At 42.5% G+C, this 283,535-nt stretch overlaps 4 protein-coding genes across 8 annotated transcripts; 3 read left to right on the forward strand and 1 right to left on the reverse strand.

Annotated features, from left to right (window-relative positions):
• Positions 1 to 65,429: 65,429 nt before the first annotated feature.
• Positions 65,430 to 95,016, reverse strand: COTL1 (coactosin like F-actin binding protein 1). Its single transcript, XM_074968847.1, has 5 exons — positions 94,884 to 95,016; positions 94,034 to 94,121; positions 93,571 to 93,653; positions 78,797 to 78,954; positions 65,430 to 66,316 (listed from the first exon to the last, which is right to left on the reverse strand). The coding sequence occupies exons 2-5, from the start codon at positions 94,108 to 94,110 to the stop codon at positions 66,206 to 66,208; spliced, it is 429 nt and encodes a 142-aa protein (XP_074824948.1). The 5' UTR covers positions 94,111 to 94,121; positions 94,884 to 95,016; the 3' UTR covers positions 65,430 to 66,205.
• On the forward strand, positions 94,617 to 125,336 carry KLHL36 (kelch like family member 36). Of its 2 annotated transcripts, none has more exons than XM_074968845.1 (5): positions 94,617 to 94,994; positions 104,872 to 104,953; positions 110,911 to 111,984; positions 113,129 to 113,286; positions 121,935 to 125,336. In XM_074968845.1, exons 2-5 carry the CDS (start codon positions 104,894 to 104,896, stop codon positions 122,488 to 122,490), a joined length of 1,848 nt encoding a protein of 615 aa, XP_074824946.1. In that variant the 5' UTR covers positions 94,617 to 94,994; positions 104,872 to 104,893; the 3' UTR covers positions 122,491 to 125,336. The 2 variants fall into 2 exon arrangements, with proteins under 2 accessions (XP_074824946.1, XP_074824947.1); XM_074968846.1 differs by lacking the exon at positions 94,617 to 94,994 and adding an exon at positions 102,888 to 103,043.
• Positions 125,337 to 134,237: 8,901 nt separating this feature from the next.
• Positions 134,238 to 209,231, forward strand: USP10 (ubiquitin specific peptidase 10). 4 transcript variants are annotated; one of them, XM_074968848.1, is made up of 15 exons: positions 134,238 to 134,378; positions 157,078 to 157,146; positions 163,949 to 164,009; positions 165,822 to 165,908; positions 168,578 to 169,603; positions 183,122 to 183,213; positions 189,453 to 189,562; positions 190,087 to 190,142; positions 191,965 to 192,068; positions 192,408 to 192,507; positions 194,316 to 194,496; positions 200,671 to 200,836; positions 204,088 to 204,232; positions 205,669 to 205,734; positions 208,618 to 209,231. In XM_074968848.1, the coding sequence occupies exons 1-15, from the start codon at positions 134,358 to 134,360 to the stop codon at positions 208,803 to 208,805; spliced, it is 2,472 nt and encodes an 823-aa protein (XP_074824949.1). In that variant the 5' UTR covers positions 134,238 to 134,357; the 3' UTR covers positions 208,806 to 209,231. The 4 variants fall into 4 exon arrangements, with proteins under 4 accessions (XP_074824949.1, XP_074824950.1, XP_074824951.1 ...); XM_074968849.1 differs by having other exon boundaries at positions 163,949 to 163,994; XM_074968850.1 differs by lacking the exon at positions 165,822 to 165,908.
• Positions 209,232 to 219,069: 9,838 nt separating this feature from the next.
• CRISPLD2 (cysteine rich secretory protein LCCL domain containing 2) lies at positions 219,070 to 260,351 on the forward strand. Its single transcript, XM_074968852.1, has 16 exons — positions 219,070 to 219,126; positions 219,699 to 219,747; positions 226,172 to 226,479; positions 232,222 to 232,340; positions 234,161 to 234,293; positions 235,137 to 235,252; positions 237,825 to 237,925; positions 239,750 to 239,908; positions 241,546 to 241,606; positions 242,209 to 242,275; positions 243,394 to 243,524; positions 243,704 to 243,747; positions 244,950 to 245,022; positions 245,890 to 245,965; positions 254,265 to 254,398; positions 256,563 to 260,351. The coding sequence occupies exons 3-16, from the start codon at positions 226,246 to 226,248 to the stop codon at positions 256,615 to 256,617; spliced, it is 1,503 nt and encodes a 500-aa protein (XP_074824953.1). The 5' UTR covers positions 219,070 to 219,126; positions 219,699 to 219,747; positions 226,172 to 226,245; the 3' UTR covers positions 256,618 to 260,351.
• Positions 260,352 to 283,535: the final 23,184 nt, after the last annotated feature.

Below are 283,535 nucleotides of genomic sequence, written 5' to 3' on the forward strand. Positions count from 1 at the left end.
CTATCAAGTTATTGTGGTCAAATGGCTTTAAAAAAGTGACCCTCCCCTGAAATTATACCAAGCCTATGGCATTAGGATAAGTCTTAGGAAAAATCCTACATCCTGTAAAAAGCTAATTATAAAAGCACCATGAGAAGTTTTGCTTTGTTTAAATCAGGGGGAGAAAAAAAATAAAAGACACAGAAAGTTCATTGAACATAATGACAGGTTGCAGAGTAGCAGCCGTGTTAGCCTCTCTAGGTGCCACAAGTACTCCTTTTTATTGAACATAATGTAACTTTGCAGTTAGAGTTTGAATTTTCAGTTTTTTAGATAATTTAATTTTTTTAAACACAAGCCTTGCAAGAAAGTTTTCATGCAATTTGTAGCCTGTAGAACTGGAAAAGATATAATTTCAAAATGCTTCTGGGTATGGTTTCCTGTATCTCACTGATATGGGGGTATCTCATGATGAGAGAGTGCTATGGATGGACTAAATGCAAGCTTTCCTTGTTTATTTCTTAGCTGAAGATTATTGGAAATGATTGTCTGTTTGCTATTTTCCAGTTCCCAAAGGATAGTTTTAAGAGACAAATAGGATGTAATGAGGAGTTAGTCATCTTTAAACTAATAATTATGAAGGAGTAGAGCCATGCAGTGATTGGATGCTTACAACAAGGTACTGCAATGCTGCTTTCAGTAAAACCTCTCTCGTGACATGGGATAGATTCATAAGCCATCCTTTGTTTTCTCAGTGGGAGTGTTGATTCTACAGATTGGAAGAAAATTTGGTATTTTACAAACAGTAAGATTCTGTCTTGGTACATCAAAGCCCACGTAAATAGGATGCCTAGGTAAAAACTACAAGGAGGGAACTCTGCAGGCCTTCCATGTTTCTGTGACAGGCACTTTTCATTTGTGATAGAGGACAACTTTAATCTGAGCAAAAATAGGCATGTCATCAAAGAATGATTGAGATTCGAAAGGACTAAGTACTCTACATCACCGGCCCAGCCCCCTAGTGTTTTTGCAGGCCTCTGATATACCATCTGCTACTATTGTTGGTCAACCAGTAAACTGTCCTGTTTCAGAATCAGAAATCAGGTCTATTCTCTAGTTGATCACACAGTTATTTTTATTCTAATATTTACATTGGATTTTACTCATTTTCATTCAAATCCATTATTTCTACACCTAATGAGGACAGTTCCTCCCCCTCTTAAATATAGCACCCCTTATATACCAACATTATTTTCCTTATACCCTCAGTTCTCATTTTCCTTAATCCTTCTTGCTAGTGCATTCCCTCCCAATCCTTTTTCATCTTGATTATCATTGATCAAGTATTAACAGTACTGCCCCATTGATACTTAAATGTCAGTGAAGCCCTGGGAAACGTCACATAAAGAAGGGGGACATTATAGGTTATGTTCGCAAAACTCTGATCACTGTAAGATCTGCTTGATAGGCCACGTAGTTATGAGAGCCCCCTCTCAATGGAAATAGAAATCCTACTGAGAGAAATAGAGATTTCCATTAAGGCTTTTTGGTGCTGAAACTTAATACTGAATTCTGAAGGGTCACATGTGAATGCAGAACTCCTGATAAATTGGTCATTTGGAACCATCAGCTGGTCTCATCTATTATTGATATTAACACATGGTGGAAGTGATTTGTAGATTTCATTCACTGGAAGTGCTGGTGTTGAAAGGTAATTTAAAGAGCACATGATTATCAATTTGAAAAATAGACGCAATATATAAATTGAGAGGGGCAAGTTACCAAGAACAAACGTTCAAGAGACAACTTAGGCCTAGGTGGAGGAATAGCACAACATTCTGTTTTATACTCATGTCCACAATCTTAATAAATTAAAAAGGAAAAGCCTAAAGAAGTGCATGAGATCCTCATGAGTGCTAAAGTAATTTGCTGTATTCCGTGCTGTGATGAATCGTAAATATGCATTTAACTAGTGCTGGCTACAGAAAAGCCTTAAAAATGCTCACAATACTTGGTGGGAGGGATGGTAAAGAGGGTATAATCTAGGCATGTTCATAGGGCACTGCATTCCTCAGAGGACTAAATGATACAACACTCATCCATCCATCTAGTTAGCTCCCCTGTGAGATTATATAAGTATATGATTAAGGAAAAATTATAGCTCTTGAGGCTGTGGAGAGCTCATCATGCTGCGGGATATAAAGGGAACCACTGTAACACCTGAACAATAGTTGGAAGCATTTTGTGTAGTCTGCATAAGGGCCCAGTGTCTCTAGTGACGATAGGGAACGTGCTGCAGGTATAGTACATTTCTTCTCCACAGCTGCCCTCTCAGGAAGGGGGAATGGGGTCTGGCTACTCTCCAGCTCTCTTAAATGCACCCTGTTGGATGTGTACAGCACTGCCAGCAGCATTGTGATGACAACCCCATGAGCTCACATTGTTCCAGCACTCACAAAATGGCTGCCTCTTGCAGAAGCGTGCTGGGAGGGGATAGGGCTCTGTGGTAAAGTACATCAACTCCACGGTGAGGCAGCTAGGGCTAAGGAGCTGCTGTGGGCCCACTCAGCCCCACCCTGCTACTCCTGCGCTCGCTGTCAGGTAAAGAGGGAAGAGTTAAAAAGGAAAGAGGAGAGGTCAGTAGCTGGCTGACCAGGGAGGAGGACAGATCTGCTAGCCTTTGCTTACCGGGGAAAGGACCAGCTCAAAATCTCTGCAGAGACTGCTGACTGCTAGAGCCCTCCAGCGGAAGGCAGGTCTGGCACAGACTACTGAGATTATTTTCTCCATGGGACTATTTCTTTACTTTGCTACCTAAGACCACTGTGCTGTCTAGGACAGGCCTGTGGGGCCTAACAAGATTGTTGCAAGGAGCGGGTGTGGCAAACTGCCCAGGAGCAGGTGTGGCAAACTGCCTCAATAAACTCTCTGAACCGTGGCAACCTCCTTGATTCTGTCTTCTCGTTTGTCTAGGACCCTGTGAACAGTGCAATCACATGCTCTGTGCACCCTCTACCCCCCATCTCCCTCAAGGGGCTTACAGAAGACTACAGTGACAGGCTTTGAGGACAATAGCTGTAAAATGTTGCTCTCATATAAAAATAGTTCCTGAGACAGACTCTATGGTCTGTTGCCTAAAGCTCTCACTAGCTGCTGCCTTCCTTCCGCTACCTGGTAGCACCTTTCCCTCCTGGTCGCCACAGACACCGCTGATTAGGTCTGATGAGTTACGTTTTGCATTCAGATACCACCTACAGCAGCTATGTGTCTCCCATAATCCCACACCCAATTTATTTAATGCCAGTCAAACACATTTGAGCCAATTGGATTGCAGGAACAAACATCCTGAAGGTTTACAAATATACACAAGCATATTGGAGGGGAGAATGAAACGGGAAATAGCTTTTCAGTGGTTGGTCTGGCACAGCGAACACAGCAATGAGGATTACTGATACTTCCTTCTGAGAGATTTTCTGCCTTTCCCACAATCTTCTTAGCGGATGCGCAACGTGCCTTTGGTGGCACATGACCAGGATTCAAGAACTGAATTTGGTCCGCTTGTTGGATCATTAGCTTCCCTGGCCCAGCCCAGGTACTGACAATGCAAAGTACTAAATAGCTCAGCTGCATACATTCCAGCATCTAAGGGGTGTACTTAGTCCACATTGTGAACATCACCTTGATTGATCGGTCCATCAGCCCTCACAGAGAGAGCACTGATCACAACACGTCATTCGTATTGTTCTAGCTAGCCAGTCCTTCAACCACCCACTGGCCTGGCTGTCAGTGGCAGTCCACATTGTATCTCCTATTATATACAGAATCACGAGGAAACATACATGTAACTTCTATGGCAACAGCATTTTATCTTTACAGTTGCTTATGGTACGTAAGCCGTCGATTGGGACTTCAAAAGGAAAGGCAAGAGGAATGCTGAGAGAAGAGTTATCTGATATAGAGAGACATGCTCCTGCAATTTCAGTCTCCCAAATTTAGGGTGCTGCTGCTGAAAATACTGTGACGAATCCCTGTCCATCTGGAATTTCTGTTTCCATAATCCATTACAGATTGCCAATTAATTGCATATATAATTCTCTGTAATAAGAGTAGGTAATGGGCTATATTCATTCCTAGTGTAATTCCGCTGACTTCAGTGGAATTACATCATAACATCAAATAATGTGTTTGCACCGAGAGACCCCAATCAGGTATTGAAGCCCATTGTGCTAGGTATTGTACATGTAATAGACAGTCCCTAACCCAAAAACCTTACAATGCTAAGGCCCTGAACTAGCAAAGCACTTAATCACTTACTTAACTTCTGTTGAAATAAATGATCCTATGCCAGCTCACAGAACCTGACTTCAATAAAAATGGGAAATGAGCTTTTCCATTGTGGTGGCCCGGCTCTAAATCCTATTTTGAGGTGGGGAAGAGATTGCAAGTAGCCAACATCACCTAGTTCAGGTCAAAATGAGGCTGTTGCAGCAGAGTCAGGAATCTGTCAGCAATACAATGGCTGCAATATTTAGAAATTTGTGTGCGCAAGGAGGTCTTCTGTTTATTATGTTGCTGTTTTATGGGAATCTTTGTCACCCAATTTGTATTTCGATTAAACTTCCTGCTCAATAAACCAGTTATTTATAGAGAAAATATCCCTTTTTTATTTTAGTTTATTTGAATTAATCAAATTTGTCCCTGCTCCAATGAACATAATGAAAGTGATGACCTTTTCCAATGTCAAGACTTCCAGTTGCTTTAATGTTTTACTGCTGTAATTCGGGGGAGAAGGGAGAGGGGGAAGCTGTAATAAATAGCTATTGATCCTCTTAAGAATTGAAAGGAAAAACATTTGTATTTCTAAATTCAATTCAAATTGATACATTTTCCTGAGCAGTTGACAATTCTCTGTATCTTGACATTTTATTGTCATTTGGGGGCATATTAAATTGCTCCTACACACTTAGGATAGCTTTAGGAAAATGGTGTCACTTTTTACTTAATGAATTTGTCTGGCTTCTTCAGTTTCTAGAGTGTTATTAAAATCATCACTGCAGAAAAACTACAGGGAGACAACTTATGATGGTGTACATCCAGAATTACATCAGTGAAGTCAGTGTTATAGTGTAACTCGGAGTCATATTGGCCCTGTGACTGAGTTTTAACCTTACTAGACTCCTGGAAAAGGTTTGAGATTTTTAAATGCTTGTTCTCTATGTGACATCTCCTGGGCATCCTTAACGTAGCTTCACAGGATGGGGGAAAGGACCTTTATTAGCACTAAAATTGCAAGAGTGTCCTCTTTTGAACTTCTGATGAAAGATGGTACGCCTTCTTTTAAGAGGGAAGACTTTCAGGAAGTAGGAGGCGAGTTACTTGGAAAGGGAAGTTTGTTGCTGTTAAGGAGATAAATTCCTTCTTTGCTTCCTTCCTTCTTTTGATTGAGCATGTTGCATGACTGATTAGGCAAAAATACCACCATAAACTGCAAAGTGCATGAAAAGCTGGATCAGAAGGCAGTGGCTGCACTTCTCTGGCCTCTCATGTATTATGCATTAGAAACTCATGATAATTTCATAGGGTTCTAGTCTCCAAAAATAGCCTCTCCATGACCCTAGGCCTCTGTGGCTTCCTAGCTGCATTAACAGAGATAAATTAAGCATTCCTCTCCGTCCCCACTTTGAGCTCAGGAGTAAGCCTACCCTGGTCCTCATGAGTACCAGTCCTGCCTTGGCTAATGACATCCTCGAGACCCTTCATTTATTGTCCCTGGTGGGTGCCTCTGGTGAGGGAGCCACCAGGTGGTTCTCAGCCTATCACAAGCAATCGTCAAAGATGTTAGTCCTCACTGGCAGTGTTAAAGGGCTGCCGCGGCAGTGCTTTAACGTGGCTTGTGTAGTCGCGGCAGAGCTCTGGGAGAGAGGTCTCCCAGCGCTCTAAAAAACCCACCTCCACGAGGCGCGTGGCTCCCAGTGCTGGGAGCACTGTCTACGCTGGCGCTTTACCGTGCTGAAACTTGCTGCGCTCAGGAGGGTGTTTTTTCACACCCCTGAGCGAGAAAGTGGCAGCGCTGTAAAGTGCCAGTGTTGACAAGCCCAAAGAGAAGCTCTTTTTATTATTTTAGTGCAATTTGGCTTTTCTAATCAACACCTATAATGAGCTCAGTGCATCACATCTTGCTTTTCAGAAGTTAGTTCACATATGAGCTGGTGTGTTTGCCCCTTACTTATCGGGTTTCAGCTGTAAGGATCAGAGCGGAAATTATTTCCTGGCTGTTTTCATAGGCCCCAAAGACCAAAAGTGGCAATTTTGGTGTCACTTATCCGCAGCCAAAGAGTGTAACAGCTTTTGGCAATGCTAACCAGAACCAAATCGTCTGAACTGGAACTCACTCCTGCAATGCAAGATGAAGATATAGCTTCTCTGCATATGTCTGATTTCAGACAGTCCGTTGTTCCTCATACCTATCTGTGGAAGTCCCTCAGACACAATAATCAACAGGAAAAGTACTTCTCCTCAATCCTTGTAACAAAATTCTACTCAAGAGGCTTGCATCTCACACAATGTCTCTGACAGATGGGAAGGATTGTTCATAGCTAGAAAAAGCAGCTTGTGAATAAAAAAAAATGGATTTTCTCTAACTGTAGCATAACAGTAAAATACCTGTCTAAATAGGGTGAAGCTGCAGAAGATTGCCATTCTCACTTTGAGGTGCAAAATATGTTGGTATCATTTCACTGATGACCTCCTACCATAGGACAGTATGTACACATGTTATAGAAATAATGCTATAAAATGCCTCTACATCGATAACAAGTACATGGATAAGATGCTGGAGGTACTTTTTTATTGTTATCTCCTGGGGTTAATCAATCTACTCTCCCTGGCTATGTTTCATCTGTGCAGCTCCTCACTCTTCTTTATCTTTGTCTTTTGCCCTTCTTCTCTGATCGTGATCTCCTTATTCCTCACTAGCTTCTCAGTTTTGTCTTAGAAATGATGGGTCAGATCCTGAGCTTAAGCAAATGGATGAAGGTCTACTGAATATGTGGACCTATGTTCCCCAAACTACATAACCAGCTGTTTACGATTCTGATATGACTTTCTGGACATGTATTTTTCTGATGTCTCTTTCATAATATGGTGCCTGGCTGAGTGGTAACAAGAATTGGCAGTTCACTTTGATGTATTTATATCAATTATTTACTTACTGAACAATACCCACCCTTGTAAATCTATCACAGCCTATTCACGGCACTTCATTTAAAATGGTTTCATTTTACTGTAATTGCCAAATCATGTGAACAAATGCTAAACAGTTGCCTGTGCAACAATAGAGGTGAAATAAAGGTAGACACTAATTAATCCCATCTAGGTTGTAATTAATTTTGACTGAGTTAACCAGGACAATATCCCTAAAACCTGCAGACTTGTGGCTTCCATGAAGAGGACTGATCACCAGCTGCTGCTCTGTGACTTTTAAAGCAGATGGAGCCACTTTCGATTACAGCTTAAAACAAAATGATGAGGGTGAGAGGAGGAAGTGATTGATTGGTTTCACATAGGCCCTGGAGTAAAATCGCTATAAAGGATTGTCTGGAACTGGTTTACAGACAAACTAGTGTGTGACAAAGTCTTAAAGTGACTGAGAATTGAAGTATTTAATTGTAATGTGCTTTTAAATTAATCAGATTTCGTAGACAATTGGGAACCATTTTTATATAGTGATGAAAAATGTGTTACTGTGCCATGCCAGTAGTTTTATAGCAAGTATTCCTTATCAGTTTCAGGTGGGTGTCAGTGTTAAGTGTTACAGAGGATGGTATATAAGCCATACCTTCAGCGTCTTCAATGATTCATTGCAACCAAAGGTGGGAAAGACCTGTTAGGACATAATCTACATTCTATGTATCAGTGCAGAATTGTTCTCTCCATACCATCGACTTTGGTGAATAATTCATAACAAATCTATTCAACAAATTCTGCCACTTTTCCTATTTGCAGACAAACTGCAAAATTCTCAGATGTATTTGTTGTGAGAAATTATTCATAAATCTTTCCAGCAAACAATTCTCAGCATGCAGATTGTTTGTTCACAGCTCATTGAGAATCCTGGCTATTTGAAATTCATGATGTGCTCATTAGTTACATATATAATATGGTATTGTTGGCTAGTCACTCAATCAGGAAACTGAAAAAACAGGACAAGTTTTGTATGGTGGGGTTGAGTGCGAAATGTGCAATTCAAGCTTGAATGGCTTTCTGGGACTAATTGGTCAGAATATTCGCAGAAAGTAAGCACAAAAGAAGCATAAAACCTTCGAAAAGAATTTAAAAAAAAAAAGGAAAAACTATTAGTGATAAAAATGTTTGGGTATTTGCCCAGATGTATTATATACTATGCATGGAGGGGCTGGTCTAATTTTAAATTACTCATATGTTGGCAGCTCCATCATTTACCTTTGAAGATAATTCTATGGTCCGTCTATCTTCTCAGTAAGAAAGTTTTCTTAATAGTCATTCTAAATTTTCTTTTTCTCAGTTTGTCTTGTTATTCCTTGTTATAACCTCTTTCACCACCTCCAATTACTCCTTTCCTTGCTCTTTGACACCTTAAATCATTCCTTTCCCTGCTTAGTGGTTTATACTCTTCTAATACTTAACAACCTGATCCTACAGTCCTTTTGCAGGCAAAAAATTCCCACTGAAGCCAAAGAAAAAGACTAAAAATTGCTAATAGGGAACTGCTTAAGCTTTATACAAAGGTATCTGACTTTGTATACGGTGAGTGTGCCAAGTTAATCTGTCCCTTATGCACAATACATCCGCCCCCCTTCCCTCCCCCCAGTTTACAATCTAATAGACAAGATGCAAACGGTGGGATAGACTAAGCATTACCACACTTTGCAGATGGGGAAATCAAGCACAGAAGGTGAAATCCTGGAATCATTGAAGTCAATGGAAATTTTGCTATGGACTAGGATTTCCCCTAAAGAGATTAAGTGACTTGCCAAGGGTCACAGAGGAAATTTGGGCAGAGCTTGCAATTGAATCCAGATCTCCTGAATTTCCTCTCCTGTGCCTTAACAGATAGATTATCCTTTGTCATTCATGTTACTCTTCACAGATTCTTACATCCAAAGGGACCATTATAATCATCTAGTCTGACCTCCTGCATGACACAGGCCACAAAATTTCACCCCATAATTCTTGCCGCAAGGCCAAGGATCATCTGCCTGGTATACGTTTCCCTATATCTAGTCCTTCTGCTTTAGTCTCACTGATGTCCTTAAACCTCTGGTCCTCCCAGGAGATACACATTTTTATAGGTATTTAAGAGATCTGGGGAAAATATATTGGACCTAAATTAAGTTTCATGTGAATGTTGCATAATGAATTTAGGTTAATCTGGAGCAAAAATATTCCGAGATGATGCTGAAGTCAGAGACAGTAATTGAATGCCCTGTCACTATGAATATCCGAAGAAGCCAATGAAGAAATGGAAGTCATGGCCGCTGTAGCACTACAATATTTAGTGACAAGACGCTAACTGATTTCAGACCTTCTGAGATTCAGAAAGGAATCAGATTTCGACATCAACATACTCTATTAATGTTCAATCCCCTTTTAAGGAAAGTGAAAATGGTTGCTACAGTCTCTTTCTGTGACTTGTTTGTCTGGTTCACTCTAAGACCTTTTCAGCAGTTTGGTGCCTTCATTAATTCCAGTTTTATGCACTCTAAAGCATTAGAACTGCAACACTCTTGCTGGATCCTGCAATTTTCAACTAGCTAAGAAATCATGCCAAAACTGTCAAGATGCCAGCTATAAATTGAGAAAAAAAGGATCAAATTACTTTATTGACTAGTATCTTTCTCCAATACACTGTTATGAGCATGTGCAGTATTCACTTCACCTGAGAGTTTTAAATTAATCATGTTTCCTTCTGTGAGACAAGGTGGGTACGGTCATATCTTTTATTGGACCAGCTTCTGTTAGTGAGAGAGACAAGCTGTCTTTCTCACCAACAGAAGTTGGGTCAATAAAAGATATGACGTCACCCACCACCTTGTCTCTCTAATATCCCGGGCCCAACATGGCTACAACAACCCTGCATCCAACATGTTTCTTTCTGTCCACCCTGTACTTTTCTTTTCAAAGGGGGTTCTGGATTATCAGCATTTTATGTGGGATGTGCTAACACTTTCTGTAAACAGACCCCAACCTACTGATCTATAATACCATAGATTGAGGGAATTCCTCTGTTTTGACAGCTCTGAGTTGTCTGCTTCAAGTTTGTTCTGTCATGTTGTTAAATTAGCCATCATCCCTAATTATCAACTCAAGGGCTGCATGAGAGCAGCAGAAATCCCTCTCTGCACAGCAGCCAATTTCTCAGAGCAAGCAGGCACTGTCCTTTTCCGGGATTTCTGTGGTCTTTCCTGCTTACATTTTTAAGGTGGAAGATTGGCAGGCAAGGGGGGGGGGGAAGGGGGTCAAAAAACTAGAAGCCTCTGGAATATCTACCTGCCAGCTAACTTTGGAACTTTAACAGTCCCGTAATTATGCATCAGGCTGTGACACACAAAGCCAATTGGGAGGTTTTGATTTTTAAGGTGTCCTGTACCTTTCACACATCAAGAGAGTACAGGATCAGAGTGCTCAGGGCACATATGTCAATCAGTGGCATTTTGTGGTGTTGGCTGTGTTATTAGAAAAAGAACATGACAAGCCACCCCACTGATTTGAAAAGTACATAAATATGTCAAGGCGTAACATGAACTGGGTGACAAACCCAGGCAAGAAGAAGCAGAGTTCGGAGGTAGGTCTTAAAGGGGTCAGTTGCTGGGAAAGTGCAAGCCAGGTTCAAAGAAGCGATTTCCGTTTGGCGAAAAGAGAGTGCATCTAAACCAGCCCCGCCTGCCTCACTTTCCTGTAACCTGCCCGCTCTTGACAGGATGTAATGCTACATGTATTGGTACGGTGCAATTGTGGGTGGCTGGGGCACGTGCTGGGAACATGGTATCTGAGCATTTCCTCTTGGAAATAAATCTCATGCATTTATTGTGGTTTTACTTCTGAGTTTCAGTCGCCTTTGGTTGGGCAGTTTTTCCTTCAAGCACTTAGAGAATATCAGATCAGATTCTGCTGCTTTTGGGGGATCTCACTTATCCCATTCTCAGCTGGCTTCTTAGTAGACTCACTCAGAGCAGACCATCTCACCTTGGTTTGAGTTCTGATGCCACTATCTAGCACACTGACCCACTCCCTCAAAGCAAGCAAGGTATTGTAAATGTATTTAAACAAGCTGTCCTGTGAAGGAATGAAATCCCATTATTGGTCAATGATAAACCCCCCGGCAATTCTTTGAGACCAGTTTCTGGCCAGAGTACCTGGTTTAAGGTATGTACTTTATCAGATAGGAATCTCTCTCATCTCATCCTCAATACAATTGCCTGAGCCTGTTGGTTCACGCAAGTCTACCATTTGTAAGGTATCATTTGATATGATGAACCTCTTCTGTTTGTTACATACAATAGAAGGTGGCAAAAAGGTAGACAAAGACTTCATGACTCACGCTGCACAGTTTCACACATCCCTCCTTTCTAACAGAGCTGGGAAACATTCACTGCAAATGCAAAGGGTTTGATTCAAATCTCATTCACACCAGAGTAACACCTTGACTTCAGTGAATTTATTCGTGATTTACATAAGCACAAAGAGAGATCAAAATCTGTTCCAGAGACTCCTTATAATGCCACAGTGTCAGAGATCAGGAATGCTGGGAGGGCGGGCGGGGGGGGGGGTGCAAACATGCGTAGGCACCACATCTTTTATCAACAGAGTCCTCTATTCTACTTTAACTTATGGCTAATGATCCACCAGCAATACTGTTGGGAACCTAAAAAAAAATCAGGATTTCTAAGTCATTGCTCCACCATTCCTGCTTGAGCAGAAATTTAACCACCTCCCCCTCGATCAAAGCATTCTGAAAGCTAGGCATCAGAGAGAGCTTTTAAAGGAAGGTTTCAGAGTAACAGCTGTGTTAGTCTGTATTCGCAAAAAGAAAAGGAGTACTTGTGGCACCTTAGAGACTAACCAGTTTATCTGAGCATAAGCTTTCGTGAGCTACAGCTCACTTCATCGGATGCATACTGTGGAAAATACAGAAGATGTTTGTTTTTATACACACAAATCATGAAAAAATGGGTGTTTATCACTACACAGGTTTTCTCTCCCCCCACCCCACTCTCCTGCTGGTAATAGCTTATGTAAAGTTTCAGAGTAACAGCCGTGTTAGTCTGTATTCGCAAAAAGAAAAGGAGTACTTGTGGCACCTTGTGAAAAACTATGCTATGATTGTAAAGCCTCTGAATGATCTTACCAGGGGACACCAGTCCAGCAAGAACAAATCTAAGACCAAGAATAAGACGAGGTCTCCAAAGCCTCCTGTGCGGAGACACTATGGTCCCTTCGAACCATTTGGGCCACGGTGGGATGAGAGATGTGAAAGGGCTTTTCGAGAAATCATTACGAGCCTAACTCATGCTCCAGTCCTAGTTTTTGCTGACCCAAGCAAACCATTTATCCTGCATACTGATGCCAGTTTGGAGGGTCTGGGAGCTGTCCTGTACCAGGAAGTGGAAGGCAAACGTAAACCTGTAGCCTTTGCCAGCCGAGGATTGTCTGATAGTGAAACTCGCTATCCCACCCAAGCTGGAATTCTTGGCCTTGAAATGGGCCATCACTGAGAAATTTCGAGACTACTTGTATGGTGCTCAGTTCCAGGTGTGGACAGACAACAATCCACTGACTTATGTGTTAACAAGTGCTAAGATGGATGCTACAGGGCAGAGATGGGTGGCTGCCTTGGCTAGCTATGAGTTCAGCATTCAATACCGATCAGAGAGAAGCAATGTAGATGCAGATGCCTTGTCCAGGAGGCACTTTAGATAAGCTATTACCAACAGGAGAGTGGGTTTGTCTGTTTGTTTGTTTGTTTGTTTTTTTGGGGGGGGGGGAACTTTTGTACTGATAAACACCCATTTTTTCATGATTTGTGTGTATAAAAACAAACATCTTCTGTATTTTCCACAGTATGCATCCGATGAAGTGAGCTATAGCTCACGAAAGCTTATGCTCAAATAAATTGGTTAGTCTCTAAGGTGCCACAAGTACTCTTTTTCTTTTAAAGGAAGGTGTTTTAAAACAGGATGACAGTGGCTTCCTCTTTCTGGTTTATCTGATACAACCATGCTCATGCTGAGTATTACCTTACTATATAACAGTAAGAGTCCCACTGATTTTTCAGGGAGGTTAATGTGTAGTAAGGTACTTATCAGTGTAAGACACTAGCCCTATATTTGACCATCTCTAAGGCAACTGGCCATCTCACATTGATAAAAAGCAAATCTTGCTTGTTGCTTGCTAATTTACACTTTAGGGTTCAGCAGAAGCTCAGGAATTCACTTGAATATTCTCTGTATACAGGGATTTTGCTGAGACTCAGGTGAAAACAAGCAAGAGAAGAAAAACATTCCTCTCTTCCCTAGGCTCCCTAGAATCTCCCACTCTGAGATGTCCTGTGCTTTAGGAAGTCTTAATTAAGAGCTCTCATGCTCTCTACCTTGATATCAGCAAAGCCAAAGGGAAAATAGAATTTGCCCCCCCACACACACACACACTTCTTAATTTTTAATCATCTCTGTTTAAACCCCAGCTAAAATGACTACAGAACAGTGGTTTTTCTGCTTCCCGCAATGCCGTACAGGGGATGAAAGTAGATTTGATAGGTTACTTTGGAGAACAATTCCCCCCTGTGCCTGTGACCTGAGATCGGAATTGGCCCTAAGGATTATGAAAGAAAGCAAGTCAAATAATACTTTAGTCTCCAAGACTGCAAAGAGCTCCTTTTAGGATCGGGGCCTTAGCTCTTATATAGACTTCACAGTGCTTCGCAAAGGAAAGTATTAGCACCCCCCCAACACACCCAGCTTTTTTTTCAGAAACGGGCAAGGCAATTTGCCCAAAGTATCATAGCAAACCAGGAGCAGAGCTGGCGAGACCCGTATCTTCCCTCCTCTTAGTTTAGTGACTACCCACTGGACCCCACTGCCTCCCTCTAGTTGAATTTGAACTGTAACTCAAAAAACAGCTATATACAGAAATGAATTTTAAAACCAAGTGGTTGATTAGGAAGATGCATGACAATTTTTCAATTCTCTGTTAGAAATATTAAATGCTAAGAATGACTCTGTTGTTTTTCCTCCTCTAGGCTATATAACAAATCTTGACCAGTTTGTAAGTTAGCCTCCTCCTCCAATGTATGCTCAGAGGTACAGCAAAAGAAGTTTTGACCATAGCCCAGTAAGGAATTTTCAGACTGCTTCTGGTAAGACTAGAAAAGGAACTTAACCTCATCTTGACAGAGAAAGTTAAAAAAGGGAACTAGACACGCACACCCTATTTCCATACATTTCCTTTATTCAGATCTACTCTGCCCTGCACAACAGGGTAGAGTAGAACCCAGTAAAACTGAAATTAGTCATTTCAGTTTTACTGAGTTCCCTCTTGACAAATGAAACGACACAGATAAAGTTATTCAAATCTCAGCCTCTGAAACCTGAGGCATTTTATGGTGTCTTAGTTTTGTTAGCTCCAAGCAGGTTCAAATATAAGAAGCTTACTTAACCCAGGGTTTAAAACTATTTTTAACCTGCATGAAATGTGCATAGAGAGAAAGCAACTGGAGGAACAGGATGGTGTTTTTTATCCCTGCGTCTATTTTCTATCCAGGAGTTCCTGAAAGAGAGGCAGAAATCCTTCAGAAAAATGCAAACCCTGCCAACATACTGGACTCAGAAAAAGCCCCTATATAGCCCTCTCCATACACTCTTTGGTCCAGATCTTTAACTTGTATAAATCCAGCAAGCCAAGGCATGCTTTGGGCCAGAAGCTTAGCTGCTGTAAATCCCCATAACTCCATTGACTTCAGTGGTGCTACATCAATTTACACTAACTGAGGATCTGGTCCTTTGTCTCTTTGGTCATATTATTGGGAGCCCCATCAAATACAATTGGAGAATTTGCCATTTCTCAGAACCATCCTGAGAGATGTCTCAGAATCACCTCACTGCTGGGGTGATCAAAAAAATACCATTACTCTTCGGATACATCTAAGCACAGGAGCATTTTAAAACCCAAACCCTTGGTACAATGACATCAATATCTTGCACCGAAGTTAACAGGCCCCTTTAAGTTTCAGCCTCCAAAACTAAAGATATATTAGAACAAAATGGAAGTGTTCCTTAATGCCAGCTGCTAGGACTGGGCTTTGGAGGATTAAAAATGACCCAGCAAACTCTGCAAGCTGTACAGTGCAGCTGTGTTCAGTATGAAAACACAGCTTCATTCCACCTTAACTGGAGAAGCGTGGCTGTTGCCATTGTGAGTTTTTAATCACTCCAATTACAGTGCTACTCCCACCCTGACAGCTGGCATCCACTAAAGGTTCTTAGCAGGGCTCGCATGGGAGGGGGCGGGGGGCGGTTGTCATCTCTTTCTCAGGGGAGTCAATGACCACAGCACCAAACGCAACTCCAGTACAAAACCCAGCAATTTGCTCAGCTGGAAAGTCTGCTGCTTTCACACAGCATATGTCTAATGTAGTGCTAAGTCTAACGGTCACAATCACTGACCTTCCAGGGAGTCTAGCAACACTCTGCAAGCTGAATCCGATGATACCAGGGTTAACATTAAACAAGAGCTGGGCTAAAAGAGAGGTGCTTTTTGTAATTTGGGATCAAGAAACGTTTGGCTTCGGAGTCAAAGTTTAGGCCAACTCTGTGGTGACGGAAGAGAGCTCACAAGAGAATACACAGGAGTCAATAGGACAAACGTGTGTGCTGAGAGCTGCACTAAAGAATGTTTTTGTCTCTGGGGGAACGTTGCAGTGATCAGACTCTGAACAAAGGTCCCTTGCACCTTTTATAGAGCGGCCCCATAACGCAAATGGTTCGAGAAGGAGCACCTGTGGGAGACAGTGTCTTTCCCATTCTCACCATAACAACCACCCCGACTATTTAGACAGGGAGTTTTATCTGCCGAGCACTTTACAAACAGCAAGTCAAAATCTGCGGCCACTTACACCAGGGTCTTCAAGTGGGTTTTCACCAAGAGCAAATTCTGGAGTCCTCATTTAAACAAAAATGTCATTTGCTTCAATGGCTGATTTGCCTGAGTAAAGACTGCAGAATTTGACCTTCTGCAAGTATTGCCCATTGCTGATGGGACAGAGAGATTATGTTAGTAGCCCGTGGTCATAGAGGGAGTCTGTGTCACAGAGGGAATTAGAACTCAGGAGTCCTGGTCCCACTTTTGATCATGTCTCTCTTTGGAAACCTCAGAAACCTGCTCTAGGAAATAGTCCCAAAATCATACAGATTTTGGACCTTCCTCATGCAAGTCCATGCCACTCACAAGCAGATCTTCTAGAGCAAAGATAAAAGGGCATATTTGAAGTTAAAAAAAAAAAATGAGCTACATTCTCTGACCCACTCTCGAAAGTAGCTAGATCTCAGACAGCAACAACAGAGAGGAGTGCCCCGCCAGCATAGAGAGAACTCTCTCCTGGATCCCCGCTTCAGTCCTCAGCATGCTTTCCAACTCTTGCTGTCTGGTGGACGGCCCTAGGGCCGCTTTGTTCTGATCCACACCAGGTCCAGGACTAGTAAAGAACCAGCCTCAAAATCAGGGAGCTGTAGTCAGTTCCCTTGCAGGCACTCATTGTACCCCTGCTAGCTGAAACCCTGGTCCTATATTTTTTTCGGTGCACAAGCGAACGGTGGATCTTCAGCAGCACTTCAGAGTCTGGAACAGTCTGGAGCATTCGCAAGGTTTCTGCTCACAGCAGTGGAGGTGAAGTCAGGTTGGCCTCACCTCTCAGGCAAACAGCTGAAACTCCTAGAGCCAGGAAATGTCAGTGAAACACAAATACCCCGCCGAGAAACATGTCGTGACGACTGTGATTGCACAGCCACCTCCAATGCGCTCAGTTGCCGTGCTGTAAAGGTTTCTCTCTGTAAATCATAGAATAAAAGTTGCTATGGGATACTTTTGCTCTTTAAAGCAACAAGAACTACAGGCTTCCTTTGTATTTGACCTCAGAGAACGCATCTGCAGGATAACATAGGTCAGTCTTTACAAAGTCTGGGATGGTGAGCGCCTCCTGCGAGCTGCTGAGCACCCTCAGATTCTGCTGAAGTGAACAGGAGTTGAGAGCACTCAGCACATAACCGTTTTGGCCCTCTGTTTGTTACTAAAGGTTTTAGATTTTTAGTATTTCACTCATCCAGGCCCCAATCCTGCTCCTGGTAAAACTTCTTTTGACTTCAATGGGTGCAGGATTAGTCCCCAAGTTTGTTGTATTTATAAACTCTGAGGAGGCCATTTTGATAGAGCCTTTGAAGAACCTTCTCTCAGGACCCCATTCTGCTAGGGGCTGAGTGACTTCAATTCCTCTGATTTGGGTAACTAAATGCTCAGCATGTCTCATCACAAACAGGGCCCGAAGTAGGATTCCCTGTTAAAAAGGCTTCACTAGCACTAATAATTGACAAAGCAGCAAGCCTCTCACAATTAACATTACTGCAGAATCATCTGCTTAGAGATGTCACAAACTAACTGGTCCCTAAATCCCATGGTGATGGGCATGCTAAGGGTACATAGACGCCAGACTGATCTCATGCTCTGACACACTGTATGTTACTTTTAATATCGACCCGCATTCAAAAATCCCAAGTGATTGCCAACGGTAAAGGATTCATATACAAGCCCAGACAACGAACACAAATAAGTTCACAAATCGTTTAATGTTTTTTTTTCCCTTTATTTATTTTCCTCCTTGGTGGAAATAGCTTCAGAACAGACGGGCCAGGAACAACCTTCATGTGAGTCTTTTGTTTCCTGCTCCTAGGGAGCGTCATTCCCATTGAATCAAATTATCAGAATCACTCAGAGTATCAGGTGTTTTCCCACCTAGTGATCAACAGACTTTTCCCACTGAGATCAGCTTTTATGCTACACAGAGCTCTTCCTCTGGTCACCTCAGGAAGCCTGACTCTCTCACCAACAGAAGTTGGTCCAATAAAAGATATTACCTCACAGTGGCATAGCCAGGATGGGACACTTGGGTGAACTCCGACTTAGGGTGGGTGGGCAATGACAGGAGGGTGGGGGTAGGAGCAGTTGGGGCTGCCTCTACCCTCCACCCCCAGCTCCTTCGGGGGGCGATAGATGCTCTGGCCGGGGGGGCCGGAAAAACTGGGGGGTCCTGTAAAAATGTACACCTCCACATCCCCCCACACCCAGTACTCCAGCTGGGGAGTGGGGTCGGGGGCTTGCCCCACTCCATGTGTTGGGCGCTCCCGCCAGGGAGCGAAGTCAGGGCGCAGGGGCTTGCCACTTTGCCCCACTCTGCCTGGTGCTCCAGATAAGGAGTGGGATTGGGGGTGATGGGCCTGGATGATAAGTGATTGGGCCATGGCCCACCCGTGGCTACTCTCCTGTTACCTCACCTACCTGGAATCTCAAACAATGGAGTAGTTGGCTGGGGTGGGGTCTGTCATTGCTGACAGATGCCTGGAGTGTTAGGCTGCTCCTTGACTCCTGTCAACGACCTCTCTGTGAGTTTGGAGGGTGCCAGAATCTTAAGAAACTTCCCATGCTGACCTTTTGCCATATGAACCTCAGCACAGATGATAAAGCCCATGCAGGAGTCACAGACCATACAAGATTATATGTAATGCCATCATCTGCCCCTCCTGCTCTGACTCAGGAGAGGAGAACCACATGTGTGCCTGGGATAATGTAATCATGGCTCTGAGATTCTGTTGAGCTTATCTTAGACATTCACACACACACAAGTTAGAATCTGTCCACAATAATGGCCAACCCATTGAAGGAAACCTTTCAATACCTCATTATTTTGGGTTAGGGTGACCAGATGTCATGATTTTATAGGGACAGTCCCGATTTTGGGGTCTTTTTCTTATATAGGCTCCTATTACTCCACCACCCCCGTCCCAATTTTTCACACTTGCTGTCTGATCACCCTATTTTGGGTCCACAACACCTATCCAATTAACACTGGACACACATAGCTCTGTCTGTCATGAGACACATCCTGAGTCTTTCCTCACCTCTTCCCACAGCCCTGAGTGCTCTTCAGGGCTACCTGCTCCCTCCAAACTGGAAGCTGACAGGTGCATCAGTCCTACACGTTCCCTCCCACTCCATCACAAACTCCACTGGTGTATACCACTTCTTAGCAATCATGAATTTCTACTGTTCTGCCACTGAAAATAGCTCCCTCCATTTCTCTGGTCATGTTGACTTGTTGTCAGCAACTAAATGGCTACTTCATTCAGCATGTTGTTACCTGCCAGAGGTTTGGAGCTAGATCTGATATGAGTTGATGTAACTCTATAGATGGCAATGGAATTACACTGATTTACATCAGCTGAGGATCTGGCCATTGGCTGAAATGGAACCTCATCTGGGTACAGCTGGGAATTTACACTAATGGGTGTTGTGGTTGGAAATGATGAAACAGTCTACTGCACATGTGCAGCCTTCTGCTGAAAGGGGAAACAGCTGTACTGGTGGGGATTTTTTTCTTGATCATATCAGCTGAAACAGCAAATAGAGAAGTTCAGCCAAAAAGCCTCTCCGACTCTGTCTAGAAGACATTCCTTGGTTGGTTTCCAGACTCTGCTTGTTGTAACTATCTTACTTGCTTGACATAATAGAAAGGAAGAATTTAAAAAAAAAAAAAAAAGTTGAAAATCAGCAGAAAATCAATAGGAGTAGTTTGAGGAACAGCTCATAGTGTTTTCTCCTGGAAATAGTAGGTTAATTAAGGCAACCTGTGAAGTTATCCTATGACAGTCTGAGCAACTTCTACATAATAAAATGTAAGACTATTCGTGGTCTTGCTGCACTAATACTGATCTTTTAGATCAGTGGTTCTTAACCTTTAATGCAGCCTGCATTTGGGTCTCAAAATATGTTCTCGCACCTCTTATCAAAAATCAAAATATGTTCTTGCACCTCTTATCAAAAATCATTGAAGTAGGTCAGTTCTTTAAACCTGGATATATTTTTTGTTTGTATATTACAGTAATCCTTAAAAAATGTATAATGTTAATAAATACATAGGTTTTATGAAACAAAGTAGTTGTACTTACGTGCCTGTGCTTAATTTGGGTTTTTGATGATTTACCTTCTAAAAAAATCTGGCCTGTCTCGCACCCCCAGAAAGGGCATCTCGCACGTCCAGGGAGTGCGTGCACCCCAGGTTAAGAATCACTGTTTTAGATGTTAGTTCAGTAACACTCTTATTGGCACCAAGAGGAATTTCTTTCCTCTTATTGTAGTAGCAGCCTCGATCAATCTGTTCTGTCAGGCTGATACTCTCTAGTATAGGTGAACTCTGTTGGCTATGGAAGGAGCACAATGGAGCGTAGAACTTGCTACAAAAATCCGTAATTAGAACTTATATTTTTATGGCACTTATCCCATTCACCAGCTCCAGGGTGGAACACAGCAACTGTTTATCAGTTTCCAGCAACACCGTGTAATAATTTAGGGCAAGCTACGAGGAAGAAAACTGCATCCATTTGAAACTGCGCGGGGGAAAAGTCAGGCAGGCAGAATATTATCCAGATTGGAGTTTGTTCAGGACACAGGGACAAATATCAGTATTGTTATGGAAAGTCCTGAGAGATCGCTAGAGCATGATTTTCAATTATGAGATCCACATGCAAATTCTGGGCAGAAGTGAGTGTCTAATTTGTGCATGCATTTACCATGACTGTTTGGATTGGATAGTTGCATATGCAAGCGCCCAGTTGGACTCCTAACTGATAATTTGCCTTTGCAAATACCCAGTTTGTTAACACAGTAGCAGTACTTAACCCACATACAAGGTCCATGATTGTTGGGCTTCTGCACTTTCGAAAACCAGCCCCTTGCGTGCCACAAAGAGTGAGGGCATTGCTTTTATGTCTCAGCCAAAAGTTGGAAATTCAGGAGCCAAAGCATCACTGTTTCAGCACTACTTTGGAGGTGAATATCACTCATCTGAACAGCACTTCCCAGGGCACCAGCCAAGGGTACCTATGAGGTTCAACCCCACCTGTGAGATCTGTGAACACAGAGCCCAGCATGTGGTGGATGCAGGCTAAACTATATCTTTGTTGATACATGCTCTAGACCCAGGGAGAGCCCTGACTAGAATTAGGAACCTCTCCACCTCTCAGCTCTGGGAAGGGCAGACAGCCGCTGGGTCTGCCAGGAAGGATATCAGAGAGACCGAGAGAGGTCTTTAGATTCTTAAAGTGGCTCTGTAGCACAGACACCAGGGCTGATTCTCAGCAGAGGACAGGTGAAGGGAGCTTGTTCTCGCTTTCTGATGTTCAGGGCCAACTCCAGCCCCAGGGCAACTTACAGCTGTTGCTAGCCCGGTAATGATGATTAAATCGTGGCCTGGCTCGTGCAGTGACATAGGGGGTATAATGGGAAAGGGGAAATGAGCTCCACAAAACCATTACATGCCCCTGGCCACCATGCAGGGGGGGTGGGAGGAAGTGGGAATAGGGGAGGAAGCCAGTTGCAGAGACTTGACTGTGGTTCTCCACACACCTGGTAATGGAGCTGTGCTGGTGCAATGGGAAAGCATACACTTTGCCAGGCACAGACTCAGCTCAGTATACTGTCTCCCCGTGTCCGACTCTTTGAGTCACAATTTCCTACCTAGGCTTCCTCTTGTTCAGGGCCCATTGTGTGATCACCACGATCTATCCCGGTAATAAATAAATAATAATAATAATCAATAATAATCAATAATTAATAATTAATAAAATGTTCTGAGAAATGGCTGGCAAACCCACCTCTGACACTGAGAAGACAAAGGTATTGGCTTCTATGGGTCCTTGCACTAAGTCATTCAGTGAGACAGCACAAAAAATAAAAAACTACAGCTAGTCCCAGCTGAATAATGTGATTCACCAAGGCAAACTAGGTAGGTAGGGTTAGATGCCCTTTCTGGTTGGCATGGTAGAACAGCCCTTGGAAATAACCAGATCAAAAATACTACACAACAGATGTCCGATAATAACGCTATACACTTTAGCCCCCGCCGAATAGAATGTAATAGCATGCAAGGGTGCACTGCGCCTCAGTGTTCCTAGCAGGAGCTTAGAACCTAGCAGTGGTTAATGCTCAGATTATTGGGTAAAGACATTACTGAAGCCACATCGAAGGATTTGTGAGTCAGCAAACATGGAAAACTGCAAGGGACAGGCTAGCACTGGGGAGAAACTTGATGAGGATTATGCAACCCTGAAAATGCCCAAGTCTGGCTCTATTCCCTTCAGCAGTAATCATAGTTCTACAAATGAGGGATAGGTTTCCCTACTAAGCCAGGTACACTGAAAGGAAAGAGAAGTGTTTCTTGTAGGTTATAAATAGTAAAGAGGGTAAGCCTGACTGAACTGGCATGAACTCAGAAAGGTTATATGTGTAGGGATGGTCTGCAAATTCACCTAAAGTGTAAAGAATGCACCCTAAATATTCCCTCTTACTCTACATATAGAAATCCCTTCAGCTCAGCTGAGTTCTGTATAGAAAATGTAAAGGGGTCTTTCAGACACTGCAGGTTCTCAGCGACCAAATTATCTTTCAATAGGCATAGAGCTGGACATCCCAACCTAGGGTGTGTAGGGCCTGATCCTGGTCAGTGCTGAGGCACGTCAATGCCCACAGGATCTTGCTCAGTCCCTTGCAGAATTGGAGTCATACCAAGGAAGCAGGAAGCTCTCTAAAAGAAAAGAGAGGTAAATACTTGCAGATCTATGGAACTTTTGTGCATGTAAAAACCTTACCGCATAGAAAACATGGCAGCCCAACTTCTCTGTTATGCAGATTATAGATGGGCGTTCATATTGTGGCATGTCAATCGTGAGATATATTTCTTTGGGTTTTTGAACTCTAACCCTGCACTCTGCTCTATGTAGCTAGAAAGAAAAAATGGGGGGCGCGGAAGGAGAGGGGGAACAATTGCTAAATACTGAAAACCTTTAACAAAAGTGCTGGAGGAACCAACTAGGAGCAGAGCTCTTCTTGAACTGCTGCTCACAAACCGGGAAGAATTAGTAGGGGAAGCAAAAGTGGATGGGAACCTGGGAGGCAGTGACCATGAAATGGTCGAGTTCAGGATCCTAACACAAGGAAGAAAGGAGAGCAGCAGAATACAGACCCTGGACTTCAGAAAAGCAGACTTTGACTCCCTCAGGGAACTGATGGGCAAGATCCCCTGGGAGAATAACATGAGGGGGAAAGGAGTCCAGGAGAGCTGGCTGTATTTTAAAGAATCCTTATTGAGGTTACAGGGACAAACCATCCTGATGTGTAGAAAGAATAGTAAATATGGCAGGCGACCAGCTTGGCTTAACAGTGAAATCCTTGCTGCTCTTAAATACAAAAAAGAAGCTTACAAGAAGTGGAAGATTGGACAAATGACCAGGGATGAGTATAAAAATATTGCTCCGGCTTGCAGGAGTGAAATCAGGAAGGCCAAATCACACCTGGAGTTGCAGCTAGCAAGAGATGTTAAGAGTAAAAAGAAGGGTTTCTTCAGGTATGTTGGCAACAAGAAGAAAGTCAAGGAAAGTGTGGGCCCCTTACTGAATGAGGGAGGCAACCTAGTGACAGAGGATGTGGAAAAAGCTAATGTACTCAATGCTTTTTTTGCCTCTGTCTTCACGAACAAGGTCAGCTCCCAGACTACTGCACTGGGCAGCACAGCATGGGGAGAAGGTGACCAGCGCTCTGTGGAGAAAGAAGTGGTTCGGGACTATTTAGAAAAGCTGGACGAGCACAAGTCCATGGGGCCGGATGCGTTGCATCTGAGAGTGCTAAAGGAGTTGGCGGATGTGATTGCAGAGGCATTGGCCATTATCTTTGAAAACTCATGGCCATCGGGGGAGGTCCCAGATGACTGGAAAAAGGCTAGTGTAGTGCCCATCTTTAAAAAAGGGAAGAAGGAGGATCCTGGGAACTACAGGCCAGTCAACCTCACCTCAGTCCCTGGAAAAATCATGGAGCAGGTCCTCAAGGAATCAATTCTGAAGCACTTAGAGGAGAGGAAAGTGATCAGGAACAGTCAGCATGGATTCACCAAGGGCAAGTCATGCCTGACTAATCTAATCGCCTTCTATGACGAGATAACTGGTTCTGTGGATGAAGGGAAAGCAGTGGACGTGTTGTTCCTTGACTTTAGCAAAGCTTTTGACACGGTTTCCCACAGTATTCTTGCCAGCAAGTTAAAGAAGTATGGGCTGGATGAATGGACTAGAAGGTGGATAGAAAGCTGGCTAGATTGTTGGGCTCAACGGGTAGTGATCAATGGCTCCATGTCTAGTTGGCAGCTGGTATCAAGTGGAGTGTCCCAGGGGTCGGTCCTGGTGCCGGTTTTGTTCAATATCTTCATAAATGATCTGGAGGATGGTGTGGATTGCACCCTCAGCAAGTTTGCAGATGACACTAAACTGGGAGGAGTGGTAGATACGCTGGAGGGTAGGGATAGGATACAGAGGGACCTAGACAAATTGGAGGATTGGGCCAAAAGAAATCTGATGAGGTTCAAGGACAAGTGCAGAGTCCTGCACTTAGGACGGAAGAATCCAATGCACCGCTACAGACTAGGGACCGAATGGCTCAGCAGCAGTTCTGCAGAAAAGGACCTAGGGGTTACAGTGGATAAGAAGTTGGATATGAGTCAACAGTGTGCCCTTGTTGCCAAGAAGGCCAATGGCATTTTGGGATGTATAAGTAGGGGCATTGCCAGCAGATCGAGGGACGTGATCGTTCCCCTCTATTCGACATTGTTGAGGCCTCATCTGGAGTACTGTGTCCAGTTTTGGGCCCCACACTACAAGAAGGATGTGGAAAAATTGGAAAGAGTCCAGCGGAGGGCAACAAAAATTATTAGGGGACTGGAACACATGACTTATGAGGAGAGGCTGAGGGAACTGGGGATGTTTAGTCTTCAGAAGAGAAGAATGAGGGGGGATTTGATAGCTGCTTTCAACTACCTGAAAGGTGGTTCCAAAGAGGATGGCTCTAGACTGTTCTCAGTGGTAGCAGATGACAGAACAAGGAGTAATGGTCTCAAGTTGCCATGGGGGAGGTTAGGTTGGATATTAGGAAAAACTTTTTCACTGTGAGGGTGGTGAAACACTGGAATGCGTTACCTAGGGAGGTGGTGGAATCTCCTTCCCTAGAAGTTTTTAAGGTCAGGCTTGACAAAGCCCTGGCTGGGATGATTTAGTCGGGGATCGGTCCTGCTTTGAGCATGGGGTCGGACTAGATGACCTCCTGAGGTCCCTTCCAACCCTGATATTCTATGATTCTATGAAAACAATTAAGCCTAACTTTTGCCTAGAATATAGTTAATTACAACTGAATGTCCCCATTTGAGACATTAAGGGGGACTGTTCTAAAGCCACGAAAGTCAGTTAGATGCCTAACTAAAGAGCATGTCAATTGGCATTTGTACCTAACTCCCACTTGTGCCTTTAAAAATCTCCCCCTAAACACAGGTTTTGACCACTTGTGCAGATTAAAAGTCCCATAGCACTTCTCTTAGCAGTAGTAATCCAGGTGTCCTGGACAAATGCCAACTTGGGTACTTACATTCTGCTGTCCTAAATGCCTCCTGCTGTTTCAGCTGGATACTGTTCTTGGTTTGCTGTCTTAAATAGGTATTTAACCTATTTAACAGTGTTGCACACTGTTAAAAAGTTGCCATGTTCCACCCTGGAGTTGGCTGCACAGTTGTGTGTGAGTAAAGCAACTTCTGTGTAAAGTTCTGAGATCGTTTGTTAAGTTTTCAGAGTGCTTTGGGATGAATACGCTATGAGTGGGATTAGTAACACAACCTATTAACATGCTGCTTCAAACAAATACCAAATAAGTCAGTGATTTGATTCCTATGGAATATAAGGCCTATTAGCACAAATGCACGCAGTATACTCTGAACACTATAGGTGCTGTTGCATGCATTACTACATTTTTACTTTCTGTGGAACTTTTGGAGATCTTGGTGAGACAGAACTTTGTTCTATTTGACCACATACCTGGCCAAATTCTCTTTTCATTTACACTTTCCAGTGGAAATTTCAGTTGGAAAATTTCAGCTGGCTCCTCTTGATTCCAGTTGGCCAACTAGCTCTTAGATCAGCCAATGGTTCTTTTGGGCTCCTACTCCTCCAGTAGAAATCCATCAGAGACCCCCAGGAAATACCAGTGAAAAATAGATATGCTCTGATGGAGTCTGCTAGAATTTCCATGAGGACGCCACCAGCTGCAGACTGAAGTCAGTGGGGCCGCACTACTGAACTGCTAAGAATACAAGATAAGATACTGAGCAAATTGTTAAAGGGTGAAACAGACAAAATGGATGGGCCACATTTATCCCTGGGGTGGCTGTATGGACATCAGTGGAGTTCCACAAGGGATGAATTTGGCCAGCCAACCTTTCTTCGAAGCTTTGATTTCACGGTGGTAGGGCTCTGAAACGTGCACTGCGTTTAGCTATTGCTTTGTCCATTATGCCTTATATTATAATGAGGCAAAAGTTACTGCCACACTGTTCTGCAGTTTATGTTTGGGCCTCATCTCCCCTTCATTACAAATCCTGAATCATGAGATCTCTAGTGCCATCAAGATACCTGGCGCTTTACAAAACACACAGCCTCCCTTCCCCTATGTACTTACAACTGAAATCAGGCACAGGATAACCATACACAGGCCAACAGTTCAGAGGCAAGACCTTGTCAGAGACAAGTACCTAAGATACAGAGAAGACTGATGTAGGAAGGACTCATGAGGAAAGTCCATCTTAGCTTGGGTATTGAAGAGGAAAGGGAGAATGGTTGGGGCACAGGAAGCAGGGGGCTGCTCCGACCGATGGACATGGCAATACAGCTTGAGGAGGGTATATGGAGGAGAAAGTGGGAAGATGGAGGGTAGGAAATGGGGAAGTTCCTTGGATGAAATGAGATCAGAGTTGTGGACAGAGCCCCAAAGGAGAGGGCAAGGACCTGGAATCTGATGAGGAAGGAGAAGGGAAGCCATTGTGGAAGGGAAGTTAGCAATTATCCAGCACCGTCAGAAACCCAGTCTCACAGACTTGAGCAGCCTTGACATTCTCAGTATCATTAATTTCCATGTAACTCCTAAAATAAACTGCCATTACTAACAGTAAAAGTGCATGGTTTTATGTAAGGTCACAGCCACAAGGCCATTACATTTTCATTAGCGCAGTAAAATCCATGAATTATATATGTTTGGTTATATAAAACTTGGTCTTTTGCTAAGATACAAGCACTGTTGCTTTTTTTTTTTACACAGTAAAACAAATTGAGAAGCATAAAATGGGCCAGATCATTCCTTGATGTATTAACCAAGGATGAACGTGGCCCAAATTGTATTTACTTCTTCCTGACTGTAGTGAAAAGATGCATTATTAATACTGAGGCTAGCTGAGGCCACTAGTGATAAGTCACTTGTGATAAGCACAGCTGTCATTCTAGCCCATTGTTTTATATCTTGGATATGGCACTCCAGGAGTTTTATGAGAAGCACAGACCCTGTACACACGTTTCATTGTGCCATTATTATTGCGGGTATGTAAATGCTCAGTTCTATTCAGAGCAGAACTGGCCAAGGACAGTTTATCAGGGGATAATCATGTGGTTATGAGAAGAAAACTCACCAGGTGCTTAACGATCCCTGTAAGAGGTGGCTACACAATAAGGGTCTGATTCTGCTAGCATTGAAGTTTATGGGATGTCACAGGGTCCTAAACAAGCATATCTTTAAGCAGGTTAATTGCTTTCCGTTATGTTTCCTGTAAGGGGAGAAAAAGAGGCTCCGGAACCCCCTGTGCAAATGTCTTTGTTTTGAACTCAGCTGATTTCTTCAGTATGGGCATTTTTATTCCCTTGTTTGCCTTTTGTTTTGGGTTAATTTCCCGGTGTGCTCTTTAAAAACCTCGGGGGGGGGGGCGGGGGGAGGGGCCTGGTCTCTCAGGAGGCATGGGCTAGGTTGAATTTCCCCTGGGTTAGCTCAGACTTGTAATAACACAATCACCTTGCAGCAGAGAGTAGTTTCCGAAAATAGGAACTCCGTTGTGAGACAGTGAAGAGACTCCCTTCAAGGTGGAAAGGAGCAATTAAGCTAGGAAAAAAATATGATCCAAAATGCACACCAATATGAAGCAATACGGCGAGGTGCAGCAGGACCATTTCATAGGAACAATTTTGTAGCTGCATTATAGATAATAATGATTAATAATAGTAATCGCAATAATAATATGGCTTTTCCTTTCTTTAGTGTCTTTTATTTGAGGAATTGAAAGTGCTTCACACACGTAAAGAAACCTCACAGCAGTCCTCTGGCGTACATCGATGTCCATTTTGACAGAAGGGAGCGGTTAGAGAAAATAGATGCATTTAACTTCTGGGTACCTCATGTACCCTTTTGTACAATGGGGATAAAAATACCTAGCTCACAGGCTTTATTTATTTAGAGATTTATAATGGGAGCCACCTGATTGCCTTGCATTTATAAAATCAGTATACATCAGGCTTTCCACTTGAAGACCAGCAACACTCCCTTTCCTGCTCTCTTTTTAAGAACCCTCAGTGACCCCAGGCTATATACCTTATTGGCAAAGTTTGGACACAATGGAAAGTGCTCTCATCATCCTATGCCAGTTCTCTAGCTTCCTCCTCCTAGCAGGGTTTCTCTCCCTATTAGCATGGCTTCTGTTTTGTCTGGATTGAGTCTGTCAATTTGCTCCCAACCACTTCCTCCTCCTCTGCCCCCAGGGAAGTCACAGAAACTGCCTGTCAAGAACAAGCCTTGGGTGGTCAGACCCAGCAGTCAGTCCCAGTGTCCGAGTTTAACAGCCTAAGATGGGGTTCAAGTGCCGAAGCCCGGGTCAAAAAACAAGGATCAGAATTCAAGTAACAAAGCCAGGGGTTGGGATCGGAGTCAAGGTTCAAGGGTGGAAGACAAGGGCCTGAGTCCAGGTCAAAGTGCAGGAGTAAGTCAAGAGGCAAATTCATCATTACAGCCTGCTGAAGAGTCCATCTAGTTGCACACACATTTCCTGAAACTTCTTTAGGGCTTAAATAGGGTGCCTGGGCCAATCAGGGATCATGAGGGAAACTGTCACTCCACCCTTCCAAGGTGGTACTTCTTGTGGTATTTATCTCCACAGGTATATGTGAAGATAATTCATATAGCCCTATCACAGCTGCCAGGTAGTGGCCTGGAGATATTGGCTACCCCACAGGCCCAGAACCGCACATGCTGTGTTCAGGTTGGATGAAAAAGAGCTATAAATCTGAGTCTCATCTCCTCGTTGGTGCTACTGCAGGCCAAAACATCTCACTTAGGGCCTGACCTACAGACCACTGAAGTCAATAGAGACACCCATTGACTTCAAAGAGCTTTGGCTGAAACTGCCCTGTGACAGGTTGGACCCCCGTTCTGGGATGCCACCTGATGTGCTGGGGTCCCACTCAGCCCTCCAGCCCTGCCAGCCTGGGTTTTCCTTGCACTGGGTTGCTGTAACAGGCTCTCAAGCCCCTTTCCAGCACACACCCAGGCAAGACCACACCCAGCTGCGGACACAGACTGCAGTCAGAGCTGTGTGAGAGGATTCACCCAGTACTCACATGCACACCCACTGTGGAGAGATAAACCCCAGATAATATTCTCTTGCGCTGTATAGAAAGATCTGCACAGCGCAAGCTCATAAAAATTTGCCCTCTCCCTCAATGTGAAGAGATATGCACAGCTTCTTGCCCCCACAGATATGGATTGCACAAACTCGGTTATATTATAAACAAGAAATAAATTTATTAACTACACAAGACAGATTTTAAGTGATTATAATGGACAGCAAACAGAACAAAGCAGATCACCAAGCAAATAAAATAAAACACGCATACTAAGCTTAAGTCAAAGAGACTGGTTTCAAGAAATAATTTCTCACCCTAAATGTTGTTTTAGGCAAGTTGCTGACTTTCTGTAGTTTAGAGTTCCAGTTATTTTTCTTTACAGACTAGATTCCTGTCATAGTCTGGACTCAGCCCTTGCCTTTCCCACTGCTCAGTTCCTTTGTCTCTTCAGGTACTTTCAGCTGTCTTTCTTCTTGGGCAGGAAGGCAATGGAGAAGAGTCCTGTTTGCCTTATTCCCCAGCTTTAAATAAGATTTACATAAGGCGGGAATCTTTTGTTTCCCAGTCTTGACCCTCCCCCTCCCTTTAGTGGAAAATTACTAGAAGTCCAAGATAGTATTTAGTAACAGGTGACAGGATCACCTGACCTAGTAGTGTCACAGCTAGGTCCCAGGATGCCTCTCAGGAGGGAGAGAGTATCTTTAAAGTCTTATTATTTCTTCCTAATGGCCCATCAAAGCTGATGGCCTGTTGTCTGGTGGGTGTCTCCCAAATACACACACAGTTGTAATTCTTACACAGTCAATATTTCTAACTTTAGATACAGAAATGATACATGCATACATATTGGATAATCACATTCAGTAAATCATAACCTTTCAATGATATCTTACATGAGCCATCTTGCATAAAGTATATCTTAGTTATGCCATATTCATATCATAAGCATATTTCTATTAAGAATGTGGAGCATAATGTCACATCCCCATCTCCCCAAGTAATTAGTACACATAGAGTGAGCAAAAGGGAATCCAGTGGGACCCCAAGCATGTACAGTATGTGCTCTGTTATGCAGGGTTACCATACTGATGATGCATTAAACATAAGAACTCCTTGGCTTGTAAATTATAGCTGTTCTAGAACTCATGCAATTAACACAAGATTCTATCACAGTCTTGCCAAGGTTCGGTTTTCTACTGCATGTGAGCACACTTTAAATACTGGAGCTCTGGTCAAATCACCCCATTTAGAGCAGTTTATTCAGAGCCTATGTTCATGAATATCCACAACTCCCGTTGAAGACCAAAAATGCAGGATCGGACCATAGGTGAATAACTGAGAGTTGCTATACCCCATCTACCTCCCAGTGCCGGTCTAAATAGTGTAAGTAAGGGCTGTTGCATCATCCAAGTAAGGTCCATGCTAGGAGCATGTGTGTTATTCTGAAGAGTTCCGAGCCATGCAGGAGAAGAATGACCAACTCCTGTCAGTTGTGATCTGTCTTTGGGGGCGCAGCGTGCGGTGCAACACCTGGATAGCCCACAGACACCCCAACTCTGTTAATACTCCCCTGTACCTTATTTTGAAACTCTTGCAGATGAGTACACTTCCTCATTAATTTTCTTCTGTTGCTTGAGGAGATTAAAACGTCACAGTGACCATTGTTAATGGACTCACTGAAAGGTCAGCAAGACATGAGGGCGGTGGTGATAGTCTTGAAATGAAGGTTCGGCTGGGTCTCCTCTGTTGTTTAGATTGGTTTGATTTAAATCTTTCCAAGATGGCAAGTCTAGGGGAAAGCTTCAATGAAGTCAATAGGAAACCTCTAAGAAGAAAAGACAAAGGCACTTAAACATGCTGGAAGGATGGGACAGGTCAGCGGATTCAGAATTACTATTATTTATTCATATTGCAGTAGGCCCAGAGGGTCCCCTTCAGGATCCGGGACTCTATTGTACAAGCCACTGGAGGACCTCACCCCACAGCTCAGTGCAGAAAGATGTATGAAGGGCAGGAGAAAGGGATAAAGCCGAGTGGTCACATCACAGCAGTGCCTCTTGGTGCTAGTTAAAATCCATTTGTCTGCACTGGGGTTACACCATCAGTGACTCACAAAGTACAGTAATAGTTGACTGTCATAACAGTCAGACCAGTGCTATTTTTCCTTTTTACAGAGACTCACCATCATCGACAATATACCTAATATTGCTAGTGTAAGGGAAAGCGAAATTTGCTCACCCATTGCAAATGTGCAACATTTCAATATGTTGGTGATTTTTGCATTTGCTTGCCAACACAGCAGGAATTTTGCAAGTGATCCCAGGAGGGCTTGTTCTCTGGTCAGAAGCTCACTGCAGCTCTAATTAGACACTCCTGCTTTACTGACATTGCCTACACTATTTTCACAGCAAGATAAGCAGAAGCAAAGATTATCTCAGTCTCAGAAGGACCCAAAAGCCAGCAGTGGATTTCCCCCCACACACACACTATTTGCAGGCACCAACATTATGACTTTGATGAGTTTAGAAATAGAATAATAACTACTTTTACCCCTTCCAAGTGCTTTACAGACATTAACTTCTTTATTCTCACAGGATCTCTGACAGATTGGTAAATCGTTTTGTTTTTTTTAAGAGAAGCAGAGGCCTAGAGGAGGCCTGATCCAATAACTATTGAAGGCAATGGAAATTCACCTGCCTGGGATCCGTCCCTAAGGCTATAGCTACACTTACAGCAGCATGTGGAGTACAGCCACAGGCTACACACCACAGTGAAAAGTTCTTGCAGTGGCAAAAGGTTCTGGTAGGGTGGAGGCAGCAGGGAACTGCTGCCCGAGCCTTTCCCCCATTGCCTCCCCCATGTAACAGCATTTTCTTTCTGCATCCCCACTGCTGGGAGCCTTTCTTCCCTCCTGCAGCCTTTCCTCATGGCCTCCCCACTGCCAAAGTCTTTTCTCTCTGCCAGAGCCTTTGCCTTTGCCTCCCCAGCTGCCGGGGCCTTTCCCCATTGCTGGGGCCTTTCACTGTAGTAGGGAAAGTCTCCAGCAGCGAGGAGGCAGAGGGGCACTGCACTGCCAAGAATAGCAGTGTAGATGTGCAAGGCACTGCTTGTGGATGTAGAGATATGTAGAAGTACATACCCAGGGGGTTCAGGCATGTAGGGCACTTACTCTACTCACTATCTACACTGCTATTTTTATCCTTGCTCATTGGGTGTGAAGTGTCTGTCCTCTACATGCCACTGCAAGCTTAGACCTACCTTAAGTGACTTGCCCAAGGCCACCCAGCAAATCAGTGCCAGAGCAAGAATTACAGCCAGGAGCTACTGGCTCCCAGTTTAATGCTCAGTCCACTAAACAACACAGAACCTCTCACAAAGAATCCTGGCCTATTTTGTTATTTTGGATAACAGAAGGGTGAAATTATTTCTCTTTTTGGAGCCTAGAAATAACAGAATAACAAAGCACAAGGTCACTGAAGGTTAAAAGTAAGAGCCAAAGACTCGTTCTCAATGCACTCCTTTGTTTTAATACCTTGCACTGGTCTCCACACACCTAGAAATTCATTCTCAGGAACTGGTACTGGAGTGGTAAGCACAATTATAAGATGGGAAGCATTCCTGCCTCAGAGTGAACTGAATACTGATTACTGTCAGCAGGTTATGGGGGAAAAAAAGACTTATTCACTAACCATTCACTAACTGTTTTGTTCTCATGCTTTTAGGATTGAATAGTGTGTCAAATTAAGGTTAAAGTGCCCTATTTTCTAAGCTTCCACTCTGGCTCAAGCTTTGATCGCTGTACAAAAATGACATCACATTGCATTTCTATGGAACCGTTCAGATAATCAAATGTCCCAAAGGAGCATTACAAAACATGTAATTATAGAGTAGTAAAGGAGTGACAAGTGAAGAGAATACATAAACGTGGCTGCCATTGTATAGACAGCAATATCTTACATACTGACATGAAGACTGGCACCAGTTAAGTCAGCGCTTGGTTTTATTTCCGACTGGGAATGTAGGCCTAGATGCCAGAGTTGTTTCTGTACTTGCTTTGAAAACTGCTATTCAACTTCTACCTGAACAGCCACCGGCACTTGGATGAAAATCCTCATCCGTAGTTTATGGCTTTTGTAGGTCAGCTCTAGAATGCTAAGCAGTATTGTGTCTGTCTGGTCAATACATGAGTGAAAAACCCCTAAGGAAAGACCATGATGTTATAAGAAGGGATGATAAAGATTCCACATCCAGCATTTTTCCAGCTGAAAGAAAAGGAGTACTTGTGGCACCTTAGAGACTAACAAGTGTATTTGAGCATAAGCTTTCGTGAGCTACAGCTCACTTCATCGGATGCATTCCGATGCATACCTTGCCCTTCCACAGAGATAGATTCCTTCCATCCAGAGGTTTGCAGGAAAGGGTTTAGTGAGAGCTCTTCCCTTCCTCTAGCCAGAGGAACGAGTTGTGAGTTTGAGCGCCCAGGCTTGTCTTTTAGGGGTGTTGTGCAGGTTTCCTTTGAGTATGAGGACTGATGGGTCAGATGTGGAGTGATTGCTTTGTGAAAAGGCGTACTTGTGGCACCTTAGAGACTAACCAATTTATTTGAGCATGAGCTTTCGTGAGCTACAGCTGAATGCATCCGATGAAGTGAGCTGTAGCTCACGAAAGCTCATGCTCAAATAAATTGGTTAGTCTCTAAGGTGCCACAAGTACTCCTTTTCTTTTTGCGGATACAGACTAACACGGCCGCTACTCTGAAATTTGTGAAAAGTGTTCGCCCACAGACCTAAAGAAGAGCTCTGTGTGGCTCAAAAGCTTGTCTCTCTCACCAACAGAGGTTGGTCCAATAAAAGATATCACCTCACCCACCTTGTCTATCAGTAACATGACTCATTTGCCCTTGAGCTAACTGCACTTCCAAAATCAACTGAACCATGTGGAGCAATGGAGGAATACTACGCACAGCGTACATACATGCTTATGGGCTGTTTATTTCATGGATATTTGCCTTTAAAAGGTGTGGCTGGGAAGCTGTGCAGAGTTGTGATGACAAAGGGTTAACTGATGAAGAAAACTGCGGGAGCAATGTGCACACATGTGCCTTGTTCACAGTATCTGATGTTTCTTTGGGTACCAATTATAATTGTAGTTATATAATCCTATGTACTGTACAAGCAATTTCAGGCAATGTAGTTGACAATTTTATATTCATCATATAGATTTTAATGCACTGGTACATATTTGAGGCCTTGCAGCTTTCTCTGTGTGGACTGTGTACTGAAATGAAACAAAATGACCCAGAAAATTATTTTGCTTCCTGTCGTGAGCACACAGGCAAAAATTAGCTTGTAATCAATGTATTCTTTTGTGTATGATTTCCTCAGCGTTATCAAATGCTCATGCAGTGGAAGTCAAGATTTAAAAGGATCTCCAAAGCTGTATAGGGTTCTAAACAAGAGCAAATGAAGTACCTGGTCCTGTAACTTGTGAGCAGGTAGAACCACAAGTCACTGGGCCTCTGCACAAGGCCAACTATCATGAGGCCTGGTTGAAAATTTTCCATCAAAACTGGTTTTTAATGGACAATTGGATTTTCAATTAAATGAAAATTTTCACCAAGTGTCCGCTTTCCATGAAAAATGTTGATTTTTAAATTTTTTTTTTTTTTTTTTTTTTTGCCAAAAAATGGAACATCCGAAACGGAAATATATTGTCTGGAAAACAAAATATTGTGATTTGGAAATTCTTTATGATGTTGAATAGAGAAAGTATCAACCCTCTTTTTAAACGAGACCATTTTTTTATGTCATACTCATTCATGAAGGCAAGAACCTTTTTGAACTATATTCTGTAATCAACCTGTCTTTGAATCTGTGCAATGTACCATTCTATAGCAATTCATTTGGTGGGAAAAAAGCATATCTGGCTTGAAAGAAAATTGCTGCCTTAATCAAAGTAACATAAAAAGAATCTAAGGTCAGAGTCTCGTATGGTTAAGTAGTTCTGAAAATTTAGCAATGGAGGATTTGCTATACATGTAGATCTGTCTTTGTTCTGATTTGAATTGATCTGGAATTTGCAACTAAAATCACATCCACTTGAACTTACTACAGCAACTATCAGATGTAAGAACAAGTCACAACGAGAGTGTAGGAACCTCCTCTTGTCCAGAAGTGGAAGGCTGTCCCAGGGTAGAGAAAATATTGCAAATGAGAGAGAGGCCCAACTCATGAAGTTCTGCTGTAACTTCACCATCGCTCAGGGCTATTCAGATCCAGGGCTTTGCTTAGGCACAGTTTTTGAGATAAGGGCCGGACATAGATTGGGATCTAAACCCAAAGCTCAGGGTAAATCCGGACCCCATTGTAGCCAAGAAGAGTTTTGCCATTGACTTCAACGAGGCCAGGAACTCCACTCACACACCTCCCTTCCCCGTTGTCACTGGATCTTTGGGGCTTGGTTTAGGCTCGTCTCTATCACAAAATCCCCGAGTCCTTCCGGCAAAAAGGGAGGCCTGAAATGTGTTATTTACTATTTTTATGTTCTTACAGGAAATGTGGACAGGTACAGGGTAGCAATGCCATTAGAACTTAATCCTTTAGCAGGAAGAACGCCAGATCTGATTTTTATAAGATCTGTAGATCTGATTTTTATATTGGCCACATGCAGATCACTTCAAAGGACACTGAAAAAATGGTGGAAAGATTGAGAAGTGTGATGAGATGTTACAAAGCTACAAAGAAGCTTTGAAACACCAGAGCAGTGGCTGGATCAGAACGGTTTATAATCATTGCATTACAATGAAGATCTAAAATGCTTCTGTGGAGTGTTCTCTAGCAGCTCCAGAATCCTTGCAAAGGGTTAAAGCAATCACAGCTGAAACAGATTTAAATAAATTTTAGCTGAGTCAGTAGGGAGAGGCTGCACAAAACAATTAGTACAATTTGTCGGACTCCTTTGCTAATGGCATCTGATTTTAATCAAATACAATACATTTTCACTCAGAGCGCCTAGCATAGAAAGATTGTGTTTCTAATAATAAAATGACTGGTCCCTGATTGCAAATTTTCTTAAGCGTGTCTGCTTTTTTTTATAGCTTGAAGTATTTGTTACATTTGCTTACAATGGAATATAACGTTTTGATGCATCTCCCTTTTTCTTAAGAAACGTGTAATTGAGAAATTAGCCATGGCTTCTAATTGTAGCTGCAGTTCTAATCAGGAGGTATCTCTGTAGTAAACACCCATAGCAAAGCTATTTTCGAACCTTAAGGAACTATTTTTCATTGAATGGTAGTTGGTGGCTCCACACTCCTCTGCATAAACAGTCTAGGAATATATTGTCTTTACTGGGGACCTTTCCATGTCATTAGTGTCCTTGAACAAGGGCAAACCACACTAATAAATGCTGCATTGGTAATAACAATATAGAAATCTTAGGTTACTGTACACAATAGTCAGCACATTTCTAATGTGTATCTCTTCCAGATGGCAAGGAGCCTGGAACAACCAAAGCAGAGTCTTCCTGCAAAGAATTCATGCCAGGTTTTACAGAGAACCCAGTTCATGCTGGGACAGGACTGAGAGTTTAGTGAGTCTTGTGTGAATACTCAGATAGGGCACTCATGATCAGTAACAACCATAGCTGTAAAAAGAATACGAGTACTTGTGGCACCTTAGAGAAGAACAAATTTATTAGAGCATAAGCTTTCGTGAGCTACAGCTACAGCTCACGAAAGCTTATGCTCTAATGAAGTGAGCTGTCGCTCACGAAAGCTTATGCTCTAATAAATTTGTTAGTCTCTAAGGTGCCACAAGTCCTCCTTTTCTTTTTACGGATACAGACTAACACGGCTGCTGAAACCAACCATAACTGTTTATCTCATGAAACTCATTGCTTTGAATGACAATGATCTCAATAGCTGGGGGCCAAACAAAGTCTTTCATCTGCACCTTGACAACATTCATGCTTCCCTGTGTTTCTCCTTCTCCCTTTAGCTGCTATAAATAATTGCAGAGAGAATAAAAAGGCAAAAATCATCAACTGCTTGATGAGTGTAACTGGTCTGGCCACCTCCTGTGCGCCCCCTTGTGATCTCGTGTCATGCTACATGTGGCCTGCCTCAGTTTCCCCTCTTGGACAGTTCAATAAACTCAACCACTTTTGTCTATTTTCAGCCCTTCTCCAGTTCTGCTTTATTAAACTAACAAGCATTCAAAATAAAGTTTTCAAGTCCATCCAAAATTCCACATAAAACAAAGGTTTCTCTTCCTCCTCCCTTGGGCCTTTCCCGCTTTGACAGACCCTACTTGGCTGAAGTCTCAGTCCTAACTCCCAGGAGTTTCCGCTGGAGCCTATTCATACCTACATCTCTCTAATCTCTGAGCCTTTCTCCCCTGTTGATCTTTCTCAGGTACAGCTCATTTTCTAATCAGGGTTGGCTAGCCCCAGCCCTTAAGGGCCATGCCACCCTGTTTCAATGAGGTTATTGCTAATACTTGTGATGTTCTTGCAAGCCAACAAAGCTTGTCAATGCAACGGATCATTAAGTACTTACCCAGATACCTTACACGTCCCAGTGTATGAGCCTCCAACAACCCAAAGAGAAGGAGCTTTGGTCTGTCACAGACTAGAATAATAACGCACTGGAATTTATATGGTCTTTAATTACACTGGGAAACAAATTCTAGAGTCAAACCACAGTTATTCTTGCTCGCCTGTTTGCTTTATAACAATGGTTCTCTCCAAAGCTGTAGGCAAATGTAATAGAATTTTGTAAGGAAAAACCCATGCAACAAATTCCATTAACTCAAAGCCAAGACTTGAAGTCCTCCCACTCCACAAAACGACTGGAACCGCTCTCTTGGAATTGGAAAATGCCTGACACACATTCATAATTGTAGAACATGAAAAGAAGAACAGTTTCTAGGCGTAGAAAATAAACATCATCCAAAATATTCTCCCTCTGTCTCAGATGCAAGCAACTGATCAGTTTCCGTACATGATACAAAGAAATGGAATTGTTATATTGTATTGATATTATGAGAGCACTAGCGGCTCCTATTCAGAGTGAGTTCCCATTGTTCTAGGCACTGTACAAATACATAGAGACAGTCCCTGCCCCCAAACAGCTTACACTCAAACTGACAAGAGAGGAAGAGGTTAAGAAGGGGAAGAGAGACACAGAGGTGAAGTGACTTGTTTGTGGTTACACAGCAGCTTAGTGGCAGAGCCAAGAATAGAATCCACATCTCCTTACTCCTACTCCAGTGCCCTATCCTCTCTTCTTCTCCTACCTGAGCATCATCAAATAGACCATCATCTGTCACTGTGGAAGAGAAGGAGAGAGACGTGCACAAGTCAAATGTTTAACAGCAAAAGTGTCCAGTGGGAAGCCTTATAAATTCTGTTGCCTTTTTGAATATTTACACCAGTCTATTAGCATACAAAGGAACCAGCAACTGCAGAAATTAAGGACCACACCATTTCTTGCCAGTTTGTGCTAAGTAAAGCAAATGCGATAGTTGAAGAATTTCACGGTGGATGAAGATGGTGAAAGTGAATGATAATGAACTGCGTTTTGCCAAGTTCTCCGCAACAGTTAAGGAATGTAGGATCAAAATAACACACAAGTTAATTCCACTTCGTTTGAAGCCCAAAGCCCCTGAGAAACACATATTACAGCAAAACATTTTCTGATTATCATTGGAAACATTTACCATTGCACCCAATGAATCAATATTTTAGAAGTCTCCTTGGCAACCGTTACCATAGCAATTCAACAGTGCCTAATGTCTGAGAGACATTTGTATTCATGCCAGCAGTATGTCCAAAATGCCAGTTCTCCCATCTTACAATGTGCTTTGAGTAAGGGAAAACATTTGGATGTGGGGTTGGAGTCCCAGTTATTAACAGACCCCTCATATGTAAGTGATTCTGCCTGTTGGAAATATGTATGAACAACAGCAGGTAATACTGTACAGATCAAAATTAAAGGCTTTTCAACGTGAAACAAAAAAACAGGGTAGAGATGGTTGCAAATATTCTGATGGAATGTTTTCCCATCAAAAATACCATTTTGTCAAAACCAGAACTTCCCAGGAGAATGTCAATTTTGACAAAATTTCATTGGGGCGGGGGGAGGGGAGGAATGAAAAAAGTGTTACGATAAGTTTCAAAACGTTCAGTTTTGACATTTTTGGGGAATAGAATTGTGACGAAGTGGGACTGTTCTTCATGTTTCCTCTGAATACTGTAGGTGTGCCTCAGTTTCCCCTATGCATTTCGTAAGTCTCTAGGTGGTGGGATAAGGGGGTATAACTGTTGCAGAGCAAAGGGCCAGTGTACATAAATGGCCGACACTCTGTCTCCTGGCAACTGATGGCCTGGGCCTTTCCCCCCTGCAAGGTGATAGTGAAAGGGCTGGAGAACAAAGGAATCAGGTGACCTCCTGGGTCGGGGAAAGGGACAAAGCCCAGAGGAGGAGGGGCTGGAGGGTGAGTCAGTTTGGGGTGGGCCGGGGACGAGGAGTGACATGCAGAGGTTGTTGTCTGGCTCACTGCCCCCCAAAATGGACCTGGCTGAGGGTCCTGTTCTCTGTACCTACAAGCTCTGTTTTAGACTGTGTTCCTGTCATCTAATAAACCTCTGTTTTACTGGCTGGCTAAGAGTCATGTCTGACTGAGAAGTTGGGGTGCAGGACCCTCTGGCTTCCCCAGGACCCCGCCTGGGCGGACTCACTGTGGGAAGCGCACGGAGGGGCAGAGGATGCTGAATGCTCCCAGGTCAGACCCAGGAAGGTGGAAGCTCTTTGAGCTTTTTGTCCTGAAAACAGTCTGCTCACAAAGAGGAGACTTCACCAGAGTCCTGACTGGCTTCGTAGGGACCAGTTCCAGAGCATGGCCTGGGGACTCCGTGACAGGAATGTTTTCAGTTTTTTGTTTCAAAATGACTTTTCATTTCAAAAGTTTCTATTTTATATCATAATTTTTAAAAATCAAAATTGAAATGAAAAGTTTAGTTGACCTAAAATGAATTTTTTTGCAGAAATTTAATTTCATGGGAAATTTCAAAATTATTTCTTTTTATTCCAAGTTGGAATTGAGTTTTGAAATTGTGGAATTTCCCAATAAAGGTCCCCAGAAAGGGAAATTCTGGTTCCAATACAGGGAATAGAGTAAATGTAATAAACAGAGCTTGCTCAGACACTGAATGAATGTATAATTTAGCATATTAGATGTCTACATGCTCTGGTAGATGCAAGTGGAAAAAGAAATAGAGCTTGATTCTGCAAGGATCTCTGCACTCCTGTTTGGTGTGAAATGTCCTCAATTCCAACTGACTTCAAAGGGACCTGAAGGCACTCAGCACCTTTAAGATCAAGTCCATAATGGACAAATTCATGAAGAAGGTTTTTACTTCTACCCAATCTTATATCAAAGAGCATGCCTACCTAGCAAAGTCAATGAAGTCCAATATTAGTAACACAAAGATATTTGCTGAGCAGAATAGAACAGAACAGAATCATAAGAACATAAGAATGGCCATACTGCATCAGACCAGTGGTCCATCAAACCCAGTATCCTGTCTTCTGACAGTGGCTGGTGCCAGATGCTTCAGAGGGAATGAATAGAACAGGGCAATTTATTGAGTGATCCATCCTCTGTCATCCAGTCCAAACGTCTGGCAGTCAGAGGTTTAGGGACACCCAGAGCATGGGGTTGCATCCCTGACCATCTTGGCTAATAGCTATTGATGGACCCATCTTCCATGAAAGTATCTAATTATTTTTTGAACCCACTTATACTTTTGCCCTTCACAACATCCAACTGCGAAGAGTTCCACAGATTGACTGTACATTGTGTGAAGAAGTACTTCCTTATGTTTGTTTTAAACATGCTGCCTATTTAATCGGGAGACCCCTGGTTCTTGTCTCATGTGAAGGGATAAATAACACTTCCTGATTCACTGTCTCCACACCAGTCATGATTTTATAGACCTCTCCCATGTCCCCCCTTAGTCGTCTCTTATCTAACCTGAACAGCCCAGTCTTTTTTCACCTCTCCTCATATAGAAGCTGTTTCATCCCCCTCATCATTTTTGTTGCCTTTCTCTGTACATTTTTCCAATTCTAACATATCTTTTTGGAGATGGGGTGACCAGAACTGCATGCAGTATTCAAGGTGTGGGTATACCATGGATTTCTGTAGTGGCGTTGTGATATTTTATGTTTTAATATCTATCCCTTTCCCAATGGTTCCTATCATTCTTTTGGCTTTTTCAACTGCCACTGCACATTGAGCAGATGTTTTCAGAGAACTGTCCACAATGACTCCAAGATCTCTTTCTGGAGTGGTTATTTAGATGCCATCGTTTTGTATGTATGGCTTGGATTATGTTTTCCAATGTGCATTACTTTGCATTTACCAACATTGAATTTCATCTGCTGTTTTGTTGACCATTCATCCAGTTTGGTGAGATCCCTTTGTAACTCTTCGCAGTCAGCTTTGGACTTAACTATCATGAGTAATTTTGTATTATCTGCAAACTTTGCCAACTCATTGTTTATCCCTTTTCCGAGATCATTTATAAATACATTTAACAGCACTGGAACATCATGCCAAGAATTTGAACAGGAACATGATAAGCACGGAGGAATTCCTGCTGAAAGTACCAGTCCTAAACACCAATCACTTCAGAGTTCACATTCATGTATCCAGTGTTGTTCTTAAGCCCAGTCAGCCAATGCTGAAGGGTACGTGAAGTCAGGCTGTTGCAATGAGGGGGCAAACAGATACAATACCAGATTGAGTTGCTTTGCACATAGGACCACTGTCTATGAAATACTCACCCCACAGCATAATGGATAATATTTACCACATTGCACCCACAAAAGGCAAGATAGCAGAGAGCCCAAATCAAGCTGTTTACCTGATGGTGAACCCACATTCTTCAGCCTCTCTGTTCACCATTCTTCATTAACAATACGTGTTTATAATCCTCACCTCAGGAACAGAAGACAAACTATTTTATGAAGGATTTACTTGCGTGAAGGAATGTGTGGCTATTTATGGGCATAGAAAACTTTTCACTCCAATTCCATGTAACAGAATCAGCTACCCTTTAACTGGGATTAGATCTGATAGCAGCTCTTCAATTACTTATTTCAGGGAGACGGAGTTGATCTCTCGATATGAGTCAGCAATTCATGAATACTTGTGGCACCTTAGAGACTAACCAATTTATTTGAGCATAAGCTTTCGTGAGCTACAAGTCTCATTACGCTACAGAGATGTATTTCTGCAGCAGGGACTGGAAATGCTGCTTTTAAAGGCTACTCATCTCACCCTACGCGAACGTAATACAGTACGCCTGATTAAGTACTTTGTAAGCATTGATTTGTGTGCATGCTAAACAACCTCCTCAATCAATGCACCCAAGTTTCACGTTGTCATGTGCACCAAAAGGGTAGTGGGCCTGATTCTTCAGTGCCCAGCACCTGGTGTGGTCATTTGCACCTGTGCCAAGTGGGTATAAAATGCTGCCATTCTGATCTGGTGGTCTTAATGTCCCTTTTTGCCGGGTGTAAATGATTCCACAGAATGCCAGGAAGTGCCAAATCAGGCCCTAAGAACTGCAATGGGATGAGAACAATGAAAAGTAGAGAAAAGTAAATGCATGAGTCTGGCTACCAGGTTTCTCGAATATTCCCTCATGAAACTGGTTGGTATTAAGGGAAAGTTATTCGAAGGGAAATTGGAGATATAGATGGAAATGGAAATAACTGATTTAGGAATCATTGGGGCAGAGCCTTGGCTCGTGTTAATTGGATTAGTTCCGTTGACTTCAATGGATCTACCCCAGTGTACACCAGCTGAGGATCAGGATTAAGTTGTCTTCAGTAGCAATGAGTCTGAGCCCACTGAATATTGGCACTGGAAAACACTGAGTGATACAGAGAAGTCACAAGATAAAGGGAAACCAAGAGAACAGCTGTTATTTGTTTCTTTTAAAAAAGGCAAACTATCTTTTTTCCCTACTGAAAACTCCCACAGTTTGGTGAACTTGTGCAATTATGCATATCAAACAGGCAGTCCTGGTCTAAGCACAGTATGTGCTGGGATCAATACAAGTACTCAATTTACCATTCCCTCTAATCAGGCTTATTGTTCCAATAAATTCTATGAACTGTGCAAGCAGAGAGCCCTATTCTAATCCATTGCTTTGTGCCTGCCTATCCATGTTTTGCAGACAGGAGGTGATAGAGACATGAATAACAGGCCCGATCATCATCCACCAAGATGGGATAGAGTCCCATAGGCAAATGGAGATGGTAGAAAGTTATTAATGGATGTTACCATGTGAGAGTTTAGTATCAGTGAGGGATCCAGGAGCACTCCTAAACTACAGACAAAATTGCACAATTATGGGTGTGTGCCTTCAACCGAAGAAGACTGTACCATTACTGCAAACTCCTCAAAATGCTTTTCTCAACCCATCAGCATCAGCTCTATCTTATTCAAGTTCAGCTTCAACCAACTGTTTTCAACCATGAGCTGATCTATCCAAGCAGCGGGCCATCTCGGTGGTAGTGGTGTCATATGTGGTGAACTATACGTAGAGCTATGTGCCATCTGCATATTGCTGCGGACACCTGAGTTCATGTCATCTGACCAGTTGAATCAATGGCTCCAGGACCAGAGAGAGAATTGATCTTTGTGGGACTCCACCAGTGAGAGGTCTGGTGGTGGGGGGCAGTTTCCTATTATTACTCATTGGATGCATCCTCCCAGGATGGACTCAAACCATTTTAGCACATCTCCATAGACTTCTCCCTCTCCCCCTCTCTCAGGTGAGAGAGAAGTGTCTCATCGCTCACAGAACCAAATGCTTCAGAGAGATCCAGAGGGATGTGAATGGATGTCTGTCTTTTACACATCGGCAGCAGAAAATCATCCATGAGTATCACTAAAGCGGTTTCAGTTCCGTGTCCTGGCCTGAACACAAGCTGTGCCTCTTCGAGGATATTAACTTCAATCAAAAGAGCATGAAGTTGGCCGTTAGTTATATTCTCTATGAGCTTGCTTAGGAATGGGTGGTAGCTGGCCAGAACTGATGTATCCAATATGGGCAGGTAGGCTGGGGTTGTACCAGGCTGTGCAGGCGTGCACAAAGACAAAAAAAAAGGGTACATTTTGCCTTCCAACCTCTTAAGGCACAAAAGGGACTGTGTCTGTCAGGGTTCCTTCCTCACTCTGAACTCTAGGGTACAGATGTGGGGACCCGCATGAAAGATCCCCTAAACTTATTCTTACCAGCTTAGGTTAAAAACTTCCCCAAGGTACAAACTTTGTCTTGTTCTTGAACAGTATGCTGCCACCACCAAGCGTTTTAAACAAAGAACAGGGAAAGAGACCACTTGAAGACGTCTTCCCCCAAAATATCCCCAAAGCCCTACACCCCCTCTCCTGGGGAAGGCTTGATAATAATCCTCACCAATTTGTACAGGTGAACACAGACCCAAACCCTTGGATCTTAAGAACAATGAAAAATCAGTCAGGTTCTTAAAGAAGAATTTTAATTAAAGAAAAGTTAAAAGAATCACCTCTTTAAAATCAGGATGGAAAATACTTTACAGGGTATTCAGATTCAAAACACAGAGGATCCCCCTCTGGGCAAAACCTTAAAGTTACAGAAAACAGGAATGAACCTCCCTCTTAACACAGGGAAAATTCACATAAAACAAGATAAAGTAATCCGCCTTGCCTGGTTTACCTATACTGGTTGCAATATTGGAGACTTGGATTAGGATGGGTTGGAGAAGATGGATTTCTGTCTGACCTCTCTCAGTCCCAAGAGAGAACCACCACATAAACAAAGAGCACAACAAAAGCCTCCCTTCCCCCAAGATTTGAAAGTATCTTGTCCCCTTACTGGTTCTTTGGGTCAGGTGCCAGCCAGGTTAGCTGAGCTTCTTAACCCTTCACAGGTAACAGGATGTTGCCTCTGGCCAGGAGGGATTTTATAGCACTGTATACAGAAAGGTGGTTACCCTTCCCTTTATATTTATGACAGTGTCTTTTGCTAGTTTACTAATCACTTGGCCATATATCAGGGAAGCAAAATGTCCTATTCGTATGAAAGCTAAATACGCTGTACATTTTTCATAAACAAGTCATCGTTTTACACTTTAAAAAAACAACTTAAAAATGCTGAGTTCAAATCAGCCTGGCAAGCTGCTTGTTCTTTCAGGTGTGAGCTTTTCAAAGTGTACTCAGTTTAAGAGATGATGTCAAGAAAAGGCTCTAGGGTTACCAATTATCCATGTAAAACACCAGCAACAACAAGAAACAGTAGACACTTTCCATATCTCAGACCTCTAAATGTATAACCTGGTAAAAAGAAAATGTCACAGTCACTTGTAATCTGTATGACATTGTGCAAGGAAGTAAGGAGTAAGACCTAACAGGATCTGTGGGAAATTATATTGTGTTAATAAACGCTACTTGGTTCTCTTTCTTGGGTAAGAAAGTTTCTTTTTTATCTGTGTTTGTACAGCACCTTGCTCAATGGAGCCCTGGCCCATGACTGGACCACTTAGGCACTAAAGCAATACAAATAGTAAATAATAATAATAATAAGAGGAGTTGATTAAATAATTAGGTTTAGATAGCATTGCCTGGAGTTTTAGCTGTGCAAAAATCACATGGAAATCACTTAGCTAAAGGCGCTCCGTTATTTGGAGTACAGACAAAATAGACTCAAATATATGGACAAGATTCTTCTCTGACATTGGGGTGGGGTTAATCAATAAACTGAAAGGCTCTTCAGTTTCCTTTTCTAGGCATGTGTGACTAAGGCTTCCTGTTGCACTTTACATGAAGTATGAAGTATACTGTGAAGTATAGGCTAATTATCCTGTCAATTTTCCTGTTTGTGAAGTGACACATCTCCATGAAGAATTGTCTATCTCTGAATAAAACAGACTAACCTGCTAATCTGACTGGGGACCGGGTGCTTTGTCTCAAAATTGGTATATTCAGACTTTGGAGGATGATCCTTCATTGATATAGAGCTGATGTACAAGCTCCTGTGCTGCTCTCCCCTGCTGCTATCAGAGGGGACATCGGTGGAGGAAAGAGGACATGGCTGGGATACCTTTATCCTGGACCAATCCCCAGCTGGGTTATGGTCTCTTGGGTCCATTAGGAGCCAACATTTGAAGTAACCATCAGGCTGCTCTAAGCAGTCACAATGAGAATGGCCCTGCACACAGCAGCCTGAGAATCAGGGATGTAACATAATGAGATTTCCACCACCTTTGCCTGTACCGCCTGTGTTTTAGTCTGTCAGCAGGAATTGGCCCTATATTCTACAGTACGTGAGAGAGGAGCTGGCTGATCTAATAGGGTTTTTCTGTCTCTGACTCCTATGATCCTATTTCTTTTGAACTATATCATGGTCCATATCTACGTTTTCCCCTTTGCAGAAAAAATATAGCTGAAAGAAATCTTACTGACTAGCTTTATGGCAGCAGTACTCAATTATACAGCCATATTATCTGAGAGTCCAGAGTCCTCTGAAAATAGAACCAGGAAAAACGCTCTGGTGACGGCAAAGCCATGTTATGCAATATTTAAATTTCCTTTTCATAAATGGCAACAGGTATTTTGCTTGAGTGCTGGGAACATGAGGAAATCTCCCTGGTGGACTAACTTAGTCTTTAAAAATCCTACACACGAGGTCAAAAGTTCTTCGATATGGATTTGTGCTTCAGCAGCATTCCCCCCATGTGGTGGTCTCGTGAGGACTTACAAGTTCTCTTGGATATCATCCTTCTTGTCACCCACGGAAGTGCTGGTGGATTTTCAGAGACACTTCCCAGGGGAATTGTTTTCCCTTAGTATGTTTCACTCATGGTCCACCTCATCCTACCCGAATTTCTCTTACCCTTTCCAATGACTTTGTCAATCTGGCCTCATGTGGCTATTGCTCTGGCCAGCAGTTATGATGATTTATTATTTGTTTTGCTGTAGCATGTAGTAGCCCCAGTCCTGGCCCAGGACCCCATTGTGCTAGGTGCTGTACAAACACAGAACAAAAAGATGGCCTTTGCGTCAAAGAGCTGACAAGCTAAGTAAAAGACAAGAAACAACAGGTGGAAAAATTATGGAAATTATGAGACAATAGGCAAATAATAGAAAATTGTCTAACTTTTTTATATACTGGCACACTACGCAGCCACTGCTTCTACCTCCACCCAAGGTCAGATGGAAGTTCTTCTGTCAAAACAAAGCTCCTATGAGCCTATCTCAAATCTATTGAGTAGATAGAATTCTTGATATGGTTATTTTGAGGATAGTCAAGACAGGGAGGTTTTCAATATGTATATTGGACAGATCATACCAGGTGAGCAACTTCAGCAACACTCTGATGGGGATGGTGGTGGTGAGGAGTGCCTTCTGGCAGTGCGGGTGCATGGGGGGGGGGTCAATCTCTTCAAATGTTCTGAGTGAATATTAACATATCCAGAAGCTCCCAGCATTGACATTCATCTCTATACACACACTGCAGTGCAGGTATAAAGGGATTAACAAGAGCAACACCGAGTAATAGCAGCCAAGGTCTTCCCATTCTATCCTGCTAATTATGCAGCCCTGACCCAGAACTTCTCATTCCCTCAGGACATGAGGTAATTCAAGCCTCTGATTTAAGTGTGTCTTACTCATCACTCCTGAAACAGGAGTCGTTATTCATCTATGATGCATTTTGACTGGGAGCTTATTCTTTATCTGCCTCCTGAAGCATTTGAATCGGTGTCATGTGATCCTCCACTAAGCCACTCAATCCATATGGATACCTAAAGTTCAAGCTCCCAGTTTTCTGTCTCAGAACGGTGATTACATATGTAAAAGAGTCCTGTACTGATTTGGGTTTACTAGCATATGTAACCCTTCTGCCAGAGGGAGCCAGGAGCAACCAGGGCCAGGTTCAATACCTAGGGGTTGCTTTTCAACAATGCAACACAAAACCAGCTCAAGCCCCCACCTGGGAAAATTCCACACCATACCTGGGCGCCTCTGAGAGGCAATACGTCCCCTCTCGCAAGCACAGAGTCTGAGTGTAGAAAAGAAACTTTTAATGAAAGAAGAGAAATCTCCTGACATTTATTAGGGAAAGTGCCACAAGCAGGATTCATTAACAAAATTATGAGCAGGACACTGACCCCGAGTGCATGGGGCAGTGCCTTCTGCCTCATGTTCTTGAGTTCTACAACCAAAAGTTTCTTTACTGTGTCCCCCTCTGCTCCCTCACCATACCTCGCTCACAGTGGTTGTCCTTGGTCAGTGAGGACCTGGGATTCAGAAGTGCATCTGTGTGAGTTCACCTCCCACCTGGAGAAGAAGGCACCTTGTTTACTCCACCATCTGAGTACTTGCTCTGGCTGGCTGCTCCTGCTGGCTGCCTGCTCAAAGATCCCACCAGCCAGGCTCCCTCCAGCCACCTGTTCGCTGCTCCCACTGGCTGCTCCTGTCGGCTGCCCATCAGTCACCTTCTGCTGACTCTCTGCAGGTCAGTTTCTGTCATTTTTAGCTCTTAGCAGGCTGGGCAGAAACACGGTACAACCACAAGTGTTTTCAGCTCTGATTGAGCATTTAAAATAAGAGGCTCCTAATGAAGCCTATTTAGCTCTTTCTTTAAACAGTGGGGAGGAACAGGTTAAACCAGACCAGGGACCCTTGGGAGTGTCCACACCTTCTGGCTGGGACACCTGTCCCCACCCGTCTTAATTGCATAGGGCGCTGGCATTCGAGCCCCTGGCTTACCAAGTTCCTTTCAGCAGAAGGGGAGCCCCTCATTTGGGACAGGTTAAGCACAGTTCTTTATTCATGACAACAACATTGGTAACAGCATTTCACTACCTCTGCATTCAGGACTAAAGTGATTTGTAACCCAGCACCAGCCAAAGTTGATTACTTTGAGCAACACCGCTCTATCTGCTGGATATCCAGGGGTAAAAGTAAAGGCGAAGACTTACCGGTATGGGGGCCAGCTCCGGCCCCCCCCGGAAAGGGCTGGGACTCAGGCAGAAGGGTCGGGGCTGGCGGGGTCAGTGTTCCCCAGCCAGCCCTTCCACGTTGCCTGGCCCGCACAGCCCAGGGCTCCAGTGGTGATTTAAAGGGCCTGGGACTCCAGCGGCCGGAGCCCCGGGCCCTTTTAAATCGCCAGCCCCAGGGCAGCTGCTCCTTTTGCGCCCCCCCCCCCGCCAGTGCTTTAAGCAGGGTCCTTTGCCGCAGCAGCACTTTAAAGTCAGCTGGGTATGGGCCGGTACTGGTGGCCACTTTTTATCGGTTTGCCGTACCGGCCCGTACCGCCTTACTGCTTCAGCATGTGGAATATGCTAAGGGGAACAGTGTCAAGTAGAAAGATGATGTAAAAATAACATTGATGGACTTGAGCCAGTGTCAACATTAAGCTTCTCCCTAAATGAATATCAACCCATCACACTGAAGAAAAGGGCAAAGATGCAACTCAGCTCCAGTGCATCTCTGGATGTCTGACAAAGCCGTCAGACCTGAAGCACTGTAATACATTCTCTTTCTCGTCCTTTCTTCCTGAGCTGGTGGAGAAGAATGTCTCAGCTTGTATCTCCTTGAAGATCCGGCTGAGAAGTACCACTTAATTCTGGCATCTGCCCAGCATGGCTCCAGAGTCCAGCAGCCTTTTCTGTAGGGCTCACTGCTCAAAAACTAACTTAGTGCACCTAGGAGCTGTTGTCTGGGTTGATCTCATCTTGTTTCTACCAGTCTAGAGAAATGAAATTTTGAGCTCTCCAGGCCCACAGAGAAACATATTAACGGGAAAATTTTATGTTAATGAAACCAAACTTATCTTCCGGCATGAAAGAACAGGTATGGATAACTTGTCTCCTGAGAATTAAATTGTTTTTCCTTTTTCTTTTTATTAACCTAAGTAAGCACTCAGTCCTGCTAGGAGCTGAGCAAGTTCAGCTTTCATTGACACAGGGTCATTGTCTGTCTGTCTACCTAAACACCCATCATAGTGATAGCTGAGTGGCTGTTCCTATGAAAATCAGTTATAAAAATCCCATTGACTTCAGTGGCACTGAGGGAGCACAGTACCTCACAGGATTGGACTCCCAGCTAACGTTCTTTAACAGATCCTGAGTTCAGTCCTAATTCATGCAATGAAATTCGATATGAGACTATAAACACACATAACTGGGCACCTGTTGGAGACCACTTTTCTCCTCACAATAGGGAACAATCTTGCACTGGTACTGGGATGGATTAGGTGACCTACAGGAACCGATCTCTCCCATCTCTTCATTCTTTAACTACGTAGCCTCAGCCCCATCCAGTGTGAGGGTGGCCTGGTATCCAACTGCCCTTCCTTCAGTATCTTGTTCTTACTGCCATATTTTTGTAATATTTATAGCACAATGTTCCTAATGATTCAGAAGTGCTGGGAAAGTCAACATTTTGATGTTCCGTGGCAGAAGAGGTGCAGGAATTCAGTTTTTTGTGACTGGGCATTCATAGATTCATAGAAACTAAGATCAGAAGGGACCATTATGATCATCTAGTCTGACCTCCTGCACAACGCAGGCCACAGAATCTCACCCACCCACTCCTGTGAAAAACCTCACCTATGTCTGAGCTATTGAAGTCCTCAAATCATGGTTTAAAGACTTCAAGGAGCAGAGAATCCTCCAGCAAGTGACTGGTGCCCCATGCTACAGAGGAAGGCGAAAAACCTCCAGGGCCTCTTCCAATCTGCCCTGGAGGAAAATTCCTTCCCGACTCCAAATATGGCGATCAGCTAAACCCTGACCATATGGGCATTGATTACCCAGAGAACTGTTACAGAACAGAATCTGTCTGGATGTTTTGTCAGTGGAGCTACACCGAACATTTCCATGGAATTGATATTTGGGATTGGGGGGAGTGTGGAAATATAGTGAAATTTGTCTTTCTAGCTCTAGTCGTCAGGCTGATTGTTGAACTGTGGGCAGGTTTTTGAATGGTGAATGTTGATGTACAATATACAAAACCATGAACATTTTTGACAGTGGGCCATTAAAGGCCAAATTTTCAAAGGAAGCTGCCTAACGTGCACGGGCAAAGGGGTCTGCGTGTATGGAAAACAGCATCTTACCTGGGAACATTTACAGCTATTTGCACATGCTACTACGCATTCCCCCGGGCAGCTGTAGCTTATGTTTGGCTCTAAGATGTTGACATCTTTCCCTTTGAAAAATTCCTTCGCCGTTGAAATTAGTTGGAGTCAGTTCCCCTGGCGATTTGAAATGAATTTAATTTCAATCAGAGATTCAAGATGCAAATGTTGGCACAGGTTTATTTAGCTCACTTGGCATCACCATCACCAATAAGTAAAGATGTGAATGCCAGTATGATCAACCTATCCATGTGTGTCTATAATTGATTCCCTGAATCACACAGCTACTGCTTGCTTAGAGACCAGTGGCAACACAGTTCTATAAATCACTCAGCAGGAGACAGCCTCAGAAACTATTCTTCAAGTCCTTGCACACCTCCTTAGTCTTTTAACACATGGATCACTCTGTCTTATGTCCTGGAAACGAGAAACTTCAGTCTCTTTCTCCACACTGTTATTGACAAATAAACAAAAAGTCATATAGTATCAGCTGAAATTCTGAACTAAAGGATGGATCCTGCAAGGTGCTGAGGGCCTCCAGGGGGACACTGAATGTTTTCAGTTCCCAGGGCACTACAGGATTTGATTCTAAAACTCTCATGTAGCACTTCAGGGCTAAGCCCCTGGAGTGGCAATTCTTTTCCTTTTTAAATTGGTTAATGATTCACATAAGAGTTGGACTGGAACCAAACCCCTAGATATGACTCTCTTTTCTCTGCCCCAGACCCAGGATAGAGAGGAAGTTCAGATCTGGCTTTGTATCCAAACTTTGTAAATCAGGCCTATCTCTGATTCATCTCTGATTCATTCCCACTTCCATCTAATGTGAAAAGTATTCTATTTAATGGGAAAGTGGACTGTGTTTCAGTCCAACTCCCATATCCCTGATTCAATCTAAGCCACATTTTCCTCACAAAGAACCTTTTAAAAGCCAAGAATTCAAAAAATTACTGCTATGAATGATATTAGAAAACTCTATTGTAAAAAGTCCCCAAATGGTCTATTGCTGGTTCAGATTTCCTTGTTTGCTAGTTTGGAGTTCTTGATCCAGTAACGGGCCAACTTTCACACACATACAAAAAGATCTTTTGTCCCTCTAGGTATGTGGCATTTCTGTCAAAGAAACTTCTTTAGTTTCAAAATGTAACATGCCAGAACCAGTGGCTTTGAAATTATTCCTGCCAGCAACATGGATTTTACTAAAAATTTTTTTTCCCAAAAATGAACTCAATACCAGTTTTCCATTAAACATATATGTGTGTGTATGTGTGTGTGTGTGCTCTTTTTTGTGACTCTCTAGATGTCAAAGTTTGCAATAAAGCATGAATTCAAAATAAAAATGATGTTTACATATATTCTCGACGATCCTTTCTAACAGGATGACAATTTCTAGCAGGACTTTTGAGGCATACTGAGCTCAGGAGCAAAAGCCAGCATAAAGATGCAGAGTAATTATTGCTGACTCACACTTGCAGGTGGAGCTTGCTAGCTCCATCTAGTATAAAAGAGAGGGAACTAATGACTAGGACAGAGAAGGGATTCTTGGGAAACAGTGAGGATAGCCAAGCTTGGAGAGAAAGTTTATGCTGAAGTTTGATTTTTGTTATTGTAATTTAAGTTTCAAAAAAAAAAAAGCCAAACTTCAGGAGAATTTTGGACTATATGTGGTGGTTTTAGACTGTTGAAAGCAAGGTGTGAATTACTTCTGCTTACAACATTTTAGAAGTCTTTCATAGATTGTAAAGCTGTAAAATGTGGGATGTAGGTGGTAGCCTCTATAGGATTTGTCTGAATTTTAGCTATGAAACTAGTTTTTGTCACTCTGCACAGGATACAGAATGCAAGATGTATAGTTACTACCCACATCCACATTCCCCTTCATTTTAGCATCTTTTGTAAGTGGCAGCAGATGTGTGTGACTTAGTCTGCTACTGTACTTTTTTGCTGTCTAGATGTTAGTGGCAGTTCAGATATTGAAATGGAAAAGACAGAAGCATAGCACAACATTCACTGTTTCCTTTCTTGTTAGCAGAGCAGCGAGGTCCAAAGAAAAGGAGAAAAACACAAGGATAATTCCCATCATATTCACATCACTTCTACTCACTCAGACAACCTAGTAATGGTTCCTCAAGCAAGAAAGATTATCACATGGAGCAGGAACACCCCCAAAGCCTTGGAGGGTCCAGTTTGCACTGAACAATTTGTTAAATTGCTGAGTTTGATGAGGTAAATGTCTCAGTGAGACACACACGGTACAATCTTCTAAAACACCCGCTTTAACATCAGGGAGAGGAAAAAATCACTGATGCAGGAAAAAACCTGCAGATCCTACAGTTTTGGGGTTTGTTTTTTATGTTTCTCTGCATTATTTTGCTACATTCTCATTTGTTCACTGGATGCTGATTGATGATGGGGGTTTTAAGTGGCAGCATTACAAAATCTAACTACCTCCTTTCTCCCCTTCCTTCAGACAAAAAGGAAGGGGAGAAAGCAGCCTGGTCGAAGGGTAGGTTGAAAATCAGGCCCTACGTTTTTATCTTTTTGTTCTATGAAGGTTTGAGGTAAATAGATTTTCTGTTAGCCCAGCAATGCCATGGAGCTCCATGGGAAGAATTGCTGACCCGATGTAAAGTAATAATATTCACCTCTCTTATACAGCACTCTTCATTAGTAGGTCTCAAAGCAGTTTATAAAGGATGTCAGCATCATTACCCCCATTTTATTAATAGGGAAACTGAGGCACAGAGGGGGGAGCGATTGGCCCAGGGTTACACAGCAGGCTAACAACAGAGCTGGGAATAGAACTCAGGTCTTCTGAGATCCAGGCTAGTGTTCAGTCCACTAGGTCACACTGCTTCACTGAAATGCTGTGCCTTTAAAAGGTGATTGAATATATTTAAAATCAAACTCTCTTGGTGTCTTGCCCTTCAGATTTAAGACGATGAACTTTTACTGACTGAATTTAATTCTACGTCAATTCCTACATTCTTTTCACACTGGATGGCTTCAGCTTTTAAGGCTGCGCTCAAAGTAGCATTTGTCTTAAAACATCCATCCTCCTTCAGCCCTTTACTCTAATAACAATGGGGCTGGAAATAAAAGAAAGCAGGATTTCAAACACATGTTCCAGTGTTTCTATAGCTACAAGAGAGACATAGGTGCAGATGGGGTGGGGGTAAGCAGAAGCTCCCGGCAATTGGGGATGGGGGCGAAGGGATAGGAGGTAGTGTGAGGGGAGGTTCTGAGACTCAATGGGAGAGAGGGGATGCAGCCAGCTGGAGAGGTGGGTCATGGGGGTTCCTACCTTGTCTTGGGCCTGTTCTTGACCTTCTGGGTCTTGCTCCCGTCTCCCCAGCCCAAACCTGGGCCCCACGGCAGCTGCTCCAGTCCCTCTGGGTCCCACTCTTGCCTCTGCCCCCATCCCAGGCATGCATGAGTTTACACAGGCTGAGGCCCTCCCAATATTTTCATTACAGAGCCTTGTTCTCTCTTCAGTTCCACCACCCCTGGGTGCAGACAGGCTCTGCTCTGGTCTTCGTGGAAGCATTAGGGAGACATCAGCTTTGTGAATGGGCTGGCTCAGTTTACATTCAGGGGAAGCAAGAGATCAAATTCTGACTTTCAGGCACAACTCGATCCCCGTTGTGCCCTGGGACAGTGCAGTGAGGTGCTACCTGGTTTTAGGCCAGAAGGGACCACGAGATCATCCAGTCTGACCTGTATATCACAGGCCATTAAACTATTACCCCTATATGAAGTCCAATGCTTTGTGTTGGACCAAAGTACATCTTCCAGAAAGGCATCCGGTCTTGTAAGCCATCAAGAGATGGAGAATCTACCACTTCCTTTGGTAGTTTGTTCCAGTGGTTAATCCCCCCTCACTCTTAAAAATGCTTCTTTCATTTCTAATTTGAAGACATCTGGTGTCAGTTTCCAGCCATTGGCTCCTGTTGTGCTGGTCCTGTAGTGCATTGCAAGATGCTCAGGATATATTGGTCCCTCCCTGTCTTCAGGGAGCTTGACTCTCGGGCCTGGTCTACACTGGGAACTTACATTGGCATAGCTATACCTACCTAAGCCCTGGTGTAGACAGCACTAGGTCAACAGACAAATTCTTCCGTCAGCCTAGCTTCTGCATCTCAGGAAGGTGGATTAGCTACCTCGACAGGAGAACCCCTCCCATCAGCATTGGTAGTATCTACACTGAAATGCTACAGCAGCACACCTTAGATCCGATGAAGTGAGCTGTAGCTCACGAAAGCTTATGCTCAAATAAATTGGTTAGTCTCTAAGGTGCCACAAGTCCTCCTTTTCTTTTTGCGAATACAGACTAACATGGCTGCTACTCTGAAACCACCTTAGAGTTGTTATACTTTAAAACAGAGCGGATTTGTTCAACACTGGCATTCATTTATTGAATCCCTTCCTGCTTCCCATTTCATCTCCCTGCCTAGAATACACCATCCCAAAAGCTGTAAGCAAAACACCTTCTAGATTAGGCACACATGTCCTAGTTCCTTCGCTCCATGTAACAATCCTCAGATAGCGTTAGCAGGAGGAAGGCACTGTTTGGAGACAGTGGTTCCCTTCTCCAGCACTTGAGGAGCTAAATATCAGCAAGAGAAGACAGTGAAAATGTTGAGGGAGAGTTTTCAGATTCACAATCTGGAATGTTAACGAGGTAGTCAGCCGCAAAAGGGCGCTCTGAGAGATTTACACTTCTGTCTGATAGGTTGCTCACTTTCAACGATGGAAGATGAGGACACTAAACTTTTATAGCGATAGTGATGTATGGCTCTGATGTAAACTGCAAGGTCACAACTGAGATCTTCTAGCAAATCATTTCATAAATGTAACCAAATTAACCCAGCAGCAATGAAGTTCTCCAAGCAAAAAACGCCCGATGGTTTGTCTGAAGTGTGTTAGAACAGGAAAGGCAGTTCCTGAAGGATGTGCAGAAAGGGCGGTTTGAAGGAAGAGGTAGAGTGCTGATTTCTGATTTTACAAGGTGTGAGAGCGTGCACATGTAGCCCAGACACCTCCTGAGTGTGGTGCTCTGTCCCAGCTAGTGGCACAAAGACCTCTTAGAGCAGGGACGGGCAAACTTTTTGGCCTGAGGGCCGCATCGGGTTAACAAAATTGTATGGAGGGACGGTTAGGGGAGGCTGTGTCTCCCCAAACAGCCAGGCGTGGCCCAGTCCCTGCCTCCTATCAGACCGCCCAACTTCTCGCCCCCTGACGGCTCCCCCGGGACTCCTGTCCCATCCAAACCCCCCTGGTCCCTGTCCCCGACGGCCTCCCCGGGACTCCTACCCCATCAACCCCCTCCCCCGTTCCCTGTCAGCCCCCCTGGGACTCCTGCCCCATCCACCACCCCCTGCTCCCTGTCCCCTGACCACCCCCGGACCCCCCACTCCTGACTGCCCCCTGCTGCCCCATCCAACCCCCTGCTCATTCCTGACTGCCCCCCCAGGACCCCTGCCCCATCCAACCCCCCTGTTCCCTGCCTTCTGACCGCCCCGACCCCTATCCACCCCCTGACCCCCACCCCGAACTCCTCTGCCCTCTATTCAATGCCCCCTGCCCCCTTACCGCGCTGCCTGGAGCATTGGTGGCTGGTGGCGCTACAGCCAGGCCGCCCAGAGCAGGTGCGCTGAGGCTGCGGGGGTGTGGGGACAACGGGGGAGGGGCCAGGGGCTAGCCTCCTGGGCCAGTAGCTCAGGGGCCGGGCAGGAGGGTCTGGCCTGCGGGCCGTAGTTTGCCCAACTCTGTCTTAGAGAGAGAGATTAATGAGTTTGCTCTACAGCCTTACCTAAGGGCGATATGGCTTTTAGCTCATGCAAAAGTAGAGGCTCATGCATTAAACTCCAGAAACCCCAGGTTCGATCCTGCCTGTGTTACAAGTAGGGGCTCGTCCAAGATTTCAACTGGGAAGTCTCTGAAGCTTGGGATGTGCTTCCTCAGCTAGGGGAGAGGATGTAACTCACACACCTCTGTTCCATCTACTGGCACCGAGACCACTTAGAGAGAGATTAATGAGTCTGCTCTACAGCCTTAGCTAAGGGCCATGTGGCTTTTAGCTCATGAAGTAGAGGCTCATCCATTAAGCTCCAGAGGCCCCAGGTTCGATGATGACCAGGGTCTGTTGGTGTTACACATGCATGCGTGTGTGTTGATCAGCCACATGCCTGTCTCATCTGCTCCACAATTTCACCTGTATTGAGGGATCCAATCACAATGTACTAAATCCCTTGACATGATTAAAAGCCCACTCATGTTTATGGAGGAGCTGGGACCACAGTCAGATTACAAATCATGCCACGGTTCATGTTTTAACTCTTTTTGGGGCACTTGTACGTATAGCCAGGTATAGAAATGCTTCAGTCAAACACAAGTATGGGGCTCAATGCAGGTATAACGGGGTGAAAATCTCTGGCCTGTCTTATGCAGGAGGTCCAACTAGATCAGTGGTACTCAGACCTCACTGGTTCAGGAGCCAAATTAACGATCAGCATTACCTAAAAGAGCCACTGTCATGTCAATTCATTATTTCAATTACTTTTTAGATAGATTTATTATTTATATAGACTATTTATAAATATATATAATTATCACAGCAAAATGACTGACCAAGTATTCTGCAACTGGTTAGTAACACAATAAAAGCAACCTGATTAGTTAATAACTTAGATGGGTTAATAATTAAATCACACAGTCTTTTAAGATCATGTGCTGCAAAGAGCCACAGGAGACACATTAAAGAACCACTTGCAGCTCCCGAGCCTCAGTCTGAGTCTCACTGGATTAGATGATCTAGTGGTCCCTTACAAATCTATGAATCTATTACATTAGTGTCCATAGGGATCTAGGAGACTGAAATCTACACTTAGATCTGAACTATACTAGTTACATCCACTCTTTAACATGGTTATTATTGGTAGAAAGGGTCCCTATGGATTCCTTGACAGGTAAGATGGTGGTAAGCACACAGCTACAGACGTTGATCCTCAGGTTATCTACTGCCCAGTTTTATAACCATGACTTATGCACAAACACACACACACACACACACACACACACAAACACACTGCGATCATAAAAAAAATCCTTATGCACATGAGTCAAAGACAACTGTGCTAGAACCCAGCGACCAATACCTGTATTTAAGTATACACACCAACTGTTGTAAGGGACTGTCTTAACCACACACCTGCTTCCATACGGGACTGTCACTGAAGTCAACGAGAGCTTTGCAACAAAGGATGAGATCCTAGCCCCGTGGAAGTCAATGGCAATACATTTGTTAGTCTCTAAGGTGCCACAAGTACGTCTCATTTTTTTTGCTAATGGCAAAACTGACTCCCATGGGGCCAAGATTTCACCCTGATTATTTTCAGAGCATTTAACTGCTTTGCTTATTGGAACCTCTCCTGGGTATCTCGCTTGCTTCTTAATAAAACTACGTTGGAACTGTTGAACGGTTCAGCTGCACTTTGAGCAGCTGCATTGCTGTCATTTGCCAGTAGGATGCATTACATCCTGCTTATGGTTTTTGCTGAGTGATAGGCCAAATTACAAGGCAAAAATGTGGCCAATCGTGATAAAGGAGATAAGTCTATTAATCTAGTGCCCGAGTGTCATATGCGCCAAACAGATGCCATCCGTTCCCTGTCCGCTGTATTGAAATAGAAAGGCGCTCTCATTCTAAAGAAGTGTTAAGGTTAATGAAAAACCTCACTGGACAGTCTGATTGAAAAAATGTGAACTAGCCTCGTACGTTTCAATTTGTTTCATGGCAGCAGTAAACCTACACAAGTGAGGTGAACAGGGCTAGTTTAAGGCCCATAAGTGAAAGCTGAAGAGGTTGTCTTTGGAACATCTGGGTTGCCTCTAGAGTGTATGCAAAGCTTCAGAGGGGTAGCCGTGTTAGTCTGGATCTGTAAAAGCGGCAAAGAGTCCTGTAGCACCTTATAGACTAACAGACGTATTGGAGCATGAGCTTTCGTGGGTGAATACCCACTTCGTCGGATGCATGGAGTGGAAATTCCCAGAGGCAGGTATAAATATGCAAGCAAGAATCAGGCTCGGGATAAGGAGGTTAGTTCAATCAGGGAGGATGAGGCCCTTTTCTAGCAGTTGAGGTGTGAACACCAAGGGAGGAGAAACTACTTTTGTCGTCGGCGAGCCAGTCACAGTCTGTGTTTAATCCTGAGCTGATGCAAATGATGCAAATTTGCAAATGAACTGAAGCTCGGCAGTTTCCCTTTGAAGTCTGGTCCTGAAATCTTTTTTGCTGCAGGATGACTACCTTTAAATCTGCTATTGTGTGTCCAGCGAGGTTGAAGTGTTCTCCTACAGGCTTTTGTATATTGCCATTCCTAATATCTGATTTGTGTCCATTTATCCTTTTACGTAGTGTATGCAAAGGAAATCAGGGAACATGACAGAGCTGTGCAGCGATGTAGGACCGAGAAGGGTGTGAATGGCCTTTCATTGCACTAACTCCTACAAAGCAGCACAGAGTTTATCATGTTGTAAAAATACCATTGCCTCACACTCTGACCGGCTGTGTTGCCCAGTGCCTTACACTGGAACTCTTAGGTTGGGCCTATAACAGATACCGTGACACTTCCCAAGAGGGGCCCACCAGCAATAGCTTTCATTCCTGCACCAGCAGGCTCCTCTGAACTTTTTTCCAGCCTGCTTTGTTTTGTTTTATAGCTGCTGCGGTTGCCTGATTCTGAGCCACTTTGCATTCCCCCAAGGTTGTTTCACCCCCTATCATTACCTGAGTCACTAATCCGTGATGGTTATCAGCCCCTTTGAGAACAGGAGGCCTCATTTGCTGTGGGTCAAGGGGAGCAGTTGTTCCCCCCATGCTTGGCTTTGCTTCCCATCAGACTTTTCATAGATCTATATGCTCCACTCACACACACCTCAGACTTTGCAGGATATAAGATAATCGTATCTGATGGTCTATATGCTGACATGGCTTTGCCCCTTCCCCTGAATTTTTCTGAAATGACACTCCTGTTTGAGAACTCCCAATCTCCTTATGCTCCCCAATAGCAGGAATTACCCATGTATGGGAGTGGAGATTGCATAAGTTTGCAGTTCTAGTCTTTCCTTCTGTGGTTTCCCCCATGACATGGAAGTTCCACCCGCATGAATCCCTAGATCTCATGAGATCCAGTCCCGGGGGATCTTCCAGAGGTAAGGGGGAGTCTTCTGCATGAGATACCTCATCCCCACACTGTCAGACCATCCAACGAGATCCTTGGCACTGCCTGCAGAAGGTCTATTACCAGGAGTTTCCCTATGCATGTCAGTGTTGGGAGGCAGTGGGGCCAGAGAGCAATGAGCTCCAGTTAGGACAGCTGGCACAGAGAGGCCTTGAGGGCCATTATCTGCTGATGCAACTTAGAGCAGCCGTGAAGTTGCTCTGACTTCATACCATCGACCAATTTGGTCCCCAGCAGCCCCTGCCATCACGGGGCTGGAAAAGTGATGTAAAGCTACTTAAGCCTTGTCCCCACAGATGTGCCAATCACTGCTCTGGTGCAGCTGAGGCTCTAACCATGTGTTTCCAATCAAAACCTACAGACCAAAAATATATTTGCATAACTTGTTCAGTGAATCAGTCTGAAAAACCCAATAAATTTGAGAAATTCAAGAACCAAACATGGACAATTCACAAAGAGAAATCATGGACTAAATAATCCATTAGCAGGCCTGGTCTTGGCTCCAATGACACAATACGTATGGGGTATTAACGCATACCGGTCTGTAATTCACAAGGAATCTTGCAGCTCTTCTTCACCCTTGTCTCCAGCTCCTCTGGTGCCCTGGCATTAAATGCCCACAACACTTAGTGCTGCAAAGATTAGGACCTCACCACAGGGTTCCATACAATGTGGCCTACTTAACACCAGCCAGGGATCTGGCATCATGTGCTGTTTGGCTCGGTGGTACATAAAAACGATACAAACAGCACTGATTATTTACCCCCAGCTTGTGAGCTCCGGTCTTTGCAGCAAGGATCATCTTGTGCAGCTAGTTTCTGTTCTCAGGAGGACACTGCTCAGGGTCATAGTGAGAATTTGCCTGCAACAGAACCAGTCATTTACGAGAGAGACTGACTCAGAGTGGGGGGTTGCTATTATACAGCGGTCAGAGGTGCTCTCTTACAAAAATGTACGTTAGTCCAGCACTTTGGTGACCAGGCATGATGAGCCCCGTTGCGGTTTTCCTGCTGCTTTTACATCTGCTGCACTGGTAATTTTGAGGATTTTAGAAACCCCAAACGTAAAAGTAACATGGAGCAGTTTCAATCTGTTCGGTGCCAAACGCAGCCCCCAACAATTTGTCACTCCAGCTAATTCACTCCTGGGCTTCAACGGAGGGGTGAGGGGATCCTCAGCAGAGAACTCCACCCCCACAAAGTCTGCGCAGCATGAGCGATGCTGTGGTAATGAAGGTGTTTTAAAGACTTAAGTGCCATCGCAACAAGGCACCAGAAACTTCTCTGCAGAGATAGTACTTTAAAAGCATAATGAAAGCCAGTAGAGGGTGGGGGGAGAGCAAAAAGACTGGGACTACAGATGCAAAGTGGTGGTGGTGGGGGAATAGGACTCTTGCATTTGTAAAAAGCACACCCTCTGAACATCGCCACTGCACTCATTAAAATATACCCCAGACTGGGGTATGAATCAGTCACAGCTCTCACTATGCGAAGAACACACACGTTAGAAGGCTAACACACAGGGCCAGACTGGAATGCCCTAACTCACACGAAGTGCCGTTTTACTTTTCAAGTTGCCCCACTGACCTAGTGGGACTGTGTGTGGTGTAAGGTCCTATTCTAAGTGAGAAAGGCTATCCCGGCGTGGCCCATACCGTGCCCTTTGCGATCTCCTGCTGAAAAGTGTTCTCTAAGAGCTAGGGCTGACTATTATACTGATCAAGCGAGGAAACGTGTTTAATAGAACTCACGCACAGAACACCGGCTGAATGCTCTTCCAGAAGGGCACAGCAAACACCCCAGAAAGAGGCTTTAGTCTGCAGAGGAGATAACATCCGTTATTTTATGAACAATGGTGTTCGCAGGGAGCCCCAGCGACTTTGGTGGAAGTGATCATACAAGTAAAGGGAGGAGCATTCGGCTTCCTATCAATAAACTCGGAAACCGATATAAATTAGAAAAAGGGGTTGCTTTGTTGGGGGTATAAATCAACCTGTTAAAAATGTACAGGTTTTAATTTCTAATTTTAATTAAGTTTACATTGAAATGGGGCTGGGAGGGGCCAAGGGAAAGACTTAATTCCTGAAGAAGAGCTTGCCTCATGTGACTTATAAGTCACCATCTGGAACGTTACATTCAACAGCTTGAAGTATAGGCAGAAAAGGGTGTGGATTGAAAAATTTCTTTGAGACAAAGCAAACCTTACATTTTAAGAGGGAGACAATCACTGACTTGATGCTCAGTGATATCTTAAATTTTCCATTACACTGTTATTAAAAGAGTAGAACTGTAGAAACTAAAGTCAGAGAAAGGTCAACACAGTGCTTAAGAAAATCTGAGCCATAGCTATTGTTTATACAGTTCCACTCATTTAATTCTATTCTGGTGAATTCTAGCCTGGGTGCGAAATGGTTTCAAAAAGATCCGAAGGGCTAGCTAGTCCTGAGTTGGTAGGTGGCATAAATAAATTTCTTTACCTTCCCATTTTCTTCAAGTGGAGTTAGGGTTGAAAGGTGCTGGATTAACATTTCTAAACACTGAAGGGGAGATCCTTGTGCGGAGACAGCAGCACAAGACCCGAGCGTGAAGGGGCAGAAAGTGGTTGTTCATCACTTTTATCTCCCACCCTCAACTGGGTGCAAATTAGAGCAGTCTCAGCGGGCAGGTCTGGCAGCGAGGGATCATTGGAGAACAGTGGCACTCTGACCACACCCACTTTCTCTAGCCACACCCCTGATACTTCCTGTGCCGGGGGGAAAGGCCTAATGCTTGCTATCCTAGTACTATGCCACCCCCGTCTCCAGGCCTGTGGGAGCAGGTTAAAAAGGCTCTGGTGGTCTTGTGTTCATGGACCAGAGCAAAGCAGTGGCCAGAACGTGGCCTTTAATTCTTCTAGCCATCAAGCAGGTACTGCGCAGGCAGCTGTAATGCTAGCTTCTCCATACCATCTTGCCGATGTGCCTTAAAGCAGACCAAACGGGAGCAGCTCTACAAGGGAGGGGGCAGTTTGTTCGCTTTGCCAACACAGCCCTTGGTCACCGTGTAACGACTAACAAGGCTTCAAAGCTGGATGTGGTGCAATCTCTGATGCAGTCTCGTTCCTAGACTGTAACCTGACTCAGTCATTTCACTCAGGCCATAACAGCGTTTAAATGCTTACTGACCTGGGCTGCATTTGAATTGATGAGCTAGAAGTCAAGACTCCATTCTGTGCCCTCTTTGTTGTATCTTAACTTGTCAACAAATGTCCATTTCATTTACCTGTTAGGTAAGTTTTTACTACAGTTAGTCCAGCATGGTAACACACGGCACAAGTCATTAACGGAAATCTGTGCAGCCTGCTCCAAAAATGCATTCCTCGCTCAGAAATCTGCTTCTGACCTCCCTGCATCTGCTGGGAGAGTGTGAAACATGCTACGACCTAATTACAATTCCCAGCTGGTATCTGCAGTGCTGGAAATTCAGACACAGAGCTCCTTAACAAAGCTTTATAGCGTGTGTCAGCTGACTATGGTCAGCTCTCACTTACAAGAAGGGGAAGTGCAGACAGGGTCGGTATACACTAAATACACTTAAATGAGTTTAAACCAGTGCTATGCTCTACTAATGAGCACCGAGGCTGCCTGCTCTGCACCCTACCTCCCTTCACCCACTACAAACACCCAGAATTAAGAGAGCCACCAAACCCAAACAGGTTGTGTTAAAAGAACTAAACAGTCACAGACACTATTTTGAAAAACATTTCTTTACTGGTTTTTATTAGCGCCAACTCACAAACCCCCAATACACAGTTTTCCCTAAACTTAATTCCGGGGACACTCATCATAGATGGGGAAAAAAAAAAGAAAAGAAAAGAAAAAATACAGAAAAGATCTTTGTTTGGTAACTAAAACTGTGCCAATATTATTTGATTAATCCCTGAATGTTCAGCATTGACCGACTGCTGTTGAACGTTCTGTTCCGAATGGACAGGTCTGTTCTGCTCCATCTCTCGGGTAATGAAGCTAGACCACCACTGAGCTGCCTGAAGGCCCCCCAGATGACTCAAGACGTCGTTTTAAACTGACCTTTGCAAGGGGGGCAAAATAAAAAAGGCTGCTTGGATGCAGCAGTTGTTGTTTTTGCAGTTGTTTAAAAAATAACCCCAGAGATCGCTGGGTACTAAATAGTGAACAAATGTCCAGACATTTTACTTTTTTTTTTTTTTTTTTTTTCCAGTTTACTGTTGCCATGATAACTTGAAAACATTCAAAGCACATTGGATCAAATTTTACAGAAGGGGGAAGGTGGAGGTGCAGCACAGCAACCATCAAGCAATTTTTAAGGCAAAATTTACTTCTTCCCATTGATTAAGAGTTGAAAACGAGATTTTTATTTTTTTTTTTTAAACGGCTAAGCATCATTATTGCCACTGGACAGCTAAGCTCAGGTAATTTAATCAAAGTTTAAGTGGAGTCAACTCAAGTAGATCTGAACGTCGAAGAAGGAAAATTATGTAGTCCCAAGAATACCATCAGGAACTTTAGAAAATGCCGTATGTGTACAATTCCTAGAGATTCTTCTCCTGGGGGTAACCAGAGCCTACTCTGAACCCCATTCAAATGTGAACACATACCAAAAAAATAGAAATAAAAATGGATATCATGGCAGGCCTGTAAGACCAGCAAGGTTGACTATGACAAGTGTGGGGCCAAACAGAAAGGTAAACCAACATGCTATAGAAAGCATCAGCATCTGCTTGGGGACTGAGTTACTTGTGCAACTTTTGTAAAAAATAAGAACAGCTCATATGGAAGAGGGAAGTGGAATGGAAAATAAAAAGTCCATTTTGGGAGAAGGGAAGGGACTTCTTAGGTGCACACAAATAAGCCGGGTCTTCTCTCGTTCGCCTCACCAGAATTTAGTTGGGTGGTTGTGCTTTGCCCCTCCCTTCCTGATCCAGGCAGATGGTACCACGTGGCTAGTGCATTTACTCATTCTGGGCATCATAATTAGCACCCCCTGCTTTCTTCAGCTCATTCTTGATGTACTCCTCCTCCAGCTCTTTGTGGTCGCTGATCACAAATTCTTTGGCAAAGTTCTAAGAGAGATAGAGAAAAGGGTAATGACGTTAATTACCTGGGGACCAGAACCTGTTCAGCTGTGTAAACACTGGGAGGCTGTTTCCATTGGAACCTCCTTTGGCCCAGGACACCTCAGGTTAAGGTAGATGCACATTGCAACTTTTTCTCCCACGCTCTGTCTATTTAGCCTGCAAGCTCTTTGGCGTAAGGACTATCTGAGGGGTGGACAAACTTTTTGGCCTGAGGGCCACATCTGGGTATGGAAATCGTGTGGCGGGCCATGAATGCTCAAGAAAATAACAAGTCAGAGACATTCAAATTTATCTTTATTTAATAAAGATACATTTTAGTGGAAATAAACATTAAACCTTACTTACTATTATAAATATACATACAAAACAACATATTCCCGAACTTAACCCCTTTCCACGCCCTCTTTGATTCATGTGAGCAATGCAGCTGGCACTCCCTGGCCACCTACTCTTTGTTTTACCCTCAACAATGGAAAATTAACACTACTAGAAAACAGCAGCGTCACCTAAGCCAACAAGTAGCAGGCATGTGAGCTTGCACGTTCCAGGCTCTGATGGCATGTGAGGCCCGTTTGGGTTCTGCAGTCGCAGTAACACGCGTGCCCTCACGCAGGTCCTGAGCACAGGGGAGCGCCGGAGCGGGGCACGCCCCCGACCCCGCTCCTCGGGGGCCAGATTAAAAGGTCTGAGGGCCCACAGTTTGCCCACCTCTGGACTATCTCTTACTATGTCTGTGCATAATGGGAGTCCCAATCTTGCTTGGTGCTTTTAAGTGCTACTGTAATAGAGATGGAAAGGCCTTTTTAGAGATATGGGACTTTTTTTCAAAGACTAGTTCTTACCCCAAATGCTACACAGGTAAGATTTTTTCATTGAAGCCATTAATAGCCTCTTGGACACAGCATAATCATATCTATAAATTACTAAGATTGTCCAATGATGCGGCCAATCGATGCAGGAAAGCCAGTACGACTGAAGACAGAACATGATTAGGTTCCCTGCAGAACGAACCTCTTGCAGATATTTTTCTTGCCATTCTCTGCCAGGGTCCCGCACCCCCATCACCCTTCCCCCAGAACCTTCGTGGCAAGAACAGCTGGCCGGTTTTGCTCAGACTGGCTGTTTGGAAATTGAAGGTATCAGAAGAACTTTGTCATCACGAATAAATGTGAACGTGAATTTGAAAGTGAAGTTTTTAACTGGTATTTCTGAGACCATTTAGCGAGAGGCCATCCTGATCAGAAAAATCATTTCATGTTCTGTGTGGGAGGCTAATTTCCATATTGCTGGGATATGAATAAAAAAAAAAATCACATCCACTGACAGTTAACCCTCCTCCCTCCCCCACTTTTTAATTGCTTTACAATCAGATACTGGGATCTTACACTGGCTCAGTGTCACCATGGCTACTTTAAACAACTGCTGTCATCGTTCTACTCTCGTCCCAGGCTGGGCTTGGCCAATGCAAGAGAAAAGCTGTTCCAAAGACATTCTGCAGATTAGTTATAGAGAGCAGGAATTACTGCCATTCGATCCAGCAGACTGCTGGGCTGAGGAAGGCTGTCCCAGTGGCCAGGGCACTAGCCTTGGACTTGAGAGACTAGGGTCAATTCCCTGCTCTGCCACTGACATCCTGTGTGACGTTGGGCAAATCACTTAGCCTTTGTGTCTCAGTTCCCCCGTCTGTACAATAGGGATAACAGAACTGCCCTACCTCACACAGGTGTTGTGAGGATAAATCGATTAAACGGTGAGGTGCTCAGTTGCCACAGCAGTGGGGGCCATATGAGTATCTAACAGATAAACTGATGTCTTGACCCGTCCTCTGAAGCATCTAGTATCAGTCACTGAAGGAGATCGGATACTGGACTAAAGGGACCTCGGGTCTGATCCAGCCTGACAATTCCCAAATGTTCTATAGTCTCTCTACTTATGGTGAACTCAATATAAACTATTCTTTGGGACACTGGCTGTTGGTGCCACAGCACAGAGATGCAGAAGAGCTGCAGAGGTACATATAGACAAGGTACACAAGAAGGTCAGTTGTGAAGCCCTAAAATGGTAAGTTGACGTGGGTTTTGTGCAAAAGAGATGTTTTTCAGAATAGACTGTGAAAGACGTTCCTCAGCACCTCTTGGAAACTATTGCTACTGTACTGAAACAAGTCTACTGGTGCTTATTCAGCATTTTCAGATCACTGGTGAAATGTACTTCTGCAGGGGTTGGGTGCACGCGCACACACACACACAAAAATTGCCTCTTGCTTCATGTTTTCCCTTCACTCCCTAACCCTAACCACTTCCCACAGCTGGAAACATTTCATTTATCCTTTCCCCATTTCAGACACTAACATCTATCAGACAATTAAACAAAAAGGTTACGTTCCCTTGTCCTCTGCGTGGCCGTGGATGCTTAATAGCAGCAGCACTGCTGACAAAAAGCCTGATCTCCCAGCTGGACCACATCAAGAAGTCAGCACAGCCAGGATTCCTAGTTAATGAAAGCCCAAAACAGGAAGTCTAGCAGAACTAGGCAAGGCTTTCATGGGGAAGCAGTCATCTCGTTTGGGTGTAAACTGTTCTGGAACAGACCATCCAAGACTCTCTGTATGTGTGTAGGGAAGAAGTGGGTTTTATATTGACATCAAATTCTACACCACATGGAGAGCTTTCATTTTGGCAGTTTCTCAAGAGCCTCAAATTGTACTGTGGGGGAAGGGAGAGGAAAGGGTCAGTTTGGAAAAGATTTGCCACTTTTTTTCATGCAATGGAAAAGGAAGGCACGCAGGCTGCGACCGATCCTGTTTCTCACTGCAGGAAACTCTCGATATTTAAAAGATACTTAAAAGGAAAAAAGCTTCTAGCAGTTAAGTGAAGCCTGGTCTGCTCTGCTTTAGTTTAAATTGCGGTCAGAAGGAATTCTGGAAAATGACAATGATTTGGCAGCCCTTCAGGCTCCCAGATCAAACCAGTCCCCCTTACCCCCATAAGCAGATCCTTTCTGGTACAGGACAGGCCAACACTACATTCCCAGAAAGTAACTGACGGATTACTTAAAATTAACTATTTAAAATTAGGTGTTTTGTGTTGAAAAGGGAGAAACCCAGAAGCACTTATTCCAGACTGCTGAGCATGGCTGGATTACAGAAGGGGGAAGGGACTATTTTAAGGTACTCAAGTTCCATGAGGCTGGAAGCGGCGTGGGCCGAGGGACATGTTGGCCACCGCTTCCAGCAGCTCCCATTGGCCTGCAGCAGTGAACCGCGGCCACTGGGAGCCACGATCGGCCGAACCTGCGGACGCGGCAGGTAAACAAACCGGCCCGGCCGGGGCTTTCCCTGAACAAGTGGCTGAACAAGTCTGGGAACCACTGGCGTACAGCTATGCGGACAGTACTGCTGCAAAGCAGCTGAGGAGAAGTTATAGCAGCTCCTAGCGGCTTTAAAATTATGCCAGGTGGCTTGCAGTGGGCCCCACAGCAGCTCAGAATCCTTCCTAGAAGCACAGTACAGAATTCCACCCCTGATCTCTACAGGAGGCAGCTGCTGGTTTGTGTCCAGTTCAGATGCAACCTAGAGGAGACATGTTCTGGGTGACCTCAGGCAAGTTATATACTCTCTCTGTGCCTCAAGTCCCTATCTTTACAAAGGGGATCGAATACTTCCTTCCTCTCACCCTTTGTCTTGTCTATTTAGTTTGCCAGCAGCTTGGGGTAAAGACCATCTCTCACCATGTCTGTGTGCGGTGCCCTGCATAATGGAGCCTTGAGCTTGAATGGGGTTTCTAGGCACTAGAATAATAGAGGTGAGTTATTGCTTTGTAGCCAGTGCCACAGCCACCAAAGGCACTGGCCCTACCATACAGGTGAAACCATTTCAAATGCAACATTTGCCAACCTTGGTATCCACCAATTCTGACTGTAGGGAGAAGTCAGTACCATCCTCTAGGAAATGTGGACCCTACAAATGGCAACTGTACCTGAGCTGACCTCTAACTTCTTACAAAAGGTCTTAGATAGGAAAAGTTGTGTCAAAGACTGGATTACTGAATATTGTTTATTCTGGGTTGAGAACATTAGACCCTGAACTATCCTTATTAGACCAGGACTATGAGGTGGAGGAATTTCATCTCCATTTGTTATAGCTATTATGTTAAAACACCAGCAGAGAAAAAAGGATTAAAAATTGTCGTGTTAAGACAGAAGCAGAACTATTGTTTGAGTTAACAGACTATCCTCCCGGTCTCACTTGGGAGAGACTGATTCATACTCAGAGGTAGCACACATTACTCTGAAGGCCTGGTTATCAGACTGTGTCTCCTTAAACAATTTTCTATGCTAGCATTTGAAGTGTTGCACAACACACACACACACACACACCCCCTCAGTTCAGAGTGAAGGCTCATCACTCTGACCTTAAAAGGAAGCAGCTTCCATTTTGCACCCTACAAGTCGGCATGGTGACAGACGGCCTCAGCCCCTATAAAAAAGGGTAATTTGTCTTGCCGTTTTCAGTGGCGTTGAAATAAGGTTTCAGCCTGGTAATATTGAATGGGTTGATCTGCTAAGCCTGCAGCTCCTCTCTCAGGATACTTAGTTCTATGAATCATGGTAAATTACAGTCAGCAGCCTTTCTTCGCTTACCACATAAGTGCATTTTCATCACCCCACACCTCCACCTTTGCAGCAGATATGGTCTGATCTAAAGACAGATTCATTTGCAATTTAGAGAGAGTGGCCTCAGATCTTGTTTTCAGTATTTTAGCCACTTCAGTTCCCCAACAGTAGAAGCAACGAAGAGATGATGAATTATTCATACCCAGGAGGGCAGTGAACATTTAGGCCCAGATCCTCTGGGGTTGCAGCCCAGGAGGACACAGCACAAGGAAGTGTGTGAGTTAAAAAAAAAAAAAAAAAAAAGTGTCCTTAAGGCACCTTTGTACTGCCCCAGTTCTGGGCCAGCTCTGGCCACACAACGTAAGTGAAAGCTGCCTGAAGGTTACCTTCACTTGTGTCAGCTGTCAACAGCCCCAGGCAGGCAACAGAGCAACTAAGGGATCAGTGGATCCTCTTATCCAGCAACATCCTCTATGCCACCCCTGGGCAATAGATATGGAGCAACAGTGGCTTTATGCCAGCGGTTGATCACCCTATGTGATCTTCCAGCAGTCAGTATAGCACAGATGAAGACCTTGAGTGGAAGTGACCCGGTAGTGGCCATTCCACCAGCTTGTCGGGATGCTTTGCACAGCTGGTGCAGTGCAGAGTAGCCTCAGTGCAACTGAGAAGCCAGGCTTCTTCCCCCATCCGCACTTCAAGTTTGTCTTCAAACTCCGGCAATTTCCTCATCCAAAGGAATTCTGTAAAAAATCGAGCAGTTTTCCCACCCAAATTTACTTTAGACAGACAACAGATCATATGACCTTCTGGGCAGGAATGCTGGAGGAAACTGAATAGTCAAGGTTTCCAGAAGGTAAATGCTGAACTAGCAAATGTGAGCATTCGTACCAGGCACCCGATTTCAAAAAGAGTTACACGCATCCAACCAGGGCCCAGGAATCCCTTTATTTATACAGAGCCATGGAAGAGCTTGAGCTTGTTTACAGAACAAAGATTTCCTACTCTGAGGAGCTTAAAACCCTAATTTAAGATGAGAATGATACAGATGAAGGAAGAGAAAAAAGGAGTTTCCCTGCCGCAAGGAGAACTAAGACTTTTCTTTAAATGAATCTCTACAATCTGCAGAAAGGGAGGAGGCCACAGAGAGAAATGCTGGTACTACCAGCCACCTGCTCTCTTTGACACCCCTTTTGCAAACAAGAGCAGATAGGCAAGAGAAGGCAAGTAGCACGTGTGGACATGGCAGCAGCAAACAGAGAGAGGCTGGACCTGATCCTTCACGGCCCTGCATCTCATGGAGTCCTCTACAGCAGCTCAAAGGCAAGTGCAGAATGGGTGTAAAATCAGCATGGTAGCATATGACAGCCTGGCTTCCAAAGGTGTGGGGCAAGGCACTGTTAGGACCACGGTGCACAGGGCGGTCATTAGGCATCAGCAGAGTTGCCCCTTTTAAAACCCAAATGGAGCCTTTTTTTTTTTTTTTTTTTTTTAAAGGCAAAGACAGCCCTCCTGTGCTAAGGCCATGTATGCCAAGTTTCATCGTGCAGGAATCGGAGGGAAGACTTGTGGTCCTCAGAGGTTCATAATGGTAACATGAACAGCCTTAGCTACCCCAGCGTACGCTGTACCTTTCCACATCTCCTGGGTGCTCCCGAGCAAGGCAGGTCAAAACAATAGCTACAGAAATGGAGACAGCCAAGAGGCTCGATGCACCAAGGCTTTTAAGCACCAAGGCTTTTAAGCACCAAGAGATGGAACTCAATTATAAAACCAGGTAAAAATCTAGGAGAGGGCTTGGCTTTTTAAGCGACACAAAAAGCTTAAAGTGTACCACTAGTGTATAATTTTAAGTGAACAAGTAGGGCCTACTCAACCAGACTGCCAAACCTGCAGCCACAGATCTACCCAGCCTGGGTCTGCTTTATCATTGGGACCTTTGCATCGAAAAAGCACCAAACATCCTGCGTTCGATCTTTGCTATTATAAATGGTGGCCTATAATAGGATTTGAACTGCAACAGATCTCTGAAACTCGGGATGAGCCCCTTCAGCCAGGGGAGTGTGTAATCCACACTAGTCCAGTGTAAATCTTTGTCCCCCCTCTCGTGGTTGGACTATGTACACAGGTTTGAGGCTGTTACTGCTGCTAATTGAATGGACTTGGTCTGCCAGCTTAAGCGCTAGAGATTTATGCTTTTAGAGTCAGAAGTCCCCATGAATTACCCAGCCAAGGGCGTTGTTCCATTCCCACACCACAAGGTGTGCAGCATGAGATGGAGTATGCTGACAGAGCTCCATCAACTTCATTTGAACTCCGAGAAGCTATACTGCAGGAAGTCTCCATCCACTAGCCTCTTAATATCACCTTAAAAGGCACCCATTCTGGGTGTGTGTCTGCATGCCATCCACCCCTACTCCAAACCCATCCTCAGCTGACATTGCAGATGGGTTTGGGGCAAGTCACACACCTGAATGGTGGCCTTCCAGCTGTGGTAGAGGGATAGGGGTGGAAATTGAATAGCCTGACAAGGGACCCACCCAAGGTTTACTTGAACTCCTCCGGTATAAATAAGCACAGAGTGTCTGGACCTTTTGCCATAGTTTAAGATAAGGGAATTCAGCTCCACTGAAGTCAATGCAACTGCGCTGATTTACACCAGCTGAGGATCTGGCCCAGTAATTTGACAATTCTTAAAGTATCAGCTCGAGCTGGGTTCCACTTGCTTTCAGAATCTCAGCAGAAGCACAGCGCCTATAGGCATTTGTTCAGCTTTTGAACGGTGCTCAGCCCGCTTGTAAATGCATCTACAGTGTATCATAGAACCACAGAGTTAGAAGGGACCACAACGGTCATCTAGTCTAGGCCCCTGCCAAGATGCAGGATGTGTTGTGTCTAAAGTATCCAAGACAGATGGCTCCAGCCTCCTCTTGAAAGCCTCCAGTGAAGGAGCTTCCACAACCTCCCAAGAAGTCTGTTCCATTGTCCTCCTGTTCTTACAGTTAGGAAGTTTTTCCAGAGAGATTGAAATCTGCTATGCTGTAGTTTGAACCCATTGCCTCTTGTCCTGCCCTCTGTGGCAAAAGAGAACAACTTTTCTCCATCTTTTTTATGGCGGCATTTCAAGTATTTGAAGACCTCTATCATGTCCCCTCAATCTCCTCTTTTCCAAACTAAACATATCCAGTTCCTTCAGCTTTTGCTCATATGGCTTACATTCCATCCCTTGGAACATCTTTGTCGCTCACCTCTGGATCCTTTCCAGTTTCTCTACATCATTTCTATATATTGGTTACCAAAACTGGACATAGTACTCCAGCTGAGGCCTAACCAGCACTGAGTAGAGCAGTACTATATCACTCTCATGACTTGCATGCTATGCCTCTGTTAATCATAGGATTAGAAGGTACGGCCAGGGTCATCTAGTCTAACCCCCCTGCAACCGATCAGAGAATACCCAAGCAGGACTCCTTCTCATTGGAACTTGGGTCTTAAAGAGAGAAAGGTGGACTGTCACAAATATTATACCACAGCAAGTGCCCTTAACGTTTTACTCCAGGGTCCACAGACTGTTTGAAACCCAGAGACTTGTTCTTATCATTTAAAGCTCAAAGCTGTTATCTGCCATACAAAAAACACCTTGTGCCATACTGCTAATTCTGAAGGCATCCCTGTGTTAAGTATGGGGTAGAATACACAACTCAGTGTACATAGGGGCTGGGCTGCAAGAGAGGCCACAAAATAGTGAGAAGCTCACACAGCTGGGGTTTTTTAATGTTATTTCTCTTTCTAGAGCTCCTGTTACCACACCCAATGAACCAAAACTGTGTAAAACTTGTGCTTTCTTGGCAAAAAAACAAAATAAATAGATTTTAATATTTCTGCTTGCATTCCACTAGAGCTTAAGTCAATCGGGTTGACACTGGATTTGCACCAATGTAACTAGCAGCAAAGTGTGGCCCCTTGTTCGCAAGATATTTAGTTCCATATTTCTTAGAGCTTTGTATTGCATGCTGGAAGTTTGTCCATTCATTGTCCCAACAGTTGAAAATAAGCATCAGTATGTTGTGTTTAAAAAACAAAAAATCTTGCAGCGTTAATGCCCTTTTCGCCCTTCTTTCTCTGGCTATATCACAGATATTGAAAGAGGGAGGAGGGGAAAAATGTGTTCACATCTACAGGTAGCTGAACCATTCAATGGAAATCAGCCACATTTATCTAGAAACATAAAAAAGGTATTTTGCAAAACAACTATAAAACTGAGTTATTTCATAGGCTAGGATGTAGCTTAGCACTGAGAAGTGGGTGCATGGGATTCTTGGTGTCTCGGTACTTAGGGTATGTGTACACTGAACTGTAAACCTGGGTGTGTGGGATCCGGGCTTGTGGATTTGGTGTGTACAAGCCAGTGCTTGAGCATCCACACTACACTGTAAATCTGGGCTTACAGTTGCTGGACCCGGGTCTCACAGCCATGCTAATATGTCCATGCTGCACTATGCAGACTTTTTGCCTTGGGTCTGCAGATCAAGCTGTGTCCACATTGCAAAATGACAGAGGTTGGACCCAAGTCTCAGTGGGACTTGGGCTCAGACCCACCAGATGGGTGGGTCCTGGGACCTGGGTCCTGAGTGCCTGGTGATCTGAGCCAACTAGATTCATGTGTGGACAGAAGTGGGGGGTTGGGTTCAAACCCAAGTCTGAGCCCAGGTTTACACTGCAATGTAGACATGCCTTTAGTGGTCCTCATTGCCATCGTACTGGACTACTTGAGGGGAATGGAGAACAGGGACAAAAGCAAGGCTCTGCGGCATTAGAGCTGGGAACAGACTGTTGGTTTATAGAGTTAAGCCTGACTGGTGTGAAGGGCTTTGGAATATGCTTGCTTGGAAACTAACCCCAATAAACATCGCTTTGTCTGCACTTCGGATTTCTGGTCTTTTGCTGCCTGCGTGACAAAAACCATGGAAGTGGGAGGGTGAAGGGAAAGCCCTCTAACAACTTGATTATCCACCTGGGGGCTACCATGCATTATGCCTCTGTCTTGCATCCTTTGGTCCTGCAGTTGGCTACTTCTCCAGGTCACTGTGGATTTTGTGGGGTTTATCTCAAAGTTAAGCCTATGTATACATGCCTGTTTGGCATTATGCATCAGTTCAATGGAACATACCCACACGCCCCCCATGATACGGGTTACATTCTTTGGTGCTCAATTATGACTTCCACGGCAGGGGGGAGGAGAGAAGAGCACAAAACTACAGTTCAAATTGCCTTAAGTGACCCCTCGAAATAGTTTGCTTAATGGAGGTAATTTTCTCAAGAAGGTGGATGAGAATTGTCAATATATTTGGAGATACTTCGGGGATGATCTCAAAAGAGATGGGTTTGCCTAATAACGTTGGTTTATAGCACAAATTTCCATATAGTGTTAATATTTCAGGTTCAGAGCTTTTACTGGGTATATATTGATTAGCTAGAAGATTAAGGCTTTATGTCAAAGCCAAGAGTGGTTAACATGCCAATAGCCTATCAAATCAAATAAGCTATTAAACAAGCAACCACTCAAGTTTCAAATGACATGTAACAGGAAGTTACAGATGGTTGTATGGGTCAGTTGTCAGCATTATATAATTTCTGCTTCAACTACAATTATACAGTTTCAGCTACTTCATATTAATAAAGCTTTGCTTCATCACTACCATGTATAGTGGTAAATCTTCCGTTTCAGCATGAATCCTTCAGTGTAGTTTCCATGTTGGGAGGTGTGGCATAAATGGGTACTTCCTAGGAAGGAGTTTGAATGTCACATTTTTGAATTATTTTAGGCTAAAATCATTAAAACAAACATTAAACTGCACATTGAAGGGACCTTCATTTTCATCCTGCACACTCCCCTCTCAAAGAGATTTCTTAATGTAAACAAATACTAAGGAGGAGGAGGAAAAACTGTTCTTGTTAACCTCTGAGGATAGGACAATAAGCAATGGGCTTAAATTACAGCAAGGGCAGTTTAGATTATAATTTTTCCTAATGTCCAGTGTGGACAACTGACCCATACAATAGTCCATAACTTCCTGTTACATGTCATTTGAAACTTGAGTGGTTGCCTGTTTAATAGCCTATTTGATTTAATAGGCTATTGAGTGTTAACCACTCTTGGCTTTGAAGTAAAGCCTTGATCTTCTAGCTAAAAACTTCCTAACTGTCAGGGTAGTTAAGCACTGGAACAAATTGCGTAGGGAAGTTGTGGAATCTCAGCCATTGGAGGTTTAAGAACAGGTTGGACAAACACCTGTCAGGAATGGTCTAGTTATTACTTAGTTCTGCCCTGAGTGCAGAGGACTGGACTAGATGACCTGTTGAGGTCCCTTCCAATCTCCTCTATGATTTTCAATATTCAGCCTGTTCTGACAGCTCAATGAGAAAGGATATTCTCAGGCACCAGAAAGAAGCAGTACATTTAGGGAACTTGTTTATCAAATGGGTCCCCACCATAAACGTTTCTTCAGAGGGAGCATATGCTGAACTGTAAATCTAGTCAGTCATAGTTGTGCTGCTGTTGGCTAGTATACCCTTGCTTACAACAGCGACAGGAACATTTTGGTGGTCCCTTCTTGCCTTAAACTCTAAGACTGTTTTAACACCTAGTTCTGACAGTGCTTTCAGCAATAGATTTCAAAGCCCTTTACTAAGGGGGTCAGTATCATTATTCCCATTTTACAGATGGGGAAACTGAGGCATGGAGCAGGGACATGAGTTGCCCAAGGTTACTCTGCAGGCAACTGGAAGAGCCAGCAATAGAAACCCAGTCTCCTAACTCCTAAACTAGTGTCCTCTACGCTTCTATTTTAGAAGAGAGGATCGGATATTTTATTCACAGCATTCCACAATGCAGTTTTCTAACAGCTGAAGTTCCCCTCCTCCTCGATATAAGTCTACTAAGGTCCATTGAACTTGAATTTTGTGGGAACACAATGCTGTGTCAGAATGCCCTACGCATGCTCTAAATGGTTAAATTACACTTTGTGCTTGGACAGACAAAATTCCACTGGGGAAACTTTCCGAGATGTGTGTACTAAGCACACATCTCCATGTTCCTATTACACCCAATGCCAAACAGGAAACTATTCAAATCTAGTTAACTATTAAAAGTTGTTAGTTAATTAATACCGATTGCAAGCCCAGCCTTGCAGTCTATCATCTCTGCACAGTGGGATAACCTGGAGCCTTCTGATGGTCTAAAATAAAAAAATCACTGATAAGCATGGTAGTGTATTTCCTTATTATCTTTATCCAATATAACTACCAGTGCACTGCTATTCATGCCTCAATTTTAAGGGCTTGTCTATACTGGCAATTTACAGCGCTGCAACTTTCAGAGATGTGTAAAAACAAGCTTCCCGTGTAGACAGCGCACCAGCGCTGGGTGCTATGCCCCTCGTGGAAGCGGCTTTTTAAGGGCGCTCTCCCAGCGCTGCGCCGTGACCACACCAGGCACATTAAAGCGCGACCGCGGCAGCGCTTTGGCGTTGCCAGTGTAGACTCGCCCTAAGTGGTTTTTATATCAGGCAGAGAAAGAACAGGGGCTAAGAGATATTTACCCAGGTGAGGACCGGAATGTGTCCTTTTATTGCTCTCCTTACAGCCATAAGCTCTGGTGGCAGCTGACAGTCCAAAGGTGCTCATTTTAACGGAGCACGCAAAGGGCAGATTGAGTCTTGGTGACAGTAAGGAGGGTGAAAAGTTAAAGCTTTAAAAAGAGAAGAGTTTTCTAAGGATGACCAAATTTCCCTCCCCCCATCCCATGCTCTCAAAGGCTAGAAGCAGGGCAGGTCAAAAAGGTGGCCTTACCTGTACTACTTCTTTGACCAGAGTTTTGTCAGTCCCGGTTTTGGCTCTCTGCAGGCCGCTAACGCTCTCTCCGATCCAAGTGATGAGGGCAAACTTGACTCGCTTGCTCATGGCATCCCCAGTGGTAAATCGGACAAATCCAAACAACCTGATATCATCTTTAAAAACAAAGAAACAAAAAAGGAGAAATCATTAGACGGGAGACAAAAATATGACCTCCCTAAAGAACGTCTTGGTAATTCAGATCAGGAGACCACCTGGCTATGCTCAGAATCGACTAACACTTATAAAAATAGAAACGCTATTAGAATAGAGGAGATGTGTGCACGCACACACAAAGATTTTCTTCCCACATTAGATCTACCTTTTGCTATTGCACTCTCACTGACTAGGAGTTACCTGGCTGGCACAGCTGTACCATGCCAGCTGCTACATTGTTAAGTTTGGAAGTGAGGAACACACTCACAATTGGCCAGGTCTTTCAAGTCTACACAGCTGACCTGGATGATGCATTTAGTCTTCAGCATGCAGGAAAGGGAAGACATTGATCACTGGCCCCTATGCCACAAGCTGCTCTGGGAAGGTAGGAATTCACCTGTGCAAGGCAGTTTGCAGGAGAGGAGACCTAAGACCAGATGCACCCCCAAGCCTGATTGGATAAGCAAGGAGAAAGACTAGTCAAGACCACAAGTTATGTAATAGAACTGCACAGCACCCAAAAGAACCATACCATATAGACCAAGAAAACAGCTCACTGAACAAAAACCAAGACCAGTAGTTGCTGAGGGCTAGACGCATCGGTGTGCGGATTTCCCAGCCCACAAAATAAGACAGTTAGGCAGCCTTCAGTCAGTTGTGATCTCTTCTTCCCGGGGGGACTTATAAAGAGTCCAAAAAGAACAACAAAACACACGGCCGTAACAAGACAAAAATGGCAACTACAACCACCAGCCTCCACACACAGACCTGTGGACAGGGCTCCAACTCGCACGGAGATGTTTCCAGGCAACCCTTCATATTTCCCCTGCTCCCATTAATGGGTCAGGGTTAATTGGTGGCTGCATTAACCCTTTAAGGTCTGGGTTAGCGATTACCCTTGTGCCCTATCACAGTACCTCATGTTGAAAAGCGTGTGCTGGATACCTTTAGACCACCAGTGCTCTCGACTGAGAGCTCTCAAACTCTTTATTACTCTTCCCTGCTGTCCCTGAGACTTCTGCAGATCCACATAACAAATTAGGCTAATCTACAAAGTCGCTGCCCCGTTGAGAGTAATCCAAGAAGTCAGAGACCTGTGGATGTTCCAGTTAAGTGTGTGATCTGCATGACCTGCAGACAGATCTTCGCCTCCTGTGGGTTTTTCAGCAGGAGGGAGTGAACTTCAAAAGGCGTCTCATAGAAACGTCTTTGTTTCCTCCGCTCCTTCACTTGGCCATGGCAAAGAATCACAGAAAGAGATACTTCTCCCCCCCACGATATGGAACAAGGCCCTTTTTCGGAACAAGGCAAAAAAGTGTTCAAAAATGAACAGTCAGGCCACCCAAAAGTCACAACTGGGTTAAAAATCATGAGATTTCTAAACAGTAAGTTGAGTCCATTTTTACCTTCTCGTTTGAGAGCCTTTAGGCGTCACGTTCTCCAGCTTCTCTGCAGCCACAAAGACTAGAAACTTAATTTTCTTTATTAATTACAGCCGCAACTCTCACAATTCCAGATGCTGGGGCTTTGAGAAGACACCATGTGTATTGCAAGACTCATGGGGGTAGTTGTGGGGGGGAGGGGGGGGGAAGAGGAGAGGGAGGTGCAGAAATCACAAGAGAAAGTTACACCACCATCTCGCTGCTTCCCTGGAGAGCTTCTAGAACAGTGGCTCTCAAATTTTTTTTTTTTTTTTTTTTTTTTTTTTTAAACACACACACACACTGGTGACCCCTTTCACATAGTCTGAGTGCGACCCCCCCTTAGATATATAAAAAAGGGTTTTTAATTTATAAAACAATTATAAATGCTAGAGGCAAAGCGGGGTTTGGGGTGGAGGTTGACAGCTTGCAACCTCCCCCCCCCCCGCCCCATGTAATAACCTCACAACCTCCTGAATGGTCCCGACTCCCAATTTGAGAACACCCTGTTCTAGAACCTTCCCTAACTCCTGATTGAAAGGACTGGTATGCACATTGTCTGTGCCCAAGGGGGAAGGGGTTTGCAGCCTGAAAGAATGGGCACAACCTTCGGAGCCTGCGATGTATGGGGAAAAACGGACACCACGCGTATGGATCCATCCTGGAATCTAGGACGGCTTGCTCTCCTCTCCACAGCAGCGTGTCATACTGCCCAGGCATAAACCCCGGTAGCAGCACAACAGGGCCACTGAGGTGTAGTTTAGCGATCCCTGGGAGTTCCTCATGGAGGTCCACTGAGTCAGGAAGGGAGCATGCCACAGGGCATGGGTGCTCCACCCCCATCCAGCTAACTTCCCACCACCACCTGTGACTCACTCAGTGCACACAGCCACTAAGAAGGGATAGCCAGCAGCAAAAGCATTTCTGCATCCACTTCCAGGATGTGCCCTCTTTCATTCCCCTCCACCAAACAGAGGAGAGCAGGAGCATCAGGCCCTTTCATTTTAAGATCACCATAATCCTTTTTTCAGGGCCTGGCTTCTGCTCTGTTAGGCCAAACTAAGGTTATTTATTTAGTGACCATCTGCATACAAGCATCTCATCTCTGGAGTCTGACAGATTCTGCGTTCCTTCTCTGCAGGGTGATTCACCAACCCGAGCTGTTGGGTGCATTTGCAATCACAGGCACATACATAGTGCCACCCCCTTCCAGTCTTTTCTTGTGAGTGCACAACATATTGAAACCTACATCAGCCCTGATCTTCCAGAGAAGCAGAGCAGATGGACAGTCAAGGGAGCACAGAATATACCTATCACAGCTGCTCCATCGGTTTAATAGGTCACTTGGTGTCCTTTTAGTGCAACAAGATGACACATAGAAGAACCATGAATCAGAGCACTTGCTTTTTGGAAAAGGAGCCCATTACACTTGGTCCAACTTAAGTTTACTGTAACCAATTCAGCATGTTTTGTTCCTATGCTGTCCCAACTACCACCATGTGAGACATCCAGGATGCCAAGTGGGAAGTCTAATGTTAATTCACACCATCCTCATCTAGATCCATAATAAAATTTCTCTGTATACCATATATATTGCATCACAAAAGGAGCCCCATAGAAACATAAAAGGCTCTGTACCATTTCCCCTGCCCCTGTTCCACAGAAAACACCACAAGAAGCCTTTGAAAGCCAACAAATGTCACCTCAAAGCTAGAGCTGGTTGGAAACATGGAAACTTCTTTGTTGATAAAGTCAGAGTCAGAAAAGGAACAATGTTTTGTTTATTCAATTTTTTTTGCAAAAACATTCTTACCACATTTTCCCCCATAAAGGTTTAATTTCTTTAGTTTTCCTTTTTTCACCTCCATGTTTTGTACTTTGCCACTGAGCAAGGGCAGAGTTACGGGGAAGAGAATGAACAAAAACAAAAACGTTGTTTTCCAGTTGTTTTTTTTTTTTCCTATTTTGACAAGAGAGAAAAGAAAAGAAATGCCTACAAATGTTGGAAATTTTGGAATTTGAAAAAACAAAATTTTAGCAAAATATTTTTCATTCCAAAGAGTTTGATTGGCTCTTCTGAAAGAGGACCCAAACCAGAAGAGCCATGTCTATGAGAACTATGTGCAAGCAGAGTTTCCCTGCCTCTTCAAGAGGCTTTATTTCTGGCTGGTATGATGAACCTGTAGTAAGAAATTCCAATTCCAGCCAGAAAATCATCTTCAAGTCAATAACAGATTAAGCCTAAGAGGGCGTGTGGAGGGTGGGGAGAAATGGACAATAAACATTATGGTGAAGAATGAGCACAAACCCCCCATTGTGACTTTCAGTATAGGCTTGGAGGAGACTATTAAAAAAAAAAACAAAACAAAAACCACCCAAAACCCAAACCAAAAATTAAAACAAACCCTGCTTCATCAGACATAGATCAGACTGTGAATATCAACTCTGCTACATATGAGGCACAGACACAGGGAGCCACATTTTGCTAAGCACCTGTTCCTATAGGAGCCTACAAAGCTTGGTCCATTTTGAAGAAGAGTCAAGCCATCTGACAGAGTGAACTTCAGTTTGACCTGTGACCCACAGAGCCACAGATGCTGGGGGAATCTTGATTCTCAGTGGAAGAACAGCAGAAGGAAAGGCGCTTAATCTCTCTCTGAAAGCAGCTGTGTTAATATGAATGCTGAAGCTAACAAAATGCAACTCAAAGTGGAGTTATGACCCACTAGGCAACTCACTATCCTGTTAGTACACCAATTGTTATATCATATTACATCTTCATAGGTATATCCAGTGGCAGATTATCCAATGGAGCCCATGCCCAGGCCAATTGGGGGCCCGCAGAAAAATGGGCTCCCCAGCAGAAATCCGCCATGGGGCAGCGAAAGCCCAGAGTCCTGGCAGAAGCTGTGGGGTGGGCAGGGGAAGCCCCAGTGCCCCGACCCCCCAGCAGAAGTGCCAGGCAGGCAGGGGAAGCCCAAGCACCCGGACCCCAGCTGAGGCCCCCAGACTGGAGGAGCTCTCACTCCCTGCTGTGGCCCCTTGGGGCCGCAGTGGAGGAGGTGGAATGGGGCAGGACCATGGTCAGAACAGGCGCAGGGCTGCAGGCGGAAGAGATGAGGTGGGGCCACGGTTCCGATGCCTGGGCCCTCTCACTTGCTGTGGCCCAGGGCCCCAGGAGATAATCCACCTCTGGGTAGGTCTACACAGCAATTGAACACCCACAGCTGGGGCACATCAGCTGCTATGGACTCAGACAGGACCCTCCCCCCTCACAGGGTTCGAGAGCCCAGACTCCAATCCTAGCCTGAACGTCCACACCGCAGTTTTACAGCCCTGCAGTGCAAGCCAGCTGACCCAAGCCAGCCGTGGGTGTTTAATTGCTGTGAGATATAGCCATTGTGTTTAACAAGTGCAAAGGTTAGACAGAAAAGAAAAAGCTGGTATAACTGCTAACAGTTCACCAACAAAAGAAGCAGATCTTTCTGGCAGAGTTCAGAGTGTGCAGTCAGAATCCCCGAGCAGAACTGGCCGAGTTTCACAAATAGTCTGAAGCATGTTCACAGTGACAAATTTTCAGTGAAACAGGATCCAAGCTTAAGTTCCTGTATATTCACGGATTTCCTCTTCCAGAGTTAACCAGTGCTATCCTGCCAAATTGTTTCTCTGCATTAGAGCAAACAAAAGGAAGCAGTACTTCACACAATGCATGGTCAACCTGTGGAACTCATTGCCAGGAGATGTTGTGAAGGCCAAAAGTGTAACTGGGTTCAAAAAGAATTAGATAAATTCATGGGTGATAGACCTATCACTAGCTATTAGCCAAGATGGTCTGGGGCATGGGGCTGTGTCCCTAAACCTCCAATTGCCAGAAGCTGGGACTGGACAACAGGGGAAGGATCACTTGAAATTGCACTGGTCTGTTCATTCCCTCTGAAGTATATGGCACTGGCCATGGTCAGGAGACCGGATACTGGGCTGGGTAGACCATTGCTCTGATGCAGTATGGCTGTTCTTATATAGAAGTAGTCAGTGCCTTAGTGAACTCCGGTCCTCTCCCCCTCCCCAACTGAAAAAGCCCAAGACACTTTAATTTCCTCCTCCACCTCTCCAAGAACACTTTAAACTGGCTTTAGAAGATGGACGTTGATGTTTGCAGTTGTACGTGCCAAGGGTGGGGTAGATGCTACGTAAATAATGAAGTAATAATACAATGAACACCTTAACAATAAGGTCACTTAATCTCCTTCTCCCAAGTTTGTTCCTTGTTTATCAGTAGGTAGTGTTTCCCTCTCCCCACCCCGCCAGTGGTTTTCCTTGATGACAGGACCTATTCTGATCCACCCAAGTATTTTAATACAATTGAATCAAAAAAGTTTCCCCACCAGACTACAAAGCTGCAACATTTCACACTGACTAAATCAAGAAAGGTATATTAACTGCAAAAAGCCTTATAACATTAGTCCCATTGCTCAAACTGGCAAAACCAATCATATTCTTAGATAAGGTCACCACTGCTTTACTCACCCAGCATTACTGTACCTAGGGACTGCAAGGAAAAGTCTGACAGAACGCTTTGTCCTTACATACCATGTGTTATGAATACCTTGCCCCTACAGAGCTAGTTATAGAGAAAACGTGGCAGATTTCCTCAAAAGTATCCTGGTTCTTATTGCTTTCCATCTGGCTTTATTCATATTTTACTTGGAAAACATTGAGGATATTAAGTAAGCCAAAGAAAGAGGCATGTGTGGAGAAAGTTAAAATTCTTTATTATGTGTTCAGTTGAATCTTGGATGAACAGATTCCTTTTCCTATACTTTTTGTAGCAGCCATACCATCTTACTACATTTTACCAGGACATCACAATGCGAGTATACTCCCGTGGTTGCACCAAGTAAAAAGGGCAAGGAGAGAGTTTAAAAGGAACGAAAACTGCTCTTAATTGAGGAATTCTTCTTCTAAATGCTCTGAGGAAATCTACTCCACTTTTATAGCTAATTAAAACCACTGTTAAAAATACGTCCTTGGAGGTTTTTAAAGTACTGTTAACGGATATGGCCACGTAGGATATTAATGAGAACTGTACAACTCAAGTTCTGCTCTTCAGGCTGTGAATATTATGGGGCAAGATCCTCAGATGGTGTGAGCTGTTGAGTTACAACCACTGAAGTTCTATCTCTGTGTGTTTTCCACAAAGCCTTCCACTGACAAATACTTGCCAACGTTTTGGGACACCAGAGTTTTCCCCTCTACTCCAAACAGGAAGCAAGAATTGTAGCTCCCGCCCCCTTAAATGATACTCAATTGATGTACATATTTTGTATTTGGATTAATTTGCTGAGGGTAAAAAAAACCCCCAAAACACAAAACTAGAAAAAGCTCACCACTTTTCCTACCATAGCAACCCAAGTACACTGGGAGAAAATAAAATCAAGCTCCCAAACATGACAATATGTAGGAGGTTAATTCCAGTGATATACCACTTTTCTGGAATGCAGCTCTTTGCATGCATAACAAGATACATCTGCAAATGTTTTAGAAACCTTTGGGGGAAGAATTATGTGTATATAATCCTAAGTAACAGTATGGCTGTCTTGCAATGAAACCAAAAGGGAGTTTAGTTTGCACGGTGCCAATTTTGAGTACTCTTGCAGCTAGATACTGGTTCTAGTCCCAAAGAACATTGGGTTGCATATGAACATTATGTAGCATTAAACTGCAAACTCAGAAGTAGCCATCTCATGGCCTTGGATACCCATTTTGTGCCAGATGGCTGGTCAGTGTTAACCGATATCTACTGCCTGTCATGGGTAAGCTGTAAGAAAATGAACCACATGGTAAAGATCATTGTTTAGTGTCAGACCACTTGGTTTCCTGCTAACATGACGCAAACTCTGTCCCCTCTTGACCCTCCGTGATGCAAGCTAGAATGTTAAGCTAAGGTTAACCAAACAGGAAGAAAGACTGTTCAAGCTGACATTTTAAAATTTTATTATAAAGGAAAGAACTGAGGCTGTCTAAGAGAAGCATGACTGTGTAGGAGACACTGGGGAAGGAAGGGACATGGGCCCAGTTTGGAAGGGGGAAAAAGCCCAACATCTGCTTTCTCTTTTAAACACCTGGCTCTGGTTGCAGTTTTTCACCCCTTAAACCTCAGTACGCAGACACCAATGCTCTGAGTCACCTGGGAGGAGATGCTCCTCGAACAGCTATCCCCATCACCACACTGGTGAGGGCCCAGCCCCTGTGCAGCACTTAGTCCCTGGTAAGCGTTAGGCCTTTGGAACTTTATCAAAAGCTCATTGAAGTCAACTTCAATGGGCTTTGGCCTTATAATCTTCTTTAAAAGAAAGACTGATGTTTAGCATCATGATTATAAACACAAGACAAAACATAACCAAGGCCAATAATCCATTCTAATGTCCACCCAACATGTATCCAGTGTGCTTAGGTCCAGGACATGAGCTCATGAGACTGATGAGCCATCAGCCACAGCAGAGTTCCTTTGCGCTCACCCATCAGTGAAGAAAGGGCTAAGTACTTGTCTCACTGAAGTCAATACCAAAATGCTCTCAAGCCTCAGTACAGACAGGCTGTGGTCCAGAGACAAGAAGACCAAAGTCTTCATGACTTGTTCACAGATGGGTTGTCAGGAGCATAAGCTAAAGTCCAGCAGTATCATAGCTAACCTCTTTGTTTCTTATAGTTATCACATGCCTGACTGAGGGCACATCTTCAGATACATTTTCATGGAAGTGATGCCTAGCAGCCTCCCAAAGTCAAGAAAGTTTCAAAAACTCCTGCAAGATGGTGAGCAGTGGACTCTTCCCCCTCCCACAACCTCCACAAAAAAATCCATATGCAGTTCCATTATTAGCATCTTGAGTTGATATATCCCATTGAAACAAATACTGGGGTTGATTTTCTGTTGCATTAAAGGGTTGAGGGGCCTTTAAGGGATATAAATGACTTTGGGGAATACCCCCACCAGCCACAGTGGCCCTCTATTGGCTTCTCTCCTAGTGTAAGGGGAAGGATGGTCCAATGGTAGAGCATTAGCTAGGACAGGGGAGACCTGGGTTTAATTCCCTGCTCCAGCAGGGACTTCCTGTATAACCATGGCCAAGTCACTTAGGGAACTGAGGCCCAGAGAGGCTATCTGGAAAAAAGGGATACCATTTTCTTACCTCACAGAAGCATTGTGAGAATAAATACATTAGGGATTGTGAAACACTTGGAGATCTACAGATGACAGGTGTAGAAACAGGCTATTATGATGACATAGGGACTGGGAGTGGACCCAGGCTATGGCTACTTTTTGAGCTTATGGGAAACAGAGTTTAAATTAGAGCAGTCCTGAGGCAGCTCTGATGCCAAGGACCAGACAGACCTCTGACAGGCTCCAGAATACAGTGAGTGTAAAGGGGACTTAACCCCGTTCAACACAGGAATGGTGGAAGCAGACAAAGTTCCAGATGACCATAAGGAAGTGGTTGGCAAACAGATGCCGCTTTAACTGCTCCTCCAAGGAGCTATGCTTTACACAGCAGTGAGGAGGGGGGAGGCGGCTTTGCAGCCAGGAATGCACAGTCAATGTGAAATTCCCAAAAATAATTACCATAAAGGACAGATCATCAGTTTTCACAGGTTTGCCCTTCAAATATATGTTAAAGGGGAAAGCGGGCAAAGGAAGGACTCAGATGAGCACGAGAGACTCAACAATATCCTGTAAAGTCCAAAATTACAAAGGTATTTTGGTGCCTAAAGATGCAAATCGACACCTAATGGGATTTATAAAAAGCACCTAAGTGAGTTAGGCACCTTAGCTGCTTTGGTGCATTGCTAAGTCTCCCCAGGCACCTACCTGCATCTTTAGGCACCAAAACACCTTTAAAAATTTGGGACTACGTTTTTAAACTACTGAATTCTATTACTTACTGATTGCAATCCACCTATATACAAGGAGCATTGCACTAGGACACTATCTTAGGGGCTGGTTTCATTTCCCCCCCCACGTGCATGCGTGCACGCACACACACACACCCCTGATGCTAACCAGAAATGCCTTATGCTGTATCTATTCCATACCAAGAGTTTTAATTCCTCCGAATGTTGACTGCACAGTACCTTTGGTCTGCTCTTTACAGACACATGAATAGCTCTTCCATCTCATGCTGACCCAGTACAGGTATTTATCTGTACTGGAACTTTGCTAACAGCAGCCTAAGTTAGTTCTTTTGTCATGGTTGTAAACATTTGGTTCTCAATGGGACGGAGAAACTTCTAAGCATCACGCTATTAAACTGCAGCGTAGCCATAAAAAAACAAAAAATTGCAAATAGGGACTGTTCCACTCTGTTCCTTTAATAATATCGGGGAAAGCAAAATAAGTTCAGCTATAGGTTAGTCTGGCATCACTGACATTTACAAAACCCTTAACTCTGTATTTCTGACTGGGATTATTCTAAGTCCAGGATCCCAGGTAAGGTCACTCCACTCTTCTCAGCCATGCATTCAACAGCCCCCATTATTAGGGTTTGAAATAAACACAGATCTTCCTTCCCACTCTGTTGTAAAAAAAAAAAAAAAAAAAAAACAACCCAAACCTTCATCTATCTTTCTGGCTCTGAATCCAACAACTCAGCTTTTTGTCTAAAAGTGTATTGACGGCATGAAGTGTTTAATGCCAAATTCATGCCATGGTTGGTTGGATCCATGCCACCAGCAGAAGCACAAGGGAGAGCGATCTCTGGAAAAAGAAGCAGATCAAAAGCCTTGAATGAAATCCTCGTTTAATGGAGGGGAACCACAGAGATATTCACGAATGCAGTAAAACAGCCCTGGGTCTATGCTCAAAGGAAATGACACATGTGCAGTAAGAGTTTTTTCCAATGTGAGTCTGTCAGTTTCCCACCCACTTTTCCTCTTCCTATTTAAAAATGTCACCCATGTAGTTTCAGTGTCCCAGAATAACGGAAAAGGGGTAAAATGGGAGGTTTATTGCATATTTCACCGCTATGCTTTTCTGCAGATAACCCCGTGGTTGGTAGAAGGCTCAGGAACAGGTCCTGTGTGCAGGGCCATCCAAGGCAAAGCTATGGGGTAGAATGGACTTGTACATCCACAATATACAGAGGAATAAATCCTCACAAGATACGTTGGGTGCAGCAGGGCTCAAATTGTGATCCATGGGACTTATACGATCCCCTTTACCATCGTATCTGAACACTTAATCTTTAATATATTTATTAAGTGGCAGTCCAGAGTGTCTGGAGAGCTGGCTGGTCACATGGTATCTTTGCCAGTTGCTAATGTAACCCACACACCTTTAGGTGTGGTGTTCTGTCCCATCTTGTGGCACAGAGACCACTTAGAGAGATAAAATGAGTCTGCTCTACAGCCTTAGCTAACAGTCAGTTCCTGCGGTAGAGGCTCATGCACTAATAAGCTCCAGGGGTCCCCGGTTCGATCCTGCCCGCCAGCGACCAGGGTCCGTCAGCATTACGCTAAGTCAAATTAAAAGAAGCCAAAAATACACGAGGACATAATTTCCTGATTTTCCTCATGGAGGCTATTGCTGTAGTTGCAGCAGAGACATTCGGGGATCACCAGTGGTATTCGGAATGGAGATGTCTATGAGACAGACACTCTCTGTATTAAGTGGCAGGCAACACTACTGAACTCCTAGCACAATGCAGGAAGTGCAAAAAGCAACCCCATAGGGGCGTGAACAAAAGAACTTCCTGTATCTTTGAGCCAAGTGAATTAGCACCCACTGACTCCGCCTTCCCTCTAATCTAATGCCCAGGAGGGGAGCAATATGCACACCACACCAAAGGTGCTTTTAATAAGAATGGCCATTAGAGAAAACAGGAGACACAGATGCTTTCTGTTTGAGAGTATATTGTAACAGATGGCCTGGTAAGCAGAGCAGAGCGAATTTGCACTGAGGTACCTCAGCCTACGCTTGGTGAGCTGAGGTTTTGTATTCCAGCTCCCACTTGTATCTTCAACCACTGAATCATAGGAGGCTTTACAAAAGGCAGCTGCACTTTGGGGGGGCAGGAGAAAGAGGGTCTTTCAAGTCTGTATTGTTCAGACAATAGGAATCCAAAACAAGGAAAGAAGTTTACTTTGAAGCCAGTGGCATTTGTTTTAATCTACATTTTTCCATTGAATTTTTGTTTCAGCGGAAGTTTTCCAACCAGCTCTACGGTGTACTAAGAGTTGTCACCTTTCCTCCAGATGGCAAGGAAAGCGCTGTCTTCACAGCTGGCACCAATCCAGTTTCCTGACTGATGTCTAGTGGTCCAGCTCAGGCTGGTTGCACAGATGGAGTCACTAAAACTAGCATATCTTCCTTCCCCAACTCGTGTAACATCCGTTAGTTTGTGGGTGGAGGGATTAGCTGTCTGACACTTGGCCGAGTCTGTATACCCGGTACCTCTTCACTTCCTATGGTTTATTAAAGCTTCAAGCACATGTGCTTCAGAGATATTTTATTGTCAAGGGTTAATCTGCTCTTGCCTTGTTCTATTCAAGGCCTGCTGAGGGGCCTGTCCAGCCCCTAGCATGGGCTAATGCAAGAGCCCAGGTCTACCCTGGCCACACCTTTTATATGAAACCTCCCTTTTATAGTCTGCGCTTCATAGAGCTGGAAGATCTTTTGTTGGAGGAACTGCAAGGCTAGTGGGGTCAGCTCTGCACTGAGAAATTCACTGGCAGAAGAGGTGGGGTGAATTCTGCTTTGGTCTATGTCCCTTTTAGTGCCCTGCTTGTAATAAGGGTTTGATACACAAAATTGCTGGCAAGGAACTGAAATTGGATGATGATCCCAAGAGGTCATGACTCCAGTGGCTACTGCTCTACAGCCTGCCCGGGACAAGTTCTGGGAGTCAGCTGCCTCTGACAGAGCCTCTTCTCTCCAACTACCTGCTCCAGCTGCTCCTTACAGAGGGGATAACAGGTAAGGAAGAGATGACAGGTAAGAAGCACTCAGTCAGGTAGAGGTACAGTCAGTATCATCCCAGACAGATCAGTCAGAGTCAAGCCAGACAAAACAAGAGATTTAAGCTTTAAAAATAAATGGCAGAGAAACTAAGTGTGGAAGGGTTCCAGCCTGGGAAGCTGTTTGACTGCCTTAGTCACTGGCTGGGGAGAGAAATATGGAAGGCATTCAGCAATCTCAGCTAGTAATCGCCCTTGTTCAACCCAGAGCCCTGTGGCTGACCCTCTCTTAGGCAATGTGGGCCTGAATTTCAGAAGAGCTGAGTGCACAGAAATACAACTGATGTCAATGGGAGCTGCAGGAGCTCAGCACTTCTGTGTTGGTCTTCCCCATCTGGACGTGTGTCCTTCTTTCAAAATGGATTTTTCTGGCAACTCTCTTAGGACAGGTTTCAGACTAGCAGCCGTGTTCGTCTGTATTCGCAAAAAGAAAAGGAGTACTCGTGGCACCTTAGAGACTAACCAATTTATTTGAGCATAAGCTTTTGTGAGCTACAGCATCCGATGAAGTGAGCTGTAGCTCACGAAAGCTTATGCTCAAATAAATTGGTTAGTCTAAGGTGCCACGAGTACTCCTTTTCTCTTAGGACAAATACCTTTTCCTCTCTCTTAGAGCGTCTTCTTTGGCCTGCTAACTCCTCCCACCCACCTTCTTATAAGGTCACAGAATGATAAAAAAAAAAAAAAAAAAAAAAAGAGTCCTCTCTTCCAGGTACCATGAATCCAACTATTCTGATAGGAGCTACATGAATTTAAGTTTCTCTGCAAAGTAAATGAGATCAGCTGGGGACTATTGCTCTTTTAAGAGGTATCCAGGCAATCCTGACAGCATCCTCCAGCAATGGTTTGAATAGGGCAATTAAGGCATCTTGATTCAATGACTACACATATTTCTAGCCTCTGGGAATTTCATATCTTTCCCTGCCAACAGCTACATATGGATTAGAGTCCCAGTCCTCCCCCATTTAAGTTCAATGGAAGTTTTGGCATTGAATTTGATGTGAGAGAATCTGACCCTAGCTGGTTCCATGACTGGGCCCATTCTGGACAGAGAGGCCCCTTCACAGTGGTTATTAGCATTTTAGCAGGCCAAGGACTGTTACATTACTCCTTGAGGAACAGACCTTGTTCATCTTCCGTGAGACAGATAATTAATATTACAGGCAATTAAAAGTCATAGCTGGGATAGATAAACTAGGAAGGCTTTGCCAGAATTACAGACCAACATTTTGAAATGAATCCAGGCTATACTTGAACAATTAGCAATAAATACTTCAAGCCTGGCACATCACCATATGAATTAAATGACACATAGCCAACGAGAGCATGGGGAAGCGGAGTACACATACAAAATATCCCCCTGGGGCTAGTTTGAAAGTAATAAAGACAGTTTTTGCAAACACTGCATGTCTTAATGTCAGTAGTAGTTAACTATTTCCTGGCTTTCCACCATCCCATTACCACTTTCCATCAGCCCTTTAGCACTCTACTTCTGTGACACACTTCAACACGCAGCTGCCGCATTTAAACCTTGAACTGCAACTGCTTTTGCAGTGTCACATAATTAATTTCTTTTCAACACTCTATTTGGTCAAACAAGTCTCCTATATAATTTCTCATTCTATTAGTTCTTAAGTTTTGTGAATTATTGTTTTTACTGCATAATTAGTGCTATTCAAATAATTTATTGTGGAAGGTTTCTATAAAGCAAAGATTTTTTTTTTTTAATACTATGGCTGTATTAGCCATAATAACTTAAATGGGTATTTCTCTCTCTTCAGTTAAGAGATTTCACCCTTTAAATTTTAGAGTTAAAACAATAAGATCTGAGCTAAGAGTTTCCTCCCGTTTAGAGGGAAACTGGAAGGGACTCAAAACTCATCCATTGTGCAAAAGAAAAAAAAAAAAGCCGCACATATTTAAATATGTGGGCGAAACAAAGGAAGTATTAAAGAGTTTGACTGCATTGGGCTCATGATACTCTGGAGTAGTATGAAAATCCAATCATTCTGGACAGGATGAGACAGTAAACTCTGGAAGCAAGCAGGGACACATTCCACCCTACACAAGTTTACTCCGATTCTTTTCTCCCTTTTATTAAGCAGCGAGCAGCCGCATCTACACAAGCAACGAGACTGGCCTTACCTTTGCATTCCCTTGTAAACTCTTCATAGTCTGTTCCTTGGTCTCCGGGGACTATTGTAGAGCCATCATATTTAAAAGTCACCCTTTGGGAAGGGGAAAGGGAGGTAAATAATAAAATATTAATGCTTGAATGGGGAAGACTCTTTAAGAACGTTAAGACATTTAACAGTCAAATGGAGACTGGAGTAAATTAGAGGGATTCCAGCACGGTCAGACTACAAATGCAGTCCTAGTTGTGTATTGTATGTACCTGGTCATTGTTCATAAGACGACAAGCAAATTCTGCCCAGTATTTAACACTCACTTGCGAGCACATTGAAAATACCGGCTCAATCACTTACTGTACAAACCCGCATTCTTCAGCTGGCCCGGGCAGCGCGGCGGGGCTGACTCTCGTTACAGGCTGGGCTCAGAGAAAGCGGGGGCCAGAAGGGTACGAAGAACAGCGGGCGCGGAAACTTACCAGTTAATATTCGTGCCATCATCCCTCACGAGGTTGTAGGCTTCTCTGCATGCCTCCTTGTCGATTTTAGTGGCCATTTGCTTGAGAACTGGAGTCAGGAGGGAATTTCGGATGAATGAACGTGCCCGCGCCCCCCCTCTCCCTCCAAGCACCACACAAATCAGCGGAGAGGAAGCCTTTGCAAGGTCAGGGCTGGGACCGGTGCAGGGCTGGGACCGGTGCAGGCTTTTGTAAAGATCCAACAGACGAGCTGCAGCCTGCGCAAGGAAATGATGCGGGAGCTTTGTGCTTAGAAGTCCCACGGTATTGCTCGGAGCCCGACTGAATGATCAGGCCCGGCGGCTCTTAACCCCTTCACTGCCTCGCTACAGGAGCGGAGAGCTCTGCCTCATTGGGGCTGCTGGTCCCAACTCAGGTGCTGGCAGGGGGAGCTTGCCTCCTCTGCTCACTTATTTCTGCCCATCCAAACAGAAAGCAGGGCAGGAACACCCCTCCGCTTTGCAACACAGTGGTGTTTCCTTACCACCCCCTCCCTCCCACGGCTTTTTTTTTTCAAACCCCCCCCCCTTCCCCCATTCTCCTCTGCAAAGCATTACTGGGATTGCAATGCGATGATGTAATAGCTTTAGCGAGAGGGTGCGGGAAGCCCATGAAACTGACCCCCCAAAAATACAATAATCATCTTGCCAGAGATCTGTCACTGGCGTCAGTGTTGCATGGGGAAGATGAAGAGGATTCTCCTAGAGAGGCTCTTCGGCGGGATGCGTTAGGCTCACCACCCCCCGGGCTCGAACAGAAAGTGATGCATTACACAGTCGCTCACACACGGGCTCAGGAAACAGGGACAAACCTTGTGCAAGATGACACGGCCCCTTGTTACTCCTCAGGGTCAAGGAGAGGTTCCAGAAGATCGAGAGGTAGCCCAGCGGGAGGACACCTGACAAGGAGCAAGCTGGTGCAGGTAGGAGCTGTGGAAGACAGGGACTGGATCCTGGAGGGTGACGACAGGGAAGGGGGGCCAGAGCCAGAGCACGAGCAAACCCCCGGAGAATGTGCCATAAATGCAATAAATAGGCAATTCTGCTGATGCAAGTTTGTTTTGTTTTTTGTGTTTTTTAAGTATGGTAAGGCTAAAATAATGCCCTGCACACAAAATTGGCAGGAAAGAAGGGAAGCCCGCCAAAAGCTTTTAACCATGGCAGGAAGATTAAAGATCTTGAACTCTGGGTGTGGGTGATTTCGCATTTCCGTCCGTCGGGATTACCCCAGGTCTCAATTTATGACTGGGGCCGCGCCAGCTCTTGTGTCTTTTTCGGCGTTGTGGGCGGCTTTTACCCTGTGTTTCGGAGGCAGCTAGCTCCCCCTCTTGGTCTGAAAATTACAGAGACAAACTAGTGTTAGCCCAGAACAGTGCATATGTTGGCACTTGGGACCTAGATTCACAGAGCGAGAGAATAAGAGGTGAATTTGCAGCTGTAAAATTTGAACCTGCCTTTCTGCACTCACAACAGTGGAGATGTATCCTGTAACTCCCTGAAAAAGTGTCCCCACTAATCAGAGGTTGTAATTAATAGTGAAGAAAATCAGAGTTTCGAAAAATAGACAGTGACAGTAGAATCTCAAAAAAAGAACAGGAGGACTTGTGGCACCTTAGAGACTAACACATTTATTTGAGCCTAAGCTTTCCTGAGCTACAGCTCACTGATTCTTGAAGATTTGGAGACTCCTTGTGAATGACTGAATTTTTCAAATAAATGAACCACCACAATAAAAAGAGCCTATTCCATCACATTGTATACACCATACTTTGTTCATTTCCCTTGACAACTATACATTGTTTTAGATTAGTGAGACAAGGTGGGTGAGGGAATCTCTTTTATTGGACCAACTTCTGTTGGCAAAACAGATGAGCTTTGGAGCTTACACAGCGCTCTTCCTCAGGTCTGGGAAATTGACTCAGTAGCACAGCTAAATACAAAGTAGAACTGATTGTTTAGCATAAATAGTTAAAACATGTTTCAAGGGACCAACCTGGCTACAACAACACTACATATACATTAATTACTAGAAGTAGAATACACTATTGTATATCTTGTAAAAGTGATGAAGTTTAGTAGTATGTTCTGTGTCCTGTTCCCCCCCCCCCCATCACCCTAGGGGAGGGGTAAGGGTGTGGTAGCCCCATGGTTAAGTCAATATGGTTGCACTCAGCCACAGGGCTGCATAGTCCAAAGGCCAGAGTCAACAGAACTCCCCTTGTCTTCAGGGAAGCACACCCCAATCACCAGAGTCCATGGGACTCCCCTTGTCTTCAGGGAAGCACACCCCAATCACCAGAGTCCATGGGACTCCCCTTGTCTTCAGGGAAGCACACCCCAATCACCAGAGTCCATGGGACTCCCCTTGTCTTCAGGGAAGCACACCCCAATCACCAGAGTCCATGGGACTCCCCTTGTCTTCAGGGAAGCACACCCCAATCACCAGAGTCCATGGGAGGGGGATTTGGTGGGTCACCCGCAACACACTAACTGCTGCAGGGACACTGGCTAGTCCCTCCGTGGGCTGCTTCCTGACATGTCTCCTGTCGCTGAAGTCAGAGTGCCTTCAGGGTCTGGGTGCCTTGGGTGGCAATGTCAGTTTCTCTAGGGCAGTGCTACTCAAAGTGGTGGTCTGCGGACCGGTGCCGGTCTGCGCACACATTGGAAAAAAAATTGCCCGTCCCCCACATCAGATAGCTTGAGAAGCACTGCTCTACGGCATCTGCCGATGCCAAGGTGCCTGTCGGGCCTTGGCGTCTCCTGCTCCCTCAGTCCAGGTGCCTGGCTGCTCCTCAGCTGGAGCCAGCAAGGCACATCCTTCTTCCTCAGCAGTCCACCCCCACTGAGCTGCTCCGATTTATAGTGCAGCAACAGTTGAGGTATGCCCAGCAGGGTGGAGGGGCCGTGGCTTCTGCTGCTAAGAGCACTGCCTTAACCCCTTCTGCTCTGGTGCGGGGCCAGTACACCCCGTCACGTAGTAGAAGGCCCCACCACAGCATTCATTTATTAAATATTTGCTGAGAAAGGAAAGGAGGGTGAGATCATCAATTGATGTGTTAATTATAAAGCATGTGGCTTACCACTGTACAGTTGGGAGCCCTGATCCTGCAAGAAGATTCCCTGTAAGCAGATGATTGAGCAAATCACAGTGCATCAGGCTAAGCCCAGCAGTGAATCTCAATGATTTAGGTAAAGGTAAAGTCAGTGGGAGTAGAGATAAATCTGCATTAAAGTCAATGGGAGTTGAGGGCACTCAGCATCTGGCAGGATCAGGTCCTACATTCTGGTAGGCTCCAGCCACTAGGTGGCAGTGTGGTCACACACTTTAATAGGTCTAACTTTCCATCCATTCCTTATGGACCTGTTTGAAAGCCTGAGTGAGGTCCATTTTACTTAACAGATAATTGCTCATATACAAAACACTTTTCTAGTCCACCATTCTCATCATTTTCTAGTTCCTGAGCTACTGAGGTCACACAGATGAGAGGTAAGTGATGTCAGATATCACTATAATTGGAAAGAAAAAAGTCCAAGCTTGATCAAGTCTCGACCATCCACAATTTAATTGTACACTTCTCTGCTCTTCTGTAATTGGAATGTTTGAAGCCCCGAGGGATGTGGGACATTAACATAGATAGAACAATGAATCAGGAACCTCAGTGTTCATATTTAGACTGCCAGTAATCCCTGAACATTATGTCAGTCCTGGAAATTCATGCCCTCACCATGTGACCGCATCCTGCCTTTTAACTGACAGGCTTTCCTTCCTTCCCCTCTCTGCCTTTTTTTACAGGCATGTAGGATGAAACACTGCTCTGAGATGTACCCGTGGGAATTTGGAGTCGGGGGCGGGAAAGTAACCACTTTATCTGCTTTGGTAGTTGGCACCAAATTTGCACCTGTGTAACTGAAAGGAGATTTTGGGGCACTGTCTTTTTTAATGGTAATTCTGGGGCCAATCACCTCCCCCTCTGTGCATGGATCTTCTCCTCCCATGGGGTGGTGATGGTGGCGGGTGAGGGGGAGTTCTAGCCAGCTGCATATGCAGCAGCATTTGCCTCTTTTCCGGCAGGCTGGCTGCAGCTCCAGCGATGTGAGTGGAGAACTTGATGGGTTTGGAGAGGGATGCAGAGATGCTACTGGAAAGATAATATAGCTCCAGACCATGTTGTGTGGCCAAGACACAGACCCAGATCCACACAGACCCGCCTAAGTCCCAATTTTGGCTGCACTCATCCATCAATCATCATCATCATCATCATCACTCCCATAACCGCATTGGTCGTTGGGGCACCATCATTGATGAGCAATCAACCAATTGTCTCCACCCTTGACAACTGTGTGTTAGTACTTGAGTCTCCGCGAAATCCATTCCTGTCCACTCTTTTATGTTGTCAGTCCATCTCTTCTTTTGTCTACCTCTTCTTCTGTTCCCCTGTACTGTCCCTTGGAGGATGCTCTCGGATAGGCCAGATGATCTTATTACATGGCCCTACCACTTCAGCTTGCGCTTCTTCAAGGTTGTCAGGAGGTCTTCATATGACCTAGCGTGTTGGGTGATGATGTTGCGGACCTCTTCATTAGTGACGTGGTCAAGTAGGAGATGTCCAGGATTTTACAGAAGTATCTCATCTCTGCTACCTGTATTTTCCTTTCAAGTTCTGCCATAAGGGTCCATGTCTCACACACATACAGAAAAATGGAGATGACCAGTGCGTGCAGCAGTTTCAGTTTGGATTCCAGGGAGATGTTCTTATTCCTCCAAATTGGCTTTAGCTTTGCCACTGTTGTTTGCACAGTTCTCACCAGAATTTCTGCCTTTGATCCTTCATCAGTGATGATTGCCCCCAAATACTTGAACAGTTTCACTGTGTCCAGCTCTTGTCCACTCACAGTGATATGTGAGCTGATCCCATCACGTTTGTTTGTCATCAGCTTGGTTTTCTCTGCACTGATTTCCATGCCGTATTTTGAGGAGGTTTCATCCAATCGTTTCACAAGGTTGGCAAGTTCGTCTTCGCTGCCTGCCAGGCTGTCAATGTCATCAACGAACCGAAGATTTGAGATTGTTCGCCCCCCAGTGCTGAATGTGCATATGTGATCTTCTAGGGTACCAGTCATTATGCGCTCCAAGTAGATGTTGAACAGTGTGGGCGAAAGAAGGCAGCCTTGCCGGACTCCAACAGTGATGCGAAACCACTCTCCTATTGTGCCATTGATGAGAACGGCACTGCTGGCCTTGGCACACAGTTGTTAAATGGTAAGAATAAGCTTATCACCAACATTGTACTTCTTCTTGGTTCCCGGAGAGCTTCGTGCCATACTCTGTCAAACGCCTTCTTGAAGTCAACAAAGACGTGGTTGATGTCCTGCTGGTGTTGCCAGAACTTCTCACGTAGAATGCAAAGGTTGAAAATCTGTTCTGCGGTACTTCTTCCAGCACGAAAGCCAGCCAGTTCTTCAGCGATGATATGCTCCACTGGTGGCTGCACTACCATCCACCAAAACCAGTAGGCTCTTAAGTTTCTGCCACTGTTGCTGCACACTAAGCATCCAGATGCCTGACATCCACCTAAGCAGGAAAGCAATTCACAAACCAGGGGAACAGCCGTGTTAGGCTGTATCCGCAAAAAGAAAAGGAGGACTTGTGGCACCTTAGAGACTCACCAATTTATTTGAGCATAAGCTTTCGTGAGCTACAGCTCACTTCATCGGATGCATCTCACAAAAGCTTATGCTCAAATAAATTGGTGAGTCTCTAAGGTGCCACAAGTCCTCCTTTTCTTTTTGCAAACCAGGGGAAGACAGGCATTGCATGCAGGGCCCAATCCATTAGGTGTGCTGAAAGGCTGATGACTGAATCAGGTCCCATTCAAGTGTCGCCAACACTGCCCACCTTATAAGTTTTTCCCAGTGGTTAGAGCGCTTGCATGGGAGATCCACGTTCAATTGCCCTCTCTCCAGTAGAGGAGACAGGACCTCTCAGGAGGATGCTCTAACCATTGAGCAATGGGATAGTTTGATGTGGGGCTCCCTCATTCTCTCCTGCTGAAGCTGTTCCATGGGGGATAAATAATGAAAGAGTGATTGGAGATGGAGGACTGGGCCCAGGGTCTCCCACCAGGATGCCCTAACCACTGGACTACAGAGTCCTTCTCACTCACACTCACTCCCTGACCCAATGACTGTGTAAGGATTTATCCACAGTAGAACAGTCATTGGACCAGAGGGAGAGGCGGGAAGATGGAATACTGCATGATTAATGGGATTTCTATTAAGGCTCCCAGAGGCTTTTTGGCCACGGGAGACTATAAGTTAAAACAAAAAGAAAAGGAGTACTAGTGGCACCTTAGAGACTAACCAATTTATTTGAGCATAAGCTTTCGTCAGATGCAGTGAGCTGTAGCTCACGAAAGCTTATGCTCAAATAAATTGGTTAGTCTCTAAGGTGCCACAAGTACTCCTTTTCTTTTTGCGAATACAGACTAACACGGCTGCTACTCTGAAACCTATAAGTTAAAATGGATCATTAGCAGCTTGCCCCTGCTCCTTCACCACTCATCCATCACACCTTTGCTCCTTTACTGCCCTTTCTTTTCTAGCTATTTCTACCATTCCACTCTGCTGAGCCATCTTTTGTTTCTAGCTTGTTGGGAGAGCAGCAACTCCCTTCAGGAAGTGACCCTGCTATGATGGTGCACACACTGGGCCACGGACAGAGGGGAAAAATCTCCCACCCCCAAGAGGGGTGGAACCCATAGTGTGGGGTGGGGGAAGCAGTGGGTCTGCTGCATTCTCCCTGCTCCCTCCCAGGCTCCACCAGGACCTCTGCTTGCTCTGCACAGTGCAGCCAGGGGCTAGGAGAATGAAGGCATGTGGTATGGCTGCTCTGTGCACCCTCAGGTGCATACAAACACAAATCTGCCCAGGAATTGCTGCTGGTCAGGCTGCAAATCTTGTGTGTATACGTGAATGCGTGCACGCAGGGGTGGTGGATATTGTGGCCACCACGGGTGTGCGTGCTCACAGCAACCCATGTTGCTGAAGAGGTGTGCTGTTGCATTTTGTCCTCGTTGTATTTTCCTGAGGACATACAGTTTCATATCCAGATAAATAAAAAGACCGTATGGTTACTGGGGTTGTTATGAACACTTTTTGATGGCTTGGCTACGTGTTAAGTACGCGCACACCCCTTTACAGAGATTTTTAAAATCACAATGTTAAATTGAACCTAAGTAATCACATCACCTAAGTAATAGTATAGTCTCTTATAGTGATTGTCCTGATTCAAATATTTGCAACAGTTACCTTCTTTGCATTGCACACCTACTGCTGCTAACCCCCAGAACAATCATGGAATTATAACAATAGTTGCAAATATCACATGTAAGAAGTGCTAGGAAAACTTAACAGGATGTATTAGGTTTGCCTGTGTTTAGATATTTGCCATACAACCCGTTACCAAGGAATAACTTTTTAAGTGGTAGGGATTTGGTATGGAGAGTTACTCAAAAAATGGGCACCCTCTAGGACAGGGGGTTTCAACCTTTTTCTTTCTGAGCCTCCCCAACACAAGCTATAAAAACTCCACAGCCCACCTGTGCCACAATAATTGGTTTTCTGCATATTAGAGCCAGGGCTGGCATTAGGGTAGCAAGCAGGGCAATTACCTGGGGCCCCGTGCCACAGGGGCTGCCACGAAGCAACATTTCGCAGACTTCGGCTTCAACCCCAGGTGGTGGGGCTCAGGGCCCTGGGCTTCAGCCCCATGCAGTGGGGCTTTGCCTTTCTACCCTGGGCCCCAGCGAGTTTAATGCTGGCCCTGCTTGGCGCCCCCCCCCAAAACCTGCTCATGGTCCCCCCAGGGGCCCCCGGGCCTCTGGTTGAGAACCAGTGCTCTAGGATAATAAAATAATAGTTAGTCATTTTAAAGGAAGCGTCCAGCTGTCTGCTGAGCACAAAGGCTTATTCTAGCTCGCCTCCTGCCAGGATCTACTTTCAAAATGCCCTGGGTGGGAGTCTACGTCTCCTTCAGGGCCCAATCCTGCAAGATTTGACAACCCTCCACTCCCAGGAAAGTCAAGAGATATTCAGCATCTTAGAGCTGCCTCCCTCCACTCCCATCCCTTGCTGGGGCCTGGCCAGAAAGGGGGTGCTGAGATCTGTTTGGAAGTGGGAGTCCAGCAGCCAGGTTCAACCCTTCAGCAGTCCTGGCCTTTAGCCCAGAGCCTGAGCATTGGCATCCCTGCAGCAGGTGAGAAGAGAGGCAGGTCAGGTAGGAGTGTGGAGAGGTTAGAAGAGCTTAAAAGTCATTAACTCATCTCCTCCTGCAGGAGATAACTGAACAATATAAAGCCCTGGTCATGCAAAAATGAATGCATGCAGGTAACTTTCTGTAGGGGAGTAACTCCACTGACTTTGGGGGTCAGGTAATGGGAGGCCGGGGCCCTAAGAGCATGACCAGGAGTTGCCCTGAGAGCAGGGGGAAGTGTGCCAGCTAAGACTGGGAGCAGGAGGCCACAGTGACCTGTCCCTTCCCCTCTCCTCCTGCCTTCTGCAAACCAAGGTTGCACCTTTTCCCTGGGCAAGGCAGCGGGGAACCAGAGTCCTGCCTGAGCGGAATATTAATTCCCATGCACTGAGCGTCAGGCTGCCAGAGCAGCAGCTGCCTGTCTTGGGGGCTGCTTGTTGTTTGTTTGCAGTGATTTGGCCTGATGTCAAGCAGCCTTTCCTAATCCCACCCCGTTTATTATCCCCTTCTCCTCCCCTCCAAACAGCACAGCTCCTCTCTCCCCATTGGCTCCTTCCCCTTTCAATCCAGCCAGCATTTCCTGGATGAGACATGGCTGCAGAGGGAGAGGAGGGAGAGACACCAGCAGCGGCCAGAACAGCCTCAGCACCAGCCTGCGGCGCTGAGTCCCATTGGGGCAGCTGGCACTCCGGCCTGGAGACTGTAGGGACGCTGCACAGTGGTAAACTCTCCTTTTCTTAGTACCTAGATGGCATTGGGTCCCAGCCTTTCAGCCGTCCCAATTGCACTGAACAACAGGAACATGCCTCATGCTGCAGCACTGAGCCAAGTGGAGCACAGCAAAGCCTGAGAGTCATTAGTTAACCTCCCCCCGCTTTAGTCAGGGCAACTCTGTTCCTTTTCCTTCCTGTCCCCCTCCCCCCAAATAGTGATCTGAGGCATTGCAATAAAATGCAATGAAAAATTCGAGTGATCCAGACTGCTGCTCTCCCCCTTTTATCTGTGCTTTTAGGGTTTCAGTGCATCGTGCCAGATTCTCGCTTGGCTATAGCTAACTTGGGGGGGGGGACGTGTATGTGTGCGTACGTACCCCCAACCCCTGCAGAACCTGATCTCTTTACAGGCTCTACAGATTAGAAATGTGTGTGGAAAAACTGAGCCAAGGTGGGTGAGGCAATATCTTTGAATTAAAACTGAAGAGGAATCTCTTACCTTTCACCAGAGCTGATTCCCTCAGACACTGTCCCTCTGTCCGTGTATCTGAGTCTGTGTGAATATCTGTTGTAGAAGAAATCCTGAGCCAAATGATGTGGTGGTTCCTCAACCTCATTATTATAGAGAGGACCAGACCCACAACTCTCTTTCAAGTGACAGCTCTGCTCAGGGTAGCAGGTGTAGGTCTTAGTGGAGGGGAGTGACCTCTCTCCATTCCTTTCCAGGGCTTAACCTGTTCTCAGACAGGCAGACCTGTGCAGCTACAGGTGAATTTCTACCAGTCAGTGGTGAGACAAAATGTCTTTAATGGGGTGTGTGTGTTGATCTGTTGCTGGGCTCAAAAATACTGTTTGATGTAGCTGCACATTGCTATTTGAGCCCATGCCCCCACCCCATCCCTGTGGCCGAATCTGCCTGTAATAGCTAAATAGTTCAGAGGGATTCTCTCTCGGATTTTTGACTCCAAACTGCGATGTAGCTTTAGAACTGTCGGAGACACTCTTTTGTGTCATACAAGCTCCTAAAATAAATAAATGGACAAGAAGTGTGTCAGCTCAAACTCAGTCTGCCCCCTCTGGGGCGGGGGACGAGAACCCCAAGACAGTGTTTTTTGGTTATTTTTTTTCTTTATTCTTAAAGTGACTTTAGTGCTGGTGAAAGATGCTGTATTAATAGCACTAGAAAATGAAGTAATCTATTTATTCCTTCACACTACCCTGCCAATGTGCCTCAAGGACCATCCGTAGGTGTAATCTGGTAGATCAGTTTCTCTAGCTTGTGCAGCCCTCCGTCTCTCTGCTAATAAGGGAACTAGTTGTGGTGGTGATTTGGGTGATATAGTCACAGTCCTAATAAAAACTAGACTGAAACCCACCAGACTCCCTTCAGCTACCTTGGGCTACTGCCCGGGGCTGGATTAGAACCAGCAACCTAGAGGAAAGCTCTGTATCCTATTACTGTTCAGACTTCTCATGGTGTGGTAGGGACTAGCAGTCAACCAATAAGCAATCTTTTTAGAGGTGCGATGACATCGATAATACCGGTATATAACTAAAAGTGTCGTGGTGAGCTCTGATAATACATTAATGTACACTGAAGTTATCAATAAAACTTGGTAAAACAAATTGTTGGCTAAACGGCAAAATAAGACCAATAGAGGGGGTTAGCGAATCTATTTTCAACACTGAACTCTTTTTAACGTATAGATCAATATATACAGGTATATGTAAGTGTTCCTATTGTCTATTTTTATCACTATGTGACTGTTTGGCCATCACTGAGAGGCTGATGTTAGGCTCATATGCTGAGAACTGATTTTCTGTTTTCTGTTCTAGAAGTATCACAAATCAGCCTATAATGGAGGCAACCAGACAAACGAGAATTTCTCGGCCACACAAGATAAGCGAATCCTCCAAGGTTAGTGAATTCTGCATTGCTGGCTAAAACTTGTAATTAAAATTCTGATTACTTTGAAAGGCGGGGGGGAATGAGACAACGGTGATGAAACAACTGGATATTTAGTTCCTAGGTATATACTGTAGCATGTAACAAGCTGATTTTAAAATGCAAGTTTGTTCCATTGGCTCCAATTAAAAAATACCTGCAGCAAATAGGCCATCTGCTCAGAGTGACTCATGATTTTTAAAACTGGCGCATACTGGCAACACGTAATCCTTCTCTGTATCTAGAGGTCTTTCTCCAGTAATTCAAAGGGAGTGTATTTAATTTTGTTGCTGGATTGAAATTTGTTAAGACTTGTTAAAGGGACAAGTTAAATATTACATGCAGGCTTAGGTTTTGTATGAACTCGAACCCTGATCCTGCAAACGCTTACACGTGTGAGCACTCTCTGTGAACTCAGTGGGACTGCTCGCCTGCATAACGTTCACTTTCTGTGTAAGGGCTAAGGGTGCTGTTGGGATCTGTTTCTGCACCAATGCGCGGCTGCATTGACTTCAGTTGGGATCCCACGGTAGTCCGTACTAGTAGATTCTGATGCAGAAATGGAGACTAAATGTTGTAAATCCATAATGTTAATGATTCCATTAATTTTATTTAATCTTCGTGAAAATGGGGGAGGGTTGTATTTCAGTATTGCTCTGCGGTTTTTGCAATCTGAACACTATGCCCTTATATTAGTACAAGGGAGCCAGAAAAGCTAAATTCGTCAGTTTCAATACCTTTGTTGTCAAAGTTGAATGAAAACCAAAGAGTAAAGCATTTATAATAGTCAAGAGTAAAATGGATCTTCAAACTTTTCTCAACTATAATAACTACAGGTTTTGAGAAACAGGTAAATATTTTTAAAATACATGACTTTCAATCTTGTCCCTTTACCACTGCACAGATCGCATGTAGCATTGAAAAACTGTAGGATAATAATTGCTTTACAAATCTATAATCTCAACAGCATTGTTTTGTCTTTTTGCGTATGCCATTGCTATTATCGTTTATTAACTTTAGAATTACTAGTTAATATTAAACCTCTTATACAGAATATAAATAGCATGGGTAAACTGTTAATTTTTAACGTCAGAGTCGTCTTGGTCTTGACTTTTGCAGCTATCCATTTTTCTCAGTGGTCTAAGAGTGACTAGCTGCCTTGGTAAGCAGGTGAAGTGTATTAACATACTCTGCATCATTACTGCATGGTCCCGTGTGTGTGCTCAGTTTATGTCAGTGTTCAAAGTGGCAGAACTTCTCCACTGAGACAAGAAGTCAGGGAATACAAATTGTCATAAGTGGCATTCCCGATTACCCTGCTGACTCTGCAGCACATTCAATAAATAGGAGCCTTTGGTAATTTGTAAATTCTGCTGTAATCTCCTTATGCAAGACGATGGTATTAAAGAACATTAGAGAGAGAGCGATGATACTCCTGTTACAAAGGGAAGAGAGCATATATTATTTTTAGTTTAATCCAATATCTATACGTCTGAGGACTTCAGAATAGGGTGTTACAAGCTGTTTGCTATTATCTGGTCGTTGTCTAATGAAAGTTTGTCTTGCAGAACCAGCCCAAAATTACTGGTTTACCTTTTGGAGACTCTATATAGCACACTCGTGTCATTGCATGCTCTCTTATTTATTTGACATTACTTATGTCTGCTTTTGAAAAATGCTTTCATAGAATCATAGAATATCCGGGTTGGAAGGGACCTCAGGAGGTCATCTAGTCCAACCCCCTGCTCAAAGCAGGACCGATCCCCAATTAAATCATCCCAGCCAGGGCTTTGTCAAGCCTGATCTTAAAAACTTCGAAGGAAGGAGATTCCACCACCTCCCTAGGTAACGCATTCCAGTTTTCACCACCCTCCTAGTGAAAAAGTTTTTCCTAATATCCAACCTAAATCTCCCCCACTGCAACTTGAGACCATTACTCCTTGTTCTGTCATCTGCTACCACTGAGAACAGTCTAGATCCATCCTCTTTGGAACCCCCTTTCAGGTAGTTGAAAGCAGCTATCAAATCCCCCCTCATTCTTCTCTTCTGAAGACTAAACATCCCCATTTCCCTCAGCCTCTCCTCATAAGTCATGTGTTCCAGTCCCCTAATCATTTTTGTTGCCCTCTGCTGGACTCTTTCCAATTTTTCCACATCCTTCTTGTCGTGTGGGGCCCAAAACTGGACACAGTACTCCAGATGAGGCCTCACCAGTGTCGAATAGAGGGGAACAATCACGTCCCTCGATCTGCTGCAATGCCCCTACTTATACATCCCAAAATGCCATTGGCCTTCTTGACAACAAGGGCACACTGTTGACTCATATCCAGTTTCTCGTCCACTGTAACCCCTAGGTCCTTTTCTGCAGAACTGTTGCCGAGCCATTCGGTCCCTAGTCTGTAGCAGTGCATTGGATTCTTCCATCCTAAATGCAGGACCCTGCACTTGTCCTTGTTGAACCTCATCAGATTTCTTTTGGCCCAATCCTCTAATTTGTCTAGGGCCCTCTGTATCCTATCCCTACCCTCCAGCGTATCTACCTCTCCTCCCAGTTTAGTGTCATCTGCAAATTTGCTGAGGGTGCAATCCACACCATCCTCCAGATCATTTATGAAGATATTGAACAAAACTGGCACCAGGACCGACCCTTGGGGCACTCCGCTTCATACCGGCTGCCAACTAGACATGGAGCCATTGATCACTACCCGTTGAGCCCAACAATCTAGCCAGCTTTCTATCCACCTTCTAGTCCATTCATCCAGCCCATACTTCTTTTACTTGCTGGCAAGAATACTGTGGGAGACCGTGTCAAAAGCTTTGCTAAAGTCAAGGAACAACACGTCCACTGCTTTCCCTTCATCCATAGAACCAGTTATCTCATCATAGAAGGCAATTAGATTAGTCAGGCATGACTTGCCCTTGGTGAATCCATGCTGACTGTTCCTGATCACTTTCCTCTCCTCTAAGTGCTTCAGAATTGATTCCTTGAGGACCTGCTCCATGATTTTTCCAGGGACTGAGGTGAGGCTGACTGGCCTGTAGTTCCCAGGATCATCCTCCTTCCCTTTTTTTAAAGATGGGCACTACATTAGCCTTTTTCCAGTCGTCCGGGACTTCCCCCGATCACCATGAGTTTTCAAAGATGATGGCCAATGGCTCTGCAATCACATCCGCCAACTCCTTTAGCGCTCTCGGATGCAACGCATCCGGCCCCATGGACTTGTGCACGTCCAGCTTTTCTAAATAGTCCCAAACCACTTCTTTCTCCACAGAGCGCTGGTCACCTCCTCCCCATGCTATGCTGCCCAGTGCAGCAGTCTGGGAGCCGACCTTGTTCGTGAAGACAGAGGCAAAAAAAGCATTGAGTACATTAGCTTTTTCCACATCCCCTGTCACTAGGTTGCCTCCCTCATTCAGTAAGGGGCCCACACTTTCCTTGATTGTCTTCTTGTTGCTAACATACCTGAAGAAACCCTTCTTGTTACTCTTAACATCTCATTATCTTTAACAAAGATAAAAACTTCTTAAAGTTTTAAATACATTCCATTTGTCATTGGGGGTTCACCTTGGAGTCTGCTGACAGCATTTTAACATTTCTATCATTAATGAGACCCTTTCAGTGCTATTTTTGTTATTTATTACTGGTATTATAGTAGTGCCTGGAGACCTTGACTGAGATGAGGGCCCCATGATGCTGGGTCCTGTGCAAACACATAATTCCTGCCCCGAGGAACTTAAATTCGTAGACCTTGTCTACATGGGGGACGATTTTAATAATTTAAGATGCAAATTTAAACCGACAGGGTTCTACTGGTATAATCCCCTCATTCCCTGTGTGAACACTCTTATTCCAATAGAACAGTGTATTTTTTTTTATGTTGCCTAAGAAAGGGTTGAAGATAAACCTAAAAAAGGTTTATCTTCTTACACCACTCTTACACCAGAAAGTGTGTGTCCACATGGCAAGTTTATAGCTATATACTTATCGATATAACTGGCAAAACTTCCCCAATTTAGGGATGCTTATTTGAATTTTCTCTAATCCGTTGCAGCACAGTTCCATCTCCAATATCGTGCTACAGTGTAGGTAGGGGCATGGTCACGGGGCAGAATCCCATCCATAGAAGCTTTCACAACCTTGATGTAACTGTCTCTACATCTATAATGGTTTATATTGGTCTAGCATTTGACAGACCATGTACCACATTCTAGACTTCCGATATATAATATGGAACAATTAGAAATGAAAACTACCTTAGCTTCTGGATGATCGCAACAGTCAGTTGGGAATGGGTTACCATCATACTAAGTGGCTCTAAACATGGATGAACAGTATTATTATTTGAGTGCAGATGGTGTGCGTTGGACCTGTACGGAGAGGAAGACACAATCGGTGCCCCAAGGAGCTTACAAATGAGCCATCCTGCCAAGATTTACCATAGCAATAGCTTTACGTAAGTCTTGGCAGGTGACTGCTGAAATCGGACACAAACCCAGCATGACAGTTATTATACATGGGTTGAATGACCAACTGCAGGCACTGCTGTATGAACATTGTCTACTCCCAATATATATTATATACCTCGTAGGTTACTTTGGGGCACGAATCAGGAGGGGGGTTCCAGACATAAGCAGATGTTTGGAAGAAAGTGGGAAGAGCAGAGTGGGAGTCAGTTAGGCCGGGTCTATACTACAGACTTTTGCCAGCATAGATATGCTGGTCAGGGTATGATGAGATGCGATTTGTGACTAACAGAGCTGTGCTGGCAAATGTGCTTAGTGTAGACACAGTTATACCAGCAATTCAGCGTATTTCACTCGGGGTGGCTGGAGTAAGCTGTCCACATGAGTAGTGTTCTGTTGGTATACTGTAAGAGTGCTTTTCTGGTATAGTTGTACCAGTAATGGGAACCTGGCCCTATAAATGTTTCATTCAAGAAGAAGGTTCAGATACAGCATTGACCGAGTAGGAGGAAATGATGGCAGAAACGTACCGTAGGAAAAGGTGAAGTTATGTAGTTTCTTGAAAGTAAGAAGAAGCTTGTGCTTCAAGTTCATGTTTTATGCCAGGGCTGACTACGCCAAATTGGCGTGTAAATTGAACCCAGAGTAAAAAAATGTTTTCTTTCCTTATATATACTATACCTGGTGAAAGAGTTATCTGCTCTTCTGTGAGGATGAACACTTCATCTACTGAAGGAAGCTGCTGTCTGATATCATTTCTAAGGACATAAGAATGGCCATATAGCATCAGACAAATGGTCGATATAGCCCAGTATCCTGTCTTCTGGCAATAGCCAGTGACCGGTTCTTCAGAGGGACTGAACAGAACAGTGCAATTATCAAGTGATCTGTCTTCTGTCATGCAGTCCCAGCTTCTGGCAGTTTGAGGTTTAGGGACACCTGGAGCATGGGGTTGTATCCATGACCATCTTGGCTAATAGCCATTAATGGACCTATCCGCCATGAACTTTTCTAATTCTTTTTTTTTTTTTTAACCCAGTGATAATTTTGGCCTTCACAACATCCCCTAGTAATCAGCGCCACAGGCTGACCGTGTGTTCTATGAAGTACTTATGTTTGTTTTAAAGCTGCTGCCTATTAATCTCATTGAGTGACCCATCATTCGTTTATGTGAAGGGGTAAATAAGACTTCCTTTTTCACTTTCTCCACACCGTTTATGATTTTATAGACCTCTATCACATCCTCCCCCCCCCCTTACTCATCTCTTTTCTAAGATGAACAGTCCTAGTCTTTTTAATCTCTCCTCAGATGGAAGCTGTTCTATACCCCTAATCATTTTTGTTGCTCTTCTCTGTACCTTTTCCATTTCTAATACATCTTTTTTGAGATAGGATGGCCAGAACTGCATGCAGTATTCAAGGTGTGAGCCAACCATGGATTTATATAGTGAAATTCTTTATTTCAGGTGTACAGATGGGCTGACCACTCTAGTCTAGTCCTTCAGAGTCTGAATGAGCAGAGACACCAAGGACTTTTCTGTGATATTATTCTGGTGGTGGATGAACAAAGAGTCCCTGCCCACCGGAATCTTCTGGCTGTTTGCAGTGACTACTTCAATTCCATGTTCACCATTGGCATGCGAGAGGCCTATCAAAAAGAGGTTGAACTATTTGGAGCCTCTTACATTGGTCTCAAAGCTGTGGTGGATTTCCTGTATGGCAGTGAGCTGTCCTTAGATGGTGGCAACATTGATTATGTGCTGGAAACAGCTCACCTGCTGCAGATCTGGAAGGTGGTTGACTTCTGTTGTGAGTATCTCGAAAATGAGGTCAGCGAGGAGAACTACCTGTACCTTCAAGAGCTGGCCTCTATTTACAACCTGAAACACCTGGACTCCTACATCGACTCTTTTATCCTGCAGAACTTTGGCACGCTCTCTTTCACGCCTAACTTCCTGCAGAACATTTCCATTCAAAAACTCTGCCAGTATCTGGGGAGCAGCAACGTGCAGCAGGAATGTGAGCATGACTTGCTCCAGGCTGCCTTGCAGTGGCTGACACAATACCCGGAAAGAGAAAACGAGGCTTACCAGGTACTGGACAACATTCATTTTCCCTTGATACCGAAGAGTGACCTCCTCCATCGAGTCAAGCCTGCTGTCTGCTCTCTTCTCCCAAAGGAAGCAAACTGTGAGGGGTTTATAGAAGAAGCGGTGAACTATCATAACAACGTCACAGCCCAGCCAGTGCTCCAGAACAAGCGGACGGCTTTGCGTACAAACGAAGAGAGGCTCCTCTTTGTGGGTGGGGAGGTCTCGGAACGGTGCCTGGAGTTAAGCGATGATACCTGCTTCCTGGACACCAAAAAGGGGCAATGGATAACAGAAACGCCACTCCCAGCCAGGCGAAGTCACCACTGTGTTGCAGTGCTGGGAGGTTTCATCTTCATAGCTGGAGGCAGCTTTTCAAGAGACAATGGAGGGGATGCAGCTTCAAATCTTCTATATAGGTATGATCCCCGCTGTAACCAGTGGATAAAGGTGAGACTCAAGCTGTATTACATCTTATTCTTTTAAAGTTCTTAATGTTTATTTTTATCTTTGTTGGTGGAAGAACACTCGTGGTGGGCACTAAAATATACCCCCATATTTATGTTTGAAAACGTCAAACACCCCTCTCAGTAGAAACAGCTAATTGGATAACTGCTGTGAATATTGTAGTTATACCAGTAGTGAAAGCCTATGACATTTCAAAAATTGGTAGTGACGGGGGGCCAGATTTTCCACTCCTAGCCTGCTTAGACCCTTTTGAAAATCCCATTTGGCACCCATCTACATCTTTAGGTGCCAAAGCACCTATGAAAATCTGGCCCAAAGTGCTGTGCAAGGACCACTATGCAAGATTTTAATGCCATACAGGGATCAGAATAATTAAAGATGGAAAACATCTATTGGATCGAGTCTTTCCCCTTCCATGTCTGAGTAGAGAACCCCCTCCCTCCCAATATGAAACCGATACTACATTTTGGACTGATCTTCCATTCTCTGTGTACTCAGAACCCCCTGGGGTTCAATGTTTGAGCTGATTGCAGTTTGAGCTGATCTCTGGGCGCACAGGCTATTGTGAGATGAGCCGTGTGTCACTAAGGTATACAGTGGTTTGTCTCTTTGGCTATATCTGCACTTGGAGCTAGGGGTGTGATTTCCAGTTCGTGTAGACATACTTGTGCTAGCTTTTATCAAGCTGGCTAAAAATAGTCGTGTAGCCGCAGTAGCACGGGCAGCAACTAGTTGCCCCAGGTGCACATCCATGCAGTCCAGCTGGGTTTCTACCCAAGGCAGCTAGGCCATGCCGTTGCCCGTGCTGCCACAGCTATGCTACTATTTTTAGCATGCAAGCTCGAAGAGAGCTAGCGTGAGTATGTCTACGCAAGCTGGGAATCGCACCCTTAGCTCCAAGGGCAGCTACAGCTTTAGATGCTTTCCATTATCCCTCTGTGACCTGTAACTTCAATGCTAATGTATCGTGCCTCAGAAGAGCAAAGTTTTATTGTTGTCTTAATATGTATGGCAAACACAAATAGCAGCCCTTTTTAAAACTCATTGGAGGACACGAATCTTCTCAAACTTACTTACTGATTGTTTGAGGATGTCGGTATTTTATTTTATTTTATTTATTTTGCAGGTTGCCTCCATGAGACAACGACGAGTAGATTTCTACCTTGCAGCCATTGCAGATATGCTGGTAGCTGTTGGTGGGAGGAATGAAAATGGGGCTCTTTCTTCAGCTGAGACCTATAGCCCTCAAAAAGACACCTGGTCTTATATAGCAGGTTTGCCAAGGTAACAGTGGTCTGTTTAGAAAACCATGTTTTCGTTAAAGAAAAGAACTCTCCAAGATCCACTGTGTTCAGTCCTATATGTAAGTATCCTGGGAGGGAAAAAGAGGAATAATCTTAGCCCATGATATCCAAGCAGCTGTCTCCTCAAGGCCATGAATTTGAGATCCACTGGGGTTGTCTTTGGCCTCCACCTTGAGGTTACTGCTGTAACAGGGCAAGGAAAAGGGCCTTCTCCTTTCATGTTCTGTGTCTGTAGACTGTCTTTCCTGAGGTTGGTCTCAGTGGAATCCCTTCAGATTGTTTAGATCTTGGTGCAAGGCATTATTTGTGTGGGCACCTTTAGCGCCATGTATTTTGTGTCCTCTATTTTGGGCTTTTCGCCACCTGCTCTTCCTTGCAGGTATTTTTATGCCGGCTGCTTGGACACGTACCAATATGGAGAGATCCAGGCATAGATGATGTGCCACAGGTGTGCAGTCCAAGTTAAAACTTAGCTGTTTCACTTTCGAGGATGCTTTAATTGTACCGTGAGCACCATTAACACTCGCTTTTACTTATATCCCAAACTGATACCTAGAACTTCAGGGTGGTGACCTTTTGGAGGCGGTGGCAGTGAGATCTTTCCCACTGGTGTGGTGGCCGTTCATTTGGATATGCGTTGGCAAATGCCCGTTCAGATGTTGTCATGATACTGCATGAGTCTTTGAGGTTCGTAAAGGTAGCTGCTGTTCGTGTTGTGCTACCAGAGGACACAGCAGCCTGTGATTGCAGTGGTCACGTTTGCTTGGTGGTTGTTAGGTGGTATCTCCAACAGAACGCTTCAGAGTCTACTTTGCCTAGAATTCGTGGTGTGTTTCTTATTCTCTGATGCTAACCATTCAGCCAAATTTCAGAGTCCTAGACAGCTAGTGTGGACATGAATGGCAGAGAGGACTCCTTTTTCCAGTTCTGTGTGGGACATGTGAATATGTAAATAAGTAAATATGTGAATATGTGTAGCTATGTGAGTATGACCTGGACCAACAACAGGGCTCAGTGCTCCTGAGAAGGAAGAGGCAGAGATTCTTCCGCACGTGTACGCGGGTCTGGCCGTTGAGATTAAACACCATCAAATCCCCGAGCCTCCTGGGTATGGGAGAGAGGTTTCTGCACAAGTGAGAGTTAACGGCCTAACTGCCATTTGTGCTATGGAAAGCCACCCCCTAGAGCACATGTGGATGACATTTTAATACAGTTGTGGACAATCCTACCCACACCCTCCCCTTTAGGGTCAAATAATGTTCCTGTGGCAACAACAGCAATTACTGTTATGTGTAAGTGACGTGCTGCAAGTACGTTAATATTGCTGTCTCTTTTTGACCTGAGTGGCTAGTCAAAGTTTTGCATGCTTGGGAATGTTCCAGGTGGGAGTAGAAATTGGTGGAGTCTGGTGTTTTCTTTGCGGTTTTGTTACATTACAAAAAGAATGAACAAAGTGAGGTCTCTCTGAATGCAGAAGGAAACAAATAGCAGGAAACAGCTTCTTTTGCTCAGCACCAAGAGCGCTCTGTTTAGCCTGCCCCTCTGGCCCAAAAATCCTTTCCCCAGAGTCACCCACCAGGCTCTCAGCTGCTTTTTAGGTGAGCGCGCTCTCTCTCCTTCCCTCTGTCTTTCCCAGTTTTTCTGTTCTGACTTCCCACACTCCCCCCCACACCCAAAACAATACTCAGCCAAAAGCTCCTGGACAGGTTCCCATGCAGTTTTTGCCTTATGGGAGGGTTTTAACTCAACCCATAACAAGGTTCCATCCAGCTCAGAGCAATATATTTGTATCTGTTTCTTAATGGAAATTTAGCAGCTGGAAAATAAGGAGGTCTGGCAGGATTCAATATGAATCAATGGCTGTTGGTAAACATTGATTTCAGCTGGTGCTGAAATCAACAAAAATCCATCAGTAACAGTCAGCCTGAGTGAACCCTCCCACCCCTTTCCTTGCCCTGCATCTTGCGCCTACAGAGGGCTCCATGTACAGCCTTGGGGCTGGTGAAACTGGATCCCTGCAAGCACAAGATGAGGGGAAGACTGCGGTCCTGGTGGGGCAGGGCAGAGACTGGCGGCTAGGGCTGTGAGGAGGAGGACGAGCCTCCAGCTGTAGGGGAAGTCACCCTGCTGTTGAATGGCTCCTGCCTGGGGATGGAGCCATTCAGCAGCGGGGTGGCCTGCCTCATCACTGGGGGCTTGTCGTCCTCCTCGCAGTCCAAGCCGGGGGTCTCCACACGGCCGGGCCAGGACCACAGCCTTCCCCGCACCTTGCAGCTGGATATTCTGGGCCCCACAGCTGTGCAGGGAGCCCCTTGCAGCCTTGCTGTCATCGCCACCTTAACCCTTCCCCCGCTCTTATTTTCCCACAACTGTAAAACTTAAAATAAAAAAAATCCTATATTAATCATTGAAACGGCCAAAAACAAAAATTGAATTCTGCCTAGCCTAGGAATAAGGAAGAGGAGTCACCTGCTTTCAACCCGCTGGCTTTCTCTCCACCGTGTGAGAACTTGTCCTTCAGATAAGAAGTTACTAATAGGGACTGGATAGCATTTTGCAGACATGCACAAACACTACATTGAAAGAACATTATTAAGATAGCCTCGTCAGGCACTCAAAAGTTAGCAAATGTATGGTTCATTCAGCCTTAATTTGGCCCCCTTGTGGATATTCATTATGATAGTCTCTAATTACATGTCCACATACTATTTGGTCACATGTTTTTTTGTGTGTGTAATTTCCTGGTTTGTGGGGTGTTTTTAAAGTAAACTGAAAAAAAAATAGAAATTGCATTATGTGGCATCATATTGACACCCACATGGGCTCATCAGCAGGATTGGAACCTTTAGATCTTCTGCACAGACTTCTGCCACTTGAGCTAAAGGAGTAACTGATAGCAGTAGTAGGTTGTCATCCTCTGTGTACCAACACTAGAGGGGGATCAGATGCACACTTTGCCAGTGGGGTTCACAGCTATTTGCTGACAGCAGAGGAATGGTGAGGCTCTGTAATCTTGAGTTCCATTATAGGCTCTGGAGGGGAGTGTTTTCTAGTAGTTACAGATCATTGCATCTCCCCTTGCTCCCCTCCCACCCACACCCCCCCAACCATGACCCTGTCTGTCCCGTCCCCTCCAATCTGCCCCTGTCCCAGTCCTCTCTTCGCCTTTCCGGCTCCTTGTACCAGTCCCATTGCCCTTGCCCAGCCAGTTCTAGTTTTCCTCCTCCAGATTCCTTGTCCGATTTGTCTCTCCGCTCCCTCCCCACTCAGTCTCCAACCTCCAACCCCAGTTCCTTCTCTGTTTCTTTCCTGACTCAGTGGTAGTTCTCCCTATTTCTTTGTCAGATCGGTTTCCCGTCCTCCAAGCCCCATTTCTCCCCCAGCACACACACACTGGTTCTTACTTCCAATCTTCTTGTCAGCCAGTTCCAGTCTCTCCCCCAGCTCCTCACCAATCTGTGTCATGTTCCCACCCATCCCCACAACAGACTAGCTCCCAGTTTCTTTGCCCAACCAGTCCCAGTCTCCCCTGTCCCATACTCCCCTGGTTCCTAATCCCAGTATCTATGTTCAGCCAGTTTCAATTTTTGCACACAGTTCCTCCTGCTCTGTCAGTTTCCCACACCCCCTCCAGCCTGGCCCCAGGCTGGACTGGAGCAGTAATTGCAAGGAAAGCTTCACCCCTGTAGGCCTCTGTTAGAGGGCCCATGCTCAGTCACTCGGTGTGGGTGGTACATGCGTGGTCTGGCCAGCAGTAGGAGCTGTGAGGGCTTGGCGCATGCTCAGTGAGGCAGAATCATTGAAGATTACAGCTGCTAAAATTGAAGAAGTGTCTCCTGGGCAGGTGCAAATTATATTACATTTTTGCCAAATTTGGAAAGATTTTCCTACTGCGAAACCTTGATACAAAGGCCTACTTCCCTCCCCCCGCCCTTGCCATATTTTAAGTCCCAGATCTAAAGTATGGTTGTGCTCACCCTGTTGAAAGAAAAGGTTGCTAGAATTTTTGACATGAGCAAAACAAAACCTCAGCCTGGTACTTGAAAATGGCTAAACCTTTTTGCCCGATTTTTAAATTTCATCTGAGGCAGACACTTGGCATGGAAAATTTCAGCCCAAATGGTTAAAGTTTGGCAAAATTATAAGCAGCTGAAAACAGGATCTTATAATGGGAAGTGTCAGGCCATCTTAATAATATCAGGAATATTTGTGCAGGACCTGCACCGTCTAACATTGAACAATGAGCACCTGCAGCTGCCATTGACTTGGAGTTGTGGGCCCTCAGAAAATCAAGTGAAGAGGTGTCTGCTCTTCCTGTTATTATTATTATTATTATTTTTTTTAAGAGAAATCCTGAGGTTTTCTCGGAGTCGCTGGATGGCTCTACTGCAGTAGAAGCTGTAATTCATGCTGCATTGCATCAGGAAAAGGTTCTTTGAAACTGGCATGGCATCTCTGATTGACATTGTGGTTTGAAACCGTTTCCTCCTTAACACCTCTGCTCAGCAGGTCTGACCACATTCCCTTAGACACTGTATGGCAAAATGCCTGGTGCCTTCAGTGGGAGCATGACTGGGCCTGTTCTGCTAAAACAGCTGCAGTCCTGTTGTACCCCACGTCCGTTTCAAAGGCTTAAGCAATGGTGTTTGCGCAGAAGTCAAGGTGACAAAAGCTAAGTGTGTGCACACTATGTTCTGAGCCATTTGCTATGATTTCAAAGTCTGCTTGGTTTGTGTGGCTGTGGACAAGCACATTTTAAGTCAGGTTAGCTGAAACGTGACTAGGCTGTTTCAGCAGATTGTCTGCTGTGTTGGAAGGTAATGACGTGATGGACAACTTGATGCTTCACAGGAATCTGCCTACAGTAGAACTCATGCTATCCAGTGAAGTTGTTCAGAAGGCAGAAAGGAGAAATCTCAGGGCGTTTTCCATGGCTGTGTCTATGCTAGATTTTCCAGCTGTGACTGAGGGGGGCTGTCAAATGCGGTTCCTTGCTCAGCCATTACTAAGCTCTGCTGTCCTGTTTGTTATACCAATAAAATAAAAACCAGCAGGATCTTATTAAAGGGGAAAAGACAAAATGCCACATTTATTGTGAATACAGAAAGGATCCTAGTAAGCAGTTAGTTATAGCTATAACATTCCATTCAATTTCATATTTATTCTCACACATACACACACGTTCTGCAAGGTTGTTATCATACTGACCACCCTTAGAGGACATGAGGAGGGAGCAGGGCCTTGTCAGATGCTCATCTGATGCTCCTGGAAGTTGGTTTCCAGAATCAGACCCCAAAGTTCTCACTTTCTAGAGTCCATTTTAATCGGAATTTTTTCCTATGCCAGTCTATGGGAATTGCTTCATCATGCTGTTGCTGAATCGATCAGCAGATGTCACATTCCTGATGGCTCCGTGCTGCCAGATGTTATCTTGTTCTTTAGTTCTCCTATTCTTGAGGCTGTTGAGTGCATTCCAGTCTGCCCTCCGGGGGGGTCTTCTGGTTATTTCCACTTGACGCTTTCTTCAGCCGGTGGACACTGGATTTTTAGGCTGGCACCTCCCTGATCATTCAGTTATTATCCACACCAAGCATTCATCCACATACATCCTCTATCTCTATTTTAATCACAATTGTTAACAAAGCGAGATGAATACAACAAAAGGGCGGGGAGTCTCTGGGTGCTGTTTCTGTTGTTACAGAGTATTGCTTTGAGCCTCTCTCTGTGTGAGTAGTTGTTGTTACAAAGAATTGCTTTGAGAACAGACTCTGTCTTCGAATGTACTAACATAATTAGCAGTTTGCAAGTTTCACACATAGAGGGAGAGAAACAGTACCAAAAACCAAGAGACCTCTTAATTAGTAATACCTTGGAATTTAAACTATGGGGAATCACTCATTTGTGATTTTAATATAGAACTTCTTTAACGTGATCCAACATGTTGGTATAGGTAAAAGTCAGCTGAGTTCACTCAGTGTCAGTAGAATGGTCTCTAAAAACAAACAAAAAACCATGGTGGACTGATTTGCTGTGATGGGCGCTGATCATTGTTGATCCTGTCCACGTCAGCAGTACCACAGAATGCAACACTGGGTGTAAGGGCAGCTCATTTGGCCTGTATGGGGTTTGTTTTGTTTTCCTTTTCAAAGCTACTGAGCACCCCCAGCTCCCTTTGTATTAAATGAGGGCAGCGGATGCTCAGCATCGTCAGTTAGTTTTGTGAGGGGGGGACATGTGTAGGGAGGACGTGTTTTCTTTGGTCTTGGCACTATACAGATGTGGAAGAAGCTAAGGTGGTGGGCCCAAAGAGTTTGCAGTCTGTAGCTCTTGCTCTGTGAAATAAAAACAACTCTTAGGTTCTGTCCACATGGAGTCCTGAGCATGTTTAAGCATGGTTTTAAATCATTTCACGCTAAACTGATTTTAATATGGATTCAGCTGTCATAGGGTTAGGCCTAACACTGTTTAAACCGCTTCAGTGTGAAACTAAAATAACTGCTTCAGGAATCATGGTTTTTAATGGCTGTATTACAAGAATAGATGGGACTGGAGGGGTGCAAGTCACCCTGTAGGAAGTAGCATGCGCTTCTGGTTTTAGACTGAGTTTACCAGCTGTCCATGTCTTTGTTACAGAGATATATGTTGGGCTCAAATGAGAGAGTAGAGAGAGCTAATCATCGCATCCTCTGCCAATTCCTTTATGGCAATCCCAGAATTCTGGTAGGAGGGAAGTGTTTTTAACTATCATCTATTTCTGCTGTAGCAGAACTTATAGAAATGTTGAATTCTTATATGGCAAGAATGGGGGGAAATATAACTGTCTAAGAATTAGCTGCCTCTGAACTAGATGCATGCAGGGGTGTGTGTGTGTGTGTGTGTGTGTAGGGGGGTTGTTTTGTCTTTTTAGGGGGTGGTGAGTGAGAGAATTCTAATAATCTGATACTTCTATCCATCTTCAGTTCAGTTTTTTATTTAACCCACTATTTAGTTGCAACTATTCTGTAAACTTACAACAAAGTAACGGGCACAGCCTCAGAATTCTCCTTGGATTTCCTGTCACGGAGCACTCTTCCTATAGAGCCTGAGACAGTTTTCTGAGCTTGGTTTGCTGTTCTAGGAAATATAACTCTCTAGATATTTTTTTTGCATATTCACAGTCATCAGCAATTTTGATAGCAAAATTAAAACAGAAGAAATTAAACAGGTGACTTTTGCTGTGCCTCCTTAAGCTTTACTCTAAACAGTCCTGGATCTTCTGGTCCTATTCCATATTTAGATTTATAGGGTATCCCAGAATAGTGGTCCTGGTTTGCAAATGAGGAATGTAGAACTCCTCCCCTCCCCCCCGGTTGATTTAAACTTGAATATTTCTCTGATTGGCAAATCTAAACCAATGTTTTTCTAAATTTTGGGAATGGGAGTTCTGAGGATTGAGTTTGTGGATTATCATCGAGGACTCTCAAACTAACCAAAAATCCCCAGAAAAAAGTTACAGTTGTTGTTTGCAGTTGTGGGTACTTCTCTCTGAGGTGACTGGCTTCTGTCAGAATCCAATCCCCTTTTTTAAAAAGGGCGATAAAGCAATTTAAGGCTCTAGGTACTTTGGAGTTGTTTTTCTATGGATGATGATGTTACCTGGCCCATGCTATGGTTAGCAAGTCCTCTCTGGCATACAGATTTAGGGTGAGATTTCAAAAACACTCATCGTGGTCTAACTCTGCTTCTGTTGAAGTCAGTGGGAGTTGATGTCAATGGAAGCCAAGTTAAGTCAAAGCTGATTGTGGGATTTTCAAAACCACTCAGTTAGTGAATTGTCTTTATTTTCATATAACGCCACTTTACCAATCCTAAATTTAGCACAGGCTAGACTCTCCATGAGTTACACTCCATCTCCTGGAAGCCAAAGGAACGACACTCTCAGATGATACCACTGCTCCCATAAAACCTTAATAACTACTCCTTGCCCAGCAAACCTTCCTTTCTTATTTTTCCTCCACACTTTCCTTGGGACTTTAATAGACCCAAACACTTTACTTACTTACTTACTTACTTTACTTACTTAATAATACTAGCGAGAGCAATGCTACTTCTGCTGTTTCCTAAAGCTTTTTCATGCTGCTGAGAAAGTTGAACAAATACTACTCTTTAGTATCAGAGGGGTAGCCGTGTTAGTCTGTATCCACAAAAACAACGAGGAGTCCAGTGGCACCTTAAAGACGAACAGATTTATTTGGGCATAAGCTTTTGTGGGTAAAAAACCCACTTCTTTGGATAAATGGAGTGAAAATTACAGATGCAGGCATAAATATACTGACACATGAAGTCAGTATATTTATGCCTGCATCTGTAATTTTCACTCCATTTATCCGAAGAAGTGGGTTTTTTACCCACAAAAGCATATGCCCAAACTACTCTTTAGTGGACCCCCGTTGAATAACTAACTAACTTTATTATAATTTAGTTCAATTTTAAATATCACTTTTAAATGTAACAGATATGAAATAACTCACCTCTTCACTGTATGGGCTGCACTGATATTTAACAATCACTGTTAATTATTTGCACTAGTCTGCAAAACCACTAAGTTGTTGTTGTTGTTGTTTGTTGTTTGTTGTTTGCCTATCCTAGGTTTACCTATGGGCACGCTGGCACTGTCTACAAGGAATTTGTTTATATCTCAGGGGGCCATGATTATCAAATCGGTCCCTATAGAAAAAATCTCCTTTGCTATGATTACCGCACAGATGTCTGGGAGGAAAAGCGGCCAATGATCACTGCTCGAGGGTGGCACAGCATGTGCACCTTGGAGGACAATATCTATTCCATTGGCGGCAGTGATGACAACATAGAAACCATGGCACGCTTTGACATTCTGAGCGTGGAGTCTTACAGCCCTCAGTGTAACCAGTGGACCAGAGTCTCTCCCTTGTTTCAAGCAAACAGTGAATCTGGAGTGGCAGTCTGGGAAGGCAAGATTTATATTCTTGGAGGTTATAGCTGGGAAGACACTGTCTTCTCCAAAACCGTCCAGGTGTATGACAAGGAGAAAAACAAGTGGTACAGAGGAACTGACCTTCCCAAAGCTATTGCTGGTGTGTCTGCGTGCGTCTGTGCATTGAAACCCAGAAAGGAGGACAAAAAGAAAAAGACAAAAACGAAGAAGCATCAGGATCGAGGAAGATGACACAGCTTGGGAACCTTGTAACTAATCATCTCTTTCTAATCTTCATTTTTTTAAAAAAAGGAAAAAAGAAAACCGTTTCTGAAACCTTAGAGAACATGTGGTCGAACATCTTTGGGTGAGGGTCACGTGAAGGTAACTACTACTACTAAATGGTGGTGAGGTTGCAAAGGGTGCTATGCTACCCGTCCCATACATTTAGGTGTAGTCTGTTACTTCTGTGGTTCTTCGCTTTTACACACTAATAGTAATAAAGGTAAAAACTTTGAAAACTTCTTTTGGCTTAGAAAATTAAATGATGGGGAGGGAAAAGAGGACCAAACATCGGTTTGAAGTTACAAAGAGAAGTCTAGAAGCAGTTGCTATTGAAAACGGATATGGATCTTGTTGTAAATCCTGATTTTTTTTTTTTCATTAAATTTTAATTTACAATACGTTCTAGAGTTGTGAGTATCAGATTTCTGGTATGCATGAGTAACCATTCAAAGTATACATATACCAAGGTATCTTGGTAAGCAAATGACACTTCTGTACTCTTAAGTTTCAGAGGATATTATTAAGTGACCAAAGTGTGAGTGCTCTGGTCCAGACATGGCCATGTAACTGATCTGTGCTCAGTTTGTGAGCTCCACCAGTCTTTCCAGTGGTGCAATGGTCTACAAGATGCAGGGGAGGTGACATAACGTTTACGTCACTTGTTAATGACTAGAACTGTGCAAAACTTTCATGACAAAATCCAATACCAAGTTTGGTTTTGTTGATTTCTCCTAGTTCAGGACCAGGCTTTTTAAACCTTTCAGAGAATCTGAATGGATTTTAGGCAGAAGTTACATAGAACTTGGTCCTTACTTTAAACCAGGTGAGACAAGTAGACTTCACTATGAGTTATTGGGGATGGGGAAGGGAAGGTGTTGAAATCAAAAGCTCAAAATGAACTTGAGATAAACAGCAAACCCATCCTACAAAGGGCAATGGGATGGGGAAAAAAAGTTTGCAGGAGCTGGGAACTGCTGAATTTAGCATGGGTCTAGCAGTGATTACCTTTACCAGTCAGCACAAGGGGCCATTAACAGACTCTGGATGAGAATCTAACCCCGCAGTCCTTGGTCAGGTGGCTGCAACACTGTTCCTCTTGGAAGAATGGGCTTAACATGGGGAAAAGTTGTGGTGGATTCTTGGGATGCCATTTGGGGCACAGATGACTGAACTGGTGGGAGAATCATATATTGGAGTAATATCAAGGGAATCTGACTTATGCCCATCCCACTAAAGAAATTTTGATTGTAGACCCTGCCAGTGCACTTTCACACAAGACTGTTTAAAACGGCACTGGGTTAAAGTTCACCAGCAGGATTAACACAGACTAATTAATGCACAACATGTTTGTGCGGTTTAGAAATCACATCCCTGTAGAAAGAAAAAGAGTACTTGTGGCACCTTAGAGACTAAGGTGCCACAAGTCCTCCTTTTCTTTTTGCGAATACAGACTAACACGGCTGCTACTCTGATCCCTGTAGAGTGCATTACCCACCGTGTACAATTCTTCTGTCATTCCTTCTCCCACTGGCAGGGTTGTGTCTACTGCAAGTATTTTAAATTTGCCAACTGTCTGGCCACCCTTCAAGCATTCACCCCAGAACAGTTTACAAATGGGCCTTTTGTTTGATTTGCAAGAAGTTAAGAACCAGCCATCTCATACAGTCTCTGTAATTTTTATAACAACAATTAATAATAATTCCAGGCCACAGATTACTATTTCTCATCCCAACACAAAGCAATTTTTTAGAAATTTTTGAAACTTTTGTACTTTTATAACACATTTTGCTAATACCTAGTCTCTAGTTTGCCATATTGTGTTGTTTACTATTGAAGTTCCTGCCCTATAATTGTGGTCGTATTGTTATAATCAGGAACTCATAATTTGTTGGCTCTTTCAGGCTTTGTGTATAGTCAGTTGTGAGGCAATGCAGCTGTTAAAGCAGCATTTACATTCTCAGCATTGTCAGGTCTATAATTGTGACTATTGTAAGGCTTTGACTGGCAGTTCAGATAGTCAGACATGCTGATAAACGCTCTTTTATTGTCATTCGGTGATCCACTGCGTGGATTTCAAGAGCCTCGATTTAAAGTTCTGCTTTGGTGCTATTGATCCATTTTCTCTAAATTCCTTCCAAGTTCCCCTCCATCCACATCTCCATCAGTGTGCAACATAACCGTGTACTTCAGATCTGCCTTTTTCCTTTTATCCCATGTATAAGGGATGTCCTGCCTACTTTTTGCTACTGGGGTGTATTTGCCTCATTAATGTGAAAATTCTTCTCAGAAAATGTTGTTTGCACTATAAAAGAAAAATCATTTTCAACATCATTTGGAGTTTGGGGAATTTTGGGTCCTCTTTATCCGTCGATAGGAATCCAATTTAATTTTTTTTTTTTTTGTATTGAAAGTGGCACCTTGTGAATAGCTGGAGTGAAAGAAAGGAAACAAATGATGCCTTGTGACACAAAAAGATTGAAGAAAACTGGCTTGAGGTATATAAGGTGTAAAAACCCTCTGGATATCTTTGGGTGTTTTTCTTAAACAATAGAAACTATTAATTTAACAAGTTACAAAAAGTCCTCTATGTGCAGTAATGATACCTTTTACTTTGCATGAGGAAATAGTTATTTTTAATTGTTCCTAAAAAGAGATAAGGGAACGTTTTAGTTAGAACAAACCGAATAGCTGATTTAGGTATCTGCAAACTTGTTTGTTGATTGGCAACTCCTACTTCATCTTTGTACAACCCTTTTCATGTGTAAATACACAACAAAGATGCCCCAAGACGCTTCTTTGTTTCTAATAATTGGCTGCTTTTAATATTTTTTGGTTTTTGTTTTAATTATATATGCTTGTGTGTTACATTCTTGATGTGTTTACAGTTTGAAAAATAAAACATGTTAAGAATTTCAGACTTTATTCCTCTTCGTGTGAATTGTTTTACACCCTAACTATTTTTTCTCTTTATTGATCACCTGAAAGGAAGTAATTCTTTTTGTAACTATTTCTGAGGTGGTCTCAATAGTGTGAGCACAAACTTTTTAAATTGGACAAGGTATAGCTAGTCCTACTGTGGCTCAATTAATTACATTTTTGAGGGAGTAGAAGCACACTAATTTGTATCTGGCGACTCCAAACACACCAAAAAACAGTTGATCTTGCCCCCCTTCTCAGCAAAGCATTTGATAGCCAAAACATAGAGGACCCAGTTCAGTTTCCAATGGAGTCAAAAAGAATATTTCACTGAGTTGGATCAAGCCCTAGTGAATCCATAGTATAAAACTTAATTCGTTATGCAAAATATAAGCCCAGTACTACAAACTCTTAGTGTGGGGAGTAACCCTTATTCACATAGCACCATGGAAGTCAGGGGCTACTCAAGAGAGTCCTTGCAGCATCAGACGCTATTACAGAATATTTTGGGGGTGTACTATGCATTATTTACATAAATAATTTACACCTGTCAAAAGAATAGATTATTACTATTTGTAGCTACAGACCCTAATGGGGGTCAATACTCCTAATGAAATTGGTATCTATCTACTTATTTGTATGGCCTACTTGCCTCATTAAATACGTGTTAGGAGGATTATTGAACTATGGCACATTGCATTTTAAAGTGACTTGTAAACACAGCTTCTCCATACTGAAATACTTTGTAATAAGACTCTCACTCTATGATGTCCTGGGACCCAGTGAATTCATACTTTTTTTGTGTGTTTTCATAAACCAGATGGGTATTTTGCCAATCAACCAGAAAAGGTTGGTTGAGGATCAGAAGGAGAGTGGAGACGTGGAAGGTAGAACATTGTGTTGTCAGAAACCTTCTGTGCCCATCGCTTTCACAGACTTAATTTGTGATCTTTGCAAATCACATAACTTCTCCTTGCCTCAGTCCCCCCCCCCCATGGGGATAAGTAACTATTTCTTATCTCATTTTGAGAAGGCACCTAATACAAAGTGCTATAGACGTTCAAGATTTTTATTCAAGCCAACTATTAAAATGCTCTCTTCCTTTCTTTCCCATACAAATACACCCTGGCATTACCATGTCAAGGAATTAACATCGGTAACTTCAATAGTGGTAACAAAAATGTGGGGGCACCCTGAGGAAAAGTTACACAAATCACCCCAGGTCACTATATGCTTTAGATCTTACCCCAAAATCATGCTGCAGCCAATTCCTTTAGTAACTAAACTAAGGGGTTTTTAATAAAAGAAGAGAGTTATTGAATGGTTAAAGGAATCCTATACTTTACAATTGATTTCACAATCTGTAGGGCAGGGTAAGTCTGCTGGCTTGCAGTAAGTCTCTCTGGATCACCCAAAAGATGAGGGGTCATCAGTCCTTTGTTCAAAGCTTCCTTGTTGTTAGAAATCACAGTCCAGAGAAGTGGAGCAGGATGGAAGACAAAGATGTGATGTCACAGTCTCCTCTTTTATACTTTCAGACCATGTGCCTGTAAAGTTACTGGCAAAAAGGGGGAGTCTTAGACCACATGTCTCATTGCGTCCTCAGGCAGCCAATGCCTCAGTTTTCTCTTAAACGTCTCCAGGAGGGGTTCACTGGGCAAGCTGAGTGTCCTTAATGAGACATCAAGCAGGCTAGCTGGCAAATCTGTCTTGGGGCATCACCTAAGAAAACATGTTTGAGGTACAACACATAGCAAATATTAATAACTTCATCTACACAGATAGATTTAAATAGAATAATACTTAGCAGTCTATAACTTTTCCATTCATACCTTACAAGGCATACTTTGTACAAGAACTGTGCAACAGTAGTGATACATTAGTGTAAACATGGTCACCTTTCTTTTATACAGTGTCACACCCCCTACATGCAGCAGTGGTTGCTCTTTTGATAGTGTTCTCATATAAGCAGCTAGAGCAAGACTAAAGGGGACCAGCGGGTGAAGCAGAAACTGAAATCAAGGACAATAATCTTCTGCCTTCTGCCTACTTCAGTCCATTCTTTTCCTACCACTTTGATCAAAAATCAGCAGTCCACACACTGTGTAAGGGCTTCATTTATCCTGTAGAACAGATGCAGTTTCCAGCATTCCACGGTGGCTTTGATGTTGTCAGGTGAATGTTGCAGCATCTCATTGAGCTGGCAATCTGTAGCTGGACGGGACTACAGGGGGCAGAAAAGTAAATTCACAGAATGCAAATGCTGACGTACCTGCCTCCCCCTTTTTAAGATTATGGTGGGCCTAATGATGAAGGGAATTGAGACGTGCAACAGAGGCTAGGAGTTCCTTTGAGATTGTGACAATGCTAAAATAGACTGTTTTGCACAAGAAGAGGGGGCTTGAATTTAAGCTAAGGTAGGTTGAGATACTAAAGGAATGTAATCAGGAATTCTTTACAGAGAATTAAACCATGGAATAAAGTGACACAAACATCTACATGAGCTACTAATCAATGTCTACAAAAAAGAATTAGAGGAGTATAGGGAACAGAAGTTGTACTGAGGCTGTACAATTGTTAAAGCATAGGAGTGGAGCTAGGTCTTGCTGATGAAAATGGATCCATTGTTTGTACTATTTGGAAGTCTTCATGCTGAATGTTAATGAGCATAACAAGCACGGGGTCAGTGGATTTTTTGCATTAACTATTTCGAACAGATAAAAATGGAGGATAAGCAGAATTAAAGACAGAGACTTTCTTCCAGCCACTGAATGTTTCTTTTTTCCAAAGGGTGCTAAAACTGAGAACATGCAACAATTTTAAATGCAATTACCCACGTTCATCTCCAAAGCAAGATTCAAATAAAATGCTGTTGCAATTCTAAAGAACTCAGTTACATGGTCTCTAAAATAAAACCTGCACTGAAGGTGTTATTAATGGTTGCAGTTACTGTATCTTTATAGAAACTAACCAATACTCAGTTACTTCAGGAGATATTATATGGGGCTTTCCAATTTTTCATCGTTTCATCTTGTGTAACAACATGAGAACAGTTTGACAATTGTCTGGGGTTTTTTTTCCAATCGACTATTACATAACAAATCTCTCTTAGCTCAGGTAATATTTTTAAGTGTCTAAAAACCGCAATTTCTTATTTCTGTAACTATAAAGGAGATAAGATATGACAGGAGATGAATTACCTTCTTTATTACACAAGAAAAATTGTGTTTGTAAACAGTGAATATTTGTTTTACTATTTTAAAAAGCTTTGAAAATATCTTTAACTCTACAACGACATAAAGGAGAATACATTTACCGAAAATATTCATTTTGGACTGTAATGACAGGAAACTGATCAGTACTCTGACATATATGTTGTATACCTCATGAAATAATACTAACTATTGCTTACCTAACCAGCTTCACATGGGTCTGAAATGACAGTTAAGAGTTATGGTGATGATCATTATAAGATGCTTTAGAACCAAAGACTATCATAAGCATAATGGCTGAGAGCCACAAAGGTATTTAGATGCCTAAAACTCAGACTTAAGCACCTAAATCCCAGTTCTGGCACCATTGCGATCCACAAAACTTCACTAAAATATATAGGCACCTCTGTTCCTGCCTCTGGGCATGCACACCAATCCCTCCCTCTAGGCATCCTGATGCTTATTTCCCATCTGAGCCCCAGAGCAATTCACGAACTGGGGGAAGATAGAGAGAGAAGGTGGTGAGGAAATATCTGTCATTGAGTCAACTTCTGTTGGTGAGAGAGACATGCTTTTAGGCTTACACAGAGCTCTTCTTCAGGGGGAAGATAGGCGTCCATCTGCATAAGTGGAGTGCAGGACTCAATCCAGTCCGCATGCTCAGAGGCCTTCTATTGGATTGGGTCCCATTCACAATCTAGCCACCTACCTTTATGACTTCTTTTACCCCAGTGGTTAGAGCACGTGTGTGGGATGTGGGAGATTCAGGTTCAATTCCCACCTCTCTGCCAGAGGGGGGAAGCAAGGATTTGAGGAGGGGGTCTCCCACCTCCTGGGAAGATTTTCTATCACTGAACTATGGGATATTCTTGGGGGAGGGGCGGCTCCCTCAATCTTCCTGTTGAAGCTGTCACACTGTGGCTTAATAATGAAAGAGGGATTGGAACAGGGGGACCGGCCTGACTTAGGTGTAGTCTAAAAAGTTAGGTCAACCGCTACCTTGCTCGGGGGGTGTGAAAAATCCACAGGTAGTTAAACTGCCTAATCCCCTCTGTAGACAGCGCTGGATTGACAGAAGGATTTTTCTGTCAACCTAGCTACTGCCTCTCGGGGACCCCTCCTGTTGGCGGGCGAACCCCTGCTGTCAGCATAGGTACACTCAAGTAGAGAGAAGCCCTAAGTATCTATTGGTTTCAGAGTAGCAGCCGTGTTAGTCTGTATTCGCAAAAAGAAAAGGAGTACTAGAGGCACCTTAGAGACGAATCAATTTATTTGAGCATAAGCTTTCGTGAACTACATGCATCCGATGAAGTGAGCTGTAGCTCACTAAAGCTTATGCTCAAATAAATTGGTTAGTCTCTAAGGTGCCACTGGTACTCCTTTTCTTTTTAAGTATTTATTGACAATGGAAGAGTCATTGGGCCAGAGACAAAGAGAGTGAGGGAGAATGACTGTAGTCCATGGGCTAGGGCTGGTAGACGGGACACCTTGGGTCCAGTTCCCCTGCTCCAGTCCCTCTTCCATTATTGATCCACAGTGGAATAGCTTTAACAGGAAGATCAAGGGAACCCCACATTAGAATATCACATAGCCCAGTGATTAAAGAACCCCCCTGAGAGGTGGGAGAGACCCCTATTCAAATCCTTTCTCCCCCTCTGGCAGAGAGGGGGGAATTGAATCTGGGTCTCCCACATGCCAGATAAGTACGCTCACCACTGGACTGAAAGGTATAAGGTGGGTGCCAGTGATATCACCTCCTCCTCTTGCTGTTTTGTGTGGCTCCTAACTCATTCCTGCAAGAAAACCTTAGGTGCCTAAGCCTGTCTGACTCCAAGTGGCTGGTTTCCATTCATGGATGGACCACTAAGTTCAGGGCAGGTCTACACTAGAAGGTGCTGCAGACCGCTGTCGCGCATCTGGTGAAGATGCTCTAGGCCGACGGGAGAGTGCTCTCCCATCTGCATCATTACTCCACCTCCGCGAGAGAAGGAATCTATGTCGGTGGGAGAGCACCTCATGCTGACATAGGGCTGGTGTGGACAGCGCTTGGGTCTCTGTAACTTGGGTCACTCAGGGTGGGTGTCTTTTTCATACCCCTGAGCGATGTAAGTTAGATTGACTTAAGAGTAGACCTGCCCTTAGGCATCTATCTCAGAGAGAGGGGTGAAACGTAGCACACACCCTCTGGTTGGCATCTCCAAGACCCTTTGGCTAGCTTAGGTGACTCTGTGCCTACCACACTGGCTTTTTGTGGATTGCATTCTTAGGCACCTATTTCTCCCCTATCCCCATTCATTGTATAGGGAGCCAAGGCACCTAATTTGGTATTGTGGATCTCTGTGTTGTTCCTATGATGTTCTAGGTGCCTAAATGTTAGGCTCTGTGAGGTTCAGTTACCTAAGTACCTTTCTGGATCCCACCCAACATGGGCATTCTGAATTAGCGAATGGTTAGACTTGGGCTCCACTAACCTACCAGGAATTGGAATCAGTCAAAGTAATCTTCTGTACTCTTGCTGTAAGATTTAACCTCGGACTATGGTTTCACAAGGTTTTGAACTGCACAATTCTAGAACACTGCAGGAGTTTCTCTAGTTACAGACATTACTTTTGCTATAAATATCCCACAAAATCAGCTTATTACAATGTTTTAAAGGCCTGAGTTCAGTTCTGGGAGTTTCCTCTCATCAGTCTCAGCCTGACGGACTCCTTTGCATCTTGCCTCACTTTTTTTAGCCATACCCCAGTTTTCTCCCATCAACAACTGCTTTTAATTCATACTCTAAAGTTCATGTGGGTGGCACCCTGCTGTAGAACTCCCATCTATACATTCAGCCTTTTTTAACCAACACTACAGTTTACCGGGGGCAGTGCTCTATGTTGAAGTGAATCCTGCCTTCAACTAGATGAGTTTCCTGTGCATTGTAGTCCATAATTCTCTTTGTAAACTAAACACCCAGTGGTGTTTTATTTTATCATATGTAATGCCCAAAACAATAACAGCTATTTGGTTAAGATTTTAATACTTCTGCTTCTCTCACTTTGGGAAAGAAGAGCTACACTTCCCAGAAACAAGAGTGAGAGTGGTGGAGACAGGGTGTGTGGCAAGAAAAAGGGTACAGAAAAAAAACCAAAGAACCAGAACAATTATTCACTAAGGCCATGTCTACACTGCCACTTGTGCTGGCAAACTTATGTCGCTCAGGGGTGTGAAAAAACACCCCCATGAGTGACATAAGTTTTGTCGGCATAAGCGCTCATGTGCCCAGTACTATGTCGGGAGGAGAGCTTCTCCTGCTGACATAGCTACCGCTGCTCGTTTAGGTGGTTTTATTATGTCGACAGGCGAGCTCTCTTTTGTTGGCAGAGAGTGGCTACACAAGTGATCTTACAGAGCTGGGCCGCTGTACGTTTGCTAATGTAGACATGGCAAGAAATTAAGCTGTGAGATTTCCTCATATTGCAAATGCCAATATGTTAGAAAATGCCTTGAGTGCAACTTCACCTTAAATAGACTGGGTAAACCCTGTTACCAAAAGCAAAGTGGATGAGGAACACTTTTCATTTGCAGCTTGAGCTTAAACCAAAATCACAAACATTCCTAAGAGTCAGATATTTCCATGCTTGATATTTTATTTCATCCCAACTAGTTGGAATCTGTCTCATTACATGTGATACAGACTTTTATTCAGGTAAAAAAGTGCAGATTTATTTTTTGATTGGGATTTTTTTTTTAATTGCAGCTGGAAGAGAATTGGGTGAGCTCACTCAAAATTCACGATCTGTAGGAAGAAGAAAAGCCCAACATGAATGTCTCCTTTTCCTTCACTACACCCCCCCTATATTTTTCTTAGCCCTCCCCTCAACTCCTCTCCAAAAAAAAAAAAAAGTCTCCATGGCCTTTTCTCTGAAAAACAATCATAAGTTTGATCATAGCAAGACATTCATAGTTTCTTTGACCATCAGACTCTAACTCCAGCTTTGTAGGATACAGTAAGATTTTTTTAAAAGAACAAATATAGAGCAAAAGAAACATATCATATGGATGGGCTAATTAGTGAAGTATACTGTGGATTCTCAGCCTGGAGGTTGAAGTATTGCCAACCTCAAGCGTTAAAAAAGCATGAATCAGCTCCCTTGACATCATGAGATTGTCTTAAATATTTGAGTTTTTTGTCAAATACAAATTTTGAGTTGTTTTAATTTGCTTTCTGATGTTTGAGGCTTTAGGGTCCCATATTTTCAAACTTTTCTCTGAGACATGACATTTAGAAACTTACCTTTCTTTTTATTTTGTTAATAAAGCTGCGATTTTCAAGTAATAAAATGACTCTATTAGCTGGGTCTTTAAGCAAAAGATTTTCAATAAAACTGAAGCGTTGGCAATAGTGGAGATTGTGATCGCTCTGCCTGTCCCATGTTACTAAATTAGCAGAGGGTCCTGGCATGGAAAACATTGAGAAGTGAAGTAGATGATGTGACTCCTTCTGAAACGTTTTAAAAGACATTTTGTATTTGGGGTACGTCTGGGGAAGCTTTAGAAATGAATTGTCTGACCAGTAAAGTCAAAGCTAAAAACATTGGTAGATTGCAGCAGATTGCAGTACCGGTCACATACCAAAGTATAAAGACTTCAATTTCTTGGAGGCAACCTTTTGGATGTACTGCCATTATGAACGCACATGGTGTGTGTTCTTTATTAACACGTTGAAGATATATTGCCTCCACCAAGGAACTGATTTTATACCGTGTAGAAATGGCTTGTCTACATTGGTAGTCTGCGGTTAATAGAAACATCATCTTTCTGAGTTTTTCCAGCGGGGCAAACCGCTCCCATCATACAACTGAATGAAAGGTGGCTGCCGTGAGGTGCCACTGCCCGGGACCTGAGCTAGAACTTAAGACCCACAAACATCTTGCCACTGCCAGCAACCTTGCAGAAGGCAGAGTCAGCCTGACCGAAGCAGAATTCTCCCGGCAGTGGACCATGTGACAACTACACGTAGGGTGACCAGACAGCAAGTGTAAAAAATCGGGATGGGGGTGGGGAGTAACAGATGCCAATACAAGAAAGAGCCCCCCACATCTGGACTGTCCCTATAAAATCGGGACATCTGGCCACCCCACCTACAGGGAGGGACAGACCTCCAGGGGCGAGCTGGGACTGTGCACCTGTGCCTCAGGGCAGCCCAACGGCTGACAGGTGTGACGCTTAAAGGGCAACGCATCAGCCTCGTTGGCATTGAGGTGCACTTGGAATGGCGGGTGTTTTTGAGGCTGTCTTTGCTGCAGCCCAGTTTCACGCCCAGAAGGAGGGCGGGGGGGGGCTCTCTGTGTAGCCATCCTGCTCCCCTCAGAGGGAGAGAGATCAGGCTGGATCCCTTGCTATCAATGGCCGCCTAGGCCTCTGGGCCGCAGAGAGGCCCGAAGCCCCCTGGCCGGCTCCATCGCTCCCCCGCCCTCATCCCTCACCCCCCACCGCCGGCTCAGCTACTCTCCAGGCCCCACCCCTCTCACCCCCCCTCCCGGCCGGCGCGCAGGCGCAGAGCCCTTCCCCCTGCCGGCGGGGCGAGCTGCGCGCAGGCGCCCTGGTGACCGCCTGCCCGCCCGGTGGTGTGTGTGTGCGCGAGAGAGAAGATGGCGGCGGCGGGGGCAGCAGCGTGAGGAGCCGAGCGGACGCCGAGCTCCCCATTGAAGCGGGGGCGCCATGGCCTTAAACAGCGCCCAGGTACTGCCCAGCCCCGGGGCCCGCCGGGCGGGGGAGCCTGGCCCGGCCCGGAGGGGCTCTTTGGCCCCGCCGCCTCGCCGGCCCAGGGGAAGCATGCTGCCCGGGACTAGGCCCAGGGTGATTCTGCAGCCTCATTGAATCTCCTCAGGGGAGTGGCGGGCCCTGAATCCCCCCGGGGCGGGGGGGTGGCCGCCCTCCCTCCCGCCCGCCAGCCTGCCTGCTCTGATGGGGAGAAGGGACCCTGGCCCTTAATCGCAGGCGTTTCACTGCGGGTTGGTGCGGGGAAGGGGCGGCCTCCTGGGTGTCCTTTGCGGGATGTTGAGATTCCTCCTCCCTCCAAGCCTGGGCGGGCGCGGGGGGAGGGAGGCTAATGGGCTTTTTGCGGGGAGGGGAAATGATTCTGTAATGGACAGGGAATAAGGAGTTTGGGGCTTAATTTGGGTTTTCCCCTCTTCCCAAACAAACCGTAGTGCATACGCTGCAAAGGGCTGAGTAACGAGATTAACATGGGCTGCGATGTGTTCGAAAATCTCCGTGTGTGTGTTAAACCAAGCAAGGTATCAGTGCAGGGAATAAAAATCCTGCATTTGGGATGTGTGTGTAATAAACCGGCCAAAATATCTATGCAGGGAATAAAAATCCTTAGCTTAGCTAGGAAAGGAAAATCCTAGCTTAGCTAGGAAAGTTAGCACTTGAAGGAAAGTTAGCGCATGAGGCTTGATTCTTTGGTCCAATCTCTAAGGCGTAAAAAAAAAAAAAAGCAAATGATTGTATGGGACAAGTTGAACATTCATCGCTTTGCGTGTGCAAGTTTTGTCTCCAATCAAAGTTTTGGGGAATCAATATGCTGTATTGGCAGATGTGTATTTTAAAAAACGAAGTTTTATGCTTGATCAGATTAAGCATAATACAAATAATAATAATATGCTGTTTTACTTCTTGAAAAAATATTTTAAGAAAATGAAAGTGTTTAGCGCAACGTGATAATGCATTAGTTGTGTGGTGCATTTTTCTGAAAGTCATTCATCAAAGTGTTTGTGTAGTAAAAGTAGTGAATTAATGGTGATGGCTGTGCTTTTTTTTTTAAAGCCAAGAGTATACTTCTTGTCAGTCTTGATTTTTGAGATGGCTGTTTTTGTTTATACTTGAGTGCTGGAGGCAATTGGTCTGTGTGGCCTGTTTATCTGGTTTTAATATTTATAATAAAACATAATGGTTACAAAGTGTCTTACCTTTAACTTCGTCTGTAAGCAGTCTATGGGAATTAATATAGTTTTTTTTCACGTGATTGATCAGTATATGATATTGAACAAACAGAATACAACACATACCATAATGAAAATCGAGAGAAACTCAAAGTTAAGCTTTAAAGATTTTTGGACCCCCCCTTCTACCCCATCTCCAAGTGAGTAAAATAAGCAGGTGCAGTGCAAAAGACAGAAGTTCGGATTTTCTTGATGGAGAATGAGATATTTTTTGCGTTGATGCTTATTCATTAAGTCTCTCTTTTTTTTTCTGCAAAGAAAAAGCACACAACTGATAATTTACCTTTATGTTGTAGCAGTTAAAGTCGATTATACATGCAGCTTTGCTCTTTTTCTAATATACATTTTTCACAGTATCTTCAAGGCCACTTAACCAACTGTGGGTAGCACTGTTGTTAGTGTGACTATTCTAGATAAAGTGAAGCATGTAAGTCTTTGCAGGATCAGGATTGAAGTTTGTGTATCCTTCGGAAAATGAACTTGCAGATTTTTATTTTTTTTTAAATCAGTCATCTTGGCACTTTACAATTTTCATCTGCTGATATTTGTTTATTCACTGTCACTCGTTACTTCTGAAGATACTCTAGTTTTTTAAATGTTTGCTTAAAACTCTTATGAGCATGTACTGTTGTAATCCAGTTTTGCATATTGTTTTTATTCTGGCATCACTGTAGGTGCAAGTGATAGTATTTTAGGATAGCATGCTTTAAATGTTAAAGTAGGAAGAGAATATTATTTGGGAGAAAATAAATTTGAGTTTATCCTCAGGTCTGCTGTTCCCAAAAGGAGATCCTGAAGAGAAAAAGTTCTTTACATACTCGTGGGGTGGGGTGTGTGTGGAAATGCAATTTTAGATGTAGATGTGATGGGTTTTTTAGTGAGAGTATGTTTTGATATGACTTGTCTGTTAGTATGAGACTATTATACCACATTGCTGATTTATTAACACATTTTGTGCATACCATCATGAAGAGACCCAGTAAAGGTGTAAAGCATTTATTTTTCCATGTGACTATGAACTAAATTTGTTTATCTTGATTGAGAAATATTTGTCTCCAAGGAAAAGTTCTCCTGATTCTCTGACTGTTCTGGGAACCATGAAACATGCAGTCTGTTTTCAGCAGAGCAATGTCATCATCCAGAGAGTTTAACTTTAATGGAATGGAGAAAGTGTATACACTGGGCTTTAATTCCATGTTTACTATATTTTTATTTCTGTTAAAGTGATAGTACATGACATTTTTAAAGGAGTATCTTGAAATGACCATTTTGACAACGTGCTGTACAAAATGCATTTCAGAATATCCCAATATAATTCAAATATACTTGTCACTTTTGGCTTTTTTGTTTAATCAAGCTATTTCATAATCATTTTAATCAAACACTTAAATATAGTAGAGTGACAGGAGTGTTTATGGGCGTGTACTTCTGAGCACATTTAAAATCTGTTAGGTTTTTTTTCTCTCTTCAAAGACAGAACTTGAAATAAACCTGTTGCATCACTGCTGGAGTCCTGTATACTATTACCGGTATTAAGCTTTGTTTTAACATTAGCTGTGTTTGAAACTGTATTACATTAAGAGACTTTAAAAAATCCTACTCTTAAAATAAAACAATTTTCATTCTTCAGCAAATGTTAGAAGTTTCTTTATTGGCAGTATTAATACACAGTGCTAGTCATGAATGCTAGGAACAGCTCCTATTTCTGTTTGTTTTCTTTATCTTTTTAGGTGGAATTAGTTGTATGACAAACTTCATGCATAAACCTTGTGAAAACAAATTAAATGGGGAAAGGGATACAAAAGTGGGATGAATCATTGCTTGCTTGCTTGTTCTTTGACAAGATTAATTTAGTGCCATAGAAGTAACTGGAAGGAAATTTGTAACTTTTTCGGTTTGCTGCCCCCCTTCCAAAAAAAAAAAAAAAAAAAAAAAGTGTAGACTACAGTACTGGTTCAGAGACCTTTTTTTACAATTGCTATTGCAATTTGCTTATTTACTGACTTTTGTAGTGTCAGTTTAGGGAACCTGTTTGTTGCTTAGACACACTGCTACCTCCATCATGTAACTATTAAAAGTAATTCTAAAGTTGAAGAGGGGGGGAAAGTGATGCTTTTGCATATAGGTAAAGTATGCTGTTCAGTTTCTATTTGTTATGATACATGTGCAGCATGCTGTGTCATACAAAACAGACAGATCTGTTTGTAATAGAACTTGCTGGCCTTGGGCCATTGGATTATAGTCATTTGTCACTTTAATGCCATTTCAGCAATGTAGATGTTCATTTACAAAGAATTACACATGCTAGAACTGCAGTTTTTCTTCTTAGTGGAAGTGCTTTATTTGTGACCATTTAACATACAATTTAGGATTAAGGAACATTGTACAGAACAAAGGTACTTCATAGTAGAAAAACCTCATGGTATATTTAGATACATTTTAAAATTGGGATTAGAAATCCATATTTCTGTTCTGTTTAATTACTAGTTTCTTATTTCAGTGAATAGGACTGTACAGACCTTTTGGGTGATATTACCAGTGGTGGGTCAGTGTTTTCTGGGGTGGGCGAAGGAAGGGGTCAAGGGGTAGAATCTTTTATTTTCCCATTTTGTCTAAATAGTATAATAGGATTATACCGTTTTAAATTACCTAAAAGATATAACTTTGTACAAATCAAAGTTATTGCTAATATGTAGATTTGTTTGTTAAAATTAGTTGAGTTATTGTGCTAGTGAAGCACAGCAGTGTGTGTTTGATTATTAGGTACAGCAGTCTTAATACCTAGTGTATTTGGAACACCCTAACATCACCATTGTATTCTGGAGTTCTCTACTTCGCTGGGGCTTGAAATAGCCCAAATTAGTTAACCTTCAGAGCATGCTGCAAGGCCTCTTTTTTTCTCCCTTGCTTAAACGGAGATGGGTAAGGCTGGGTGATCCTTGGGAGATTGTCTTGGAGGGGCTTGTTAAAATTCTGTTTATACTGTTGTGTGTTCAGGAATGCATTTTTAAAAGACTGTCGAGCCTACTGTGGATTTTTATTTTGTAGTGTAGGAGAAATTGAAATAAATGTTTAACACTTTGTGAAAATGACACTGGTTGTAGTTATTAATCATGTAAGCAGTGATGTAAATCTAAGGAGGATGTGGTTGTGGAATCAATTTCATAATATATGTTAAAATTTAATTAACTGAGAATCAATAATAGTTTTCTATTCTGTAGCTATGTTTTATTTTGATAAGTGTTGGGGGTTGGCCCAACTATTTTGGAATTCAGATAATAAACTTTAAAAGGATTGCCAGTCTGTGGTTCACTATTGTATCTTGTTACCTGTGCACCTCTCTCTGCTGCCACTGGTTTGAATATTTGGGTAATTCATTTGAATGGATTGTTGTGATCTTCCTGTACAGCACATCATGAAGCTAGGGCAACATTGTCACTTCGGAAAAGGGAAAAAAAGTACTAAATGTTTATTGTTTAAATACTTTTAAAGTGGGGAAGAGGATCTGGAGGCCTTCAAAAAGAGGGAGGAGGAGAATTTTATAGGAAAGCTCTCTGTATAAAAAATTCTAGTTTCCAAACTTCCCCTAAAGGTAATGTGTGGGGAAACAGTTTAAAAAAACTTATGAAAAGATTGAGTTCCCTCCCAATAATAGTGTGCATGATAGATGCTTTTTAGGGTATTGTTTTGTTGGAACTGGGCTAAATATCCTAGAATCACAACAATAGTGCAATGCGATTTGTATTCCCTGAGTACAGTGGAAAGGATTTTTCATTTCATACATCACTTAAAATTTACTGCAGTAATTTCACAAAGTTGGGGCATCTCCTCTTAACTCAGTTCTTTTCCCATTGAAAGCTACATATTTGTCATGGATTTACCAGTATTATTACAATCCATATTAGAGTAAAGAAGCTGTACATCCTTCACACACAGAACTTTATTTGTGGTGAAAATCACGGCGTTGAAAACTCCTTGTGGTTGTTTCTCTGCAGACATCAAAACAATTTTTAATCCAAAGCAGTACCTAGTGAAAAAAGGCCATTGTTACCGTGATGTGTATTTTACTGTTTTGCCATAGGCAGAGCATTGATCTTTACATATTGTGAAACTTAAAGATTGTTTATCCACATCATGCTTTTATTTTTAACAGTTTAACAAAATACTAATACAAACTTATTCAAGTCTTCAAATGCAGTATGTGGTCACCAGAAACTTACACTTTTGTTTTTAAAGCTACTGCATTTTCTTTTGCCCCCAAGGCATAATCCTGCACTGCAGGATTGAAATCTTGCTGCACATGCACTTTTTTACTCTGCCCTCAATTGTTTTTTGGCCAGTTGCCTGGCCCAGTACAGGTCTGAAATAAGGGAACAGATTCAGAGCCAGCCACACTTCCGGTCTTGCGAGGCAGGAGGTAATGGGGAGCAGAACGCAAACACAGGGAAGTGAGGTGTTTGTAAATTTTTGCATGGTGTAAAAGTACCAAATTATTCTAGAAAGGGCATGGGGGGGAGTGAAGAGAGAGAGGAAAAATGAATTGCTTAATTTTAAGGTGGAGGTTGGATTTGTTTCAGCTGCCTGCCTAATGATATTTGTTTTACAGTAGCACTTATAGGCTTCAACCAAGAGAGGCACTGTAGCGAAACACAGTAAAAGACAGTGCCCAACTTTAAAAAACTACAGTCTGAATAGATGAGCTGGACAAAGGGAGGGGGAAACAAAGGCATATAGCAGTAAAGTGACTTGTAGTACAGCAGGTTAGTGGCTGAATTGGGGGTAGACTCTGGATCTCTTGAGTCCCAGTCCAGTGCCCTATCCACTGGACCATGCTGCCTGTAGTAGTGGTGTCTGATTGGACTGGTAATAAGAAAGTGAGAAATAATGACCCTGTAGAATGGAAATCCTCACTCCCTCTCATCCCTTGTCTCCTCCAAAAAAAAAATGTAAACCACTGCTGTTTGAATTTCTGGTGTGTGATCTATTACTATTCACTGAGTAAAATCCTAATGTAAGGTGTATTGAAAATCAAATTAAAGTTATAAATCTTTTAAAAGAATTATTTAAATTAGTTATGTGCCCATCCACCATCAACTGAAAGAGCTAAAGACAGAAAATAAATATAAATTAACATTTACACAATAATTTAAACATTTTTGTATTGTAGTAGGGGAGAACTGATTTTACTGACAACTTCTTGGGATTACACGCCACAACAACAAAAATAAAGTACATAATAAAACCATACAAGAGTGAAGAGGAATAGTCCAGTTTCAGAATATAAAAAGTAAAACTGTAAGAGTAAAATTTGCTTAGTCACCCAAGTTCCAGTCTGTCTTGGCAAGTTTGTCTTTTATTCACAAACAAAATTGGATTCTGGTGGTCACCTCTGCTACTTAGATAGGCAGCTCCCTAGCAAAATTGGTTTAAGGCACCTCCGAAAGAAGAGCTTATCTTAAGGTGCCTGAGATACCATAATGTTGCCAGGAGCCCACTCCCCCAAGTTTGCTTTGTTAGGGTAAAGATAATGAACATGTTATCATGATTAGTACCTGTGGTTATTATACAGAGGCCATTAAGGGTGATTAGTGTCATTGCTGGGGTTTGTTGTTATCCTCAGAATAAACGTTCCACAGAATTATTACTTATATCAATCATGAAAGCAGTGTAGTGCAGAGTGCTAATTAAGTTATTCTGAAAGTATTCTTTCAGTTGATTTTTCACTTCATGTAGTTTCTATCAAAAGCCTTCTTTGGGCTATAGCTGTCACATTGCCTATTGTTACTTTTTTTTCATATTCTACACCTTTCTTAAGCAGTGCACAAATACAATTTAAGGCACACTGAGGTTTCATTTTTCATATCACCACTGAGTGGACTAGCAATCAGAATGGAGAGTGTGTGTTATCGACACTACAAAATCCAATCTTCCAGTCAGCCAGCTTGCCTTATCTATCTCTCTTCCAACCCAAGTGTCACCAGGAACAACAGTTTTATGATCAGAGCAGAGGTTGCCAGACTCTTTGCTTGTGTGGCCCACATTTTAATACAAAGATAGTCTCATCGATCTCCTGTTCCTTTACATTACTGTGGATGACATCCCCTTTGGTTCATGATGGCATAATATCTGGTGGTGGCTACAGCAGTTGCCTACGTGGAAAAGTATTATTAGGAAAGTATATCCTGTTTGAAGCGGTATCTTGTGCCAGTTTAACAGCTGGAAATATGGAGAAGCCAGCAGTATGTGTCACTTGGCTTTCTGTGGGCCACCAGCAAGTGCTCCACAGACCCCAGCTTTGGACTATCTTGATTGTGTTGGGAAGACTTCAATGTGATCAACTTACTGCACAAGTTGCAGTGACAGTTTGGAGCCACAAGTGTTTAAGCAAGACTTTGCACACCATGCTTTGTACATTATTAGACAGTGCTTCATAATGACTTTTTGCATGATAGCCACTGTTTAAAATGTTGTTAATTGTAGGCATTTTCTCATCTAATGAAGGCCAGAAAATAACTCTTCTAAAATCAGTTTAAGCACAAGGCTCAGTACACCCCATATACTTCAGGAGCAATCAAAAGTTGTACATACTGATCGTTGGCAAGCATGAAATCAGAAAAAAAGTTCTTATTCACTGAAGCCTTATTAGTTTAGTTAGTATCCTCCAACTACTTGAACTAGTGTTGTGTAAGTAACAATGTTAGTGATTCTTGTACTGCTGTTTATGAAATAACTGTAGATCTTGCTAGGAGGTCTTTTTAAAAGTGGATTTGAAACCACAGGAGAAAAGGACTATGCTGACTTCACAGTAGTAAGATTCAAATATCCAGAAATCTGAATTATGGTTTTGAAGCGTTGTGGCTGTTTTACCACTAATAGCATTTTAGATATCACTATCTTAGTAAAAAGAAAAGGAGGACTTGTGGCACCGTAGAGACTAACAAATTTATTTGAGCATAAGCTTTCGTGAGCTACAGCTCACTTCATCGAATGCATTCAGTGGAAGAGAAGTTAAACTTGATAAAGATGATAAACTGAGTAGTCTGACATTTCCAAAATCTAGTCCTCTCCTTTCTTACATTCTTATTGGAATGTGCAAAAGGCACTAGAAAGATCTCAAGACAAATAAATTCCTATAAGAAAAACATAAAGGAAGAGTTTAATATGCCAGAAAGTTACAAAAGTGGACACAGTTTGTATACATTAAAATAGTTAGGCTTTCTACACTACAGTGTTAGGTAGGTGTAAGTCACTTTGTTTCAGTCTATTTGTGCATGTGTCTGCACTCACATTTGTCTCCAGCTGATGTAAGCAGCCTTTTACAGCAAGGCAGTAAAACCACCTTCCCGAATGGCATAGAGCCGTGGTCAACCTACTGAGGTTGACACAGTGGAAGTATAGATGCTGCATGACTTGTCGACCCTACCTGTCCACCAACAGATGTTCCACCATGCCCAATTCCATGCGACAGTGATCACTCTGGTCACATTTTTAAACTTGGCTGCCCAGAGGCTAGAGACTGGAAACTGCTCCCTCTTTAAATTCCTTGTGTTTTTGAAATTTTTTTTCCATGATTGTTCACCTTGTTCAGCACACCTAGCAGCTCACCTTTTGTTGTGTGCAGCTGCCCAGTCATGCTCTCAGGCCTTGTCTACACTACTGCTTAAGTCAGTATAAGTTACATTGCTCAGGGGTTTAACCTCCTCTCCCCGAGCAATGTAACTTACATCACCTTAGTGCTGTGTCAGTGGAAGGCGCTCTCCCATCGACTTACTGCATCTTCACCAGACCTGCTAAATTGACACTGCTGCATCGATTACAGTGGCACCGATTTGGCACAGTAGTGAAAACAAGCCCTAAGAGAGGTACTAGACATATTCTTGCCTGGAGTAGACAGGAAGTATTGGATCTCCTGGACCTGTGAGGAAAAGAGGCTGTGCCACGCACAGCTACAGCCCAGCCATAGAAACATTGACATCTACCAGCAGGTTGTATGGGGGATGCAGGCGGAGGGGTATGACAAGGATCAGCAGTAATGTTGTGTGAAGGCGAAGGAATTTTGTCACAATACCACGTAGATCTTGTGCTGTGCTGCAGACCTATCACTTCTATAAGGAACTGCATGCCATACTTGGCAGAGACCCCACCAGCATCCTGCAGAGCACCATGGATATGTTGGAAGACTGAGACAGAGACTCCTCCAATGAACAGCCAGGGCTGGGTGGGAGGAGATGTGGCAGGGGACTCCAGCCATGCAACGATCCAAGACCTGTTTGAGACGCCTCCACAGTTTAGCCAGTCCCGCCAGGCAAGTGCAAATGAGCCTGATGAAGGGGAAAGGAACTCTGGTAATTCTGTGCATGCAATTTTCCTTATAGTATTTAAATGTAAAGATGGTGCCCAGCCTATCCACATGTTGACAAGACAAAATGTGAAGCTATTTATGTACAGAGGGATAAAAGATCTCTTGAGAGATCTTGATTAAACTTTCATGGAGATGCGCTGCAGTCTTTTCCCAAAGGTTACTAGGAATGTCTATCTTATTTCTTCCTCCTCAATAGGATAGTTTCCCACACATCTCTGCAGTGAGTTTGGCTGGCAACATTGCAGTAAACAGGCTAGCAGCATATGGGGCCTGGCAGCTTTGGGATGCCAGTAGCAGCTGTGTTCTATGTTCCTTTGTGACCCTTGGGAGTGGGAGATCAACTAAAATCACCACCTCCAATGAAAAACAGTGCCAGTATTCAGTGCCGTTGTCCTGTATTCATACCCATGCGATAGGGACCAAAATTATATAGCTTCATGCAATAGAAAATCCTTCTGCACCCTTTCCTTGCCGTTGGGAGACATACTCATCATGGCTGGGGTTGGAGAGCAGTACTGTGTTGAGTTGCTCCAAAACTGAAGTGTCAATAAGCATTTCTTATTAAAATTGTTTATGGAAATAAGGGAAAGGAGTTTTGAAACATTCCCCTTTCCCTTGTGACTTTAAATCCAATGGTACGTATGTCTGTTTTTTATCAGCAGCTTCTGGCATGGCTGCCTTGAGGGGTGCTCCCTCCATGCCTGCAGAACGTCTAGCCCTGAGGATGAGAAAGAAGAGGACTAGGGAGGACGTGTTCTGTGAGATTCTGAAAGCCAATGCTGCATCGAACTGTAAACTAAGGACTTGGAGGGCCAGTATGACTGACAGTATGGACAAAGACAGGACAGGAAAAAGTCCTAGAAGCCCCAGCAGGAAAAGGAGAGGGAGATGCACCAGGACATAATGGGGCTTCTCAGGCAGCAAACCCAACTGCTGCAGACACTGCTTGGCCTGCAGATCCAAAAATCCTGGACTCTCCACCTTTTGCTATCCTTGGGGTACTCCATGGTTGCTGCTCCCTACACCACTCAACGTAACGTGGGATCATGGGTTGCATTCTTATCCCTACCACTCCACTCCAGAGGACATCAAAGAAAGCCACAGCTTCCCATACACTGACCTGTGAGAACCACAACTGGTGCACGTGTAGCCACAATGGACTACCTTTGTGTACTCAAATGAACACAATTTTAAATTTTCTAATTTAAATTTTCACTCTGTTCAGTTATATTAAAAACGTGTATAACATTGGCTGTGGATTTTTTTTTAACATTGATTTTTCTGCCCTTTTTCCACTCTATAAAGTTCTGTTTTTGGAGACTCAAATTATCTTTATTCACAACAAATATTGCAGAATGCATAGCAGTCATCAAACCAAACAGTAAATACACATTGAGCACCGCAGACTTCATAGCTTCACTGAAGCACCCAGACATGTTTTGTAAATGTACAGCAAGCACCCCAGAATTCATAGCAGCACTCCAAGCTCCAGGTTCAGAAAACACTCCAGCATAGAACACTACTGTAGCTGACAGTTAAAGTGCTCTTCCAAAGCCTCTGTCAACTGCATAGCTCCATTTTCAGCTCTTGTAATGCCCCTTATATCTGGCTTTTCTAAGTCAACAGGTGGGTTCTCCACTTCCACCCTACTGACAGCTTTCCTCCTTTTGCCTCACACGTTTTCCAGGAGGCAACATGTAGCTATAATCATTGGTCTGTTTTTCTCCCTGAGATCCAGTCTAGTGAGTAAACACTATTAGCTTCCCTTCAGTTTACCAAAAGCACATGGAACAGTCATTCAGCAGCAGCTCGAGCCAATAGTTGAATCTTTCCTTGGATCAGTGTAGGGCTTCATGAACAAGGGGCAGGCTGGGTCTCCCAGAGTTACTGTTGGCATTTGATTATTGCCAATGGTAATTTGGCGGTTGGGAAGTGTATCCCTGCTTGCAGCTTCCTGAACAGTCCTGTATTTTTAAAGATGCACGCATCATCCACTTTCCCTGAGCAGCCCGCGTTAATATCAGTGAAGCTTCCCTGATGCTACTTTTCTATAGTTATGCAAACATTGGGGGATCATTTGCTGTTGATGTACTCTGGGGCAAGGTGGGCTGGTGCCAAAATTAGGGATATGCATGCCATCTGTTGCCTTACCATAGTTTTGGAACCCCGTTGCTCAGATCCATCCACTGTGTCTTGCACATTGCTGAGAGTCACAATCCTGCATAGCCATGTTAATCGTCTCCTGCTAACTAATCACATGACAATGGACCCTAATTTGAATTTTCCAACTCCAAAATGATTTCCCACTGACTGGTAGCAATTTGATGTTTCAAGCTTCCAGAGTGTGATTGTCACTCACTTCTCCACTTTCAGTGCAGCTCTTATTTAGGTGTCCCTGCGCTGAAGGGCTGGGGTGAACTTGGGGCACTGATTCAGGCATTTGGCCTTTCACATTCAGAATTTATGCAGCTACTTCTTGTCATCCCAAACATGCATTATGATGCAATCCCACCAGTCAGTGCTCATTTCTCAGGCCCAGAAGTGGCATTTCACCATTTGCAGCTGTGCAAGAATGCCACCAACAACCTTTAATTGTTTTTCACTGTGTCCCTTGGCAAACTGTCCTAGAAGAAATCCTCATAGCCCAAGTTGTTGAAATACTTCCTGGTGGTCTGCAAACACAGGAGAATTGTGTGTCCTGCATTTGAAACATTTATGATAATAGCCCAGAGCTCTGTGGGCTCCATGCTTGTCAGGGATGACAGAGACCAAAAAGTGTTTTGCAGGTTTGTAGGACTTCTATTAAAAAAAAGGTGAGAAAATTATCGGATATGGATGGAATTATGGGGTGTAGTAAGTAGAATGCTGGAAACTTTACCACTAGCTCCCAGAGATCCCTGGGCACGTCATTGCTATCCCATAAAATATTGCAAAAATATCTCAAAAGGCATTGTACTGGATGTCAGCGCTTGCCATACTGCGTTACCTACCTGTGGTACATGGCACTTTACATCAACACAAGCACTCCTGGTGATTATGTGCAGCTCCAATGCAAGCAGCCAAGTATGCACGTACCTGAGCAATACATAAACTTTGGCATCTATATGGCAACATAAATTGCATCGACCAAAATTTATAGTGTAGACATGGCCTTAGAAAATTAGATTTAAAGCCCGTAAAACTTAGTTAGTAGGGGTCTTTCATAAACTGTTAAGATACCCCCCCCCCATACAAACACACTTTTTTTTTTTTAACAGAGTGCCATGTTTTTTATTGATAAACCCTGAATATGTTAGTAACTTTATATTATCCTCTTGTAACTTGCAACATTGTTTAATCTCTTGTTGGCACTGTCAGTGTTTAACAAATAGGCATTCACTATATGTTTAGGGGAGAAAGAATCCCAGATCTGCTATTAGACTATGGAATTTTCTCCCAAGGGAAGTAGTAAAACCCCTATCGTTCGGGCCATTTAAAATAGAGAAAGCTTTTGTAAATGCACGTTAGTAAACGTGCAGTAGATAAAGATACTGCACTGACCATAAGATAAGAAATTGAATAATTATTTACGCCATCGCTAACTTTAGTCAAGCTCCATACAGCATCAAGATAAGGAAGAATATAAGGGTTCTCTGATAATCAAAGTGCTGTTTGCATTGCCAGACTCCCCTCCAATTTTTCAGGCCAGGTATCTCATCCTAGAATTAGGAGTGTAAACAAAGTTAGTGAAAGAGTAAAGCCCACTTTTGTATTAATAGATCCATAGCAGTATATCCCTTAAAAAGCAAAATACTTCCAAAGCAAAATACTACACTGCAAACAGTTCTTCCCCTTAGAGAGAGAGGATGAGAATCAACATCTCGTGATAGATGTTGGTCATGTTGCTTAATGCATCACTGGAAGATGCTTGGATACTGTGGTGATAAGAGCAGTGTAAGAACCTACATAGAATTACACCCACACAAACTGCAAACTATGTGATAAGAACATTAAGATTGCAAAGTCAAGCACTCAAAAAGTTAGGAACTGCCCCCGTGGATTGATTTAAATCACAAGCAGGAAACCTCAATTTAAATAATAAATTTTAATCTTGTTTTGCATTTGTAATTTTTAGTTATTTTCCAAAAGAGATGTTGATTCCTATTGGGTGGTATAATTTGGTATTACTTGTTGCAGACCAGGGAGGTTATATCTACACATTTTATTTAAACAATTATATAGCTTAACATACATTTATTTAGATTCTTATTTTTTATTAGAAAATTATGAATGATGCATTTCTTATTTACTAGATTAAATTCTTACTTATGATTTGGGTCAAGCTGCATTTGGGTGGAAGTTGAGATTCAATTAAAAATGCACAAAATTCCATTTTAAAGTTGTTTTTATTAGTTCAATAAAACTACCTTGAAAGCGCCAGGTACATAAGAGAAAAACAAGTTTATCAAAACATGTTTGCATTTAAAACTAACTAAAGTAGGTAGTTAAATAAAGGAAGTAGTATGTGTAATTACTGAATTGGACTGGTGTTTCTATTCACCACATCCTTCAGGATTTTAGAATTGGTAGAGCTCATCTTCTTACCCTTCATTTTTATTCATAGGATGAATAGGTTGAAGAAAAATAAGCTTTCCTGCTTTTTCAGCTCCCAGTTGGTTTTTCAGTTTTGAGTGAACTAGTTGTTGCACTGAACTAACTGAATAAACTGAAATGAGGAAAATAATCTCTCTGTACCTGCAGAGCAGGCTACTGTAATCAAAAGATGGTTTAGCACTTCCACAGAGTCTGATTCTAGGTGCTTTGCCAGTGACTTCCACCAATTACAATCCATTACAATCTACATACCACACAGACTATGCTGACAGCTTGTGCCACACGCTCTCAAAGAAACTGCAGAACCACCTGATCAACATCCTCTAGAGCAAACAGGGAAAGATTAAGAATGAGCTCTCAAAACTGGATACTCTCATAAAAAACCAACCTTCCACACAAACTTCCTCGTGGCTGGACTTTACAAAAACTAGACAAGCCATTTACAACACACACTTTGCTTCTCTACAAAAGGAAAAGGACACTAAACTATCTAAACTACTACATGCCACAAGGGGCCGCAGCAATGGTTCCCTTAACCCAGCCAGCAATATTGTTAATCTATCCAACTATACTCTTAGCCCAGCAGAAGAATCTGTCCTGTCTCGAGGGGTCTCCTTCTGCCCCTCCACCCCCACGAACATGGTACAATTCTGTGGTAACCTAGAATTCTATTTTCGACGTCTCCGACTCAAGGAATATTTCCAACACACCTCTGAACAACATACTAATCCACAGAGACCTTTCTACCAATACTACAAAAAGAAGGATTCTGGGTGGACTCCTCCTGAAGGTCAAAACAACAGACTGGACTTCTACATAGAATGCTTCCGCCGACGTGCACGGGCTGAAATTGTGGAAAAGCAGCATCACTTGCCCCATAACCTCAGCCGTGCAGAACACAATGCCATCCACAGCCTTAGAAACAACTCTGACATCATAATCAAAAAGGCTGACAAAGGAGGTGCTGTCGTCATCATGAATAGGTCAGAATATGAACTGCTAGGCAGCTCTCCAACACCACTTTCTACAAGCCATTACCCTCTGATCCCACTGAGGGTTACCAAAAGAAACTACAGCATTTGCTCAAGAAACTCCCTGAAAAAGCACAAGAACAAATCCGCACAGACACACCCCTGGAACCCCGACCTGGGGTATTCTATCTGCTACCCAAGATCCATAAACCTGGAAATCCTGGAAGCCCCATCATCTCAGGCATTGGCACCCGACAGCAGGATTGTCTGGCTATGTAGACTCCCTCCTCAGGCCCTACGCTACCAGCACTCCCAGCTATCTTCGAGACACCACTGACTTCCTGAGGAAACTACAGTCCTTCGGTGATCTTCCTGAAAACACCATCCTGGCCACTATGGATGTAGAAGCCCTCTACACCAACATTCCACACAAAGATGGACTACAAGCCGTCAGGAGCAGTATCCCCGATAATGTCACGGCAGACCTGGTGGCTGAACATTGTGACTTTGTCGTAACCCATACCTATTTCACATTTGGGGACAATGTATACCTTCAAACCAGCGACACTGCTATGGGTACCCGCATGGTCCCACAGTAATCCAACATTTTTATGGCTGACTTAGAACAACACTTCCTCAGCTCTCGTCCCCTAATGCCCCACTCTACTTGCGCTATATTGATGACATCTTCATCATCTGGACCCGTGGAAAAGAAGCCCTTGAGGAATTCCACCATGATTTCAACAATTTCCATCCCACCATCAGCCTCAGCCTGGACCAGTCCACACAAGAGATCCATTTCCTGGACACTACGGTGCTAATAAGCGATGGTCACATAAACACCACCCTATACCGGAAACCTACTGACCGCTATTCCTACCTACATGCCTCCAGCTTTCACCCAGATCACACACCACACGATCCATTGTCTACAGCCAAGCTCTATGATACAACCACATTTGCTCCAACCCCTCAGACAGAGACAAACACCTACAAGATCTCTATCAAGCATTCTTACAACTACAGTACCCACCTGCTGAAGTGAAGAAACAGATTGACAGAGCCAGAACAGTACCCAGAAGTCACCTACTACAGGACAGGTCCAACAAAGAAAATAACAGAACGCCACTAGCCATCACCTTCAGCCCCCAACTAAAACCTCTCCAACGCGTCATCAAGGATCTACAATCTATCCTGAAGGACGACCCATCACTCTCTCTTGGGAGACAAGCCAGTCCTTGCTTACAGACAGCCCCCCAGCCTGAAGCAAATACTCACCAGCAACCACACGCCACACAACAGAACCACTAACCCAGGAACCTATCCTTGCAACAAAGCCCGTTGCCAACTGTGTCCACATATCTATTCAGGGGACACCATCGTAGGGCCTAATCACATCAGCCACGCTATCAGAAGCTCGTTCACCTGCACATCTACCAATGTGATGTATGCCATCGTGTGCCAGCAATGCCCCTCTGCCACGTACATTGGTCAAACTGGACAGTCTCTACGTAAAAGAATAAATGGACACAAATCAGATGTCAAGAATTAGAACATTCATAAACCAGTCGGAGAACACTTCAGTCTCTCTGGTTACTCGATTGCAGACCTAAAAGTCGCAATATTACAACAAAAAGACTTCAAAAACAGACTCCAACGAGAGACTGCTGAATTGGAATTAATTTGCAAACTGGATACAATTAACTTAGGCTTGAATAGAGACTGGGAGTGGATGGGTCATTACACAAAGTAAAATTGTTTCCCCACCCCCGTCCCCCACTGTTCCTCAGACGTTCTTGTCAACTGCTGGAAATGGCCCACCTTGATTATCACTACAAAAGGTTTTCTCTGCCATCCCCCCCCCCCCCCTTCTGCTGGTATTAGCTCATCTTAAGTGATCGCTCTCCTTACAGTGTGTATGATAACACCCATTGTTTCATGTCCTCTGTGTATATAAATCTCCGCACTGTATTTTCCACTAATGCATCCGATGAAGTGAGCTATAGCTCACAAAAGCTTATGCTCAAATACATTTGTTAGTTTCTAAGGTGCCCCAATTACTCCTTTTCTTTTACCAATTCCGTGGTTTGACTTCCTTTAAAACTTCAGCAGAGCAAACAGATACGGTTTGAATATTTTTATTTAATTTAAATTAATAGGTTATAGTAATGTTAGACCTCAACATAGGCTGTCATAATATCAAATTTAATTTTAAATAGGTTTATTTTTAAAAAGAAAGATGCATTGTATTAAAATTGGGATTTGAAAAATTGCCTGTGCAACCTATATTTGCCCCTTGGTGCCTATACATTACGGTGATGTTTAATTACATGGTCATGTACTATTTTGCCCCCCACAGAACTGCTTCCTTTTTCAGAGCAGAGATGCTATGGTGCTCACTTAATGAGCAGTCTATGCAATATTTTGTATTATCCTCATTGTTCAGTGTGTGGCTCCATGCCTTATTCACTGTACACTATTCAGACCCTGCTCTGGAGACATTAATTGCCTCATGGGTTTTTTTTATGGTCCTCAACACTATAGTTTCTAAGTACTTCACAAACATTAATTTATTTTCTAAACACCCTGGTGAGATGAGAGAGTGGCATTATGTCCATTTTGCAGAGAAGGAACTGAGGCACAGAAACGAAGGTCAGAAATTTCCATTAATTCAGAATGCCCAATTTGAAATATCTAGGACCTGATAACTTAGCATTCATATAGTGCTTCATTTGTTGAAATCAGTGGGAACTGTACTTTGACTTACTGCTGTGAATATGGTGCACTTCTGTAAATCAGACTCCAGGATATCAAGTTGGTTACCCAACAATATGGCAGAGGCAGGGACAGAATCCAGTTCTCCAGGACAGCATTGAGCTGCCTTAACTATCAGACTGTATCTTTGTCTTTCTGCAATCCCCTGCCTCCTTCACTAGACGCCTTCCAGCATCTGCTACAGATGAAGCAGGGCTGCTTACTTTCTGACGCAGACCTGATTCATCCCCAAAGTAAGATTCAGTGAGCAGACCTTTGCCTTTTGAATTATGACTGTTAGTAAGTTGTCATTTTCTGTGTGGACTAGTACTGAAGGGGACGTAGGCAGAGGTGCCGTTTGCTGGAGGGTTTCACAATATTTACTGACAGTAGAGGAATTGTGAGATTCAGGAATCTTTGGTTCCATCCTAGTCTCTGGAGGGGAGAGTTTTCTCTAGTAGTCACAGACTCTCTTCTGCCTGTTCCCTCTGAAGCACCACACCTGCCCCATCCTGTCCAACCAGTCTCCTCCCAATCCAGTCTGCTCTTCTACCACTGGGTCCTTGTGCCAGTCCTCTTGACCTTTGGGAGAGGATTGCAGGGTACCTCCATGAAAGTTTAATTGAGATCTCAGAAGGATTCAAGGGGCATCCCTGTATACATAAACTGCTCTATGTAGCCTCCTGTGCATAACTCTAGAGGGAAACGAAAAGCAGATAACACTACTTCTCTTTGTAGTACTGCTAGCTCTTCTGGTATGAGTAAATTAATGAAAAGTTGATAGCTGTGTCTTACTAAATTGGGGGCACCATCAGTACATCATTGTTATGGGACGTACAGTTACACACTTACCTGAGGTTCTTCCGCTGTATTGGGTTCGCCCATGCTCGACTGCCAAGACCAACTGGATGGCAGGAGAGTCTGAAACAGGTCCTGGCTTGCAGCATAGCTGGACACCCCAGTCAGATGTCCCCTGTCCTCCTCCACCTCCTCATCCTTGCTGTTCATGCCAGGATCCTGTGACTCAGCTTCCTTGGAGGTATCCATGGTGGTCTGCAGGGTGGTAGTGGGGTCTCTGTCAAGTATGGCATGCAGCTCTTTGTAAAAGCTGCAGGTCTCAGTTTTGGTACCGGATCAACTGTTGGCCTCCCTGGCCTTCTGACATGCTAACACAGTTCCTTTGCTTTCATGCGGCACTGCTGCTAGTCCCTGTTGTACCCCTTCTCCTGCATCCCCCTTGCAATCCGCTTAGAGATGTCCACTTTTCTGTAGCTTGTCCGTAGCTGTGCTTGCACAGCTTTTTCTCCCCATAGGCTCAGGAGATCCAGTATCTCCTGTCTACTCCAAGCTGGACCAGATATGGATCATGTAGCTGGCATGGTCAGCTGAGCAGTTGCATACAACAGTGGAGAGCTGCTAGGTGTGCTCACCAAGATGGACAATCAGGAAAAGGCATTTCAAAAATTTGCAAGGCTTGTAGGAGGAGTTGGGGGGCTTCTAGTTTCCATGACCATAGTTCTGTGGATTTCACAAGTGTGACCAGGGGGTCAGTGTCTGGCACTGAGACAGCTGCTTGGAGGACTGTTTGGGTCAATGTAAGTTATGCATTTTCTATGCTCTTGTTGCGTCAACCTCAGTACATCAACTGTGGCTCAGCAGTACTCAGGGAGGTAGTGTTGCTGTGCCGTTGTAACAGGGCCACTTACATCTGAGGGAGACAAATTTAAGTGTAGACACATGCACAACTATTTGGACACAAGGCACCTTACATTGACCTAACTTTGTAGTGTAGACCAGACCTTGCCTCAGAGTTCAGTCAGTGGTAGTCTGTTCTTTTCAGACCCAACCTGTAAGGGGGTATCTGAGCAGTGGGATGTGTCTTCACAGCAGTTAATTGTACTGTACTGTCTGCACTGTTAGCCTAGCTGGAGTGAGTGTGACCATACTTCAAAACAACACTCACATAGGTGATTGGATTAGCTCAGGGGTGGGCAAACCTTTTGACCTGAGGGCCACGTCGGGGTTGCACAACTGTATGGAGCGCCAGGTAGGGAAGGCTGTGCCTCCCCAAACAGCCTGTCCCCTATCTACCCCCGACCCATCCAACCCCCCTGCTCCTTGACCCCTGACCACCCCCTCCCAGGAGGGGAGAGAAGACTGGATTGTATGTGAAGACGATTGTGTAATTTGAAGTGCAGCTTTTTAAACTGTATTGTCAGATTTTTTGTTTTTCTTTTTGCATGAGTGCACCTAAAAAGTCTCATAAAACAGAAATTATGATTCAGCAAATGTTTTTGTTAGGAACATTTTTGGGAGACGTTAAATGCAGTATTTTAAGTGTAGGCCTACCCTAAGAGCTATGGGGCAATTCCCTGAAATATGTCTTAAGGGTTCTGTTCTTCAGGTGTTAAGTGATGCTTTTGGGTATTGAATAGCTGATGATATATAGCAGCTGCTTAAAGAATCCTTAAAGGACTTAATGTTTTCATGGTCTCATATGTTGATCTTTACTTCAAGCAGCTAAATTACTTTATGTATGTAGTTCATGATCTTATGGTTGTTTTGGTCTTGAGAACAATAGGTTTTATGTATGGCCTTTGTGTGAAGTATTGAGAACTGAAGATATTTGTTTGTATATCAGTTTTATGTTTAGAAATACTTTAAATCAGGTTCTTGTAAGACTCCAAGTTCAAAAATGTTAAATCTTATGCATATTTTGCAGTTTCTTGGAGCTGTAGCTTAAACTTCCTTTTTTAATTGCTAGTATATCCACTTATTATTTCTTTAAGGAAAGGAAACTGAGTAAAAAATATAAAATGCAATAGGGGTATAAAACCTACCACAACCCAGCCTTTGATTTTATAGATGAAACGGCCACTCACATTTTCAACTCTGATAACTCTTTATGTAACACAACTCCAGACTTGGAAATGTGCATCTCCATATGGCCAAGAGGATTTATCATGAGCAAGGGTAGGCGTTGGTATCCTTATTATTCAGCTGGGTTTTCTGAGGAGGCATGGATGATGTGGGAGAGTTTCATTGTTGCCATTGAAAGTTGCTGAGGAAAAGCACCGAGTCATATTTTTTGTGGCAACACCACCTTTTTTTTTTTTTTTTTTTTTTTTTTTTTTTGGCCTTCTCTGATTCTCATCAACAATTTCTGTGGCTACTTTGTCTGATGCATTGTATCCTCTTATATTTCTAGACATTGAAAACTAGTCTCTTCCAGTCATCTACCTATTTCCTCAGTTTATTCAAATTCTCAGTCTGTCTTTTAATAATATACACTGTGCCAACGACCTTACTTTGCATCATCAGTATATTTGGACACAATTCAACTAGTTCCACTTCCTAAGCCAGGGGCAAACTACGGCCTGGGGGCTGCATCCAGCCCTCCAGACATTTTAATCTGGCCCTCGGGGCTTGCCCCACTTCAGTCGGGAAGCAGGGTCAGGGGCTTGCCCCACTCCACGCGGCTCCCAGAAGCAGCAGCATGTCCCCCTCCTGCTTCTACGTGCAGGGGCAACCAGGGGGCTCTGCACGCTTCCCCCAGCCCAAGCGCTGCCCCCGCAGCTCCCATTGGCCAGGAAACATGGCCAATGGGAGCTTCAGGGGCGGTGCCTGCGGACAGGGCAGTGCGCAAAGCCGTCTGGCCATACCTCCGTGTAGGAGCCAGAGTGGGGACATGCCACTGCTTCTGGGAGCTGCTTGAGGTATGCACCGCCCAGAGCCTGCACCCCGACCCCCTCCCGCGCCCCAACCCCCTGTCCCAGCCCTGATCTTCCCCCCACTCTCTGAACCCCTCAGTCCCAGCCTGGAGCACCCTCCTGCACGCCCAACCCCTCATTCCCAGTCCCGCCCCAGAGACGCATCTCCAGCTGGAGCCCTCATCCCCTCCCTCTGCATCCCAACTCACTGCCCCAGCCCAGAGCCCCCTCCCACACCTTGAACTCTTCATTTCTGGCCACACTCCAGAGCCTGCATCCCCAGCCTTCGCCCGCACTCCAACCCCCAATTTCATGAGCATTCATGGCCCACCATGCAATTTCCATACACAGATGTGGCCCTTGGGCCAAAAAGTTTGCCTACCCCATCCTAAGTTGGTCTACATTACCAACTTATGTCGGTATAACTATGTCGTTCAGGGGTGTGGATCTAACCCCTGTGTAGATAGCACTATGTCTCCCGTTGACATAGCTACCCTCTCTCGGGAGGTGGAGAACCTAAGCCAACAGGAGAAGCTCTCCCATCGGCATAGATAGTGTCTTCACTAAGCGCTACAGTGACACAGCTGTAACACTGCAAATGTAGACAGGTCCTAAGTCTCTAAATAGGATTGGACCCAGCACTGAGCCTTATAAAACCCAAATTGTTAGACAGTTCCATGGAGATTTCGTGTAATTTACTATCCTTTTTTAACATTAATACCTGTAGTGGTGGGGGCCTTCTGTAAAACTGTCAGTGTACACTGGAGCTCCAGTTACCGCTAGTGGAATTTTAAGAAAAAGCTTGTTGTAGACAAGGCTATAAAAAATTAAGTAACTTGCTCAGGGCAAGAGAAAGGAATCTGAAAGAGAGTAGGGATGCAAAGATGATAGTTTTAGTTCCCGTTGCCACACACAAACCTTTAAAATGTTGCAGCTCTTTTAAAAATAAATCATTTTACCTTGAATTTGCTAATGAGACAAAGTGTAAATCCTTATATAACAATGTGGTTTTTTTTTTGTTTTTTTGTTTTTTTTTCTTTTTAGTATATCTTTGGGGAGTTCAGCCCTGATGAATTTAATCAATTCTTTGTGACTCCTCGATGCTCTGTTGAGGTAAGAACTACGTTTCAGTGTTTTATCTGAAGATGTGATGCATATTGTTTTACACAAATGTAGTAGGTTTATTAGTATATAATTAAAAATACAATAATCAATGTTTTTTGTTAATTCACAAGTGAACAATAAAAACCTCAGTTGTTCACCGTAGAGCTCCCTGGAATAAAATTTCAATTTGTATTTATGTTGATCGCACACTAGTTGCTCACTGCTGCAGTTCTTTTCCTGTCCAGATATATGGCAGCTATAGTCCCTGTTAAGCAGTGGTCTCATGTTCTGTCCTTACTCAACTCTTGAGTCAGTGTGTGAAATGTGGAGAGAAGGATCCTGGCTTCTTCTTTCTCCTTCCTCATTGCTGGAATATCTGCAATTGTAGTGATTGCATGTAGGAGTTGGAAAGGAAAGACCTGCTCAATGGAACCAGCAGCTCTCCTTATTTAACTTTTCAGTGATGGACGTAGTAGCAACTTTCTCAGCAACATTCCTGTTTGTAAGTGAGATCCCAGATTTCTTGAGCCAAAGAGGAAGAGTAGAGCTCTCACTACAGTACCTGATGTGGCTTTCTGCCTCCTTGTAGCTGTTATCCGGAGTAGATCCCAGGTTATGTACTCTTTGGACTCATACTGCGGGTCGCACTGGAGAGTGGAAGGAGGTATCCATTGGGTCCTGTAGGAAGGACCAAGAACCTCCAAGATCCCTATATGACCAAACCTGGCCTAAAGGTAAAGGTGATGAGGAACAAAACTGAGGAAGTAGTAAATACTTTAAATTTTCACTTCCCTCCTCTGACCCTCTTCTTCCATCCCAACACAAAACAAACCCTCAACTGTATGTATATGGGAGGAAAATTCCCCCCCTCAGAATGAATATATTTATAAAGTAAGCTCTGTTGTCTGTCATTAATGTGTTTTACTAAGGTTCTACTGTAGTAATTTGATTTTCAAGTTCTTTGTGGCATACAGAAATTCACTACCACATTGCTTTTCAAGTTCATGGGTGTATAGCTAACAACCCTTGGTAGCTTCTCATACTGGTTGCATGAAGGAATGTGAAGGATACTAGAAGAAGAGGATGAGGAAAAATAGGTTGGAAGAAGACATGCAAAGGGAAGGGGGAGGAAAGAAAAAAAGGGGAGGCGAGGCCAGCATGAAGAGAACTTAACAGGTAGGTAGTGACTTCCTGTGTTTGTGAGTAAGCTAAAGCTATATACAAATGTTTCTCCTGTCAACAGACTGGAGAAACTTAATGCATTTGCTGGATTCACAAACACCAAAGAGTTTGTCCTTTTACCACAAAAACAAGTTTTAGATTAAAATATAGTTTCCACAGTATTGGAGGACACCAGCCTGGAGTGATGGATGACTGTCTCCTCTGTGAAGACTGGGCAGGAGTACAAAATGTTTGTGACTGTCCAGTTCTTTTTGGTCTAATCTACTACTTCCTCCACCTTAGAGCATGCTAGCAGGAGCAATATTCCTGTATCCTTGGCACTAGGTGGATAGAAAGAATAAAGGGAAACATATGGTGCCTTTTGCTACAAGCTAGTTATGAAGTTGACTTATGCACATGATTGGTACACCCAACAAACTCTGCTCCAAAAAAAAAAAAAAAAAAAAAAAGAGCAAGTTATCAGGACCTTCTTGCTTCTCTCATCAAGCTTCTTGGCTGGAGGTGAGAGCTCCTCCAAAGGGGTAAGAAAAAATAGACACTCTCCTCTGCTTTCATTTTGAGCCCTTGATAGCTCTTATGGGTTGCTAATATCTTAAATCAGGCCTTTTTATATTGTCCTGAAGTTGAACTGTGCAAAACATAACCCCACCCTCGTGCTCCAAATTTGGCCCTTTAAAACTCTCCCTCAAAGCTGCCTTTTCATGCTTAAGTTTACTGAAAAAGTATGGGAGTATCTTCTAAGGACTCTAGCTAAAGAAGGAGCAGAAATGATCATCAGGGCTCCTGGTAAACTATCAGAAGCCTTAGTGCACTGATCTCCCTTTGGTTTGCAAGATTTAGCTGACTCACTGATGTTGGAACTGTGATTTCGTCAGTGTGCTCACCATCACTTGGAGTGATAAGCAAAACACATTCTGTTAGGATAGGGGAAACTGATGGTTAGAGAGGCCCAATGGGGCAGTCCTGAAGAAGCTTACATGAGGGGTCTACATGTGTGAGTAACTCCAATCAGTGATATGTCTGTCCTTTATCAGCTGCCTTCAACCCTCCATTGTGCCACTTTCTCTCCTGCACACCACTGTATTCCTTCTCCACTCATTCCATGAAATTAAATAAGGTATCCCAATTTTGAGGAACCCTAATTCATTGAAAATCAGGTCACCCTAATAGAAATAAAGAATGTGTGTATATTCTAGTAAAGTATTTGAGTCATGGCATAATTTCCTGTTGTATATAGATTTACTCTGCGTGGTAGTGAATCATTTCAAACTACTGATGGTGTGTAGTGAGGGAAACAAAATGTTAGGAATAATTTAGAATGGATTTCATAATTTAAAAAAACAACCCACATTTTATCTTCTCTCTTTCCAAATAAAGTGTTGCATTTTCTTAAGCCACTTGTAAAATTAATGACAAAGAAGATAAAAGCATTAATCATAAACCTTATTGTAAATCACAACTGAACATAGACTTTTGGAAAGCAAATCTGTTTTGCCTTGACCATGGAAGGAATGTGGGCTGAGCATGGGTGAATTTGCAGTAAAACTGAAATCTTTCAGCACTTCATTGAGAATTATGACTTTATAACCATGAATCATCTTGGATTCTTTTGGTAATACAAAGATGAATTTTCAAACTTGGGTGCATACAGGTAAGTACTTAAATCTGTCATTACAAATCTAAGTGCAGATTCAGATACTTAAGTCAACACTTGGGAGCCTAAAATTAGGCACTTACATATATTTTAGGCATGTAAGTTTGAAGATTATTTTACTAAAGAGGTTACTTTACTAAAACCTTCATAATAGCTTGAACAACATGGGTGTTGCCTTGAAAGAGTAACTACATCAGATATTTTGACTTGAATTTAATATTTTTAATGTGAGTGAGACATTGTTTACTCTTGTATTTGACTGCGGAATAGAATTTGAACATCTGTCAAGCTTTGTCCATTTGTCTTTGTTCTGTCACCAAGCCCTGTAGTTACTCAAAGATCTAGAAAGAGTGCGTATATTTTTTTTCTCTTTTGTTAAGCTACATTCTGTTTTCTCCTTTACTCTCTTTATCTTCCCCTTTCTCCACCCATTCATTCTCGCTTCCATCCAAGAAGGGATGATGTTTATATAATTAAAAAATGTCTAAAATATGAATAGATTATTAGGAATACAGACGTCTTCTCAATACTTTTATTCTGTTACTGTACCTAAAATAATTGTACATTATGGTATACAAGAAAGTATTTTATTTTTTAAAATAAAAATAATTATTGTTTAAAGAGAATAGAAAGGATCAGATTCAATGGAGAAATGGTTTGTGATCTATTAGCATTTAGGACAATGGTACCAGTTATCTGCATAGCAGCTTGTCCTGTGTTTTCAGTGGCAAACTTGAAGGCTTTGATTGCTTTTATTCAGAGGGGGGAGGACATGAGGAGAGGCTGGGAAGCATGAGAAAGCCAGTCTACACAGCAAACACTGGTTCAAATAAGAGAAGACATATATCTGCTTGTTTGAATAGTTCAGATTTGCTTTGCTTTTGCAGCCGAGCAGTTTGAACCTTCACAGGGAGGAGTCAGGGAACCATGTGTACAAATAATTAAATGAAAATCCACGCAGCAAAAAATAGATTCCCCAGTCCTACAAAAAGAATTTTTTTTTTTACATTATCCCAGCTAGCCCATCACCAAAGAAAGTTTTCTAGTAAAATAGACTTTTACAAATTTTTTTTTACTTAAACAAGGATTTATTTTCCCTGCTACCATTTAGATATTGCTGAGGCTAAATGTTCAAAGATGAGCCATCACCAGTAGATTCCGTGACACAGATTACTTTACTTAGTAATTCTTTTATTTTATCAATTTCAGGGTCAGTTTCTGACAGTTGAGAGTTTTTCTTTCTTCCTTACTCCCCCAACATCTCATTGGCTCCTTAGGGATTCCACCCACTTATCTCTTTCTCCTTTCTGGCACAAACTCCTTAAGTTTCAGCAAGTTCCTCCCAGAACTAGAAGATGCTTCACCTTCGTCCTCCAGTGATCTATTCTGTCCTCCCTCTTCTTCAATATCTGTTTGAGACCACAAAGAGAGGTAAGATTTCATGGCAGTGCTGCTGGTAGTGCACTGAGGACACCCAGCAGCACATCTCCCATTAAAGGTGTCTGGACTCATTTATCAGAGTGGTGTAAAACCACATGATCCTGGTAGTTCCTCACTAAGTCTAGATGAACAAGGGAGCATCATTGTGGAAAATGCCTTCCACTTTCAGCTTGCTATAAATTTCAGCCCTTCTTCCCAGAAAAAAGATCTGGCCATCGTGATCCTTTCATTATCTCCAAACTGGATTGCTGTATCAGGGGCCAAAGATGAAAGTGATGCAGAGTTTCTACTTTCCTTCTCAGTGAGCTGTCACTGATTCCCAGTCTGCTTCCATTGCCAAATCAAGACCAATGAGCCTGACCTTCAAAGCGAGACCCTGTGTGTTATCAACCAAATCTCCTTTCATGAGCCTTCAAGACAGCTGTTCTTCCATGGAACAAGGCAGTTTATAATGCCCAGGGCAGAATATATGAGAGCAGATTAAGGTATTCAGCTGTGGAATGAACTTCCAGAGTGGTCTAAAGTTGGCCACCCTCAGAGTACATAGCAAAAGCTTTCTGGTCAAGAAAGCTTTCCCAGTATAATCAAAATTGTTTTATTTTTAAGGTATATATCTCCACCCAGAGCCTCCTATAACCAGAAAAAGAGAAGAACAGAAGACTTCATGAGGCTCCATCAAGGAACTTGCTATGCAGATCTTAGCTTGAAAGCACATGTATAATATGATTATGGGTGCTGTAGAAAATCCTGAGATTTCTTGAAGCAGAGCAGGTTTCAAGATCAATGTATGCCTATACGTTTGCAACTCAGTTGGGTGCCCTGTGCAGTGACACGTTATGTGTCTACAGACCACCAGGCAAGCTTTGTGGAAGAAGCTAAAGAGCAATGTGAAATTTAACACCTCATGGAATGTACTATAGGTGCAAAGCTCCAGGATATCTTACTTTTTCATGTGAAATAATTATCATGGAATTTATTTATCCTTTAATTTCAGCATACTTGAGGTAAACCAGTATATAGGCAATATACTCTTTTTTTTTTTCATGTAAGTAGTGAAAGAGTTACATTAGTTCACTAGCTCCAGGTAATGGATCCTACATTTTATACCAAAGTGCTTGATTCTCCATCCAGATAGTGACCACGTACTATGGTGGCACTATTTAAACTAGTAGTGCAAAGCTAATAGTCTTCATTTTGCTATCATGAACAGGATAAGATGATCAAGAATAGCTGCTTTACATTTTGCTGTATTTTTAAGCAGAGGGTTTAAAACTCTTCAAAGGCAATACTACTTGTGGATAAAACAGAGGGCTTGGAGTCAAAAGGCCTGGGTTCTGTTATGACTCTGCCACAGGCTTTTGTTGTGAGCTTTAGCAAGCTATTTAATCTCTCTGTCCTTCCATCCTTTAATTCTTGGTATGTTTTTGCTAGCCTTGGAGAATCCTGAAGTGAACTGGAGGACAGCTTATGATTCTAGAGCAGGGGTGGGCAAACTACGGCCCATGGGCCAGATTCTGGGTCTGGGGCTTGCCCCACTCTGGCACTTCAGCCGGGGAGCAGGGTCGGGGGTTGCTCCACACAGCTCTCAGAAGCAGCGACATGGGCCTCCTCCAGCTCCTATATGTAGGGACAGCCAGGGGGCTCTGCTCTGCATGCTACCCCAGCCCCAAGCACTGCCCCGCAGCTTTCATTGGCCAGGAACCGTGGGCAATGGGAGCTGTGAGGGCGATGCCTGCGGACAGGGCAGCATGCAGACTGCTTGGCTGCACCTCCATATAGGAGCTGGAGAAGGGCATGCCGCTGCTTCTGGGAGCCGCTTGAGGTAAGCGCCATCCCGAGCCTGCATCCCTGAGCCTCCCCCCTCCCCCCAGCCCAACTCCTTGCCACAGTGCTAATCCTCTTCCGCCCTCCAAACTCCTTGATCCCAGCCTAGAGCATTTTCCTGCACCCGAAACCTCTTATCTCCAGCCCCACCCCACAGGCCACACCCCAGCCAGAGCCTGCACTCCTTCCCACACCCCAACCCCCTGACCCAGCCCTAATCCCCCTCCTGCCCTCTGAACCCCTTGGTCCCAGCTCGGAGCACCCTCCTGCACCCCAAACTCCTCATTCCCATCCCCACCCCAGAGCCCGCACCCCCAGCCGGAGCCCTCACCCCCAGCCGGAGCCCTCACCCCCCAGTCCCCAATCCCAATTTTGTGAACATTCATGGACCGCCATACAATTTCTATTCCCAGATGCAGCTCTTGGGCCAAAAAGTTTGCCCACCCCTGTTCTAGAGTTTGTAACTCGAGGTGATGGTAGTCTTTATCTCTCATCTCTGATTATAGTAAATTAGTCTCTGTAGAGTGTCAAACTACAATGTCGGGCTGAGTGTATATATATAGAAATATAAGTTCAAGACCGCATTTTGGACAATTGGATATAAAGAGTTATTTTTAAATGATCGAGGTATTTTTAATTAAATTAACATAAAATGTTGTTTTTAAAGAGCTGTTTTGCCTGTCATTAAATCTTATTTTCTTTTCTTTGCAGCTTCCTCCATACAATGAAACAGTTCCTTGTGGTATTAAGTCCACAGGTGAGCGTCATGATGGTAAGAAATCATTCCTTTTTTTTCTTAATTTTTTCTTCAGGTTGTTGGGCTCTCCCCCGTGGTGTACTGATACAGTACAGATTGTCTTTAAATTAGTCCAGTTCAGGTTGATTAGCATGTATATGCGCATGTATCTGTCAGGCTGCTTTTTCAACACTTGCTAGCCCTAGTTGAAATCGACAAGAATGTTTGAGAATGTTGTTTTAACATTTTTCTGTAGCTAACTGTAGTAAGTATGCACGCTACTTCACTGTGGCAGTTTGTGCTGTAACAATTCCATTAAAAACTTCTTGTGGAAGCTTTTAGAATTCAGTTGAAAAAATTGCTTAGGGCAATTGCTTAGTATGGAGTTCTTAATCAAGGAGCGACTAAAATAAATAGCTTGGATAGCACTTAACCATCTGTGGACTTTTACTGCCCCCTCTGTAAAAGTCTCAACACAAGTATTCTTTGGCAGTTGCAGCCTGAAGATGACTCTGAGAGCAGTGTTCTGCGTAGTGTTCAGCATGACATTCTGTTTCTATGTGGCTCAGCTGTTTTTCTGGAAAATCCTTTTTTGGAGAGCGAGAGAGAGAGAGAGAAAGTATGACTCGCAATGTAAAAATGTATTACTGAGCTCTGATTTAAAGCAGTAATGATCACTATTTTCTCCCCACATGCACACCTTTTCTCCACACCTTAAAAAGGAAAAAAAACAAACCCCTGCCTGGTTTCATAATGATATAATATTCCATATTTACATAGCACCTTCCATCTGAGGATTTCAGTTCTTTATAATAGTCTGCATAATACTTTTACAAAGTAGATAAATATTCTCTTTTTATAGCTGAGTTAACGTAATTGTAGAGAAGTTGAGAGTTGTCCAAAGGTATTTGGGAAGCTAGTGGCAAAACTGGGAATAGAATCCAGATCTCCTTTAGCTAAAAATATACTTGATGTTTGTTTTAAATTTGGCTGGTCATTAGCGCAGCATTTGGAATAGCCATTAAAATTTTGTAGAAGAACAAAACGCACAAGGTAACATTAGGGAAAACATAAACATAAAGATAAAAGTCATTGGCCATAATTTTCAAATTTTGGTGACTAAACTTACATGCCTAAACAAAGATTCAGGGTACCTAACTAATCTTTTCAGTGGTGCTGAGCAACAACTCCATCTAAAGTCAGTGGAAGTTGTGAGTGCTTAGCACCTTTGGAAATCTGGGAAAAAAAAAAAAAAAATTGAGGTGCCTAAATATGGATTTAGGTGCCTGACTTTAAACGCCTAAGTTTGAAATAGGGATGATTACCCAAATGGCTTTCTGTATGGTTTAGCACAAGCTATATAGAAAGCTGGTTTCTGCAAACGTTTTTCAGATCCTGCCCAGACCATAAATACTCCCTCCCTCCCCTGAGATTGGTTAATGATGGCAAATCAAACTTTGCCTGAAAAATGTGTCCTACTTAACAAACATGCACTATAATGTGCCTGCATAGTATCATAGTTATGGCTGCATAAGAAGCAGTTGAAACTAAAATGGAAAAAATTACTCAGGCAAAGTCTTGTTAGTAACGTTGAGATTACCCATTGATCACATAACCATAGTATACAATGTTACTGTTTTTATGGTGTAATGATATCTACAATGAATGGCTGGAGGAGCTGTTGATGCATATTATGAATAATTGCATTTGGCTAAAAAACTGCATGATACACAGTGCATACTAATTCTTAATACGCATTCACAGCTTTCATTCTAATGCATTGACATGATACATTGTAACATCTTCAAAGGGTATCTTGTCAATGTTCAGTATTCTTCATACCTTCAGGTGCATCCATTTCAATCCATGCAACAATAGATCCTCGAAACACCACGGAATGGATTGAAACAAAGGTGGCTGGAAGCAAAGTGGAAGGTACAAAAATAACCATAAAAGAAAGTTGGTCTCTTTCATATTTTTCTTTAAAAAGGCACTAAAATACAATGTTAAAACAAATAAGGTTCCGTCATAACTAGTGGCAGTGTGGAAATGAGTGTTATGACGCAACCTTCACAGTTCCTGTAAATAAGAGGTATTTCAGGGGTTTGATTTAAAAAAGGAGTAAAAGTCTTAACTCCTTTTTGGTTGATTTTATCCACTTTACAGTTATTATAAAGTAAGTATTTTTTCTTACTGCAGTTTGGCTATAGGTAATAGACTTAAATTCCTTTGCTAATAATCCCCTGTTTGTGGGATTAATAGCATGTGCAATTTTGCTCCAGACTATAAAATCGCATACCAAGTCTTAGTCCAAAAGCAATTTTTTCTAATAAGAATTTAGGAAAAATCCTATGCTTGATTGGTTTCAAATTTTAATAAGTTTTAATTAGGGATTGGAAGGGATAGGAAGATTTCAACAGGTATTAAGAAAAATACACAATTTATTCCTAAAACTTAAAAATATTGTGATTGGCATCAACTTTGTTATGCTCTGTTGCATAAAAACAAGTGTTCATGACACTGATACACTCATTAACGTGGATCTGTTGAAATGCCGTGTGCACAAATAAATTGCACAGAATCGTGTTATCCTGTTAGCAAATGTATAGGTAAACTAGATGAATCTGTAGATGTAGAGATTAGTGCACCATATTATAAGTATTTATTTTGAAATAGTGACCAGTGTTGTTTGAACAGGAATCCTGTAGGAAAAGGATGATCTGAAACTCACTTTCTAGCAACACTTTTTTTTTTCGTTCCTTTTGCAAACAGAAAACAAATGTTTTCAAGCTCATGGAAGCAGTAATATATGTACCATAGAAAATCACACAAAATTGTTTTCTGATTAAATATTAATGAAAATTTGTCCTGGGAACCACTAAAATTCAAAATTAAAAAAACAGCATGAATTTTATAATCTTAATTACCTTATATACTCTGTCATAAGCCAAATATTTTTGGTAAAAAAGTGACGCATCATAGAGCGGGGGTCGGCTTATAAACGGGTCTATGCCAAAATTTGATGATTTTAAACTCTATTAAATCATTGAATTGAATATCTAATACATTGTCGTTTTGTTTACCTGGAGCATCTGCAGGCATGGAGCCCCTCAGTTCCCTGCGGCCGCGGTTCGCTGTTCCCAACCAATGGGAGCGGCGAACCTCGGCCACGGGGAACTGAGGGGCTCCATGCCTACAGACGCTCCAGATAAAACGTCCCAGCCCGCCAGCGGCTTACCCTGATGGGCTGGGAGCCAGAGTTTGCCAACCCCTGAAATATAGGGTTGGCTTATGAAAGGGTCATACAGTTTTTACTGTTTTTACGTATCCGTCTTGGGGGGTCAGCTTATAAACAAATGGGCTAATGAACAAGTATGTACGGTACATTATACCCCTGTTTGGTATTAATGAAAATTTCTGTCACAGTTAATACACTTTAAATGTCAAGGCAGCCTGAGGCATGTAGTGTTACTAGTTTTGCAATCTATTGATAAAATATATATGAGGTGGTCACTTAAGTTCCATACACGTGCAACATACGGTTCTTTGATATATATATAAACAGGAATTTAGTTAGGGTTTTACATTTAAAAAAACATGACTATGACAGCATTTCGATGTATTTCAGTCTATTATGAGAAAAATTCTTAGCATTTCTTGAAAGTTGTTATGAAATTATCGAGGTAAATTATTTCTCATTGTTCATATACTCACTTTCAATCAATTTATATTTTAAATGTAATATTGTGTCTGGCTTTGATCCAGTCACATTAGTTGTATTTCTTGTGACACATAAAATGAATATCATATCTTTTTATTATTAAGCTGCTGATAATTTTGGATTTCCAAAACCTGAAACATTTCCAGTTGAGTAGAATGTAAAATATCATTCTGCCATTTGTGATTTGTCTTACATATTCTTAATTAAAAAATCTTATCAGTTGCAAAGGTAGATTTTACTTTACTTTGGAAAAATGCAGTTTATAGACTTACTGTTATAGAAAACGACAGGTTTCAGAGTAGCAGCCGTGTTAGTCTGTATTCGCAAAAAGAAAAGGAGTACTTGTGGCACCATAGAGACTAACCAATTTATTTGAGCATAAGCTTTCATGAACTACAGCTCACTTCATCAGATAAATTGGTTAGTCTCTACAGTGCCACAAGTACTCCTTTTCTTTTTGTCATAGAAAATAAGACCTTCTTTAAAGATGTGCAGTAGTATGAAAAAGATGGTTCTTTTCATCACACTCTATGTTCCTCATCCTGCAGTTGGATCCCGGCAGACTACCAGTGAAGTCATTGAGACTCCATATGGCTGAAAGGGTACAACTGTGTTTCTTGCAGGATCTGTGCCCATATTTTCTTAAACTGAAGTCCTACTCTGTGTTACAGGAAAACTTTGATACTCTTTTCATCCTCATTTCATTTTAAAATATTTAAAAACCATCCTTTTTCAAGATACAAATGGACATTGAGGATGGTTTTTGTTTGTATGAGGAATGTCATTTATACTTACGTTTCAGGAAAACAGACTTGTCTGTTACTAATTTTGTATCTTTGTGACTGGACTTTACTAACAGACGTTTTTAATTTATTTTGTCCAGGGGAGGATTATCGGAGAATTGAATTTGGTGTTAATGAAGTTATTGAGACAGAGTCATCTGTGCTGAATAACACTGACTACAGTATTTCAAGCACTCTGAATCCTCAGGCTCCAGAATTTATCCTTGGTTGTGCATCAACTCAGAAAACCCATGATGACATTCTTAATGAAACTAACTACAACTCCATAGACTGCCAGTTCACTGATCCTGCCCTTGCTTTGGATAGCGGTTCTAATCCTGAAAGTGATAGCTTATCTGGGGGCCTTGGACAACGGGAGCGTAAAAAGAAGAAAAAAAGACCACCTGGATACTATAGTTATTTGGAAGATGTCAGTGATGGCATTGTTCCTGCAGAGGCTCTTGTAAATGGCCATGCAAATTCATCAGGACTGAATAGTATAAGCACAGAAGATACGGAACTTACAGGAGACATACCATCATCAGCCTCACCAAGGACTTGTAACAGCCCTGAAAATTCTGTGGACTTCATTAGTGAAGCTGTGTCTGATGATTCTGTTTCTAGTGTATTAGACAATACCAGGACTGCAGGGCAGCCTGAAATATGCAGTGTTACCAATTCTGAACAATTCTGCATCCCCTCAGAGGCTGGCAGAGAGAGCCCTTTAAGGACAGCTGTTGTAGAACCTTATGATGGTACTGATACTACTGAAAATCTTGGTGTTACTAATGGACAAACACTTGAATCCTCTGGTGAGGGCACAGCTGCCAATGGGGTAGAATTGCACACGATGGAAAGCACTGACTCAGACCAAGCTAAGCCCGAGGATGTTTCACCTACTGCTGAGGCAACAGCCCCGGTTTCAGGATCAGTCCCTGTTAATCAGCCTGCAAAATCGTGGGCTAGTCTTTTTCACAATTCCAAGCCCTCTGCTTCCACACCTGTGGCCTATGTTGAGACTAAGTGTACCCCTCCTGCCACATCTACTCTGGTCCCTGAAAAACAGGTTGAAGTCAAAGAGGGACCTGTTCCAGTTTCAGAGGATCCTGTAGCCATAAAGATTGCAGGTATAGTTAACAGACACTAGAGTGGACGTTCTGGTAGAAGAGTAACACGTTTTGCCTAAAACAAAAGTGTACAGTATTGAAAGAGAGAAGAGACACTTACCTTAATGCAAGATTAAGTTTGATTTTAATTACACAATTCAGAAAATTAATATAGTTATAAAGTGGGTAACTATTTCAACTTTCAGCTTTCACAGTAGCAGCCATGTTAGTCTGTATCCACAAAAAGAAAAGGAGTACTTGTGGCACCTTAGAGACTAACAAATTTATTTGCGCATAAGCTTTCGTGAGCTATAGCTCACTTCATCGGATGCATGCAGTGGAAAATACAGTGGGGAGATTTTATATACACAGAGAACATGAAACAATGGGTTTTACCATACACATTGTAACGAGAGTGATCAGGTAAGCTATTACCAGCAGGAGAGCAAAAGAAAACCTTTTGTAGTGATGATCAAGGTGGGCCACTTCCAGCAGTTGACAAGAACATCTGAGGAACAGTAGGGGGGAAAATAAACATGGGGAAATAGTTTTACTTTGTGTAATGACACATCCACTCCCAGTATTTATTCAAGCCTAATGTAATGTCCAGTTTGCAAATTAAACGGACGCAAATCAGACATCAAGAATTATAACATTCAAAAACCAGTCGGAGAACACTTCAATCTCTCTGGTCACTCGATTACAGACCTAAAAGTCGCAATTCTTCAACAAAAAAAACTTCAAAAACGGATTCCCAACGAGAGACTGCCGAATTGGAATTAATTTGCAAACTGGACAACATTACATTAGGCTTGAATAAAGACTGGGAGTGGATATGTCGTTACACAAAGTAAAACTATTTCCCCATGTTTATTTCCCCCCCCTACTGTTCCTCACACGTTCTTGTCAACTGCTGGAAGTGGCCCACCTTGATTATCACTACAAAAGGTTTTTTTTCTCTCCTGCTGGTAGTAGTTTACCTGATCACTCTCGTTACAGTGTGTATGGTAACACCCATTGTTTCATATTCTCTGTGTACATGAAATCTCCCCGCTGTATTTTCCACTGCATGCATCCGATGAAGTGAGCTGTAGCTCATGAAAGCTTATGCTCAAATAAATGTGTTAGTCTCTAAGGTGCCACAAGTACTCCTTTTCTTATTTCAACTCTGTCCTTTGAATAAACATTGCAATAATATCATAGGATCCTAAAACAAAAATACAGTAATATAAATGCTACATATAAGCATCTAAAGCTACACGAGGCATGGTTTAAATTTAACAGCACAGAGTTTAATTTAACAGTCTTACTGGAGGAGCAGTTTAGAAAAAAGTGTTTTGCTTTCAGTTGAACTATATTTGCTAAATAGTATGTCTCATTGCCCAGTGTTTGTGATCCTGTTATAATGCATATATTCAAGGGAAGAGTGTTCAGATTGCTTATGTTAGAGTTAAGAAATGCAGTTAATGTTAATCAGCTATAACATTTCATTAACATAATTCTTAGATTTTGTTTAATCCTTTTTAGGGCCGTCAAACGGTTAAAAAATTTATTGCAATTAATTGCAGTTTTAATCACACTACTAAATCATAATAGAATACCATTTAATTAAATATTTTTGGATGTTTTCTACAGTTTCAAATTGATTACAGTTACAACTCAGAAAAAGTGTACAGTGTTGAATTTAAATTATTTTGTTTACAAATATTTGCAGTGTAAAAATGGTAAAAGAAATAGTATTTTTCAGTTCACCTCCTACAAGTACTTAAGTGAAATCTCTGTATCGTGAAAGTGCAATTTACAAATGCAGATATTTTTTGGTTACATAACTGCACTCAAAAACAAAACAGTGTAAAACTTTAGAGCCTACAAGTCCACTCAGTTCTATTTCTTGTTCAGCCAATCGCTGAGACAAACAAGTTTGTTTACATTGATGGGAGGTACTGCTGCCTGCTTCTTATTTACAGTGACATCTGAAAGTGAGAACAGGCGTTCGTATGGCACTTTTGTAGCCGGCATTGCAAGGTATTTACATGCCAGGTATGCTAAACATTTATATGCTCCTTCCAGGCTTCGGCCACCATTCCAGAGGACATGCTGCTGATGCTTGTTAAAAAAAAATTATGCGTCAATTAAACTTGTGACTGTACTCCTCCGGGTGAGAATTGTACGTCTCCTGCCCTGTTTTACTCGCATTCTGCATATATTTCATGTTATAGCAGTCTCGGAGGATGACCCAGCACATGTTCGTTTTAAAAACACTTTCACAGCAGATTTGACAAAATGCAAAGAAGGTACAGATGTGAGATTTCTAAAAATAGCAACAGTAATCAACCCAAGGTTTAAGAATCTGAAGTGCCGTCCAAAATCTGAGAGGGACGAGGTGTGGAGCATGCTTTTAGAAGTCTTAAAAGAGCTACACTCCAGTGCAGAAACTACAGAACCCAAACCACCAAAAAAGAAAATCAACTTTCTGCTGGTGGCATCTGACTCATGATGATGAAAATGAATATGCGTTATCAAGCAGAACCGCTCATCAGCATGGAAGCATGTCCTCTGGAATGGTGCTTGAAGCATGAAGGGACATATGAATCTTTAGCATATCTGGCATGTAACTGTCTTGCAATGCCAGCTACAACAGTGCCATGCGAACGCCTGTTCTCACTTTCAGGTGACATTGTAAACAAGTTTCAGAGTAACAGCCGTGTTAGTCTGTATTCGCAAAAAGAAAAGGAGTACTTGTGGCACCTTAGAAACTAACCAATTTATTTGAGCATGAGCTTTCGTGAGCTACAGCTCACTTCATCGGATGTAAACAAGAAAGCAGGCAACATTTATCTCCTGCAAATTGTAAGCAACCTTGTTTGTCTGAGTGATTGACTGACCAAGAAATAGGACTGAGTGGACTTTGTAGGCTCTAAAGTTTTACACTGTTATTTTTGAATGCAGTTTTTTTGTACATAATTCTATATTTCTAAGTTCAACTTCCATGATACAAGTACTGCAGTGCAATCTCTTTATGAGGTGAATTGAAAAATACATTTTTTGTTTTTTACAGTGCAAATATTTGTAATAAAAAATAAATGTAAAGTGAGCACTGTACATTTTGTATTGTGTGTTGTAATTGAAATTCATATATCTGAAAATGTAGTAAACATCCAAAAATATTTAAAATAAATGGTACTCTATTGTTTAAGAGCACAATTAATCACGATCAATTTTTTTAATTATGCAATTAATCGCGATTAATTTCTTTAATCACTTGACAGCCCTAAAGAATAGAAAATTTAGTGTGTTTCAGTATGCAGTCAAAAAAACCCTAGCTGCATTTGTGTGAATATGTCATCCCCCACATCTGGAGAGGCTTTCTTTAAACATTATAAAATTAAAAAAAAGTCACCTCTTACTTTTAGCCACTGAACAGGCCTGAGCAAAAGCGTAAGGAACCTCAGCCCAATGATACTTTGTGGATAAAGTTATAAATTATAAAAAATAGGGGCTTTGGCCAGAAATGCCATCATATCCATAGCTAAAATGTACATTCTGGTAAAATTGAATAAAAATTTGCACAATATGTAAATTAACCTAATTAATTGTCCTTCAAGAGACTCAGTCCATAGGTATTTACTCTTCCAAAAATGTTGTCATATGAATCTGCAAAGTAGAATGCCTTATGTAAAAATGCTTGCACAAAATCCTGTTGATATGCCATTAACTAATCTATAAGTAAATTGGAAACTAATGTGTGGACAATTTCTAATGAAAGATTATCTGTATTTGGGAGTTTTCTACTCTAACCAGAAATTGACCTGGGGCTTTCTATCCCAAACCAGCAGGACTACTTGTGGAGGTAAATAGTCTATTTTCCCCCTGTCAGTAGCGGTTCTGTATGAGGCTTGTAAGTAGTAGGCTCATTCACTAAAGATACTTATGTTCTGTAGTTTTGCCTTGGGGCGGGGGCAAATCCTACTGACTTATTCACACATGTAGTCTTATTTGCTTATGTGGAACTACTCACATAAGATGATCAGTGTACTGACCTAGCCCAACTCTGCTTTGCTTTTAAACTAGATGAGATCAGATACAGTCAGAGTAGCACAGAAATGGCTGTTTAACAAGAAACTGTCAACTTTAAAATTACACTATAGTCTAATTTTTTCCCTAATGTTGTAACACCTAAAATATTATAAGTGAAAGAAATTACAGTAACTGTTCTGTAGTTTATGTTTGAAATCACTTCATGTTTTGTTATTTTCACTGTTTTCTCTGTATAGCCAGATACTATTTTTTTCCCCTCCTTATATGTATTTTTCACTCACGTAAGAGGAGAGAAAAATTTATTTTTTTGAAAATTATTATAAAACTGCAAGGTTGGCAAAGGGGACTTAAACAGGTATAGTTCTTGAAATTAATTTTAATTTTTTTAAGTGATTAGATTACATTGACTAGATGTAAAGCATGCAGCAATTGTCTCAATACCAAAATTGTTGTTCCTGTATTTATTTTATCACAAGATGCACATATACTTTTGTTATATATTATTTGAGTTTTCTTACCCTGTTAGCTTTAAAATGTTATAAACTGCACTATGGGTAACAAGTTTAAAAATTATGAAGGTTATTGCTGTAGGAAAATGGTGAAGAACAATTTGACTTTACCTTTTACCCCTTTGAGTTAAAGGGCCATTGGAAAATATATATGTTCATTTTCAGGTTTGCAGTTAATTGTTTTTGAAAGGTTTTACAAATACCGTGGCTTTAGGGTCACCGCCAGCAGATGAGCATTAAGCTCTCATTATTTAAAAAAGAGAAAAAATGTATTTTGTTAAAAGTTCATAAAAAAAATTGTCATAAAATAGTGAGATTTAACATTTATATTTTGTGAAACTGAGTTTTTAACTTTAAGATGTGATTTTTTTCAAATTGTGTGTTGAGTACTTTAAAAGGATAGCTGAGTTAAAAAAACATTTTTTAAAAACAAATTCCCTTATTTTCAGCTGTTAGCAGCTGGAGTAAGTTAGAGCAGTCTTGGGGTTTCTCCATCTGTTCTGTGGATCCGCTCTACATAGAGCTGCAATAAAACAAAGCCACCTGTATGTACCTGATCAGCCAGACCATAGAATGTAGCCAGATAGGTGGTGGGGTGTGTGTGTTTATCATATACATACATATACACACGTTTAACTTTTTGTAATTCGTTAATACAAATAAATATATCAAAATATATGTACCAAAAACTTTAAAAAACCTAATGTCACTAAAAAATTTAATATTTTAATGTTAAAATATTAAATTTTCTATTGATTTTTAGGGTCTCAAATGTTGTTTTAAAAACAAATCTGAATTTGGGGCCTAAATTGATCTGATGGCATACCTTTAAATCTGTCATGCAAGCATTCTAAAACTAACACAGTACTTCACGTGCTTTGAGCTTAGTGGTTATCATTCGATTCTAATATTTGTATTAGGCTTTAATGCTTTTGGTCCAGTCTGGCATGGTGGTGAGTTCTGGCTTTATGGGAAGGTAAGAGCATTTATCAGCTTATCACTTCATCTAATTGGGCCCGTTAGCGTTTTGGCATTTTACATTTTAAGTAGCAGCGTTGTGCAATTTAATGAAAAATCTAACTGACTTTAAAATTGTTATCGTACCATAGGGAATTTACATTAGATTCTAAATACCTATTATCAAAACAATGCATTGTTCTGTTTAAAAAAAAAAAAACTTTCTAAAAATCCTTTTATCAATGATAGTACACACACACACAAAGAAGAGTCGTCTCTGGAACAAACATTTTTAAACAACCCCCCCAAAATTAATAGGCAAACATATCTTTTTTTCTTTTGAGGGGATATTGCATAGAGTGGAGAGTAGGAATCATTTAATAGTATTTTAAAAGTAATTTAAAATCACGAGACTTCTTATAAAGTGTATGACTGACTGAAACTTGGTGTGTTGATCTTACATCTCTTGGTATCAACCCTAATCTGGAGGGACTATGTTGAGAGGAGAGAGGATAGTTCAGTCTCTGTGTTGATTGGATCCACGTCATATGTGCATGCAGTGATGGCTTAGTTGTGTATAACCAACTCGGTTCATATAATATTAGTCAAATTGTGCCATGTATGTGTACACGAGCCACCTAGTGTCTTGTCCATCATGCAATAGTGAATAATTGGCTATTAAGCCATTTTGTATCAGTTAGAACTAGGGCTGTTGATTATTTGCAGTTAATTTACGCGATTAATCACAGCTAAACAATAGAATACCAATTGAAATTTATTAAATATTTTGGATGTTCTTCTACATTTTCATATATATTGTATTCTGTGTTGTAATTGAAATCAAAGTGTATAATATATTTTATTACAAGTATTTGCACTGTAAAAATGATAAAAGAAATAGTATTTTTCAGTTCACCTCATAGAAGCAGTCTTTGTCATGAAAGTGCAACTTACAAATGTAGATTGTTGTTGTTATTACATAACTGCCATGCAAATGCCTGTTCTCACTTGCTGGTAACATTGTAAATAAAAACAGGGCAGCATTATCTCCTGTAAATGTAAACAAACTTGTTTGTCTTAGTGATTAGCTGGACAAGAAGTAGGACAGAGTGGACTTGCAAGCTCTAACATTGTACATTGTTTTATTTTTGAATGCAGTTTTTTTGTACATAATTCTACATTTGTAAGTTCAACTTTCATGATAAAGAGATTGTACTACAGTACTTATATTAGATGAATTGAAAAATACCATTTCTTTTGTTTTTTACAGTGCAAATACTTGCAATCAAAAATAAATATAAAGTGAGCACTACACTTTGTAGTCTTTGTTGTAATATACATCAATATATTTGAAAATGTAGAAAGCATCCAAAAATATTTAAATAAATGGTATTCTAATCGTGATTAATTTTTTCAATCGCTTGACAGCCCTAGATAAAAGGCCTTATCAGTTGTTGCCTTACCAGTCACTTTTAACTTCCAGCACCTCTGTTGCTTATATCAACAAAATATGTTGGTCTGAAGCTGGTAATGGTCTTAATGAACACGTAATAGGTATGGTTATTGTGCTCCTTGGGGATCAGTTCTTCCACAGACACCTTTATCTTCTGACTGGTCTCTTACCACCTTTCCTGATATCAAAAGAAATGTGGGAACATAGACTTGTAGGTTAATTTTCTGTCAAAACTTTCATTCCGTTACTTTTGGCAAGATTTATTTTCTTTACCAAAACAGCTAAGTCAAATAACTTATATTGCTGTATCATAAGTGAACTTACATTAAAATCTAGCTTAATGCATACTGAATATCATTAGAATACTGTTATAATAGTTTATTTATAGGCATTGTGGGACTAAAATCCCCATTCTTAAATTATCCAAAAATTATTTCATTTTTGTTCAAAATTACTGCAAGAAGATTTTTAATAAATCTGTACTACTATTCTTCCACCAGGTGGGAGCAGAGACACATTTCATAATGGAGGTGTTTGTAATATAACAAAATAACAGTATGATTATACGCCGTTTTCTTTAGCAGCTTGGATTTTGATAACTGGTTTTCAAAGGAAAGAGTTCACAGTAGAAATCATTCTCCAGTCAAAAGGAGACTGCCTTTAGTAACAGCTGGCTTACTTGTAATAAAGTGATTGTTGCAATATAGAGAGCGTCTGTGTGAATACTGGCCATTCAACTGAGAATCTAAATACCCCATTAAAACTTGTAATCACTGTGGTTTTCTGATCTTATGGGAAAAGATAATTACTAATATTGATCATTGGCTGTAAGTGACATTAAGGTGCTGGTAGGGGGGTTGTATAAGTACATACAAATGTGTGTAAAATATGAAAAGAATTTCATTTTATTGTTTTGAATTCATCCCCTTTGCCTAACTCCGCTGTGCTCCATTTCAGGTCCTGATTCTCTTCTCCCTAGGTGGACCATAACTGTATACTCATTCTGTCAAACATTTATTTCTGTCTTGTTGTCCGAGTTCCCCAGGAAGCTCTGAAAACATCCTCCTCCTCCCATCTTGTGGTTCAAACATAGGACTAGGAATGAGGAAATGTGGGTTCTGTTTCTGACATTATCCTAGATACGTGTGTGACCTTGGTCAGGTCACTTTTTTGTGCCTCAGTTTCACCAACTGTTAAATGGGGACTTAACCTCACAAGTTACCTGTGAGGTCTAACTTAAAGTTTGTGAAGTATTTGTACCTCAGATAGAAGGTGCTGTAGTAGTGCCAAAGAATAATTGCATAATCTTTTAGGACCTTTGTGATTTTAACCCTCTGCCTTCTAGAAGAACGTTCTATAAAGCTCAAACATGCCGCTTGTTGAGTGAAGTAATGAATTTTGCTCCAAGGGCTGACACGGACACAGCTACTGCTAGCCTAGGAACACAAGACTCAGAACTAGAAATGAAGCATGGCAGAGTTAGGTCATTGGGATGCCATGGAAATATGAAATTGAAATGTGTTTTCTTATCACACCATACCTTGTAGACACTGGTTTAATTTTAGGGTTGCTCATGATTGCGGTCCTGCTAGGACTCTTAATGTCTGCCTGTCCACCTCAATAGTATTTGCCATTGAAACTTTCAATGTTCTTCAACTCAGGGTTATAGTTAATCATAAGGAGATGTAGTAAAATCAATATTTAGTATGTTTTTTTTTAATTTAAAAATGGAATGCTAACTCTAACTAGGTAGTGTCTATTAACTTGTTTTGTATGGATAGAGGATATCCACCCTGTTGTAAAGTGTCTATTTCTTCTCTTTTACTAGTATGTTAAGCTTTGAACTTAACCTCTTATTTAAAGGATGGTTTTGATTAGAGAGAATTGATAAATTTTCCAGCAATTAGATTGCAATCATAAAAAGATCCTCAAAACAACATGTTTTTAAAACATAAATTCCACTTGTGTTTGAGAGTATTTGTCTAGATCAGTGGTTCTCAATTTTTTTAATGCCATGACCCTATGTTAGAACATAAAAATTGTCAGTAATCTCCCACCTATTTAGTCATAAACAAAGGGGAAGAGAGTGTTTGTAAACCCAGTTCTCCCTGGCCCCATCTCCGTCAGGTTAAAGCAGAGTGTTTTTTAATTGTTTGTATGTGCATATCTTTTCGTGCTGACTGATTGAAATAGCTTTTAAGTGAATCTGTATAACTGCAGGAAACAAGTTATGACAATGTGAGGTCAAATGAAATTAAACAAAATGCTTTTAAAAGTTTTTGAAAACTCATTTCCTGGAGATGTTTTAGATCTAAACATTGTTTCCCAAACCAACTTTGTGGCCACAAGAGAATCATAGAATCATAGAATATCAGGGTTGGAAGGGACCTCAGGAGGTCATCTAGTCCAACCCCCTGCTCAAAGCAGGACCAATCCCCAATTAAATCATCCCAGCCAGGGCTTTGTCAAGCCTGACCTTAAAAACTTCTAAGGAAGGAGATTCCACCACCTCCCTAGGTAACGCATTCCAGTGTTTCGCCACCCTCCTAGTGAAAAAGTTTTTCCTAATATCCAACCTAAACCTCCCCCACTGCAACTTGAGACCATTACTCCTTGTCCTGTCATCTTCTACCACTGAGAATAGTCTAGAACCATCCTCTTTGGAACCACCTTTCAGGTAGTTGAAAGCAGCTATCAAATCCCCCCTCATTCTTCTCTTCTGCAGACTAAACAATCCCAGTTCCCTCAGCCTCTCCTCATAAGTCATGTGTTCCAGACCCCTAATCATTTTTGTTGCCCTCCGCTGGACTCTTTCCAATTTTTCCACATCCTTCTTGTCGTGTGGGGCCCAAAACTGGACACAGTACTCCAGATGAGGCCTCACCAATGTCTAATAGAGGGGAACGATCACGTCCCTCGATCTGCTGGCAATGCCCCTACTTATACATTCCAAAATGCCATTGGCCTTCTTGGCAACAAGGGCACACTGTTGACTCATATCCAACTTCTCGTCCACTGTCACCCCTAGGTCCTTTTCCGCAGAACTGCTGCCTAGCCATTCGGTCCCTAGTCTGTAGCGGTGCATTGGATTCTTCCGTCCTAAGTGCAGGACCCTGCACTTACCCTTGTTGAACCTCATCAGATTTCTTTTGGCCCAATCCTCCAATTTGTCTAGGTCCCTCTGTATCCTATCCCTACCTGCCACCGTATCAACGCTCCTCCTAGTTTAGTATCATCTGCAAATTTGCTGAGGGTGCAATCCACACCATCCTCCAGATCATTTATGAAGATATTGAACAAAACCGGCCCCAGGACCGACCCTTGGGGCACTCCACTTGATACCGTCTGCCATCTAGACATGGAGCCATTGATCACTACCCGTTGAGCCCGACAATCTAGCCAACTTTCTACCCACCTTATAGTGCATTCATCCAGCCCATACTTCTTTAACTTGCTGACAAGGATACTGTGGGAGACCGTGTCAAAAGCTTTGATAAAGTCAAGAAACAATACATCCACTGCTTTTCCCTTCATCCACAGAACCAGTAATCTCATCATAGAAGGCGATTAGATTAGTCAGGCATGACCTTCCCTTGGTGAATCCATGCTGACTGTTCCTGATCACTTTCCTCTCGTGTAAGTACTTCAGGATTGATTCCTTGAGGACCTGCTCCATGATTTTTCCGGGGACTGAGGTGAGGCTGACTAGCCTGTAGTTCCCAGGATCCTCCTTCTTCCCTTTTTTAAAGATGGGCACTACATTAGCCTTTTTCCAGTCGTCCGGGACTTCCCCCGATCACCATGAGTTTTCAAAGATGATGGCCAATGGCTCTGCAATCACATCCGCCAACTCCTTTAGCACTCTCGGATGCAACGCATCCAGCCCCATGGACTGATGATAAAGGATAGAGGATGATAAAGATCCTAGCATTACTGGTTGTTTCTTCAGTTTACATCTCACTGTAAGAAAAACAAACAAAAATTAAGTTTAATTTATGTTTAAAGAAGATAATCATGAGGAATGAACTAAACACTTCACAAATTCCAAACTTCAGTATTGATTTTTATTAGAATGGAACATTCTAGGACAGAGTCTTAGTTTAGCTTTTATAAAAGCTGAAAGTGTTCAAAGAATATCAGGAAGCATTTTTTCTAATTTACGACTTTGAAACTTTTGATGTTTTAATCTGATGTAGAAGAGTGGTGATATATTATCAGAACAGTAATTTTTTTAAGTATGGAAATGTACTTTTTGAAGTGCAAATTGTGGTTTTGCAAGAGATAAAATTAATAGAGACTTGTACCTTAAAATTTCTGGTACAACTTAAAAAAGCTTTAAGGGGAAGATAATGTGTTTAGCAAATACACGTAAATTAAATATTTAATCTATTAGGTATATGTTTTGAAAAGTTTAAACATTTATAAATCATGCAGCATCTAAGTGTGATATATTTATACTTCCCTTTATTCCCAATAAAAGATTTTTTTTATATGGTAGTGTCTAAACTTTAAAAGCTAAAATCTTTCCTTCTAAACAATTGTGTACATTTTTAGGGACTTTTCTGTTTCCTGATGCTTCTTATGATAATTGTTAATTGGGTGGTTGAAAAATTTAACTGTTTGGTAGTTTCCAGTATGTTTTATTAGGATATGAACTTACTTGGTTGTGAAAGTACAAAATTAAAATAGTAAAGAATAGTATTACCAAGGAGGCGCACTGGCTTTGGAGTAAAAGGACCTGGATTTTATTTGTGGTTCTGCCACTTACCTGTTGTGTGATTTTGGGCAAGTCACTTCACCTCTTTGTGCTTTCATTTCTCCTCCCACCCTTTGTCTCTCTCGTCTATTTAGATATGCTTGCTGTGAACATGTTAGGTCTGATCTACATTAAAAAGTTAGGTCGACTCAGCTGTGTCACTCAGGGATGTGAAAAATCCGCAACCCACAGCGATATAATTGTTCCTGTTGTACACAGCGTTCGGTTGATGGAAAAATTTTGACCTAGCTACTGCCTCTTGTGGAGATAGATTACCTATGCTAACGGGAGAACCCCTCCCATTGGCATAGGTAGCATCTGCTCTGAACTTCTACAGTGTCGCAGCTGCAGCATTTCAAGTGTAAACAACTGTCAGTCTCTTGTTGTGTTTATAGAGAACCTAGCACAGTGTGGCCCCGTCTCATTAGGGCCCAGATGCTACTGTAATAAAAATAGTAATAATAATCCACTCTTGTTATAAAGGTACACTATTTCCCTAAGCTCCACATTTCACCTATCTTGTAAATGTGTTGTGGAGTACTGTGCAGGTTCTAAACATCTCATCAGATTTTGAAACGAGCCCCACATCTAATGGTTCCTATGTAGGTTCTCAAATAAATGGCTATATTTACAAAACTGCTCATCCCCTGTTTTTCTCACTTTTGCAAATCTGATCGCCTTATTTTGAAGCCTAAATGGGAGCTGAGCAGTTTTGGAAAGGTGGCCCTAATGATGGATGGTAAGCACTTTTGAAGATCTTGGCCACATTTTTAAAACGGGACAAGAGACACAGATGGGTATTTATGTAAATCAGTGTGTTATGCTTCCTTTGTTGCTCTGAAACAGCCAGTAACTAACATACATTATGTTAACATCAGTCCGTGCTGGTGCACAAAGATATTTTGGATACAAAATTGCGTAAACTGAAACGTCTAAACTGAAACAGCTGTCAGTTTCAGTTCCATTCAAACCAAGAGAGAAGTTTGCTAAATTTTCAATAAAATTGGTTGCAGGGGATTACAACTAATGAAGATTTATATATATTTTTTTTTTAAAAAAAAAAACCTATGCACACCGCAGTGTTGTCATGGTTTTATAAGATCACAGGAGTAGGAATATTATTAAAGATTTGATATTAACCCTCACCCAAACTGGAGATAATCTTTCACTGAAAAGGATGTATCTGATATGCTGAGGAGTACTGCGGGCTGCATCTTTGAGGCTGGATGTGAGCGCACCCTTTAATTAATATAACTTTCAGAATGAATTAATCAGAAGCCACCAACCTAAGAGATAAGGGGTTTGTGAACCTGCTCTGGAATTTGGATTAAGTGGATGGAGGGCTTTTTTTGAGTATTGGTGTGTGTGTGTGAGGGAAGGCAGAGGCAAAAAAAGCAAGAAAGCCAAGCAGTAGCTGGTGAGCACAGTGTGATCCTTGAGAGAGTGCTTTTGTGTCTGTTGGCTAAAGAGGATTGGAGCTGTAAGCTAAGAAACTGCTTCTTTTGTTCTTCATTCATTCCGCATTCAGAGAAGCGGGACATGTACATTACTTGCAAATAAACAAGATTGCATCTGAGAAAGTACCAGACTCCATTAATTTCTACATCCAACTGGAACATCCATAGGGTCCTAAACTTTGACTGGCTGTGTGGGTCAAAAAGGGGCAACAGTACTTTAAATTTAGCCAGAAACAGGCTTTGAGGCAGAAAAATTTGTTGTTAGGAATTTAGATGAGTGACTTGCATTGTATAGTTGAATTAACTTGGTGTTTGCTAGTTGCCTTGTACATTTCTTTGATGCTAAACTTACTATTTTTAATTCTACAGAATTACTGGAGAATGTAAAATTAATACATAAACCAGTATCTTTGCAACCACGAGGGCTGATCAATAAAGGAAACTGGTGCTATATCAACGCTGTATCCTTACCTTGGGGAAATGAAATCTAATTTAAATGCATTAATTTGTATGGTATGGTAATTGTCAGTGTTATCTAGAATACACAATAGACCTGCAGCATTAGATTGACAGTGGTTCTAATTAGCTGCATTAACTGTCTGAATTACTAGTTTTGCATACAATTAAAAAAATATTTGTACACTTAAGCTATGATTATTGTATGTTTCAAAAGTCCTTTCAGTTGTATACCAAAAGAAATAGTGGGTTCTTCTTTGAGGAGTGTCCCTGTGGGTGCTCCATTGCAGGTGTTGGTGCATCCCCTGCCTTTGATCGGAGAATTTCAGCTGCAGTGCTCGTCTGGGTTGCGCATGCACTTTCCCTGTCTCGTGCTGCTGTCAGCACCAATCTAGTGCCACGTGACCTGACCCTCCTCAGTTCTTTCTCAACCGTCCTAGGCCTGAGACGGAGCTCCCAGCAGTGTTAAGACTGATAGCTATACTTAGAATTTAGAATAGTTTAGAGTAGTCTTTTTAGTACCCTAGTTAGGTTTACTTATCTCTTGTCCCCCATTTATATTCTTTTCCGCATTTATATATCCACTTCACTGCTGGCTCCTCCATCCTCTAGTGAGGAAGTAGATACTGAAGAGGAGTGTGCCTTCTCATCTCAGCGCTCCTCTCCCATTCAATCTACTGCAGCTCTGGGTCCACCTGTGCAATCTTAAAATTCATCACAGGGCTGACGTTCAGGTATGGCCACCCATGGATGCCACCGCTTATGCCATTCCCCACTCAGTGGCCCTACTGGGAACCCTGGATCACATACAGGAGACAGTACTCCAGACTCCCAAGTCGATACCAGGAGAGGATTAGATCTCCCCCACCACCCTCAGTTGCTGCACCTTCAGAGCCTCCTGAGGAAAGTGTTGAAGAACAGGAAAAAGTCTGGGAACAGGATACATCACCAACATTTCTTCCTTGTCCCCAGATGAGGCCATAATGCCACTGCCGCCTACATTTGCAGATGATCTTAAACACTTTCAAGAATTCTTTAAAAGAATCACTGATACAAATGACTGGACATTCTCCATATATCCTCCTCATCTAAAATTGCACTTCCCATAAATGACACATTCATGGAGCCAGCCAAAAACATATGGCAAATCCCAGCTATGATACTGCCCACCTGCAAGTGACTAGATAAGAAGTACTACATTCCCCTACAGGACTAGGGTTCTTATTTTCTCAGCCCACACCAAATTCAGTAGTGGTTGATGCTGTCAACCAATGAGACAGACAACAACCTAGATCCACTCCATACAACAAAGAGTGGAAATGTTTGGATCTTTTTGGTTGCAGGGCGTATTCATATGCCACTCATCAGTTCTGGATTGCCAGTTATGCTGCCCTGATGGCAAAATACAACCACACAAATTATTCCAAACTTGCTGAATTTATTTATGTCATACTGGAGAATGAGACCCAGTTTAAGTCCATAATTTCGGCGGGCCAACGCCTATCCAGAACCGCCTTTAGATGCAGCCAGTACAGCAGTGCGTTCCATGGCCACTGCCATAGTTATATGTCAAGTTTCACGACTCCACCGGACTGGCTTCCCAAGGGAGGTACAATCCACTCTCAAGGACCTCCCATTGGATGGCCAGAAGCCGTTGGTGGCAAAAACTGATGAGTCACTTCATACCCTGAAAGACTCAAGGGTGACGCTCCACTCCCTGGGTATATACACCCCCTACGTCAAAAAGAAAAATGGGTAAATACTACCCTATACAGCACGCAAGGTCTGTCCCATGCACCTCAGTACAGAGGCATTATGACATGCAAAGGCAAAGACAGAAGCGTCCAAAGCGTCACCAACCTCCAGCTCAATCATCGACATCCCACCAGCTCTCTGCAAAACAACAATTTTGAGGGTTTGGTTGAGGGCCTAAAAGATCTCCCCCATTCTTCTGTGCTGATGCCATCATTAACCATCCCCCATTTCGGATACCGGTTGATCCCTTTCTATCCAGCGTGGCAATCCATCACTGCGGACAAATGGGTTCTGGAGATAATCCATTCAGGCTATACAATACCATTCATCTCCATCTCCTCCACCCATCCTCCCTCCCAATCCCTCTTCAGGGACCTCTCTCATGAACACTTTCTACAGTAAGAAGTAAACCACTTCCTACATCTGGGTACTTTGGAACACATACCATCACAACACAGAAGGGGAAGGGCTTTTAGTCCCACTACTACTTAACCCAGCAAGAGAACGGAAGATGGAGGCCTAGCTTAGACTTCAGAAAACTCAGCAAATTAGTAAGGGTCCAGTGGTTCAGGATGGTCACATTAGCAACAATAATACCAGCACTGGAATGGGGGGGGACTGGTTTTCAGCCCTCGACTTCCAAGATGCCTATTTTCATGTAACCATATGTCTCACGCACAGGAGGTTCCTCAAGTTTACTCTGGACACAGAATGTTATCAATACAAAGTTCTGCCATTTGGCCTGTCAGCAATACCTTGGGTTTTTACCAAAGTGCTCGTGGTAGTGGTGGCACACCTCCACAAACTCCACAGACGGAGTGACAGTTTTTCCCTAACTGGACCATAGTACTGCGATAGAACCGTCTGCATATCACACAGACACAGCCTAAATGGATGACTCATAATGCCATTCAATGTCAGACTCGCTACACTGGTGGACATAACCCAACAATATGTGCGTGGGAGTTCCTTTCACACAGACTGCGCCTTCATTGATTCTCACAACGAATGCCTCCTTGATAGGTTGGGTGGCCCGCCTACAACATCACACAATTCAGGGCAGGTGGTTTCCTGTGTAAACACTGTTACACATAAATCTCACTTCACAGTTTGTGCTTGCATTTTCTACCATTGATGAGGAATGAGACTATATGGGTAATGATAGACAATGTTGCCTGCATTCTTAGTCACTATTACATCTGCCAATGAGTGGGAGAGTTAGGAGCCCTCATGGCACACCCATCTTATACTATCTTCTTCAAAGATAAGGTCACCCTAAGACCTCACCCTAAATTTTTACATAAAGTGCCATTCTCTTTCCACCTGAGCCAACCAATCCATCTTCCCTCATTCTTCCCCAAACCTCATGGGAGCAAACGGGACTCAATATTACACACCCTGGATGTCACACACGCCTTAATGTTCCACCTTGAGAGAAACAAGACATTCAGAAAGTCACTAAAACCTCAGTTACTGCACAAGATGAGTAACCTTCTTTTCTTCGAGGAGTGTCCCTGTGAGTGCTCCACTTCAGGTGACTGTCAAACAGTGCCCCATGGTGGATGGAAAGGGCTTTGGAGTTGTATGAGTAATTGATAATACTCTTAAGTCCTACCAATGCATCCAATCTTGAGCTCTGATCTATCGCATAGTGTTTTGTAAAGGTGTGCACGGACGCCCAGCTTTATGTATGTTCATGATTGGCATGCTATTGAGAAAAGCTACTAAGATTGATAATGGCCTGGCAGAGTGGGTTCAGGTCTTCAGTGGGGGTTGTATGTCATGCTGTTGGTAGCACAGGTGAATGTATCCAGAAATCCATTTGGACAGCTTCTGCTTGGAAATGGCAGAACCTTCAGATAGTTCTGAAATTTGAAATAAAAAGTTCTTTTGAGATGGTGTCCCTGTGAGTGCTCCACTACCCACCCTTCTCCCCTCTACTTCAGAGTTCAATCTGTGGACTCAGGGTGAAGGAGGAACTGAGGGTGGTCTGGTTGCATGGTTCTTGATAGGCTCCAACAATGGTGTGAGACGGGGAGAGTGCATGCGCAACCCAGACAAGTACTGCTGCTAACATTGTCCAATCAAAGGCTCAGGGATGCACCAACACCTGAAATTGAGCACCCACAAGGACACCATCTCGAAGAACCTCATTTACTGCACAGGGTGAGTAACCTTCTCTTTTCAGGTGAACTAAAAAAAAGAGAGAGAAATACAAGACTTACTAGTCTTCTATATCATACCCTCAAAAATATGTCTGCTTCATTCCATTCATTCATTCATGAGAAGCTATCTGTCCTAAGACATGATTAAATAGGCATATTCAGATTTGAGTATTTGGTTTTATTGTTGACATGGGATTTTTTGTTCATTTATTTGGGATTTTTTCATACTGTGTGAGGCCTGACAAACAAGAGACAAATGCCATCTTGCTTTGTCTGGTGGCTTCTCTCTGCAATAGCTTTTCAGATAGGATCTTTCAGACTATCACATGTAGTTTTTATATTGTTGGGAACAGTCAGAGGGAAGTTTTACAGAAGTTCTCTCCTTTTCCTAAACTATATAGCACACTTACCTTTATTTGAAATGTTAAAATTAAAAATCAGGGCTGTCAATCACGGTTAACTCACGCGATTAACTCAAAAAAATTAATTGCAATTTAAAAAATTAATTGTGATTAATCACAGTTTTAATTGTACTGTTAAACAATAGAATACCAATTGAAATGTATTAAATATTTTGGATGTTTTTCTACATTTTCAGATATATTGATTTCAATTACAACACAATACAACGTGTACAGTACTCACTTTATATTATTTTTATTACAAATATTTGCACTGTAAAAATGATAAACGAAATAGTATTTTTCAATTCACCGCATACGAGTACCATAGTGCAATCTCTTTACCGTGAAAGCACAACTTACAAATGTAGATTTTATTTTACGTAATTGCACTCAAAAACAAAACAATATAAAACTTTAGAGTCTACAAGTCCACTCAGTCCTGCTGCTTGTTCAGCCAATTGCTAAGAGAAACAAATTTGTTTATATTTACGGGAGATATTGCTGCCTACTTCTTATTTACCATGTCACCTGAAAGTGAGAACAGATGTTCGCATGGGACTTCTGTAACTGGCATTGCAAGATATTTATATGCCAGCTCTGCTAAACATTCATATGCCTCTTCGTGCTTTGGCCACCATTCCAGAGGACATGCTTCCATGCTGCTGATGTGTGTTAAAAAAATGTGTTAATTAAATTTGTGACTGAACTTCTTGAGGGAGAATTGTATACCTGCTGCTCTGTGTTTTACCCGCATTCTGCCATATATTTCATGTTATAACGGTCTCGGATGATGACCCATCACCAGCATGTTGTTCGTTTTAAGAACACTTTCACTGCAGATTTGACAAAACGCAAAGAAGGTACCAATGTGAGATTTCTGAAGATAGCTATGGCACTCGACCAAAGATTTAAGAATCTGAAGTGCCTTCCAAAATCTGATTGGAATAGGGTGTGGAGCAAGGCTCTAGTGCGGAAACTACAGAACCCAAACCGCCAAAAAAGAAAATCAACCTTCTGCTGGTGGCATCTGAATCAGATGATGAAAATGAACATGCGTGGGTCTGCACTGCTTTGGATCGTTATCGTGCAGAACCCACCATCAGCATGGATGCATGTCCTTTGGAATGCTGGTTGAAGCGTGAGGGACATAATGAATCTTTAGTGCATCAGGCACGTAAATATCTTGCAACGCCAGCTACAACAGTGCCATGCGAAAGCCTGTTCTCACTTTCAGGTGACATTGTAAATGAGAAGCGGGCAGCATTATCTCCCGTAAATATAAACAAACTTGTTTGTCTGAGTGATTGGATGAACAAGAAGTAGAACTAAGTGGACTTGTAGGGTCTAAAGTTTTACATTGTTTTATTTTTGAATGCCATTATTTTTTGTACATAATTCAACATTTGTAAGTTCAACTTTCATGATAGATTGCACTACAGTACTTGTATTGAGTGAATTGTAAAATAGAGTGAGAATATTTATAATAAAAAAATATAATGTGAGCACTGTATACTTTCTATTCTGTGTTGTAATTGAAATCAATATATTTGAAAATGTGGAAAACATCCAAAAATATTTATATAAATTTATACAAATAGTATTCTATTATTGTTTAACAGCGTGATTAATTGCAGTTAATTTTTTTAATCACTTGACAGCCCTAGTTAAAATATGTGACTAGAATAAAATTATATCATGCGATATTGTAGGTTTATTTTCAAGTGACTCTTGTGAATTGAAAGCAGGAGCATTATCTTTTAACAGGATGGGGAAAATCCTTTCATTAATTTAATTGTGATTATTGCATTGGTCCTTTGTATGAACATAAAGGATTTTACTTCCTGCACTGCACAAAGTTTGTCTTTGGATATTTAATGTATATACTATATTTTCTGAATAGCTCCTTAATACAATGGACAGACACTGCAGGCTTTGGTTGCTTGCCCTCCGATGTATCATCTAATGAAGTCAATTCCAGTGTATTCAAAATCACAGCGGCCATGCACCTCAACACCAATGATAGACAGTTTGTAAGTAATTTGTTGGAAAATCTTAATATTTAGTTTCATAGTTTTAAATAGTTGAACACAGAGGTCTAACAAACCATTGTAGTATTGCAGTTGACGAAACTTGATATATAATTACATTCAGTAGGCTATGGGTTTTGGTTTGTTTAATGACACTTGGCTTTTGTAGTCAGCTTCTGGTAGACAGTGAAGGGAGGAGAGTATTTATTTAATCTTTGCTCAGGAACAGTTCAGGAACATCACTTTAGATATATCAAAGTGCAGTGAATCTGCAACAGTAGATTGTAATAAAGCTCCAAGACCTAAATTATCCATTTTTACCTTAGCAGTGATCATGTTAATTTTCACATATTTGAACCTAATATTACTCACTTTATTATAGTATGTTCTTAGCTTGATTTTGGCCTGCCAGGGCCCACTTTGATCTAATATTTTAACAGATTTACATGGAAATTGATCCTGTATAAATAAATAATATTTAGTTAACATGCTGGTGATGCCCAGTTGTTGTTTCCTTTCTATTTCAGTGTTCGTCTCATGAACGAGTTCACTAATATGCCAGTACCTCCTAAAGCAAAACAAGGTGAGTGGGGAAAGAGTCTTCAAAATAGATTGCTAAACATCAAATGGTATAAGCTCTTTGAGGGCAGGATCCTCTCCTTATTGTGTGTTTTGGGTAGTGCCTGATATAATGGGTTTGGAGTTCATAAGCACTACTGCAATATACATAATTTTCCAAATATGACTTGTGCTGTACCTGAAAAGGATCCATCACATACATAAGGAAAGAAAGAGCATTTTTCTATGTAATTAAGCTATCTCCATGGGTTTCATTTTATCTCAGACTAATCCATTGTATTATGCATTTACAAAAAAACTAGTTTTACTTGAGGAATTTATGTGCATTTGTTATACTATTCTGGGTTAGATAATTAATGGTAGTGTTTCTTACTACAAAAAGACACTATGGAAATGAGTCATCAGTTCCAATGGTTTCCAAACAGGTGAGACATTTCTTTGGTTTGTCTTTTAGTTTTTGCCTCTGTGAAACAAATCAATCTTATGTGATTAATTTTTGGGGTCATTTTAACTGCACATGGTAATTTGTTAGCATAGTTTCTGAGGCCAGATGTCTTCATTAGTTTGAACATTCAGTGTCAATAATTTTTATGGGTTTTTCCCAACCCCACAATTTGCCCACCTGATTTTGACCTGCCTCGTTGCCAGTGGTCCCTGTTGAACAGGTTCCGGACCGGGTAAGGTCTCTGTGCAGCCAACCAGTATCACTGGGGCCTTCGTGACAGCCTTTTGTGCAGCTGCGGTGCAACGCAGACGATGACGCACATTGTCGATGAATGCCTGCTGACTAGATTCAGCGGTGGCCTAGAAGAACTGCATCATGCCAGTGAAGATGCCATCGCTTGGCTACACAACTATGCACATGCTAGATAAATAAATGGGTTTTTCCTTAGTTGATATATAATGTAACAAGAGACCCATTAGTAATAGGAACATAAACTTAAGAATAGGTTTTTCTATGAGTACAACGTAGACACACGGAAAAAACCCAAATTCCAGAATTGTAAATTCATTCATTTTCTCATATGTTCTGGTCAGCTCCATTTGGTAAAGTGTAAGAGACTAACATCTTTTAAAATACTGACTTGGTGTTAGCTTTTTCTGGACCATCTACTGATTCAAGTAGACAAATGATGCTTAAGGAAAGTTGCAGAAGAAAAGGCCATATTGTAGAGATTCTTAAGAGAATCTTAGTTGGTAAAATACTATTTTAAAATCAGTTCTGGATTCCAAAACCACTTAAGATCTGTGAAGCCTGTGTAACAGGCGTAAAACAGAAAAAAGGGTGTGTGTGGGGTACAGTTCTTAACACTGTTAGATAAAATGCCCTAACTGGATGAAATAGTGAGAGTTGCAGTTGACACTTTATGTGAATGCTGATAGTAGCTAATACAATGCTATACTAAAATATGTCTGTTTAAAAAAAATAAACACCACACACCATTTGTTAAGTTAGAGGATGAAGATGTTCTTTTTGTTTGGGCAGGTTTTATGGAGTAAAATTAATGCATTTATGCTAGAGCGGTGAATGTTCTTATAAAGGGGGAAAATATAAGTTCTTGAAACATTTTTTGACATTGAACTTGTTAGTCATTAATACACTTTAATAATTTCTCTGGAAAACATAAAAAATTAAATCTTAATACAGTCAGTCTTCCTTTGGTCAAACAGTTCATAACATGTCATTTGAGTATGGTTTATTTCAGCTGCTTGGTCATATAACTATTTGTTGAAGCAGTGATTCAAGCTTTCCTCTTAATCTTTCCACTTCATGCTTTCTCAATATTGATTATTTTGATATTATGTCACTTCCGTTTGCCTTGCAGCTTTAGGTGATAAAATTGCGAGAGACATCCGGCCTGGAGCTGCCTTTGAACCAACATACATCTATAGGCTCCTGACGGTTATCAAGTCAAGCCTGTCAGAAAAGGTGCTGTTTAAAAATCTTTAAAGTGCGTGTCTCTAACGGTGTACATAAAGTAAATTGCATTTCAAAGCAGCCAGTATTCTTAATATTATTTTTCTTAACAAAATAAAAGCCATAAAATCAGTCCTGTGTGTTTCACACAAAAACTATATTTCACAGTTAAAGTTAGTTTTACCCTCCTAGGCTCTGAGTTCTGTCATAACTGATCGTGCTGTCCGATACAAAATACCTTGCAGTTTCACTAAAGTATCTGAAAATTAAGGAGACAATGTCCTGAATCTACTTAAAATTGTAGACACTATACAGCGATATAATAATTTTAAAAATTAATCTTGTATTCAGGGCAGACAAGAAGATGCTGAAGAATATCTGGGATTTATCCTAAATGGGCTACATGAGGAAATGCTGACCCTAAAGAAACTTCTTTCCCCACACAATGAAAGTAAGCTCTTTTGTACCAAGCTGAATTCATTTTCAAATACTTATTGTAAAAATGGTTTTCTTTTTTGTAAGGGTGAAAGGAGGGAGGATGAATTAACTCTAGGAGAGTGGTTTGAACGTGTGGGGAAGATGCCAGTTATGACATAGCTCCAGAGGGAGCTTACACAAAAGACAGAAATCTATAGCCTTTTTTTTTTTAGCAGGTTTTCATTGTGAAAATCAGTAAATAGATAGAATGGGACCATACATGCCAAATTTAATTGTGGAGAGCATTTTTTTTTTTTTTTTTTTTGGCAAAGATACGAGGTGTTATAATGAAAGCTACTGAACAAATGAGGTGTTCCCCAGTTAGGTTGGTCATATAGGCATATTGGACTTGATCTGATAATAAAGTAGCTTCTTGTTGAAGGTATGAGCTCCCTTCCTTAGCTGCTGGCTTCTGTATTGTAAGTGTACCTAACTCAAGTGAGAGAATGATCAAAACTCAGGATGATTTACTTTAAAACAGATTTTGTCTACTAGTTATAGCTGTGGTTTCCAACTATTCACAGTATCTAAATTATGGTTTTAAAATTGCTTTTTCTACCTGATTGAGGTATAGTGTAGCGCAGCGGTGGACAACCTGCGGCCCAAGGGCCCACCGCTTCCCGCAACTCCTATTGGCCGAGAACGGCGAACCACTGCCACTGGGAGCTGCGGGCAGCCGTATAAATGTAAACAAACGGTCTGGCGGCCCACCAGCAGATTACCCTGATGGGCTGCATGCGGCCCGCAGGTTCACCACCACCTGTGTAGTTTATGTCAGTGACCTCTGATCAACCGTTGGTTAAGCTCTTGTTGTTTTCTGCACTGCAAGCTTCCTAGACAAAGAATTTTTAATAATTTTGTATCCATTTATAAGAGAACACATTAACTGGTTTTACTAATGCTTTGTTGCTGAAGTGCAAAAAATACAAACTGAAAACTTCCCATCTTAGCCTGAAAGAACTGACAGGATTTACAGTGAACTTAAAAATGGAGCTTTATCTTATGGCAACTGTTTTATTTTTATGTTTGATGGTTTCCCAATTTAAAAATAAAACATTACTACTACAGTAGTTCAGTCTTGTCATTATGAATTTTTTTTTTTTAAGGTTTGGTATCCAATCTATTTAACTGGGTAAATTATCTGTGATGTAGCACTATCATTTCATATTCTCTAGCTACATTAAGTACATAACTTTCTTTGTTTGGCACCCATACAAATATTTGCTAGACTTTGTGTGCACTGTAAAATACCCAGGCAACAACGGTGTCTTGGATAAGCCAAGGTTTTAATTTTCCAGAACATCCCTTAACTTTCTAAAGTACAGCCCCAAAGGTTAATTATCTAAAGCTACATTGAACTTACGTGTTTTTTCATGTGTGGTTTGTATGCAGTTATGTAGATAAACTACATTCTGTTAAACACTTAAGTATTCCCAGTTGCAAAATGCTCAAGGAATGGTGCAGAATATTGTCTGAAAGTTGACTTTTCACAAGTTTTTTTTAAGTAAAATATGAAAGCCGCCTAATCTTCTGATTATTATTCCTATAAAGAGGATAAGAAACTTGAAACCACATCATATAAATTCTGAATCAAAACTTTTGATAGTGTGTTTTTAAAGCTATACCTCTCATTGCAACTCCAGACATGTCCTATAGGGACCTATTACTAATCAGTAAAGATAATTCTGTTGTTTACCAGCTCTCTCCCCCTTTTAAGGAAAAGTTGGGGATTATTTTATTTGTATAAATCAATATCTACACACTTTTCTTCTTCTCCTTAAGAAATCTTTGTTTCCAATGGTCCTGAGATGCAATCTATAAATGAAGAGGAGGATCAGGATGAACAAGGAGAAGGTAGTGAGGATGAATGGGAACAAGTAGGGCCCCGCAACAAATCATCAGTTACTCGACAGGCTGACTTTGTTCAGACTCCTATTACCGATATTTTTGGTGGTCACATAAGGTATGGTACCTTTTATTAGTCTATTTTTAATACAGTAAATTATACTTGTTTTGCAGCTGTGTGGAGGCATGGTCTGCATTGCCTTCCCCCATAAATTTTTCCATTGCTTTGCAACTGAGAAGATACACAGCCACCAGAGACTGCACAATTATTCCATGACCAGTTTTCTGTGGTTAAAAAAGGAAATGTGTCTAGTCCACAAAGGCTAGGGGAGCGTAACATCCTAATCATGAAACAGTCTTCCAGAAGAGAGGGTTCAAAAGATTTCACGTTGTGTAGGTTAGTTCCCAAAAATCAGTTCGTGATCCGTGTCACATAATCGGTGCATCTTGTGACATGATTTACAGACCAAAGGTTGGCTTGAAGAACAGATACCTACAACAATTGTTTATGAAGAAGAAGTTGAAAAAATACATATACTTTGCATATATATAGTTGCTTTCATGCAAGGATCTGAAGGACTTTTCAGTAATTAAATAGTTCAGGTTTAGAGATGTCTTGTGACGTGCTAGCCCTTTTTATATGTGGATTAACTGAGACATAGTGATTGTTTTGTGTAATTCACAAAGCCAGTGAGTGGAGAAAAATGGGAATAGAACTCAAAAGACGTGACTGTCAGCTAAATTCTGTCTAAGGTGTGCAGCAGCTTATTCAGTGCCGCGCAGGCGCTCCAGGGTGGCAGGGGAGATGCCTCTCTCCCAGCTCTGGACCTGCCGTGGCCGGGGGGAGAGGTGCTCCTCCCCCAGCCCAGTCCCGGACCTGCCACAGCCAGAGGAGAGGTGCCCCAGCCCAACCCCAGACCTTCCACGGCTGGGGGGAGAGGTGCCTTTGCCGTGGCCCCAACTCAGCCCTGGTCTGGTCTTGCTGTGGCCAGGGGAGAGACACCTATCCCGCGGCCCCAGCCCTGCCGCAGCAGGGAGAAGCGCCTCTCCCTCCTAGCCCAGGTGCTGCCATGGGGGGAGAGAGAGAGAGCTGTGGGAGTCCTCTTTCCCTGCCGTAGCCTGGGGCAGCCTGCACCCGAAACCCTCAGCCCTGCTCCAGAGCCCACATCCCCAGCTGGAGTCCTCACACCCCCCTGCCCCAGCCCTGAGCCCCCTCCCACACTCTGAGCCCCACCCCCACCACATGAATTTTGTTATGTGCACCAATATGGAGGTGATGTGTGTCACATCACCTCCATATTGGTGCACATAACAAAATTCATTCCACACACATGCTTGGGAAAAATTAGAGGGAACACTGACTGTCAGTTCTTTAGACAACACTGCTTCCCAGAAGCAAGAAAGACTAAGGTTATTTCTGCGCTACGGTTTATGTCAGCATAACTTATGTCACTCAGGGGTGTGAATAAACTACCCTCCAGAGTGACGTAAATTACACCAACGTAAGCGCCGGTGTGGATAGAGCTTGTCTGTGGGAGAGCTTCTCCTGCTGACATAGCTACGGCTGCTCATGGGGGCTGAGTAACGAAGCCAATAGGAGAGCTTTCTCCCGTCGGCTTAGTCTCTGCACTAGCAGTGCTACAGCGGCGCAGCTGTAAGCTCTCTAATGTAGCCCTAGCCTTATGCTGTGTTTTTATTAAAAAAAAAAAAAAAAAAAAGTCACACCCAAAGAAATCTTTTTTGAATTCAATTATTAATTCCTGCAACAGCTTGCAGTGATGTGGGGCAAAGGCCCAGATATGAGTACAGGAAGACAAAAAGGGGATGTGAAAAAAATCGTTTAAAAGCATTATTTAAAAATAAATGGTTTAGAATATAAAGGCAAAGTAAATGCTTAAAGGAAACATATTCCATAACAACTAATGTTAGAGTATGAAGAATTATTTTTAAAATGGAGGGCAGACATTTAATTGCTAGTTTTGCACTCCTTGTGTTGCCAGGTATGCAGTCTAGAAATATGAATAATGCTGGTTGGTTCCTTCCATATGCAAAACACTGAAATTATTCTTCAGAGATTTGAGTCAGACAGCTGGCAAATAAAAAGACGTTTTCCATAGAATTGGCAGACAGATGTCTGTACTTACTGGAAAATTTCCCTGTTGATGGCATGTGCACATATCCTTTGTCAAATACCCTATATATATAGGAAGTGTGTATTTGTCATGGCCAGGGCAGTTTAGACCTCGCTATGATTGTTTCATAAATTAGTTAAAATGAAATTAAGGATATTGGGGGGAACACTATGTCCCCTGTTGAAATCCATGGAAAATACGAAATTTGAGGGATTACTTAAAAAGAGAATAAATTTGCACTGAGCAGCAGAACCACAACGTCCATTTCCACATCTGTTGTCTACTTTCACCCCACCCATCTCATTCAGCCTACAAACTAGGTCACACAGTAGACCGCAGAAACAGTATCCGATCTTGAGATGTTGGAAAGCTTCCTCTGCTAAGGCTGAGGGTGGAAATAGGGAGGATTTAAAGGCAAAATTGCCGGTAGTAGTCCACCAAATAAAAGCATCAGAAATAGAAAAATCAAATGGAAAAGACCACTAAGAAAACATGGTTGAATTGACACCATTCTGCTTAGATAGATTTTAGCCTGCCGTCTACATTTGTTTAATTGATTTGTTGCATTCCTACTTAGGCATCATTTCTATAAATAATTTTTTTGTGAAGAAAAAAGTAGATGGCTTTAAACACTTAAACATAAATCTGCAGGTCCACATTTTCATCAGGCTTCTGATTTTGTGCATTGACAGAGTGCTTTTACATTTATAACTTGTTCAAATTTCAAATATTTTTCATGCAAATTTGGCGTACATGTAAGTCAGAGGCCTGGCAAAAATGTTGCTCACAAGATGCACTGACGTTTCTCTATGATACTTTGTGATGAAGAAATCAGGTGTGTGCTTATGCATGGGAAGAGCTTTGCTTTGAAGAAATTTAAAAGCTGTTTTTTATACACTAGCTGCACCCACTTAGTGTCAGTAAACGCTGTTAATGCTACTACAGTAGCAAGGAAATTATGAACAACACACATTTTCAAAAGAAATTTTATGAAAAATGTCTATATCATACTATTGTTCAACTCCTTCCAATAACTTATGGTTGAAAAATCCTGTATTTTGTTTAAAATGCTGCATTTTTCCCTTGTGACTAACTTTTGCTGTAGTTTCTACAAAAGAAAATGCTCTGTATATTAAATGTTATGCAAACCTAAAGTCCAGCAATATTGTTGCTATCAAATGCAGTACTTTTATGTACTTTTGCAAAAATGCTATACTTGTATTTCTAATTCTGTTTTTTAAAAAAACATTTATCACTGGAAATTAAATTTTGGAATATTAGCTTTATTTTTAGATTAATCTCATCTTCTGTTTGTTGGTTTTAACTGGTTGGCGTTTGTGTACTGTACTTTGTTTGCAATATTTTGCAGTAAATTATTACATTAAATAATCAGGTTAGCGGGGGAATAGGAAGGTGTCTCAAAACAGCACAACTCTCAACAGTGGAGAATCTGTTTTTTGAAAACATCAACCTTCACATGTGTTGAAGGTTTTGTCCTTAAATAAAAGCCACAAAGGCAATGGTCACCTGAAATAAAGATGCCACTGTCTTTGGTAGAGTCCTTTCACTGTGAGGACTATACGTAGCCAATATAAAGATGGATTGACCTTCTGTGGTGCTTCGGGCCTGTGCCTGAATCAGTGGAGCTGTTTTTAATACAAGCTTGCAGTGCAAGCATTAAACTTCTATGCTAATATTTAACAGATAATTCTGAGAGTTCAACAGTGTGAGTTGAATTGTAGTTTATTTTAAGACTTGCTATATCAAAGTTTTCTGAAGGACTGTAACATGCCAAACAATAACTTATTTAGCTGTAAAGACATCATTGATTGTGCTTTTAGGTACCATCTTCAAAACAAAGGGTGATTAGATATATTTTCAACCAAGATTCAAGACAGCTGAAAATCAATTAAAAAATCTCCTTTTGTTACAGTGTCTTTGGCAAACAATTAAACTACTATCAAACCATATATTCCAGTTTTCATATGAAGGCTGAAATGGATTTAAATTTCCAAATATAAATAGGAAGCTAGTTCTGTTACTTTAACACATAAAGACTAAAAGACTCCAGTTTTTATTCAAGACAAACCAATAAGTGAACAAAGCCTGGCTGCAAAATCTGACTGGGGGAAAAAACAAACCGTAAAGCAATTCTGGAATATATTGTTAGAAACCATGTAGAGATTTTAAATTTTAAAATATTATGATTAGAGAACCTGAACTCAGTTAATTTTCACAGCAACATTACAAAATGACTAGATAACCGTTAGTACTTGTCAGTTCTAAATACCTGTTCTAAAACATGTAATGTTTCGAAAATCCAGTATCATGATTGAGAAATTAAAATGTTAATGTCACCATTTTGAGTTTCTGCATGAGCACCATATGCTTCTCTGCAGCAACAATTAATTTCCAAACACCTTTCCCAGAACTGTCCATGTTCCACAGAAGCAAACAAAACTGAGCTATTGTGGCTCTTTTGTAGTTGTCATCATAGCGAAGATATGACATTTGCCAAGTGGAGAAGATAATGTAATTTTATTTTCAAGCTTCTATTAGACAGCTTGGGAAACAGTGTTGGAAGAACCTATATGACAGACTTGATTTTGTATTGTAGGTACTTATATCTTCAATGTAAATTTCACTTTCTGCGTAACTGTTCCCCAGTGTGTGAGGTTTTTGATAAATCAAGCTGTTACTCTCTTACACTGTGGATAGAAGTAGGTGAATATACTACAAAATTTGTAAAGAAAAATGACTAATTATTTTGAAGACCCCAAACTAACAGAAGATTAGTAGATTTAAACATAATTAATTGTAAAACACAATATTTCAAAATCAGTTCCTTTTTTGCTTAGTTGTCAAAGATTCCCCCCCCCCCCCCCATCACATTGGATGATTTAGGGGGGAGGGATAGCTCAGTGGTTTGAGCATTGGCCTGCTAAACCCAGGGTTGTGAGCTCAATCTTTGAGGGGGCCATTTAGAGATCTGGGGCAAAAATTGGGGATTGGTCCTGCTTAGAGCAGGGGGTTGGACTAGATGACCTCCTGAGGTTCCTTCCAACTCTGATATTCTATGATTCCACAGTACCCCTGGCTTTTGTTGGCATCACAGTAACCCCAACTGAAGTTCTTTAAAAAAAAAAAAAATGAAAACAGAGTGATCATATGCTCCTCCAAGTGTATGATGTCTTGCCAAATAAGCCATGCATAAATACACTCATTTAAATATACTAACCAATTATACATGTTAACAAATAGTAAACAAAATAATTGAACTTGAAATTGCATTAAAGTGAAATCAGGTTACTGAAATTGATGCTTAACCTTGGTATTCGTATTGATATTGGTAGCCCAATGTGCAGCAAAGCAAGGGATGGACTAAGGTCTAAGGTAAAGAACATGTGAGTGGATTCATAGGTGCATTTCAGTGTCCTCTTTCTAGTAGCAGGTGGATTGATTTTAAAAATAAAAACTTAATATGATTTAAGTAACAATTTAAAAAAATTTAAATTTGAAAAATCTTTTTTATTTTTTCCCAAAAATCAATTTTTAGACACCCTGACTAGTAGCTTTTCCACTGTTAAATTTTGAAGGATGACAATACAGTAGAATCTCAGAGTTATGGACATCTTGGGAATGGAGGTTGTCCGTAACTCTGAGTAAAGCACAGTTTGGGCTACAGACCTAGCACCGGACACTCCAGGCCAGGCTTCAGCAGCAGCTGAATGCCCTACTCAGTGCTGGCATGAGTTTGCAAGCTTATTCCCCTCCCTGCGGGGGGGGTGTGTGTGTGTGTGTGTGTGTGTAAACAGCATGTCCCCCTCCTGGTGGAGGGTGGGGGTGAAAGTGGCGCAGACCCCAGCACTGCTTCTGCTCTGCTGGCTCTGGCTGTCTTGGGCTGGCAGCCCCAGCATTTTGCTGTAAGTGTCAGGTGGGGGTGGGGACAGGCAGCCCAGATGTGCCTACCTTTAAGATGCAATGTAGGTACCCTACAATATTTGCCTTTTTTTTTTTTCCTTTGGTCTCTGCTGCTACCTGATTGGTTACTTCCGGTTTCACATGGTGTCCGGTTGACCAGTCAGTACATAACTCTGGTGTTCGTATCTCTGAGGTTCTACTGTAAATCTAATATTCAACTTTGTCTCCTATTTCTGTAGATCTGTGGTTTACCAGCAGAGTTCTAAGGAGTCTGCCACTCTGCAGCCATTTTTCACTCTACAACTGGATATCCAGTCTGACAAGATACGGACAGTCCAGGATGCATTGGAAAGCTTGGTGGCAAGAGAGTCTGTCCAGGGTTACACCACAAAAACCAAACAGGAGGTGTGTTCTGGTCTTGTCTGCTGGACCTTTTTATAGTAAAACATTGAATTTTAAGTGCTTTTCATACAGCTGTTGGTTTTTCACTAGTTGCTTGAACATTAAACCTCACGTTAAGAGGTGCTAACGTTGCAAGGTATACTACAAGTGTACTACGTATTTAACATGTACAGTCAAGGTCACTCAAACAAGATGACACTCTAATTCTGTTAAATGAAATTATTGACAGTAAATCAGTGTATTTGCAGAACTGGTGTAATAGTTGGTTTGGGATTTTGTGGGTGGGGACAGAGAGGCATATAAATTAAATTCACTGTTTGAGAAGTGGTAGTACTGTCATAAGGAAAATAATTTTTCCCTAATTTTAAAGCACAGAAACTCAGGTGACCTGGGCGTTGCCAGACACTCCTAATAAGACCGATGTGCTTCAAAATGTTGGTGGGTTCAGAGTATTTCCTGGCTTTTGAAGTAGATATTTATAACAGTCTCATGACTCAGAACACTGACCTCTGTTGCTTTCTGTTCTTGGGTTAGAAGGAACAGCGTGGTGACCATCCATAAGAGAAGTTCTCAAACTTCTTTTTGTACTATGGGCCTCATTTAACTACAATAGCATAATATCCATATGAAAACTACAACAATTATTTTCATGCTAAAACTATTTTGGGAAAGCACCGTGTTCCCAGCCAGCTCTCTGTGCATTGCAGTTTGGCAATTTCTGGTCTTGAATGATGGGATATATTATATTTTGCTTTGAGTTTCCTCACACTATTCTCATCTTTTTCTCTAGCTGGCTGATCTAATGGTCTATTTACTGTGTGTCAGTAAAGAATTAAAATCTACATAGTCGCATCTGTGCATGGTCAGCAGAAGGTGCTCAGATTAAAATCTCATGTATAGTGTGTTCTTAATTACCTTAAACAGACAAGAAAGCAAAGGGGGCCTTTGAACATAGGGTCATTCTTCACAGAAGGCATTGTTTCCATATATCTTACCTAAACATTCAGAATATAATTGTGACTGGAGAATGGATGGAAAACTATTTTCCTTGAAAAGTTATAGGTAGACAGACATCTTTTTTCAGGATTATGTATCCAGTCCTCTAGTAGGAGTAGAAGTGTGAAAATATTTTAGGGATTTCTTCTCATGTGGAAGGAACATTTGCAATGCAAGCTCATCATAATTTACCACAAGGATTTTGTTTTACTAGTCACTTCTTTTTGGTTTTTGCTGCAGATGGTTTTAACCTCTTTAAGGACAACCCAGTGTTCAGTTATGGGTTTTGGAAGAAATGGGTGTTCAGTTTAGGAGCTAGTGATTTGGTCTGGTTTAGTGTTTGAGTGGAAATAAAAGCATCCAAAAACGCCTTTTAGATCTTTCTTTTTCAAAGGATATTCAGGAAAAAAAAATAGCAGTTTTTGTATTACATGTTGTGAAAATATTGAACTTTAATAATTCTTAGTGCATACCTGGTGGTTTATAGTGTGTGTTAATTCTCAAAACATCATTGTGGAGAAGGCAGGTAGGTATTTCATCTACACATTTGAGATGGGAAAAAACCAAGATATTTAAATAACACCAAAAAGAGTGTCAATGTTAGAGTTAGTGCTCAAGAGTTCTTGGATCCCTGTCCTATATTTATAACTTTTCGTGGGTTGCGCCCGCCCCCCCCCCCCCCCCAAAATCTTAAAGTTTATTAGCTAAGTAAAGCTTTAGTCTTCATTCTTTAGCAGGTGGGGATGCTAAAGTAATTGTCAGGTTGAAAGATGCTACAATGGTGTTGCTCTCCTTTTTTATGTTTAGTTTTAAATTTTTACGCAATATTCTGCGTTGAAATATGATCTTTAACTTTAATGTGAGAGCATCATTAACTGCCTCAGATTCTCAAGATTTTAAGCTACACTTTTTGTGGTTTCTCAGGTTTAGGAGTGATAACGAGGCACCGTAAATATAGCTGGCCCTTCTGATTCCCTATTTTCACTCCCGCTTAAGAATCACAAAAGTTTTTTTTCCCTTTGAAGTTAAAATGTTGGTGTTTAATCTCAGCCTAAGGCTTTCTTTAAAAAAAAGAAGAAACAACCATTTTTGAGGTATGAAAAAGATGTGTCCATTAATAAAATGAAATTATAGACAAAAAGTGAAGACTGAAATATTACTCTAAGCCCTTTGTGTTTAGGGCAGTGGTTCTCAACCTGCGGCCTGCTTGCGGCCCAATCAGCACAGAGCTGCAGCCCATGTTACATCCTCAGGACCATACAGGTAATATTGGATGTGGCCCACATAACACCTTGTGGGCCACATATGCATAAATAGGTTGAGAACCACTGGTTTAGGGTGTTGCGGAGCTTCCAGGTATTTATGTTGTCCTAATATAGTAATACTTAAACATGTAGTCATGACGAAAGTCAAAGTCTGCCATCTGTAAATTCTGGCTGTTCATAACTTGTTTGTCAGTGCTGGGTACTTTGAAGTAAGAGTCTTGTAGCATAAAGGAGGCACCAGAAAAACGTTCAGTGGCTTTTCTGTTCCTATTTTATGTTATAGTCATCAGTCCCGACCTCCTTTTACTAGATCAGTGACTCCGGTTTCATCCATCAGTCATGATCCTTATGTGCTTATCTACATACAGTGCTGTGACAAATATGCAACTGGTCTGTGTGTGATATGTACTTACATTGGTACCAGTATTTCCAGCACTTCATAGAATCATAGAATATCAGGGTTGGAAGGGACCTCAGGAGGTCATGTAGTCCAACCCCCTGCTCAAAGCAGGACCCATCCCCAACTAAATCACACACTGTTAAGTAATCCTGCAAGAAGAACAAAACTAATCCATGGAAAAATGTATTTCTGAATCGTAATGTTGCACTCCATCATTTCCACCAGCTTTTTTTTCTGTTTCATAAATATATAGTTAGTCCCTAGATTAAAGAACCCCCATTGAAAGAACCACACATGGACATTATATTAAATTGTAATACTTTTTGCTTGAAGGTAACACTTCAGTGGGAAAATCCAATGCGCTTTAGAGGCTTAAAGTACACAAACAACGGGATATTTGTCATAAAACTAACACAATACAGACATAAAAATAACACAGTACTTTCAAGTGGCATACTTAGGTAAAATTCGTGTTCTACACACATTAGTCATGCTCCCTTGCTTTTTGTTTTCAAAAGGGTTGTTAACTTCAAGATATACTGATCCTAAAATTAAGATCTAATTTTAAAGCATTTGTGTGTTCTCTGTATTAGGTGGAGATCAGTCGAAGGGTGACCCTAGAAGAGCTCCCTCCCGTTCTTGTGTTACACCTCAAAAGATTTGTATATGAGAAAACTGGTGGATGCCAGAAGCTTATCAAGAATATTGAGTATCCCGTTGACCTGGAAATTAGTAAAGGTGAAGCTCTGAAATAAAACTTTCTTTTTGTTTTCAGGAAAAGAGAATGTTCTACGATTTCCAAAGGGTAATAGTGAATTTTTGCAAGCTCAGTGTAGGAGAGACTTGATTTTTTTCTGTTGGGTTGTATACATGCGAAAACTCTTCTAATCTAAATGAAATCTTTATTATTTTGTGTGCCTTATTTTGTGTCTGTGCTAGCTGTGGATTAGGGTAATCCAGTCCAGTGATGCTCCAAGCTGATGTGCTCAGGCTTTATTTTACAGCACTTGCTGCCTGTACTGTCTTAATTTAGATCTCAGTCCTTCAAAGAACTCCACATAGGCAAACCCCGGAACATTTATCAGGCCCCATTGACTTCAGTCAGGGCTCATGCAGTTCCAGCGTCCAGCTGAGTGGAACTTGTAGAATTGGGGCCTAAGACTGTAAGCTGTTCAGGGCTGAGGGATGACTGTGTACCATGTGTTCGTACAGTGCCCTCCCTCAACTGATTAGAGTACCCTGGACAAGGTATAAATAATTAATAAAAATTCTTCAGCTTGGAATCCATCCAAAGAGGTGGTAAAAGCACCATAATAAAAACCATTGATCGGGCTGGAGAGGAGAAATGAGAAACTTTTTTTAAGGCCAAACTAAAAACATCAAAGCAATCAAATAGGTAGGTCAGATTTCAAGTGTTAATGCATTATAAAGTTTCTTCAATTTTTAAATTTTAAGATCTGTTCCTTTTTATAAAGTGTGTGTGTTATATGTAAACACTAGAATAATATATGTACCTTGCTGCATCGAATCTTTTTATTCTGACATTGACCGTTCAGTCAACCAGTAGTTCAGATTGACCAATATTTTTATGCTGTCTGCAATATGTTCCAAGCTACCTGGAAATTGCAAGGCTAATTATGTAGGGATACATTATAAATGATGTATTTACTTTGCCAGATAGTATAATTTGATCTTGGGGTTTGTTTGTTTTTAAGACATACTGGGGAGGTTGAAATCTGTAAAGCACGTGTTACAGGTTGCTTTGGTCAAGCAAGACAGGCAACTGCTATATTCTTTACAGTCTCTGCAGTTTACAGGCTGGCCCTCTCATCCTCCCACAAGAGGCATGGCAGGGGAGATAACTATGTCTTGGCCCTTTTCCCCCTCTCCTCTGTATCCCTGGGGTAGCTTTGAATGGTACTCTTGCTTGAAATCCCATATGCAAAGGCTGGTGCTCTGGCCATAGGAAGCTAGAAGTTGACCCCTTTGTCTCCCACCACAGAAAAGACTTCAGTGTCTACAGTGTCAGCGTGCTGAGGTTTCAGCCATTTCTTTGATGTAGGAAGCTTCAGATGAAAAACTATTTGATTCTTACTTGGAAATAGATGTTCACCCGACATCAGTTAACACAAAAGTGTTTATCTTGTTAAAAGTGTTGGTTTTTGCTTTTTCAGAGCTACTATCTCCAGGTGTGAAAAGCAAGATTTTTAAAGGCCAAAGAACCTACCGGCTCTTTGCAGGTATTTAGCCATTTATGTCACTCTATCCCAAAATATTGCATTACTTACAGGAATTCTGGTTGTGGAAGTGTTGTAGTTACTGCTGACTAGGATTATAAAATGTTTACTTTAAATTAAAGTGATGTAACTTGCAGGGGTAGTAAGTTCTAGTGTAAAGTGACGCATAAGTACTGAATATTCCTATTATGTGATTCCTGTCACATTGTTTCAGCTTCTGCCTAAGTAACATAGGATCACAGTTCTGTACCAGATCCATCCTGCACAGGGTATATAGATACTTGCTTTTCAATGAAAGAATGCAGACTGCAAAGCTTCTATTAAGATGCATATAGGTCTGCTCTGTCTCAAGTGGTGTACATCAATATTCATTTTTTCTCAACGAGGTTAAATTTTAAGTATCAACTCTTCCGTGAGTATTATTCATTTATGATGACACTTAACACAAATTGTAGAGCATAACTGTTATTGAATGGATGTCATCAATGGATGAATTGGTGTTAGTGACATGCGACTCGAATGGTAAATACATCTTGTGTAGCCAGAAGAACATCTACAACTTTAATTTCGCTATATTTGACACATACCACTGATTTGTAGGGTAACTTTTCAAATGTCTTTTAAAATTGCCAGTTTGATGTTGATTCATTGCATCGTTCTAAACACTTTCAAGATGAGTTCTTCTTGCAGTGTATGAATAGCATATTGTACGACTAGGGAGGTGCCACTGAGTTGACTGTTACATAGTGACATTTTTATGGTAGGAATATATTGAAGTAGCAAATGAAAGACTGTTATTGGTATTAAAGAATGGAAACTGGTGTAAATATTCAGAAGCATTGTATTAATAAACAAAACATTAATTTCCACAGTTTTTAAAAACTATACATAGATTAGTAAGATTTGCACCTGCTTATTTGGATTAGCATCGGAAGAAGAAGCTCAGGGGACTGGAGCTTTTCACTTCTGGGTCACCAGTTTAGTTCCAGCCCTGGTGGGCTTGTGTGGTGAGGTAGTTTGGATCCAGTTCTGTTTAGGTGGTACAACCAGGTTACAGAAGGTACCATCAAGACTGGCAATCTCAGCGGAGGGCAGCAGTTACTTTAGTGGAACAATTCTCACCTCTGGGGTGAGCTTCCCAAGACAGGGTTGGAGAGCTTGGATAAATCAGTATGAGGACATTTGCATTGCTACTGCCTCATCTTTTGTGACTGTTCTGTAGACACACACACCATTTCAGTCTCCAGTCCATTATTGTTAGTCCAGAACTTTACACACACGGCATGCACAACTTGTACAAAATTTTAATGTCTAAAAAGAGGGTTTTTAGAATTAAAGATATTTCTAATTAAAAATATAACAAGAGGTTTGCCTAAATATTCCTCTGCAGTAAGATAAAATACAAACTGCATCCTAGAAAATCTTACGGGGTAGTTTCTATTCTAAAGAACTCTTGAAATATACCAATAATTTAGAATGTGTATACTGTGTACCATAAATCATGCCTGTCTACTTTGTTTAACTTAAAGTACTCATAATATGTATTTGTCTTCATAGAAGTGTAAACAAAATCGGAGTAAGTTTAAAGTGTGGTTCAGTTCTGAAAGGTAGACTGTGAAAATGACACTTTCCTACTGCTACTTGTTTTTACTGCTTTGTTTACTCCTCTTAGCATTGCAGAGACAAACATAGCTAACGGAATGAGCTAGATTCTGTTCTTCCTTGTGCATTATTACCAAAATTATATACCAGTATAATTCCAAACAGTTACACCTGTACAACCCCAGTGAAGGCAGTAAAAATCCCCAGGTGTAGTTTGCACAGGATCAAATGGACCTAATTTTGCTGCAGAACATATTACAGATGGTGACATTCTCAAAGTAAAGAATCCAACTTGGTTCCAAGTTGAGATTGCAGGATTGGCACTCGCAAAACTAACTAACAAACTAAGCACATTCAAGTGCTTAGTATAGAGTGATTCTTATGGAATCAGTTTTGTAGGGTGGAACCATAATTTAAGCAAAATTAAATGGGTTAGATGGGGAGTATCTTATGTTTGTAATAAAGACTTTTGAACAGAGAGTTCTGATATTGTAAAGTTTCATAATGTCCTCTTGTACATGAAGACTTGAGGTTTTATGATTAGATATGAATGAAGGTTGACTCAGGCTTCTGGTTTAAGTCACAGAGATGTCTGAAACTAAATATTGTAAAATATCTACTTTGATCTGCGAACAGTTAACTTGGTGAAAATCGTTTTGACTTGAAATGACAAACAGCAACAAACTAGACATGTAGGAGATTTCAAGCAGTTATGTTTGTTCTCAATTATTTACTAAGTTTGTCAGCACTAACTGAATTTTCTGAAGCTATGTTGAATTGTTGCAGGAAGATGGTCTGTCAATCCCATTGGTCTTTTCCTGTGAAGTAATCCTTCCCTGAAAGCCGTGTAGTAAATTAAAAATATCTGTCTTAGACCTTTGGGACACTTGATTTTAAGGATATGCTTTTCACTTCTTTAGAATCCTGAGTTTTTGTGCTGCCAGTGAAAAATCACTAGCATCACAATAGGTTTGTTCCTTTGTAAGTGGATAAAATTATGACAGTATTTGCTATCGTATAGATAATGCTGGTATAACTTTAAGTATTTGCAAAGGCATTTCTAAAGGTTTTAGTGGCAAACACTGTATAAGCATAACTTCAGTACAGGACAGCATGTAAACATGCCAGTCAACATGTAGTTAAACTCTTTAAAAAATATGTTCTTGATTTCATGTGAGTTGGAAAGTTTGTTTGAATTATGAACTTAAACAGAGGAACATCTTAGTAAATTTCTATTCCTGTTTTGTTTCCAGTGGAAGTATAAACATTAACTTCTCTTTGCAGTTGTCTATCATCATGGAAACAGTGCAACTGGTGGCCATTACACTACAGACGTCTTCCAAATTGGTCTTAATGGCTGGTTACGCATTGATGACCAGGCAGTCAAAGTGATAAATCAGTACCAGGTGGTGAAGCCGTCTGCTGAACGCACAGCCTACCTCCTGTACTATCGCCGAGTTGACCTGCTGTGAAACTTCCCTCTTTATGCTGTGTGTGCAAGATACCTGCTTTGTAGAACGCCAACTATCACTAACTTTTTTCCTCCTTTAAATGCTCTTTTGAGTGAATCCTTTTTCCCCCTGCAACTATGGGATAGAGTGAAAAAGGAAACTACCTTGGGGGTTGTGCACAACATAGTTTGTGTGTTGACTTTTGACTTTGCAGAATGAAGTCATTAGGTTGAAAGACTCAGTCTCACGAATCACAAAAAGATAAAATATTGCTGAGTTAATGCTGAATCCTAAGATGATAAAGGGGGTTTGCATTTGATTCCCACTTTCTAATTGCATAGTAGAAGAAAACCCTGCACCAGCAACAAAACTTGTAGATTTCTGTGAAAATAAGTTTTATCTTTACTTAAATAAAAAAACTAAAAAAAAAAAAAAAAAAAAAACCCCTCTCTACTCCCCCAGTAGTTTTTGATAAATGATAAAACATGAGCCAGTGTGTATCAGGAGACAATGGTTCTGTGCTTCAAAACAAAGTACAAAATGCAGAGTTGCTGGTTCCTAACAGGAAAAAAACCACATTTTAATAATTGTGCGATGAGAAACTGCTTAAGTACACATTGCAGATCAAATATTTGGAGTTAAAATGTTAGTCTATGTAGATGGGTGATTGTAACTTTATTGCTATTAAGAGATTTCAAACTGCATTTATGCTTCTGTGTACACAAGATTTTAAAAAATGGGCAAAATAATGAAGATTGATATTTCTTTAAGTCTGCTTTGTTTAATTTTGCTGTCTGCTCTCCTATAATGTTGAGTTCCTAATTGTACACAGTTTAGTGATATCTAGGAGTATAAAGTTGTCGCCCATCAATAAAAGTCACAAAGTTGGTTTAAAGTTGTGGGGTTGTGTTTCTTTGACTTTGAGTGTAAATTTCAGTTGTGGAAACTCTAGTCTAGAGTTACTATGCATTTTCTAATTTGAAATAATGCTATTTAACAGGATAAAATTCACCCTGGTGCAGAGGGCACCAGAAGACCTATGTATCATTTAGGCCTTATTTTGAGGATTTAAGTGCAGGCTCCCTCCCCTCAGGGGTGCTATGATACTCATGAAAGCATAATCATTACCTGATTTTAAAAAAACCCATACCTAGTAAGTCAAATGAGTTTTGCATTTAAAAAAAAAAAAAGCAAATTGCAGGAAAAAGTTATTTTCTCCACTGTTTTCCCTTCATGTTTTTAAAATGAAGTAGCTGCTTTATGTTCCAGGAAATTTCTGTAGCATTTCCTTAAGCTGCCTAGATTTCTCTCTTCACTTTTTATCTCTTTGTCTGGCACAGGCAGGACAGCTTCTTTCCATCTAACTTCTCTGTGATTGTGCTGCTTTTTACTGTTTGTTGAAAGAACTGTACAAATTTGCCTTTTTAGTACCTCTAAGGTGTTCATAGCTCACCTATTAATATAGTATCTGGTCACCCTTTTTGTGCTATCTGTTTGGCTTTTTCATTAAAAGGCAATTAACGTGTATTTGTACAGCACCTCACCCAATGTGGTTCTGGTCCAGGACTGGGCTGCTATGCACTACAATAATACAAGTTGTTAATAAGAAGAAGGGGCTTTGGTCACCACGCCATAAAGGAGGAGTAGTGGGAAAGTGTTAATCCACAGCTTCAGCTTTCAGAATCTCTTCATCCAGGGCTGATCCAAAGAGGTGCCCTGCACCTTCAGTTTTCATGGAAGTTAATCAGGCCCTTATGTCTACACAGTCATTCAATGAGGAGCATTAAAACTTTACACTTTAGCTTTGAGAAAATATTGGCTGCCTCTCTCAGTAGAACTTCATTTAAGTCTCCCTGATACTGAGAAAACTGATGTTGAATAGGAGAGATTGAAAGTGACTTAAAAAGAATGAACACACATTGTATGCTCAACCGTGATCCTCAGTCTTTAACATATTTCTTCTATTAAAACGTTAAAAAGAAGTAAAAATTGTACTTCCTTAGCTGCAAGTGTCTATTACAAATCTTTCATTAGTTATATAACTATATTCAGTGAAACTGGAAGAAAACCTTATTTTGGATGTTATAAAACCAACTCTTGACTAAGATTTTAAGAAAGAAGTAACGATGTTCCCCATGATTTGGCCAAATTCAAGTTGGGCAACCACATTCTCCCTACTGAAGTTTGCACTCTTGCTTTAGTTGGATTCTTCACTTCGTTTAATTGTTGGGAGGAATTGCTGTGCATTGTTCAACTGCTGGTGTCTCCCAGCCCAGAGGTGGGGGCATTTAACAGTCCCTCTATATAGTTTGTATTATACACTGAGTGTGGTTTGGATGTAAGTTGCTATACAGATGTTTGTTAGAGCTGGTTGGAAAAGTTCCAGTGAAACTTTTTTCCTTCGGAATTTGCTGAATCAAAACCTAAGCGCTTCGTGAAGACAGTTTGATTTTGACAAAATTCCACTGAAAACCAAGCAGGGTTCCTGTGGAACCTGATCTGCAAGGTAGGTTTCCTGCCAGTTCATGTACCTGGCAGACTGCCCCAGAGCCCAGGCTCCTAGAGATGGGCAGAGAACATTCTTGTTTGATGGAGAAATTTGCAAATTTTGAACAAAAATCACTTGTTAAGTTGTTGAACCATGGTCACTAGCAAATGTGACTTCTCTGTGTGTGATGAGACTTTCAGATTTTGTGAAACAAAATATTCCATAGTTTTTTAAGATTTCTACTCTTTATAGTTTCTGTAGAAGTTAATTATAGTGACATTTAAAAAAAAAAAGCTGAACTATTAATTCTGCAGTTACAAAATTTCTTGTGCCGACACTAGTAATCGTAGTGTGGAGTTATTAGAACTGGACACACAGTGAGAAAATAATCTTATTTCTTCACTTAAAATCTGATCCAGCAAAGCAAAGAAACTATTCACAGGCTTAAAGACAAGAGCATACCATAATCATATTAATCCATCCATTATAACATTAAATACATATATAAGATTTCACACATTATGTCCCTGCCCGTCCTCCTTTTGAAGTTGATGTTATAATTCCCATTGATGTCAATGGTGCATGATTAGACTATTTTACCAGGACTAAAAATATTTTGTAATCACACTTGTAATTAACATACACTTTAATCTCACAAACCTGCACTGAGCTTTTCCTATGTCAAATAGGAAGTTGAAATGTGAAACAGACATGTAAGTTTACATTCCTTTTTCTGATGATAGTGGTGATTCTTATTACTTTAAATATCTAGTTGATATTTTTTGTATGTATATGTAGGCTATTATATAAAACCAAGGCTATGGCTACTCATAAGAGACTTGCCCATAAGAGACTTTTCACAAAAACAACACTCTAAATCAGTCTTGCAAAAGAATATGAGCTCCTTTAGCTAGGTTTACTTGGGACCACGTCAAGTGATGATGATGTTTTTGAAAATATTGTGAAAGAGGAAATTGTATTACAAGCACAATGTAAAAGTGAGATACAGTAGTCACTATGATTCTGCATATTCATGTCATCTTTATAATTTTCTTGCTAAGCTAAAATGAGAGATGCAGTAGAAGTGTTTTTTGTTTGTTTTTTAAGAACTGGCAGCGATTAATTTCAGGTGTAAAAACAAGTATTGCAATGTCTTTTGGTACCAAATAAACTGTTGCGTAGGGATTTTTAAAATTTAATTTGCATTAAGGATGTTGGACATGCAATTGTTGATGAAACCAGTGCAGTGAGTTACTCAAAGAAGTCAGTGAAAAGCATGTAGCAACATCTGTCATTACACAACCACAATTTTTATTTTCTGTTAACCTGCTCTTCTTGTTTTTGAACAAAGTGTGTATGTTCTTGATTTCTATCTGTAACTGATAATGTCAAATGCATCAGAGCTAAGTGTTATAATTATTTAGTGATGTTCTTAAAGCAGATTTTAACCTTAGGAAAAAAACTGTCTTGAATGCAAAAAAAGGCCAAGATTTTCAAAAACAGAAGCCTGAAAATAGGGCTCCTGAATCCTATACTTGAAAAATCTTGCTCTAAGTATAAGCAACCAGAGCATGCCAGAAGTTCATACTGAAACAGGCTGTCCAGGAGGTGATTTTTCAGAAGAGCCATAGTGACCTACAAACAGAAGGTGGGATTTTTCAGGAGACTGTCATATTTGGAAAATTCCACCCCTAGTGAATTAGTCAAAAAGTCCAGCATATCAGAGTATTGATTAAAGAAAATCAAGAACAGTTCAGATAAGCGCTATGTGATAAGTATGTGTTTTCGTAACAGTTGACATAGCATTTCATTGTATCATTGCTTTGTGAAATACTTAGCCACCTCCATAGGCTGGCTACCTATATATCATTATGCCTCAGCCCAGGATTTTTAAGGTACTGGAGGAGCACCATGGAAAACCACAGAATTAGTCCTTTTATGAAGCATGTTTGAAAGTCTTTTTATTTCAGACAGTCTTTGGGCAGCATCTTGGTTGTGCTTTAATTACAATATTTCACTCTCCTATAGGGCCGTCCATCCAAGGCTAGTCTTTCATGAATTTAGTTCCAGACTGGTCTTTTGCTGTCTGTCATTACTGTTCTCTCCCAATTTGCAGATAGAGGGGTAGAGGTTAAGTGACTCTCTCTTTAATCCATACAGCTAATACCAATAGTGAATATTTTATGTTTTTATTGTTGGAAGGGATTTGTACCATGGAAACTGCAGAAAGTCAGTGAGTAGTGTATTGCTTTGGGTACACAGGTATTAGCCTGTAGTTCGAAAACCAGAAACAAATGGAAATACTTTCCCCTCCATCCTAGTTAATTCACTAAAAGAACCTTCTCCTGGTTTCCGAGATTTGCTCTTGAATTTGTAATTTGTCAGTTGTAAATCCATTTGTGCAAAACCTTTTAAATCACTGATGAAAAACTACTGGTAATGATTTTTATTGACCTAAGAGAAATATTCATATAGAGCAATTTTGAATGGATTCTGCCTTACCATGTAGCTCACGCTCTTCAGACTCTTGCTAGGCATGGTTTGTTTGGGCCTTTTCATTTCTCTAATGGGAGGCTACCATGGGAAATCCAGGATGCTGAAGTAGTTCTGATGAGTTGGTCATGTGAATCTGTCCTGACCAATGCCTCAGCATGGTAATAACATTGTGTTGCTAAAGCAGTGATCATTCCTATTTTAAGAAAACAAAACAAAAACACCACGCCTGGCCTAACCACTCCTGGCCATTAAAAGTCCCCTGACACCCTTCTCAAGAGCAAGGGTGCTAGCTCTGAAGTTGTAGCCAAGTGGGCTAATCCTATTCCAGTTGCCAAACATCTGCAGTTTTAAATGGATTTGGGTTGTGTTCATTTCACTGTGTCATTCATTAAACTGTTGCAACCTAGGACTTCGCACACCATGGCCATTTGGAATGTCATGGAGACTATTGGAACAGAACTTCCTGCTCCAAAAATGCACACCACTGGAGACGATGGAGCATCTGCGCTGTTAGCTGTTAGTAGTATACGGCCCATGGTTTACAGCGGTGTAGGTCTGAGTCTATCGAGTAAGCAGTATACGGCCCATGGTTTACAGCGGTGTAGGTCTGAGTCTATCGAGTAAGCAGTATATGGCCCATGGTTTACAGCGGTGTAGGTCTGAGTCTATCGAGTAAGCAGTATACGGCCCATGGTTTACAGCGGTGTAGGTCTGAGTCTATCGAGTAAGCAGTATACGACCCATGGTTTACAGCGGTGTAGGTCTGAGTCTATCGAGTAAGCAGTATATGGCCCATGGTTTACAGCGGTGTAGGTCTGAGTCTATCGAGTAAGCAGTATATGGCCCATGGTTTACAGCGGTGTAGGTCTGAGTCTATCGAGTAAGCAGTATATGGCCCATGGTTTACAGCGGTGTAGGTCTGAGTCTATCGAGTAAGCAGTATATGGCCCATGGTTTACAGCGGTGTAGGTCTGAGTCTATCGAGTAAGCAGTATACGGCCCATGGTTTACAGCGGTGTAGGTCTGAGTCTATCCAGTAAGCAGTATATGGCCCATGGTTTACAGCGGTGTAGGTCTGAGTCTATCGAGTAAACAGTATACGGCCCATGGTTTACAGCGGTGTAGGTCTGAGTCTATCGAGTAAGCAGTATACGGCCCATGGTTTACAGCGGTGTAGGTCTGAGTCTATCCAGTAGAGTGCAGTGGTGACACACACACTGAACGATTTATTACTAAAGTTCTAAAGTACTGCAGAAAATTTCTAATCCACTTAACTGTTGGAAAACAATAGCTGGTCTCACAAAGTTCTTGCCATAAGAAATCTTAAGCACTTATTTTCATTTTCAATAGAAACTCGCTTTTTAAAAAATTATTTGCATTATATGTTGCAGAGAGATCTATGGGTAATTGTGCATTTTATTTTGTTAGCTTTATGATACTGGTGACAGCAGAAGGAGATTATGGTGGTTTATATCAGAGCAAATTTATAATTACAGTTTTTTTCCTTCTTTGGGCAAAATCTCTAAAGGTGGGAGAGTCGGGGAAGCTTCTACCAATTTCTTGCATCTGCAAACTTGCAGTGGAAATTCACAAAAATCGGCTTTCTTGCAAGTTAGTCCAGAGGGGATTACGCTGATTTAGAAGCATCCCCCGTGCTATTTCTGCTCATGATCACTGTCTTCCAAATTGATCAGAAGAGGGGGAAAGTATATTGGGGCCTCCATTTATGTTTGAGAATGATTAATACATATATTGTGGCCCAGAAATTATAAGCTTCATGAGGAAGGAATTGTCTTTGTACGGCACTTAGCACAAAGGGGTCTTGATTTTCTGATTGGGGTCCCTAGGCACACTGTCATAACAGAAATGGACTGACTTGAATCAATAACCCATCTCGGTACACTAACATGTGCCTCTTAAGTGAGCATATATTTGGATTAGAAATGGAGTGTGATTCTGTTTGTCTAAAATCAAGGCATGCTGTCTGCATGTTAAATAGTGAAATAACTGAAATCTGTCTTTGTTTCTGTTTGTTGGCTGTTACATAAAAAGGTTTTTTTTATAAATTCAGTCCATTTATGTGGCTTTCCCCACATATGAACCAAAGAAGTTATAATCAAGACCATAATAACTATGAAGTGAATGGGTAAAAGTAACTTCTGATTTGTTTTGGCATTGACTGAATGTAGGACTTGAAACAGCTGAATGAAGACAAAATGAAAATTTAAACGTAATGTGAAGTGTTGGTTTTGTCTAAAACGTGTAGCTTCCAACTCCTCCCACGGTCACAACAATTACCTATTACTCTGAAGTGAGTCAAGGCTTAGCAACACATATGGGACAAAGTAATCAAGATTTGCATCAGATAGGAAGAGTCTTGTTTCTGGCACGTTTGTTTTCTGAATCAGATATGTTTGGATATCTGTCCACATTATGGAAATCCAGCCTATTTTAGTCGTTTAACAGTAGCCATGAAAGAGACTTGAATATTTTGGACTCTTGGGAAAATACTTGCAGAACATGATGCAATCTAGGCAACTGTCTTCTCTTTGATCCTTCACAATAAACGTATCATCATGTTCCAGTTCCATGGAAACACAAAGTGGACCAAATTCATGTATTTAAGTCCATTGACTTCAGTGAGCTTACAGCAGGGACAAATTTCATCCACTGAATTTGTATAGCTCAAAAATATCCTACAGAATCCCAGTGGAGATAAGTATGTAGACAACATAATGTTCCATCTCTTCATACTTCAGTTGAAATGAGCCCTAGCTCACAAGTGATGAGAAGTTTAGCGGACTCATCCTAGTCCATAGTACAACTGGATACAGTGTCTGGACTTGGGTGATGGAGCTAATTGTACATATCAAAGGAATACATCCCTTAAAGCAGGGGTTCTCAAACTGGGGGTCGTGAGGTGGCTATGTGGGGGGTCACGAGCTGTCAGCCTCAACCCCAAACTCCGCTTTGCTTCCAGCATTTATAATGGTGTTAAATATATTTAAGTGTTTTTAATTTATAAGGGGGGTCAGACTTAGAGGCTTGCTATGTGGAAGGGGTCACCAGTGTAAAAGTTTGAGAATCACTGCCTTAAAGCATCAAGAATAGGGAGATGGGTAATTCTGTTCAGACTGACTCACTGGAAAGGGTTAATTCACAGCAGGAACGTGTGGGAATTACAAAATCACAAATTCCCCCTGGATCTGGAAATTATTTGAAATTTGTATATGGTGGTTAAATGAATTAATCGACTTTCTGGTAATACTAATGCAGCATCTTTAAGAGGCAGATGATTCACTGCGCCAGAGCAGTGTGTGGTTTGTACCACTTAGACTAGTGCTCAGACTGTCTTGGGAACTGGAGTCTTGTCATGTCTCTGGATTTGGATGATTCTCAGTGGTTGCCATTGGAGGGGAGAACTAAAAAGAGGTCAATGGGCCTAATGCTGTTGAGTTGGTGGAAAAACGGTTAGTCTGTGAATTTAGCAAAACCATCAGTCCTGGAAGAAACTGTGGAGCAAGAAACTTAGTTCGAGAAAAATACAGACCTATCTATGACTTCAAAGTAACTACGGCTATCTGTCTGCCACTCCAGTCTGTCTAGTGTCCTGTTCATCACAGCATCAGAGCATCAACTCATTTTGGGCTAAGGCTGAGATTTTCAAACATATCCAAATTCCACTGAATTTCTATAAGCAAGGTAGAGCTGTGGGCTACAGATAACGGGCCATATGCCATTGTTTCACATGTGGAACTCCTTTAAAATAAACCAAAATGTCATCCAAATACAAACAGAAAAGGATTGACCTGACAGAGTGGATAATATTGTAGATATATTGTGATCTTCATCTTAGATTGTTCTTAAGGAGACTAGGTGCTTTGCACCCATGTTGTTCTAAAGAAAGATATTGATAATACTTGCCAGTGGATCTAATTATTTAAAAAGCCATGCAGACTGGACGCCATGCTTGGGGATTTCTGTAAGGAGAACAGATATCCAGACAGATTGGATTCCGAAAACAAGATATCACTTCTCAAAAAAAGCTTAGCTCTGAAAAATGGTGAAAAGCCAAGAGTGATTAAGCAAAGACATCTATAGGGGTCAACATTTGAGAGAGGGGGTTCCCCCCACTGGTAAATTGCCCACTGTACTGGATAGAGCGGGCCTTGTTTCTTATTTAATGAAGATGGTGTTTCTAATAATCTGTAAATCAAGTAAGATAAATCTATTTTTGATTTGCAAGCTTTGCTGTGTTTTAAATGTGTCCTTTGAAGAATACCCTGAGAATCGCAGTCTTCAGACAAGTATTGATGGGATAAGCTATTGACTGTTGGAAAGAATAAAACTCTCAGGACATTGGGCAGCAGTTTAAAAGAGAAAATGATCCAGACTGTTTTAAAAAGACCTTGGTGGTTTCTCGTGTGTGTATTTGTGTGTACACATACCAACATTTCTGCCTCCATCTTTCTTGAATGCCCCTGGACAGAATAACTAAGGGATTCTCATTCAACCAATGGATTGTAGTGTATTCATTTCACTGGTTTATTTCCCCAGCCCTTTACGTTCAAATTCTCTTCTGCCCAAAGCACTCCCTTTGACAGCCACCAAAACCCTGTTTGAATCAATGCATTGCTCTAAAATCCACAGGGTGGCTTCTTAGCTCTCAATCACAGTTATTTTGTTGTTTGTTCTTTTTTTTAATGAAAGGGAGCCGGGACTGCCAGCGCCTCTCTGCGGAGCTAAGTACACAGGCGCTTCGGGAACATCCCGGCTGCAGTCTGCAAGCGCGCTCCGGCTCCGCTCGCCCTGCCCTGAACGCTGACCCGCGCCGCCCGCCAGGAGTCAGGTTCAGACGGGCAATGGCTTCTCGGCAACTGCGGAGCAGCGCCCCCTGGCGTCTCTCTCAGCACGCGGACGAGCGGCATGGCGAGGGGAGAGAAGAAAGCTTTGCAAAGTGACGGCAAAGCCATAGGAGATGAACTGACGTTTGCAGCCATTGAACTGCGATTTTCCTTCTTGCAGCGGTTCCCCACCTCTCCTCCCTCCCAAGCACACGCTGTCACCTCGCCGGTCTCTCGTTTGGCTTGGTTCATAAGGCAGTTTGGTTGCAGGGCTTTACGCTGCACTCTCCCCCCCCCCCACACACACACTTTCCTCCCTGCCTTTGAATCTAAATTGGTTTGTTTTGCAGTTAAAGCCTTTCCTTTGATTTCTCTCCCCCCCCCCCCCCTTCTGCTGCGGGCAGGAGGCTCTTGCTTAGCTGGGGATCGCATTTCCCATCTCTCCTTCGCAGCCAGAAACTTCGGAGCAGGCGGAGCCGCAGCTTCGACTCGACTGATCCTTGGAAAATTACGAGTTAGTGGTCTGGGGTTTTGTTTTGGGGCTCTTTTCTACTTCAAGGGCTGCAGCTAAGTGATCTCTTTGGATTTCACTGGTGAATTAAATCTGAGTCCAGAGCCCTGTCTCTCTGGCCCCATCCGTGTAGCTGGTTTCATGGAAAACTTGTAAATTATCATTTGGTTTTAATTATTAGTCCCTCCTCCCCCCGTCTCTGTCTCCTCCCCCCGCCCCCAGTTTTTTTTTTCTCTCTCTCTCTCTCTCTCTGTTATATTACTCCATTTGGTAGGGTGATTCTCAGTTTTCTTGGGCTAGATGGTATCTCCCTGCTGCCCTGAGAGGTTTGATGACACCCCTCTATTTTTTTCCTTTTCTCAGAAAATAAAGAGCAGTTGCCAAGATCATAGAGGGCCAAGAAATGATCATAACCCTGGAGAGTATAAATATTGCTGGCGAAGTTCTGTGAGAACAGCATTCATCACTACCAGCTGTGCTGAGACCTTAGCATTCATTGCACCTAGTGACAGTTGTCACTTCCCTCCCTCCCTCCCTGTTTTCATATTTAAAATATATAATTTATTTTCCACAAGCAGGTTTTTGAGGAGTTTTGGCTTCTGGTGGACTTGCAGATTTTGAGAGGTAAGTGTTAAATTTTAACACCAGATTTTCGACACTTGTTTTAAACCTTTTGTTGTGTGTAACAAAAATCTCAGTGTTACAGATATATACGTTTAATAACGTCTCCAAAAGATTGTGTGTGATGCCAAATTGCACTTTACTATTAAAGTTCCATTTATAAATAGTTCATAAGAGGTTAACAAAGTAATAGATGTTGTTACATAAATAGCATTACTAGGGTTATAGACCGTTCTAAGCACATAAGTGGAAAGTGTCACTGATAATTATAATCAACCAGTAGACCTGTTGGATGCTATAACCTCTAATAATTGACTGACCATTTATTAAAACATCTACTGAGTGTTTCTTAAACTTTTATAAACTAATATATATATATAAACTATTAAATATAAGTTATTTATTACATTTATGAATCTAAACTGGGTCTGTGACTAAACCTTCAAATATTAGTAGAACGAGGTAACTTCTGTTAACAAAAAGCAACTTTTAAAAAAAACAACTTTTAGTATGGCTTTAGGTAGAAACTCACCCCCTTGTATTACACTAGAGTGGATGATGGTAGATCCAGACATTTTACCTCTGACCTTGAAAACACAGATTTTACAGTTTTAGGCGGTAGAGATGACAACGTGTTCTAAGTCACAGCATTTGTAATTTCACTCTGAATATTCTGCTGGGATTATGTTTGCAGAAAAACCCAACAACATTGTAAAGCCTCAAATATGTGCATGTTGGCTAAAAAGACAAGGCTGCATACACAAAATATACAGTGGGCATAGTGCTTGAATCTTGAGTTTATGTATGTGAGTGAAAATCTGATCCACCACGGGCTCTGCTTTGCTGGTTTTGAGTTGTTGCTGGCATCCTATGTTAACTCTTGCATTTGCCCATTTCCTCTGCCTTCTCTGTGTATAGTATCCCGTGGCGCTGCAAATATTTGCAGTAATAGCATGTATAACCAGGAGAATAATCCAACCATTTTAATATTTAACTAGGGGGCATTTTAGAGATCAATAACAATAAAGCATTTTAAGGTCTGGTGAGGACACCACACTGAGGCTGACTTTGTCTGTTTGCCTGTGGGTTGAGTAGGGAGTTTTGCATGGCAGCTTCTAGAGGTTACCCGTGCTTCTACCATCTGAGATCACAAGCTATCCATTAGTCTGGGAAGTAACTTTTTGTCAACTTTGTCTTTTCAAAGCCCATTTAAATATGACCTCTTCAGATCTCAGAAAATACTTCTTCCTTTGTCCCCAGTTGAAATACAGTAACTCCTCGCTTAACATTGTAGCTATGTTCCTGAAAAATGCCACTTTATGCGAAATGATGTTAAGCGAATCCAATTTCCCCATAAGAATTAATGTAAATGTGGGGGGGGGTTAGGTTCCAGGGAAATTTTTTTTCACCAGAGAAAAGACATTGTATACATACACAGTATAAGCTTTAAACAATTTAATACTGTCCACAGCAATGAATGATTGCGAAGCTTGGTTGAGGTGGTGGAGTCAGAGGGTGGGATATCTCCCAGGGAATGCCTTACTGCTAAATGATGAACTAGCACTTGGCTGAGCCCTCAAGGGTTAACTCACTGTTGTTAATGTAGCCTCACACTCTACAAGGCAGCGTGGACTGAGGCAGGAGGGAGGAAACACAATAGATGCAGGGCAGTCACTGTAAACACTTCCCTGCAAAAACTGAACATGATGATGAGCCCAGGCGATCCAGCTGGAGGGCACCACTCCCTCCTCCTGACGACACATGCACGGCTGCACAGGTGCTGACTTTCCAAAGTGCTGGAGTGAGAGAGAGAGAGAGGTGCATTACCCCTTTAAGTCTGCTGACCCCACTTCAAGTATGTTGCCCTTTTAAGCAGATCAGCCAGTTCAGACAAGAAGCAACAGCTTCCAGCAAGCTCCCTCCTTTCTGTCCCCGAGCCCTATCCCCCTCCTCCTCTTTGTGGAGAGGGGGTACGGAGCAGGGGGACATCCTGATATCAGCACCCTTCTTCTCCCCTTCCCCCCAGCAAGCAGGGAGCTCCAGGGAGAAGCTCCAAGGCAGAGGGCAGGGCAGGAGCCGCACGGCCACCTGAACTGCTGCTGAGCAGCTGCTGAGCCACATACCTTACAGGGAATTTAGGGGAGCCGATGGGGTAGGGGGGCTGCTGGCCCCCCTGGTTCTAATCCCCACAAGGAGGGGCTGCTCTTCCAGAGAATCCTGCAAACAGTGGACAAAGCAGGCGGCTGCCAAAGGACGTGATAAGGGAGCATGGCACAACTTTCAACGAGCGTGTTCCCTAATAGATCAGCAACGAAACAACCTTAACCGGGACAACGTTAAGTGAGGAGTTCCTGTATATTTGGCCGGTGAGATGCCTTCACGTCTGAACGTTCCGGAGGCAGTTTCTGCCGATTCACTGGTTTCTGATCAGTCCCAGATGTTACCATGGCATCGATACCATGAGCCTGATGCGCTTGAAAAGAGGTCATAGAAATGCTTTCTCCCCGTCCCCTGAATAAAGCAAAGTTTAGTCAGCTGGGACAGTGGTTGAGGAAGCTATCAAACTTCCAACTCGCACACCACGTGCGTCCAAAGGGTTTCCACCATTGGGATGCCAGTGATCTGTGCAGCCTGGAGACATAAAGCTGAATATCTGGAGCCGTGATTCAGGAAAGCTCTTGAATGGGGGCGGGGTCAGTTACTTAACTGTGTTGCTGAATTGGGGTCTGGGTTTGTTAAGAAGAGCTTGAACACCACTTTGGGGCAAATGGATCCCAGTGGAGGGCTTGCTCTTGTATTCCTTGCCCACCCAAATTCCCAGGGGCATCCACTATACAAAGGAGTGTTGTATTTGCCTGCGTAATAGAAGCATGTCTTTGCCATTGTCCCCTGTTTAATTTAAATATTTCTGAGGCATCTTATCCTGGTCACTGTCAGTGACAGGCTACTGGACAAGATGGACCCTTGCCATCTTATAAATAGGGTAACTACCTACTATACTGGCATGTTTATTTCCCCTCCCCACTGACACTCCCTCCATTTCACCCATCATTCCATACCCTCTTTGGTATGCTGGAGAGTTATTTGTTCAGAGAATTCCCTTCACCTGGGAAACTGGTGCAACTGAATGTCTTTGGGCCAAGTTCTAGCCCCATTGAAATTAATGTCAAACCTCTCCTTGATTTCTAATTGAAATCAGTGATCCTATGGATGCACATTCACAGAGGATGAAATGGGTGATTTGTCTGGTCTAAAAGCACAGAGTGCTGGAAATGATACTTCCCCCCTACCTGAAAGTCAAGTACTTGAAGCAGGGACTGAATACTTAGTCCACCAACATTAAAACTAGGTTTCAAGGCAGCCCAGTTGGGGAGAAGAGATCATGCTGTTAATTCACAAGCAGAGGAGAGGACTCAGAGAATAATGCACCATCTGTTACACTGTGTTGATTAGCAGCTGAAAGGGCTTGAGCAAAGTAGCCAAGGGTCTGCTGAGGACTTGACATGTTGACTTCATCGCGTAGTAACAAGTTTGGTATGTCTCTGGGCTGTCAGATGGTTCAGCTGATTCACAAGTTACAATTTCTTGTACCTGCACTGTGTGGCGGACGGGGCCCCTGGTTAGAAAAGGGAGTAAATCTAGGTCAGTAGGTATAACTGCAGGCTATGCCAGCTGTCTGCTTCTCTCCACCATACCCTAAGAAGCAGGCTGCATTTAAAATTCCTCATAATAAATAGCCACCGCAGATCATCTTTATTTAAAACCTCTTAGGGAAGTGTCTGAAAGTAGGAATTGTTCCCTGACTTGGGCCAGATGGTCTACAAAAGTAACAGCTCATTTCCCCCGTAGCCAGTTAGGCTTCATTTATGGAGGGGTTTGTGCCAGCAAACAATGCCGAGAAGAGAACGAGGTTAAAACAATATTTATCTTTTTAAAAAATGGAAATTGTGTGCCTTTAAGGATCTTTCCGGCCTAATTCAACCTCTATTTAACCAATGAAACACTGAATGGGGATGACGCTTGCACGTTACACTTCCTCTATAAAGCAAGGAGGTATTCTAGTGAAGTAATTAAGACATTTTCTTTGCATGACATTATCGTGATCGCCATTGCTTTAGCAAAGCCCAGCTCAACTGCTTAACACTTTGCTTAGGAAAAAGTATTAGTGGTTGGTTGTTTATTTGTGCCACAGTAGCACCTAGAAGGCTCAGTCAGGGATTTGGGCTACATCGTGCTAGACACATGCCGGGACAACATAGGCCCTGGGCTTGATTTTTAGGGGGTTGACGCTCCCCTTGACTTCAACTGGAGTCTTGGGAGCTCAGCACCTCAGAAAATTAGACCCTTTACGTTTTGCATTCTGAGCATTGTCCTCATCAAAATAATTGCGTGCTGGGTCTGCACCCCTGCCTAAAAGGATGTTGTTGACACCTGGCTGCATTTCCATTAGATTGGAAGCAAAATATTTCTAGATTTAAATATAGAGCATGCTCTGATTTATGTTTTTCCACCATTAAAAGCAGTTCTGCTGTCCCCTTAGAGACATAACACTCTGCAAGAAAGAAAATGAACCACCTCTTCCAAACACATTTAACACTATCAAGCCGTAAATGCCCCTGCTTTAGAACACCCAGTGGGGGAAGATGCAGCGGTAATTTGCAATGCTGTAAATTTAAACAGTAAAATCTGCAGAACCGTCACTTAAAGAAAATATTTGGGGGCCTATTCAGGAAGGGGCTGTAACTGCTGTCACACAAAAGGCTGTTTAAAATGACAGCATTAGGGATAGTTTTGATGAGGGAAAGACTCATCTCTTGGAATATTCCCTCTTTGTAGAGCTGCCCTGACATATAGTGGTTCCCAGATTGCAAGCCTCATGGAATAACACTGGAAGTCCTTTATTCACCACTTTGGTTTTATGAAGAGGGGACTGGATAGTTCCACTGTCGGATGTGCAGTGTGAATGTTTAAACCCTATTACGTATTATTCCTAGGATGGTAGCTATTACTGGCCCCACTTGAGATCACAGCAAACTGGACAAACCTCTAGTAAGAGACAGCATAGGATCTATATAAGCCAAGACAAATGGCCCTCAGGTGAGGGAGTAAGTGTGGACTGTTAGTGAGGAGAATCAGGGTGGAGAATTTGCTTGAAGATTACAGGTGCGTCTGAACGAAGGGACAGAGAGGGGGCCTTGCAATTGAGGACATGGATGATTAAGGCTGGAGATTCAAACCATCATCAAGTCAGCACATTTAAATTTAGGGCCAGCCACTCCTCTCTGGTTAACCCTCCCCATTAAAGGCAGGCTGACTCATGGCAACCGAGCAGTGCAGAAGTGGTTCCTGTTCGAGAGGAGGAAGGGAAATCTACTCCGGCTCCTCTCCTAATCTGTAATAATTCATATAACTGGCTGCACATCTGTCTCCAGCTAAGTGCAGTAACAGCGTCAGTGAGAAGACCCCAGTGCGTCACTTGCAGACAGGAATTTTGATTGCTCTGATATTACGATGACATTTTCACATAAACATACAGAGATTCTGGGAGCTGGCAGCTGGCTCTGCCTGAGTCTATTGGCAGGCGGAGGCCTCTGAAATAGCTGTAGCTCATGTCTGACCTCTGTGACTTGGCTGCTGGGGAAGTTTGCTTTCCCTTTTGTTAGGATCTGTTCTCCTCCTTTAAGGACGACACTTGGAAGAAATAATGTGTCATTGCTCACCCTGCATACGTGAAAAGGCACAGCTTGGATTATGTGATGGTTTAAGGGCCTGGGGATTGATTCACCCTGATGGATACAAATTACAGCTCAAAGGGGAATCTATATATACTCCAAAGGAAAATTCAATTTTCCCCATCTACCTTTATGGGCATTCCGTGGCTGTCCGGGCAATGCTCCGCCCCCACATAGTCCCACCCATTTTTGGAGCTACATTGCGTCCCCATTCCACATGCAGAATCTAGAGGCTGCAAAGAGGTTATGAGCACATAACATTGGTGCAACTCTCTTTTCCCTCCAGGGTGGGCATGCTGGAAGTAGGTGCAGGCAAAAAGGTTGGCCTTGCAAAATTCATGTGCAACGGCATATCTAATTAGTTCATATAACCCCAATGATTGTATGTGCAAATTGAGTAATGGTATGTGGAAGTGGATAGATGTGGAAAAAGAGAGTATTCAGCATGAGATCTAGATAATGCCTAATTTAAGAAGGAAATAGGACAGAGCATCCTATCTGTGACGTGGTAAACGTTGAGGTTCATCACTGCTGTGTAGGAGTGAAAATAATTCATTTAACTTTCAAATTTGCATCGCTCCTTTATTGTGCAAAAACCTAAATCCAAGGCCTCTTGCCTCTTTGGAAATTCTATGGGATGTCAATTTTCTTTAGTGGTAGATTAAGTGACTGTTTGTTTCCCGCCTGAATTCCAGATCTGTACAGAGCAGTAGAGCTGCCTTTGAGAAAACCAGAGTGCTTCTTCATCTCGACTTCCATTGAGTAGAGAATGACCATGAGTCCTGCCCTGTCTTGGTTCCTCCCTCTTGGATGTTTACTGGTTTTGATGCATGAAGTGCAAGGCTTTTTCTTGCCCAATGGCACGCAGTTCGAGAGCATTTTGAGCAGATATCACTCCAGAGCCAAGAGAGCCATTCCAAGGTCAGACAAAGAGGAGATTTTGATGCTTCATAACAAGCTGAGAGGTGAAGTCTATCCTTCAGCCTCCAACATGGAATATATGGTGAGTTCAACTACTGGTACTGAAATTTGTGTGACCACTGCAGTTTTTCTGGCCAGAGGACGGTAACAAATTCTGCTAGTGGTTTCCTGGTGCCATCTTATGCCACTGAATTGTTTTTGTTTGAAGGGTCCATTAGTGGGTCAGCTAGTCCATCCCACTGCATAGTTTCAGGACTGATTTCATTATTCATAAAACACCCCCAATACTGTCTAGTCTAGCCCTGAATGCCTCCATTGATGGCAATTCCACAACCTCCCTTGGCAGCTTATTCCATACCTAAATGTGATCAAAGTACCCCATTTTCTCTAACATTTAACCTCCATTCTCCCTGTTGAAGCTTCAGCCGATTAAGACTCTGGCATTGTGGGATGCCACTGTCTGCACAGAGAAGCCACACCAGCCATCTCTGAGAAGCATTTACTCACCTACAGGAATCACGCCTTTGCCTGGGGTTCTTTGGATTGCCGCAGTTATGTCCCAGTGCCTCTGGTGATATGCTAACACCGCCAATTCTCATTGACTTCAGTGGGAGTTGAAGATGCTCAGCACCTTGGAGGATCAGGATTTCTCCATCTGCAATATAGGCTCAATCTGTTAAAATCTTTAGAAAGACTCCCACTGAGGTCAGTGGTAGATGGATTGGTGGTATTTGGTGGTTTTTTTCCCCCTGAGCTCAAGGAACCAAAATACAATCTTGGTCAATGTGTATTCTCACTTCAGAGAGAGTCCTTGAAAAGTCTAAGTGTTACATGTGTCTTTACCAGCAGCAGCAATTAAGATGACTATATTTTCACCATAGAGCTTTCTGTACAGGCTATTTCTGGGGTGTCTTCAAAATATTGTGGAATCAGAGAACGACAGAGGGTAGTAATTTTTGTGCATTTATCTCTCCTGCAAATATTGTTACTGCAAAAATAGCACCAATTTGACAGTCTGTCGGTCTCTGGATTGATTCAGTGAGCTGGTAACGGAGACCGTGTACAGAAAGGATTTATGTGATATAAAAGGCATCTTTTATTAATAATACCTTTTGCCATTTAACTGAATGCCATAAATGTAAAACTCTGCCTTAAGAGAACAGCAAGGAAGAGTAAGGGAGAAGAGGTAGAAGTAAAGACAGATGTAATATTGCATCAGCTCTTTAGATAAGCCTTCAGAGTGCCAGGTTCCTTGCTATTAGTCATTGCTGCTTTGTCAGTGAGAGAGAGTTACAGTCCCTCCTAAGAATTGTTTTACTGTATCACTGTTGTTCAGAAGACTGCGATATTCTGCGGGCTGCCTGTAAGATATTGCAAGGGAAGATCTGGCTTGATTGATTCCAAGAAAGTAAACACAAAGCAATGCAAGAAAGCCAAATGCATTTTCATTGGCTTTGGGGATCTAAAAGTGCTTCAACTGTGGAGTGTTCACTGGCTGACTTCTATTTACTCATCCAGGATGGTTACTGTTTTATGTTTGTCTTAGCTCAGTGTGCTTTTCTAGTGGTTTTATGGGAGACTTTGTACAAATGAAAGAGCCTTGTATGCTGTGAAGAAAGAAGCTGGGTATAAAATGGTGCTTCTTGGAAAGACTATAATCAGCCTTTCATGTGTTCATGTTTACCTAATATTCCTCGGGAATCCTTGCACGCATTCTGAATGCAAAGTTAACTTTAATCCTTTGTTTTAAACAGAACACTTCTCAGCGGTTTGAGCATTGGCCTGCTAAACCCAGGGTTGTGAGTTCAATCCTTGAGGGGGCCATTTAGGGCTCTGGGGCAAAAATTGGGGATTGGTCCTGCTTTGAGCAGGGGGTTGGACTAGATGACCTCCTGAGGTCCCTTCCAACCCTGATAGTCTATGATTCTATTACCTAAAGCTGCACAGAGAGCTAATGTTTTCCAGGAAATGGAGATATTAATCTGCTGTGTCATTATCTCTTATTATCCAACATATACCAAAACTAAATGATGTAGCCAGTTCAATAACACACATGTATGCTGAGCAACATATTCCCTTTATCGTTCGAGAGCAGTTATACATCTAACTGAAGCAAGAGAATGATTCAAGCAAAGGGAAAAAATGTCTGAGGGTGGGGTAACAGTAGAGTGGAGAGAGAATAGAAATTCAATAAAGCCGTAACCTAGTGCAATGCAAGCTGTTTTGCTTGACTGTGTTAGGGTAATGGAGTTCAAGGTTAGCAGTGGTATTCAGTGTTAATGGAAAATGAGTTCCATGGCTCCCTTTTGGCAGGCTTTGTTCTAGGCCAGATGTGAACAGTGTACATTCTTCCAGATGAAGCTGGCCAGAAATAAAATTACCCTAACCACCTTGCAACTTTAGTACATACACTTTCACTGTATGTTTTTATTATAGAACAGTAGTAATGGTGATGGCTTACGGCCAAAACAAAACAAGCTCCATGTTGATAATAAACCTTGAAAAATAAGCAGCAACTTCTAAGAGACCAGTGACCTTTAGGTTGGCTTAGTCAGCAGCAATGAACATCAGAAACCTTACCTTGCCCAGAGGGGCTGGATGACTTGTGTATTGTCTGTCAGTTCTCAATGGATTTTTCCAACAAATTAACAGGCTACAAATGATTGATGGGCTACACATATTCCTAGAAGGAAAGTATCTTGGTTACCTTGCATGTGGAGTTAACCTGTCCTTCCTCTACGTGATTAAAAGTAGTGAAATTACTAATCATGAATGTGGAGGGGATCACATTGCTTGGTGGGGCAAGCAAGCTGGTCCAAGGTTCTGCCAACGCACCTCAATCCACCTTGTAGAATATCTGCTCTTCCAGTTCCACACCACTCATGAGAGTAGAGTGCCAGTCCTGACACCGCAGTGGAGTTGGTTGAGATTAGCCAATTACTTGTGTGAGGTTAAAATAGCATTCCAACCCGAGTGTCACATTTACAAACAAGACAGGTGAGCAAATGCATGCCTAACTGTGCATGCTCCTATTGTAGCTGCATGTGCAAATTGCGATAATGGTTTATGTAAACTATGCATGTGTTTTGTGTACGTAATTATGTCCTTAACTTCATTCAAAAACTATCCCAAGTCTCCAGAAGTAAAAAGTGTACGAAACCATTTTGAATCATGTTCACCGCCAGCACATTTTAAATCATTTCCTGGAGATTATCCACCACAGTGAAGACTCGGGCAGTCACATTCACCAATATACGCTATGTATTTACTTTCTCTGGGTTACAGCTACCTATTGCTATGGCAGTTAGGTTACAGTAAATCTGAACACAAGAAAAAAAACCAACAACTTAAGCTGACACTTAAAATCAATTAATGCAGTGGTTCTCAAACTTTTGTACTGGTGACCCCTTTCATATAGCTAGCCTCTGAGTGTGACCCCACTTATAAATTAAAAACACTTTTTTATGTATTTAACACCATTATAAATGCTGGAGGCAAAGCGGGGTTTGGTGTGGAGGCTGACAGCTCGCGACTACTCATGTAATAACCATGTGACCCCCTTAGGGGTCCCGACTACCAGTTTGAGAACCCCTGAATTAATGTGACTTGCATCTTGCCCTGCAAAGTGCTAGACTCAGGCGCTTCCAGATTGCCAAAGAGTGAATTTAAATTAGTCAAAGTGAGTGTAGGTGGTTAGTGCAGTTCCGGCTTTAATGTTGATTTTAGATATTGATTTGAGTATTTGGCATTAAGGGGTCTTCAGAGAGCAGAGGACAGTCTGAAATCTATTTTGCTGATAGATTTATTGCATATGGAATCATTCCAGTGTCCTGTAGGCATTCATATGTTGAAAGAGAAGCAAATGGAAGCTCTAATTTAAATAACATGGTTTTGTAATGGGATGCCGGCAGAACCAAGTATTTCCTAATCAAGCATGAATCCACACAAAAATCCCTAGCTCATTCCCAGTCTTTCACTGAGTGTCTCTTGCCTGTATTGGTTTGTTTTATCCATAGACACCAGCGGAAGATGTAGCACATATGTTCATGTCAATTTCCATGCAGTGGTCTATTGCTCATGTCATATGGTCTCTGCATTAAATTAGGAGACTTGGAAAGCAACTGCCTGTGAGGCTGCACTTTGGAGGGCTCTGGTGGAAAGCTCTGAAATACTAGGAACATTAGGATCTTGTGAGCGCTCCCATGGCTTTAGACTGGATTTGAAGAGAGTCAGATAATGGCTGGTGTTTATATGGTGCACAAAGTGGCAGACCACAAGGAGGCTTGTGTCCATGTACAAAGGCCAACCATAGTTGTAGTCTCTTCTCTGAGTCAACAAGTCACCCAAAAAGGGTCAGGGATTACCAGGGCCATGGCCCCCTACTCGCTCCTCATTGGCTAGTGGAGCTGGATGGCTGGAACAGGGAGCGCATAGTGGTCATACTCCCTCTGTATGTGAGGTAAGCTCCAGGAGACATTGCATTTCTCTCATGCTCAGCACGGTGTGACCCTGCATTGCCCTCAGTGTAACTGCCAGACTCTGCCCCTAAACGTTCAGTTGCTCATATGCCATCATAGTTGTCTATCTGCTGGATCCTGAGTGCCCTCAGCTTCCGTAGACCTTTGCAAGAGTTGTGGGAGCAAAGCACCTCACAGGTTTGGGCCCAGTGGCTGCCTGTCTTGGTGAAGATAGAAGATCCTTCCATCTTCTTCCTGGTACATTAGGGAAAAAGTAACGTTTTCATTCATAGCCTGTGCAGTCCAAAACATGGTAAATGTTCAACAGGGAACGATCTTATGTTGGCCTGGGTGGACTAGGTGTGAACTACTAGGTCTTTTCTGCCTCTGGATCCTATGATTTATTTTATTTATGGACACATGCAGCAACATTTCAATCCCAATAAAATTTCCCATCAGTACCTTTGTGGTCAGTAGGGCTATCAATAATTAAACACAAAAACGCATTGCAGTTCGACACACGACTATCTACTATGTCCAAAAATCCACCTTTCAGAAAAGTCTCCAGATTTGTTCATGATAGACTGCAATCAGCTCCGAGAACAACACACTCCACATTGAAGTTGTGCACAAAAGGGTAGTTAAGAGGAATACGCGGACGTTAAGTTTGGACACTCATCCCACATCCGCGCCATTTCACCGAAGAATCAGGAGCTCAGAACTAGACATGATCATATGCAGTATCTCCCAAGAAGTGCAATGCCAGACGTTGAAAAGTGGGACTATTTTGTGCTGGATCCATGCATTTCCATTTTATTAAATGGGGAATTCACTCCCAGGTCAGGGCCCTGCATTGCATTGCATAATACTAGGTCTGAAAGGCTGGGCTGGGGACCACGTCTAAGTCTTAACTCTCATAGGTTCTCCTGGTCCCGTCTCTTAGTTCTTAAGGTATGTCTACGCTGCATGCTTCTTTGAGCAGCGTATAGAATATGGACATGGGTAGCCCCCCAACGAGGGTATAAATAGCAGTGCAGACCATGAGGCATGGCTGGGGCAAGTAAAGACACACCTGAAGGGGGTGGGTATGTACCCGAGTACATATCCTACATGGCTCTCTACTCATCCGAGCGATGCCTCCCCGTCTACACTGCTGTTTTTAGCAATGTAGCATCCCACTGCTGGAGTCTTTCATGGATACGTGTAGCTACACATCATACACATCGTTTCTTTTCACTGCGGCACGTAGCTACACGTAGCCTGCGTGCTGCCAGAGCTGTGTAGCATAGGCTTGTCCTAAGTCTAATGTAAGATGTTTTCACACTGAGAGTATTTGTCAACAGATCTGTTCTTTGATTCTCACACAGACCTGGGATGATGAGCTGGAAAGATCTGCTGAGGCTTGGGCCCAGGAGTGCATCTGGGATCATGGACCTGCCAGCCTTATTATGTCCATTGGTCAGAATTTGGCTGTTCACTGGGGCAGGTAAGAGATGGAACGCTGAGTGTCTAATGTATCATATCTGTCAACAATGACATTGTGGGTCTCCCCCTGTTTGGCAGTTTGGGAGGTTTGTCTTGTCAATATTTAGTAAAAAGAACTTGACTAGCCGGAAAAAAGGAGCTGGGGAGGGGAGAGCACTTAGTGTTTTCTTGTTGCTTCTGTGAAACAGATACAGCAATACCATCTATTGGGCCTTTAGCCAGCAGTTCCCAATATGCTTAGGAAATGTTAACTAAGCCTCACTGTGTGGTGGGTTTGCCTGTGAGGCACAGAGAGGTGCAGGGACTTGCCCAAGGTCACACAGAGTCTTAGTGGTAGAGTTGGCATCAGAATCTAGGACCCTGACCCCCAAGTCCCCTGTTTCATGCAGTTTTGCTCTCTTATTCAGAAAAGAAGTTTCTCGGGAACCATTTTTGGCCACTCCCACTAGGTCTGAACACTGTTAAAAATCCTCTAAGTGCATCACACCACATTTCCCTTTTCACTTCCCACTTTATCTTTACGGCAACCACTTTGTATTTGCTTGCAGATGTCCATGTAATTCTAGGTGAGCAAACAGTTTGTTTTATACTCCCGGGAAAAAACCCTGGAGCTTTGGAAATTGTGTTTCTGCATCCACATGGATTGCTTTGCCAGCTCCTGGTGAGAAGAACCCTGCTGGTGCTTTCCACTGAGGAGATGCATCAAGTGGCAATCTGTTTCTTTGTTGTTGTTCTAACCTTGGCTCCACTACAGACTTCCTGAGTGACCTTGGCCTAATCATGTACTGTAGGTCCCAATCTTGCTCCCATTGAAATCAGTGAGAAAACTGCCATTGATTTCAGTGTATGAAGGATTGAGTCCATAAACCCTCTGCCTCAGTTTCCTCATCTGTAAAATGGGGCCAATAGTACCTACCGCATGACATACTGTGACACAGAATTCATTAATGGTTTTAAAGCATGTTGAGGTAATCAGACAAAGATTATGATGGAAGTGCAAAGTATCCTTGATAATGACATCTGTGATTCTAGTCATTTGCTCATTTACATCCTGGGTGGATTGCTACATCTCAACTTGATGTACTGCTAGTTACAGTTGGTGAAAGGCTACTTGGGCCCATCCTATGCAGCATGCACTGTGTGTCTGAGTGTCTGTCTAGATAATTTTGCTGACATTCACGTTCCAACTCCAGAAGCACGAATCACAGCACAACTGTGCCACAAACAGCATTTACAAGTGCACTGCATGCCCAAACCACATACTGCGCGTGCCTGCTGCCCGGCTGCTGAGGATAAGAGTGTACTTCCAGATGTAATGAATTGTCTAGTGGTAAAATAGGTACATGACTTTCTGTTTAATATGTTTGGCAACCTCTAGCCGATGTTTACTTTCAAAATACAGCCTTCTGCCAAACTAGAAGTCTTTTGTAACTGAGTGGAAAAGCCAAGGGGACGTTTCAGGTCAACGGCTTTTGAAGAGAAAGTTAAACCTATAAATACTACAGAATGTCCGATTGGGTCATGGATTTTAAAGAAACAGTCCCTAATACCTGCCCGTGTGTAAAACACCAGAGATTTGTCATTGGTCAAAATATGATGGTGGCTTTTTCTACAATTTCCTTTGGTCCCTCCGTTTGTTAAAGTCGCAGGTCCGTACCAAGATGACACCATGTTGCACTGTGAACTCACTTTACAATTATCCTGTACCGAATTATTGAGAATTTCATATTAACAAAAGGGGACCTGGGCGTGCTGAGGTTGGGTTGAAAACTCACAATTCTAGTTAGCGATCCAGCTCATCACGTATCTTTGGTCTTTCAGGTATCGTTCTCCAGCCTTCCATGTCCAATCTTGGTACGACGAAGTTAAAGATTATACTTACCCATATCCCCACGAATGTGACCCTTGGTGTCCAGAAAGATGCTCTGGAGCAATGTGCACACACTATACCCAGGTAAGGAAGAGGAAGGAAACATGGAGTCTTGTGTCTGAACTTGATGCGTTCCCTCATACCCTGCGTAGCCCATAGAGCTAGTGTAACCCACATACCTCATGGGTGTGGTGTTCTGTCCCATCTAGTGGCATTGAGACCACTTAGAGAGATTGCGTTTGCTCTACAGCCTTAGCTAATAGCTGCATGGCTTTTAGCTCATGCAGTAGAGGCTTATGTATTTACCCCGGAGGTCTCAGGTTCGATCCCACCCACCGACGACCAGGATCTGTTGGCATTACATTAGCATTCATTTTATTCAGCAGTAATGCAAGGCACCTACAGGCCTGTATCCTGTATGACGTTGGCTTCAGCCGTTTTCACAGGCCTCAAGCCTTACGCTCTTTGGCACAGATAAACGACCTAACGGTCACCCCCTACATTTCGGGGAACTGGAAATAGTGTGTGTTGGGGGAATTTTGTCCATAACGACACTAGCCAGCCACAGGGAACGTGAGCTAACACCAGCTTTTGGATAGAACCTCTGCAGATGTCTGATCACAAGAGTGCCATGGCAATGTATTGACGTATATGATAATAAATTAAGATAATTAATATACTAATCTATAGTATACAACATTAGTAGGGTGAGGAAATACAAATAAGGAAGAAGGGAGAAACCTCGGCTGAATATGCATTAAGTATAGTGGCGTCAGCGTAATTTATTATAAAAGTTGTATCCCAGCCTGTCTGTGGGGGTGGGAGGAGATATAAATGCTAGTCATTATGAAAATATACTCAGGAAACTTGAACGAATGTGCCTTTTGCGGCATTCTGTTTTTGAAAATGCCTGTGTTATGCTTTCAGATCGTTTGGGCCACAACAACCAAGGTTGGCTGTGCTGTAAATGTCTGCAAACAAATGAGTGTTTGGGGAGAAATCTGGGAGAATGCCGTCTACCTGGTCTGCAACTACTCTCCCAAGTAAGGAAGACACAATAGGTTTCTTCCCCCCTCCCTTCCCACCCCCCGCAACTCTTAAAACTGCATGCTGTCAGTTGCTTAACAAATATAGAATCTGGTGCAGAGATTTCAATCAGGTGTGGGTGGTTATAGTTTTTTAAACATTTAAATTATGGTAGTACATAAATGCCAACAAAGTTGGGGCCCCGTTGTGCTAAGTGCTACACAGACATGTAGCAAGTGACAATCTCTGCCCCAGAGAGCTTACAGTTACATAACTCAAGCATTCAGGATTGAGCCAATCCTGGGTTGGGCGTCTTCTAGAAGTGGAAGTTGCATTTAAAAATCTTCGAATGAATGCATCTGTGGCAAGATTTGAGTAAGAGATTTGGCCTGAGCCAGCTTCTGAAAAGGACTGATTGATATTGAAATTGATATTGATGTTAATATTGTTTCATATTTAATTGGTAGGCCTTAGAAATCTGCCCTGTGCAGCAAAAGACACAAATATCAAAGCTGCCCCTGTTTAGAATACAGTTATAGAAAGGAACACAACACTGAAAGATCTGGAGAAAGAAGTCAATATATACATGAAGGCACTCTGATTGCAGACGCCATTGAGTTCTGCTGAGCATTAAGGCGGGGGGAACACAGTTATCACAGTTTGTGGTGGTGAAAACTGTTGGGAATCTTATGGGTCTATCATCCAACAATAAGCCCTCCCTGCCCATGAGATACTGAGCACCTTTAGCTCCTACGAAATGGAGTGCAATTTGAGGAAACTCGTTGTCATGCAGGATTGTACCATGTGTGTCCTCTCAGGAGAAGGTTGAACTGCTTTGCATATCATCAGTTCAGGACTGCTGAATGGACAAATACTCAAATATAAGGCTCTTCTGGAGTTTCTGCTTGCATGCCGAATGAATGCAGTATCTATGTAGGATTTTAATGTAAAAGCTTAATGTAATATTATAATGTATATACATGCATGCACCCTTCTGAAACAGGCCTTTTAGAAATGAAATGAGATGAAGCCTTTGTCTGAAAGTAACAGGCTTGCAGTGGCGACCCATTCAAGTTTATGTGAGACAGCTGCCGAACATTCAGTCAGTCTGTAGTGATTACCACAACAGTGGAGAATGCTGCTGTGGTGTCAGAGGCAAAACTGAGGGGGTTTTGAGTCATTAGAAAATGGGGTGCAAGGATAAACGTTCCCAGACAAGTTGTCTAGAGACATCAGCACACACCACACAACAAAAACACTAACCCAGGAACCTATCCTTGCAACAAAGCCTGATGCCAACTCGTCCACATATTTATTCAAGTGACACCATCATAAGACCTAATCACATTAGCCATGCCATCAGGGGCTCGTTCACCTGCAGATCTACCAATGTGATATATGCCATCATGTGCCAGCAATGCCCCTCTGCCATGTACATTGGCCAAACCGGACAGTCTCTATGCAAAAGAATAAATGGACACAAATCTGACATCAGGAATCATAACATTCAAAAACCAGTAGGAGAACACTTCAACCTCTCTGACCACTCAGTAAAAGACTTAAGGGTGGCAATTTTGCAATAGAAAAGCTTCAAAAACAGACTCCAATGAGAAACTGCTGAGCTTGAATTAATATGCAAACTAGATACCATTAACTTGGGTTTGAATAGAGACTGGGAGTGGCTGGGTCATTACACATATTGAATCTATTTCTCCATGTTAAGTATCCTCACACCTTCTTGTCAACTGTCTAAATGGGCCATCTTGATTGTCACTACAAAAGTTTTTTTCTCCTGCTGATAATAGCTCATCTTAATTAATTAGCCTCTTACAGTTTGTATGGCAACTTCCACCTCTCTCTCTCTCTGTGTGTGCGTGTGTGTGTATATATATATATATCTTCTTAGTCTATGTTCCATTCTATGCATCCGATGAAGTTGGCTGTAGCCCATGAAAGCTTATGCTCTAATAAATTTGTTAGTCTCTAAGGTGCCACAAGTCCTCCTGTTCTTTTTGTGGATACAGACTAACACGGCTGCTACTCTGGAATCCACCATGACTAGTATTTCTGATGTCTCAGGCTAAGCCTTGCGTTTTTCTGTTTGGACGCAGTTCCAGGTTGGAAAATGGAACAGCTTTTAAATGGAGACGAGCTGCGTTCCAGGCTGGCCTGTGTAGCTGCTGGAATGATCTTGAGAGCAAAGAAATGGTGGTAGACTTGTGGCTCTGATGACCGCGATGAACACACACGAGAGCGCTCAAGGCAAATACCAGTCTCTGACTAACCAGTTGTGAAGCGGAAGGGAAACTACTGTACTGTGCTGCGTTTACTTAGTTTGCTCAGTGATCGTGAGAACGCTGCAGGCTGTATGTTCATGGAAGGATCAGAGACTGGCGGTCCTTTCCCATATTTACAGCAATTGAGCAACATAGAATTACAGTGGAAACATTCTTTTTCCACAATTCCTCAGTGCCTTGAGGCTCAGGGCTGCAGGACTCGGGCACAGGGCCTGAAAGCGAAGTAATGGAATTGTGAGTGTGGTATAGAAGATATTTAACAGAAAAACATTTCTCACATGCTTTTTTTCAGAGGGAACTGGATTGGAGAAGCTCCTTATAAAAATGGCAGGCCCTGCTCTGAATGCCCACCTAGCTATGGAGGAAGCTGCCAGAACAACCTCTGTTACAAAGGTAGGTGATCAATAAGCTATTTCTCTCAGCTCAGTGCATCATGGGGAAATGCAAATGATCTCACCTAGGTCCTTGCTGTGTGATGTGGAGAAACTGGAAAAGAAATGTCTCTGGAAACTTTTCATTAAAAGCAGTTACAGATTTGTGTGCTTTTAATTCCCCACCGTTAACTCTGAAACATACAGAATAAGGTGAAGCAAGTACTATATGAGAATGTCTGAAGCAGAAATGCCAAGTAACTAAAACCTAGAGATCAAATTCGGCTTGTAGGCACTGGTATAAATCCAGAGCAACTCCATTAGTTCAAGGAAGTTTCTCTGTGTTACCCTGGTGTAACACAGATCAGTTTGGCCCAATGAATTTAGGCTTGTGTGTTTTGTAGGTACAAGCGACACCACCCTCATTTGGTTTGTTCTATAAACGGTGCTCTGTTTAGTAAATGAAAACTATTATTAATTCTGAAACCATCAGTGAAATTGCTCATATCATTTAAAATGCACTGGAGCTATGTGTTGATGGTATCTTCTTTCTTTACCTACATAAGCCTTTTCCTCTGTGAAGGAGTGAGCCTGTTTTCATAGATGCAGACAAACTCACTGGAGACTTGTTCAAAGCAAAGATTTTTGGGCCAAAATCAATTTAGGTGCTTGATTTTTAGTAGCCTGAGCACCTAAATTGATTGAGCAATGAGGAAGCAAACACAGTGCAGGTATGCAATGTATTTCCATATGGAAGAGAAAAGAGAGAATGGAATGAGACCACTGGCTGTACAGCTGGAGGGGAGAAATTCCTCTACAAGATCAGTCATCGGTTTGTTGGTATCATTCCCCTCTCCATTGCTGGGGATGGAAGCAAAGTGAGGTTTCAGCTAGGACAAGTCAAGGGAAGTAGATTTAACCAGCACCACTTTGGAGCCTTTTTTCCCTAACTATGGACTTTGGGGTATGTCTACACTGCAGTTAAAAACCCGCAGCTTGCAGGGCTCGGGCTGTGGGGCTGTTTCATTGGGGTGTAGACTTCCGGGCTTGGGCTGGAGCCCAAACTTTGGGACCATCCCACCTCCTAGAGCCTGGGCTCGGAAGTTGGCACTGCAATGAAACAGCCCCAGAGCCCAAGCCCCACAAGCCTGAGTCAGCTGGCACAGGCCAGCCGCGGGCATCTACCTGCAGTGTAGACCTATCCTCAGAGGGCACAAGAACATTAACTTTGCAGCACAGTAAGGAGAAATGAGTAGTGCATGCTGTGTAGCTTGCTTTGACCTAGCAATGGTGACACTACCAGAACTTCGTTTCAGAGAGTGGACAGAATAAATCTATGATGAGGATGGGGAAGGTAGTTTAGAGGAGGACAACCTGCATGAGAACGGGAGGGCATTAGCCACCTGACCATTTAACTGGTTAGGATCCTTTCTTGACAGTCTCCAGTGAATATGCCTGACTATCTTAGAGGACTGACCTTTTCCTCTACTGAGTACAAGCTGTACTGGTAAATAGCATGATAAATAATAGTAAGACATTCACACACATGCATCAGCATTTGAAGTGACAGATCACTTCAGCCAGATACACCGTAGTTCTTTAAACAGTGCTTTAGATGCTGAGTAAATGAATGGTATGAACCCAGGCCTCTTTTCCTGGTACTTTACTCACCCCAGGACTCTGGCCCATTCTGTATTTAACTTGCATTTTGTTGAGTTTCCAGCTGTTTAGAAATAGATCTTTGTCAAACCAAACAGAATCTTCCATGAAATATCAGTCCTCCTGCAGCTTGTGTGACTTTATTATTAATGCCAGGATACTGTTTTACCTCTCCCCACCCAATAAGATGACCCCTACGCACAAAAGCCTGAGCGGGATGAGACTAACGAAGTGGAGGTCCCACAAATCATAGAGGAAAAACATGTGTGGGTGCAAGAACGGGTGACCAAACCCACCAAATCAACCAAGACCAAGAAAATCACCACAACCGCGGACAGTTTCATGAGTAAGACAGCTTCTTTGTCTTCCACATCCTATAAACTTTTAAATATCTCTGTAGGAGTGTGTGTGCATGCGTGTGTGGATGTGGAATGAGATGCTAAGAGGCCTCCAGTGCAAACCTGTGTTGAGGACCAGTTAAAATCATTGGATTTTTTTTTTGGCCAATTTGTTTGGAAGCAATATTTTGTGTGTCCAGCTTGAGGCCTGATTGTTCAGACAACCCTGAAAAGTAGGCCCTTTTACAGCATCTTGGGCTGGATGCCCAAGAATTGAGGCACTCCAAATCATTGGTTGGTCTAGTCTAGTCTATTCTGGTTCTTCTATCACACTTGTTGTCATAATATCTGAGCACCTTTGGAAAATCTTGGCCATGATCACTAGATGATATTCATATGGAGGCATTTTATTTGTCCGTGATTTACTATTTTACTCATTTGAACTATTCTAAACTCAGTTTTCAGAGTAACAGCCGTGTTAGTCTGTATTCGTAAAAAGAAAAAAGAAAAAAGAAAAGGAGTACTTGTGGCACCTTAGAGACTAACCAGTTTATTTGAGCATGAGCTTTCGTGAGCTACAGCTCACTTCATCGGATGCATAGCATATTGTGGAAACTGCAGAAGACATTATATACACACAGAGACCATGAAACAAAACTTCCTCCCACCCCACTGTCCTGCTCGTAACAGCTTATCTAAAGTGATCATCAAGGGAGGGCCATTTCCAGCACAAATCCAGGTTTTCTCACCCTTCCCCCCGCCCCCCCCCCCACAGACACACATACAAACTCACTCTCCTGCTGGTAATAGCCCATCCCTCTTTGAAACCTCTCTTTATAATGCGCATGATAATCAAGGTGGGTCATTTCCAGCACTAATCCAGGTTTTCTCACCACCGCCACCCCCCCCCCCACACACACACACCCCCCTCCAAAAACCACACACACAAACTCACTCTCCTGCTGGCAATAGCTCATCTTACAATGTGCACAGCAATAATCCAAGTTTAACCAGAACGTCTTGGGGGGGGGGGGGGTTGTAGGAAAAAAACAAGGGGAGATAGGCTACCTTGACCTCCTTTCTGGATTTTATCCAGAGGGAGAAGGGGGTCCAGCTCTGCTTGGCAAGGTCTGCTGAAATATTCATGGAATTGATAGTATCTCTTTAAAGGTTTTTCTAATCGCTGTAATTTAAAGAGTGATCTACGGCAAGTGAGCTGAGGGGAGTGAGCATATCCTTCTCAAGTCTATCTACTGGAATGTGGGTAGCCTATAATTAAGTGGATGATAGGAGTGCTGAGCAGGGTCTTTAGGCTGTAAATTGAAGTCTTCTGGTGTCAAGCGTTTCCTCCAAGTTAATATTTACAAAGACAGCTGTGTGATAAAAGGAATGGCTAAAGTGGCAATAAAGTGACTAGTGTAAAACTGCTTCAGGCTTATTGTTCTGAGTTAGAAGTTCACTACTGCCCAGTTATTCTGCGATAAGAATTCAATCTTCCCACACAGAAGATCTCCTGGAGACCATGTCATGTACCTGAGTTATCACTATAATGCAGTCGACCATTTATCTCTGGGCAATTTTTTCCTTGCATTCTTGTCTCTTATGTCTCCCTCCCGCCCCCCTCCCCCCCCCTTTTTTTTTCTAGCACAGGTCATTAAGTGCGACACCAAAATGAGGGACAAATGCAAAGGATCAACATGCAACAGGTAGCGTTTTATTGACTTCTGCCGCAGTGTCATTGAAATGGCAGCCTTAAACCTGGCTGGCTTTTGCAAACATGGAGCGGGCTGGGTTCTATTTATTGTGACTAGAATCCAAATGCTGTCTAAATCCCTATGAAAAAAGTCTTTCATTCCTCTTAATACAAATGTTTCGGCCAAGTTTAGCAGTAAGGTGACTCAATTTACTTGATGCTCGAAATGGTGAACGGCCATGATAACCCACAGCTCCCAGGTGGCCAGCCCCATTTAGTAAAGCTTGGCACAATCATTTTGCACTCCTCTTGTGTTACATTCCCATCCAACCTTAGACCATTAATTCAGAGCTTGTCCCCACCTAGGAGCCCTGGTTAAGGTCCCAGTAAGGTACACTAAAGTTTATTGCTTGGAAAAAAAACAAACCCACAGAATCTAAATATTGATCTCATTCTTAAAGGAAAAGGTATTTGAAAATGTGGCTGTTTTGCAGTGCTGGTTTTAAATGGAGTAGTTAAATGACACTAATGGGATCACTATTAAATTAACTGTAATAAAAGTCTGACTCACATTTCACACTCACCACAGATATATATATCTCTCTCTTTAACTAGGTATCTGTGCCCAGCTGGCTGCGTTAACAGCAAGGCAAAAATCTTTGGAACATTCTATTATGAGACTGTACGTACTTTGTTATGGCTGATAGATGACATTTATTGGGGTTTTAAGGGTAGTAATAGAAATGGAAAATGCTGGCAGTTCTAATGTAACATAAATTTTCTGCCCTCCCATGTTGGTGCTGTAAACTGTCTTACTGTAAACTGTATTAACTTGTATAACAAAGGTAATCTGCATTTCCCCATCTATGTGATAAAATCAGTGCTGAAAAGAGTATCTACTAAGGGTTTGATTTTGGTTCTGAGTGTCCTCTAGGCCCACTAAGTTCAACAGAAGTTGAGCGCCCTCCTGTACTTCACAGGAGTGCATGGCATCTTTCAGGATCTATCCCTCAGTGCAGTGAGCTATTGGGATGGAAGAGAAACTTTATATTAGAATTGCTTCTCAAGATGGTTCACAGGATGCTGGATTTTTATTTTTAGGACGGCTCATTGAATCTTGAATTGTCAAAATAGTTTATAATTAGGGCAGGTCAACAATTTCCTGTCAAGACTGATTTTGATGGAAAACTGGGGGTTTGGTTAAACAATTTGGTTTTTACAAAATGTGCCTGCTTTCCGATGAAAATTTTGATTTTATTATTAAAAAAAAATGCCCCAAATATATTGAAGCTGAAATTCTGCTGCAGATGGCTCATGGGAGTTGTAGTTCAGTTGCTTTGTGCGCCTGTTCTTCTCTATGGGCTGGGTTTCCCTCTAGACTGCATCTCCCATGATGCATCATGGCTGGACAGCTGCCATGATGCACCACCTCCCCTCACCAAGGGGTTTTTAGCTGAAATATTTCAGATTTGACATTTTTGTTGAAAGCTCAACATTTTCCTTTGGGGAGGGGGGGAAGGAGGGGAATGAAACATTTTCCAACCAGCTCTCCTTATAGTTTACATTTAAATACATGTTTGTCCTTAAATCAAGTAAGGCTTCGAATAAAAATAAATGCATGTGTGTTATAACAGTAAAATTCAGCAGGCTGAAACGATACAACATTTGCTCAGTAAATGTAAAGTCTGCGTAAACTCCAGCTGGTCTTTAAGTATTTCTTTTACATACTTGTTTATTAAATGGCTTAGAACTATTTAGGAAACATTGGTATTAACGTACTATTTGTGATGTGATTTCCAGGCATCCAGTATATGTCGTGCTGCAATTCATTATGGCGTCATAGATGATAAAGGAGGTCTGGTTGACATCACTAGGAAAGGGAGATCACCCCTTTTTGTCAAGTCGACAAGAAATGGCATTGAATCTTTAAGGTAATGCTTCCCTCAGAAACCAGATCTCTATGTATGGAGGCCCATGACTTGTACAATAAATTGTTCCACATTTGTCACTGTTTACAAGCAATAGAGAGTAGATCTTAAAGTAACTGTAGTGCATTTATTTGTTAAAGGTCAATGAAATATGTACACACATTTCTTGTTTTGCTTTGCAGTAAATATAAACCTTCAAACTCATTCATGGTTTCCAAAGTCACAGGTAAGTTTTTAAATGCCCTTTTTGTCTTTATAATGTTGAGAAGAAATCAATGGTGCTTGAGTTTATTGTAATATATTGACATCATCATTCCAGAGCCATGTTCTTTTATGAATCTTAAATGGGCAAAACTCTTTGTAGTCAAGCGACTCTTCCTATTTGTGATTAGAGCATGTCAGGAAAAACAAAAGTGGCATTTTTCAAAACATTTCCTGCCCCTGCCCCATTTTAGAACCCATTTGAATAATGCCTCAGCCTCGGGTGACCATATTTCCCAAAGGGAAAACGGGACACTGCATGGGGCTGGCCCAAGTCCTCCCCATCCTCCCAGCGGGGGCTGGCCCAAGCCGCTCGCCCTCTCCCCCTCCCCCCACCTGAGCCCTCCCTCAGGCAAGGCTCGGGTGAGCAGCCATGCACATACTCTATAGGGTGACCATATTTACCAAAGGTGGGGGATTGCATTGCTGCTTGCCCAAACCCTGCCTGCCCCCCCACCCGAGCCTCCTTTTACTGAGGACCCCCAGCCTCCCCATGTGCAGAGCTGGCATTTCCACTCACACCCCCTTCCCCCATGTTCCTCTACACCCCACTTTGTGACAAAAGTGGGCATTTGTCCCGTTTGCTCTCACCAACTAATCAAAAGTTGGCAAGAGCAAATGGGACAAATGCCCACTTTTGCCACAGAAGTTGGGACAGTCGGAACAGGGCTTAAAAAAGGGACAGTCCCAGCCAAAACAGGAAGTATGGCCACCCTACTGCTCAGCTTAAATGCAACCTATATTTTGGCTCGTGTTACCTTGAGCTGCTTTAGGGTGAAGCCTCTGGCACTGGCAACTGGAAAGTTAAAAGCAACACTGTCATTTAGACTCAGAATTAGACCCAAAACCTGCCCGGGAACCCCCTCCGTATTCAAAAAAATCTGTAACAAAATCACACTACTCCATTTCTCAGATATTCTTTTCTTTAAAAAGCCATGGTCCTTGGAGAAGGATTTTCTAGTAATTTAGTATATCTCCAGCATGAATCCTAATAAAAATATCTCTTCGATGCAAGCTGTTTCTAATGAAGACATTGAAATTATTCTTTTGGCTGCATCAGCTGGACATGCATCCTGTCAGATGTGATGCATAACTAATGCTTCTGTTTACTTCAGGAGCACCAGCTATTTGGCTTTGTAATTCATCTCTCTATATTGATTTCCACAGTGCAGACGCTGGATTGTTACACCACCGTAGCTGAACTGTGTCCTTTCAAAAAGCCAGCAACTCATTGTCCAAGGTAAGCTGCATATCTCAAATATGATGCTATTTCCTTTGAACCTAGACCTGTACTAGGATAAGGGAAACAGAAGCTGAAGGATTGGATGGAGATATTGAACTCCTCTGATTTTGAAGCTGATAAATTAAAGATATAGATTATGTCAGATTAACTGGGGTAAAGGTTAAATGAGGAAGCTTTTTCCACATCCAAAACAACATACTATATGAATAAAATTGCCTGCTTTCACAAACATGTTTGTGATCTGAGCATACTCTCAATGCTGGCATACAAATAAGTTCCAGGATTTAAAATCCATATTTTTGTGGGTTTATTACTGAGTTTTTTACCTGCTTCAGCAATATAAGAGGGTCCGAATAGAAGACAAATTGGCCTCAATATGTGCATGTACAACTTTGCACACTTTGTTCAGTCACGTGCATGTGGTGTTTTGGGACGCTATCACTTGTACACCCAAATGATAAAATATACACACACAAAATCTTCTTCCTCTTGATGCTAGCATGCGAACGAGCTTTGCTCATGGAAATTCCATCAGGTGCATGCATGAATGACGATGGGCAAAAAACTCTACCTGTAAACAATTGTGTGTGCGGGGCCAGGCACAAGGTCGGAAGCTACGCTTGGAGAATTTGGCCCAATGGCCTTCATTATCTCCTGTTTCACTGGCCTAAAGGAGTCTCATTTGCAGCTGTGTAGACACTATCGAGTTTCAGTTGAAAGGGGGGAAAAAAGAACCAGTCAGCTGCTGCCACCTGCAAACCAGATGCCGGCCCTTGAAGGCTTCATTCCAAGAGCTCAAGAATGCAACTGGTTTTTCTCTTACTCCTTGATGTAGCGAATAAATATGAATACATTGTTTTTCAGGGCTTACTGTCCAGCCCACTGTAAAGCTGAGCCAGCATACTGGGCACCAGTCTTTGGCACCAAGGTTTATGCAGATGTGAGTATTCCACTTTTTCCTATGTCTCTCCAAATAATAAGGTGACTCTATTGAAATGACTGGATCCCCATGGTCATTTAAGAGATTCACATTCCATGAATTAGAAAGGTCAGAATTACATAGAGTCCCTATAAACAACAAGGAAATACCCTGCCAGCACATGGGATAGAAATGTCCCTTGAATTAGTTGGACACATTGATTAAATGTATCTAGTGTTGTACTTCAGAGTCAGCATTATAGTGCAGTGGATAGGGCGTCAGGGGTTGCACTCCCTTTTCTGGCACTGATTTGCTCTGCAGCCTTGGGAAAGTCACTTAACCTCTCTGGGTTTTTGTCTGTAAAATGGGGTTGATGCTTGTCCACCGTCGTGAAGTCTCTTGAGGCGTACAGATGAAAAGCGAATAGCTTTGATTGGTACAAATGTTATATTATTACTCGACATAGCTTGTAAAAATAGATTCCCCCTCTTCTTTTCTGTAAGTAGAATATGATTTGTGAGCAGTTGTTGTGGAAATGAAGTATGGGGGTGGGGTTTGGGTTTTTTTTGGTAGCTCTGTGAACAGCTGTCGAGTTGATGTGGATGGACAGAGGTTAAATGGCAAAAAATAAATGGACAGATATGCAAAGGAACTTTTTTATTTTTTTTTTTGGTCACCACTTAGAGAGAGCATGTGTCTAAAATCCACTGACAGTACAGGCTTAGTATAGCTTCTCACTGCTCTTATGGATCATCCCCACATGGGGGGAGGTGCAAACATATTGGAAAATATTCCTAGCAGGATCATGGGAGTATACGAAATAATACGCTTGGTATTGCTGGAACCATTCCATATTTGGTTGAATCAACTCTTCCTAAACTTCCACCTGGAAATAGAGTGCTCCACTGGAGAGGGAGGGCAGGTCTTGGTCCATTTTTGTTTGTTATAGATGTCCAGATCAATAAAGAAAGAAAACGGGCATTAGAGATTTGTTCTGGAGTTTGTGGGCCTTGGTGGAGAATTGCCTGTTGTTTTGTTGATGTTAGTTAGCGGAGTTGTTTCTTTTTTACCTTTGTAGTCACAGGCAGCATTAGGAAAAACACAGAGGAATTTGAAATTGGTGCCAGTTGTGGTTTGGCCTCAGAACTGGCACATGGTTAAATAAGATTGTCCCTGCAAGGTCCCAAGAATAACAATTTCATTGGGCAAATGATCAGGTAATTAACTGATCAGAAGAACCTCACGCAACTATTTCAGTTTATATTTTTATAAAGCTATATGAATAAAGTTGCATTATAATCACATGCCAGTTTTCTGTTTACTCTAATCATCTATTAGGGCAATGATTCCGTTGCCTGTTTAGATACATAATAAGCCAAAAATTGGCATATAATTGTGATAATAAAATATTATGTTTCTAGAACACCTTTCCCCCAAAGCTCTTTCCAAAATATATATGCAGGAAAGATTTCAGATGTCTCTGAAAAACAGCCACCCTTGCTGGGAACCATAGCATGCGCTCTTTGTGTGTACTGTATAAGCACAGGAAGTAGAGAAGAATGCTATCCAGTAGAAACAGCCGGGAAAGTTTTAGTGGTGGTGAAGCACTGGAATGGGTTACCTAGGGAGGTGGTGGAATCTCCTTCCTTAGAGATTTTTAAGGTCAGGTTTGACAAAGCCCTGGCTGGGATGATTTAGTTGGGGATTGGTCCTGCTTTGAGCAGGGGTTTGGACTAGATGACCTCCTGAGGTCCCTTCCTATCCTAATATTCTATGATTTTAGTGGGAAGAATGTGGCTATCCACACTAGATCTGCAGCAGGAGGAGTGGTGAAGAATATCATAAGATCTTTGAAGGTCACAAGCACTCAAGACCTCAATTTTGCATCTGATCTGAAAAAACTCCATAGCTGCTAAGATGTCCCTGAGGCACTAATTAAGTACCACCATCTCAGTCCTGCATAATTTTATGATTTATACTGGCTCAAAGGCACTAGTGTCCTGGTTCACAAGCTCCACTTCTTGTGAATCTCTGGGCTTGGGATTATATAAATGGGGGCATGGAATATGATTTGGGGAAAAAAATACTGCTCTGTCAAGGATTTGATAGATCTCCGTTAGACTAGTATGGCCAGGGCGTCAGAGATGACGGGTCTAACAAGGCATGTGTTGAAGAGTTTAGGAGTGTTAGCAGAATGGCAGGAAAAGACAGGAGTAGACTTGATAGAGAAGAAGGGGCTTGAGGAAGCTGTGGCAGAAGATTGTAAGCACAGTGAGGGGTACAAAATAGAAAAGTTCTTTGCATTAATGATAAATCCGAGGACTGGAAGGCTGACAAAATAAGCAAACGTTCAGTGCAATGAGAATTTAGTCCGAAGCCTTTCCCACAGAGGGTACTGTGTGTGTGGAATGCTCTGCAAGAAGGCATGCAATGAAGTAGCATAAGCCACAAATCAGAAGAAAAATTAAAACGGACAACAAACAAAACTAGACAAGTGCTAGTTTTCTCATGGGCCCTGTGGATTCCCATCCATAAAGTGGCACCTTCTTGGGACTTGTGTATATATGTCACAGACTCTGTCCTTTTTAATAGCTTAACTAAAGAAAACAAAAAGTATATTTCCCCATTGAGTTTGTGCTCTCGCACTCTCTGTCATGTCAGCAGCACACCCAAAACCCTGACCTGCAAAATGGTTTGGCAGCAGAGGAGTTAATGGGGCAATAACCTGTGGGCATTAGCATCATAAAGTCACTACTAAGTAGGTACCAGAATCCAATTCAATGAGCTTGTAACCTTCTGATCCGCCTTGGAGAGCTTCAATGTTTACATGATCCCAGGATGCATGTGAAAGTTTGTTTTACCACAGAGAACAAAGCTCCAGCATCAGGAAGAGAGGATTTTGGCTGTACTTGGTTCTACTTGGGTTAGTCCATAGCCCCAGGAGCAACTAACCTCTGCAGCATGGGATTTTAACAGCTTTAAAGAAGATTCTGTTTTCTTCTCATAGAAATAAGGATGCTATTTTAGGTTGCGTGATGTCAAGGGCTTGGGAAACATATGTTTATAGGAAGTGAGGTCAATGTCGTTTTGGAAACCAACCAGAGACAAAGAAGCCAAGGTACTCATGATCAGTGACAAAATAGTAAGACCTCTAATGTGTTGCTGAAGTGTAATTGCTAGAGCCTTAAAACGTGCATGATAAATTGTGGAAGCGAACAGTGAGGAGGAGGAGGCGGCAAATGCAGGTCATCAAATCCAGATGTTCTGCAGTTCTGCTAAAAGTTATTTCCAGTGTAGAAAAAGATGTTCCATGACCTTGAGGAAAGCAGGACACTGACTGTGGTTAAAAACAGACAAATGAAAGCACATGCACAACTCTCCCCTCCCTGGCTTCAAGCATAAAATGATTTGTTAGGCCCATGCATTGATGCACCTTATTACATGGCCATGTGCATTAAATGGATGAAGCACCAAAAGCAGGAACAGGTGCATTTGTAAGGGCCCCATCATTAACTTTAATAATGCATTTTGTTAGACTTGCAAGTTTGGTTTCGGTCTTTCCAATATGAGAGATTTAGCTCCGCAGAGGTGTAACCAAGCTCTCTCACCCCTATCTTTTATGGGCAATAGGCAGCCTGGGTGGACCAATCCTGGCTCCCGTTACAGACGTTGGAAAAAATTTCCATTGAGGGCCTCCCATAAATGCAAGACAGATGTAAAGGCTGCATATTTTACAAAGCAATGGTGCTATCTTCTGACCATCTCTGGTGGATTACATGTAAATAGCCAGCATTGTGTTAATAACAAAACCAGGGTGAAATTCTTCATGGTGATTCAGCAGAACGATGGAATGGTTCCTCCAGAGATAAAATGGAAACCTTAGTATATTTGGACATTTAAAACCGAAGTGGACAGAGCATTAGAGCACATGCTGTAGGGAAAAGTTTAGATCTGGCTCCAAACTTCACAGCTCAGGCCCATCTCCAAAAGAATCCAGTTTCCAAGCAATAGAAGGGTTAAGAAAAGTCAGAGCTTCTTTACGCTAGATTTCCAGAGTCAAGTGGTATACACGGGACATGGCGGAACAACTGCCAATACCCTTTCGGCAGGAACCATGTGGCCAACAAACTCCATCTTGCATTGCTTCAAAAAATCCATCAGTTTCTGCTGTGTCTAACAGTTTTGCTGTTTTGGAGGGCATATGGCTGGGCATCTTGGATACTGAAGCTGGGATAAGCAATGGTCACATTCTCATCTTGGAAAGATCACAAGTGAAATGCACACATCACTGTCCAGTGAAATAGAATAAATGGACGTCGTTGACTCTTTCCACGTCTCAGAGAGAAGCCAAATAACTGTTTGGATTAAAACTGGATTGGGTAGCTAAGTTTGCTGTTAAAAGTTTGGGACGGGGATTGTTATGGGCTGAGACAGAAACATGGCCTCATTTTCTACCGAAGCTAACTTAGCCCTCCATCCGCGCCCCACAAAATGACTTTGCTGTGAAGGGCACCCGCGGGCTGCTATACCGAGATCCACTTTTGGTTGTTGGGTTTAGTGTGCGGGTGCTGAGTGGGGTTGGTGGCCTTGATATACAGGAGGTCAGACTAGATGATCTGGTGGTTCCTTCTGACCTTAAACTCTCTGACTGGTTTAGCCAAATCAACCAAAATATGGATGATTTTTCATTCTTTATCAGCAATAACGTCACTTATTTCCCATTCCAATTAGTTCCAGTTTCCATCGGTGCTTCCTTTTTGAATGGGGCTGGCTTCCAAACAAACTGTATCCCGAAAGGCCTTGCGGAGTTAGGCAGTTGAAATGCAGAGATAAATAATATTGGTGGGAGAAGGAAATGAACTGGCATAGCCAAAGAGGAGGGTGTTATGTTCATGGCATATACGCAGAGAGTTAGGAACCCCCCCCTTTCATTTATACTGTTCCTAGAGGGTTGCAAGGTAACACTACTTTATTTCTTAGAATCCAGAAACCTAACACAGCAACAACCAGAAACAGAGAGAGAGAAAGCAGGCTGCCCTCTAAGGCAGAGAGGCACAACTCAACCCACTTACTCCAGGCTGGCTCTTTTTCAGACTGACTGCTGAAAGAGCCATATATCAGGCTTCCCAACACAGCCCCCTAGCCTAGAAGCAGAACCAGGAACCCCCTTACAACTTAAAGTGATAGCTTGTAATTTTAACACACGTTTCAATACAGCACAGAAGGGATGTGTTTCAGCTGAGATCTGAAATGAGGCAGAGGGAAGCAGATTGTTCCAGGCAGCAGAATGTGCAAGGGAGAAGGCTCTTGCACTAACGATTGGCTAGACTGTATGGAGGGACAAAGAGAGGAGAGTAATATTAATGCTAGCTGTGGTGGAGGAGAATGGAAAGATTGCTGGCCTATATTCTGTGGTGATGGACATGCTATACATAAGTTGCAAGGTAAAGCCGCAAAGGATTGTTTTTAAGAGGGATTTGTTTCTTTATGGTAGATAAAGGGGCCCCACAGGGATATTTCCCTCCCCCTATTTGTTTTTACCTTACAAAAATCTGCAGTTTCACTTCTGGTTTTGCAGGCAGCCATTTCTCACGGAAGTTAATGAGAGCTACAGGTGCTTGGTGGTGCTGGAAATCAGGTTGCTTCTGTTTTAGGCACCTAAATGTGGTTGTTGGATCTTAAATGTAAGAGCCCAGGTTTGAAAATGTTGGCCTGGTTCTTTGTAGCGGTTAAAATAAAAGGTTGGCCTGTTCTCGTCTGCACCTTCGTTTATTCAGTGAAGAAAAATTCAACGGTTGCTAATGCCGAAAGGAATGTCTCTGGGGCTGTGGGCTGTGTATCAGGCAGGGATCTTTATCAAAGATATGTGAGAGTTTTTAAGCTTTTATGAAACCCAGGAGCACTGGGAAATGTATACATAACGAATCGTGCAGCCTTCTTTCTTGGTTCATGGTGAGACTTGCACTTGAAAGGGAAATATGTGTCCCATTCATGTTCAGGAACCCTGAGGAGATGAGAGAGAGAGACTCTCTCTCTGCTGTTGTGAGATAAAGGTAGCTTAGTCTCCAGCAGTCTCATTTGTGAGGCAATTAGCTGGGGAGAGATTTCCTAAAGAAGGAAGCCTGCATAACGAGGCCGATTTTTATCACCAGTGGAAACCACAGCACGTTGCCGAGCCCCGGAGGAGGAGCACATCTTTGTTTTCAGGCTAGTCACACTAAATGGGGACTCGATGGGTGACTTACGGCTTCTCTACTCTTGAGATGCTACAGCGGCACAACTTCAGTGTAGACACTGCCTATGCCAGTGGGACGGGTTCTCCTGTTGGCGTAGGCAATCCACCTCCCCGAGAGGCAGTAGCTAGTCAACAGAAGAAATCTTCCATTGCCCTAGCGCTGTCTACAGTGGGGGTCAGGTCAGCTTAACGAAGTTGCTCGGGCTGTGGATTTTTCACACCCCTGAGTGACCTAGCTGGGTCAACCTCATTTTTAGTGTAGACTAGGCCTTAGTTCATAGGCCTGTTCATTGCTAATAGTTTGATGCAGCTGGTGCCAGACAGGGCTCCCCGGAGATCCCACTTCTGCAGGGAGGGAAGGATTCCAGAGATACTAGGATCCATCCCAAGAAATTGAGGCTGAGGCAGAAGCAGAGAACCTGCTATGTGGTATCTTTTGCTGTGCGATCCCTGAGGCCCCAGTGCCCTTCCTTTTGGGAGAAAACTCCTCCATCCTCCTAGTGCTTCCCATCTTCAGAGCACTTTTCCAACAACTCATTAAGATAAAGACTGATTGGCAAGATAGAAGATAGGAACCCAATTGGCTGATAGGGGAAGCGGTATGTAAAACACAGAATGGCCAAAGAATGAACAATCAGAGGAACAGCAAGTTCTGGAAGAAAGGAATGCCTTGGAAAGAACACCATTAAGGATGTGTCCCCGTGGAGAGTGTTACAAATCGCCTTGGACAGTTCATTCAGGACAGTTTAATTTAATGAGCCAATTTTAGATTTACAGATTTCCCATTGCATACTAGAGCAAATTCAAAGCATATCTTCCAAACAAAGTGTTCCTGTGCTGTCTTGCCCATATATAGAAGCAAAACCAAACTGGCAATTAAAACTGCGAAAGCTGCCAAGAGATAGGCAATCCAAAGTGATAAATATATCGGGAATGAGGGCAAACCTGCCTTTTAAGGCCTTGGAGAGCGAGCGAGCATGATCTATAGTATGCAGATGCCGCTGGAATATTGCTTTGCAGGTTCTGCAGTGAAAGTTTGATTTTTAAAGATCAAGAAGTTTGTGGATTTTGAATTTTCACCTGTTCCGATCCTCAGTACTAGAGCTGATTTTTGTTCTGCTACCTAGCAGTGTATAATCTTTTTAGAAGGTTCACGTCCAAGTTCATAGTGAGCCTTCTCTGCTATCACTCTATTTCCTGGATGTTTTTGTAGCTTAGTCATCAGTTGCTGGTAGGTTCTGTTCCTGCAGCAAACAAAACAAAATAAAATAAAAAACAGAAGCAGTGTGCAATACAGAGATTGCAGGCCTCATTTTCATGATTGCCTGCTATGCTTGGTGTAGTCAGTGGGAGCTGTGGGTTCTCAGCACCTCTAAAAACCAGACAATGATGAAAAGCTCATTTTAGCTTTTGGGAAGATGGGACCTAATGCTTCTCAAGTTATTTCTTTAGGCCAAATTCACCAAGGATCTCTGCTGTTTCACACCAGCAAACAGTTGCAAAACCTCTGCTACCTTGTTGACAATGCAAAGTGGCCACACCCTCTCATGTGGACAAAGGCAGGGTTGAAGAGGTCAAGCAGTGCCATTGCAGCCCCAAAAGAGGGCTCATTGACTAGTAGACAGGGCCTAGCTGACTGGTAAATCCATTGATTCAGTCATTCTCTGGATAATCTCCCCTTAGCAGAGTTCCTGTTGAGACCAATGGGCTGTTTGACCAGCCTGTTGAGAGAAGTAGTGGAAATACTGCTTACCCTCCATAGGGCGGTCACTACACCTCCCTGTGCAAGCCATGCTGAATTCTCACCCTTTGCAATTAGTAGCAGGGGCCATGCGTCATCTGCAAGAGCTCATCTAGGTTTATTTGGTCCTGCCTCAGCACAGGAGACTGGGCTAGATGACTTCTCAAGGTCCCTTCTAGCCCTACGTCTCTATGATTCTGTGATCTGTAGAGTCCTTTCTCACTGCTCAGGCTGGAAGACAAACAACGTTCCCATAAGTCTCCCTTCGTTCTTCCTTATTTTCCTAGTCATCAGAAAAAGGTCTTGGAACCCCAGCTAAATTAATTTACTTTATGATCTTTCAGAGTTCCAGTATCTGCAAAACGGCCGTGCACGCTGGAGTCGTTAAAGATGAGATTGGCGGTTACGTGGATGTAATGCCCGTGGACAAGAAGAAAAATTACATTGGCTCCTTGAAGAATGGCGTCCAATCTGAGAGGTAGGGTCACTTTTCTTTTTTGAGATCAGTTTGTGAAAATGTGGCTGAAGGGAATTGAATATACAAGGTAAGTGATTCTAACATGTCAGTGTAAACTCAGAGAAGCAAACGAACAAAACAGTGTGTGTCATCCCTTCTTTGCCTTTTGCAGCTGAATGCATTACTCTTGGACTCTGTATATTAAGGATGTAATACTATTTAGCGTCCTTAGTTTACAAATTAGTTTAAACTAGTCAAAATATGAATACGCTGTTAATAAATTTCACTGGGTATACAGCACTTTAAAATTTACTCTGGTTTTTAGCAAAGTCATTATTAATGTTGGGGGAGCAGTTTCACATGAGTTTTATCCTCAAACATTCTGGCAAATTAACACCACTGAAAAGATAAATACGTGGTCTGCATCTTTCATCGTACAGTCAGCTTTGTGGCTTTCACTTGGGTATTCCACTGCTGAGTTCTGGGAAGTCTAATATATTTAATAGCATAAGAACATGAGAATGGCCATGCTGGGTCAGACCCATGGGTCCTTTAGCCCATGCTGCAGACGTTCATGCCTTCAAATTTTTTGCAGTTACACTGTTCAAACATTTTGTTTGTTTCAGTTTGTACATGAACACGCCCCCTCAAGATGTTTGCTGAGCCACTTGTCAATGGTGAATACATTAAATCCTTAACACACAAAAGAGGAACTAGATTCAAAAAGGCCTAGATTTTCAGATCTTGCTTTTCTGCAGACCTACATTGTCCTCTTACTCTGATGGAGCAAGGAACTGCAGGCTTTAATGCCCAATTATGTGCCTGGCCGGTCTGTGGAACGTATAATTGGTGCAGTTGTATGTGAAACACACTTGAATTTAGGCACACATTTTGCACGTGCAGCACTCTGAAAATGCAACCTAACAGATTTAATAATCTCACTTAAATGCAAAGTGTGAAAACAGTCACAGTTCGGCTCAAGGGGAGGAGAGAATGAGACTCAGCGAAGCTGCCTGTGGTTAGTCCATAGCGTTTGGGAATTGTACTGATGGGAAATGTGTAGGGTTGCCATCACTAGTATGTGTGGGATGCAAAGTGCATTTACCAGGAAAAAAACCCTCTTTTTTTTTTTAAATTGGAATTGGCAGTGGACTGGAAACTGCCACTGTTATGTTCTTCCTAAGAGTTCCTTGGAACGCACAGTGTAATTAACATACAAGGAAGAATTTATTGGGTTAATTCCACCAGTCCAGCAGGAGAAGTTTCTGTTGCTCAGTCCTGTCAGCAGAAATGATTAGGAGGAAACGCAGTGTCCAGATTTCTTTCTTTCTTTCTCTCTCTCGCCCTCACTTCCCCCAAGGGTGCTGGACTGAGAAATATTTCCCAAGACAGTTTACATCAGGAATTAGTGAAAAGAGAGACCTCTAGAGCTGAGACTGTCTCCAGAGACCCAGCTGCTTTTATTTTTCCCAGTGGGTGCTCCGCTCCCACCCCGAGGCTCCATCCCTTCCCCCAAGGCCCCACCCTTGCTCTGTCTCTTCCTGCCCCCGTTCCGCCCCCCCAAGGCCCTGCCCTCGCCCCGTCCCCACTCCACCCCATCCCCTGAGGCCCCCCTCCTGCCGCTTACTGCTCTCCACTCTCCCCCGAGCATCTCCTGCCAGCATCCAAACAGCTGATTGGTGCTGCTGCCAAACATCTGTGGCTTGTGGGTGCTGAGCACCCTTTATTTTTTTCCCATGGGTGCTTGAGCCCTTGAGCATCCATGGAGTCCGTGCTTATGGATGGCCCTCAACCTTTACGCTTTTGCTTTTGGTGTGGTACTCATGGCCTCCTTGCCACTTGCACTGACTCCCTTGTCGTGGTGACGGCTCACCGGTCTCCCGTATTGAATCTTGTGGGAAGTGGTCATGTAGGTAGCAGCTTTTCAGTGCACTCTTAAGTTTCACCAGCTATGAATTCGTGCCTTTCTGTGAAAAATACATGCCTCAGGGCTCAGTGTGGTAATGGAAACTCCTGAACTGGGAGTAATGGAAGCTCAAGTGCTTCAGAAATTCAGAATGCAGATGTGCAAATAAACATGCATTCAAATCAAATGAATAATTGAAGCCACTGATTTCCTTACTGAAGTGACTATGTGGGGAGCTGCTGCATCTCCCTAAGGTTCATAACGATTGTTCTTTTTCAGCTTGAAGAGTCCCAGCGAAGGGATGGCTTTCCGAATTTTTTCCGTGAAGCAGTAAATTCCCCGGGAAGGTGCAAGTTTCTTCTGGAGAACAATCCACTGATCTTGAGGGACAGCAACGTTCATCTGATGGCATCTGCTCTGAACACATTCTCCTTGCCGATTTCTTTCAGGGAAGAAAGATTCTGACTCAACTGTCCACGTCACATCTGCACCAGTTCAGCGTTTTGTTTTTTGTAAACGCTAGGGCATTCAGACTGTTGTAACTTCAAATTCCAAAAGCGGTGTGCTGAACAGCTTGAGTGTGGATTCATTTACAACAAACATCGGAACCCCTGGCTGGTCCACAGATAGTGTTTTAGGTCTTGAAGTAGCTGCCCCAATGGAAGTATCAACACATGGTTGGCAAGGTGGAATACATAGTGAAATATTGTGTGGATGGGGGGCCCTTTAAAACATAGTTTTAAAGCTGCTCCTTTTGTGGGGTGGGGCATACGACTTCTTTGGAACTGTTTGTATGGCAGGGTTGGCTTTTCTGTTTTAAAAGCAAAACCTTCGTGTTTACCTAATCAGCTCGCATGTGCATAGGAAAAGTTGAGTCAGATCTGTGGCATATTGCATTAGGTCAAGTGGTGTCATAATGTAACATGCGGTCGGATGTCCGTGGCTGCCTGAAGGACTCTTGGAGATGAGGTTGTCTGAAAAATGTGGTGAAAATAAGAAAAGGTGATGACGATCCCCACCCCTGAGAAACAAGGACCCCAGCCAACCAAAAATGGGGCGTTGGTGTTTGCTGGCCAAACATTAGCAGATAGTTAGGAATTTGGGTTTCCTATGAGAAGTTGTGGAATTAGAGCTCCTGTCCTGGCACATCTCTGTATTATGCTACACACCGTTTTTTTTTTTAATTTACAGTTAAATACAATTTATTGTTGTATACAGCAGTGCTGGTTTTGTCTGTAGTAGTTAAGCAGTGATAAAAAGTTAATCTTATTTTTGTTAGAAATGGGTGCATCTATATAAAGTATGTTCACTTTATCTTTTTGATGATTTTTTGTACAGTTCTGAGGATTTAAATATACGGCATGGGGTTGGATTGTTTGCTTGCATACAATCGATACCATATAGTGATCTTAGCTTCCAACATGATTTCTGTGTCTGAGAGCATCTGGAATCAAAAGTGTTGTGTTTTTAAAACTTATATGTCTTCTAATGAATTTATATTTAATAATTTGAGTCACACTGCTCCGAACAGCTGTTTAAATACATTGCATAGAATGGTTTAGAAGGAATTAAAACTAGTCACAAAATCAGCCTAGTATGAAACTGCCCTGTAAGATAATATAGCAATCTTGTGATTTATGGCTGAAGCTAATTTGTTCACAACTTTTAGGGGGTTATTAGAATTGGTCTAAGCACAAAACTATTTTTCCCTTAATGGTCAGACATACAGTAACTTACATTACATTACAAGGCAACATAATCTTTAGCTCTTTGGTTGATGTAAAAAGATATCCCTTCACTCAGTAACTCGATTGTAGTATGTAACATATGAGGAATATTTCACTTACTGTTACAATTATTTAGCCACTCTATCTGGCAGATGTTTCATGGCTTTCCATAGCCTTCCGATGTCCAGGCTATGTTTAAATTAAATTAAAGAGGGATAGGAAAACCAGCTATAAACCTATTCCAAAATGTAGACCAATAGCATTATATGGATAAGCACTTATTTTATTTAATTTTTAAACTCCATGAAATCAGCATGGAAATTACATTTGTCAGTCCCTTTGTTTCATAACTGAGGTTTCTTTTCCTTGTGAAATCTGAGTTTAAAAAGAGACCTTTCATAACTGAGCAGGTTTGCTCGTTTTTGAGCAGTTACACACAGCAAACCTACTTTTGGAATGGCTCTGGTAAACCCCTAGTCTTTATTTATTTAATGTGGTCTTCTAAGGTATGTTGTGTTTGCTTTATAGTAAGGAAAACCAGTTACATTTTCAAGGTAAATTTATGTGACAGATAGCTGGAATGTGTCTTTAAAAAGTGCCTGTTAGGAAATGACTGAAATCTTGGCAGTGAGTTAAGTCAGGTTCCTTGTTTTGCCTATTATGAATGATAACATTGGAAACAGGCTAGTTTAATCCCACCACATTTTGAAGTATGAATCTGTGGCCTCCACAGGCCAAATAGGAGTTACACCTTCAATAGAACGGGAAAATGTAATAAGGATCAATCAATTGTCCACTGAAGTCAGTGGCAGCCCTTCCATGGAATTCATGGGTGTTGGATTGGGCTCATGTTTAGTTCTATTGTACATCCCAGTCAAAGTAGAACATCACTGCTCCATTACCCTGTCTGTGAGAATCAGTCATCTTGTAGAAGGAGGGAAAGAAATCTTGACTGGAATAACAGGAAAATCTGAGAATCACCAAGAAGCATATGTACAAATTCAATTGACCTAGAATTTATCTTTCTTACAAGAGGAAGGTGAAAAACATAAAAAGTGAAGTTGTGAATATAAAATAAATGATATCCTCATTCTATACCTTGAATTATCTACAGCCAAACAATTTGGATTTTCAGAAACTGGTATTAGCGTAAGTCTGTGTCTCTGGTTAGTTTTATAGGTGCTGTACAACAGATAAATCAGGATTTTGAGGAGCAACCATTCTTTGAGGTTCTGGGTGCTATTAGTTAAATAATATCTCTATCGTATTTAGGAAGGGTCACATCCTGCCTGGCATTATTAAGGCATATCTTTAGTTGTGTTCAATTGTATATACCCGCTGCCCATATTTAGGAGGAACAGGCTCTGTTTTTAGCCAAATATATACTGCTTTTACATCCATCTTTCCAAGCATTTTTCAATCTAATATGTTTCAATAGAGCTTCTAGGGGCAGTGTCCCCTTGTCTTTATATTATCAAATGCCCTGATTCAGCAAGGTTCTTAAGAATGTGCCTCACTTTAAGCATGTGAGTAGCCTCACTGATGTCAAGGGGGTCATATTTTTAAAGGTATTTAGGTGCCTACCACTGAGCTCAACAGGCATTAGGCGCTTAAATACCTTGGGAAATCTGGGCCTAAGGGATCCAGTAGTTAAGCACCTCGCTGAATTGAGGCCTCATAGGCTTTCATTGCTGGCGAGTAAGTTTCATTTCAACACCAATATAATCAACGAGAAACACCATGTCACACAATTGTCACTGAAAAGAATCTGGTTCCACATGCTGGATTTCCAGAGAACATAACAAGTTTCTTTGGGAAACTTTGCAGAGTTACTGCAGTGCTTTCCTGAATCAGGGCCCCACGAGTAGTCCCACTGGATTTAATGTATATTGGAAGCAATCTAGGGCATAGTACCTGAAGTCAATGGGACCATTAACACAGTAAGGTGCTACTGAGCATGAGTTTGTGTGTCAGAATTTGGCCCCTATTTTGATTTTTTCATTATGCGGAGTGTGGATACGGGAGAACAGCAAAGAGGGGAAAAACCCCACTAAAATATAAGAAGTCACTTTGGTTTTTATTTTAGTGTCACACTAAAATTTTAAGGCAATTGATGTTGGGAATTAGATCATTTGAAACCCCGCCCTAGTAACTGCATTTCTGTTGCTCTTACCTGGCTTTGAAGCAGCTATTGAGTTGAATAGCTATCGACCATAGGCTGCCTCAGCCTGCAGTTTATATATTTGCTTTTTTTCTATGAAAAACGGGTTTTTTGTTTTTACTACTTCCTGTGTACAAAAGTTTAGTGTAAATGGGTTTTGCCTTTGCATGGTCTTTACGGGGCTGTCTTTTTGTTTATAAAACAATAATTTTTCTAAATACAGAACTGTTAAATATCTTTGTTTTGTTTTCTGAATTGTGAAATAAAACCCATACCAAAAACAGATGCCAACCCCTTGTTTTTAATGTTTAATTTTTCAATGGCTTTATTTAGGAGGCTGGCCTGGGCTACCTATTTATTTATTTATAGCACGCTAGCACCTGGGCACCCCAATTAAGATCCCGAGGTGCTCGGTGCAGTACAAATGGGACAGCTACCATCTTGGCCGACATACTGCGGATTGAATCAGGGACTTCCAAAGCTGAAAGCGTAAATCTTTAACTGAGGGGCCAAGCTCTGTAGCTGGGGTTGTAACGAACTCACATCTTCTGTAGATCGGGCACAGAGGGGAATCTATTATTTTGGGGAAGTTCTATGACCTATGATATACAGGAGGTCAAACTAGATCACAGTGGTCCATTCTGGCCTTGGAATCTATGAATCCACAATAGACACTGAACGGGAGGTTATATATAGGCCTGGTCTACCCTACAAAATTAGGTTGACTCATGTCTACACTCCATCTGACATAAGTGCCCCATTACAACGACACAGTAAAACCACCTTCCCGAACCATGTGGAGCTCTCATCGAGCTACCTAAGTCAACATAATGTGAGTGTAGACACTGCATGACACGTGGGTGTAGACACTGCACGACCTGTGCCGACCCTAACAGTCCTCCATCAGCTCAGGTCCCACAGTGTCCTAATCACTGTGACAGTGATTGCTCTGGCCACAGTTGTAAACTGCACTACTCATGAGTTATGGAGACTGGAAGCCACACAATTCCTTTAAAATCTCCCAAGTGTTTTGGAAATGTCTTTTCCTGATTGCCTACCTTGGTGGAGCACACCGAACCGCGCTCCCTTGTTCTGCACAAGAGACCATGCCAGCTCCATTTGCTCGACACATTCATGCCTGGAGTAGACAGGAGGTATTGGTTTGCCTGATCCTATGGGAGAGAAAAGACTGTGTAAGGTCAGCAATGGACCAACTGTAGAAATGTGGACATCTACAGAAAGATTGCACAGGAGTTTCAGGCAAAGCGGTAGGACAGGGATCTGCAGCAGTGTCACATGAAAGTGAAGGAACTGTGGAAGACATATCATGAGGCCAGGGAGGCCAATAATCAATCTGATGCTGAGCTGCAGGCCTGTCTCTTTTACCACGAGCTGCATGCCATGCTTGGTGGAGACCCACCAGCACCCCACAAACCACTGTGAACACCTTAAAGGTGCCTGAGACAGAGACCCCTGCCATGAGCCGTGAGGAGGAGGAAGTGGGGAAGAAGGGGGTTGGGTCCAGCCAAGTCACAGGGCAGGACCTGTTCGAGACTCCACCACAGTCTAGCAAGCCAAGCCCAATGAAGGGAAGGGACCTCGGCTGATAGTGTGCATGCATTTTCCCTTAAAGTGTTTAAATTTGAAGATGGCTCCCATCCTGTCCCCAAGGTATGACACAGGTATCAACTCTTCATTGTTTTACTCATCATATAAGAGGAGGCAGAATTGTTATCTGCTTTACTTTCCCCTGTTGGGTTTGGCTGTTGGGCATGCAGAGCTGTTCATTTATGTACACAGGGATATCCCTTGTACCCAGGCATGCCAACGGGAGAGGGGGCCAAGGGGTTAATTGCCCATGGGCCTGGCGATTTAAAAGGGCCTGGGCGGATAGATACGTATTTTTTTAATAAAAATTAAGATAAAAACCAAAAGAACTCCAGTTTCCTGCGGCTCAGTACAGAGCGCCGTCCCTCGTTGTGACAGTAACCGTTTGCCAGCGCACTTCTGCACCCTGCTGGTCTGGCAGAGCATCAGCAACAGCAGCCTGGGAACTGTGCAGCTTGCTGCCCCCTCTGGCTGCTTGGGAGCAGCTGTGCCTGCCGTGCTGGCTCTCCGGCTGCGGGGCTGAGGACGGGGAGACGCTGACCTGTGAGAGCCACAATGGACTATGTATGTGCACTGAAATGGACAGAAATTTTGCTGCCTTTCCACTTTCAAAGTCCCATCCCATTAATCTGTGTTAAAAGTTTGTAGCGCAAAGTTGGGCTTTGTTTTTCTGCACAGGTTTATGCAATTCAATACCTTTCTATTTTTTGAAAATAAAATGATAGCTCACAACACGTATTGAAGAATGAACAGTGGTACTCAAAGCACCCAGTAACTTGTAAATGTAGAGCGACAAAGGAAGCCCTCCTGGGTTCAAGAAAATACCCAGCTGTATTTATAAATGTACAGCGAGGGCTACACAATTCCTAACAGCACCCAACACTTCAGGCTGAGAGAACAGCCCAGCACAGAACGTTACTGTGGCTGAACGTTAAAGTGCCTTTCGCAGACTTCTTCAAGCTTTTGTAATGGCCTTTGTGTCCGGCTGTGCAGAGTCAGCAGACAGCCGCTCCACCTCCGTCATCCACCCTGGGGGCAGCTTTTCTTCCTTTGCCTCACAGCTATTATACGGGACGCAACAGGCAGCTACAACCATTGGGATATTTTTCTCACTGAGATCCAATCTAGTGAGTAAACGCTGCTAGCTTCCCTTAAATCTTTCAAAAGCACATTGGACAGTCATTCTGCACCTGCTGAGCTGGTATTCGAATCTTTCCTTGGTCCTGTCAACATGACAAGTGTACAGCTTCATGAGCCACAGGAGCAAGGGGTAGGCTGGGTCCCTCGGTATCACTACAGGCATTTTGATATTGCCAATGGTAACCTGCTGGTCAGAACAGAATGTCCCTGCCTGCAATTTTCTGAACAGTCCTGTGTTCTGAAAGATCTGAGCATCGTGCCCTTTACCTGACAAGTCCACATTGATATCAGGGAAGTGTCTCTGGCGATCCACCAAGTCTTGCATAACTGTAGAAAAGTAGCCCTTTCCTACTGATGTACTCTGTGGCAAGGTGGGCTGGTGTCAAAGTAGGACATGTGTGCCATCTATTGCCCCACTGCAGTTCAGGAACCCCATTGCTGCAAAGCCATCCACTATGTCCTGTACATTGCTGAGAGTCAGAGTCCTGCATAGCAGGAGACAGTTAATGGCCCTGCACACTTGCATGACAATGGCTTCTCCTCTGGATTTTCCAACTCCAAAATGATTTACTACTGACTGGTAACAATCTAGCATTCTAGCTTCCAGAAAGCTGTCTTCTCTCCTGTCGGGGAGGGAAACTGTTTCTCCCTGTTTGGCCATAGACTTTAAAACATAATAGCATTAAGTATCCATATTTCCTCACATATATTTCATGATGATATTAATCACTAGTTTCATTAGCTTTCAGAAAATACCTAACTCTTATAATGCAGTAGTATTGTATACAATCAGTCGATTCAATTGCTTATCACTTGAGGTTCAGATTCCCTGTCTTTATAGACCGATGAAGCTTTGCAATGGCTTTGTCTGAAGGTTACTGTTCAAGCTGTGGGGAAGGTGACAAGGAGTCTGGTGGTGAAGGAAGCTCCATGCTGTTTCTTCCCTCACTTGCTAGCTTAATAGCTTTGTTTACCTAATATGTAAAAATGGACCATTTTTTGGCTGAAGATCAGGTTGGTCAGAGAATCAAAAACACATTCCTTTGTCTAGGGCAGACTTGTTTACCAACTTCCCCTGACATGCCTTGTTTAAACAAACTTTAGTCAGAGTTTTAGCCTATATCCATAACTCTTAATACTCACTGTGTACATACATCACACAGGAATATAAATGATCAGTGAGTTATTAGTTTTCAAATGATACTTTACGCAGTATATTTTGTACAAAGATTACAGTAATGTGTAGGATGCTTACTGTCATACATAGCCTCTCTAGCTGCTGCAATGTAGGCATACCCAAAGAGCTTCCATGCAGGGGTTTAATGCCATTTAACTAGTCCACTTTAAATTCACACTGTTAGTTAATTTGGATTACTTTTCCTGAGTGCCCTGAGTAGACAATCCCATAGTGAAGTTTGTCTTCTTAGCCTGCAGCCAGACTGACACAATAGCTCTGAGGGGTATGAACTGCCTAATCACCTTTATGGGTTATTAACATTAAAAAAGATGACCCCATAAATGGCGACAGCATTAACTATTTCACTGCTCATTATTTTAGCAAAGCACTTCTGGTAGCTAATGTGCTTATTCCACAATCCCAAACTGCCTCCTCATATAAATTGAATGTAATAGCAAAATAAATACACAGGGGCCGCCATGTGGATTGTAATAGTCGTTTCCACATTTAATTAATTAAAAACCCTCTGTGTCATCTTAAACAAAACTCCTGTAGAATTTCTGGTCTTCTGCACCAGGGTGCTGCAAAACACCCAGGGCCCTTGCTGCAAAACTGAGGTCTAGCTTGCCAGAGGAGGAACCTAGGGCCTTGTCCACAGTCTTATTACTCTCTCACTGATATCTCTGACCAGAACCTCCACTGGTGTCAGTTGCCATTAACTTCAATGGAGCTATGACAACTAACACCAGCAGAGCATCTGCCCCTTTGTCTTATCTCTTCTTAAGCAACATGTTCTACCATGCACCTGCCCACAAAAGCTATTCATAGCATGAGCTATCTGCAACCTATATTGCTATTGCCTATTAGGGCTGTAAGTATGAGCCAGATGTGCAAAGACCCAGGGCAAAACCCGTTGGTCAAAAAAAAAAATAGGAGAGAATAAGAAAAAGCATATTTGTGCTCCCCTACAGTTTTTTGGCCCAATTTTTCCATCTTGTTGGCTTTGCACCTTGGTTCCACCTTTTCTGCTTGCTCTGCCCTGGTTACAGCCCTGGGGAAAATATCCCAGGTTCTCTCTCTCTCACCTAATGTAACAAAGAAAACAGCCTTTTGAAATGGGGGGGATCCCGACCTGAGAATTTGGTCAGCCCTGTTGTTGGGAACATGGGGTAAGGATTTTACCATGAACCAAGTCTAGCTTGTTAAGTGTTGGCTACTAGAAAGTGTTTTATCTTCATTTCTCTTGTAACCATTACTGAGACTTGAATTCGCTTAAAATCCTATCTTCTTTTGTTAATAAACTTGTTTCATTTTTTATTCTAAACCAATCCAGCACTGAGTTTAAACTGAACTATTTGGTAACTCCAGTTAAAGTAGCAAACTGTTGAATATTGACCCTTTACAGGGGCAATGGACCTTTAATAGCTGCACTCTGCAGGAAAGGGCTGGACAGGGCAGAACACCCCTTTTGGGGGAAATTGAGGACTGGGAGTGTGTTGGGGTCACCCTGCAAATAGTAATCCAGGCTGGTGGAAGCTAATGTTGCTGACAGGCTGCTGGGATCAGAGTTGCTGGACCAGGGCTGCAGCTATACACAGACGCTTAGGTGTGCCCTGCAGGCTGGTAGGGTATTTGTAAGTGGGTCAGGTTGGAAGTTAAACAGCAAAACATTGTGAGACACCTAAATTTGCAGGACAGGCAGGGGTATAATCCCTCACTGGTCTGGATTGCGCCGTGAAATGTCACAACCCCTCTCTGGGGGGAAGAGGATACTTTTCTTTCTTTGACCTGGACATCTCTTCACCTGAGATTGCGGACTATGTTGCAGTCGTAGGGAGTGTGACTCCTTGGTAGAAATGTTTCTCACCTGGGCTTGATGCGAACCTGCAAAAGGCTCCCTGGCACATTACAGTGTCTCTGAGCCATACAATTCCTCACATACATTCTTTTAAATAATGGGCTGAAATAACCTGAGGCTATAAATACAAAGCACCGTGCCTGGTATGTGGGCACGTTCTTTCTGAGCCATGCATGATTTGTCGAACGTAGCTGGGCAAGGTTTTCAGCCAGCTATGCCAGCTATGGGCCTGAGTCTCATTTATGCTAAAGGCTCTCTTTAAGACACTTAAATTACATTTGTGCCACTTTAGGGTATAGCAGGAGCAGTGCAAAAGTGAACGGAAACCAGCCCCTATATCTTCCCGGCTGTGGTTAAAATAGGATTGCTGAGTTGAATCAACAGACAAGGGATCCCTAATGCAAACCCCTTCTGGAGTGTTTACTCACCACCAGCTGTACTGTGTGTACAGTCAAATGCTGTATGCAATTTCCCTCATCTCTCCGCTCCTTCAGAGCCAAGCACATCTTAGTGCTATTAAGTGTCAGACTTAAATATAAGCCTATTTACAGTGGGGTTCAAACTCGGTACACAAGGAACATTGTAGCTATGAGCTAAAGATGATTGAGGTCCAAGCTCACAAAACCAACTGAGTCCTTAGGAATGCTTTGCAAACATCATGAAAGCACAGTCCATCATAGACCTAGAGGAACCCTCTTGTAAACAGCTGATCTCGTGGGAGATCAGTCACCCTGCGAGAATACAGTAGACAAACACTCAGAATATATTGCTAAGAGATGTGGTGGCCTAAAGCACCCTGAGGTTCTTATTTCAGCAGCTTTCTATAAGTCCTTCTCTTGGTGGGCATGATACACCGTAAGATAACGAAGGGAACTACTGTGTTACTCTCGCACCCCACTTGCATACTACACCAAGAAGATAGAGGAGCAGATTTTCAAAAGAGCTCAGCATCCGGTCATTTCCATTTAGAGCAATTGTGAGAGCTGGCACCCTTTCGAAAATCTGGCCCTGAGGGAGCAAGTGCACTCTGAGCAGAGAGATAGGAATTCCTAGGGACCCTCCCAGTTCTAACATTGATGAACCTCTGGCCTTGGGCAAGTGGCCTATTTCTTTGGCTCACCTTTGTAAACTAAGGCAAATACCCACCTCACAGGGGTGAGACAAGGATTGAGTCCTTATTAGTTAAGTGCCAAAGGAGGGATGAAGCCAGATTAAAAAATTATTATTTGTATTCTGGTAACACCGAAGGGCCCCAGTCATGGATCTGGACCCCAGTGTGCTGGCTTCTGTACAGAAACAGTCTAAAAAGATGGTCCTTGCCCCCCAAAGAGTTTACAATCTAAGTATGAGATGAGAGACAACAGACGAGGACACACAAGGGAAGCACAAAGAAACGAGTCGATATGGGAAGCAGTGATCTCTGCACACCAGTGGTCTAGCCATTGTAGGCATGGCAAAGGAGAATTTTAAGGAGGAACATGACGTTTTGGATGGTTCCAGGGAGCTCTTGCCATGCATGAGGGGGCAGCCTGGGAAGAAGCCTGAGGTTTGCTTGTTTGAAATGTTAACAAATGGGCAATGTAGGCTGGTATCATTGTAAGAGATGTCACAGAACGAGGTACATGCCTCTGGGTGGGGACCACTTTCTAACAGCTGTCCACCTATGCATTAATCACAGCCATCCAAGAATGTGGTGTCTGTAGCTTGGCAGAGGATGCTGAGCGCGCCAGGGAGTTAACACTGTCCGAATGGAATTGAGGACAAACTTTTGCTAGACACCAGGGAGATCTATTTTCTCCTCAGCAGGGTTATAAAACAATCTTGGCGTCAAAGACCCAGCTGGGGAACCAGGATGTGTTTTCCTTTCAAGATGAAAATGTGAGATAAAGCTGGGCTAAACGGGTCTGGTAGGACAGATGGGCTATTCCAAAGAGAAGTGATTTATAAGTAGAACTGGTGGGAAATTTTCCAACAGAAGCATTTTCTATTGGAAACGGCTGATGTGACCAAATCCAATTGTTTTGCAAGAGCATGTCAATTGTGTCAAATTTTCGATGAGAAATTATCCGAACATTTTGTATTGATAAGGTCAAAATTCATGCACACCCACATGTTAGATAATATATGAGCTCAGGTGAAATCAGTGCTAAGTCCCTAATAAAGAAATTGTGTGTCCAATTTGCAGTCTACTCCTGTGGTCTGAATGCAGACTGTAGCTTTGACAGATTTGCCAGTTTAAAAAAAAAAAAATTTGCTCAGAGAGCCAGATTTAAAATTTGTTGCCTCAGCAGAGCTTTTGGGAGAGAATCTTGCCAGTCTAAGGGCCGCAGCATTAGAGGTTCAGGGGGTATAAAAGAATCCAGCAGCCCAGTTTAAATTGTAACCAAAAAAGTTTGCTCAGGGAGGGTTCCCTAGGTCTTTGATGACAGGCGTCTCCATTAGCTCCTCCAGCAGGGAGAACAAACTCTATAAAAAGACTTTCTAAAGTAAATACGAGTGAGTCACAGATTCATGATTCCAAAAGCTAAATATTAGTAATTCATATACTGGAAATATAAATATTGGTGGGATTTTTAAGGCCGGCCTTTTCATATGCAATAATACAGAGAGGTACGTGTTCCTTCTTCCACTCATTTTGTCTTGTAGGTTCCACTATTTCGAGTTGGGGATCTGACCCGATGTCTCAGGTCAAATAAGTTGGTTTGGCTCAATGCAGTCCCTAGGGGACAACAGTCTTCGCTGGAGGAAAACTATGTCAGATTCAGCTGACTTTGGCACAGCTAAGCTGGCTCTGCTAAAGAAAAGCATTGTACACAGAGCAGCAAGGACTGGAGGCCGACTTGCCTTGGTCAGTCCAGGTCAGTTTGAAGGTTAGTGGTGGGGCGCTCTTGGGAACCCAATGTACATTGGGAACCCAATGTACTGCTCTGTAGATAGATGAGCAGCTGACCCCTTCTTTTTCACAACTATAGGTTTTCATGCAAACCCTGGATCTCCTTAGCACTGTTACAGAGTTAAGTAACACACTGACAGGACAGGTGGTCTTAATTATTCCATCAAAACATTTTTGTTGGATGAAAAATGGCTTTTCGACCAACTTTCCCCCCAATTTGGTCAACATTTCCAGGTTTTGTTTTTGATTTTTTTTTCTTTTAATTTTTACTCAAAGCAGTTGTCAAAAAGTGAAATGTTTTGGCTTTCAGATTTTAATGGAAATGCAGAAAAATTTACATTGGAAAATTTTTGAAATGCCCCATGGAAAATATATCTATTACCAGCTCTAAGTGTCAGACCTAAATAATGATTAATGGCAGAGGAGTGGGTACAGTACAGGCAAGGAGGGGAAAAAGTTTTCTGCTAGGATTAGAAAGGAGGAGGAGGTGGAGAGTCAGTGAAAGAGGAAGATGATTCCAGGCAGCAAGAGCAGCGGAGGAGACACTCTTGTATCAGCGGGACCAGAATCTATGAGAGAGGCAACCTGGGCTCGCTGAGAAATGAAGATAATAAAGAAGACTGGAGTAAGTCCAAGGAGGTTTGTGAAAACATTGAAATGGACACTGAAATGAAGGGGAAGCCAGTCCCCAAAAGCCAGTGGGGTTGTTTGAGGAAAGGGATGGATCATGATGCTTTGTCCCATCCCAACTTCCTGTTTCTCCCAAAAAGAAGAGACCTTTACTTCCCCCCTGTTATTAAAGACTGAGTCTCATCGCCAGGGGCTATTGTACTCCTCCCTTTACTATTGGCTTTAGATCTCTCCCTCTCTTTCTCTAGCTGGCTGAGTGTCTAACCGTGCCGGAAGTAGGCAGGGAGCAGGACTCTCTGCTGCTGCTTCGCTGGTCCTATATTGCTCTTTGTCCATTGTTATCCAGCTTGCTCCTCATCCCTCCATCCATACCCAAGGGTTAATGAGGCCTCCATTTGCAGGGGAAAGCATTTAGCTCCAAGCATTTGATTAAATAATTAGCATACGAGGCTTTAGGTCTGAAACTTTGAATTTTATTTTTTGGTTTAGAGAAGCAGGTCAGGTAGAGGCCTCTTTCCAGGAACCGGGGATTGATAGTCACTCTACAGATTTCTTCTTTCCGTCTCTGGATTCTTTCCAGCGTGCAGAGAAAAGCCATACTGTGAGCTCGAGGACAAATATTCATTCCTAACAGAGCCAGGAGCTGTGTTGGCACAGGATGCTAGCAAGTGTATATGGAGCTGACCTGCTCTCACCCCACCGAACCTGGGCATCTCAAGGAGGGGGAAAATAAGGGCTTGTCTACACCTGTGGCAATGCACTGTACAGCGATGTGATTTCTAAAGCGCACTGATGTGTTGCACGTTGGTCCTCGTAGACTCTGATGGGTGCACTAAAAGTTCACTAGTGTGCTTTAGTATAGTGCTGAAACAGCACTGTGTTAAAAGTGCACGAGGGAACTTTTAGTGTTCACGAGCAGGGTCGACATGGAGCAATTAATGAGCAACACATTCGTGCACTTCAGAAATTACACCCCTATGGCTTCAGACAAGCCCTAAGGCTGCTTCTCCCACACCCACTCTGTCTGTTCTCCTTTTGTGGCTCTAGGGGGGCATGTTGTTTATGCTGGGAATTAGCTGAGGCTCCCCAGGCAGAGCTTGACTCTTCTTCCCTGAAACAGTATGAGAAAGAGGGGCTAAAGGGAACCCTGCCTTTCACCGTGAACATCATCTGCTATAAACTGTGAATTTCCTATTGCTGGTCTCAAGTGAAATGGGCATTCAAAGGCAATTCCTCCCTGGAGAAGTCTTTCCAATGGATTGGGCACATAGCCAATTGCATGGGTGTGTGGTGCATGGGTGTGTACTTCCTTGTCCAGGTTCAGGTGGGTTCTTAAGCTCATGCCTCCTGTCACGGGAAACAAATCCACATCTTCATCTGACTGGGAGGGAGTCAGAACCCCCTTTCTAAGGACCAGGGCTTCTCTCCTGCCCCAAGGAATGCAAATTGTTCTTATTTCCATATTCAAAGAGCAAAATGTCCATGCTGGCTGGCTGGCTTTAATTTGAGGTTCAGGAAAACAACAATAAAGAAAAAAGATATACATTCGTGTGTGAGTGAGAGAGAGCACAGTGTGGGTTGCTCACACCTGCATGGACTCCCAAACTGACCCAGCGGCTGAGCAGAGCAGCTCCTGACCCTTCAAGCTGCCGCGCACAGAAAAGAGAGCACCGTCTCTGCTACACTGACTTTTCTGCATGCTCTGCATAAATGGGTTATTTCACAGCAGGAGACACATATCCGTATGGGGATGTTTCTCTGGCATACAAAGGCCTTGGAAAGCCTACAGCCGAGCGGTGCTGGTGGGAGTTGCTCGCAAAATGAAACAGATGGGCTGCAAGTCCCGAGGTGGTGCTGCTGGTGGGTAGCAGGGAGGAAGGGCAAGAACTATTCTCTCTCCTCGGGGCGCCAAAATCTCGGCAGATGCTGAGTTTTCACCAAAGCCTCAAGGAGCGAAATTGAAAAACACTCCGGGCTGATGATTCCTCCTTCCCTTCTTATTAATGCCACCTGCCCTTCCAGCCTTTTGTAATCTTGGCCTTTAATTAAAAACAACAGTGGACGCCTTGCAAGTAGGATGACCAGATGTCCATATTTTATAGGGACAGTCCTGATAGTTGGGGCTTTGTTTTATATAGGTGCCTATTACCCCCCAGTCCCAGTCCCAGTTTTTCACACTTGCTGTCTGGTCTCCCTACTTCCAACTTACACACTTCCTGCTTTGCATGCATCCTCCCCCCACCCTGAGCTGAATGGTAGCGACCGGGCTCTGGGTGTAGAACAGCACAGCTGTAATCAACTGGTTTTCACAAATTAATAGACTTTGTTGCCAGTGTGTTTGCAGGCTCTCTCGGGGGCATGTCATGCTTACAGGCACCACTGCTTTACAAGAGTCAAACAAAAACATCTGTGTTTAAAAGCAGCTGTCTCCATCTGCTTCCATTTTAATTCCCAAGGAATTCATTTGTAGATTCTGCAGCGGAGGCAGGGGACAGCGTGAATACCTAGGTTCTCTCCTTTAATTTTATGTTTACCTGCTGGAGAGTAAATCTTTTTTTCTTTTTCTTCCAAACCATTCTGTAATTCCTGAAGAATACACAGTTCTCCCCACCCCAATGCTAGATTATAGGGTACAGGCATGTTTTTTTCCTTAATTACTTGTAGTGGGGAAGCTGAAGGCTGTTGTCATGTTTGTCTCTTGTGATCTCTGCTATGACCTGAAAATGTAATATCTGATTGCCAGAGAGAGTGATGAATGGGGCTCCAGGAAAACTAGTGGAGAAGGAAGCAAAAAACCAAAAATCTTGGCTTTCTTCTTTAATAAGAGTGCATAGTGCACTGAAAAGTCCCATTGCTTCTCACAGGTGTTCTGACTGATGCATGTGTGACGTTGCACCCCAAAATGCTTTATGGAAATATGCTTATGAAAGTAAATATGACATAACTGGAATATGTTTTATGCTAGATATGGCATGTAACATATCTCTGCAAAGGTTATGATCTACTGGATATATTCATCCTATTTCTATGCATGTATCATTTTCGTGTTCAAAGTTATGCATATTGGCTATGTTCTCGTTTAATTTTAAGTAGCCTCGGTGAAGCAGTTGGTCAGCTTCCTGAGAAAAGACTATTCTCAGTAAGTGTCCAATCAAGGAACACTTAAGCTAGCAATGAACTTGGAGACGCCAATCCACATCTAAAGTTTCCCGGGAATGTGGCCTGGCTGATAAGGAACTCAGTCATGCATGGACATTTGACTTGCCCATGTGACACCAAAACTCCATCTTGGAGCTGGATTCTGCATAGGAGGGAGAAGGGGGTCTCCACCCACAAGAGAAAGTCTATTTTAGCCCCTGGGAGACCCCTCCATTTTGTCTTCAGCTGGCTCAAGAGATAGCCTCTCCACCCCCAAAGGATACCTGGAAGAAACTGGATCAAAGGACAGTAACCATAGGGGTGTGAGTGATTGCTGGACCCAGACTAGAAGGAGTATAGTCTGTAAAAGAAGCTTACTGGAATATCTCTGAGGGTGAGATTTCATCGTAATCACTTTCTTACTATATTAGTGTAGACTTGCGTGTTTTATTTTATTTTGCTTGGTAATTCATTTTGTTCTGTCTGTTATTACTTGAGACCACTTAAATCCTACTTTTGTATTTAATACAATCACTTTTTACTTATTAATTAACCCAGAGTATGTATTAATACCTGGTGGGGGGGTGGGCAAACAGCTGTGTAGATCTCTCTATCAGTGTTGTAGAGGGCGAACAATTTATGAGCTTACCCTGTATAAGCTTTATATAGGGTAAAATGGATTTATTTGGGGTTTGGACCCCACTGGGAGCTGGGCATCTCAGTGTTGGAGACAGGAACGCTTCTTAAGCTGTTTTCAGTTAAGTCTGCAGCTTTTGCGGGGATGTTGTTCAGACCTCGGGCTGTGTTTGTAGCAGGCAAGCATGTCTGGCACAACCAGGCAGGGTTCTGAAGTCCCAAGCTGCCAGGGAAAACTGGCTCAGAGGTAGTCTCAGCACATCAGTTGGCAGTCCCAAGGGGGTTTCTGTGACCCAACCCGGCTGAACCCAGTATCAGAACTGAAAACGTTACAACTACATCTATCCCTTAGCAAAGAAATGCATTCAAGATTTAGTATTGATCCATCTTATGGGGATACATTTTCAAACAGGCCTCAAGGCAACCTTTACACTTGTGCCCCAAGGTTGCATGCTCAGTTTTTGCCCCTGCAGTCCAGATGCCTAACACCCTGGCTTTCATGCACAAATGCAATTGCCAGCACAAATCCAAGTTTTGTGCCTGAAAAAACTAGTGTGCAAAATTGCTGAACATTTAGAGGGCACCATAAAGCTGTGTAATGGTATGCTACAATAATGGCCCCCAAACACTACGGCCTTTATACATCCCAGTTGAAGCAGGGAGAGCCAACTTTCATCTTCTGTAACAAAATAGGTTGTTGCACCTCAGCAAGGATTTATTGCCTACTGGTGACATTTAAGCTTAAAGGTGTGGCTTTTATGCCATAGGAAGCTAGAGGAGGCTACCTGGGTTATGCCTGCTTCAGTGCATCATCCAGGCAACCTGGCCATGCCCTTCCTCTGGTCAGCTGTGTCTATTTTTGCAGCTGCACTGGCCGGTTTTAGATTCTATGATGGATTGGGATTGCAGGTGCCCTGCACGCTGATTGTTTGGTTACAGGTGAAGATGTTGGAGCGATTTCTGCCTCACCAAAGTCTGTAAGAGTGATCTTTGCCCCAAGGCAATGGGTGGGAGTATGGAATGAACTACCAGCAAGGTGGGAGCCCTACCACAATCAGCATGCATTAAATGGTTTAAAGTATGAGCAGCATAGCCCAGGGGTGAACAACCATGTTATGGTTCCTCCTCACAGTTTCTGACCTAGCAAGTGAAAATGATCTAGATATCTGGGCAGCCAATGAGAAATTGAAACAGTGGCTAACTTTGCCATTAATGGATTCCTTCCAAAAGGCTTGCTTGTTCCAGTCCCTTGGGCAGTTGAAGCGTACGCTGGTGACAGGTCAAATCAAGTCTGGAGATCATATATGTAATGGTTACCTGCTAGGTTTCTCCAACCCGTAGTCCTCAGTCTTCACCCCCCTACCCCCTTGTGTGACCCAAAACATTGTCTCTCACCTGGTATGTGAAAAATCAAATAACAAATTGGTGAACAACTTACAAAAAATAGTTGCTTCTTTCCTCCCCAGTAAGGCTACTGCTGGGTCTTGGTATCCTTGGGATTCTGAAGCTTTTAGAGGGGACAGGAGAGTGGCATGGGGGGAGTCCCTTATACACATAAATATTAGAAAATCTAAACATATCACGTTCAGTTTTTGGAATCACTTGCACTTTTTCGAAAAAAAAAAAAGGAGTCCAGTGGGCCAGTCCTCTGGGCTTCCTTGGTGGCATTACAAGCTGACCACTCTTTTGTTTTTCTTATCTGGTCTCTTTGATAAGTGACTGATATTTGTTAGCAACTACTTAGTACGGGCAGTATCATACTTGACTCCCCACTTCACCCAATAGGTTAGAAACAAGAATTTCCAGCACACTTGTAACTGCTTTGCTTGCTACTGTGCATTCCTCTGTCCTTTAGGGGGCACCTTTAATCCTGTTTAACTCCAGAGCCTGTTCTGGTTTCATTTCTGAATTTTGATGTGGAACTTGTGTCCACCTCATGTTTGGGGTTCTGCGTTTAATTAATTAATTAAATTAATTAATTAACTGATTTTTTCAGTTGTTCTTCCTGGCATTTTTCCTGTAGGGAGCAAGGCAGTGGAAGTCCAGGAAACCATTTGCATGCTTAAACAGTTTACAGGATTAAGACTATGGTGTGGGTGTGTGTGTGTGAATAACTTATTTCCAGTACGGAAGAAGCAGGGAAGGAAAGAAAAGGAGTGGGAGAAATTGACTAAGCACCATTGTCACAGTCATCCCAAATGGAGGACTTAGAAGAGGGCAGTAACATGGGATTCCAAGTCCATAGGAGTTCTAACTCATAACTGTGCCTTTAAAAATCTCCTCCTTGCGATTTATATGCCACCTTTATAGTAGCCACTTACTAAACCTTCAGTATCTTTGGCTCTCAGATACTCACTGGTTTGGCTGGGTTTCCGATTTGAGCCTCTCCATTACTGGCATTGACAAAACTCTCATTCACTTAACTGGTACAGAATTAGGTCCTGAGTCACCCAGTATTTGGACTGAATGTCTAGTATGTATCCTTCCCATGCGGCCACACTGGTGCCTCCTTCTAATTGCATTAATTCCTAACTAAATCCACATGCTGTGACTATGGTGAGGTGGCTAGGGACTTGGGCTCATGAAACTGAGTCAACAGAGTGATGACTGCTTCATAAGCAGAAATTCTGGTGCTTAGTAGCTGGATACCATGAATAACCTCTCAGCATTTTAACCATCAGTGTCATACGTATCCTGGATCATTACATGAAATAGCAGCTGGATATTTATTACTCTGAATCAAGAACGGAGGTATGGGGGGAGGGATGTTCTCTGATTGAAAGTGAATGATAGGATGACCTAAGGAGTGTTACTTGGCTGCTAGGTATAAGGCATGAAAACAAACTAGTCTGATCATTGGCACAGTCTCCAGACAGTATAATGTGTTAGCCCATTGCCTCTGCAGGTGCCGGTTAGAGACTGTAGTTGAGATATATACGTATACAAATATCTACAATGAGGACTGTGGGTAACAATAAAAGGGAGCATAAGGAGATTATTTACAAAGAATGAATATGCGTCAGCAAAAGATATTTGAGTAAAGTAACCTGCCATAGAAACAGACGGACAGCAACCTCCGCATTTCACGACACTTTTGCCCTTTCAAGAGTTTATAGAAGTCTATTGAGCTTTATTGCTGCACGGAAAACTGCCTAGCAGTGCCACCTGCCCGTGTGGACTAGCATTACTCTACAGATGCTTCTTGTTCACAGGAAAGCAAGGGGGTTAAAGATAGCAAGTCCTTACTCTGACTGTGCTAACCTGAGTGCAGAGACACAAAAATTTCCTGCTTCTTAACTAACTGTGCCAAGTTCAAGCTGTGGGTGCAAAGATCCAGGAGGAGGAACATAAGAAAGACGGGTGAAGAAAATAGTTAGAATATTTTCTTTTACATTGTCTACAACACAGTTTTCATGATCTGAGACATCTGATGGCAATACCTTCAAATAAAAAGTCAGAGACCCTCAGATGTGTGTGAGCCTAGTCCCAAATATGGGCAATTTTAGTCAAAGAAAGAAACCAAACTATTCTTTAATGTGCATGCGAAAGCCAGCCAAACCCTGGACCCTGTTCATCGCTTCTTACTGACTTGACTTCTGCTCAACTCCAGCTGGGCCAAAGAAGTGGATCTTGAATCACAGCTTGGTCAGGAGTGTGAGATACAGCACTTTTGTAATTAACCCACCACTTACATTGATAAAACCAAACAAGCATGACAGATTCTCAAGCTCTTCATTTAAATTCCTTTGTTCTGATTGAAACTTTCCATACTTTGTAAAAGTAAGCTGATGGAAAAACATGTGCATAGATACAACGTGATGAAAATGATAAATAATTATGTATTGCATATTTGACCTTAACTGTTTTGTATACTATTTTTTTCCTATTGGGTTTTGTTACACAGTATCAATCAGTATTGACCTATTGTACTTCCTATTTTAGGAAATAAGATCAAATTTCCTGTTAACACTTCCTTAAATGTGATAGGCTGGGACCACCCCATAACACAGCCCAAGCAAATGTAGCTTATGATTCTCTTCCGCACATGAACCATCAGCCTGAGGCAAACAATTGAAGTTTGGCCAATAGACAGCAGAGCATGGAGTATCCAACAGATAAAGGAATACTGAGAAATATGATATCTCTTGTATGGCCTTTATGCCTACTCTGTCAACAGGCTGATTAAAATTCATTTTATTGGAAAAGTTTTAGGTGAAAAGTATCTGCTTTCAAGGCAAATTTGATTTTTCCATCAGAAAATCTGAACATCGAAACCCAGAACATGTCATCTGAAAACCAAAATATTTCAATTTGGAAATGCAGTGGTAGTGCTGCATGGGAGTTGTAGGTCAGTTGCCTCATGACCTCATTCTCCTCAATGACCTGGGCTTCCTGGCTGGACTAAAATTCCCATGATTCACTGCCTCCCCTCTCCACATTTTTTTGGTATTAAAATTTTGATGAAGGCGATAATTTTTCGTCAACATTTTCTCTGGAAATGCCTCAGTTTTTCAGCCAGCTCCAGTCTTTTTCTTTCCCTCTTTCTTGTCTCATCTATTTCAGTCATTTCTAATGCACTCACCACACTATCATAGCATCAGACACAAAATTAAGAATGGCATGGAAATTGTCCAACGTGGACTCTACATTTCTTCGCAATATGCTTCAGCTGCTGTCACTTCAGCCTTTTTCTTCTCTTTCCCCCATGTACCTGTTACCGCCTCCTTTTCATCATGATTTATCTAGGAGTAATGATGTCAGCTGTTCTTCAGCCATTGTTATTGGAGTCTGGCTTTTGAGAAGAGGTGGGCCTTGCACTGGACTCTGAAAATGGTCACATCTAGGCTTTTTCAGGATTTGAGAATAATAATTCTAGGTATACATATATAACTATTTTTCATGATCTCACTGATGATCCTATGAACTTTTTTGTCTTGTTTCAGTGTCTAGGTGAACTTGTGTAATTAGTCCTGTATATCAGTTAAGTAAAAATGGCAGGAATATTGTAGTCCTTGAGCTAACTTGGCGAGGTAACCATTTAAAATGAGACCTTCACCTTAATAGGATTTTTCCTGCTGAAAAACAGTTAATAAGATTATGTTTTGGCTGGGGGATCACCTGAATACATTCCATGGAAAGGATTTATTTCTATAAATTTTCCAGGTGATCAAACACGTAAGTGCAATTTTCAGCATTTGAATGGGATACTAAATTTTTATTGTACAATAATGTAAATAAATGTGGCCAGCTTCTCAGCCGGGATAAATTGATGTAGCTTCCTTTAAGTCAGTGATTCTACATCAGTTTACCTCAGCTGGGAATTTGGCCCCATGTGTTTGTCCTCCAGCATGAGTGCCTGAAAAACACATTGCAGGCACTAACAAAAGATGGTGTCTAATGTTGTGCACAACAACCCAAACCCTGGTTCCGAGAGTGGTTAGAATAAAAGCTGTCTTGTCCCTAGGTAGAGTCCAGTGCACGAACCTGGAGGAATAACAAGAATTATGTAAATTTTGATGGATGTTTTTCTGTTCCAGTTGGAAAGCCTGGGAAGAAGCAACCAGAATCACATCAAAGTCTCTACAGCATGGAATTTAATGGGCATGGAAACAGAAATAAACTTAACATGGCAACTCCAGGAAATGGCTTTTACTAATTGACTTTTGGCTCCCAGGGGGTGCAAAGTATAACGGCGGCCAAATCACGGACAGATCAATGTCAGCAAATACATCTTCCCCCCCTCCCAACCCCATTTGTTTTCTTGATTTTAGTTATCATGCTTATTACAAATAACAGGCAGTCCAGTAACACGATACAGGGGGTGGATGAAGCACAGGATAAGTCCAGCTGTTGTACAGATGTTAAGTGATAAAAATACAATTTATCTCTGGGTATTTTAAATAAATAAGCTTCTCACTCCTTTTCTATAGCACAGCTTTTCTTAAAGCCAGCCAATGCTTCTTATCCTACAGTAAAGAAAAATCCATCCAAGCTTCTGCTCATTGAAATTCTTCTATGGGGTAGAGGGAGAAGAGTATTGAAGTTTGCATTTGGATATTTTTTTATATATAGGTTTTAAGGCCAGAAAGGGCCTTTATGCATACAGGAGGCCATAGAATTTCATCTCTTATTTCCTGCACTGAACCCAATAACCTGTGATTGAGCTGGGGCATACATTTTTTAATGAATAAGTGTTTGTGAAAGCTTCAGAATGGGCTACTCTGGAGACTGAAGTTCTACACACAACAAATTCAACAGATACAGTGAGATCTTTGTCCAGGCCATTCCTACCACCCATGTGTCCTCACCAGGAACTGGAGTGGTCATTCCCTGGGGTATCTCCATTTCTGTGCCTGATGGTTCCTTAGTTTTGAGGCTGGGAGTTAATATTCTTTGTAACATGTACACCAGCCCATCAGTCTATTGCATCTATGTTGGATCCACTCTACTGACCCCTAAGATGCCCTGTCCATCTTGTTTCTTAAACACATGGGCAAGGAGCCCTGTTATCTTGTCTTTTGGATGTGTGGGGGGTGGGGCACTCATTTCCATCTAGGGTTAAACAAAAGCAGAAACAGAAATAGCCTGTTTAGTTCATGTTTAGATAGTTTTGCTTTAGCCGGATTCTAAGCGAAAATAATTAAGTGTCTGATCCAAAACCCAGGGAAGACCCTTAGGAAAATGGAGACAACAGTGGTGAATCTGGCTCATTAGTTTGTTTAGATTCTGTGCTCAGTAAACGAGGATGGAGATATTAATGATATTAAGCAAAGTAAAAAATTATGAGGATGCCAGCAATTACCAAGAAAAATGGAGATGTTGGCATTGTTACAAATGACTTCTACTTTATTGTTAACAATCTATCTTTGGAGCTGAATTTCCATGAAGATGGTTTAAAGATGATCAATATTTAATTGCCCATTAAATGAAATAATCTTTTCTTGGCTCATCAGATTTCCAGTCATGCCACTAGATATAGTTTTTGTATTGAGTCTCTTAAGCACCTGTTGCTGATGGGAAATGTCTGTTTCACGTCTCATTGCTCTTATATGTGAAAAGCTAAGGAAAACTGCTACAGCAGTGCTATTCTTCATTCTCTGTCTCTCTCTCTCTCTTTTTTTAATTCCAGAACTTAATGGAAAACACTCCAAACTCCCCTCTTCATGCCGATGTTTTACTAGTTAGTGATAGGCTGGAAGATATGGAATAGCTCAAGAACAGCAGGACCCAAATATGTTTTGTATTAGTTTGTTTATAAGAACATCCTTCCCGTGATAAACGGCTGCACCCATTCGGAGTGTTTTCAATTTCCCCTTTGAAATATGAACCAAGGAATGCCGCCAACTGACCTCTCTGTTACGTGTTTTTCTTATTCTAGGATACCCAAGTTGTTTGAAGAGCAACAGCTTTTTCAGCAATGGCACATCCAAGGATTTTGAAGTCCGGTTGTGCGGTATTTCTCTCCGTGATCTCTGTGAATTCATTGTATGTGGCAGAAGCTGAACCTAAAGCGTTGACCCTTCAAGGTGTTGAATGCTTCCCACTCACTCCAGGAGGGATAGAGTATTCAGTGCCTCGGGATATTAGGCATTATGTACACATCACTTCTCAGCTGTGGCTCGGCAGAAATGGCTGCTTGCCTAAATATCTGGAAATCGACAAACATAAGGGACCAGACCCTCCACTTCAGTGGTGAGACACAGCAGTTCCCATCAGCAGAGCACTTGGCCCAAAGTGTTTTACAGAACAAACAACAATCTTTTATATTTAGAGACATAGGGGACAGATTATTAGCTGCCTGTAATCTTGTGAGCCCAAGCTGCCTTCCATGAGACAATTTCATAAGGTTCTGGTGGGTGTTTGTCAAAGAGGCTGTGGCCCTGATGCACTCCTCAGGCTGGTCATCCCCTTCTCCTCCCCACCACTTGCACCATCATAGCTACATTCTATTTTAGCATGCCAGCTCAGAGCTAGTGCAGATATGTCTCTGTGAGTGGGAAGATATACCCCCCAGCTCGAAGTGTAGAAGTACCATGTGAAGCTGATCTAAGTGACTCCAACCTTAGGATTCTCCATGATTGGAAGAGCCGGTGTTTGCTGATGATTCAGGTGGTGGTGCTCCTACTTCCCTTGTCCCACGAGGGGAATTCTCCCTGAAGTCAATAGGATTCTGGTGTATTGGAAGATCAAGCCCTTGGAGTTTGAGACACCATACCTACTAGATTCTGGGCTTGTTTTTCATTCAAGTTGTCTCCTCATCTGAGTTTTTCTCTCCTATAGCCTAGCTAGTCTATCATATATTTGGGTGCTGTCGTGCTATGCTGGTCTATGGCATGCTATGCTATACTGGTCTTACGGAGTGTTATGACCATCTGAATGCAAGGAAGAATTGAAAGTGACTGGGCTTTTAGAAGCTGATAATGATTTGATAAAGCTAATATCTGGATGATGCTTATGATTTATTGCAGGTCTGGGTTATTGGCTGATTACATGAAACAGATGTTTATAAATTAAGTCTGAATAAGCCATTCAATTAAGGTCACAGTAAATGGTATCCGAAGGTCAAACTACTTTGTTATAAAACAGGCTTTGGGGGAATAATCACATTAAGGATAACAATTAGGTTGGAGAATGAGAAACAGAACTGGGAAGACACACAGCCTTATTTCAGTGCTAAAATGCCAACAGCTGCTTTTTCCTGGAATTTGGTGTGTAATGGTTCAATTGTACAATGGAGCAAACGTTTCATAAGGCTTGTGTAAATGTACCATGCTTTGTGCATCTGCCCCTTGGATCTATACACAGCAAAAGCACATCCTTAACTTTAACCCATTGGCCATAGGGCCACATCATATCCCAGCACAAGGATATGGTTTATACCCAGGGGAGGTCTGGAGGTGCAGATAATGCTAGAATCCTTCTCTCCTACCTGTGCTAACAAACCCCATGCCTCTCCAGGCAGTGGAATAGCAATGGAGCTTCATGATGAGGGGGCGGGGCAAGTCTCAGGGCTAGATCCACGAAGGGACTTAGGCGTTGCAAGGCCTAATTTTTTGGCGCCTTGCCGCTCAATGGAATCCACAGCCCCAAGTTAGGCCTTACGTATAATGCACAGGGAGAGTTCGGCAACTCAGAATGGGATCCTCAAAGCCAGCATACTGAGCAGGGAGCCACCTAAGCTAGCCAGTAGGAAATGCCGAGGGGAGGGGTGTGGCCTAAACCTGCCTCTCAAAGGTGCCCAAGTCCGGGCTGGAGGGAAGCACAATGGGATTCTCAGCCATGAACCCTCTCTTGGAGATTGGCGCCTAAGCTATTTATCGCAAGAAATGGAGAAGGTGGTGGTTTAAGGTGACCAGATAGCAACTGTGAAAAACTGGGACACCTTTTTTTTTTCCCTCAGGTGGGTGGGCGTGATGGAGTGTACCTACCACGCCCTGGCCCAGAAAGGGTTAAGTGCACATTGCAGGCTGATGAAGCCATACCCCTTCGCCCCTGCTTGGCACGCTCAGCCTGGAGACAGGATATAAAAGGACCCAGCCCAGCTCAGCCTGGGCAGGCTGCTGAAGGGGAAGGACGCAGGTTGCAAGCTCTTGCCCAGGAGCTGCTACAGGCTCTGACCACAGAGCCAAGGTGCGCCGAGCCCCAGACGGATCCCAGGCTGCCAGAGAGGGGACTGAGCTGTCAGAAGCTGCCCTGGCCGAGGACCCAGAGACCCACGGGAACTGTGGACCACTGCAGTGGAAGGCTGGGTAGGAAGCATTCCAGGGCACTTAGACATTGCTCTGGTTGTAGAACCGGAGAACAGGTCAGCATATTTCGGGGGGATCTTTGCTGACTCAGTGGTGAGCACCCTCACCACTGCCAGGGTCCTGGGCTGGAGCTTGGAGGAGCAAGGAGGGTCAGAGTCCTCTTCCCTGGATGCCACACCCCCCCAGGTGGTGTCCCACTTCCCTGATGGGCCAATAGGCCCCACAGTCCCATGGAGGAGGGCAACTTTAGTGACTCTGGCCAATAAGACTGTGCAGCCCCACAGAGGTGGGCAGCTTTATTGACTTTGGCCAATAGGGGGACATTGGCCAACAGCCCCATGGAGGAGGGTGACTTTAGTGACTCCGGCTATTAGGCCAATGCATCCTTGTAAGGAAGGGCCACTTTATTGACTCCAGCCACTAGGCCGTACTACCATGCTTTGTAGTCAGGGTCACCAGTATAGAACCTAACTGCTGGCAGCACAGTGTCTTTTCTTTCAAACATACATGACCAGACACTCATGGGCGGCGGGTA

The sequence above is a fragment of the Natator depressus genome, chromosome 12 (assembly GCF_965152275.1).
Source record: "Natator depressus isolate rNatDep1 chromosome 12, rNatDep2.hap1, whole genome shotgun sequence".
NCBI lineage: Eukaryota > Metazoa > Chordata > Testudines > Cheloniidae > Natator > Natator depressus.

What these genes read in the sequence shown, in the direction of transcription:
- KLHL36 (XM_074968845.1), top strand. Translation starts at nt 104,894, where the DNA reads ATGGAGGCAACCAGACAAACGAGAATTTCTCGGCCACACAAGATAAGC. An exon ending in AGATAAGCGAATCCTCCAAG is followed by an intron (nt 104,954 to 110,910) that starts GTTAGTGAATTC and finishes TCTTTATTTCAG; the next exon opens with GTGTACAGATGGGCTGACCA. An exon ending in GCTGTAACCAGTGGATAAAG is followed by an intron (nt 111,985 to 113,128) that starts GTGAGACTCAAG and finishes TTTATTTTGCAG; the next exon opens with GTTGCCTCCATGAGACAACG.
- USP10 (XM_074968848.1), top strand. Translation starts at nt 134,358, where the DNA reads ATGGCCTTAAACAGCGCCCAG. An exon ending in TGGCCTTAAACAGCGCCCAG is followed by an intron (nt 134,379 to 157,077) that starts GTACTGCCCAGC and finishes TTTTCTTTTTAG; the next exon opens with TATATCTTTGGGGAGTTCAG. An exon ending in CACAGGTGAGCGTCATGATG is followed by an intron (nt 164,010 to 165,821) that starts GTAAGAAATCAT and finishes TCATACCTTCAG; the next exon opens with GTGCATCCATTTCAATCCAT.
- COTL1 (XM_074968847.1), bottom strand. Translation starts at nt 94,110, where the DNA reads ATGGCCACTAAAATCGACAAGGAGGCATGCAGAGAAGCCTACAACCTC. An exon ending in GATGGCACGAATATTAACTG is followed by an intron (nt 93,654 to 94,033) that starts GTAAGTTTCCGC and finishes CCCTTCCCAAAG; the next exon opens with GGTGACTTTTAAATATGATG. An exon ending in GTTTACAAGGGAATGCAAAG is followed by an intron (nt 78,955 to 93,570) that starts GTAAGGCCAGTC and finishes TTGTTTTTAAAG; the next exon opens with ATGATATCAGGTTGTTTGGA.
- CRISPLD2 (XM_074968852.1), top strand. Translation starts at nt 226,246, where the DNA reads ATGACCATGAGTCCTGCCCTGTCTTGGTTCCTCCCTCTTGGATGTTTA. An exon ending in TGTGCACACACTATACCCAG is followed by an intron (nt 234,294 to 235,136) that starts GTAAGGAAGAGG and finishes TTATGCTTTCAG; the next exon opens with ATCGTTTGGGCCACAACAAC. An exon ending in AATGGCGTCCAATCTGAGAG is followed by an intron (nt 254,399 to 256,562) that starts GTAGGGTCACTT and finishes GTTCTTTTTCAG; the next exon opens with CTTGAAGAGTCCCAGCGAAG.